Consider the following 288358-nt stretch of genomic DNA (forward strand, 5'->3'; position numbering starts at 1 on the left):
GTTGGATATCTCTCCTTTGACTGTACCCACAAAAGTTTCCTTCAGTGTCAAGTTTAGAATCAGACACTAACTGCTCTGTTCCTGTTCTTTTATACAAAAGTATCATGGAAACCAATTACAGTGTAGGAGAAAATAAACTCAGCACCGAAAAGAGGGAGTCTATGAATGTAATAAAAGTAGCAACTTAAAGTTCTCAGCAGCAGATCACAAGCGGAGTAAACCTGACCAAGTATAAGGAAGCTGTACTCCTCTCTGCATACATCTCTGATGGTTCACAGATCTCTCAGGCTATACGGCATGTGTGTAGAAACTCGGTTTTTCTGCTCTGTACAAGGAAGACTGGTTAGGGCTGCACACATCCAAGGAGGGCCTCTGTTGAATAGTATTGGCCAAATCAGATTAAAAACCCAATATCTATGATGAAGGCTGCACGCTGCCTGCTCAGAGAAGATCCACTGATGTGAACCAGAAGTTCCTTGCATGTGGTCAGGCCCTAAATTTGATACTGGAATTTAAAAACAAATTAAGATTCCCATGCAATATTGACTTTATTTTTTTTTTTTCCTAAAAGATTTTACAGCATGGAATGCTATATGCAGTGGTTACATGAGTCCAAGTAATTGTACCAATTATATAATTTGATATAATTGCACTAATTACATAAACACATAATAATGAAATATAAGTTATTCCAAGAGCTAAACTGGAAGAACATTAAAGAACTTAAATCTGCTCCCACTTATTCTAGTACAAATCAGAAACAATTCTCCTGAAATCAATGAAGTTGCTCAAATAAAATTGGCCCCTTGCATTACAAGAAGCTAGGTAAATTCCGCTTTTGGTTCAGGGGTGCGGGCTGTGCAAGCAAATGAAATCTATTGGGATATTCTGTACCGAAGCAGATTGCTAATTCCTGGCCAAATTCCAGCGTGTGCAGGGAGAATCTCCCTGAGCTTATGACCAGGCGAGTTGTATCAGTGGCTTTTGCTAAATCTTTTAGCTGCCAATTCTAAAGAAAGCAGGAATTTGTTTAGAAATACAGAGAATGAGCTGGACCTGACTAGGATTTCAAGAAAACCAGGTTGTAGTGTGTCGTTAGATTGTTGCTAGCCTGAATTAAATCTGCAGACGTTAAGGGAGTTAGAGCAGACTGGCATCAGTACTAACAGAAATAGGCTTTCCTCTTAGACAAAAATTTATATTCCCGATCCACTTTGCATAACGCTTTTCAACGCCTCACAGTAGAAACCACTCCAAACTAAAATTGTTATTTAAGAAGGATTCATTCAGTGAGGGGTTTCCCCTTTCTCCCATGGCAGGGGGAAATGCAACAATTAACTTCATCTGCTGGCTGCATCTCTCATAAGTAGCAAAGCAAAGGATGCGAGACCGGGCAATTTTGCAGCAGGTGTCTGTGATGTATGCAGAGTTAATCTGCTGAGTTAATCTGTTGCACCACGTTGTGACAGTCACCCCCGTTCACACAACCCTCAGTAACACCAATGGGAGTTCCAGGCATCAGCACAGGGGTTGGTTTTGCCCTCTCTAGAATATTTTAAAGGATGGAGATATTCCATCTCCAGAGGTTGATTCCACTGCACAAAGGAGTGTGGTGACTTAGCATTTATGGGTCAAACTCAAAGCTTGTCAGAGACAACCAATTCGGCTTATTTGGATGACTCTGGACCCGACCCAAATGGGTCTTTTTAGATACAGTACTTCACGCAGCATAAGGCAAGGAAACCGGACGCTCAATTTTACAAAGCTAAGAAAGAGAGGCAGGAAAATAGAAACCCTAAATTTCACAAAGCAATTGTCCAGTTTGGGCACCTCCTTTTTCAGCCTGCCTAAATGTGAAGGTGCTGGCAGCACCTTGCTCCTGCTCTGTGCTTGAAGCAGTGGGTGACTCCACACCTCTCCAAACACAGAGCAAATTCCATCCAGATCTACTTTATGTTACACATAAAATAAAAGGATTTGAGAACCTGGAACAACTCTTTCCTGGCAAGGTGATACCTCTGACACCATAATTATTTGTGATCTTTGTATTTCCATTTCTGCCCCGTGAATGGCAGATCCATAGCTTCAAATAGAGATGCAGGGACATCGAGGGAAGAGCGCTTTTTACCAAGCAAAGGGGTTTTGTTTGACAGCTTCTGTGAGACTGTTCAGGATCCCAGGCTTGGCTGTGGTTTTTCTGTGGGATGCAGAGCACAGCCCGCACCCCATCCCCACCCTGGCCAGTCCCATTTTGCTGCCATTTGGGCTGCCCACAGCTCCCCAGGGCAGCAGGTCCCCGTCTCACCCCAAGACAACCTGCTCTTCTCGTGACAGAGCACATGAGTCCCTGTGCCCAGCACAGGGCCTGGGTTCAGCCCAAAAACCAACCACCTTCCATTGTGAATGAGGTCTCAGCAAGCCCTGCCTGCAGGGCCCTGCACTTCAACTGAAGGCATTTCTTAATATATCCCATTTCTAACAGCGCTGCCCACTCTTATTTACCAAGACTGTGTCATTTGAGGTTAAACATGCCTTCAGACTGTAGGCATGTGTACTTCCAACTGATTTCAAGGGGAATTTGCCATAGAGCCACGTTGCCCCACTGCCACAAAACAGAGCAGGAGAAATGGCTCTGACAAGAGGTGTGCAGGGAGCAGTGGCAAAAAAGCAAGGAAATATTGAAAAAATTAGACCCAAGGACAAAGTTTTGTGCAGCAAGTTGTCAGCATGGCCACAGCAAGTTGCTCATAAAGGTCTTCCAAAGCAAAGTGGCCTAGCCCCCAAGCCTGGGTCTGAGAGGGGATGAGCAGAGTTGTGCTTGAATTGGAATTGTAACCAGAACCTGTCATTAGCCACACAAACTTGCTTCTTCGACACTTCCCAGGTCTCGAGGTCAGAGCTAACATTTGCTAAGTCAACAGAAGTCCTTCTGTCAGCATTAGCTGGCGTTTGGTCAGACCTCCGGCAGGAAGGGGCTGTCTGTGGAGATCAGCGAAATCAATATCTGAATATATGTGCAGCTGACATGGATTCCTGTGAGCGTCTGTCAACATTTTTTGTTTAAGTTAGTAAATAGGACGTGTTTTACTCCTAAAACATCTCCTGGCTGGCAGTGAAATTGAGAAACAAAAGTTGATCGGCGTTAGCATCGGCCTGTTTTTTCCTAGAAGTGCTTTTCCCCTTATTTCTCACTTCTGGTAAGTGCCGTGCTGGGGAGTGACCCAGGCAAGAAGTCACATTCCTACACAGCAGGTGAACCAGGAACTCTCTCCCAGCACCCGGCAGGTATGCGGAACGCGGCCCTGCCCGCACCCCACGGACCCGCGTCGGTGCATGCAGCAAGGAGTGGATGCTTGCAGGTACAGATGGCCATGAAGTGAGAGCATGGCACTTCAGGACGGCAGCTGAGCTCTCAGACACAGCTTTCTGCAGTGCCTAATACGTGCACATCCTGATGTGACAGTTCACCGCCTGCACTCAGCCCCAAAAGCAACTGTGTTTCTCCAGATGTTGCACCAAAATTAAACAATAATATATATATATATAAAAAAAAGCATATCCAGTTTTCCATCTTTTTTATTTATTTAAACTGTACACAAATGTAAAATACTTCAACAGCAAATCTAAGTGAAAATTGTTTGGTTTAAATTATTATGGAACAGAACCTAAAAGGAACTTTATTAAATAAACATAAAAATTGGATTTAAAGGATGCACATCTTGTAATGTATTCTACAATAGTCATTTCTTTCTTCTTTTTCACTCTACGTTCCATGTGCGTATGGTATAGAAAAGACACTGAATAGAACAAACAGAATCCATTTTGTACCCTGAAACAATTGGTAGGCCTCGTGAGGGATTGCTCAGCATGACTACATGATATATGATGGCTTTGCCATCTCATAAAAATTATAACTAATATGTTGGCCTCTTTGGTTCCAAAATTTATGTATAATACATTTAACTGTATTCATTTTTTGCTGCTATAAAAATAACATTTTTTTTTTCAAATGGCAGTTTTTTGACTAATCATGCAACTAAATCAGTGCAAACATTAAAAGCAATCATTCGCTTTAAAAAAGAAGCAAAAGATTTAATTTCAAGTATAAAAAAATATAAAAAAGTCATATCATAAGTCCAGTTTTGTCTAGTATGGGTCAACACTTTAAATTGCATAGCTCATGCGGCACCTGTTTACCTAGATAGTGAGCAAAGATAAGTGCACTATCAAGTACCACTTTTCAAGGCATTGAAATTTGCAAGTGCTATTATACGTGCATTCAAGCAGTTTGCAAGTGCTATGCTGTATCATTATTTTCTGATCTTTATGGCCATTCTTGACACCTCCCGGTAAGGAAATTGAAAGCACTCTCCTCTCTCCTCCTTTCCAAGACTTCTTAAAATGTTCCTCGCCTGTTGCTAAATGCACTGCATTTTTCAGAACGTCTCCACCATCTCCACCGCAGTCACTCCTCTGCAGGGTTCATTGGTTTAGCCGTGGTAGCGGCCGCTTGTTTGCTCGCTCCACACACGACAGCTCCTCGCCGAGTCCCCCGCCAAAGAACAGAGATTGCAGCTCTGACTCTTTGCTCCCGGTACAGTGAGAGATGCTCACGGTCAACACAGTCCAGATACGGTGTCAGATCCTCTTCTCCAAGACACAAACAGGTACAGCCATCCGCAGGTTGCTAGCGGTCAGTTACAGCATCAGACCCCACAACAGTCCGATGTCAGAAACAGCAGCTGCGTACGTGTCTGTCTTCTCTCTCTCTCAGATGTTACCGAAGTGGAAGTGCTTACTGGAAGTGCTGTAGGAAGATACGGGTTTCTGTGATGCTTATATTTAGATAACTTTAAATTAAGAGGAAGTGATCACCTACAAAGGCAGGTGTCCTGCAGCTTCCCACTAGACCTAAGAGGTGACAGTCGACATTTTTTTTCTTTTTTTTTTTTCTTTTTTTTTTCTTTTTTTTTCTTTTTCTTTTCTCTCTAAGTTTGGTCATTTCGACACCTGCGTGCAAGAATACGTTGTGCTCTCGCAGTCTGTGCTTTTGCCTGAGCAAAGGGAGCTCATTTCGGTCTGGCTTTGCTGGCAGGTGGGGATACAGCTGCGCAGCCGTCCACTCGTACTGGCAGGCATGTAGGTACATCGTCACTGGTCACTGCCTTCCCGTGCTCATGTCCCTTTCCCAAGCTGCCTCGTGTCTGTGTTGTGTGTCTGTGTGTGCACGAGCGCGTGGTTGTGTGTGCGCACGGTGTGTGTGCGTGTATGTGTGTGTGTGTGTGTCTTTAAGATATCTCATAGCATTAACTTATAAGTGGTAGGATATATAAGTGTCCAAGATCCACAAACTGCCACTGTCCTGACACCAAAGTGAAATGACTTTTTTTTTTTTTTTCTTTTTTTTTTCATCAAACTTTTCCACAGTGACTTTTCAACACTGATGCCTGGATACACAGTGAAACTTCCTCCAACACCATCTCGTACGGGAATGTTCTCTCTCTTTCTCTCCCCCCCAAAAAAACACACCTCAAATCAAGCACAACCACATTCTTCCACAATCATATTGGGAACGTCCCTTTTCACAATGTTGTATTCATCATCAAAGTACAGCATTGACATTGTGCTAAGTTTGGTTGGAATGCAACAGGAGTTCACGGTGCCCGGGTTCAGCCCCCGCATTCGGTACTGATTCACGACGGCGGTGTGAAAGGAGGAAGCCGACCCCGGGACGCCAGCCAAGTAGGCCGGGCAGCTCCCTTCACAGTAATTCCCATAGTAACCTGATGGTGCTATGATCCAGTCATTCCACCCAATGAGTCTAAAGTCAATGTAAAACTGTTGCCTGCAACATAGATTGGTCCTGCCATCGCACTCCAGGCCTCTTTTCCGGATCCTGTGTTTGTTATCAGCGAGGCGGGCTTGCACCACTAAAAAAGGCCGGTGGGATTCCTCCCCGGGGTCCACATAAATTGGCAGCACTGAATACTCTTCACAGCCCTCACATTGAACATCCAAGTTCAGTCTCCTTTCTCCTCTCTCAAACAGAGCCTGGATCGCCTCTGTCATGGGAAAAGTGTGCCAACCACTTCTTTTGAGATCGACTTTCTTTTCAACCACATTCCACTTGTTGCTAGTGTCCGGGTCTTGGAAATAGACTTTGACTCTTACTTTTCGCCTGCTGCCTTTCTCTAAGACATATGGAAGCAGCTTCAAGTAAAGCCACAGGCTGGCTTGAACGACAAACAAGTTCTGGTTCCCTTCATTCGAGATGAAGAAATAGAGGCGGACTCTAGATGAGGCCAGATCGTCTGCAAGATAAGGAGAGATCAGCAAGATTAAGTCAAAAAGAAAACGTATCTTTTGTGCGCTTCTGGGTTCAGCGGCAACGCCGGAAGACAGCTGACCGAAAGGGCGATGGGGCTGCATCAGCCAGAAGGCATGCACTGAATCTGAGAGCCCCGATCCGCAATCGAAACAAACTGCCGGGCTGCAGCCGAATGGGTTGGATGCAGCCGTCGGCCGCAGCTCTCCCAACAACACTGGGTTTTTTGCAGTCGGAGAGCTGCACAGACACCACAACAGCACCTTGAAAGGACCAGCACTCGCACTGCCCTATCTCGCAGGTTTAAGAATAGTTTTAACTTTCAGCTCTCGGCAGATTCCCACAGCGAGTCCTTTCAGCAACCACTGAAACGTCAATGCCAAACCAGGGATTTTGTTTCGATTTTCACATACTCTCAGAGCCATTTAGCAGAGAGGATCCATGAGATAGGGGGAAAAACATTTCAGTAACGTCCCTACGTGTCCTACAGATGAAGCGAAGCCCTCCTAGCCTGGTACAATATCTGCCATTCACCATCCCAACCTCTGCCTTTCCCCTCGCAGCGATAACTTGCATAGAGGCGACCAAACGAAGCAGTCGCTCTCCCTGTGCCGACTGCTCTCCTCGATAACATCAGAATTACAGCAGTGACATTATCCCAGGAAACCAAATGTCACCAAATGTCTGACATAACCCCTTATTTGTAAACACAGGCGCTGCTGCATGCATTGCTGCAGCAACACCGGTGTCCCCGCTGCCGTTCTGCACTGTTAAGTTCCAACCAAATCGGGCGTAGGTGATGAATGTGCCTTTGCAGCGGGGACAGTAATGCTGGTGCTCGAATCACAGCCTCGCAGTTGCTATTTAAATGACTGACGGAGAGGCATTTTCTCATCTGTCCTTATCTGCTTGACTTCTTTCTGCACACAGCCAAGCGAAGATTTCTCTTCCTTCTGTTTTCCTACAAATCCCTGCAGTTTTTGTCAATGATTTTTTGCACAGTCAGTGTCTCCATTTGTTACCCTTAGATGCCTTCCCTCCTAATGCGCCTGCAGGGCCCATTCCTCACCCCGCAATATTTGAGGGACAAGGAATTGTCACTGCATTTCCGTACGTCTTACATCGAAGCGATATTCAAAGTGTTCATTGAAAAGCAAGTGGAAGAAGCCCACCCCACACCTCCCACCAACAGCCCACCAACAAATAACGCCAATGCTGTATGCTGTGAAAACACCTTCTGCACACTAATAAATACACAACTTCTTCATGAACTGTGGTGACAGCGACAGAAAAAGAACAGAGAGGCATTGCTGTACCGATCCCCATCGCTTGTGTTACACGAGATTGTGTGCGCCCATCAATTTTGTATGTGAATATAACAAGCATATGTATAATGCAACAGATCCCATAGATACTGTAAATGTATATGATTTGCTAAGTGGGAGGGTAGATAAAGAAGATGAGTAGGCAGCATCCAGGCTAGAAAGAGATTTATTTTGTGGACAAATGATCTATAGATGCCACAGGGTGATAGAGAGGCAGAGAAATGAGCCGAGTGAAAGAGCGATGAGGGCAAGGAGAGATGGGCAGATAGACAGCAGGCAGCAGTGCACAGAGTGCTGCAGATGTGCAAAGTTCACCGGCACAGCGGCCGCCCGGGTGAACTGCTGGGAAGCTCCGCAAAGGGACTCAGTGCCATGCAACCGCAGGGGCTGCGCGGGATTGAGGCGGCCGGGACGGTGGGGATGGATGGCACAATCAGTACAGGGACAGATGGACAGAGGGGAGACAAACAGCAGCGACAGGAGGCAGACAAGGCCAACGCCGCGAATGAAGGCTAAATGCGTGGGGAACGAATGGACAGGGAGGGCAAGCAGACCTCGACAGAGAGATGCACGCTGCGGAGCACAGGAATTAGAAGGGCATCAGCTGCGGTGAGGGATGCAAGGAACGGAGTGGGACAGGCGGAGGAGGGACGGAGGGATGCAGGGAACAGAGGCGAGCGGCTGGAAGGAGCGCTGCACGGAAACCCGCAGGGGGGACACGGCAAGGGGGCTGACGGGGCACAGCCGGGCACAGGGGCGCGGGACAGCGAGGGGCTGGGGGCCGGGGCGGAAGGAGGAGAGGCTAAGGACGGGCTGATGAGCCCAGCAGCCAAGGGCCCACAGCGGGCAAGGGACGGGCAGCAGGAGGAGGCAGGGGACAGGCAGGGGACAGGCAGCGGGCTGCGGGACTCGGGGCAGGCAGGGCAGAGGGCAGCGGCTCGGGGCCGGGCGGCGCCCACCTGTCTCGGCGAAGCTGATGATCTCGGAGACGGGGTCGTGGGCCGGAGGCCCGGCGCTCGCCTGCCCGTCCAGGCTGGGGATCTCGACGCGGCCGTCCTCCCGCACCTTGCCGGCGTGCAGCTTGCGCAGCGCCGTGACCATGGCCGCCTTGGGCACGGCGTGCGTGATGTTCGGCCGGTCCCGCATCTGCAGCCGGCTCAGGATGTGCCTCTTCACCGCCTCCAGGAAATCCCCGTCCACCTTGCCCGGCTCCTCGGGCCGCCGGAAGCCGCAGGAGGTGCATGTGTCCTGCGGGGAGCCCCCGGCGGGAGCCGGCGGGGTCGGGGTGGCGGCGGCTCCCAGCAGCAGCAGCCCGCAGGCCAGCAGCGCGGCCAGCACCCCCCGGCGAGCCGCCCCGTCCATGGCGGAGGAGCGGGGGGCCGAGCTGGGGCCGGCCCGGAGCGCCGCAGGGAGCCCGTCTGCAGGCAGCGCCGCTCCGAGCGCTCCGCGGCGCGGAGGGGGCGGCGGCAGCCAAGCCGGGGGCCGCAACCGCTCCGCGCGGGGAGGGAGGGAGGGGGGCCCGGGGAAGCGGCGTGTGCCGCCGGGGAGGCGGAGGGGGGAGGCCGCCCGCGCAGGCAACCGAAGTTGGGGAGGGAGGGAGAGAAAGGGGGGGAGGGGGGGGCGGCGGGGCTGAGCGCACCGAGCGCCCGGCTCCGCGGGGGAGGGGGACGGCAGCAGGTGAGGGGGTGGCCGCGCAGCCCGGGGAAGGAGGGAGGGGGAGCGGGGCCGGAGGTGCGAGGGGAGCCGGGGAGCAGGGGGGAGGCGGCGCCGCGCTGCCCCGGGGCCCCGCGGCGCTTCAGAGGGGCATCCCCGGGCGCCGCCGCTCGTGGTCCATCGCTCGCTTCGGCAGGGTCCGGGCGGGCCGCGGAGAGAGCTCTTTAGTCCGGCGTCATTGAGGGGGGTCAGGGAGATAACCGAAGCAGATTTATATACAATCCAATTTATAGCCTGGAAGGAGGAGGGGGGGTGGGGGGGAGAGATGCCACTTGTACCCCCCCGCCCACTCCGCCCCCGCAAGACAACAATCCACAGGCCGTGGGTGCGGGTCTCTGTGCCGCTCCGCCGCGCTCCGCTCGCTCCTTCCTTCAGCGCCCGCCGCTTCCCGACGCGCCGCCAAAGTTGACGCGGAGCACCGCCGGGGCGGGGGCCGCGGGCGGCGGGTGCGCGGCCGACGGCTCCACGGTGCCGAGGCGTCTCCCCGCGACGGCGGGATCGGGAGATCCGCTCGGAGGCTCCGGAGGATGCGGCGGCGGCGGTCCCCGCGCGGTTCCGCAGCGCTGCGCGGCCGCTCCGCGGGGACTCAGCGCGGTGCCGGCGGTCCCGGGAGTGCTGCGCGGATCCACTCGGTCAGCCCGGCGCTGCGGCTCGCTGCCTCGCTCGCTCTTTTTAAACAATATCTCCTTTGTTGGTGGTTTGGGTTTTTATTATTATTATTATTATTATTATAAGTATGATTTTTTGTTGTTGTTGTTGTTGTTGTTGCCGCCGCTGCTGCTCCAGTTAATCTGTCTCTCCCTCTCTCCCTCCTTCTCTCTCTCTCTCCGCGTCTGTTTGATCTCCGCTCGCCGTGCGCCGGCTCCAACGCCGCGTTTTGTTTTGGTTTGGTTGGGGCTTTTTTTTTTAACGCGTCTGATGTTCCCTCGCGGCTCCGCAATGGAAGGGCTCGGGGAAGCGGCTCGCTCCTCGCTTACCGGCCGCGCGTCTCCTCCTGCTAATTTCCCCCCCACCCTGCAAAATCACGACATTGTGGCACTTTCTACTGAAACTTTTATACAGGAGTTAAAACCACGTGGGAACTCCAACCTATAACAGAGCCGCCGTGGGTTCCTCACTATTTGGGAGATTAAGTTAAGTCTTTTGCCCCCCGGGCTATTACAGTAACTTCCTTATGCGGAGCTATTAACTGCGCTGTTCCTTTAACTCCCCCCAGTCCCTCCCGGTTCCCGCACACACCCACCGCACCGCACCGCGCCGCACGGGTCGACCCCGGCCGGGAGCTGGGTGCTTCCCCCCCTCCCTGGGCTGTTCCTTTGCCTTTTAAGCACTTGAAAGGAGAAGGCATTAGAAAGTTACCGTCGGGTTGGTTTTGCGACGGGGCGGGTGTGCGAGTGTGTTTGGTGCGGCGGGGCGGGGGCTCGCTTTGCCGCGGGGCAGCGAGGTGCGGGGAGGGGGACATAACGGGACCCCGAGCCCTGCGAACGGGTACCTCTTTGCGGATAAGCCTCGAGGGCGAGGTAAGGCTCCGGTTCCAATCCGGCAGCCTCGCAGCCAAGCCCGAGGGCGGGCGGGCTCCCAGCGGCCGGGGTGAGCCGGCCAGGTGCACGCAGCCTCCGCCCCGCCGAGCTGCGGGCGCACCCCGGGGCCGCGCGGTCCCGCACCGCCGCGGGCATGGCCGGGCCGAGGGCGCCCCCGCGGGGCCGCGCCGGGAAGCGGCGGGGCGGGGGGCAGCGGGGCGGGCGGAGGCGGGGAGGGGGAGATGGGGGGCAGTGCGGAGTCATCGTCCCCGCCGCGGTGCCCAGCGCTGTCTGTACAAAGGGCAGCAGCGCGTTTTCAAGGAGCCGCCGCTGTTTTTAGAAGGAAAATAAAACTTGGGCCGTGTGTGTGTGTGTGTGTGTGTGTGTGTGTGTGTGCGCGCTGCACGGGCTGCTGTCAGCTGTCACTAATAGAAGCCACCCGGGTCATAAAGAGGGTCAGTGAGGGATCAGCTAAAGACAGAAGTGCTATCCCCATACCTCCGCCGATCTTTTCTCTGGCTCTGTAAAGACACAAACAGTGCTGTAGCGCACCATCGCGTCGCAGTCCCACTCTGATCACAGCGATTAATGTCAGGGCAGTGTAACGCACCTACATCGCGGTAAGGGGCTCAGAATTAGTGCCTGCTTTTCGTGCCTCCTGCTAACAGGTTGTGAATGGAAAACCCGGAATGTAAAAAAAGAAATAATGCTAAAAATCCAATCACTCGGACATCCTGTAAGCTAATAAGAGCACGTGAAGGCGGCAGGCTTAGTGCTTCACAGTAATTAATTTGACAGCAAAGAGCTAACAAGAAAACAAGAGCAGAGCAGCAGTGAGTGGTGCATAGAGGTCACTGTCACACCAAAGCTGAGGGTAAACATGGCCATTTTGGTCCATCCCTGCTGCCTGCTGCTTTGCCTTTTTTTCCTCCTCTTTCAGCAAACTGTGGGCATTTTGCTTACTGAGACTTTGGGAAGATGCATCTTCTCCAGCAGCTGCCAACAAATGAATGCACTGATTAACCTTTCCTTATTGACAGTGCATCCAGGGCTTGCTCCGAGGCTCCCTCCCAAAGCAATGAAGGCATCAGGTTCTGCACTTCGCTCAGAGATCACAGCTCAGTGATGGAGCTGTAGTGGCTCTGCTCCTTTTCAGCCCTCCTCAGCTCTCAGTTCTCTCCCCTGGGCACAGACCTGTTGCTGGCACATCGCAGCTGAAGGAGCAGCATGGAGGTGGTAGCTTTGCACCCCCCACCTCCCCCCATCCTCTGTTTGCTCTGAGCTCATCTGCGTGAGGCTCTGTGTTCACACACACCTCTCTAACCGGCTGCTCACCATCTGACTCAGGGTCATGCATCTCCATACATTAAATGGAGGGGAAACAAGGAATGCAAGGGCTAGGATATGTGCTGGGTGGGCAGCCAGGATGCTGCTGTTGGAGGTGCAGCACTGAGGGTGCTTCCTGCAGAGATGTCCAAGTCTCCTGGCTGAAGTCTGATGCTCATTAAAGCTTCTGGTGTAATGAGATGGGGATGTATGCCGTGTCTCATCCTGTGCAAAGCAATGTGCTCCAATGCACCGTACTGCTCCAATTCTCCCCACAGCCCTTTGCTGTCTTCCCAGGGCAGACAGTGCAAATGCTGATCTGGGGGCAGCTCTGTGACCCCCGGCCCAGAAGGATGCTCTGAAGCAGAGGATGTGGCCATGGCTCAGGGCAGCTCCCCCTGGGCTGTGTCTTCACAATGCCATTGGTGGGGCTGTAACAATTAGCATGGCCAAGGTGCTGACCCCCACTATGTTTGCTCCAGCACCTTTTGTGCTCTTAAACCAGCAGCAATATCTGTTAGGTAACCTTCCTAATCCCTCTGAGGAAGGATTTTCTTTACCGATGGCTGAACTGCCTAAAGCTTCATATATAAGAGGCCTGGTTTGCACTATGAACACTTCCCCTTTGATAGCAGCAGACACAAGTTCTACTACCACAGGCATCTTTTTCTGCAAGCATTTCCCCAAATAACATAGGCAATACTGGCAAAAGCACTTTTTTCCTGCTCTTATAGCTGCATCTACACGGGGGAGGTTGCGCATAGTGAAGCACAATCTGTTTGAAATGGCACTTCAGAACAGCACTGCTATCCTGCAGGAGTTCCAAAGGTAGACCTTGGAACACGCACTGCTGCCCCACATGTGGAAGAGCTCTGTGCAGGGTGGCTGCTGTCATCATGCTTTAACTGCAGAGAGATGTGGTTACAGGGCCGTAAGGGCAGCGCTCTGAGATTTCTATTCATGCCCGTCTTTTGCTTCATAAGAAAGTGATTCCTCAGTACCCATAAATGAATCAGGGAATCATTAAGGTTGGAAAGGACCACTAAGATCACCCAGTCCGACCATCAGCCCACCGTCACTATGCCCACTGTGTCCCTTGGTGCCACATCTACACCCCTGGAGAGCACCAGTAGTGACCAGTCACCAGCTGGGTTTAACCCCAATCACCAAATGTTTTAAAACAACTGCAGAAAAACACCAGATGTTTCAGAAGCACCTTAGATTTGTAGAAGGAAAGGTCCTAGTAGAAGTCAAGTAGGTAAGTGCCATTCTGGAAGGATCAGGATCTTTACCGAACTGGTAAAGTCAGACCTGACTTGTGAGAAAAAAAAACAGCAGAAGATCTCCTTTAAGTTCTCCTTTAAGAACAAACATGTCTGGAAGAGCACCCAATGCAGGCCAGCCCAGGTGTCAGGCAAGAAGGGGGCATGGAGGCCAGAGGGAGGGCAGGACTCCAGGGGGACCCAATAGCTACATCCCATCCCACTGCCTGGCCCCATTACCTGTGGTGCCACAGGGCAGCGTCCTGGCCTCTTCTCCACCCCTCAAGAAGGTTTGGATCCACACTGCTGCCCCAAGACACAGAGTGCAGTGTGTCCCAAAGCACAGGGCAGCTCCTTTCAGCAAAAGGATGGCTTCACTGTCCAAAGGACCAAACACCATCAGGTGGATACAACCTACGGCATTCAGAGTGTATCCACAGCCATAGGATGGCCCAAGAGCACTCCTGTTTTCCTCATGGGCTTTGTCCTGGGCCGTACTCTTATAGCCAAGCAGTGACTTCCTCTGAAGTTGCTTGTATTGACCTAAATAGGTTGGGGCGGGTGAGGACACAACAGACGAGATGAAAAAGCCATACTGGTTGCCCAACAAAGAAGTGTCTGCTTTGTGGTGAGCGCTTTTAACATATAAGCACTTTTAACATATCGTTAAAGAACACGATTTTCATGTTTAAGTTCACACCAGAAGCCTTGCAAAGGAGCAAAGACGGTGAAAATAAGATCTGCATTTAAGTGGTAAACAAAACAGTTAAAACTTCTCATAATGTGAGCACTGCACACCGAGGCAATGCAGTTCAAAGGCATATTTCATCCATGCACCCAGCTGTGGTACATGGAGCAGATGAGGGATGTGAGGAAAGAGCAGTGCTAACATCAGCTGTCCTGAGAAAAGCAGGGAAGAGGGATGGGATGGGATGGAGAGGCTTCACAGCAATTGTAAATAGAGCTCAGAAGCAAAAGTTCCTTCACACTTTGCAGGTGCCAACCTTCACAAGTCTATGACCCTGCAGCATTTGCCCTTTCATGGTGCTGAGTGGCCTGGCTTAGGGATGGGGCTCAGGAGGGAGGTCAGGCTGATGGTTGGACTCAATCATTCTGAAGGTCTTTGCCAACCTACAGCTTCTGTGATTCTTCCAGAACGCCTCAAAATCAAACACTGTGGCTCAGGCTGTCGCTCTCAGACCACTGAGATGATCCTCAAGGATGCTGTAAGAACATGGGAGCTTTCCAACCCCGCCATTCACAAACAGGTTTTGTTCTGCTGCCTCCCTCAGCCCTATCTCCTCAGCAATACACTTCTCCACAGCCATTTCTGAGCAACGTTTATTGCTGTGGTTTTGGTCCTGAATGCAACGTTATTAAGAATAAATCACAGTATGTTGAAATATGGCTACAGAATACACTATACAAGGGTAAGATGACAGAGATGACAGAGCACCGCTCTGAAGACTGCAAGAACAAACGCATGCAGCTCGCATTAAGCAGAAGCTGGGCCTGCAAGAGACAGATACTGAGACACTGGGGGGGTGCAAAGAAGCAACAGGAAGGTGTCTTGTTTTAGTGTTTTCTCTGCTTAAAAGATGAGAGAGAGGGCCTAGGGGAGGGGAATGCATGGAAAAGAAAAGGATGAGCCTCTTCTTTTTTTTTTTTTTTGGCTACTCCAGGTGGGGTTTTCCTCTGTTTAAATGCTGAAGGACAGAAAGATTTTAAATTAAAATCTTAATAAATATAGCCCTGAGGCTAGTAACATTATTACAACCAAGATGATTACAGCAACCAAGCCACAAAAGAAATATATATATATTTATTTATTTGAAGCATAATAAGCCTCAATATTTAGTCGGGAGAAAGCTAGGCAACTAACTGACTTCCAAACTAGACAACTTTGCATTCTGCTGTGCAGAAAGAATAAACCAACCCCATACATATTTTGCAGGGCTTGGTTTCTCTCCTGTGCAGGGTGGCATTATTACTGCTATTTAAATACATACATATATATATATAATGTCATGTATATGAACTACAATTGCTCAGATCACGTGCATGAGGGTTAGCAGGAGAGAGGCCCAAGTCTGCAATCTGTAAAAGGATATGGAGATCACTCAGTACCTTCCCTCCAAAAGAGCGGCCCAGGCTCTCCAGCTTGCTCTGGAGAACAAGGCATGTTCACCTTGAGACAGGTCTCCTCTCAGCCAATTGCAGGCTGACAAGGTACCACAGTTTGTTTGCGTGTTGGTTTTTTGTTTGTTTTAATTATGGGAATATTTTAATAAAGGATACAGGGATGCAAAGGAAAGGATACAAGCTGATAAAGATGATTAAATCATAGAGCGACTGCAGAGTGGGTCATGAAGTGTTATAATCCCCAACTCCCCTCTGCTTTCTGCCTCAATGTGTTAATGCATCACACTTTAGTACAGTGACACTTTCAGCCCTAGGTGGAAATTCACACATGATGAAGAGGTGGAGGAGGATTTCCAGATGGTCAGACCTCGGGGAGTGCGAAAAGGTGGGGGGGGGAGGAAGGGAAAAACTGCTGAAGGAAATCGGACTTTGGTCACATCAGTAATTTCCAGCTGAAAATGGAATATTAAACAAAAAAACAAACCAATCCCCCACCAGAGCCAGATGCACTCAGGTTTGGATGTTGTACATAACAGCTCCTCACCCCACTGCTGGTCATGAAAGATCCCTTGAAACCACTGCCTACTACAGTGGGGACTGTGAAAGGTGCGAGCTTCATTTCCTAGGCTGGGTCTCACTGAGGGTACCACAGCATCCTGACATAGACCCAATTAGTTCATTCTTTACTACTCCTCTTCACTAGAGACAAGTGGTACTAGCTCTGAGTCACATAATTCCCCCTCAACAGAGATGCATTTGGCTGCCGCGTGTCCTTCAGGACCCTCACCTGCAGGCCCACAGCTCCAGGAGCAGCAGAGGGCACTGAGACAGCAATTGCAAGGCATACAGCTCACCGGTCACTGCTGCAGGCCAGAACAGGCCCCACTCCCCTGTGGAAGAGCATAAGGCAGCAGCTGCTATCACACAGCTGGACTGCTCTAAGAAGACCTCATTTGCTGCAGTCTTCTGGGGGGGAAATGGGAAAGCAGTCATGGGACAGAGTTCAGGGGTCTGTACATACCCAATAAGAGGTGCTAACACTGGGTAGTACCCTGCACAGCCACAGCTTTTGCCTGCTGGTCACTTGTTTTGGCAAACATACTTAGGAGAAAAGAGGTCTCCTTAAACAGGCATAAAAAGAAAAGAGGAGGTAGGACAGTTCCAGCCTCATTTCTAAGGGCTCTCCTTCACTTCTGAGGTGTTCCTGAATCAAAGCGCTTCCTCTACCACAAACTGGATGCAGAAGATGCCAGCGGCATGCAACCATCATGGCAAGCACTGTTTTATTCAATAGCACCAGCATGAACACATCCCCTGGATGGTAACAAATTAAGTGGACCCGAGACTGCTGCATGACTTGGACAAATGTCACAAGAAATGAGGCGGCTGCACACTGTTTGCACTTCAGGGAAGTGTTTGTTGAATGTCCACTCCCTGACACTCCCAGTACAAACCACATCGTGCACACAGGTCAGGAAAACAGAAGAGAAAACAGAAGTGCTTCGCCCACATTCAACACCTATAAAGTCTGTGCTCTAAAACGGGAGGAGGTATTCGGTATCAGTTAATTGAATTTATAGGTCAAAATCAGGGATGTTTCAGCAAAAGATGAAGGAACATCAAGCACCTGGGATGCTGAGGTGCCTGTCCCATGCTTCAGCAGCAGACCTGCAGCCTCTGAGTCTCAGAAGCCCAGGATGGATGCTTGCAGGCTTTAAGCATCTTGTCATGACTGAATGAGCAGCTCTGACTCGTTTCCCTGACGGACTCAACACAGCAGGTGCTTTCAGCCTGCCCACCTTCCAGATCAGGTGTCCAAAAACACAGCAGTAAATATGATTTTTTCTTCCTTTTTTTTTTTTTCCTAAAAGAGCTCAAGGTGGGCGGAAAGTACAGCAGCAGGATATTTTTGATCATCCCTTCATTTAGTCAGGAGTCCAACAGTTCATGGAGGAGGAAGTTCAGTCCCTTCTCTCTGCCTGACAGGAGTCCAGGAAGGAGCAGGCCATGAGGGCAGGGTGCTCAGAACCCCCTGCTGTGTCAGTGCAGGCACCAAGAGCATGCAACGCCGCCAGCAGTGCTCCAGGCAGGCTGCTCTGAGAGGCACAAGGCCAGGCCTCAGGTTTTCCACCCCACCAGACAAAACATCTGCCAGTACCTCATCTTCAGAGGAAGGGAAGCAGGCCACTCCCTGGTGAGCACACTGCTGGGAGAGATGTACCTGACTCCCACAGGAGCAGGGAATGAAACATGTGAAATCCCCTGTGCTCGGCCCTTGCCTCTTGAACAAGAAGCATAATGTACACAGAACAGAACAGTGTTGCCAACCTCCTTGCTTTTCTTTGACAAGAATGGATCCACGCTCTGTTCCTGGAGGAAAGCCAGGAGCTGAAATTGTGATGCCCAAGGGATGCTCAACTCAGCGCTTGCTCCAGCAGCAAGGCTGCTTCAGTGGGTACCATGGCTGCCATTTTGAGGGGGTGCATGGCACAGACAGCTCCACCACAGAAGGTGAAGGTTTAATATCTGTGGTGGCTGTTAATAAGCATTGCAGTACCCAACAGGCTCCCACACCCATTAAGTTCACCTCCTTAACACTGCAAGATGGTGTCTTCCCTCACACCAAACCATCACAGCAGTTGTCATGCTAGCAGCCCCCAAAACAAGAGCAGGTAGAGCTGCCCCAGAGCCCAAACCACTATACAACACAACATGCAGACTGCTTTGAGTAGGCATTACAGCAGACCAGGAATCACCAGTGCAAGGACTACAGGTTGGTAGGTGGTGGTCTTCCCCACCTCCAACAGGGCAGCAATCAGCAGGATTGTTACTGTAGCCAAGTTGGTCTCACCCATTACCTAGATAAGTTACAGGGCTGAATTTGTTCCGTTTTACAGTAGCTATTGAAATATACAGATGAATGTATGCTCTAAATCCAACCTTACAACTATGCATTAAGGATCAATAGTAAAGAAGTGATTGATAGCTTAGGAGATCATTCTTGCAGTAAAAGTAGAACAGCTGAATTGAAGAATCAATGGGTAGAAGCAGACTATTTGCTTGCAGTGACACGGCAGTTATGAACCAGCATAGAACAAGGAAGGAATAAGCAGGTTCTTATCCTTCCTGCTCTTTGAGAGGGTAGGAAAGGTTTCTACACCAGCCATAGTCCCAGAGCAAAGCTGTCACCTCCTCCTGCAGGCCTCCAGTTCAGACCTCTCAGGCACCTGACACAGCTCAGAACTGCCCTAGAAACTGAAGAATGTTCCTTACAACAGTGCATCAACCTCTGGGGAAAAAGCCACTGCTCAGAGTTTTCAATCCTCACAGCCAACCCTGGATTAAAAAAAAACCAACACAAAACAAATCACATAGCAGGGGCCTGCTGACCAACTGCAAGTTACATGCTTCAGCTTCTCACAAGGTTGGAAGCCACCCACCTGCCACCAGTACACTAAACCATGTCCCTTCATATAAACCTCATGCAGCCCACAGAGGCAGCATGAAGAACAAGTCAACCTGGTGCACAACAAGGACAACTCCATCAGAGATCTAAGTTCAGGATAGGTTCTCACAGATGTGTTTAACACAAAGTCCTAGTCAGACTTCCTAAGAAGAGTTAGAACAGAAAGTAAAACACACATCCCTTCATAACAGACCCACTTTTCAAATGCTCCCAGCCTATTTAATACCTTGCGCTCCACAGGATTTGTGTCTCACGCTGAAAACTATTCCCTCTGGAGCCTATTTCCCTTTTTCCTTCCAAAAAAGAACAAAAGATAAGTTTTAACTTGGTGTTGATGCAATATTCACCCCACCCAGAACAGTGTAACCAACTTTGAAAGCTCATGTAAAAAACATGAAGAGTAATTTTTTACTTAGCTCTTGTTATGAACAATTCAGAGATAAGAAACAAGGCAAGACACGTCTCAGCTGCAAGTGTGAACATGATCTCAACGCTGCAACATTTTCCTTGCCTGGCTAGGGATGGGGTTGGCAGCATGAGGTAAATGAAGGTAGGTTACAGGTGACAAGAATGTAAAAAGCCTGTTATTAAGCTAGGTGTAAGCAGTCCTGAAGCTTCATTAGGGCCAGGGAACTCAGCCCTGGACATTGCACCTGCTTGACTGTTCTCTGAAAATTAACATTAAACAAATGCTGTGAAGTTGAAGCTAAGTTGGAGAGGATTCAGATGCATCTCTCCCTGCTCTCTGACTAGAGAGAGGCTGGAAAGAGGTGTCACGGACACATATCATAATCCTCCTCCTTCAGCAGGGATGTAAATTCCTACTCACCACCAGCTCCCCCAAGGTGCAGTGGGCACATCATCCGCTGTCCTCCAACCACAGCTGCAGAAGATTTGGGAACAGCAGAACTGCGGCGCATTAGAAAAAGGTGTATTTGAGCACTGACCTATTTTTGTTCATCTGCCATGGGAGAGACATGTGGAAACATTGTGGTTTGATGCGTTTGATTAAAAATATGCTAATGAATAAAGAAAATTAAGTGCATCCCTTGGGCTCCTGGCATGCTGCCAAGGCAGGCACTGGGACCACCAACAGGGGGTCCTTATGCTTCACCTTTTGCAAGCCTTCAGCTCCCAAGTGCTGAGGATGATGACCCAGCGGAAACAGGGCTTAAAGTTAAACGTTGTGCGTCCTGCCTCCAGTCCTCTCCAAATGCCACAATATTTGGAAGATTTATGCCCCAGGTGCTGGAATCAGCAAGCATAAGAACATCTTTGTTTGCATTGGAGGAAAAAAAAATACTTCTACCATCGCTGCTTGCAGAAAGCAAGCTTGCAGACATGAAGCAAGTGCACTCAAAAGGCTTGGAAACAAAAGACCATGAAAGAGAACTCCAAGTTCATTTTCTAAAGCATCTCATTATTTTTCAACCGAGTGTAGTTTTGGAGGCCCGACTTACCGTTTTCAAGCTCCTGAGGCAAAGCTGCAAGTGTGGCCTTCATTCCCACACAGAAGCTCTGCCTGCCCTCCCCAATCCGTGCTGCTCAGGAGAGGGGGAAACTACAAAAGCAAAACAGCTCCACCAGGCACGGTACTGCCCTCTTCTCCACAAGTGTTTGCTGCACTACCATCATCACTCACTTGGATTTACTCAAGGTATCACATAAGAAAGCTGTAACGTGGCCACACAAATAGGCAGATCACCTGCTCTGCTACTGCTCCTCAGGTAGGATGCAGATCTGATTAGCGAGATCTGAGGTGTTCAGCTCCCCCAGCACTAACAATCCTTCTGTGGGCAGTTCTTCCCCATTGTACTGCAGAGAGCTGGAACTGGGCATCCAGCAGTGCTTAGGAAACAAGCACCCTTTATTTGGTGGCACTGCTCAGCACCTAGTCAGAGCACAGTCACCAGCAGCAAAAGAAAAGAAGGGCCCATCTCTAGTTAAGCTACCTCAACTCAAGTAGAACCAGGAAGATTTGAAACCCTAAAAGATGAACTCCCATGTGCAAAGAATAAGCATCTCTATAAAGAAAGAAAATCCGAGGGCCAGGAATGGAATAGGTTCTCACCCACAGCCCTGCCTAGGGTGCTAGCTAGAAGAACTGCCTCATTTAAAACCGCTTATTCCAACCTGCAGGCATCTGTTCAGCAACTGAGCATAGCTCCACCTCCCAAGCATGAAGCACAGTTCAGACTTCAGAATGCTTTCATTCTGGACAAGGATCCTTTTGTCACGTTTGCATCTGACTTTAATCATTTATCTCAGGTTTTCTTCAACACTGCTCCAACCGAGCAGCCAAACTTTAAGGAGTGAAAGCGCAGGCTGTCTTAGACAATGTTGCCATGATGGTTTTCATTAATAAGCAAGAATTTGGTTATTTTTAAGATAATTACTCCTTCCCCCAGTCCACAGTTGTTTTCCTTGTTTACATATATAGCAGCGTAATGGCATCATTTTGTGGGAAAGGTAATCATGTTACAGAGCACTCCGAGACCACAGGTTGAGAAACAGTCACCTAAACAGCAAGTTCAGTTTGTTGTATGTGTTTTCCTTTCAAATAAAAAACAGCACTATTAAGCAGTAGGGAATTACTTTCCACATCTCTCAGTGCTGCATGTACATACAAGTTTGTCCTTAAATTTGGGTATTTGGCCTATGAAGCCAGCATGCATAAAGCCTCCGATAGCCTGAACACTAGACCTTAAAAACAAACCCCATAAACCCTGATTATATCAAAAACACGATCCTGCCTCAAAGCCAAATAACAAAGCGCATTGAAGGGAACTTGCTGTAAACTCTGAAAATTAATCAACCTTATCTGGAAGGCAACTGCAGAGCACATAGTCTCAGTCATACCACTGCATTTTACCTCCAGCCCCTTTAGAAATACAAGGCTAAGGGAGCTGCTGGTATTTCCCTCATACAGCCCATTCCCACAGCAGACACTGAGTTTGCAGTTGGGAGGGAAAACTGGGGGACATGAGAATAAGTATTTTTAATCCTGATAATCTCACCTCCAAATTAAGGTTTTATATTGAGTGGGAAAAAAAAGATGTCATCCTCTCTTGACCATAGACACAAAGTGTTTTGTTAAGTACTGCACAGTCCTCTGGAACAACAGCTATTCTTCTCTGGCATACAAATCACTACTCAGCAAGCAACACACTAATACTTGCAATACAAAGAAGTTTAATGCTATAGAAGTCACAAAGCCGCTATCTTTGTGAGAAGCTGGATGTTCTGTTGCACACTAGAATGTTTAGGCAAGAGCTGCTCTTCCCACTTGCATGCAAAAAGACAGTTTTCACTCAGAGCAAGGCCTCCTACTGCTCAAGAGGAAAATAGCAAAGATTCTAGTTTGCAGGGATTTCTGCATATAGCTAAGGTAGCAGATAAATAGCAGCTATGCATACAATCATCTGAGTATGCTGGACAGCCCCCTCCATGGTAGAGCTGCTAACTCTGAGCCACAAGATGGAGCCAGCAGTTCTCAAGAAGAGGTGCCTGTGCCACCCCCGAGCTGGTGGAGCGCTTAGCACACAGGAGAAACCACACTGGTTAACTGTTCTGATTAAGGCAGAGCACAGGCAACTTGCCTTCAGCCTTTGTTCTTACATATGTGCAGTCACTCATCGGTTTCACAGTGCTTTAACTTGTGGAAGGCCACATCCTTGTCAGCACCTCGAGTGCCTACCTGACAGGGCTCACTCTGGGCATAGGGTGCAGCAAGGCAGCAGCATCCTACCTCCTATGGATTCTTTGTGCTATCCCTTCTCTGCTGAAAAGCACGTTAAAAATAGTTAACTGGAAAAGAGAGCCACATAAAACCACGTCAACCCAAAACACGGGGCAAACACTACACAAGCACATTAGCAAGGTTACGTAAACAGCTGTAATCCACATCCAGAAGTCACAGGAATGCTCTACTTCCAACTTATAGAGCCGTGTCAACAGAAAGTGCACCCATCAGCAGATTTACTGTAAAACCCCTTCAGCATTAAGTAGCATGACAGCACAGTCAGTCCCAGACCATTCAGCCTGTGAGGCATCTCAGCTTCTCTGCTTATGTTTGTTCATTACAAACCAACACAACAGCCTCACACACTGAGACCAGGTACCAACTCTTGTGCACAACACTGCTTATTTTGTTATTTGCTCATCAAGATTGATCAAGGAAGGCGAAAAACTGTTTACACAGTTGATGCACAAGCTGTCTGATCCAGTTAGGTTGCAGAAAAGGAGCTATGAAGATGAACAAACCACTGCAGCAGTTGCAATCTGAAACATGCATAAGCTATTTCACCAACACTGATGTGACAGCCTTCAGTCACTTCTTCCTTCCCTCCTTCCCCACAGCCTTTTTTGATTCAAAAAATGTTAGTTCCAGAAACGAAGAGTCAGTGGTTGTTTGGTTCAAGAAATTAGGAATTAGACTTATAAATACTGTAAAAATCAATAACAAACAAATGTGGTGCCTATTTTTCTTTCTTTTTTATTAGAAGTAGTAATAGAAATCAGTTGTATTAGCATGATAATGAAGTGTCCTCTTTTATAGACATTAGAAATGTTTGTGCATATTAGAGACAGCGCTTTGAAGCTACGTAAGAAAAAGAGTTGGCAATGTATAGTATAACGTATATGGTTTCAAGGCACTCTTATTAAATCTCGCCACCGCAATCACTTCCTCTTTGCTAAACCTCTCTCTTGGTGTTAGAGATAACACCTTCCCCTCCCAAGAGAAACACCTGCCATTCCCATGAAATGTGGAGACCACAGTGAAAATCAGTTCTGTTGTTCTTCCTTCATTCTCCCACCTATAAAGTTAACAGGAGGTGAATATAGCAACATATGCTTATAGCAATTAAAAGAAAGCTTCTGCCTACATAAGCTTTGCTTTAAGTGAGATGAATTGATAAACAGGATCATCTTTCTGAAGAAAAATTGATAGACCTGTCAGCCCCAAGCACGGGATTAACACTTTGGAAAGCATTTACTTCAATGCATTCCTCCCCCGCTACATTCCAAACAGCAGCTTTATGCCTTAGACCTCAAGTATTAGCCAGACAGATTTCAGCAGGAACTTCGGATAGGTATTGAAGTCTTGCTGAACTTAAATACCCAGTAAATGTGAGCACATCTTCCTTCACCAAGCCAAAGGCTTACCTAGAAATTGCAGGAGCACTGGCCTGTATATGACACATGGTATGATGTCACTGTGGATGTTCTTTATGGTCTGTCTTATCTAGAGATAGCCCTTCTAGCCAGGAAAACTCAGTTTTTGCACTCCTAAATTTAACCTGCTTTTTTGAGGTTGCACTTCAGTGACTTGCCCCTGTTCCAATGCAGGGGGCTTGTCCCATACGTGCTTACCCATATCTGAAGACTAGAACACTTCAACACGCACCGCTACATCAAATACAAGAGATTACACACCACAGTAAACAGTGCCCTGACTTTAATGGCAAGCTATTATTCAAGAAACACACTTGGCTGGGCGCTTGCACTCAGGCAAGCAAGTCTTTCATGACCTCCAGCCTTAAATATCCAGTTACTTGCCTAGAGCCATGTTTCTAGGAAGATTCAAGGGCAGATTACACTGATGAAGTGAAAACTCAGCCTTTAACTACCTCACATGCAAAGGCTACTAGAATGCATCAGCTTCAGAGGCTTTGGTTGTCTCAGCCAGGTAGCAAGGCTAGCAGGCAGCTATGCATATATGCAGCTATACATCCCTTGCCAAAGTCCTCCTTGTTCCATGTACCTGAGCTGTAAGTATTCATTTAGATTAGAAGCCAAAAGATACCTTCATACTGTTCACAGAAAAATCCCCAAATCCAAGGGAAGCATTTCTGTGTCACTTCTCATTCATTCCAGTAAACCCACTTCATACTGATGTCCACTGAAACACACTTGGAAGTGATTCAGAAACCCACACTGGTGCAATGCACTTTTATAAGAATATGCATCCAGGCACATCCACCATATGAGGTAGAGGCAACAGTACAAGGGAAGTTTAATTGACTTCCTGGTGCAAGTCAAAGCTTGTTGCCCACTGTTACAAAGCAGTCAGAGTAGCTGCCTTGCTTACCATGTTTTCAGCTGTATCTATTAAATTGAAGTTAAAGTGAAGCTTTTCAGAAGTACAGAAAAGAATGCCTAAGAGCTTCTAGATTTAGCCTCTAGGCCTAACATTTCTGGTAAGGGTGACAAGAATAGAGCACTGAAGAAATGCAGTACCAAGCAGCTTCTTCCAAGCAAGTCCACCCCAGTGCTAGAAGCTTTATCTGTTGGGAAAAAGCGATCTGAGTGAAACCAGCACACCAAGTAAAAACACCAGTGGGAGACTGGCTGTTCTGAACAGTTCATCTGTTCTACCAAATATTGTCAGGTATGTTATGATTAGAGAGGCCAAAGGTCAACGCATGAAAGTCACTGAGCTAACAGCTGAGGTACTCATTGTAAGCTTTGTTGAGTTCACTATTCTTATAGCAAGGAAAGCTTATTCAGTTCTGTTAGCCACATTCTACAATCCGCCTGAGAGGGGCTTGACCTAGGTAAGCTTGTAATGTGAACTCAGCCATTGTTTATCCTTTAGGTTAATTAAGGACTTAACCTTTAGGTCTCAACTAAAGCCAAACCTAAGCGAGTGGTCCGCCTCTAGAAGTGGACATTCACGTGCTGTAGATACAGCATGAGCACAAAAATGGAGTCAATCTAAGTTCAGGAGGAAGCCTTTTTAGAAGCTTTAGACAGCTTTGTGTGCCCCACTGGGTGTTTAGGCTTCAGACACAGGTGGTACAGTTCATACAGTTCTATAAGCCATCAGGCTCCCAACCTCTGCCTCAAAAACTACATTCAGTTGGCTTTATTATACCGATTATATTATTCAAAGAATTATTTCCAGACTTTGTGAAGCATTCTTCCTGTGCACAGAACATTAACAGAAAATGAATTAAACTTCACATGAAGGAAGATTACAGCACCTTTTATTTAGTACAGTTTCCCCAGTCCAATGAGTTGCCTGACAAGTTAAACTAGTTACGGAAGACAATGAGTGTGATAAATCCCTGTAAAACCTCAGACCAACAGAGGTTCTGATATCTAACATCTTTTTCTCCCCAAAGTTCGGAGGTGGAATGCACAACAGCAATCTAGTACATGTTAAAAATGTTTTTCATCCTCAAATTACAATACTAAGTACTGAACAGTATTTGCTACTCCTTCACCTCAAGAAACAGCGTTTGTTAATTCAGTGCTGCAGTGCGCTTCATCGAACAACCACAAAGCATCACCTTTTCACCAATAGTGCTTTAAGCATCTGGTTAAAAAGCAAGGTACAGTCACTACTTCAAGTCTGTCTACTCCTTTGAAATAGAAAATATCCATAATTCATTGAGAGACTCCACAAACAGAAGAGACGGTTACATTCTACAACAGCGACAGAAGTATTTTTTGGCAACTGCACTTAGTTTAAACTGCATCAGAAATCACAGTTCAGTCAGCTGACAAGACCTGCTAAGTACTGACTTCTCTTCCATTTCTAGGCTGGCTTTTGTTGATTAAAACATGACCACCATTGCATAACTGACAGCAAAACCAACGTGCATCTCCATGTGCTAGGTTGCTATGCATCAGAAACAATACGTATAAAATTAACAGTGAGTAACGGACATGGCACCTGCTTCACTTCATTCACTTTTTGCAACCACTAGCCAATTAATCAGAGAGGTAGCGTGTACGCCTCACCTATTCCAAGTCATGATTGTGATGTGAGCCGTCCTTACTCAGCTTTCAATTCCAGCAGGAAACAGATGCAGATGTTCCCACTTTCCCAACATATCACACATTTTCCAATATAAACAAAACTGATGAACACTGATTTTCACTGTTCCAGTACCGGGAAGGCGATGAATGACCAATGCAGAATGAGTGTAATAGCCACAATACATGGAAGAAATCCAGGATTGCACTTCTAGGAGACTGTGGCAACACTATTCCTTCTGATGAAAAGCTTAGTCATTTTCTCACCCCCTAATTCTAATTTAAGGATGAGAAGACAGAACATCAGGGAATGCCAATATTTAAATACCTTTTTTGTATTACCTAATTAAGACCAAATTGAGTCCATAGGCTTGATTCATGAATGCCATATTGACTAAACAGAACAAAGAAGAAAGTTTGTTTTGGGTTGACTCAAGTGTCAGTTGCTATTTAAGTGGAAGGTAGGAAGGAGACCAGCAAATTTCAGTTAACAGCTCAGTAACCACTAGCAGAAAACAGAGACAAACTGACAGGTTGTCATCCAGCTTGTCTGCAGTTTGCAACATTAAGAAGGGCACCAGTGAAAGCAATGTTTGAACCTGAACAGCTGTGCTCGTTAAGGCCAGTAGAGGTTCAAGAAACATATTCTGAGACATTAAACCAGGAAGTTAATATGAAAGAACTTCGTATAACCAAATAGTGATTGTAGTTCTGAAACCTCAATAGTTTCTAGTTTTGAAAGACAGTGGGAAGACATAGACAATTCAGTTTAAGTAGGCATAGGTTTTGTTGGATACCAGAAATGGTTTCAAAGTTGTTTTCACATTTTCAAGGTATGATATGCAAAGCAAGAGATAAGGGAGTCAATACAGACTTCCTTTCATGAATCCAGCCCTATATCCTTAGTGGTATCTTATCCATGCCATTTGTAGATAGATATACACAGTTCCCAAGCATCACAGTAAGCAACATCTTTCTTTAAAGCTTTTCTTGTTCTTTCCACTTTTCTTGCCATTCTTGTCTTTGTTTTCAGACATTTTCTTTGCTCTGATTTCTCTCATTAAATCAAAGAATACCTAGAGGGAAAAAAAAAAAAGAGATTAAACAAGTTCTGCCACCTGAAAACAGATACAGGCTACTGTATTAGGCACATAAGTGACACAGCACAACAAGGTACCTAGCAGCAGAACCAAATCTGGACACATCCCAGCTATAAACTCAACATTAGAATTACAGTACCTGAAGCAGTGGCAAGAGGCAAGACTGTTCCGTGACTCTATCATAACTTAAGTCATTCAGCAGCTCTGTTTCAAGAGTCTTTTGTTGAATATTGCTCTTGCACAAAAGTATCATTCAGAGCTCAAGATAATACAGCTCTGTGCTTAGCAAGCATTTCCCTGCAAATAACTCATTAACTCAAGCATCCAGTATTTAGTTCAGTCCTTCCTAAGTGGTTACAAGCACGTACCCTGCTGCATAATATTCTGCCTGTTTTATAATTAAAAGAGCTGCTGCTTTCTGAATGGCAGTATAAGGCACAAGAAGTCCTGCTGTATAGAAGATTCTCAGAAGTCACTCTGATGTGTTCACCCAAAATCCTAGATTACTTTACCCATGCTAGATACCAAAAGATGGAATAGCAGCTTTACAAAGAGTTAATAGTAAAAAAAAACAAAAAAAACAACAACAAAAAAAAACAGTACTATAAAACAAGAACTGTTTTCCCTCATACATGTTATGATCAAGCTACAAGCATTCTTTGGCCAAGGAGAAAGCAGCTTAGAATTTGTAACCTGAGAACAAATGCACATTTCACTCAACTGCATCTCTGTAGGCCTTAAGAGGGACTAACACTAAGCCTGGGGACATCTCCTGAAGAATATGGATGTAAAAGGGTATTCAATAAAATGCTTATCAAACGGAGGTTTGAGACTGTTGATTTCTGCTGTAGGGTGAATTTCTCATTAGGAATATCCCACCAATGTTTAGTCAAAATGGCAGAAACACTAAGAATGACAGTCCTAGACCAGCACATGCAAATCAAAACAGGACAGACACCATAAGAAGAGTTTCTGTCAATTCAGAACAATCTTGACAAAAATGCAAGAGTCAAGCTTTTAACATTAACCACATTACACAGCTTTGCAAGGACAGATGGAAACAGCTCAACATCTAGAGCTAATAGGCTTTATTGAAAAGCTGGTTCAGGTACAAACAGCTAAAACAATACTGTTACCTTGTAGTGGTCTCTAGGCTTGCCCAATCTGTGTATTTACTTCAGTGTACACATTCCACTAAGTTAGTTCATTTGATAACCTATGCTTTTGGAAATCCAAACATGGATTTGCTTTTGTTCCAGCAAGAGTCAAAAATTCACTCAGCTTTTAAGCAAACAGTACCAGTTTCACTGCAGTAGAAGCAAGTTATTCATCTTACCTTATCTACATTTGCTCTAGTTTTGGCAGAGGTCTCTACATACTGCACACCCCACTCTTCTGCCTTATTTCTAGCCTCTTCTACAGGCACTTGCCGGCGTTCTTCCAAGTCAGATTTGTTTCCTACTACCAGTAAGGGTATTTTATCTTCTTCAGCCTTCACACGCAGGATCTGTTCCCTAATGCATCAGGTATTAAAAATATGCACATGTTAGTGGTATTAACAAAACCCGTACTCTTAAGATGAATAGATCAAGCAGTCTGCACACTACTAGTGTTCATAACACCACTTAAGTCAGTCCCCCAACAGCCAAATACAGTTGAAGTGGTTCCAAGTATAACACCGTGGGCTTCACACTGAGTAAAAGCTAACATTTTCAAGAAGGCTGTTTTACTACTTAGTGTTGCAACCCTGGATCCAGAAGAAAAGTAGCAGAAGAACAACTTCACAGAAGTTCACATCTGAATGCCAAAAAGCACCACTACTACATTTGCCAGATTTCAGCCCTGTGTTTAGTTACCACCCTCAATTTCAATTCATCACCCTGTCTCAATACAGGTCCAGGCAGCATCGAGGCACTGCTGAAGCAGTAGGTTAAGAACAGGAGAAGCTGCTACCAAAGATTAGTTTTTACAGCTACATCAATTGTTAGTTACTAGCTCAACAGTACCCCAAAGCCTTCAAAGGAAAAAAAAATGAATTGATCAATATTAACCTTGCTATCCTTTTCTCATTCAAGAAGGGCCTATCAGCACCTGAGAAAGGAGACTGTGAGCACGATGCCACATGCAAGGCTGAAAGCCTGTGCTATCACAGGAATAAATCAGGTTGAAGCCAGACTGACACATGCTGCTGTCCATCTACAATTCTGGAAGGGCTGTACCAGTATGTAGCTATTTTTAGGCTATCTTTTCTCCCTTCTTCCTAAAAGTTTGGGTTTTTGTTTTGTTTTCAAACCACCAGTTCTTACATGGCCTCTTAACTAAATACCCCATTTAATTTAATTCACTATTATTCAATTCAGAACAATTCAAAACAAAAACATTCTCCATCTCAAGGCATTCATGTCCTTTTTGTTCACCCTGAAGGTTAGCATTGCTTTTTCATTCCTCTGGATGAGCTGGAATCTTGAACCAACACACTGTTAACCCAGTTAAAGAAGTCTAATGAAAAACAGAAACAAGAAATACACCCCTATGCCTTCTCACCCAAAGCCTTAAGCCTTGGGTTTAGCCTTATTTCAGTCAAGCATCCAAGCCAAGAGTCAGGTGGGGGTACTTCTATTAAGTACCCAGTTTTGTACCTGCTTGATTGGTACTGACCTTCTCCACACCACCTTCTATTATGAGAAGTCTTTACACTCACTTCCAGCCCAGCACCACTTGAGCTGTTTCATTCCTTTAATGCTCCAAGCAGAACATACCAAACAAAACAGCTCCCATTGTGTCCCCTGTGACTATCACACTTTTGTCACACATGACAAGCTCTTAAGTAACTATGCAGCCCCCTGTTACTGTTGGAATGGTATAATGCATTAAGCACTCAGACAAAAGTCCTAGAGTGTGAAGGAAATGTCATCGGTATAATGTCCTGCAAGAAAGTGTCTACCTTGCTTGGTAAGCAGAAATTTAAGTGCTGATTGTCTGTTAATCTTGTTTCACTAAAGCAAAGTGAAAACAAATCAGACTGATAAAGAACAGACAGAACTCATAAGGAATCTTTGGATTGTCTTCTCCACTGAAGCAACAACCATTAGCCAAAAGAAGCCAAAACAATTGTCCTGAAGAACCTGAATACAGAAGCTCCGGGCCCAGGACAGTTGGTTAAAACTCTTTGCTTTTACAGTACAGAAGTAGTTTCTGTGCTCAGTCTGGTACAGATTTTAACATCAGAATTACTAATCCTGAGAACAGAAAACAGAAGCATTTACCATCACTGCATGTCTTTCTAGGAACGTGTCTGCCTACAATAGTACTGCTTAGCTGCCAACCCTTGCTTGGCACCAATCCATACCTGAGTGTGGAGGCTAATCCTTCCCTCCCTTAGAGCACCTGCTTCTAGCAGTAAGCAACAGTGTCTGAAACCTGGCCAAGAGGCAGACTTAATTCCAGAAGTAGTGCTCTCAGATAATTAAACTCCACATCCACAAGGACTGAAAATTGGCTAGAATACATAAGTTTTAAAGAGTCCAAGAATCTGTTACTTTCCTGAAGTTGCTGACGGCGTAATGTACTCACAAGCTGAAGACATGAAGACAACTATAGCCAGAGGCACGGTACAGTGGTTTTAGTTACTGAGAACAAAACAGTTGCATTGTCACTTTCATTGACCAAATGATAATGGATAAAGAAGAAAGAGCTGTAGCTTTTGAGAACTGTCAGAGGAGAACAGGAACCAAACATTTCCCCCTGTCTGGGAGAAGAACGCTTACCGGAATTCTGCTGTAGCTGTGAAGGATTCATGCTCTGTTATTGAGAAGACTAGAAGAAATCCTTCCCCACTGCGGAAATAGTTATCTCTGATTGCTGCATAATCTTCTTGCCCTGCTGTGTCCAGAATGTCTATTTGAACTTCTTCACCATCTAGGACTACCTTCTTTCTGTAGCTGTCAGCCTTGGTAGGCTCATAGTCTTCTACAAACTGAAGAAGATAGAAATAAATTAATGCTTAGAATTACTGTCAGAAGGCCTCAGTATTTGCTTGCATCCATTCTCTTTCACTTCAATGACACTTAAATTCCCCAAAAGCCTCATCATAATTCAGTCAGTTACTAAGTTCTACCACCTTTTCTTTTTTTACTATAAAAAGCAAGTTATTTAAGTACTTAGTACATCAAAGAGCCAATCTGCCTAGTCAAGTGAAACTGTCTTCCTAAATAGAATACTGTTCAGCAATTTCAGTACGATTTAAGGGACAGAGTGTAAGCAACCAGCTCATGAACTAGTTGCATTATCTACATCTCCCACCTCAAGATGAAAGCATTTCTGAGTGTACTTCAGTCACAACTATCCATAATTCCAACAAGCCCAGATGACAGCAGCCAATCATTGAACATAAAAAGCTGCTCCATAGTTATGCAGGCATGTTGTTGAACACATTTGGTACTGATCAGACAAAGTCACTGACAATTTCACTTGCAGTTCTGTGCTGACAACACACACCCAGCATAGGCTCCTTACCTATCTCATCTCTCAGTCTTTAAGACTAACAGAAGGTCATGCCATGAGATTGATTAAGCTGACTGAAGTCCTCTATCAGCCATGCTAGATGACATGTAGCAGGATGCTCATGCTTTCAAGCTGGCATAGCCACTGATTTCCTTATGCCAAATTCAAGCCAGCTGATACAGAGCTATCTCAGCATAGGTACCACAGCAGTACCTATCCCATTTCCCCCCAGCAATGGGGCCTGTTGAGATTCATCACTGCCAAACCACAATCTTTGGACAACCTGAAAATAATGGTTGACATCTAAATTACCAGATCATTAGTTCAATTTTGTTAATCTGGACTCCCTGATCTAGCTTCCGATGTATAAGTATGGAAAAACTCCAAGCTTACTGCTCCACCTGGTTCAGAGCAAGACAGAACACTTACTTCCAACTTCAACCTTACCTGGCCTAAAACAAATAGAAACCAAATTAATTTCAATTTTAACAAGCTCTGCACACACACAATCACTGGTGCAATTTGAAGCTGTTCTTTCACCAGAAAGCATCAATCCCATCACTCTCAGCCAGAAGTGCTCCTATAGAGCATCCTTCACAGATTCCTGTTACTCTTCAGCCAGTCACTAGACCCCTACATTTAGTCCCTTTGCCCCCACAAGCATTTAGTAAGCTGTACCCATTCAGACTTAGAGAAACTAAACCAAAGCTACTTACCTCATCATACATGAACTGGAGAGTGAGCGCAGATTTGCCTACACCTCCACTACCAACCATGATCACTTTATGGAGTGCCAAGGAACTCTGGTTCTTGCCTTTGCTTGCAGCCATTGTCCTGTTTGCCACCGATGAAGTACCAGACAACCAATCAGACCTGCTGACAGAAAACCAAAACAGTCACCACGACATCAGTGGCATAGTAGTACCATGCAGGTGAAGCATCTCGCTGTTATGGAAAGACCAGGCTAAAACCCTATCCAGCAACCCTGAAGAACAGGTCATTTCCATGCATCTGAAATGAAGTCAAGCCATCAACCTCAAGAACAGAAGTAGGAATCTGGTATCATGACAAATGCCTTCCCTTTGACAAGAATAATAGAAGGGTCAAAGGTTTCTCACAGCCATGTACTAACTGAACAGACTGCTTTCATTTGTAAACCCATCCTATATGACTGTCACCTAGACAAGTTTCTAAAGGAAACTACACTTGTAATAGCAGGAAGTCGGATTTTATGTCTCTCATTGTAAGGCTTTACACCTTCCTAAAATATTTCTTTAATGTTGATACAGCTTAGTTTCAATTTACTAACAGAGCTATACCTCAGATCTGCTTATAAGAATGACTTTTGATCTTTTCACTATGTAGGCTAATAAGAAAAGCAGAGATTCTTAGTAAATTCTGGCAGGAACAAACGGCAAAAGCTTCCAGCAGAAAGTCTTATGACATGGCATTAGCATTTATTTTGATATTCTTGCCTTTGATGCTACAATTTGCTTTTAAAAACATCCTGCCTTACTGCAAGGAATTCTCAGTACCAGCTCCTCTCCTGATGTTGCAAACCTGGAAAGAATACATTCAATGAGTGCTTTTTAACAAGCCTTTGTTATGTGTCATGCAAACTAAATACTTAAGTGTTTTTTATTGCTTTTTCTTTGTTTAGGAGGTCTCCAGCACTTACCAGCAGCTGGATGTAGCAGTGCCAGACCCTGATTAGCACAGAGCAGCAGCTGTAAGAACAGCACACCGGGAAACAGGGAACAAAAAATGAAGCAACTGAACAAAAGTTGTCACCAGACATGATTCCCAGAGTGAGGAGAATAAAAGCTGTGCTACAGACAAACGCTGTATGGGAGATGCAAGGATGCACCTCTGTCCTCACAGGACAGCTGAAGGCCCCAGCTATTCCTATCCTGGCTGAGTGCTGTAGGAAGGACAGGACAGCAGATCATGCAGAGAACACTGCTACAGAAAGTAGCTATGGCAGCCCCGATTTTTAATAGTTCCATCATCACAGAATGATAAGTATGAACAGGCCTACCAGGAATCTCAGGGTAGCCTGAACTGTGATCAGCCCATGCAAATACTCCTCCATCAAATTCTGATGCCATCAAATTCTATCAGTAATGCCTACAACAAAATTTATATAAGCACTACATTGGAACAGGCTTTTGCATAACCAGCAGTCCTAAACAAAACTAACCAGGTACTAACAACTTGCCAAGCACCAAACATTCTAGGATTAGGTAGGCTGGGAAAGCCCACTGAATACCGTTCAGTTCAAACTCCTCTCTCTAAAAGAGTTGGCTCCAGGCAAGCCAGGTTACTATGTGCCCTGAGATTTGGGGTCAGTAATTCCACCACCAGACTGAGTGACCCATCCTGGTAGACACCAATGGCAAAGAATTCTTCCACCTTGGCATGGCTATGTTCTGAAAAGTATCACCCCAAACCAAGCTGTCATGGACTAGCACATACCATGCAACAGCAAACATCCCAACAATGAAGAATCACTCTCACGAATGCTTTTTCAAGCATCTGAGTTACAGTACAGTCCCCATGAAAAGTGTTCTACTAATATCGATCTGCTATACACATGCTGTGGACAGTTAATTCAGCCATTACCCTCAAGGTTCCAAATCAGGAGGATTGCAGGTTTGGTTTAAGGCAGAGGCATTTCAAGGCAGGGGAGGGAGCTCACCCAGTCCTTTCTAAGGCAAAAGGGAGAAGCTGTGACCCAGCTGTGGTGATGAAGCAGAACCACAGAAGAGCCAGGCAGGACAGGCCAGCAGTACATCACAGTTTCAGAAGGGGCACGGTGCAATTTTAAATTGGAATACTGTAATAAAGTAAACTGGATAACAACATTGGAATACTACAGTAAAGCAAACAAAACTCACTGATGTCAACTGTTCAGTTCCATTTCCACCTCTACAGCTCAAGAAGCAGCTTGAAAGGAAGAATGATCCAAGTCAGTGGCTGAACTTACATTTCTGTTATCTACCCTCAGGTGGTACGAGCCACACTGAACTTTGTATGGGAAAAATGCATGAGCTGTAAGAATAAAACCTTTTGAAGGACCTTTGAGTTTCCTCAGGCAGAACTTACACCAGAGCACAAACTTTCACAGGCAGCCTTTTAAGAAATTAGAAGCAATTACCTGCTTCACCTGCTTTAAAAGAGGACTGAGTCATTGACTTCATAACTGGGTTTTTGGTAACAGGAAACACATAACTATACACACAGCAGAAGTTTTGTGGTGCTATTGAAAGTGGATCTTTAGACCAACAAATGAAGGCTCTATCAGACAGGCTGGCCACATAAACACAGCAAGAGCTGCAAATCAAGCCACAATAGTTACTAAGAAGCTGATTTTATTCTGACTTCTGAAGATCCCTTCTGCACCACAGACCTAACTCTGCCCTAAGCTTTTGCAATCAAACCCTGTTACCCTCAATACGTAGCCTTAAGCCCACCAACTATTTCAGCCTTCCCTCATCTTACCTGTCTAGATTGTAATTGATCCAGGTTAACTGAGGCCTCCAACCATAGAGTAACCTGCACAGTATTACTTCATTCTTGGCTGGTGTCTGGAAACCAGAGTACTCCACAACAAGCATTCATCCACAGCTTCATGAAGTCCAAATGCAAGCATAGCATTGCTAGTTTTTCTATTCCTCTCCTCAGTCTAAGCAGTTACTGTGCCCCAGAACACTATTAACACACTGGACTGGTTTACTCTATGCCATAATGGCATGGATGACTACTGAATTGTTTCAGCCATGTTACACGCTCCACCTGCACAAAGCCTTCACAGTTGCAGTCACTTAAAGGAAACAGCACTCATCACTTCACAAGAAAGGAATCCATTTTACTACTGCACACTCAAACACATGGAAGGAAAAACATGAGAAAACACATTAAGTTCAGTCCATTTCCAGGAGATATTCTATTACTGCAGTAAGAAATTCTAGAGCCATACTGAGGAGTTAATTAGAATCACTTCTAGTTTTTCCAGTGCAGCTTGTGGTTTAAAAACTGAAACAGAGCTCTAGGCACAGAGTTGCTGAGACCAGCCCTTGTTCTGCAATGCAGCTGATATCCTTGGACACTTCTTTTCACTGCTACCCCGCCACTGAAAGCAGCCATTCTTTGGATTTCAAAGTGGGATTCTAGAAAGACTTGCCCAATAGCTTGACAGAAGATCTTTGTTAAACCCTTTAGACACCTAGTTTTAAAGGAAAATCTGGGTATTCACCCTATTAAAAAGACTTAAATGTGATGTCATCCAAAGCAAGCACAGAAAGGACAAAGTTTCACAACAGTGTTTTAGTGATCCTCATTTATCAGAATGCGAATTAGAGACTTTGGGGCATTTGGTTCTGTGATACGCTTGCAAGAATGCAGCCACAGAAATTCCCTGGATCACAAAACTAATTAACAATCTCACTGAGCTATGAACTGTAAGAGCTCCTCAGCTGTTCTGAGGTTATCCAGAAAATCTTTAAGCACTGAAATTCCATTAGCTTTCAATGGACTGTAAATGCTCCAACTGGTAGTTCAACTATAAAAACAAGTTCGCTTAATCTCAAGCGGCGTATTTAATGCTACTAAGAATTTTAGGATATGCATGCTAAAAATAAAAATGCTGCTCTTTTTTTTTTTTTTTCTGCTGTGCTAATATCTTACCTCTTGGAATGTCTCCAGTTATTGCTTTTCATACTAAAAAGATTGTTAAGTGTTCAGCACAAATCCCTTCGCAGGAAATCCCTCCCCACTTACTGCTGGGTGCTCCTATCTTTAGTCATGGCTATGGATTTTCCAGGCCATGTTATTTTGTCGAGGACCTCTTTAGGCTTGAGGCGCCTTGCAAAGAAGGCTGGGGCAGCAGTTTCACAGCTCCCATTTATACCATCCTGACTCTCCCCATTCCATCTCCCTTGCACCAGCTGTATAAGCCCACCTCCTGTAAAACAGCCATCAGCAAGACCTCACACTTCACTACCAGTGCTGATGTGATGGAGAACACCACGTTTGTAGAAGTAAAGCCAACTATAGCAGTCAGAAGGTTACACACCATTGAAGAAGTAGGGAAAATTCCCAATCCTGTCCACTCCACGCTCCCTTTAGGTGTGCTGATGCAACCAACACCCTGCTGCAGTGCTGGTGCTGAGCACTAGAGTGAAACCCTAGCCTGAGATCTACTTGTAGTAATTAGGCATTTTCTTATCTGTCCAAGATCTATTAGCAGTTCTGTCATTACTCAGTTAATGATACCAGACAAAAAGCTAAAGACAGATTTAGAAAACTCAATACTTAAGAACCAAAGGAAAAAAATAAGGTAGTCCCATGCCCTGGGAATTCCTCCAAACGAGAGTTTATACAGACTGGAGCATCAATGGAAGAATTAGAAACAACACTTAAGAGTCTGAGAAAAAGCTATGAATAACTTGTTGCACTGAAAGCTACAAGCTTGTTACAGTAGTTACAATCAAAACTCATCATTTATTACAACCAAGATTCAGAAATATATACATAATTACTTTGAGTGGCCATGATAGCCAGTGTTTAAATCTGACTGTGCTCTACACTAAACATATTTGCATGCAGAAAACCTCAATTTCACACTGAAATTAAAAGGATTTCATAGAGTGATCTTATAGATTCAATCTGCTATACAAGGACTGTAAGTATTTTTCCTCAAGCATATACACCTGAAGAAGAACTTGTAGCTGGGCATCTCCCACTCATTGCTGTTCTACCCATGAGCTAACTACAAGTCCAGCCCCCTACGCTCTGCACTAAGTTCCAGCTAGACTTGGGCAATGCCACCTTCTAAGGCTATCCTCAGATCTGGGTCAGCAGGTACTCAGATTAAAACAGATCACTATTTTCTGTACGCTCAGCACATAGCTCCCATCATCCCTGTCAAGCACAGCCCTGCTTCGCCCACAAGTTTTCTGAAGAAAGATGCATCACCACAGCTTACAAAGCTATACAGTAAGTGCTGCTTCCAGACTAAAGCCCTCTCATACACCCAACAGATGATTCATAGATAACTTATTAGTAAGAAATAGACAATGCCTTTGCATTTCAGCAGTAACTTAAGGAAAGAGTCGCTTAGAACAGCTCCAGTGTCTGAGGAAAACTCAAATGAACTCAAAATCCTACCTAGGCATTCCATCCTGCAGCAGTGCTATGTACTGGTACAGACTGACAAAAGGGCAACAGTTTAAAGTAACTTTAATCGGATCTTACACTGTACTAGAACAAGAAATGCACAGATATCTTTGTATCTAAGGTGATATAATTTGAACAAGAACTCCCTCCAATGGGGTTAAAAAAAAAACAGGTATTGGCTAGGGACAAGGTACTCAGCTAAATGAAATAAAGACTGCCCTTAAGTAGTGATTCTAAGCAGCTGCCCATCTAGAGAACTGCTCATATCAGTGATAGGCTAAATAAGGCTGCAAAGGTCAAGACATGAAGTTAATGCTCCTAACAGCCTGATAGCACAGCATAATATCACTGCATGTAGTCATTTTAACAGTGTCATTCTACAGTCACACGTTCAGAAAGCATTGCAAATCACTTTAATTAGAGATTGAATACAAACACTGGAAAGCAAACCTTAGTTTACTGCTTCATTTTGGTCTGAGAGTGTCTTTACACAGATCTGTACAAAAATCTAATACAATTACTCTTTTTTTTGGTCACAGACTTGAGGTAGGCATCTCCATTTCCCAGCTTAATAAGTCAGTGCCTGCTTCCCACCCTCAGTCAGTCTTTATAAATACAAAAACCATTCAGCCAATGAAGAGGGATCAGTTAAGGGAGCATTAAAAGGCACTGAGGACAGAGACATACAGGTCACTTCCTACTCAGCACCAAGCTAGGACTAGCTATGAGACCAGGTTCATCCCTGCTCTAAGTATACAGCTCATCTCAGTCACCCAAATGGTTCTGTGCAGACAAAAGCCACCATTTAGATGAGTCATCTCTACCCAGACTTCCTCATAAAGGAAGGACATAATCTGACAGTTTCCTCTACAGCATTCCCCACAGCTCTTGATGGGGGTCAGAATAAAACAAACAATGTCATGATGGAAGCCGGCCAGAACTCCAGCATGCATCAGTTTCCCAGGGAACAGCACCAACAACTCTGTCAGCAAGCCAACAGCAGCACTGCTCAGTTCGTATCCGTACTCCTTCAGAGTATGTAAGAGCAGCTCCTGACTCCCACAGGCAGCACAGACCTAACATGACCCCATGTCTACAAGGGATCATCACTATTTGGAAGCTGCAACTTCTGCCCTGGCTGCAGTGCTCCAGGCACACTGAAATAGAAAGAGACTACAGCAACAAGACAGAAAGAGCTGGAGTCTCACTCCTGTCTGGTGCATGAGCTGTTAGGATCCCATAAAACTGGAGCTTAAGTACAATCATAGAAATCATTATATACAATCATTATAGAATAATCAGTCTACTACAGCCAAGTTAGTCCATTCACTGTTGTATTCCTAACTAATCAAACGGGAAGCGCACAGCAACCTCACAGCAACCAGAGCCACACCTTCTTGTACATTCTAATGGTTAGGCTTTTAGCATTTCTCTTCTCCCATTGGTATGCACCTTCTATTTTAAGAAAACAGAAGAATTGCTGTTTCAGTGTATACTTACCCTTCTAGATTCTAGTAACAGCTTTGTATCCTTCTTGCTTCACATGGTGCAACCTGCCTGCAGCTGCACCAGCCTGCCACATGGCATCTGTCCCAGGTACACGAGGAAGAAGATAAGCATGGAATATATATTGCTTCTCCTTCTTAACAAGTGTTATTATTTTTCCCCAGAAGAGACAGCAGGTACGTCAGGATTGCATACACCCTAATGGGGACATACAGCATCAACCTGGAGTGAAGCTGGTCCTGAAAGAGGACTCCCAAAGGGAAAGGGTCTTGTTTATCAGAACACCTAAGCTCTATCATAAAACCCTTGGAAGTACATACCTACTGGCAGTGCAAGGCCTTCATTAATACTTGAGATTGTCTGTTTACAGATGGCACCACAGAAGCAGAGTTATTTGTTCCTGAAAACTAGAGGCCACTATCTTGTTTTCTTCATTGCTGTGCTGAGTAACCAGCAGGATATTCTCTTTGCTTTTAAAAGGTAAAGCACTACCTGAAGTAAGAACCTGAAGGCACAGGAAGGTACCCAGCCAGTCTTCTCCACGTGCTTTCAGGATGCCAACAGGTCTAGCACCAGTGCCCAGAAGACACTTTAGACAGGCTGTAGAAGAGATTGATCCACTTCACTGCCCTTACCCTAACAAGGACACTGATACAAATCTCCAGCAAGCATAAAGACTGAGCTAATACCATTAGTCAGTATTGATACGCAAAGTTTGCCACTGTAGAGGTAACTGTCTGGTTGCCTAATTACCTACAGTGAATTAAGGACAGTATCTCTCACATGAGTCAACGAGGCTCATACCTGATAAATGACACTGCAGAACTGTACAACAGTCTTAACTCCTGCACTGACTTGCAAGGAATATTTCAGCTTCACTTCTTTCAGAAGCTTCTCAGTGTAGGAGCACTGTGATACACTGCACACGCCAGGTCTGCCAGAGCACTGCTAGGCATAACAGTATGTTTCAGATGTTAATCTAATACTGACTTTAGATCAGACCTCTGGAAACACAGTAAACCCCACAAGCTGCAAATTTGACTGGGGTATATCTTAAATAGCTCATGAAATTTCAAAAAATTATATGACAAATCCTATGTCAGTATGAGATTACTGTATGCTTTCAGGCATGACATCACTGGATAACCCGCAGCATTATAATTGAGAAGGAAACAGATGTACCAAACTGCTGCAAAAACATATTTAGTCATGAGGTTGCTACAGAGTCACAGGATTGACTTCTTCAGCTACAGGAAGTGTTACCAACCCAAGTTTCCTGTCCAAGCCAGCCCAGTAGCCTTCTAAACGCAGCAGAGCAGTCAGCAAGCTGCTCGCTCAGAGGATGGATGTGGCCAGACCATATGAACTACATTCAGATTCCCCAGTGTACTGGGAACCCAGGGCAATGCAGAAGCCTGAACACCACTTTCCTTAGCTTAAGTACCACCAGCAGCAGCAACTGGTCCTACCCACACACCTGAGTGTCAAGCATTCCTTGCTCCTGAACTGACATTAGAAAGCAGCACTCACAACTCCATCTGGGGAGGCAAAAATACTTCAATACCTACTCACATAAATGGATGTAGGTAATAACTCCTTACTCTAATATTGAGGACCCTTCCCCAGAGGGGAGGGGAACCATCTCCCCATAGCCTTTGAATGCATCCAGACTACTTGAACCACTGAAGGGCTCACAGATACAGAGCTAGAGCTCCCTCCATCAGGCACACTGCACTTCTGCTCCAAGCACCTGAACCTGCCTATCTTTCAATCAACATATTTCCATCACACATCGGTTACTTCAGACAATTAGTACTTACCTGTAATTTAGACATTGCTTTAAGCCTCATCTGAGCAGAAATATCACATTTCCCTGAGCAGGAACAGCAAACTTCACCCCCAGAAGCTACCTTTCTACTGACATCTTAGGTGCGTGCACACCCACATGGCCCTGCAGCATATTGTGCTCACATGCTTGGCCTCAAAGCCAACAGCAGTATTTCTACCCATCTTTAAATGGGAACTGGACTGTCACAACAGAACAGGGCCGCATGCAACTTCTTCCCAACTTTACTGGGAACCAGCTGATTTCAACACAGAACTTCACATATAGTGTTCAGAACACTTCCTTTTAAGACCTAGCAAGTGACAGACAACATGAAAACCAAAGAACCAGGCTAGTATATAAGCCATACACTTATCCTTGCCTGCTCTTTGGGACATTCCCTCTCTTCTCAGAGCAGAAAGCTATTATCCTGATAGATGCCAGCTCACCTTCTAGCTCTCACATCTTCCCCTGGAAATCAGTGCAACAGGTTGCTTCTATACACCAAAGCACACAGGATGAGAAACAAGCAAGAGATGCTGGGGGAAGTCCATGTGTAGTCACAGGGGCTGCAGTCCTGCCAGGAGCACAGAGATGAACTGGGATCTCATAACTGGAATACAGACATGGGTGGCTAGAGCTCTGCTAAGAAGGCAAGTGAGAAGAGCTGCCCCTCCATCAGGGCAGCAGGAACACCTACAGGTGAATGCTAGGCTAATAGAAAGGTCTGGGGTCAAGATTGGTACAGACAGCAGAGGACTGGACAAAAAGTCTCCTGGAGCTTCTTCCAGCCTTCCACTGACAGTTTGAGCCTGTGCTCCTGCAATATGCTTCCCACACATTTTGTCTCTGGGAAGCCTTTTCAAGTGGAACATCTATTTCATAACTAGCAAAAGCACAGCAGAGCTAAAAAATTACAGCAACTCCTTCTCAACTACCACTTAATTCAGAACCTTGAATGATTTTTCTTCACAAGAGGTGAAAACAAGCATGCTCACCAGATAGTTACTATCAGAAGACACTTGTGAACACTCCAAGAGCACAGTTGGACTAAACCACTGCTCGACTATGTTCTACAAACAAAATAAAGGGAGATGTACAGCTTCCTCACCAGCCTATACCTAATATCATTTTAATTAAGTAAGGTTCCTTCCTTCCCAGCTTCAGCCCATAAAGCCTACTTAGATTTCAGGCTGCCTCATCAAGAAGAAAAATTCCCACTGAGCATGCAGAATTGTTAGAAAATAGATTGGTTCTTAAACCATTTTGAAAATGAAAACAGAATGGGGAATTGCACCAGCTCCAAGCATACACAGGACAGGATGGAGCAGTGGCACTAACCTTAAGAAATCCACCCTATTTAGCCAATGCTCTGCAATATGGAGTCCAAAGCTCAGGCAGCTCCCATAACTTTTCAAGAACTCTGTCATGTTTTTAATGTAATCCTGTATCCTGTCTGCAACCCTTGGCTTACAAAAGCCCGTGTCACTAGCTCCAAAAATAACATCCCTTCACTTGGCCATCTAAAGGATGATAAAACCATGCCTGAAGTCAGAGTAGGGCTGAGCATGCAGTATTCTTCTGAGAAACAACCTTTTAGTCCAGGTGAAGACATATAGGAAGAGCCATAACCCAAAGCAATGGCAGCATCAACAGAGCTCAGCACACTTTCAGCTTCCCAGCCTAACACTGACCTCAGATTAGTTTCGCCGCATTCCTAATTTAAGAAGAATATATTAAGTCTCCAGCTTCACCAATACACTTAGCAGCCTGAAGTATTTCATACTAATCACATCAACTGACAGCAACACTAATTCAAGAAGTAACAGCTGACAGGCTTAAAGCTTTAACAAATGCTTATAATCCCAAAACTGATTTTTTCAGTCTTTGATTTGTGATTCCATTTGAGCAAAGCTTTTAGCAGCTATTGTGTTTCTATTTGGTCTTGCATTTCAGTAGTCAACTATTATTTGCACCTTTCTGGGTGCAGCAGAAAGGCTGCTGGCTCAAGGTCCTCATATAAAAGAGTTGTAGGTAAGCAGATGCCACCATAAAGCGATTTAAAAACCTACCAGCACAGCACCTAAACAGCATTCTTGCATTACATAACTTACAGTTTTCATTTTGACAGGTCTTCAAGAAACACGTGCACATCTCAAACACAGAGAGAACAGATCCTCTATTAACATTGTTGAAGCAGTATTCAGAAGAACACAGAAGAAGCAGAAGTTCCATGGGCTTAACTTGCCTAACTAACAAGACATGATATTTCTGGGGCAGGCAGTGATGGAAATTGCTTAGTCTGTCCAGTGGGCTACAAGGAGCTACTGATGAAGTGATCACTCTGAAAACAAATAACAAGTACTCCTTAGACATCTACTCCCTGGCCTCTGGGAGAGCTGTGGATCTGTTTTATCATAGAATAAGGGCCATAAAATTGATGATTACCAAAGAAAGAGCCAAGGCTGTATGCTGACACTCCCACTCCATGCAGCAGCAGATAAGAAGCACAGGAACCTTATCACACCACCAGTGATGGGGGCAGAGAAGTTCCTGAAGACAAATAAAGTGGAAAGAACACAAGGCCTGAAAAACACTTTCTTTTAAAACAGAGGAATAGTTACATCAAGATAGGAGGAGTTAGGTGGCAGCTGTGTTCTCAAACCTGGCTTACAAGTGGGATCAGCACCTTTCAGAAATCAAAGATGCAAAGGTTAGGGGAAGCAATGCATACAGAGTGCAGGAGGCAAGCACTGCAGCAGTGCTCATCCACTTCAATGGCACCTCCTCCAAACACAGGAGGTCAGTCCAACTCCCACAGACCTTCAGCCTCAGCTGAGCGCTCCAGGCACAAGATACCTGCTGAGCTACAGGGCCAGTTATTTGTTTTTGTACCACTACGTACTCACACTCCCTGAACACTTAGTGCCTGCACAGTTGACTTGAGAAACAGGCTCCTTCAGTACCTCTGTTGGGAGAGGCCACTCAGATGAACTCACTGTGTAACAGAACATAATTTAACCAGTCAGCTGCATGGAGTCTGAACCTAGTTATCGCTATCTAGTACAAAATAATCAAGTATCCACTAAGGGCAAAGCAAACAGAGTTTACAAATCAACAGGACAAGATCAAACTACACACCAGGTTCCTGAGTATGACATGAGGGCTGCTCTGCTACATCACCTTGGCTCTGCTCATAATACTGCTGGTGAGGCCTGGACACTGACACTTCACAGTGAAATGAGCTGCTTTATACAGCATTCAGTTGTAACAGTTACACTTACTCCACAAGGACATCACTAAAGGAAGTCTGGAGTGCAGAAGAGACATTAGGCTGCAGAATCTTTGCATCACCCAGGAAGTCAGCATAAGTACCAGAGTTGTGTGGGCATCGTCCCATCATTACTGCCTTCATTTCACCAAAACGCCTCAACTCATCTTCTCCCCAGACATCCAGCACCACTGCACTGACAATTAGAGACATGCTTAGGAGTTTCAGAGCCTAAGAAAGGGCACTGTCTGGTCAAATTAAGCTTTCAGGCAAGAGTTTTTACAAAGCATTCCAACTAAGTCTTAAAACTACACGCTTCCCTGCAGCATACATATAACCCCAGTGAAAAGAGGTCAGCTTCACCTTCTGCTATGCATGCAAAACAGAATCAGCCCTCTCAAGAAGGGCATATAACAAACAATACGCTACTGATACAACCGAATACAGGAAACTTGTTTAAGGAGTGGAAAAAGCTTTCAGACCACTCCCCATAAATAAAAGCTATTTCATACTGCAAGTGGATGCACAAAACCTTTACTATTGGTAAGCTGATATTATTTAATCGTGAAAAAAAAAAAAAAAATGTTAAGTTCAGAGTGCAAATGCAAGAGGTAGAGCAGCAGATAAAAGGTGTGCTAACAAGTCACTGTAAGTGAACAAGCTGCAGAAGGCTGCCCAGACCATAGAATTCAGCCGCGACGGGGCACGGCCAACCCCAGCAGAGGTTCAGTGCCCCCTGCTCCCTCAGGAAAGTACCCCGAGAGAGCCGAACACAAACCCCACGCGGCAGGACGCGGCGGATCCAGTAGGAGCCCGGTGAGGCCGCAGCACGGTGCGGAAGGGCGGTGGGGCTGTTCCCTGCCCTGATTCGGGAAGGTCACGGCCGGCACCGCCGCCCTCCTCCCGCGGGACCCGCCCGGACGGGGCCGCAGGGTGAACGCAGCGCTGGGCCGGGCAGCACATAGGGCAGCACACAGCCCCGGCTCACCCCTCAGCCCTTCTGCGTCCTTTACACAGCAGCCCCGCTCCGTGCCGGCTCCCCCCGCCCCAGCCCAGCTGGCGGCCGCAGCTCAGCGCGGAGCACACAGCGGCGAAACCCACCCGAGGGGCGGCCTCAGCCCCGCGCAGGCCCCAGGGACGCGGTGACCGACCCCTTCTTCCCCCACCGCCCCCCTCCCAGGACAGAAAAGTGGGGCGAGCCAACCGAGCCCACTCTCTCACCTAAGGGACTACGACCCAGCTCCGTGCCGCGGCTCCCACTCGCCGCCCGGCTGCGCTTTAACCACCGCCGCCGCCGCCCCCCGCGTTCTCATTGGGGAGCCGCCGCCGCCCGCGCGCCCCCGCCGCACACTTCCGCCCTCGTCGGCGCGCCGCTCCTGCCGGGGCCGGCTCCCCGCGAGCGCGCCCCCGCCCCGCCGTCACGTGAAGGACTGGGACCAATCGGTGGGCGAGATAGCGGTGGTGGGCGGGGCGAGGCGAGGTGCGGGGCGGGGCGAGGCGCCAAGCGACCGTTGGTGCTGAGGGGGCGGTGTGCCGTGTGGCGCTGGGGGGGAGCCGCGGCTGAGGGGAGGGATTCGGGAACGGGCTGCTGGTGTGTTTAGTGCTCTTCTTCCTTCGAAGCTTGTATCAGAGCGCAAATCCGCCTTCTGTTTGCTTGTGTCTAACGTTACCAAGCAATCACGCGGGCAGACCTAGCAGCGCTGTCAGTCACGAATGAAAAAACGCAGCCTTTTCTGCTTGTCTTTGATTCAGGTAATTCTTCTCAATGTAAACGTTAGGAGGATTTGCCGTGTTTAATTTCCACACGCTGAAGTGAGAGTGACTCTGGGGTACAGGTCTCAATAGGTCTCAATACAGGGCTCCAGATCAGCAGTCTGTGTGGTGATGCACAACTTGGTGATGCAGCAGGTTGTAGTTCAGCCCTTAGGGAAATGTGAATTTGGTCTTTTCACCTTTGTGCATTGGAAAGGCCCCAGTTTCAGTAACTCTTCCCTTCTGTGTTATAAAATAATCAAGTGAGAACTGCGTCCATATTCATCCTGCATTAGAAGGCACCTGAGAAGCCGGATCTCGTCACGCAGTATGTCTGCTGCCCACACCACAGTGCTGACACTTCCCCTTACTTCACTGGAAAGAAGAGGCTTGAGAAACAAACCACCTTTATCCTACTTCTGCAAATTGTTTAGGGAAAATCTGCTTCTTTGTAGTAATCCAGTCATGACAAAGAACGTTTGTCTGAGGCCACATTTGAAAGCATTATGCATATTGCCTGGTATAATCTCCATGGTAACCATAGGTGTTACAGATATATTTTTTGCTTCAATACTTAAGAAGAAAATTTCTATGGAACAATTTAGGGAACAGAATTCCTTTTTCATTATCATTCATATTGCATTTATTTTACTCTAAGTGCTTTGCAGACAATAAATGTTCACTCTCTAAACAAGTAAGATTTCAGCAGAGAAGGAAAAATGTATCTCCGGCTGTTGCTTCTTCCTGACCTAATGCTTTAAATTGCAAATTCTTCAGGAGGGGACACTGTTTTTGATTCATGTATTTATTTTCTAGCCCACTAAGAATGTAACGAGGCACTCTGAGCACTATTTGGTCATTATGAGCAACATTAAGTGTGGTGGGTAACTGAGCAGCAAATGTTTCTACTTTGCAAAGATTAGGACACATACTTCTTTTCTGAGCAATTCTGTTTCGTAAGTAGAAAGGTAGTCTAGAAGGACAGCTATCTGAAGAATGTAATAGCTGAAATTAATTCTAGATACTAGTGATGAGAACAATATGAAACCCAGGGAGACAGCTCTATTCAATTGGATCATATATTTATTGTGGAAGTAATTAACAAAAAAAGTCAAGGAGAAGTAAATAAGGAATTAAGTGGGGAAAAAAAAAAATAAATATGTTGTAGATCCCAAATTTAAATGGAGAGAGGCAGGGAAGAGTAGAGCAGCATACAGATCTAGAGAGCAGATTACCATACCCACTGCTATTGAGAGCGCCCAGACAGATAACTACGTGCTGGATGGGGCTGGCAGTTGTCTTGAACAGGTTAAAGCAGCAGGAGTGTTTTGTCCCTCTCTGAGGGAACTCCTAGTTTTACATGACCAGTGCCTCGTAGTCCTGTGCAGCACAAAGCAATAGCTCAGCAAAAGTAACCAGACCCATAAGTCTTCTTGACTTATTCATTCCAAAGCTACCATATTATATTTATCCTACTCATGGGACCGGTCTTCAATCAAAATGAATGCTAGCATAAAACTGGGAAGCACAAAAGAAAATTAATTAGAAAGAACAGGAAAAAACAACCACATTAGTTAGAATGCTGCCATGTCCTTTTTGTTCTCAAAAGACCAAGATTTTTGTATGTGAGAGTTCAGCTACCAGAGTTAATCTAGGCTTAGACGAATTGTTGGGAGCGATATATGTGCATAGTGTGCACTCAGAGCTTGTACTTAAATAAAAAGAATTTAGCCAAAGACCATTTTCTCTTCAGGCATGGATCATCTAACAAGAACTACATTACACGGGTTATTTGTATACTTAGGAGAATGAAAGTGACCTCAGCACAATTTATTAATTTCTGCATTCAAAACCCATGAAGTAATAAACCCAAATGTAGCCGAAATAAATGACAAAGAATGACATATGACTGTGGTTTTGGCCTTGTTGGCGTTAATGGCGTTTTAATTGCATCGTGCACTTTATTTTTGTTGCAAACAGGAGAAAGTCACCATGCTACCGCTCGCTACAAGATCACCTTGCAGCTTCAGGTGCAGCTGAGATACTGTCAGGATCAAAGCACAAGGTCATTTTTAAGGAGATTCTTATTGAAATCTTGTGAGGTAAGGAATTTCACATTCCAGCGTTACAGGTGTTATGTTTCTATCATCATGATTATCATCAGCATGACAGATTTAGGGCCTGACTTTGGAGCCTTTATAAAAGGAACAAACTTTATTGTAAATATTGATAACCTCAAAGAAAGAGAAAAGGAGAGAGTCATAAGAGCTCAGTGACTCCTTCCCCATGGCCCAAGGCAAGATCAGCTATGCATATATCATTTCTGGCTCATATTTGTTTAATGTACTAAAGATTCCAGTATCGTAGTATAGTGCAGTATTCTTTAGAATATTGGATTACTTTATTAGAAGAAACATTTTAACAATATTTACCTTAAATTACTTTGAATGACACTCATTACTGTTAAAGCCTGTTAATTAATTGCATACTGGACAGATTTTTCTTTTCCTCTTGCAAGAAAAATCATTATTTTTTCACTCCTCAAATTCTTTTTATTTTTTTCCTACAAAATAACACCTCTTTTTTCAGTCATTCCCTGTATGTTTCCAATGTTTCCTAATTGCCAGGCACTCTCCTTCTTTGGCCTCTCTCCAGCTAGCCCACATTTCCTTAAGTGCACTGCTGAAGCAGATGCGTTAACTAAGGCTTCACCAGTTCTGCGTGGGATAGAACACATACTTTAGTGTTTTACTGATAAAGTTGGATGTGATGATCATGCTAAAGCCAACTGTGTAAAAAGTGGGATTATTCTGGAAGAAAGCAAGGCAGGCCAATATAATAAAGCAACTAACGCTGAGAATTTTGCTGAGTTTAGCATTGCTACCTAATTGAGTAACTGCTGTTGGAGGGTGATTTCAGCAGTCATGAAAAAGAAAATCAAGTTAACAGATGTCCTGTCACTTCTTCTTTAATCAAATTTTCCACATCAAATTATTGACAAATATATCAAATAAATAATGCAAATTACTGGCTTTGGTAGCAACCAACATTCTGCCAGGGTGGGATCAATACTTCAGAAAACGCTGTCAATGAAAAAGGTTGGTTTTTCTTTCTTAAGTACTTGCTTCCGTCCACAGCCTCTAATTTAATTTACCAAACCTGGAATGAGGTTAAAAGGTTCTTCTGTGAATTAAAACAAAATGTATTTTTATGCAATAAAGGCCTTTAATAATCAATCAGCTATCTTTGTTCTTACTAATGCAGCTTTCTCCTTTCAGTGTTTACTTGTAAGTATTCAGGAGTCTCAGTGCTGCCTTTCCACTGAAGTGACACTAGAAGTGACACTTACAATGTATGAGACCTGAATTTTTAATATAGTTATTGTTATCATGGCATTTTATCCATGCATCAGTGCTGTCCTTTATGGAATGAACCAAGTGTGACCAACTTTCTTGCACCTACAGCATAGCTTTGTCAAATTAAAGAAGGTCTGAATGGGAACTTGAATGGGAAATCTATTTGGGAAGTCCAAGTACTGTATGAAATAGTTTTGATGGTGGAACAAATGGCTACAGATTTTGCCTTCAGAATTTCTCTTCAGCTGCACTATGCTACAGAGTCTTTATTCATAAAAATACACATTATAACCTTGCATTGCTCATTAGCTTTTGTATTTATATCCAGAGGTAAAAGTCTCCAAAAAGTGGGTGCAGTGGTTATTGTAGGAAACCTGCATGAATTCTTTCATTCCGCAGAGATTCTGAGGACATTTTTGTGTCTTACAAATGTGATAGTGTAAGTATCATATTGCTTTTCATTACTTGATTCTCAATTGTATGGCTTGCTAAGAACATAACACAGTAATGAGATAATACTGCTATAGCGAATAGAGTTTTCACTGTTAAGATGAATGTTTGTGTATTATTTTACACAGCATTCCTCTCTTCTAGGAAAGATAAACTCCTTGTGGTTTATAATCTAATACAGTCTACAAACAACCTCTCCTTTTTTTCTCTCTCATCTAATTTTTGATCAGAGTACCATGTGCTTTACATTAGAAGATTAAGGAAAGTAATTTCTAAATAAGCACACCCCGTATCTCATCTAGATAACCTTCTGGCTTCTGTATTGTCTTTTATCTTTTCAGTTAACATTGCTGTATATTTAGGATCTGTGAAAAGGATCAGATATTAACTTTTTTAAGAAAAGACTATTTGCTGAAAGCTAATTAAGCCAGTAGTAACAATTTACTGTTCAACTAATTAATGGTTCAATTGATATGCAGTCTTTTATCTCATTGATAAGTACATTGTGAATCAAAAATGAATATATTGCAAGTAATGCATTATTGATGTCTTCTTCTGTTGCCATTTGTGTTAAGCCTCATAATCCTTTGAAAAAGCTTGGGAGGAGCTGTAGTGGTTTTTGGGGCCCTGAGTCTGCCATAGAAATGTTCCTTGGCCGATGTATAAGTGTGGGACTACATTAGGCACTGTAAGCCCACAGCCCAAGCATTTCTTCAGTCCCCAGGGTTTGTGATTGCATTATGATTTATCTCTGGAAAACCATGAAAATAAAACAAAAGCATCATGTTAAACTGGAAACTGAAATAATTAGCAAGAGCCTGGAAGTTCTGACGTAAAACATCTGATACTGCAGATAACATGAGCAAGGAAGGGCACAATATAAGGAGAAAAGAACCTTTGGGTAGAAATATATATATGATTTAAAAGTTGAAGCCACTGTGATCGCACATCTAAAGTCACGTTTAATGGCCAGAAATCCTGCTTTTCCCAAATGTCATCGGAGCTGCAGTGATTTACAGCACAGAGAACTGCATCATGAATTCACAAGCAAATCCACCCACCCTTCTACATAACCTAGTCTTGAAATAAATGACTGGAATCCTTCATTCATCTGATATTTACTGCTGTACAGCAGTGAACATTTGCTCAAACTTGTTTTTTTGTTGTTCTCTTGTTGTTGTGTGTTTTTTTTTCACATCACAGGGCTGTTTTAAGACTTGACAAGCTGTGTTACAAGCTTTCTGCCCTAGAGCAGAATGGTGAACGACTGGCTCTTTTGGGCTGTTTTTTCTTTTTTTTACAGTTACAGTTTATTGAACAGTGTTGTATTTTGGCATTCTCAAATCTTGTTTGTTTGATTTGACATTATCAGAGATGACAGCACAATCCACGTATATCATATACTGCAAATCTGTATCTGTGCTACGGCTGTACAGACTGTGTGAATCTGTAATGTAAATCTTGAACAAATTCTTTTAAGAAGATCCGTCTACTCAGACTGAAAAAAAAAAAAAATGAAATTTACAGTAAATAAGGAACAAGCCCAAACAGCATCTACATCTTCTAAGAGGCTTTGAGAATCATGATTGCCCTTAATCATACAGAACACTTCTGTATAACTTTGATATCTTCAGCAAAAAGCTTTACGCAACCTTTCACAGAACAATAAATCAAACATCTGACTTTTCAAAATTGCTTCTCTGCATCCAGGCATGAATTTCAACCTCAAGATGAATTTCTTGAAGGGCAACAGTAGACCTTTAGTTTCATTTTTTCTCCCAATTAGACTCTCAGCAAAAGAAAATGATTTGATCCAACTCACATCACTACATTTATTCCCCTTATGACCCTTGTTCCTTTATAAGGATTTCCTCTTTCTATGCAATGGTCTCTAACATTTGAAATGGAATTATAGCCAGGTCATAAAACATACGAAGCCTGCTTTTCCCCATACTTTTTTTTTCCTTCCATAGCAATTCATTTCTGTGAAATCACCTGAGAAATGCCAAATGGTACTTGATTCAGACATAAACTGCTACAGAAATAGTCAGATTGTTGGTCTCAGGACAGTTTCTCCAGTGTAAAAATTAATTTCATATTAAATCACTGTGATCATTGTCAGTGAGTTGAACAACAACAACAAAAAAGGAAGTAAGCTCTCTTTGAGAACTGGTTTCTGCAGGTTACTAATGGTTAATTATGTATACTTTGTGTATAGATATACATAGGGGGAAAAATAATGTCATTTCCTTTCTGCAGATCAATAGAAGGTTTAAGTCTACAACTTTTGAGCTTAGACTTTCATATGGGTCACTGTAAGTTAACTAAAGATGAGCAATGCAACAGCAACCTGCCCATTTAAACTAGAACTGTGCAGGTGCAGATGCCAGCAGTGCAGTCAGTATAAATAGCAACATTTTTATGAGAGCAGGAACTATTCAGTGTGTGCTCTAATCATTAGAGAAGATTCAATCATTCTTGCTTATACCCTCTCTGGTTTAGTGAATATTACTTCATGCAAACTAGATCAGCTTCAACAAGAAGGACAAAATACATTCCTTGCCTAGCACAGGACAGTCTTTGGCTTTATCTGCTTAGGATATTTTCTCCTTGATAAGGAGATTGGATAAGGATTCCAATCACCTCAAAGGAGAAGGCAACTGATGTCTGGCTTCCTACATGCTGTATAGATACCATACCCCTTGAGACCTCTGATGGAAGGGATGTGCCTTCTTCCTGTGGTTTGGAAGAAAGGACTGCTACTCTCTCCTTCCATCCCTCTTCCAATTTATGGAAAAGAGCAGGATTTACAAAATGCCCAGTTCATAAATTATTTCCTATCCCACTGAATGCGGTAGCTGGCATAGATTACATTCAGAGAAGGGGTCTAAGGATCTTACTGAATCTGGCCATAAAAACTTAAGTTGCTACTTGCCCCAAAGTCCTTTTGCCAAAGGTTGTTTCTCCCAAGGGAATGGTAGCTAATGTTTGTACTCACAGCTATTCCTTCTAGCAGTTATAGTTAAATGGCTGCAAAACACAAACTAATTGGAAAATCCAAAATGTTTAATGATTTGTCTTTTTGTCTTTTTTTCTTTCTTTCTTTTCTTTTTTTTTTTTTTTTTTTTCTCCAAATGTTTTAATCAAACAAGTTATTTTTTTGTAAATTTAGGAAAGATCTTTATATAGAGTAACACTGAGATATTATTGTAGCCTCGTGGCAGATGCAACTCCCTTTCAAGAAAAGGCAGCCCTTCATGTTCTTTGGAAAGCAAAAATATTATGGATTTGGCCATTGTGCCTGAAGATATCCGTTATGTCAAATGCAAAACGCAATAGTCATGTCATGTCATGTCTGTGTTACATTCAGTTTGATGTAGTTCTGCCTTTTCAGTTTCTTTTCACAGAGGCTAAGCAATGTGGCCACCTGCTGAATCTCTCTTTTGATTAGCACGTAAAGAACACTTTATTTGGATCAGCCAAGCTCCCTGGACTTCTCAGCATTAAAGGCTCAGCAACAGTTTCCTTGTGGCTTTTCTTAAACCTCTCCGGGGTTTTTCTGAGGATAATTTGAGAAGCTTTCAGTTCAGGAAGAGATAGTAAAATTCAGTTCATTTTCCACTTAGCTGATTTGAATATATTTTTTTTTGCTTTTTTAATATGATAGTAATTGAGATATATCAAAGTTACCATTTTTAAATACTGTTAGCTGCTAGAAGAGGTAGGAATGCATGCTAGTCCAGACCTAGAAAATGGTGAGCATCTTTCAGAGCCACCATACATTATATGGCACCACATATGTGACTACTTTTGGTCATATTTAGATTCACACTACAGAGCAAGTTCCTACTTGTATTTCGGTCATTATGCGCTGTTAGCTCCCTGAGAATAATGCTTTGCATTCCAGTAGGAGTTCAAGTCCATTTGTATTCTAATTGACCAATATTAATTCTAGCTCCATTTTTGCTAGATTCCAGACTTTTTACCATTGCTTTACCAGTAGAGTGCCAATGGTGTGCTACTGCAGGATGTAACTCTTCATATTCTCAGTTCTTAACCTCCTAAGCTTCTGATTATTTCCAAATCTACCAAACTAGTTTGCTGGCAGCCTTATTTTAGCTATATAGTGAATATTTTAGTTCCAGTACTTATTCTGTCCCATGTACAAACATTTCATTCCAATTCTGCCAAAACATCACCACTCTTGTTCTAGTTGTTCTTCCTGGTCTGCATCCTGTTAGTGTTGACACAGGCTCCTAATATCCAGTATAGATTCATCCCTCCAAGGACAGGAAATGTTCTGCTTTGCTGATTCAAATCTGAGCAGAAATAGCATGACCTAAGAAAGTTTTAAGAGGGAAAATATTAGCAAAGAATATGAGAATTAAGAATGTAATGGTTGGAGTTATAAACACAAAAGAGAGAGAAATCTGTCTGAAAAGTCCTCGATGAATGGTAACAGTATTAGTAATGAAACAGGCTGAGAGTTCAGCCTAACATCAGCAATCTTTTTTGCATGTTTTTCCTTTCTAAAGTTTTGTTTTGTTGTTGTTTTAATTTACTCTAGTCTGTATGACTTCATTACATACATTGGTTTCAGCAAATTCCAACGTAATATTAAATAACAAAACTTTTACAAGTGTTTTTGTAATTTAAGATTGCTGCTAATAACTTGTGTGTAGAGCTGCCCCATGGGGATGACAACTTTAAATCTGTTTAAGCTATCATTTGTGTCAATTTGTCTAAATGCCGTAAGACAACATAATCTACTACTAAGTGGTTCAAACAACAGACTCTGGTTAGAAGTGGTTGGCTCTTGAAAATACTGATATTTGAAAGACTGTCTGTGGAACTGACAGCTTCTGGACAAGATGCAAATGAATGAACTGGGATGTTCCCCTCCAGGTCAGTGAATTGCTTTAGCTTAGGGGATATGGTGATTCTGTGTAAGGAGACAGGCCATTGTTTAAACTCTGCTATATAGGGTGATGACCATGCTAGGATGTTGCTGAATTTCACCAATTAACAAGTGGAACATAGCAGTCATTCAGCTGAAAAGACAATAGTTTTTGGCTGGGGGATTTTACTGGGATGTGATAAAAATACTTAAGTAGCATATGGAGATGAAAACAGATAAAGAGTGCTTGATAAAGGGAAACAAAATGAAGACAGGAAAGTCCTCGGGTTTTTACTTTTAGAGCATCCCTGAGCAGATGAGCAACTTGCAGCTCAGAGGAGTGAAGTTCAGGGAATGCTTTGCACACCTGCATACAAAATCATAGCTTCTCTTTCCTGGACAAACTTGAATATCTATCTGCCTAAATAAGGTAGAGCAATAGATTTACTGTGTTTGAGGGATTCTCTAGCTAATTTAGCATGATGAGGCAGGATGATTTCCTTCCTCCAAGCTTGCTAACGGGCAGCAGGAAGCACTACCTTCCTTCCCTGCTCCCAGCTTGCTGCCCCTGCAACATCCCCTGCCTGTGCAGACTAGGCTTCCTTGCCAGATTCCTGCATACTCTGCTAAAAATAACAAAAGTTGGTCCAGTCATTCCTGATTGAGGTAATCATCTTATTCCTTTCTTCTAATCTGTTGTATATCATGCATAAATAACTGACAGGTTACCTAGCAGCGAGTATGCTACTTACTTACAGTGGAGTACTGTATAAATAGCTTTGTTATAAGAATTATTACAGCAACATGATATTTTGGGAATATAGATGAATTACTAATTTGAAAGGCAGTGGTGCTGACACCTTTGGGCTTGAAATAGGTTGTATCAACAGATTGAATGTGTTCTGAGTTGTGAGGACTTTCTCAGTTCTAGCTGTCATGTTCACATGTTTCACTCCTGCAGCAATGGACTTTTCCCTGTGATGACTCAGAGGAAATAGAGTCTCTGCCCACCCAGCCTTTGACAGAACAGTAGATCCCCAAATTTCTCACAGCAGAAAATTGCAGAGATGGTAAAGCAAAAATTTAATGCAACCCCAATTACTGACATAAATACATGATTAGAATGGATCCTATTTGCCTTGGGACTCTGTTTGAATTTGCTGTGTCCTCACTAGTTATAGTAGTGCCTGATTTGGCATTCACTGCTTTATATGCTGTTAAAGAGCATACCTGTATTTCTGAATTATATTATTACAGCATGTCCTGAATACAAGATTTGGGTTATTTAACCTCAGCATATTCTAAGATGTGCTTGTTCTAAGATAAGAGGGATTAATCTGTTAGAGGCAACATTACTGACCTCCTTCTGCTTTAGCTGCTTCTTTGCACCAAGAGCCATGATCACACTCCATTCCAGTGACTTCAGCATCAAATCTGGACTTACACTGGGATGACAGTACAGTTTGACTCCTATTCAAAGCAAGGCTAATTTGTATTATAAAATTAGCTCTTGTTTCCTTCTTGATTTTCACTGATTTACATAAAATTAGACATATATGATGCCTTAAAGGTGCATAAAAACAAACACCCCTTTCCTGTAGAGATTACAATCAACAGTAAGAAATTAAAACACAGTATAAAGAACGACTGCCAGGAGGAAACAGATTTTTTTCCATAGACTATGCTTTTCTATGTGACATGCGCTCAGTAATTCTTAATCTACAATCAATTCAGGTTAAGTACTTTGTTTCTTTTAAAGTTGTAAATAGCAACGCCTAGTGGATTAGCATAGAAACACTTTATGGAAAAAAAAATGCATCCTATGGAGGATTTAAATGAAGATAGCATTGTGATTTCATCCACAAGTCTTATCAGAAAAGAATTTACTGGAGAAAAGAATAGCTCCTGCCTTTTCATCACAGTTACTTTCAGAAAAACAAGTACTGAGGACAGATAAGGAAACTTTCTGGTAGATTATTCCCATTATCAAATGGCAACTTCACTCCACCCTTCCCTTGTATTTGGCTTCTTACAAAGTGCCTGAAGCTACTGTTTTGTTGCAAAACTACCCTCGGAAAAATCCCCTGCCATTATCAGACATGTTAACAAAAGAAAGAAATGCATACTTCTTCCAAAGAGGAAAAATGTAATTAACTGCTATCCATCAAAATTAGGAGAGGTAACTGTTTAGCACAACTGGAAGTTAATGTACCTTTCCACTGCACCTTAACTGGCTGCATGTGTTGAAACTGAGCCATGGACACATCCAGTAGTGCTTTTCCTCAAGCAGAAATTTCAGCTGGGATCTACATCCCTGTCCCTTACTTAGAGGGTTTTCCTGAAGATAAACTGTTTCAACTTGTATTTAAGTGCTTTAGTTTTTATAATTCCTACTTTGGTCATGTTAAAACTAAACTGATTTATAATGCTTCCCATTGGCTTTTATTCTTCAGATTATCTCAGAATGGTGCCTATTCCCACTAGTGAAGGAGCTTTGCTATCAGCTCCAAGGTCAGCAACTCCCTTCACCACTGTTCCTCCTCCACTGAAGGAAAATAGGACACAACACCTGTTGGATACGTATGCTAACTTGAATAAAAAGCCTGCAGGATGAATCCACAGATCCTGTAGGGCGTATGCATACAGAATTCACACTTACTGTTATTATTTCCTTAATTACAAGTAACTTATAATTCCTGATATTGTACAGAAAAATCGAGTACGTGCATCACACATAGATGACCAAAGAAAAGAAAAATACAAATAAAATACAAAAAATACAAAGGCATGTATTGTCATACATTCCATCTCAGTGAGTGCTACCTTCAGCAGTGCAAAGTGTATTAATAGAGGTAGTTGAGCCCCACAGGCTGCATGAGTCAGATCCTAGTGCAAGGACAGGCCACTGAGATGACAATAACAGCTCAAGACTACAATTCCATCCCTCCCACCAAGCACACATCTATACTTGTAGGCCTTGTGGGAGCCTGGGGGAAGCTTAGTTTGTAGAGAAGCTCCACTGGCTCTTCTTCCCTACTCCTCCCACGATGAGCAAGGAAGGAAGGCAGAACTTCCATGATTGTAATGATAATGTGATGCTACAGTTCAGTTTTAGTGAGAAAAATACTGTCTTCTAAATGTTTATGTCAACTGGATATGTACTTTGTTTATAAGGCCTCAAGAATGGAGAGTATGTCCATCATTCAACTTCAAAAGACACTTTTTGAGAAAAAACAGCTAGAGTCTTGGCTGCTGACACTGAGACAAGCAGGACTGAAGGAGGCTGGAATTTAGATCACAGTAGTAACAAGAATAGATGACAAAGCAGAGCTTTAAAAAGTCACTCAGAGGGAAAGCTTTGGGCCAGAAAGGAAGTGAAAAGAATGGAGGGTACTGCTTATAAAGGGGAGGAGGTAGGAAACAATGATGCTATTGTGGCAGTGGTGCTGGTGAAGGTCAGAGAAGATAAACTCTATTATGCCAAATTGCAAAAAAAAAAAAACAAAGTTGGGGATTTTTAGGAAAACAAAGAGTTGGGCCAAGGGATGTTGTGTCCAGGGAGTGTGGTATATTAGTATGAATTGTAATCTATAGCGCTTTAGTTTTACAAATGAAAAGCAGCGCCTCCAGAAACTTTATGCAAAGCGTATTTGCTTTGCATTAGACTTACCATACATCTCCTGAAAAATTAGCTATAAACCTAAAGAAGTGCACTTTGCTGGAAACTGTGGGAAGGATATGTTTGAGCTGTAGTAGAAGTCACTACTGGACATGGCACAAGCAGCACGGCTGTGCTTTCAGGAGAAGATACTAAGCTGAATATTTCCTCCTTGAGTACAGGCTTTTGTGACCGACCCACCCCCCCGAGTTGGAGAACTGTGCCCAGTCTTTAACCAGACACTGGAGTCAAAAGTTCCACAGGCACTGCACCATAGCCAGGTCTTGTGAATGTAATGGAAGCAAGTCCCAAAGGAAACACCATATTAAGTTTATTTTGCAGAAATTGCTTGTACAAACCTATCTCCTAGGAAACAGTAAGTACTTGTCTGCATTAGCATTCCTTACCTAGCGCTAGATGTATAGAATGTGCCTGGGTTTGCTGCTGTTTAGATTTCCCTCCTTTAGCATTCCTACAGCTTGCCAGAAAGTCTGCTTCTGCAGAAACAAAGGTTAATTAAACACATCCGCCCATTAGAGCAAGGAGCGAACATTAACTCCTGGCCCAGAGCTACTGTCTTCAGCTGTCAGCACTGAAAGACACTTGGAACCACAAGCTGGTCCTCAAGCAATACTAGTTCCAGCAGAAACTGTTCATTTTAACAAAGAAGGAACTCCTTCCCCATTTGTACTGTTTCAGCTTGTACTTGCCTCGCTCCACCGAGCTCCAGCAAGAAACATGCAAGCAGTATTTAGCAAGTTGCACGATCCAAGATACTTGGATCTTTACAGTGCCATGATTAACACATTATAAGGAATGTTGGAAAAATGTACCTTGCCTGCATTGCTAACTCCACCTTTTATAATTATTCCAATTAAGATAACTGATACTGGATTTTTTTCTGTCACTTGTGGCATTCTTTAGCCTTGTACCATTCATCCTACTTCTATAATGTGATTAAATGGGTGGACTCCCTCAGTATGCATTTCTGTTCACTTTCTTTTCAGTGCCATTTGCTGGTTCTAATGTGTAAGAATCATACTGCCACAAACACTTTCTCAGTTCTGCAAGTGTACGTAATATATTTATAGTATTAACTCTTCAGAATAGCTATTTGGCTGTACCTCAGTTTCTTTCTCACTGCCTTATAGAAAGAAGTTATTTATTTTCATAAACATTGGCTGCTGCCATGTGTATAATCCCCACCACTGCAAAGAACTTACGTTCCTAACATATTTCCTTTCTGTGCTAGCAGAAGGAGGCTGATGGGCCTATTAAAGAGCAGGGATGAGATGACTGAGATAGGGAGAGTACATGAAGGTTTTCACTGAAAGCAGACTCATGAACGTAACGTGCAAAATGCCAGGGTGTCCACTCAGTCATACAGACTGGCTTGTTGTCTAAAGTCTTCAGCAATGACTCCTTGTGCAAAATTTGAGGTCTGTGTTTTGCCGTCTCCTCAAAGGAGCATATGTATACACCCTCCATTCTCATTCAGATTGGCCACAAGTTGACTCATCCCTCCTATAGGCTGCCACAGAAAATTATTCTTTGCCCATGAACTGTATGAGTGTGTATTTAATTTCAGCTGGTTCTGTTTTGCTCAGACACACAGACCACAAAGACTTCTTTCTATTTCCAACCTGGAAGAGAACACCTAGGCACAGTGCAATTGCAAGCCTCATTTTCCCTAAACATCAGCTAATGCTTCATTTACAATTCCTCAGACATTATTACCATTATATTTGGTGATTTAGTCATAGGAATTATTGATAAAGAGGAACACGAATGAGCAACTATTTTTAATAGTTTGCATTGCTTTTTTAGGTTTGGTTTCAAAGTCTGTCAAAGTCACAGAGGTCTCTTCACCTGTCCACCTTCTACCAGACAATTCAGGCAATCCATGCCTAGTTTTCAACAACCCCGTGGAAAGGTACCATCTCTGGAACCTGGTAGATGGGCACAGTACTTTCACAGACTGCTCATCCCTTGGCATCAGGATGTTTTACGTATTCTACAAGAAAAAAAACTTTTTTTTCCAAACAGAAATGGAAGGCAAAACTGGAGCAACACTGACTAGTGACAGCTGGCCACTGTCAGCAGAGCCCAGCTGACAAGAGAGAGTAAACCCAAAGGGGTTTACATGACCCTGGGGAGGAGACAGGATGGCCTTCTGGAACATATCCCCATGGCTTGTTACCTTCCTTACAATACATCACACTACTTTGGAGTTGTTTCTATAAACACAACATGACAAAGCTGATTTAACACCTAGGAGTGTGATTTGCATCCAAAAATTAAGTGGTTGAATTTTTAAGGTACTTTGTTGTTAAATTGCAATTAAGATGGAAGGCTCTTTGCCCAGCAATGCCCCACTTGTTACATCTAGGAGATGGCCACAGCCTCGTGCTGCTTGTCTCACATACAGCAAAAGTACTACATGATACAAAGCATTGTGTAAGTCTGTGTAACAGACAGCTGTGTCCATAGCCAGGTTTAATAGGGAACAAGGGATGGTGACAGTATTGCTCCGTTACCTCTCCTGGGCCTCTGCCTTATGCCCAGGTACATATTCCTGGGCTGTTTATTCTTCCCTGTACTGAAGAATACTATCAAATGGGTGAGACAGTGAGGACTGGAAAATAATATTTTATGTCCCATCAACACAAACAAAAGAAAGGACTATGCTCAAAAAGCTATAAAGTTGTTGGAACATGAGATTAGCCTGAACATGGGTACTATTTGTTTAAACAGGTTTTCAGGGATTGTACATATTTATGTACCAGTTTATTCAGAGATGATACAGTTCAGAATTGCATGTCTAAGCAGGTATTTCTGTAGATGCAGTTGCTCTTATGTGCTTCAGGCTACATTTTCATTCTCTTGTGACAGCATAACTAGCAGTCACTCTTCTTTCTGTGGGGCAATACCTTTACAATGCTCCATTTACTGAAGCTATAGATATTATTAAGTGGAACTGCTGTTGAGAGTATGAACAACAGCATTGCTGCATTTCCATCAATGAGATTGCTGTGTGTTCTAAGTGCGTTCCTTATCCTTTTTCAGAGATCTCTGAGTATATTTTTAAAGTTCAGGATTACTATAGGCAAAATATATGCAGCTGATATCTGAAGCTACGTCTGAATAGAAAAGACTAAAAGAGTCCTAAGCATGGAAGACTTTTGAAAATCAAAGTAAGATAGAATCATAGAATGGCCTGGGTTGAAAAGGACCACAATGATCACCCAGTTCCATCCCCCCTGCTATGTGCACAGTCTCCAACCACCAGACCAGGCTGCCCAGAGCCACATCTAGCCTGCCCTTGAATGCCTCCAGGGATGAGACATCCACAACCTCCTTGGGTAACCTGTTCCAGTCCATCACCACCCTCTGGGTGAAAAACCTTCTCCTAATATCTAACCTAAACATTTCCTGCCTCAGTTTAAAACCATTCCCCCTTGTCCTGTCACTGTACACCCTTGTAAACAGCTGTTCCCCCTCCTGTTTATATGCTCCCTTCAAGTATTGGAAGGCCACAATGAGGTCTCCCCAGACATAATAATATGACATGGAACTGAGAATATTTATTTCAATCATTCAAGGAATTTGCTCAAATTTAGAGTCAGATCTGGTACGACGATTAAAGCATGGGGCAGGGAACCTGAAGACATAAATTCTATTTTCAGCATTAGCACTGACTCACAGTGTGATATTAGTCAAGTCACTTAATTTAACTGCCTCGCTCTCCATCTCACCTGTAAAATGAGGGAACCAACCTCACACGTTCTGTGTGTGATTAATTAAATGTTTGCTGCATACCTAAAAGTTCTTGGATGTAAAGTGGTGGAAAATTTATTATTAAACACACTTATAAACAGGATACAGGAGCAGAGCTGGGTGGTTTCTATAAAGGAAGCTCACTTTTCTTTCATCTCTGAATTTTTTAAGCATGACAACAAAACAATTAACAACAGGAAAAACTGTGGGTGGAGCCCTTGAAAAGAATGTATAAATTGAAAATAAAAAGCGTACAAACAAACTAGACACTGACTAAACTGCAATTAATAAGAAAAATATATGATTCTCTCTTCAATTAAAGACAAAGGTGGCTTTTTCTCTTATGAGAATGCAGCTGAGGTGATATAAGGCAACAATGTCTACTGCCGTTGTTCTGTGACCCCAGAAATGAACCAATCAAAACCACAATGCGCAAAGGAGAAATGGATAGTATAATGCAATCAATGACATATTCACAAGTTATATGTTTCTTGTAAGGCTGCTCGTGCCAAAGACTGTTTGGGGAAAGGATGCAGCTTATTTGCGCTTTTCTAAAGCCAGTTGTTGTTATTTTTATATTCCTAAACATCACTGCTGCTTTCTGTAGGTTCCACTCAAAACAGAGTGGGGCCTGTAGGTAAACCAGTATCTTAAACCTCTCACCAAGCTGTGGTATGATGCTGGTTTGTTACTTTAGTATGGACAAGTGCCCCCTGGGGTTTCCATTCCTTTAAAAGGATCCTTTCAGATTAAGAAAAAAATTCTATGATATCATTTGGTAAATAGGAATGTAAGTGAATCATTTACTTTCATTGTAACATTTCTACAGTGTAAATTCCAGAACATACTAAGCTACTCGTACACTAATTAATCATAAATATGTATTTAATATAGCTAATACATCTCTACTCAGCATGGCAGAGACATCCAGACAAAACTTTGGGCCCTCCACCAGGAGTGGCAGAACCTTTCCATTTAGTCCTCCATTCTCTCTGCATCGTAGAGCTAAAAGGCCAAGATAGAGAAGCACCAAAGTAACCACAACTGCAAGGGTTATGAAGTAGTATTAAAAGAAATCAATGACACACTATTCGTATGTTTACTTGGCCTGTATGCCCTACGGATGAGTGGGAACCAGAATAGAAAACTGGTTCTTTTATTCTCTTTATATATTGCTTATTACTAGCTAGCTCTACTGCATTCATTAAGGCAAACCAGACTAAGAATAAACAAGAGGTGCTTGTCATCCAGCACTAACACAATGCCACGTGCTCACTCTGAAGCTTCTTCTGCATAAATTTCAGCATCTGTTTTTTCCTGTCTGCCCACAGCAGGTTGGCTCACAGGGTGCATGCACCTTGTCCTATTCCTGCACTTTGCCCCTATTGTAAGCCAGTCCCTGTACCCCAAGAGCCCTCCCCATTGCTGCTCTCCTTTTCTCACTCCAGCTGGGCCAGGAAACAGCTTTTGCTTCTCACCTCAGTGTTGGAAAATGCGAGCTCTCGTTTCACTTGTGTTTGTGCCACTGACTGCACACATACACAAACACAGAGCTGATCCTTCTCCAGCACCACCTCACAAGCTATTTAGACCGTCTGCTTTCATAGCTGATACTCACCGTGCCAAAGGAGCTTGTCCCAGAGCCGCAGTTCCCCAGGGAGCAGCAGGCAGGGGATGGCAGGAGCAGATCCAGTGTTCAGAGCAGGGTAACGCTGGCCAGGGCCGGACTCCTCCTCTTGCTTTGCAGAGCTGCATGAAAAGGGAAGGGCTCAGGATATGATATCATGTACTTATTGTGAAAACAAGGAAACTGCTGTAGGTGAATGAAGAAGTAACAGCTTCAAAACTCCTGAATGGCCAATAACAGAAAATGACATTCCTGCTTTGCCTTCCCACCCCTCTCTCAAAACAGTCTCAATAAATAGAAACGACAAATTTAGAAAACACTATTTACCTCATTGCTAGGAGTAGCCTGAGAGACGTATTACCGATGAGCCACCTTGGAGCGCTGCTTTGTTCCCTCTACGGTCTGTGTGTATGTGACATCTCAAGCCTTGACCTTGGTAAACAGATTTGCACACTGTCAGCTCCCACAGCCACCGCCGGGAGTGTATAACCAGCACAGACTCAAGAGCATCCACTCCTTGGCACCACCCTGATTTCTTTATTGCCTTTTCCAGTGAAAGTAATATCGCCTAAAGCACCTAAGTGACTTAGGACTCCATTTAACATTTTCTAAGGGAATGTAAGCAAAAAGGCTTGCAAATCTCATGGGAAGTGAATGTGATTTTGTGTTGGGATAAGTTTTACTCCTTGGGTCCCTTTCTAATTGCACTCTTACTTCAGAAATAATTACCTATCTACAGGGCTGTATTGCTATTAATTTATTTCCCAGGTCATCATTTACTTCCCAAGCCTATAAAAAAGAAATGAGTAAACACTCACAACAAAGCAGATGTCCTACCTCGACACCATTGTTCTTAACCTGAATTTATCTTTGAAATTAGCAGTTTCTAGTTCAGATCTGAAGAAGCACCCACATGCCTGAAAGCTTATTGGTTTTGTCCAGTTTTATCAAGTGATTAATACAGAATTATTTTCTCATGTTGCCAGGATACTTTTGTTTCTGTTATAGCCTCACAAAACACTATGAGGGGAAAACTTACTGCATTCTTCAAGCACACAACATTTTTACATTGTATTTGGAATTGCTAAAAACTCTGTTAGGCCGTTGCAATTGCCTTTCAGATTTCCATTTTTGTGTTAAAAAATTCCTGTGATATTTTCATGCAGTTAATTCCATGTTCAGCATTAAGATCACCCATCGTAGGTCACTCTCATTTTCAAGCTCCTGCATTGGCTTTTGGTTTAACAGCTTACCTTTGGGGGTTCTGTGTTTCAGTGTTTGTTGGGTGAACACTTTTACGGAGCTGCACACCAGGCTGTTGCCCTTTCAGCTGTATTGTATTACATTTGAACAGAAATATTTTGCTGCCAGATTTCTTGTTCTATTTGTGCATTTTTCTTAGTGGACTTTCAATGTCAGGAACTTGTTCTGTCTGAGAGGATAGTGGGAGAACAATACTTTATGTGATGATATTTATTAAACAGATGATGTTAATATCAATGTTTGTTTATCCAGTAGCAATGCGTCTCTTAAGTAAACCTTTTAAAAACAGTAATAGGGAAATAAACGGGAACACCAAACTGTTGTCTTCATCAAGACTCCAGGAATTTTTCTAATTAGTGCTAATTCTGATTCAGGGTCTACTCATCCTTTGTTGTCCTGTGCAGTGAAGATGGGTTACATCAAAAATTGAGGTCATAATGACTTGCTTAGGAGATTGAGGAATGAGGATTAAAATCACTGATAAATACATTTACTTCTGCAGAGTTTGAGAAGTTCCCTGCTCTGCTCCCATGGTTCAGGCAGATAAAGCAAACCTTAAGTAACCGCAGGTATGTCGATATTGATTCTCTTCTTGGTTCTCTGCTAATTTTAACGTTCATCTGACTTCATCCTGAATTACTTCAGTGCAAGAAGATGAAAAGCAGACCAGCTCTGCATGGCTCTGGTTTGTTTTGTGGTGTTCCTTTTTTCTCTTGCCAGAAATCCATCTTTCTCTTAAATTCTAACTTCTTTTCCCTATTTTCCTTCTAGTTAGAATTATGGAATCACAAAATAATTTTGATGAGAAGGAACCTTTGCAGATCATCTGTTCCTTTCCCCACTTGAGACAGGGCTAACCAGAGTAAGGTCAGGTTGCTCAGGGCCTCGTTCAGTCTGTGTGTGAGTCTCTCTAAGGCAGAAATTTCCAGTTACACTGGGCACCCTGTTGCAGGGTTTGAGCACTTTCTCTGTAAAGTTCATACAAGGTGTAATTCATGTTCCTCTTTGCCTATGTAAGACCATGAATTTTCCCCTATGTTAGCATACTGTACTTGACAGTTGGATGGAGAAGTAGCTCCGAGTTTGGGGAAAAAAATGGGAAGAAATTACAATGTGTGGAAATGAGGAAAAAAAACCCAGGAGTTTAGTTTTACAGAAGGCAGTAAGCGAGAAAGAAAGATACAGAGGGATCATGGCAGGGAAAGAGAAAATAATGGCATGTTTCACAGGCAAGGAGGATGTGTGTGGGAAGATAACTTGGGTGATCAGAAAGCAGCAACTGTGGTCATCACCTCCAGGTTTGGGCAGCTCACATCCCCAAATAAATTTACCGAAAATACCTTGACAGCTGTGTCATGACATTAATTACAGGTGCTTGCACATCATTTTGCTTTCTTAGGTGGCATATGCAATTTCAGTTGAATAATACACTTTGTGTCTGAGGTACTGGAAACATTTTGGTCTTCTGCTGTGTTCTGTTCCAGAGAAAGTTGCCATTTTGTGGCAAGTGGTACAAGTCCAGCAGCATACAAAACAGACATGCTTGGTATTTGCACTAGAGCTATATTTATAGATAACTCCACTTTAGGTCACAATTAATCCTCTCAGAGATCTCTCAAACAAAAGGTGTTTCATAAGTATATGATAAGATTGTTCTTCATTACATACATTAAGATTGTTTCTCATGATAACACCAAGCAGTCAGAAAAGTCCTGAGAAATTTTAGTCACAAGCACAATGATGAGTAAATCATTTCCAACAAAAACGAAAAGGTAAATCAGAAACTGAAGAATTACTTTTCCTTTGCTGATTACTTCATTGCTCAGGAAAATTCAGTCTGACTGTGGAAATTGCTTTCAGGTGTCTGAGTTCAACTCTAGCATCAACTGCATTTTGCAGTAGCAGAAAGCAAAGAAGAATTTGGGTATGAGAAAAGAGGGAAAAGGTCTTTAAGAACGCTGAGATGCATTTGTGTTCCTAGGAACTAAAGTCTAGGTGATTTAGAATAGGAAATCCCATTCAGTGATGTAAACATGTTAACTGATGAATCCTCACAATAATGTTGTGAATGAGGGAAGGCTTATGCTGTGTTTTGACAGATGGGGAAACATGGACAGAAAAGGCTACGTTCTTACCAGGATCCTTGCCAGCTTCTTTCAAAGTATTTTCCAAGGAAGATCATTCCCTGCAGAAAGCTTGCAGCTACAGACGTCTCTCCAGCTTTCCCTCAGGTACTATGAGAGAACAAAGAGGGTCAGAGTTGTTAATGCTACTGGCTTGGCCTTTTTTGGAGCTTGGACTGGACCATGATCTGAACACAGAACAAGCAGAAACAACTTTTTCTATATGATGACTCACCTTGCCAGAGGAAGATTAGTTAAAGGAAATTTGTATCTGTCTGCACTAGTTAGAAATATGTACCCATCACTGGCTAAGTCAAAGCAGTAGGGCAGCAGGAGGGGAAATCCTGTATGACTGCTGAGTTTAGCAGTCACAGCTTTTTTGCTGTTGGCACTCCAACAAAAGCAGAAGCAAAAGCAAAGGAATTCCAGGCTGATTTCCAGCACAGTAAGAGACCTTATGCCTGAGGGACGTCAGGTCTTGGATCTCAGCTCTTCAATCTACCATTTTCACTCACAGTCCATGCAAGGCATACTCCAGCCTTTCCCAAAAGTATACTCTTTTCGCCCATGCTTGGGCCAGTACAGGATTGTTAAACTTCCCTAGATCTCTTCTACTCAGTCAGAATCTGATGTAACTTCAGATTTATTTTTTATACTACCCTATCAATCTACAAAGCGGGAAGATTATAACCACAATCTTGCAGTGGCAAAGATAAGTAGAGATTTAAGAAGCTGTTACCTTCCCATTCAACAACCATTCATTAAAATGCCAGCTCAGTTCTTTTTCTTGACTCTGGTAATAGATCCCACTTGCATCAGGTATTTCACATGGTCAGGAATATTTCAGCTTTGCCATTCTTTCCCAGAAGTGTCTGGAGTAGAAAGATTGGATTATTTGTTAGCTAAAATGAATTCGGTCAGTTTTTCCCTAGTATTGGTAAACGTAGTCTGAATATTGTCAGCAGATGGGTTTTGCTATAGCTATGCTCACATCCAAAATACAGCAATTGCTAAAGGCCCAAACAGTAAAATCTTTCTGGAAGCTCTTTTCATTGTAGAGTCCCTGCACAATTAAGTACGGTTGAAAAATCTGGAGACAAGTGGGACCCCAGCAATATAACCTTGCACATTCTAGTGCATAATGCCACGGGAGTATAGACCTAGGATTTGTATCACAATTATAAAGGTTGCTTACTTCTCTCTCCAAATAAATGCTTTCATTAATCTTAATAATGCAGGAGATATCAATTTATTGGTATGTTTGCTACTTGTTAATCCCAAAAATTGTATAAAGTCCTCACTTCCAGTGAGTCTTGATGAACCAGTGAACTCCATAAACTCAACCCTGCTCCAGATTAGCCTGAACCACTGGACTTGTCTCTGGGTCCCCAAGTCCTGACACAATGCTGAGCACTGCTTTGATAAATGCTCCTGTATCATTTTAAAGACACATAGATGGGTTGGCAATCCTTCTCTGAACCTCAGTGTAAGATGTTGGCCATTGATGCATCAGACTGGGAGAACTCTCTGCTTGCTTCATGCTGATTTTTCTTAGTTTTACCATGGCCTACAAGCTTCTACTAAATGGATTATTTCTCTTCTTCTGATTATGTTCATTTGTTTTAAAAAGAAACAAAAAAGTTACGTAGGGTCTGTGTTCTTTGCTGTCCATCCATCCCATTACCCAGCTTCTTCTAGTGTATGTCCTCCTCAAAATAGGTGGCCAATACATTTTAACCTACATACATTTCAGAATCTGCTCCTCTTTTCATAAGTAGAAGAAGACAAAAATAAAACAAATCCTATAGTATTATAAGCTAAGATGAAGTCATTTAATATATTCAAATTGCACTCAAGCAGTGGGAAGATCTTTGATATTCACTGTATTGACTGCTTTGCCAACACACCTTCATGAGCTTATCTACACTTGCTATATTCCATGGAGCCACTAGATGTCCCTCGTTCCTACATTAAGCTGCAGATACGAGAATATCCAAAATTAACCAGTGACTAAGTTGGAGCACAAGCTGTGCAGAAACATTCACAGCATGTAAGATTCCTTCTGTAATTAATGCTGGTTCTTCAAAAAACGTTGAGCATAATTTTATAAAACACAGCAATTCCGAGCACTGTGGTTAGATACATTCATCTATGCCGAATACAAAATACAAAAGTCAGGTGAGGAAAATAGGCTACAAACTCATTGATCACAGAGTAAACTGGTACATTCCATTCCCAACTATTCATTGTCAACAGCATTTTCCGTATGCATGTATTGTAGCCTTTTCTTGCTATTCATGAAGTAAAACAGCACAATCTTGGCAGTCAGACCAGATTTTAATTTAATTAAAGAATGCATTTGGCTGTAGTTCAGTTGGGGTATGAGTGGGCCATATCACTATGTGGTTTTAGATAACAACAGACTGGCTGGGGAACAGTCACTTCAGTATCAGTCTGAATCAGAGTGTAGGGCAATGTACAACAGACACAAGAACAATGCAGACACTCAACCGTGGTGATGGAGAGAGCAAAGACAAACAATGCACTAAAGGAAACAAAAGGTTTTACCAAGTAAATAGTGTCAGGAAGCTGCTAGCAACTGCCCACAGGCTGTACAACTCCCTTTTCCCTTCCTGCACTCTATCAGCCTTTAGCAAGTTTCCTCTGTGCACACAAGCCTGACCCCAGGAGCTAATTCACACCATCAGCACTTTGCAAGGCCCTGCCACAGAAAGGACTGCATCTCTAATTCCATTTTGGAAACTCAGATTAGGACTCATTTCCTTAGTGTTATAATTTCAGAGACAATGAAGGAAAAAGGTCAGAATTGAGAAAAAGAAGAAATTCTACTCCCAACTAGTTTTGCTTTTCAGGCAAGTGAGTGGTAACACAATTACAAGAAATATGGCTCTGGTGACCAAAAGCACTGCTGTTTTGCCTCACCAAAATACTCATAGCAGAAGGTCAAAGAATTTCTTTTTCCAGTTTTTCAGTAATTCTCAGTAAGGCTACAGAGGGTTCTCCCACCTTGTGTTACCCATCTAGCAGCTGAATGATACAGATTTTCCTTGGAAATTAAATATCAGATCTCAGCACATGCCTTCAAAATTATTTACGCTCTTAATGTCTGAAGATTTCAGGGTAAGCTCAAGCATTTAAATGCCTTTACGAGTCTTGTTTCAGTTCTTAAAGATGAAGGGGAAAATGATGGAATTCTCAATAACATTTGTTTGGCCAAGGCATTGTCAAAACACAAAGAGCTAAAATACATAAGATCTGATGCCTACATAAACACTTCTGGTCCTCTCTACTTGATGCCTTTGAACTCCTCTGGTGTTTCGCCCCTCCGCTGTCCTCAGTTTAACTTCACTGAAGTGAGCAATTTTTGAAGGCTCAGGGATACAAAGCATCGACTATCTCTGACTCTGCAGCTATTGCTCTGCCAGCACCTCTCAGGTGAGAGTTACAACAGCTTTGCAATGAATACACTGAATGCTGGTGACCAGAGAGAGCTCAATCCAAAGCCCAGTGACCACCAATGTGAGATTTTCGCACTGTTTTGAGTGGAACTGTTATTCCCACTGATGGATGATAGACCATTAGTGGATTAATAAATCTTACAGTTCCATACAGTCCTTGGTGCTCTTTCTAATGCTCGATAGCTTTGCTCTTACCAGTTATTTAACTCAGTCTGAAGCAAAACATTAATTTGGTTTGTTTGTTGTTTGGTTTTTAGACTAATATGTACATTACAGTGAATCTTTTTTTCCCTTACTACTCTCACTATTGGCCACTGTTTGATTAGGAAACATAGCACTCAGCAATAGAGAGAACAGACTGACCTATTGAACTGATTTCACTCCTCGTCATAGCTGACAGGAAAAAGGCTGCCTCAGCATAGGGTTCTGGGAAGGGAAAACCAGATGTTTCTGGGCTGCATTTAACAGATGTTATTCCAGTTTGCAACAACATTTTAAAATGCAGATCCCATGAGTTTATGCATTTCCAAAGTATTCAAAGAATGGAAAAGTGAAAAATTCTTGCAGGTCTTCCAGTAGTGCCAAGCATCCCACTTTTATCCCTTATTTCTTTGTAATTCTCTCTTTGTTTTGTTTTGTTATTTTGTTGTTTGTTTGTTTTTTTTAACCTGAAATGAACTTCCCCAGTTTTAGCATTCCTGTGGTTCACACATACACCAGAACATGCCTTGGTGCCTACATGCATTAGATAATCAGATTGGGTAGATTAACGCTGCCACGGATTTAGCATGTGACCTTGGGCAAACCACTTGATTTCTCTGGCCCCCAGTCCTCCTTGTGCTACCTGGTGCTTGTAAGCTCTCTGTGACAGAGAATCTCTCTCAGCTATGAGCTGCATAATATCTAGTGCAGAGGGGAGATACACATTCTTTATGGGGTAATTGTAGATCACCCTATCAACTGTGGATGCTGCAAGTCCCAGCATTAAGTGGAGAGATGGAGGGGCAGAAATGTGGGAAGTTTCCATTGTGTTCACAAGTTGCTGAGTTGTTCGGCCATAAGAGCCATTCCTTAATTTATAGTATCTTCCCAGACTGACCAAATTCTGCTAAGGCCATGGAGACTCCCAGAACAAGCCAAAACTAGGGAGGGCAGGATAGGTGTCCTTCAACGTGCTTACCTGACTCCTGCCATGGTCGCCTCTGAGTACACTCAGCATGGGTAAGGGAAACCTGCCAAGAATCACAGAATTGCTCAGGTTGGAAAAGACTGTCAAGATCATCAAGTCCAACCACAACCTAACCATGCTACCCTAACTCTAACAACCCTCCACTAAATCACGTCCCTGAGCACCACATCCAAATGGTTTTTAAACATGTCCAGGGATAGTGACTCAACCACCTCCCTGGCACTTCATTCCTTTACCAAAACCAGTTCCAAAATAGAAAGTGGTTCAACTTATATTAAGTCCTACTCTTTCACTGGTTCTAGAGGAAGAGGAAGTAGAGAAAGTACACTTGAAAGAGCACTTAAACTTAGCAGAATCCCTGATATTCAGAGTGGTTCTGGGAGAACCGGAGATCTTTACAGGGGAAAGAGAGGAAGCAGAAGCACAAATTTCATGAAGACATTTTGCTGATCTTCAAATGTATTTACAGAAACTGCCTGGTATTCTTCCACGCCCTGCATTCATACACAACACATGTACAGTAAGCTAAGCCAAATGCGTTATCCTTACTAAAGGGTTCTTGTGGATGTGACTCTGTTTCACCAGAGCTCTGTGATAATCACATCTAAAAAATGCAGATTTAATCCAAAATATGAATTATTTTTTGTTAAACTATAATTTATTTTTAATTAAATATATATATATCATGTGAAAATAAGATCTTTTATACATGTTTCAAAATAAATTAGGGTTAGAAAATACTGAAACATTCTCCAAACAGAAACTGGAAACTTTTAAACAATGACTTCAAATGTTGACTTCTGGAATTAAGATAGCTTCTTGTTTTACAGCCAGCCATAAAAGATCTTTCTTCTATCTTTATGGAATGGTGTGTATGATACAGCAGGTTTAGGAGTAAAAACCACTGGCACGTAAAACCGTCCAGCTCAATTATTAGAATTCAGTGCAGCCTCCAGCAGCACAGAAGAACTGAAGCTGTGTGCCCTTGGTCTTTTTTGACCACAGCCTCTTTGCCTGCTCTTTGAATTTAAGTTTCATAAATTGTTCAGAACTTTACTGGCAGAATCAATAACCACAATACTGCCTCTCAACATCTGGTTCGGATTCTTCCCTCAGCTACGCTGCAATTCTAAATTAAACTGAATGCTTCACGTGAAGTCACTCCAAATTTATGACAGCATACAGAACTGAGCTCACTTCTTTGTCTTTGAAAGACGTCTGTATTTGCAGACAAGTAAAATCACAAGTGCTTACATACTCAATGGCGCAAGAGTGCCATCCAGCGGATATTCCTACATGTGTATTCATTGGTGAAATCCTCAGCGAGTAGACAAGCTACTGGTATGGATTGTATGTACTGATCTGACGGCTGCTCATCCCAGCTGCCGAGTAATATTGCTGGCCTGTGATGGGCACTTCTGCTAAAAATTAGTAACTCTGTGGAGAGTTCCTTGCTTCAAAGCAGGAATGTGCTGAAGGTGAGCTGCTGGGCTCAGCGGTACCACCACCATCGCAACGTGTGCTGACTGCAGCCAATAACCTGCTGCTTGTCAGCCCTCTCTGAAGGCATGGCATTACCCTGTTGTGAACAGTGCTGATGTGAGCATTCTTGTACAGAGCCTCACCACAGCTGTAGGATCACAAATGAGAGTGATGGAGCTTTGAAGCTGGTTTCAGGCAAATACTTATGCACCCAGACATCAATGTGACAACAGATTTCTGATCTGCAAAGAAGGGGCCCTGAACTCAGACCTTCCACCTCTCAGATAAATGCTTCACCCACTGCACTATGTCACAGAAAAACTCTTTCTAGAGGAAACAGGCACAGCTGCCTTTGTGAATACCTGGTCCCATTGGCATACAGTAGAGAGGTTTGAAGATTACCTTCTTGAACTGAGCTGCTCTGGGGACCTGCACGGAGTGACATGTCCCTTTTAGTTTCTGATTGAGTTGAGATCCACGTCAGTGCCAAGCTGCCTGGCCCTGCTGAACCAGAGCAGATCCGGGCACTTGCAGAGAGGCTCCCTCTGGCTGAATAGTTTACCTGAAAAAAAAAAAAGTCAGCTGGCTTGGGAATGGAGGCCTGGTGCAAGGTCAGGCTCAGCTCACTGGGTTTTTCCACCATCTCTGGTTTAGATTTAGGAGCTCAAGTTCTGTCCTGAACCTTTACTTTATGGGCTTGGCCTGTAGCCAGTAAAATAAATTCTGGTTTAACAAACATGCATTTGATGCAGATTTTACTGACCTACCTTATTGCCCATCTCACCTAACCCCATGATCTGCAGTGTTTCCCTGTATAGTTAGCTGTATTGCTTGCAATGCAGATGCATATGAAAGATTGTGAATGATTCATCGATTTGATTGGCCTGATGGCCCACAGATTAAATCATTGTTTACAGTGTTCCTGTTGGTCTTCTGCATTCATCTTGCCTCTAAACATAAATTAAATTATGTGGGGATCTGTGGTTGCCATTGCAGGTAATACCTGCAAGACAGAGAGCTCATCCCAACAAGCAGCCATTTCTACAATGGCCTTCTCAGGAGATGCAAAAATAAGAGGAAGGATATTTTACTTCTAAGTATAGATCCATCCTGAAGCATCTCTTGCACTAATATCTGTGATCAATTCCCATTGGAGAACAAGCACTTGAATGCTGACAATCATATTCATTCTTTAGGTTTAAAACTGATCCAAGTTTATCTAAGAATTTAGTGTGGTACAATTGCTCTGGGACTGTGAGAGACCCGTAAAACATAAATGTTTTTGTAGTGATCCTCACACTACAGATATGCAGAAAAACCAAACAGTGCCACTTACATTTCTTTGTTCCACAGCAGATAAAAGCGAGATAACCCTCAGCTATATTCAAAACGTGATTCATTTTCTGATAGCGAATCCAGTATGGGCAATTTAACTTTTAAGAAAAATACATCAAGCCCACAGCTTTGAAACAAAGCAGAAGCTAAAAGCCTCTGAGCAGAACCAGGCATTAGGCGGTGGTAGCGTGACCAGCTTCCCTGTATTTATCCTGTGACAAATCTCTTACCGCTCTTTTCTCAGGTGAGCTGCACTCCCTTAGATAAGGTTTTACTGCTGGCTCCCGTGCACTTCATCTGTTTGGGATGGGAGTGCTCTGCCATTGCAAGGCTGCAGCCGGCAAATGCGGTGACAGGATTACCGCTGATTTGGTTTTCATGAAAAGCTTAGAAGCAAATGTGGGAGATATGGAAGATCAGTTTCCGTTTTCAGACGCCCTTTTTGAAACTTACTGTTTAGGAAACAGAACCAGTGATCGCGGGGGCACTACATCTAGGGGCAAAGCCGAGAGAAAACTCAATGCCGGCACTACCTGGGTACTTGCAGACCTCAAGGGATGAGCCCATGTGAAGTAACAGAACTACAGAAAAACCAGCAGACACAGAAGGATCCGCCACCTTCTGTTGCTAGTGAGGACGCTATAATGACGGAAATAATTAGTTAATCTTTAGTTTAAATAAAGCATTGGGGGAAAGGGCTAAAAATAAACACTGATTCATTCCTTGTCAGGGAAGTTTCTCCTGTCAATTATCACATTGTTACTGCTGTTTTTAATCTAGTCAGATGGTGAGATTGGCAAATCCCTTCTGCAGGGGCTTCTGGGTGTTATTCTGTAGAGAATCTTACTTGAAGGACTGATTGCTGCTTTTATGAGAGCCAGTGGGAGTTTGGCCACAGTCCTTCACGCATGTTAATTTGAGGGACTTCCAAATGTTAGCTAATGATCTCAGGCTTCTTTTTATGAAAGATGTGTGGGTATGTTTTGGAGTTTGTTTTTGTTGGTTTGGTTGGTTTTTTTTTCCCTTTCTTGTTCTTAATCCCTAGCAGGAGGCAATTAAGAGACTATGGGGAAAGTTATGTACCGAAGCCCCAGATCAGCCTCTCCACAGCTCCTACAGCCCTCTAACATGAAAAGCTGAGAAGCATAATGCTCCAACACTGCAATACATGGGCTCTGAGCATCCTGACTCAGCTGTAGGTATCCCTGTTTAGTGCAGAGGAGCTGGACTGGATGCCCTTCAGAGGTTCCTTTCAACTCAAACGTTTCTATGATTCTATGAAATTGCAGTTGAACATGCTCGTATAATTCACCCAGTCCAGACAATATGCTTCACATCACTCTGAGCTGGGTGTACCTATTGGTGTCCACTTACGATAACAGAAAAGCAATTACAATTCTATATTCTAGGCACGATACAAATGAAGAAGCAGCGACCTCCACCCCAGGGCAGGAAAACACGTCAACACGGCAAGGAGAGGCCGTGTGGGTGGGGAGTTTCACTGCTGGCGGTGTTATGAAACCTCGTTTAGCTGTGAAAGAGAAGTGGAGAGAGAACAAAAAAGATACTAGAGGCTACAGCAGATAGAAAGCCAAGGGCGTGAGCCCAAGCAAGCAGCAGGACTGCGGCTCTGAAGCTCAAGCAGAGGCTCTGAGCTAAACGCTGACTTAACGGGCAGGGAGCTGAGAACAGAAAAAAGCAGCCACTCTCCACTCTCTCCCTTCCCACCCAAAATCTGAGTTCCCGGCTGCGCTCCGACCACAACCACGCACCGCCCGCCCCGAGCCACCACCAGGCCGCGCCCGTCGGGCCGAGCCCCCCGCGCCGCACCGCCCCGGCCGCACCGCGCCGCATCCACGCAGGCTCAGGCCGGGCCGGGCCGCAGTTCGGGAGGTGAGATGAAGGTGGGGTAAGGGAGGGGGGCGCGGCAAGGGGCTCGCGGCCGGGTGGGACGGGGCTGGGCGGCGCCGGAGCCCTTCCCGCTGCGGGCGGGCCCGACCCAGGGCTCCCCTCCTGATGCGGCGCCAGGGGCGACGCGTGGCCGGCTGGGCCTGGGGCGGGGGGGTGAGGGACGGGGGGCTGAGGGACGGGCGACACCGGGGCACGCTCCAGGGGAGTCAGAACGGGCCAGCCGGGCAAGATCCGCTCCCGAGCCAAAGCAGGGCGGTGATGCTGTGGTTTTGTTTTTGTTTTGTGCCCAAATCCAGACGACATGGTGAGGGGCAGTGCCCAGAGGGGCTGCAGGCACAGGCCTGGCAGCAAGGGCAGCGATGCTCAGCAGACACCTCGGTGCACACAACCATCACCCAGAAGGTATGAAACGAAAGGTTAAGCGTGTGAGGAAGGAAGCGGATTCCAGCACAGGAGGCCAGCAGTGGGGCTGGTGCTGTGCTCCACTCGGGGACATTCCCCTTTTCCATGCTCAAAGAGCGTAAAGTGACAAAATGCCTTCCATCCAGCAAAAGACAAAGAAATGCACCCATCCAAATCCCAAGCCAGAGTATGTCTGGCCTGGGATGAATGCTGGACTGCAGTAGCTGGGAGTGGGGATTTCTCAGAAAGCCAGGAGCCAGGCAAAAATGAACCCTGTCACTCTGAGCCTGAATATGAAAACAGCTTGCAAAACATTTTTCCAGGCTTTGTAACAAAAGAGTTGGTCTTTCTTTTGCTTTGGTATCTAGGCTACATTGTGCAAGCTCACGCCTATCACTGGTTTTATTCACATGAGTAATTCCATTTGAATTTGGACCGACAACGTGCATGTGTAAAGTTACTCATATCCCTTCTGGCTTCTTTATGTATTGAAGTTATGTGGGTTTGTATTTCTTCCACTTCCTGGTGCAGCCCAGTAGCTGTTGGCATCGAGGTTATTGTGAGGCAGCACAGCTATTCTGACTTTGCGTGCCTGACACCTTTTCTTTCCTTGCCAAACTACAAGCTGACTACTCCTTTGTATGTGATCTATTCCAGCTATGCAATCATATCTTGTTTTTATGCAACCATCTTTCATGTGAGTGCTTAAATTCATTTTCTCTATAAAAGATCCTTTTTTGTACTGACAGTCTTTCCAGTTGTGCCATCTGATTCTTTTTCAACAAAGAAGTCATGATGTCTTTTATGAATTCTACTACAATGTATCATCTGAATTCATTGCAATTCTACCATCATATCTGAATGTTTTAATATTTGCCAGCTGGAATATTTTATTATTCTCACTGTCAAATACACTCTGCTTTCCTCAAGCTACAGCTTCTGCAGTTCTTGCAGCCTTGTATACTGTCCCTACCCCATTGTTCTGTGCTTGTCTTAAGGGCAAAATGTTTCTGGGACACAAAAAGCACATTGTCTTCCATAAAGTATGGTGTTATGCTGAGTTCATAACCAAGTGTAACCTTAGATGTTTCTTTTCCTCCATCAGACACTATAAACAATAAACAAGTAAAATTACGTGCATACATTGTATTACTAAAGTTAAAAAGTATCAACTGATGTACTCTCAGCTGTGCATTAAATGCCATAACACTGTAATTCTTACCTGAGGATGGTAAGCAGACAGGGCAGCCACTGACTCATCTCAACTGCATCCTTTCTTCATAACCTGGAAACTTTTGTTCAGTGCAAGTAGAGTCGCCCATAGGAGATAAATTACCTGGAATTTGTTTTAATGGCAGTTCATGAGTTACCAAGAAGATACATTCAGTTACACCTGAGTACAGATGTATTATATTGAACCTCCAGACATCTACCTTGAAGGAATTCAGCTAGTAAAGTTATTGTGAAATCCCCAAAAGACGCCTTCTAGGAATGTTGAAAACTGCTGTTTCTGAGTGGCAGGGGTGATGACCTGTGCACTGGAATGACCTATTTCCACTGGTGAGAGTGCAAGTTGCTTCCAAGGAAAGGGTAAAAGGACAAGTCCGTATTAGACTGCCCTTTGAATGTGGTGAGAGTTTCATCTGTGTGGATGAAAGGAACTGAGTGAGAACCAGAAACTGCATTTTCTTCCTGTGCCGTGTCTAGAACATGAATTACCTGTTTGTCTCAGCCGATGTCCAAAGGACCATCTTGATGGTGTCACACCTGACAATCAGGCCAGCTATCCTGGGTACACAATTAGACCACGAGAGAGAATGAGCACTTGCCACCCCTGCGGATGGAGTCACCAGCGTAGCCTTAAATGAAAACCAAAAAGATAAGACTTTTAAAGTTAGCATTCTGTTTAGGTCCAGAAGTAAATAAAACCCACATATACTCACATCCATTACCAGCATAAACTTTTGATCAGGGATGGTTGTGGCGTTGCATTTATATTTCCATTAAGTGCTGAACCTGCGTCACCTACTGATACCTATTTCTGGAAGCTCCTTCCCAGAAACTTAACTCAAAAATTGGATTGCCGTCAAGTGGTTAATTGCAGTTGTGGGAAAACAGATTTAACAGATCACCTGGGGAGATCTACTACTCAAAATTACATCTTCTATTATTATTATTTTTTTTTTTCATTTATTTAAAAAAAAAAAAAAACCAACACCACAGATTCTAATTACTAAGGAAAATAAACAGAAAACAAGGAGAAATAGATGTATTTTTGTTTCATCGGTACCATACGACTTATTTCAGTGGAGTGAAAAAGGTGATTTCTTTGACATACAAAGATGTAACAATTCCAGAAAGATTTCAGTGAATTCTTGTTTCCAGATAGCTCTCCCTCCACAGCACTGGGAAATAGGTAACATTTACTGCATTATCCCAAACACATTTGTGATTGTTTCATTAAAAGCAAGCAATATACCTAGCTAGCAGAAAATGCATTTATATATTTATAAATGTATGATTTATACTTCTTTATTTGACGTTATTATATTTATTACTACTTAAGGACTTGCTTTATAACAGGCAGTAGTGCTACATGCTAATGAGGACAACAGGTTACTTCTGGAAATGAGCACAGGGAGAAAATAACAAAAAGGTCAGTTAACAAAAGAAAAACACCACAATAATAACAACAATAATAATAATAATAATAAATCTGCAATGCAGAGCTTTAAAATGACTGCGATCTGAGTTAAGGAAGACGATGGCTTACCCGCAGTGCTCCAGAAGCAGGCAGGCAGCTGCGCTGTTCACAAGGACAGATACTGTAATCTCATCTGCTTTGCAGTAAGGGTGCATTGTCCTCGGTGCTCCAGGTACACTCCAGGAATGGTAGCTACGTGCCAGAGAACAGAAGATATGTCATATAGAAGTGCTAATTACACGTGGCTGCTTTGGAGTTTCATTCAGAATACCTCTTCACTGCAGAACACATTTGAGAGCACTGAAACGTGATGGTGATAATGTTTAAGAATGCCACCCTGAATTCACTTCTTTTAAAAATTCAAATAAGAGCTGTTTAACATGAAAGCCCTTCAGATGGTCTCTAAATTTTCAGATCTGTGCACTCAGCTTTATGAGGAGAACAGGGATGTTACTGTTCCACCACAAAGTGCCAGCCTTCCTCCCAGCCTCTGCATCATGCAGACCCACTTGTGTTGCCCCGTCCTTCAGCTGCCGGCTTCCATCTCCTTCCCTGCACCCCGGCTCCTCCAGCTGCTTGCTCAGTCACGCAGGAACTGCACATTTACAGCACAAAGCAAGGCCCTCGTTTTGGCTCAGAATTCTAACTAATGCAGGATCACTGTTATTTTTTATTCCCACAGTCACCCTGCACTGGTTGAAAAGTTGAAATCCTGAAGCTAAGCGTCTCTGCAAAGTAATTTCTGTATTATTTTTGTTTTATTTTTAACCTGGAGACAGTTCCTAACGACTCGAATTTAGGAAATAATGGAACAGTGAACCTTGAAGTACTAAGACACATGTTAAGGCAATGGCAGTACGCGTGAGATGCTGAAAAAAACCCACAAACCCTTCATTCTAAACTATCCCAAACAAATAAAACAAGTACATTTGTTCAAAACAGGCTTTCATAACTTTCTTACAGGTTTCTGCTCAAAGATTTCTCTTATTCGTGCAGTCATGTTGGAGCAGCTGTCAGAATAAAGCCGGGACTAAAGCGAGGGGTGGGCGATAGGTAGAATCCAGGAACACCTGTTCAAATGTAATGACTCTTTAAGAGCAATTGAGGCATCCAGAAGAAAATTAAGTACTCTGCGCAGAAAGGTGCTGAGGGCTGAGCCATTAACAACAGCAGGAATTCCTTTTTTCCCCCAGCAAGTGATTCCATTTCTCATTGTGTTCCAAAAGGCTCAATTCTCTTAAATCTGAAACCTTTCCATCTATTGAAAACAGATGGAAATGAACCGGGGGACCCAGGTAGAAGAAAAGCTTTAATGAGTGCGTATTTAAGAAATACTTCACTAAATCATTCGTCTGAGAAACCACATCTAATAGAAATATAAATAATTATCTAATGAGCGTATAAACTACATTTCCTGGAGTCATTTTCTGTCTTTCCACATTTCCTGAATTATTTTCATTATGAAGCAGTAATGTGGCACCATTAATTGATGAGCGCTCTGTGCTGTAGTTACTGTGCTAATTGCAGCTCTCGAGGTCCTCGTCTGCACCGTCAAACAATCGGGATTGATTGCACGGGGGTTATTTTTAGTAGGAAACAGCAGAAGAGTTTGTAGAGCAGCAGCCATTTCTTGTGCATTACAGCTGGCTGGGGAAAAGTTGCACACAAATGTCCCGAGTTGTCTTTTTGGGTTGTTTGGTTGGGTGTTTTTTTTTAATCCTGCTGAAATTAGAGCTTCCTATTGGATAATTAATCTGGCTTTTACAGAGTTGAAGCAGAGGGTGCAGCTCAGTGGCTTTAGTTTCAGAAGAACAGCACATTTTCTCTGGAAGCAGGACTTGCAAGGGAGGCAGTTGGCGAACTCTGAGTCTGGCTCTTTATAAAGACAATCTAGGAATTAAGTTATAATTAAAGATACTATTGATGAAGGGTAAGATTCGAGCTGGTTAACTTATCCAAATTGTGGAAGGAAGCAATTTGTTAACTGATGTGTTCGGTGATTGCAGGTCTGCCTCCACGTGCTCTGCTGATGCTCAGCAGGTATGAATGGGAGGAGACCACTAAGCCCAGACTGGCCTCCTGTCCTGCATCCTGCTCACATGCCCTACACAGAGTTCAGCCAGGGTGGGCGAACACATGGATTGCATTTTGTTGCTGATCTGCTGTACAAAATCAGGAGCATCTTTTGTGAATGCTTATATAAGGGGAGTCAAGGATTGTGTAGGAAGAGCAATAATGAGAAATATTTAGAAAGAGGAATAACCAGTTTTAACCGGGAACAAATAAAAGCAAAGGGGACAAGCCCTGTTTACTGTTGTTAAGTATTAACAGCAGAGACCTATCATCTTTTTCTTTCCCATTAAATTCTACATCAGCAGTAGCAGTAATAGCTTTGAGTTCTCACATGCACCACAGCAGCAAACTTACCGTGCTTTACCACTGAGGTGTCTCTGTCCCCATTTCTCTGTGGAAGTGGCTGAAAGACGGATGAGCTGAGTGTGGCTGCACGGGTTTGGTGGAGTCAGAGGGGAGCTGTATTTCACGGCTTCAGCCTTTTCCCTTCTCCGTGGCATGCCATAAAGCACTATGGACTTGGGCACATATAACGCATCATTGGTTCACAACTGCTAATTTGCCTGGGGAAAAACAGATAGAGCCACGCACCATTGTAAATGCTGCCAATGTCGTCTTCTTTCAGACAAAATGCTAAAAGAAAGATTAAAAAAAAAAAAGTCATAAAATGAATTTAGCCCGACTTGAAGAGCTCGCCTTAACAGAAGGGCTGCGATGGATTGTCTTGCAGTGCTTTTGTCACCGAGTATATCCAAGTCTTACAAACGGTAAATCCTAGAGATAATCTTTATAGTAAATGAAACCAAATTAGACAGGATTAGATGCATTCCTTATTAATACATTGTAGCTATTTTCTATGGCTTGTTTTACCGTAATCTTTGTTTTTCCTCTGATTCCATATATCCTGGCCTGCAGGGATCCATGCTGTAAGCAGTTCCTGAGCACCTTCCTGTCATTGACACCAAGAATAAGTATCGTTACGTGCAAATTTCATCAGCAGTGAAAATATAGCTTTTGCAAATGGAATAGTTAATAGCTGGAGCTTCTCAGTGTAGCACACTGTCTGATTTTGGCATTGTGGTTTCAGGAGCCAGAGTGACAGTTTGGACAAAGGCTTAATAAAATACAAACAGCTTAAACTTGCTACAGATTTCTCTGAGGGAGCGGTCAGTGGTGTCAGAGGGATGCTGGGCGGTAGCACTGGTGATACACAGGAGAACTGAAGGACCTGGGATAATATTTGTGCTGCAGAAAGCGCTCCCTGCACTGCCTGGGGACAGCTGGGCTTTGTCACCAGCTCAGCACACCCTGGTGGAGTCAATCCCATTTTAAGGAGGCAGCTCGGCAGGTACCACGCCGGCTTCTTCTGCCAGCATGGGAGGCTGCTGCTGTATTTGGACGTGAGCTTGCTTTTGACAGAGGACTCAGCTGAGAGAAGCACAGCTAACTTTGCCAGGATCAATTTGCAAAACCTTCAGGCTCTGGAAAACAAGGAAACCTTTGAGCACAGGAGAAATCATTTGAAGAAGGGATATGCTTTTGTGCCCCTTTTGTGTACGTACCTCCTGAAACAAGGTGTGTGGGAACAGAGGCAGAACTCTCAAAACTTGGAAACAAAATGTTCCCATAAGAAGAGAAGTAGAAGGTCAAAAAAAGGTTTAAGTTACCATTTGCAGGAAGCTGTACCTGGGTGTGGTTTCTGATCGGACAAGAAGCATTGCTGCTTTCTTTTTGCCATTTCCTGGTGAATAAACCTGAGAAATGAGCTTTAATTCAAAATAATCCCCAAAAAGGAGGGCCTTTGAGCACCGCACAGCAGCCATGCTCAGCACAATCTGAAGACCCCAGCATGCCATGCACCTGCCTGCACTGCTGCTCTTGATGTGGTTAGCAGGTGCTGTCAGAGCTTTGCTGCTCTCCCAGAGGAAACTTTCCATTTTATGCAGTAGGGCTGCGGGCAGCAGAGGTAGTAACATATCTGTGTGGTACAAATGGATTTATTGCTGTACATCTGGGGCAAATTTGGTATGCTTCTTATTTACTTATTTTAATTAGAAATGACTGGGGCTTAGGAGTTTTAGGTTCATTGCGTTTATCTTGCAACTAGTCTCAAATCAAAAGAATGGATTGCTGCACATTCATTACACTGAGCTTAGAATTTATGCACAGGGATGCTGTGCACAGGGTGTGTCCGTACCAACGGATCCTTATCTGTCCCTTTCCAGTCCTGGATCCTGAAGGGGAATCCAGCTCTCACTGACACAGTCTTGAAATCGGGAGTCTTTGTAATCTGATGCGGTGATGGCACCGACTCAAACCCCTGAATCTGATCTAGTGTTGGTTTGTAATGCTTCGTAAGGAGATGCATTTTAAAACACCAGCCATGGTATATTTTGAAGGGGCTGAGAGATGAGCGTATAGTCCCGGTGTTCCCATCTTCACAGAGCACAGTGACATCTTGTGGCAAACTAAGGGATAGTGCCTTTTTTTTTTTCCCAGATAGATCCTAATTTCAGCTGTTTCAGGGATGAAAGTCTAAGAATATTCTGGACAAGCGCTGATGAATTACTCTTATCCTGGTATTTGCTCTTTCCCAACTTTGTTTCAATGCAGCTTACCTGGAACCCACAGAGAAAACAGGCAGACCCTTGGTTTCTATCCTACTGCAGGTGCAGGACGTAGTTTACGGCTTCAGCTCATCAGCGTGCTTTGGAAAACTGCTCCAAGAACATGCCTGTCCCAGGCCAGCTGATACAAGGCTCTGAACCAGCACTGCTCGTGCTTTTCTCTGGTTATCACAGACAGCAAAAATGGTCAGCTTGTGACTGATGGGAATGAAAAGAAAATGTTGGAATCTTTTATCATAAAGCAGAAGCTGTTTTGTTTTGTTTATTTTTAAATCTTTTTTTGTCTTTTTACAGACCAAGGAGTGTCTAAGCCCTGTCTGTGATGCTGTGGGACCCTCCCCAGGCATTCTTGGCAGCTGATACTTGGATAGGATCCTACTTGTCAGCATGAAAGGAAAAGCTGCACACTGCGACTGGAAATCTGCAGCCCAGAGGAAGCCCTCTCCCTGCGACCGATACAAACACGCCTGTGTTATCTGCAGGGGATTTGTTTATCTCTACGGAGGGCGGAACACCACCAGTCTCAGAGACTTTTGGCGGTACAATATAGGTAAGTTTGCCCCTTCACTTACTGGTCAAGATAAAAGAGGAAAATGCATCCAGTCGTCGTGAAACTGGGGACACCCCAGAGCTAACAGCTCTGCTTTCTCCATCAAAATAATCCTCTACCTCAAGCAGCTACCTAAGCTTCATAAATGCTTTCAGAGATCAAAGGATGCATGAACTACATTATGATCATTGGGCAAACGGTGGGATTGTTCCCGTCGTAGGTGTCCCAGAAAGCTGAGATTTGAGTTCCTTTGTTTGGCCAAAATTACTGATTCATTTACAACATCCTATTTCTAGCTAAGGATGTGACAGAGATTTATTGAATCTTTAACATGGGAATAGTTTATTCATGGAAGAGTGCACAAAAGGAGCGCATGAATACAATACCTTGTAAGACTGCATTAGTAATGCACCATCAAATATGACATTTTCTGAGATTTAATGTATAGTGTTTCCTGTTCAATTGTTGCTAGTAGATAAAACTCAGAACTGTGCTCATGGAATAGCTGGGTTTTGGTGTAGCTAACCTTATAGCATTAAAGTAAAAACCAAACTGCTATTCCACATACGTTTGCTATATAGAAAAATGCACTTACTTGTGGAATTGTGGGGAGGTGCCTCGGTCTTCTGAACTAACAGAGGCAAGATGACCCAAGGCTTTATTTTAAGACGGCCTGCATCAGAATGGCATTTTTTCACTCTTCTCAATAGCAGAGCAGAAAAATGAGAAAGTGCTTGTTCACCTTCTTGCCTCATTGACTCTGGCTGTGCGGCCGCATCCAAAGCTGATCCTTTCACCTTTTTGTCTGTATGTTGAGTTCACCACTGTCTTAACTTGAGCTTTGGTTTCTAGCAAGGAATGAATGGGAAAAGCTGGACTGCTCGGGAGATGGTCCAGGAGAACTGGAAGAACATTCAATGGTGGCTTATAAGGTAGTAAAGGAAAATTTACGTTGTCCGTATACTAACAATTATTTTCCTAATGCACAGTAAAATAAAACTCCATCTGTTATTATGTACTAGGGCAGCTGTGTCAGTGCCATTCTGAGTGTAGCTGCACGGGGTTCTAGAATGTTTCCATATCAAGTCCCAGCATTTCAGTTTAGCAGCCGTGTGCAGCTCCCTGATTTCCTCACTTAACACTCAGTACATAATAGTAATACAAAATACAGACCTTGGCAGCACATTCTTTGACTTAGCTGTACAGTTGTAACAGTTGCTCTGAATTCATTTGCATGATAAGCAACAGCATGAAAACATTCATTTAGGAACTTGCACAGAAAAGGAACGGGGGAGTGAAGACAAATAAGAATTACAGCTTTACTTGTGAAGGGGAATCAGAATTTAGGATATCAGGAGCTGCAGTGCAATGCAATCCTCCTACAGTCACACGTAACCTAGTATTACTACCTGAGCAATGTCTCAGAGAGCTCCAGGTGTGCATCCCTCACGTTTTCCCACACAGTGATGAAGTGTGTGCTTCTGGGATGCCGTCCCTGTTCGAACAGCACCATGTTCAGCGGGGCTTCCTACTGGGGAGGATAAAAACACAACTAAACGTTGGTGGCTTGCGGTTGCCTCAAGAATTCTTAACAGGTTATCATTTGCATTGTTGTTAATTATATTTTGATGCTGTCGGCTTTTTATTCTCACAATTATTTTTGCAGTTATTTTCATGCTACATGCCTACCTGTACATGGTAAATATCGTTCCATTTTGCAGGGCACCCTGTATATTTTTGGTGGAATGGTGGATTCTGCTTTCACACAAGCAAAAACCCCTCTCTGGATGTATGACACAGGTATGATACACAATAGCCAGACTCTTTCCTGGGACATTCCATGGCCATAGGTACTAAGAAACATTAAAAACCAACCTGCTTTCTGCTGTTTGTAACAAGCCTTCCTTCAGCTTTCCAAGAAGAAATGCATATAAAACTGAGGACATGATTTTCCTCTAAAATTAGGCTGTTAAAGCTTTCAAAGGAATCAGCTCTTCCTTTAATTCCAAGGTTATTATTATTATTATTATTAGTTAAGAAAGCTTAATGTATTTTCATGTCTCTTTTTTCATTCCTCCTCTCTGCCCCACATTTTCTGCTCGGCCACATTATGGCCTCTTTGCTACCTCACTGTGTAACCCCAAGTCAGCGGGTTTGTTTCAGCCTTTATTTCCCAACATGGAAATACCTGCTGCTACAACAGAGATTCTCAGATAGAAGCTTCTGTGTACCATACATGTAATAGGAGAAGGTCACTCACAGTACTTACCAGTGAAAACTGTGAACGAGTTATTGGGATGTTCTGTGTCTTTTATTCGTGGTCATTATTTCAGTATTTCCATGCAAGTGTAGCTTTTAATAACACGGACTTGTAATTCTTTATTCTTACCAGCTGCTGAGTATCTGATACCTCTGTTCCTTCAGATCAGTGGTTTTTGACTGTTATCCAAGGACTGGTTTTAAGCAATCTGTGAAAAGGAATGAGAAAAATGAGGCTGTGGTTGTAAGGTTTACATAATAAATAACAGGAGCTGTACCTGCACTGGAAAAAAAGAAATGGAGATCCCTCAAGTCCAGAAAGCCACGGGTTATTTTTTAGTGTGAAATTTAGCTTTAGGAAACAGAAAATCCAATATGGAATCTCAGTGCTTTGATAAGGATACAGGAAAACTATAAACTGTCGGCTCCCCGGTGCTGCTGCGTTAGGGGAAGCAGATTTCTGCATCCTTGTCAATAGAAAACACCAAGATGAGATTTAGTGGAGAACTGGATTTGTATTTGAAGCAGTGATGTCGGAGGAGTGTCCTCTTGTGGTCCGGGATATAAACTGCGCTTTATTAAATAACCCCCCAGATTCTGCAGGATGGACAGAGGGCCGCGACGTACCAGCAGAGATGGAGGTAAGGAGCCAGGAAGTGGCGAATGTGTGAATCAAATGCCTGTTGCTTTGTTGATTAAACAGATTGCTTTGAAATATGTTCCCCCAAACAGTTCCAAACTAATCTCTTTGGAGACATGTGGCCACACTTTATTTCTTTGCACTTGCAATAATTAAGGCTTTTTCCTTCTTTAAAATTGCTGCTCTTAACTTTCTATATAGCACTGAAAATTTAAGCCCTCTCTCCTCTTACTACTTTTTCTTTTTTTTCTAAGATCCTTATAAAGAAAACCAGTTTTAGATGATACATTGCAACCAGCAATGCTTTTAAAACGGGGCTCTGAGTACAGATGGGCAGCCCCATTAGTACATTTTGAAATGCAAAGTGCTGCAGCATTTTGTATTTCTTTAGTCTGAGCACATCGACTCCTTGAGATATTGCTGCTTTTAAATGAAACTTCAGCGTAAGCACTGAGGTAATGCTCTAATGGATTGGTTTTGTATCACTGCGTGTAAAGAATGACTCGTGGGGTTGCTTCACTTCTGGGTTTATCTTATAGTTTCAAAGAATTTTAACACAACCCAAAGCAATGGCTCTCATTACTTGGAAATATTCCCAAGGCAGATTGATAGGACTTGGTCTGTTAACATTTCTTTTTGCTTTATTACTAAACCGTTTCAGAGTTTGGCACCTACCAACAGAAAAGGCCACAGCGCAGTAGTGCACCACGCCAGCATGTACATCTATGGGGGATACGTTGGCATCAGAGGCATTTCACAGGAATTCTGGACTTTCCATTTTGGTAAGTTTAAAAGTTCGGTACATTTTGATGCAGTACAAAATGATGACTGAATAGCGTGGCTTACTGTGTGAAGAAAATTCCTATCGGCAGTAATGTTGCAAGATAGATTTGGCTTCTGTTCAGCAGCATTTAATTACGAATTCTGTCAATTAAACTAATCCCCAGCTGAAATCAGTTGGACTGAATTATACTGGAGGAAGTTCTGCAGTATTTGCCAGTTTTGGAGCTGAGAAATCAGGGAGCGTGGTTCTGTTCACTCAGTTCTTCAAGGTTTACCAAAATCTTTCAGTTGCAGCAGAGACCTTCCATGAGTTCAACCTGCTGATGCCATCTTCAGAATCTCCAATCTAGAACAGACCACAGGGATATAAACCTGGCAGGAGATGGTTTTGTTGGCATACTCATCATCAGTCTGGTGGCTGCAAACCCGATGATTCCCAGAGACTTTCTAAAATGGAAAGCTTTTGTTATCTGGTGGCCATTTGGGAGCTATGTTGAAATGCACGATGGTTTATCTCATCCTTCATTCCCTCTCAGGAAGAATGAACACCGACATTAATGAAAGGATGTTTTTGTTGTCTGATTTTCCCTCTTCTACCTAGGAAATTATCTTTCCATGACAGAGCCGATGAATTACCTAAGCCACAGGAAAAACTGCTCTGTAAATAAAATCTCCATGGCATCTGCCATGCGGCATCTCATATTTTCATTATAAGTTTATGCACTTCTTCAGCGTCAGAAATTAAACTGTTAACTTCTACCATAGTAAGGTTAGAGCAGAATGTCCCTGTTCTCCAATATAGTGGTTACTTTGTTATTGAAATAAATCCATTCTCAAATACTAAGCTAAAATTGGTAAATTTATGAATCAATACTCTCCTTTCAGATACAAGAACATGGTTATATGTTTCCACCCCACCTCACAGCACCGGCCCAGGACCTCGGCACGGCCATTCGGCAGTGGTTTATCGTGCAGCCATGTACCTCTTTGGAGGACTGGTGGGGCTGAGTGAACAGAAGGATTTATGGAAGTGGGACTTTGGAAACAGCAGCTGGCATAACATCAGAACGAGGTACAGAATATTGTTTGTTAATCTTCATTGACAGAGAAAGAGAATGGTTCTTACCATACGATACTGCATGCAAGCAGAGGGAAGATGGATTCCTATCTTCCTTTCAGGGAAGACAGAAATTACTCAGATTAAGACCTGGTACCACTGCCATCCCTGAGGCTCCACTTGGCTTTGCTGGGAGGGCTGTTGGCAACACGTTGGTGCAGCTGTCAGCAATATCATTTTGATGCCCCAGTGCAGCTGTTCAGTGGCCATTCTCTTGAGTCAAAAGAAAAACAGAGGCTAAAATTATTGTTAGATTCTTTTCTTGGTCTCCCTATAATTGCTGTTTTCTCTTGTATTTAGCCAAGGACCTCCTCCAGCGGTAGGACATGCTTCAGTGGTCTTTAAAGACTCAATGCTGGTTCTTGGTGGAGGGATTTCCAACTCCAGTCCTAACGAAGACCTCTGGAAGTACCATTTCCATACACAGACATGGAAGAAGCTAAGTAGCATTACAAAGGCAAGCTTTTCTCCTAAAATGTATCACTGCGTGCTGGGAATTGGCTCTGGCTTTCAAACTACCTCAGATTTCACTAATACAAGTCCCTGGAAGAATAAGAAGCACCACCACCAGCTGGTGACCATCCCAAAGCACTCCCACTTCTGCAGCTACTTCCGCCAGCAGCCTGCATACCGAGTGTTCAGCAACCAGGACAGTGGTGCCATTGAAATGAAAACCTTTAGCTTCCCTCTGGAGCCAGTGGGCTTTTGTGCATTTCAAACCACTTCAGAAGTGGAACAAGACCCAAAGAGAACAACAAGCGTTTTGGTGAAGGACAGATCTGCCCCTTTGTTTCTCTCCTCAGAAAAAGAGACTTTTGCTGCTGCTGCGCTTGTGGAACAAGAGGAAGGAACCAGCTGTCAGCCTGCAGCTGCAGGAGATGAAGTTCGCAGCGATGCCAATGTGCTGCTGCTCATTGGAGGCAAACCTTTGTCCAGCTTCTCTGAAATCTCATTCTGGCAAATGGGGTTTGATGGCTTCTCACCCCTTTGAATGCACAGCAAGAGGACAAATCCCCACCAACGTGCTAGGAGGCAATGAACCAACCAGTGTTTTCAGTTTTCTGTCAGTTTGCTGTGAAAAGAACAAAACCTTCTCACAGAAGCTATGCGCAGGTTTTTCTTTTTATGTGAACAAAAACCTCTCTATATGTGTAAGCCACAACTGACATACAAATTACAGTTCCCAGGAGGAGCTTGTTGGAACTCTGCTGCCATTGTCACTTTTCCCTTCTGATCACCTAACATCCTTAAGTTGCTGTGGCTGATGCTGCACTGAAAATCAGATCTGCAGCACCCCCTACAGGCTCCAGAACTGCCATTTGAAGCGTTTGCTCATCTTGCAGTGTGCCAAACTAAGACAGCAGTGTAATCCAGTTTGGGAATGTTATTGTCACGTTTGGCTACGAGGGAGCTGATGAATCCTAATGGCTTTTTCTTCAGAGAACCTTCTTTGCACGGTGTGTCTGCAACAGCAGCGAGCACGTGCATTGAGTGCACAGCACCAAGTGTGTTACACGTGGCCCCTCTGCACCAGGGAAATCCCGAGCCTTTGTCAGGTTTGTTTTCCCTTGTTTAAAACTTCATGATTCACCAAGAAAGGGGTTTTTTGGAGAGAGAACTTTGTCCAGCATTTCAGGTTTCACAAGCTTAAAATACACATTTCCGTTTTCCAAACAACAAAGAACTTACCTTTAGGAACAAAGAGCACTCCCACAAGCACCAGCCATCTCGAGGTAATCCTGCAGGCCTTACTGCTGCTCAGGCTTTGGATTCCTTTTCCAGGATCATGAATTGCCCACTTGGAGGAGGCACGTTTGAGAACTTCTTACAGCAACCAGGTGAGCACATGCAGGGCGCTGCAGCCTCAACTCAGCAGCAAGCATTGCTTTCGCCGGCTGACATGTCTGTTCTGGCATTATCCAGAGAGCTGCTGTAATATACAGACTTTTATCTAGGACTGATGAGGGAATAAAATTTATCTGGAAAGCTTAACAATAAAGCAGTGATTTGCCAAAGAATGAGGTCTCCTGGCATATCCATGTATCCTGGCATATCTGTGCACAACAGCCCAGGAAAATGCCATCCAGCCTCTGCCATTCCTTTTGTGCTCCCCCCAGCCTCCCTTCCCTTTGGCAGCCCTACAGAGGGAGTAGCATTTACTTGGAGCCAGTGCAGGCAGGACACGAGCCAGCTCTAAGGAGAAGGCCTGGCATAGGGAGCAAAAAGCAGTTTGCAGGATGTGCCCATCTCCTCCATGCCCTCCCCTCCCAGAAGGTGAGCTGAGTTGGGGCTGCATTAACACTTCTGATATCCAAGACCTACATACGTAATCCTTGCTCATACCATGGTCTGATACTTGTCCTGCTTCAGAAGTCGGTGCCACCAGCTATACCCAGCAGCGCTCTCAGCACCGCAGGTAGTTCCACTCCTGCTTTCCTGCAGCAGTACATTTGTTATCTGATACAGAGGTACGGCAGAAGCTCTGTGAATGTGCTTCTGTTATTTCTCCATGCCTGCAGCAGTTCGTGAGAATTCATCCTGGGCCCAAGCCAGTGACTGAAAGCTACAGCCATCTGAATGCTCTGAGGCAGCCTGCATGAAAAAATGAATGGAATTAGTCCAGCTGATGGCAGCTACTTAGTAACAAACCAGCACTGCTTTTTGGCTGGACATGGAGCAGAAGGGCTGTCAATGAAGTGATGATTTAAAGTGTCTCTGAAAAAGGGACGTTTGCATTTATTCGCTAAGCCCACAGCCTGATTCGATCCATAGAATAAAAGCAAAAGGCTGCGATGTGCTGTAATCTCATCTGAGACGTGAGATGTACTGTTGGATCATAAATCACGTATCATGAGAACAAAGCTATCAGCCTTAAGCATCTCAAACTCAGTCTTTAATTACTACTTGCTTTCTGAACGTCAAAATGCCTGAATAGTAGGAGGATTTTCTTTTAAAATACAGACACTTCATAAAGAGGGTGGCTTTAAAAAAAAAAAAATAAAGCCAATCTGTTTTCAATGTATTTTCTTATAAATGCATTAGAAGAACAATTGAGGCACTCACCAGTGGGATCTTAGTTTGACCTACACAGCAAACATGCCACAAGGGAAACGACTTGCTAGGAGCTCCGCTATTAAGCTGGAACTGCTGCACTCCACAGAATCATAGAATGGCCTGGGTTGAAAAGGACCACAACCATCACCTGGTTCCAACCCCCTGCTATGTGCAGGATCCCCAACCACCTGACCAGGCTGCCCAGAGACACATCCAGCCTGGCCTTGAATGCTTCCAGGGATGGGGCATCCACAGCCTCCTTGGGCAACCTGTTCCAGTGTGCCACCACCCTCTGTGTGAAATCACTTCCTTGTGATACGCCACTGAGAAACTGAGAATCTTACGCTTTAACTGTTAAGCTCAGTGGCAAAGCATCTGTCGGCCACGTACCTGTGGGCTGTGAGCTCAGGGAGCAGCACTGCCAGCCCCGGTGACCCACTCATGTCCCAGGTCTCAGCCACCTGCCTGCCACAATGTAGCACAGAAATGCTTAAGAATGACTCCCCCAGACATTCGCAGGGACACGTGGTGTATTTCAGACACAACTACAGCACAAACATTTGCAGATCGGGTTGTGGACTACACAGATCACAGTTTCTCGTTGCCGTGTACAGTTTCTATACAGATGGCAGTGCAGTGCCCAGAGCCGGTCATACATCACCACTGTGAAACAGAAGCAAGAGGGTGCGCTTTGTTTTATAAAAAAAATCCAAATAAATTAGACACCGAGAGCTGCCGCCGAGCTTTACATATAAAAAGGTAAAAATACAGCAGTTAGTGTGGCTTTAACAAAACCTAGCTAAAAAAATACTCTCACGTACTTCAAAAATAGGTTTCTCCAGTTATAAGAAGGGGTGTGTGTGTGTTTAGGAAGCAAAGTGCTCAAGCCCAACAACACTAAAGAGGTGCACTTAGCAGAAGCCCCGTGGCTCCCTGCTGTGACACAGCACAAACAGCAATGCCCACCCAGCAGATGGGCACAGCCCGTTCCTTCTGTGGTGCTGACACTTGGACCAAACACACGTGGATGACACCTGCATCAGCAGAAGGCCATTAGCACAGAGTTCTGGTTTTTGGTATAAAAGCTACGATTGTCTGTCTAGCCGTGACATTAATCTAATAGCTACGTCGTTTTACTGCTGCTTACTAACAAACACTCCGCGCTTCCCCTGTGGGAGCCTCAGGTTGTACCAGCACACGTTCACAGTGTGGAAGATGCGTGGGGAAACCCAAATGGAACCAGGCCTTTCACCTGAGCCCCACATTTGGTGCAGCACATTTTCTTGCCAGGCTGTGGCCAAAGGATTGTCCAAAACAACCCCCTGGTACAGCTGGCTGCCTCTGACAAGCTACGTGTGGAACTGCAGTTCAAACCAGAGTGCATTCCAACTAGCCTATTACCCACCGCATCTAAAAGACGAATCACTTTGAGATGCTGGTTTTTCTGTTTAGTGTTGTTGGGTTTTTAAACGAACGCTAGAATTTCTGTGCGACCTTTTACGGTGAACCAACCCCCTTTTGTTTTCTGATTGCTTTTTTAGCAGAGTTACAAAGCATCCATCTCTCAGCAGCACTGCAGGCACATGCAGCACAAGGGTACAAGTTGGTGAGTACAGGCTGGAGGTCAGTCAGCAGCTTATAAAGTCCTTAGGAAAAATGCTATGTGTAGATAGATATCTATGTATGTATATAGACATTTTTAAGGGATCTGGCTTTTTCCAAATGACCACAACACAGCACACAGCTGTATTTCTTCATTCCTTCCAGCCCTCAAAGCTTTTAAGTGGTTGTCGGACCTGCCAGCATCCCAGCATCAGATTAACACTGAGGTTTCATTTATCCATCTCTTTAAACATATACAGATAAAAATAAGCTTTCTGGGGGTGACTGAACCTTCCAGCCAATCAACCAATAAAACAGCCATGGTAGGAAAACTCAGTAGCATACTGAGACTCACAGACACTATGTAGTGTTAGCTGCAGGAGACACCTGTCTCCTCCCATTTGATTAAGTACAAGTGGTAAGTAATGCTACCTTACCCGACGCCAGTCACAACACAAGGCCTGTAGTTCTAAAGCAAAACAAGTGATGCAAAGCTACAGGACGTTCAGACATTACGTGCCTGCTCAGATCACACAGCTGTGGTGTCTCAGTCTCTTCAGGCTCCCCATACAAACAAAAGGAATAGCTCAATAAGCTACATTGAGTTAAACAGACTACCTATTTCCTTCAGCTACCAGGACACTACTGGGAAGAGCTGGGTTTGCAGCCTCAATTCTATTAGAAATTGCAGCTCTCAAACATAAAAGCTGAAAATGTTGAATTTTTAAGCAAAATACCAAGTATTTGGCTATTGGAAGCGGAGGAAAACCCTGCCTCTGTGACATTGTCCCATGTGGGAGCTTAAATGCAACATTCCCTCCATCACCACCACTCCAGCCACACTGCCAGTCTAACAGTCAGATTTTAGGAGGCCACATTTCACCATGCGTTACTTACTTGGGTTTTGGGTTGTGGGGTTGCCCAGAAGGAATCTAATGATGGTATTTAGCACTCTGTACTTTAAAGCTTTAAACTTCTGTTATTTTACTTCTGGGAGAAATTCAAGCTAACAGTTCATAGAGCTCCTGAACCCAATGGGAAGAGTCAAATATCAAACATGCCTTAAAGAAAATGCTTCTGCATTCTGTCTATTTACAAAACCAACACATGTAGTTGGTGAATGCCAGCTCAGCTGCTGAGCAAACAGATCGATAGCGAGTGCCAAGTTTCCCCACACAGTCCTGGCTTTGTGCAGGAAGCAGACTGTCGCAGCCATAGCTTCCCTTTTTTTGCTGCAGGAACTTTTCTGGCAACTCCGTTAATCCACACTAAGACATTTGATATTTGAATCGGGTATCTTTTATGTTTTAATATGTAAAAAGGCTCAGGATTCAAATATGAAAGCCGATACTCTGCTGAAAGCAATGATAGGAGATGAGCACTGGCTAGCAGAAGCACAGCACTTGGGCCCAAAGAGCAGCTCCCCTTTAACTGGCAGTGCTGTGAGTGGAGAAGTGTGCCTGAAGCTCCTGCCATCAAATTCTGACCCTAGGTTACATAGGCAAAGGCTGCTAATCACTCTCTGTAGTGTATGTCAGTCACAATTGCTCCCAATGGTCCTTATGGTTTTCTATTAAGGCCTCTGAGGTTTTGAGGAGTGGCAGTGGGCTGTGTAAATGCTGACTCTCAATCAGCATCTGAGACAAATTCATGAGAAGAGCCATAAGAACACCCAAGACGTACCCTAATCTGAAAGCAGCAGCCTAGCAGGACACCAGCTTACCTGCACAGCCCACAGTGGTTTGGTCCAACTCTTTGTCCACACAGCAGGCACGCACAAAGAAAGTTGTGCATACAGGTTTCTAACTCACTTTCACATTTAAAATTGTTCCTAAGAACCCCGTGTATATAAATAGTTATAAAGAGCAGCACTGTGCAGAAAACATCCTCCAAGCCCAGTAATCCGTACAAACCTCTTCCTGAGAAGGATCCCAGTAGCTTCAGCTGTGCTTCCCTGTTTGGAGATGTGGAATTCATCACCGGCCTTCACACTTCTCCTTCCTCTGACTCTGCACTGCTATTTTCACAGGACATATTCCCAGGCTCCACGTTCTCACCTCTACACAGGGATCCTGATGCCCAGGACAGGCTTCAAACTGTATGTGTTTTATCCTGTCCTTCACCTGAGCACCAAAAGGCCTTCACCAGCACTGCGGGGCACGTTCTTGCAAGTGCTGCTACCTTTCTCGTAGAAGCAGGCAAACTGCTCTTGGGAACGTTTCATCTCTTTTCCCCATTCTCATCTTACTCTGTATTTTGTTCCATACACAACCGGAACAGGATTCAAGGTGGTGCTAAGAACTGACCTAGTTGTACCCTCACACCTTCTCCTGTGTGTTAAGTATTCTCCAAAGCACAGGACCTCAGACCAATAACTAGCAACAACGTGAACAGAAACAAGGAAAATCTTGTCCTTCCTAGCCCTGAATGACTACAGAAATAACCAGAAAACAGTTCCTGAAGTAAGTTATGCTCACAACTTCACTATTTCAATGCCGAAAACAAAAAAAATACATCTGTAGCCTAAATACACAACTGCATTTGAGTCACAGAGGAAATGAAAGAACCAGTGTTGAAATGTGGGACCTCTGCTGCAATCTGCTAACGCTAAAAGAAGTTTGGCAGGTTAACTTTCCTTTTCCTGGTGGCAATGAACAGCTCAAATCCAGTCCAAGTAGTTTGTCACAGTAGTTTGTCCTGTAAGAAGAGGTGCAAAGATTACCAAGAGCTTTAAGGCCAAAAGGAGCACGTGTGGCAGTACAACAAGGGAAACCCAGAGTGACTAACGACACAGAAGAAAATGATCTTGGCCACGTGAAACAGTCATCGCTACTGTGAGCCACCATACACAGCGTGGCCACAAGGTGGCCCTACAAGTTCTCCTAATCTTCCCACTATCGCTTTACAAAGGACAGGGATACGGCGTTCAAACGCTGCAGAGCTAACATCTCAGTGATCACCCTCCCGTAACATCGGAGAGGCAGCACAGGGTACGTAAGACTAAACCAAGTGTGGGTGGAACACAACTACATTTTGTTCCTCGTGTTCGGAATCAGCTCCAGTGTGATACTTCATTTCTCCCGAGGGAGAAGATCAAACTTTCACGTGGTTTTTACATTTTGGCTCAGACTGTAATTCCAGTTAGATTGCAATACATGTGAAAGTCTCTTCCTGGATTCTAGCAAACCAGCTGGCCGTTTCGCTCCCATTCAGCAAGAGTTTCATCCCATGCAAGTCTTTCAGAAGGATCCTTTGTAGATGTCGGAAGATTTGTGTTTTTACTGGGTGGGAAGTACAGAAGCTCCATCTTCTAGAGTTCAGTGGTGAGTAAACATTTCGTTTTTACTGCAGCATCCTCAGCGACGGGGCTGGAAGGGGAAAAAGTGGCGCCCCGTGAATGCACTTCTACAAACAGATCTGCCATGAGGGACTTATAAAGGGAGAGGTGTTGATGGGAGCAAAACTAAGAATTAAGTATCATCCCCAAGAGTGGCAATAACTGCTGCTTCAATATAACAAGCCCAGAGAACAAACCTTTCCAGCGGACAACCTGCAGAAGGGCAAACAGAACTGACTTCCAATAACACATCACTGCCGCCCACTTTCTGCTTTCCTTTTCTTCAGAGGTTCAATAATAGGATTGGTCATGGCAGCCAATTGTGCCTCACCAGCACAGCAGAATGGAATAGCAAGAGGAAACACTGCTACAAACTCCGAACTCTGATTTCCTTACAGTTTGGAAGAAAAAAAGGAGGAAGAGCGCACACTTCCTCTCCATCCCATACGGAATGTGTGCAGAGAATTTACCTTGCAAGGACTTCAGCTGTCTGCTGGCACGGCGGCAATCCAGCTGATGACAACAGAGCCTCTGTGCTGCCTTTCGCTGCTTTCAGAGATAAGGCAACATCATTTCCCAAAGGCCCGTTGGACATCAGTCCACTCTGAATTGGGGAGAAAGAAAAAGGAAACTGAAATAGAAACCTGCCAGCACGAGACACACTAATAATAACACGGTTATTTACAACAGGGTATTAAGACCTTCTAAGTTCCCAAACTTCACGGCATTTACCTGCAATGCACCACAGCAAAAAACAGAGTTTCAAATACGTATTTTAATATATTTGTAGCTTATCTCAGCTTGAATTGGCTTCCTTTAGTTTTGGACTGATGCACTGCTGTACGCGCTTTCAAGTGAATATAAATTATTATATTTTACTCATGTTCTTGTTTGTTAATCATGACCAAAGCTCTCTCTCCCATCCCCCTGCCCCCCTTTTTTTCCCTGAAGTTGCCTTTTACACGCTCCATCTCAAACTGTAAGTAATGGTTCAGTAACTCACTGGCACTAACCACCTCGGTGTTATTGTGGGCTGGGAAGACACCTACAAAAAGAAAAGAAAAGCTCATTAGAAACGGTTGGAAGAAACAAACAGATCTGACATAAAACTGCCCACCTCAAACAATAGCAGGTATTTGCCAGTTGCTACTCAGAATGTGCCTCACAATATAAGAGGCCTTTGAACCACGCTAGTGAACAGCTACAGGTGAAGCGACTTCACACAAGCAGGTAACTCACAGCTCACACATGCTCACTCACAGAAACTCAATGGCAACAGTTTCAGCATAGCTTTCTCTTCCAAAAGGTACCCAAACCCAATGCTATCTTCTGCCTAGCAGACGAGGTTAACTGAGCGTACTCTTCTGTGAGCAGTTTCAACCTGCCCCAGATGTATCACCAGTTCACTCTGCTGCAGTGGATCCAAGCGTGGTGGATGGATACCGAAGCCAGAGCAGAGTTTGTGAGTAAAAACCATTGTACTTGGGAAGGAAGAAGTTTGGTTTTGAAATACATTTACCCGAGGTGTAGCTTCTGTAAAGTCAATTAGATTCTCTGTCAATGATGTTAGGGAAACGTCCCGGTCATCTGGAGCGCTCTATGGAATAAATCAGTTTGGAATTGAATTCTCAATAGTAAACAGGTAGATTTGCTGAACACTAGAGTGGCTTCCCACATTACAGACCAGTGTCCACGACAAACACCGCCAATCATTAGGCCTGTTTTCTCAAATCTTTTCATACCGTCTTTTACAACAGCCTGTTCATTCCACTGTTTCCCAGTAGCAAACTGGAAAGAATGTCACAGCAGAACTGCCCTGTTCTCCAGTGCAAAGCTGAGGTATTGCACCACATGACAAGAAGGTCGGCAAGGTCTGCAAGCTGAGTGTCTGAACTCAGAAGATGGAGGTGATAATTATTCAGTGGAATGAACTATTTAATACTGGTTTAGAGGGATGACAGATAAAGGGCGTGTTGCTTTAGTAACCCAGCTTAACCCCTCAGCCTGCTGAAACAACAGCCAAGTACAGCGTTGGACTCGTGTTTTGTTTCGGAGAGGGACAAAGGAAAACTGACCCCCGAGTGCGTCACAAAGGCAGCTTTGTGCATTTCACAGAGTCCGGTAAAAAATCTACCTTAACCTTCAGGCAACCAAAATACAACAATTAAACATTATCGTTCGAACTTTTTCCTCTGTCATTACTTTGATGGAAACCGCACATGTCAGAATTTCATCCTCGCATCATCTTCAACGTGTGCAAAATGACCAACCAGTTTAGAACCTGACAGCAGAGTCAGAAATGTGCTTCAAGAGCGGTGCGTGCAGCAGGCCTCTGCTCCAGAAAGCAGTCTGTGGCACTCACTGCGTTATGACAGGCATGCAGTAAGGTCTGCTGTGGTTGCCTGAAGGCAGCTATAGCTCAGAGCGTGACACAGAAACCTTCCAGGCTGACAGGTGGTGGTGATACCTTTGAAACAGCAGCCTCCTCAGCTGGAGCCAGATTAGCTGGAATCAGCAACTCTTCACGGTTAGAGGCAGCATTATCCTCATTTAATGCATTACTGCAAGGAGAAAACATTCTCATCAGTGGATGCAGCCACTGTCCAAAAAGACCCGATAGAATCAACAGCATTTTCAGCACTCATTTCTAAGTCACGTACCCAGAACTGAAGTCTTCCCTGCAAACCTCTGATCTCCCCAGGTAAGGCCAGGGGCAGCAGGATGTCAAATACTTCAGTCAGTTCAAAAGATGAGAGAGATTTGCTTACTACTTGATAAGACACTCACCCTGAGGCAAGGCCTACACTGATTAACCATTGCAATGCTAATTAAAGAAGCATCTGTAAACCTGTTTAGTTAGACACAGCCTAACTGCCCAGCAATTCTCCTTCATCTTTTCAAGTTGGTTTCAAGGTAATCTCTGCATGGCTCTCTTACCCCAGAAACGCTTTTCTCCTGAATCACTTACGGAATGAAGGTGGAGGCAGAGGTTGCTTTCAGGTTGTTCTGAAATACTGGACTGCTTGCAGAGGGACTGCTCTGGGTCTTCCCTGCTGGGAGAATGTTCCTGTGCAATGCCAACAAAGCAAAAGCAAACACTGAAAGCTCTCCACAGACCACCTGTTATAGCATGTTTTTCAAATGGCTCCATACGCTTTTTGTTCCATGTTTTACCACGTGCTCTTTGAAATCTGACACGTGCTCATCTCCTTCAAAACATTAAACAGTTAAAACACGTAACTGTAGCTTTGCCAGTGCCCAGAACTCAGCCCGAACTAAAGCTTACATGAGATTCAGTAACTCACAGGACATCAATCAGCCACCAGTATGGGAGAATACAGTAAGAGTATCTGAATTACAAAGTTGTGATACATAGAAAGTAAACAGTTTTTAGTGGTTTTCCTTCTAAAAATACACCATGCCTACCATGTGAAACAACACTACTACAAGGTAAAATGCAACAATCATTGACACGGAGCACTGGGACACCAGAACTCTGCATTCTCAGGGCTGTACTTAGGAAAATAAGTCGTGCTTTTCCTCCAAATCAAGACAGTACCTGGCAGCAGCATCCTGCATGTTGGAGTTCTTGCTACCTGTCAGGCTGTCTTCTCTTACAACCTGTGAGAAAACAAACAAACAAGAAAAACACGCATGTCTGATTTCTGTTTCCATTTTGTATCGGTTCAGAGATTCACGGAAAAGCTGAACATCTCCCTCCCAGCATGGAACTGTGCAGCTCATTTACTGCACAAGGTCTTCAACCACCAAACCCCGTGTGAAGATTTCAGTGCAGATAACTTGCTAACGTAGCCAGATAAAATACCCTTATTTGCTACAGAATTGAGCAGAACAGGCCAGAAATGTGGCCTCGGTGACAGAACTGTGGAACAAATATTTGGCTAGTAGGGATCCTTTGGGGGTTACCTGATACAATCGCCACTCAAATCATGGCCGAGTGCAGAGGTCATTAGATTGTTCAGGGCTTTCTCCAGCACCAAAAAGGGATGACAATTCCCCCCCCAGGCAAACTGCACCCTTGTGACAGTGAAAGGCTGCAGACTTCTGCCACTCTTTGGATCTCAGCTCTTGAAGCACCCCTATTTACAAGCCCCTTCTCCAACAGCACGCAATTACAGAGTCAAATAAAGAATCAGGACACCCGAACGTGGGTTCTAAAGCCATCTGAGAACACTGCAGTCCTCCTCAGCTGAATATTTACCTTGTGCCCTGCTTCTGCCTGGGCCTTCAGGATATTGCTTTTCATGTCTGCTGGAAGCCACCCTGCTGCTGCTGCTGCTATTGGGCTCTCAATTGCATTGTTAAGACATTTATCTGTGAGCTTCACCACTTCATCCTAGACATGAAAAGGACTCATCAGAAGCAGTTCCCACACCATGAAATCTAGTAACATTTCCAAAGAGCAACAAAGCTCTGCAAAAAGAAAAAGCAATCTCTTCGCTTTGGAACTCGGTTCTCAAATCACAGCAGAAGTTATTCATCATCATCATAATAATACAGAAAAAAAGTACAAAGCTTAAATGTAGAGAAGCAAAAAGCTGTGCTGAAAGCAGTGTGCAAGAACCAAACAGCTGTGGGCTCTGTATATGTAGCTGAGCTTACTGATATGAGATTAACACAGCAACTACCATATAGTATTAATACAGGGTAACAGTAAGTTAATAGTTCACACTCAAAACTAACACGGGAAGATTTTTGCCCTAAAACTGCTTATAAATTAGGAAGTTTAATGTATTTGCTCGCACTCTCATCACTAATTATATCAGAAGAAACTGGCAGCCAGATACTTGACGAGGACAATTAAAAATACCTCTTCACCACAGCATACTTCATTCTGCGAATTGCCTGTTTCTTAATTACAAAACGTTAATTCATTAACTATTCCACCTACTGGTCGCTATTTCATTAGTGACAGAAGTTAATTAACTGAGTGGAAACTAAACCTGGTGACCTCTCTTCTCAGGGTAGGACTCAGCAGGGGGAGACAGAGCCCAGCCTTCCCCCATATGCCACGCAGCGCCACGCTCCTGCAACGCTCAGTGGAGCAGCAACAACCCTGCTGCACTCTGACCTGCATGAACTGCATTGAAAACCACTCCTGCCAGCAAATATTAAAGGCTGCACAGTCACCTGATTCACAAAGACCATCAGAGCAATCCTTTACTGAACGTGAGTATTTTTATTTCATGGAAGCTATTGGAATACGTGGAGTGCTTGTAGCTAAAGGGGAAAGAGTTTGGCAGGTGGTAAGAGGGCCTCAAGATGTGCACCTTACCAAAGGTTTAGTTGCCCACATAAAACAGTCACTCAGGATACATTCTTTTCAGCTTTCACACTATAATTCACACATCCAGAAAGCTGCTAAGGCTTTGTTTCCCAAAGAAAGACTCCATGTGCACGCTGTTGATCCAAATACCTGTTTCTCAGCTAACCCAATGTTTCTGTGTTCTCCTCAGGACCATATATCCCCCCCACATCTGTCATTGGGATCACCCAACCCCAGCACCTCAACTGGATAGCTGTGTCTGTCCTATACTGGCATCTGTAAGACCAGCCTGTCACAGGAACCTTATCTTCCTTACTATACTTCAGTCATGATTTAAGAAGCACTAATACAGCTTTGCTCTGTTCTCTCGATTTAAGCAACCAGCAGGTTTTTCCTCTCTGTTTGAACTAACACAGAGCTCAACAGGCAAAAGTATTCTGCATTAAGCTGTATTCTTTGCTTTAGTTTATGCAGAGGCAGCATTTCGGCATAACAAGACCCACAGGCTACAGGCTAATCTTCTTAAAGACTCGGTAATCTTTGTAATGCAGTCACCCAGCAGAAAGGTACACAAGGCATCCCTGCAACAGCCCTTAAAGGGGACAGAGCACAGCAGCCTGCAGCACCAAGCGTACAGAGCAGCAGCACACACACACTGCAGCCTCCCCGCAAGAAAATCTGACCAACTCAACTAAACAGCACAAAGGCCTTTGTGGCTTCCCCACAGCGCAGGGCAGCACCAACAGACTGAATGCTGCAGATTATTTTACACTGCTTGTACAAAACGCAATGAAGCGCCTCAAACCTTAACACAGAGAAGCAAGTTGCTTTTTTTCCTTTTTCCCCCCTTTAAACACACGCCAAACCCGATGGGAAAACTAAATTAAATCTGAATTCCAAAATTATTCAGTCTAGAATCTGCTCATTTTAAGCACCTCTGCGCTGTTCTGAAGTGTAGCTGCATGTCTGGGTGTGATGGCAAAGCACATCCTGCATGAGTGCAGCTGTCCAATAACCAGTGAGCTCCTGCTGCAAAGCTCTCTGCTGCGTAAGGAAGGATCCCATCCCCTCCATCCCCCCCAGTAATACCACTTATTTTCACTATGGCTCTTGCATTCCTGTGGTCCCCTCATGAGCCTATTTACCTCACTCGCCCACACAAAAGTACTAGTAAAAAAGCTGAAAACTGGAAAAGGTTTAGGAAGTTTTGCTTTTTGTCACTTTGTAGAATACATTGGTTCACTGCACCGTCCAACAGTAGCTGGAGGTGACAGAGGAATGAGGGAAATCAGAGCAGGAAAAGCAATGAGGAGCAAGACAAAAGAGAGCCTTCTCCCTGGTCGGGGCACTGAAGCTATTACTTCGGCTCAGCTGCCTGCAGAAATGCAGCCTGACTTGCTCCAAAAGAGCAAAGTACTAAATAAATCAAACTCCACCTCTCCCCTCTGTGTAAACACACATGGAAACCTCTGCTCCCACCAGGCCCACGGAGCTGGTGAGAACCAGTTACTGACAGGAGGGACTGATCACCAGAACGTCCAAACAAACTTCTGGGAGGGTTATGGAATGTGACTGGAACATGCTAAGGGAAAAGCTCACCTCCTCAGAACAAGAGAGTGAACGACACAACGCTGTACAGCTGGCAACCTAGAGATAAAGGCAACAGAGGAACACTGCAAGTGTTTAAACTTTATGCGCCTGCAGACATCAGAAAACTTCAGCAGGCTGCACTGTGAATACCCACAGGTTCACCTCTGCCCCTCCGTAAGTACCTCGCTTCCTATCAAGCACAGGTTTAAACATAAAATATTTCTATCTGTTTCCTATTCCCACATACCACTCGTGCCTATTCTTAAGAATGTCTTGCAAACAGACCGTGCTGCACAGCACTATCTGAACAGAACAGAGCAACTCTGCCACGAGGCACAGTGCCCACCTACCTGCACGTTTATGTTTATGTTGGGCCGCTCAGCAGGCGCAGGGCTGCTGCACTCCGCCTCCAGCTGCTTCAGTTTTAGGAATGCATCTTCAAATGCTGCAAAAGAGAAGTCAGCAGCTTTACTAATGTCACTGTGGAGCTAACTCGCACTCACTGTAAGGTTTAACGTTTGTTACAGGATTTCAGCTCAACTCCTAAATGCACTGCTCCATATTGTAGGGGGGCTGCATTCCACTGGGGGGTAAAACTGTCCTTGTGCCTGTGATCTGAGAGAGCTCTCTAGGGCAGTTCTGGATTCTTGTAAGGGAACAGCCTCATGAGTAATTCAGCAGTTAAATGTGACCCCGCACTGCAGAATAACAGGAAGAAATCTCTTAAGTTTGCTTACGGTCAGAGTCTGCTTTTTCAGCAGCAGCTTCCTTAGTGCCAGGATGAGGGCAACCAACAGCCTCTCCCGAGTCTCCTGTTACCAGGGCAACAACTGGACGGCCTACAGCATCATCCACACAGGTCTCTGGCAAATCCACGCTGTCGAGATCAACGAGGGGCACACTGTGAAGGTACAAAGGTGGGCAGAGATGGGCACAATTCCATGACCAATCTTTCTACATTAAAAAAACAAAAGGTTTAACATGCAGCCTTTTTTCTCCTTGATCCTTTAGAGGAACCAGACACATGCCAGGAAAAAAGAAGTGTCTGAAGTAAACATTAGCAGCTCGGTGGGGATTATAAACAAAGAAGCTGCAGTGAAAACCTCTCCACGATGTATAAACACAGCAATTAATTGTGAGAAAGCGAATCGCCCAGCAGACCAGGCTAAGCCCTACCCAGAGCACACACTCACTCCTTCTGGAGGCAAAGATGCACCACGACATCCCATGTCAGTTCTCTTAATGCAAGTGACTCCAGTTGTTTTAAGAAACGGGGGAAGTTCTTACCTAGTAAATGCATTTGTTTGAAACAAGTGTCTGCAGATTTTCTAGCAGACTCAAAGCACGTTTCAGTATTTTTATACAAGTAGAAGGAAACTGCAGGGAAAGACAGCTGATATTCTTCACAAAAAGCTGCTTCTTGGAGCAGTGCTTCCTCCAACAGTTGTAGAAAAGACAGAGGGCAGAGAAGGGTCCACTGCACAGGGCTGCAGCGCTGCTGTGCGGTCAGACGCACCTACAGCTAGTTTCAGTTGCACTCATTTCAGCAGAGACATGAATGAAACCTCAGCAGCCAACGTATGTAAGGGAACCACAGCACTCTTACTCTTGCTTGCTTCCATCTCCTCTGCTTTCTAAAGGAAATGGCTCCTTTTCATTTTGTCCTACCATCTGTATTTACAATGCAAATAGCAAAGTCCAAAACAAACAAAAAACCCCACCAAAAAGAATAGAAACTGAGTTTTGATGCTTCTGCTGTGCCAACAGCCAGGAATCCCATCCATCTCTTGGAAGTTGAGGAAATCTATTTTAACAGCAAACTGACACATACAGACACAGCAGCTGCTGCAGAATGTAATGGTTAACCAGGCAACCTGTGGATACAACTGCAGTTTGACTGTCAGTCCTTTCAGTCAACGATCACGCTTACAAACAGTGCAGCTCCAAGAATGATATGAGAAAATCGATCATTTTTGATGGACCAGCTCCAAAGAGGAGAACAACGAAACCAAGCAAGTACCCACCGCAGAACTTACCGTGAGCAGGGACAGACACTCCTACAGGACTGCTCAGATCAGCTTCTTGCTAATGGGTTTATGCCCCTTTCCTCCCTCCAGCCCCTGGAATTTGGAAGCAGCCCAGTGTTGTTACTAGAGGCTCCAGGAAGAAAAAAAAACTCCCTTCAGCACCCAAAGGAATAAAGGAATCCCCCCGATGTTAATCATACACCTCTGGAACAGATCATAGGATACCACCATTTTGATGCTCAGAATGTCCAAATCACCTTAAGGCAATTAATCACTGCAAGGCAAACTGAGGTCACTTGCTTGATTCCCTGAGCACTGGAATGAAAAGCTGCTAGCAAAGCACATAGTAGGAAAGTATCCATTTTGACAGGAAAATGTATAGCCTCTATGGGCACCACTGATGGGAAGAAGCACAAGGTTGTTTTCCAAGGGTAGAATGTCAGATAGAAGGAACTTATTAGAACTGAGCTAAAAGGCAGGAATAGATGTTCTTCCAATTAGAGCAACAAAGGAAGCAAGACCAAACCCTGCACTTCACCATCAGAGAGGACACCTACACCTGGAAGTCAGAATGTTTTCTAACACTTATCTTCCCATTTTCTGACAGGTCTTTGTAAATAGTCACCCAAACATTCAATAGGAAAACCAGCATAGGGTGCTCAGATTTGGCCAGCAGCATACTCAGAGGTGCTGAGGACACGATGCATTGAAAGAACAATGTACACACAAGCTCCTAGGAACTCCATGCGAAGGGGGTGGTGCAGAGCACCAGTAATGCTGTCATCTTGTAATGCTTGTCTGAGTACTGCAGCACAACAGAGAGAAAGCAGACACAAGAGGAAAGTCAAGGGATGAGACCTCCAAAGAGCATCGCACTGGTTGAGGCCCCCACATCAGCAGGAAACAGCCAGACAGTGTCAGTAAAAAGCACAAGCTGCAACTTTCGTTGCTTTACAGGATTTCTGACTTCTCTTACAAAACACTAATGAACAGTTATGCCAATTGTGAGGGAAATAGTAAAAGGCTTCCCATGAAAAGTTCACCTTCTGCAGTAAAGTGTGTGCTGCTCAAGAGTGAAATCCATGTTAGCTTTCTATTTATTCCCCACAAAAAAAGGATATTCCAGCTCTGCACAGTACCATGTGCCAGGCTTGATGCTGGTAGAATCAACTGCTACCAGCATATATGAAGCAAAGCTGATAAATGATACCAGCAGTTCAAATCACATGAACAATTACAACATAGGAATGTTCTTTCCCTGAACAGAAATGGACAATAATCAGGAAAAGCACAGAAACCTTATGGGTATTAAGCAAAGCTCTGCCACCACGAAATAGAGCCTTCTGTTTCGTAAGGTGAGGAGGCCAAAATACCTCAGGCAATATGCAGCTCTGTGCTAGCTCAGACTTATTGGTTTAGTTCTTCGGGGTCGGATATAAGAAAACAGTGCTTTTGTATTTCTGGATTCCGTGAACAACAAGCAATTTTAAACTTATTCAAACACCTTCTTCACCCTAAAAGATAAACAGAAGTGGATTTGAAAAGCCCTTCAACATCATTTTCACCGAAATATAAGAGCAACCTATTTCAGAAGACAGATGAAAACACAGGGAGTTCAAGGGTAAAGAAGCCCATGCTGTTAAAGAGCCACAAGACCAGAGGGAAGCCACCACAGTGGAGTCTCTGACTTCCCAGCAAAGCCAATGAACCACCCAGCAGGGCTGGTGTGTGTGGCAGGAAACAGTTCTGTTTTCTTTCAGCACAGCAGCAGGAATGACAGAACATTTCCTGGAAAGCAATAAAGACATTCCCTAGAGGGGAACCCCTCCCCGGACACATCACTCTTTGCCTTTTCAGGAGTTCTGCTCATTTTATTCTTAAAGCCTTAAAATAATCAATTAATGGGATGCCATTTTCAAACAATGTGTTTCAGAAGTGGATTTGTTTAGAAAAACAAAGTTAGTTTTCAGATCAGCCACCCATCGTAGATGTGTTTAAGTAGTCGAGGTACAAACGAAGGGGCAGTTGCATCAATTACTTCAAGATGTTTGAAACCACATTAAGATCCACTTGTCGCACTTGCAGGTATTACCAACATGTGCAGCTCCCGGGGTTAAAAACAGCTCAAATTCTTTCTATCGTTAAGAGAAACCTTAGCGCAATTAAAGAGATACATATTCTCTAATTGATGTAAGAGTGATGGGCGACCTGCAGCCTACGTGTTATTTTTCTGTAAAGAGTAAACACCAACAGCCCAATATGCAGAGCCTCCGTCATAAAACGCTTTTTTCCTTTCCTAGCCATCTTTGGGACCGGTGTCCTTGTATCACAGACAGCTCTGAATGCAACCTTCCAGCCTCTGCTACCAAGCAGCCTCAAGCTCCCGAAGGGCCGACATCTCACAGACTGGTCATGGTGGCTTGGACAGCATAGGTGACAGCACTGCTATGCATTCCTGCATTCTTCACATTGTGCTCATGAACAAAAGCAGAGTACTGTCCATCCACAGGGTGGGTCCTCGGCGGGGCCCGCGTGTCCCACAGGCTTCCACCACGTTGGCAGCGGTCGGCAGCGTCAAAGGGCCTGGATCATTGGGGAGCGGGAGGGGCACAATTAGTCACTGGGTACGGAGGGGAGGGGGGGGGATCAGAGCACAGCGGGATAAAACAAAGGAGGTTGACAGAAAAAGCCAAAGAAAATGGTATTGCTGGAAGGTAAATACTGAAGGACAAAGGCATGCAAGAATATGTGCGTATTAAGGCAGTGTCAAATAAAGCCTTTTACTGCTCAGCATCATGCATGTTTTTGCAGAAGCCTGAAGCGAGAAGTTAAGCTACCTCCTGTATGCACTGCCTACACTTATCAGAAGGAAAAGTACTTCATATTTAAAAGCACTTCACAAAGCTGAGCAAGAACCAAGCACTGCAGATGCGACAGAGGCCTCCCGGGCATACAGCACAGTGCACTTCAGGAGCTGAAAGGGCTCAGGTGGCAGCTCTAACTTCACGGCAGAGACCAGCACCGAGACTCTGCTTTCCAGCTCTGCACGTGAAGTCATAATGGTACATAAATGTTAAATGCTGAATTCATAAAATCAAATCCACAGCAGTGCCATGCCTGCTCCGGTTGGCACACGGCTCTCCAAAAGCTGGTTAGAGGAGCAGGAGAGAGTGCTCAGCACTTTGAATGCTATATATATTATGCAGGTGCCAATAGATAGAAGCAATAAGGCTTTGGGCACAAGCATCTCCAAAGCAGCAGGGATAAAGAATTTACTCAAACTGTTGAATTTCAGAATGTTTTAAAACACAGATCTGCTAAGCAGTGTCTATCTTGTAGTATTCTTCACTGCAGTGCTTCAAAACACACTGCTGAGAGTTATGATCAGATACCAAAAAAGAGCTTGGAAAAAAACGAGCTCTCAAACTACTCAAGAAATTCCTGAAACAAACATTTCTCCTTCATTTTTATGTAGAAGTCTCTATTTAGTGACCCAAAGTTTGCTGCTGTTCATGTAGAGGGCATCCAACACAGCCCCTGCTTCAGATTCCACCTTCTCCTGTTCCCAGCCCTGCCAGCCCAGCCAAGCAGCCAGTGCACGTGTTGGGAGATCACATGTACTAAGGCAGGGAAGCAGAAAAGCATGTGGGATTCACAAGTGATAAATGATTAACGTGCAGCAATAGTCCTCCTTTTGAAAAGAGAGAGGATTTGGGTAAAGCTCAGCCATGGGGAAAACTCAGGAGTTTCAGTTTTTGTAAAACATTCTGAAGAAATGACCCATGAACATCCAACGCTCCACTCTTCAACAGCTCCTTCAATTATCTCCCACTTGCTCCAGCTTATGCAGGTATGAGAAAACTCCATCCGCTAGGAAGGAGAAAATCCCTGGTGTATTCACAATACATAAGCAGTCCGTAACCACTTGTTTATATCCTACCTCCAAGATAGATTCTTGAGAAAAGGTCAAAGTTGGAAAGATACAGATTACGTTTTAGGCTTTGCAGCCTCGCAGCTGATATTTCAGGCCATCTTAAGACAGTCCAGACCAGCACCATTTTCCTGTACTGACAATTTTACACGAATGGAGCAAAGGAAATAAAAACATCAGGATCTTTCCTGTCTGGCAGAGTACTTTCTCTGATCTGGCACAAGTGCTGTTGGCAGCTGCAGCATTAACATTCTAAATTAAAGGAAACGTTGCCATTAGGAAGGGATCTAATCTGCAACGCAGCCAGCGTGGGCATCTGCCAAGAAAAGTACGGAAATGCACGGGGTCGAGACCTCACTTCTAAACCCCTTCAATCCAACCATCAACAAAATCCCCAGTCCGAAATATTTCAGTGCTCTCACCAGTCCTTGGCAAGCTCTCTCTAAAAGAAGACTATTTTTCTGACAGGAAGCAAAGATAATCCGTGCAGAAACAGGCCAATTAAAGACAGCGGGCAGCTGACAAGAGAACTCGTTAGTAGCAGACAGCAAGGCTTGAAGGCATTACACAAGCTGCAGCCCCCACACCAGGTAGCTATGCTCCAGACACTGCAAACCTAACCCCACTGCCCGGCTATGAAACCAGCATGTAGCTCATCTGCTGACTCAGCTCCAAACTGTTCTCCTCACAGCTGGATTTGTCCTTCATTACAGGCAGAACTGCCTCCAATAATCGTGCTATGGCTCTTAGAAACCTAACACATACACAGTACAAGTATTATGCTCCCAATTAAAACAGTGTCTTTTCTTTATGGAATATTGCTTTCGGTTGCACGCAGATACAGTTTGTCCTCTTCCATAGAAAGGCTACGCAGTGCAGCAGCTGGGACAGAAGTTGAGATCCTTAAATAGCATAAAGAGTGACAAACTCAGGTTCTGAATCCTAGAAAAGGCATACCAAGACCAAATCTGAAACAGACTGGCTGGAGTCCTCTCTGCTTCTGAACAAAAGCAGTAGGATCTCAAAGAGAAGCTGAAGCTGAATCAGATACCCAGGAAGAGTCGTTTGGAGCAGGAGTCAAACATTTCCACCCAAAGAAATACCGGCTGTAGCACACAGCTTGCAGTCAGACCGACAAATGATATGGAAAAAAACCATTTTGAGAAGGCCGAAGAACAAAGAAACCACCACCTTTCACCCACCACCATGGAGGGAATCGAGTGATCAACAGGATCTCTGCACAAGCACAGATTTCAGCTACTAGATAAATCAAGGGCAAAAGAAAGAAAAACAGCATTGATCATATATTCTCATTGAATCGTCAATATAATGCAACAGATAAAGCAAAATTATCCTCCCTCTTATAATGCAAAATCCATAGCACTGAAACTCTTCCATCAGTACGATTGCAGAACTCAAGCACATTTGTCACTGCATGATTTATTCTTAAGAGGTGATGAAGCAAATCAGATTCATACGCCAGACAATGGGAGAAGGATCTTTACTCTTGAGGGCAGGAACAGCTTATGATAAGAGCTTTACTGTCCATCCACTCCACCACAGCTGCTCCTCAGAAGCCTCACAGAAATCAGAACTACCCTTCTAGGATCAGCCGCAATAGGCTGAAGGAGGTCAGAAATGTGCAGCAGCACACATCAGTTTTGGTTTTGAAATACCACTGCAGTATAAAATTTCTTTTAAAATGATGAATGATACAGGAGTTTACTTTCAAGCAAATCAAGCTGGTTTTGAGATGCATCAATCCCTTTAACCAGATGCTCAGATTACATAAAATCAAAGCGCTTATCTTTAGCTTGTGTCGTTTTCCCTCAAGCTTCTCCCCAGGACAAAGAAAAAAATCAGCTTGTCCATTTCATAAGGTTTTTCTAAGAGATTCAACAAAGGTAACCATTTACGAGATTCTGCATTTTATTAAGGACACTGGAAAGCCCACGATAACAAGCAAAGCATTAAAAGAAATATTAGGACAAAACAGAAGAGCCCAGCTCTTTCCATGACCTGAAAATGCTGTTATGGATGCAGTCATGGCAGCCCTGGAGAAACTGTCTTTTGGTTGGCAGTGATTTTGCACGTTGCCTTCAGCTCCCCAGACTACACTCACAGCAACAAATCAGCTGCATCGCCACTAATGTGACCCTCAGTTTATGGTAAAGATACGAAATAGGCAATACACTTAAGCGCTGATAAAGAAACGGGCACTTGGATCATGCCTAAGCAAGCAAAACTCATTTCCCAGCAAAGCTGAACGTACCACTTCTTGTCCTGCTGGCTGGCTCCTGGGCTCCTTGGGAGGTTCTCTATTTCCACTAGGACCGGAGCAGAAGGAACTGCTGCTGTTAGGACAGGTAAGTTCGGCTTCACATTCCAACTCTTTGGAGACAGAACGTAAACAAGTAAGTTGCTATACACACTTCAATTAGGCAATGACATGCTTTACATAAGAAAACACACAACCATTTTTCCTTAAGCACAAAGCTAAAACAAGGATGTTTTCTTGCATTACTTCCACAGCACTGGACACCTATGCCCGATCATCTCCAGCAGTACACAAACCAGCAGGATTCTACTGGATTGAAGGCTGCTCAAAAAGCTCAGTTTGCATAAAAGCAAAAGCTGGGCAGAGCACCAATTATCTGTTTGCTTCCAGCTGAGACTGTGTTCGACGTTCAAATACACCGGATTTCTAATTCCCACCAATCTGTGACCCCACAGTGACTGAAATGCTCCAGAAGGAATAACAGGGTCTTTACAAACTCCAAGTCCTACATTTGGTACCCAGAATGAGTCACCTGGCTGTTTTCAGTGAAACAAGGCCTTCTATGCTAAGGAGAGGTACTGTAACCAGGAATCAACCCTGGTGCTGATGGATTACTCCCTACATTTTGTATTATTTAGCACGTGGAATTAATGTGCTTTAGTTACTAAAACGTTGTACACAAAAGTACTTTCTGTACCTATGAAAACCTGCATCTATAAGTAGAATAATTTATATAACACAGAGATATGGTATATCCGCCTCACTCTAGATAAGTTTACCAGCTATCTTCCTTTAATTAAGTAGCTACTTCTTCGCATGCAGTTTAGTTAACTGCATGTAACTTTTGGTACAGCTGGCCAAAGAAGGAAATAATGACATCCTCTGATCTACTGAAATGCATGAAAACTGTCTTTAAGGCAATGAATGAAATAGGCCTTACTTGTGATCCATTGGTTTGGGTAATAACAGCATTGTTTGGAAAACTGAAAGATAAAAAAAGTATTTACATGAGAATCAAATCAACAAATTCTTCTTGAAGCCCAGCAAAACAGTAAGAATTTTCAAGAAGAAACAAGATTAAATGAAGATCTTCCAACATGACTTAAACATTCTCAACCAAAGTTTGAAAACTTATGTTCCGGGTCAGCTGCCTCATTTTAGAAGAGTAAGGGTACCACGTTGGTGGGAGTTTCCTTTGGTTTGTTGCTCGTTTCATCTGTAATTCATCTTTGTTTTGTTATTTCCACTTCCTTTCCTGACTCAGTCAAGCCCTTCTGATTCAGCACTAAGGCGGGGCATTTTAAAGGCAAAAAATTCTATGATTTTTAGTTAAACGCTCAATAAAACACAACACTGTCAAAACCTCACTTACATGCTGTGAACCATCTGTGTGCTCCATAACCAGCACGCCTCTCATCTAAATTCCACACCGGAGTTTGTCAGAAAGAAAAATCATGAGCTTCTTCTGTATACAGGCCCTAATAGACTGAATTAATACTTCAGCCTTAAAAGCAGCTATTCAAAGTTATATGCACAAAAGCTCAGCAAAGCATCAACAATTTTATGTTTTTTGTTTTCCTACATATTCAAATGTCCATGTTTTTGAGAGATCTAAGAGCACCGACATCCTGTACAATAACTATGCGTGTAAATCTTATGCAAAGCTACGTGTTCAAGAAAAGATTTGAGGCAATTTTCTTTTCCCTTAATGGTTCCAGGATCTTACCACTAATTATTCTTTGGATCGATGATCAGGACAACAGCAAACCAACTTGGCAAACTGACAGTTTAAACAGATCTCTGCCTAACCTGTTCCTTGCCTGCTTCCCAACTTCGCACCTTCTATACTGAGAAAAGGTGGAAGTTAGCACAGAACAGAGCACCTTTAGCAGAAATATTTAAGAAAGCCTTCTGGGCAGTACATTCCCCAGTGCTGAGGTAATGCCGAAGAGTGAAACAACATACATCTTTCATGATGCATTTCAATTAGCAACACTGGAGTGTAGAGTTTCAGCAATGGCATTGATTCCTCTGGAGACTGACATAACAATGCCACACCTACATGCAGATCAGAAGGCTGCTCTTATCAGAAGCAAAACTGCATACGGAGTTTCTCCTCCCACTCTCACAATGACCTAAGCAGCATGAAACTCATGGGAGGGCATAACAACAACAGCATGACGAGAGCACTAATTAATCAGGCCGTCACACGTTTTGTGCAGAGTATATTCCAGCACTCTAATGATAGCCAGTGTTAAAGAGATCTTTCCAACGTCGTGAAAAGGAAAGCCAGCAAACAAGGGGACTTGCCTGTGAAGTCCCAAAGTCAAAGAGACCTCCACTAAAGCAACTGCAGCATTGGTTTCACTTTATATTGCAACTATAGTATGAACTTCCATATTCAGAAAGACTCCAGGCGTAGAGATGAAGCACCTAAAGGCTTCTCAGTGCTGGTTATGACTAATACATAACCATCAGTATATAAGAATGTTCTCAAAGAATGAGCAAATAAATATAAGTACAGCACAGAAGATAAAAACACTTCAAACACATATCTCAATCACATAGCCAGAATAGGCAGATCTCAGCAAGAACCTCGTGTTTTCAACTGGTCTTTTTACATGGCAGCACAAGGAACTACTTATAACCAGCAAGTTATCAGCAGCTTATAATCATAGCTAGTCATAAACAAAGTGTTGCCCTCCAGTAAGCAAAATCTTCAATGCAACAGCAATACAGCAGCTCTGCTTCAAATAGCAGGCTTTGTTTAAAGCAAACAAACAGAAAATCCACAGCAAAACTACAGTTAAGAGGTTAATGCTATTTACATTGAATTAATCTTATAACTACCTGCAGACATGCATTCAAATATAGCTGACAACATCAAAGAGAAAGGCTTAGAATGCATCTTACCTTGTTTCTTCTAGTTTAGCAACGTGTGCTGCAAAAGTAGACATAAAGTGGTAATTAAAAAATTTGTAATTAACCTGTCAGTTAAATACAGAAGCATATTATTAACGCAGTCAAGCACTGACTAAAAGTAGGCAACTAAAGACCAGGTGTTGCATGTATCCCATGTACAACGTGTGAAAAACCAAGTTTTAAATTGCAAAAATAAATAATCTCAAGAGTAAACCAAAGATGTGGATTGAAGCAAAGATCTGCCCAGAGGTCACTCTGCAAGAGGAGCAGAATAAGAGACAAGGTGAGCACCACACGCTGCCGGGCAACACGTTGCACTTTGGACACAAACTCTTGCAGACAAATAGACCTTACCTCCCCAGTAAGTAAAAAGAAACCTAATCCTGACCATTCAAGGGAAACTACAGAAAAATGCCTACATGGAGCCTTTGAAGGATATGATCATCCCCAGAGGAGGTCATAGCAGACTGTACATCTCAAAAAGAAACATCACTACTTTACCTTTCATTTGTAGTGTCCGTCTTGAGTATCTTTTGCTGGGCCTCCTTTCAAAGGATGCCGATCTCCTGGCTTTGTTGGTCTTGGTGGTTTGGTATTCTGTTTTCCCACTAATAGCACCAAGTAAAAAACCAATATGTTCCATCACTTTTTATGATAGAAAAGAGACGCTGTTCACAAAAACATTACATTTCTAACTTAAATTCATACTTTAATAATCAGATCTCTATTCTATTTAAAAAGTCCCCAATTTAACACTTCAGAAAGTCACAAAAAAAAGGAAGTTTATGACACCCTACCCTTCAACCATTTCCCCCCCCCAAAAAGCTGGTACACACACAGAGGCTGAAAATTCTAGGAGAAAATAAAACTTAAGGCAGCTTCATAAAGTTCACAGAGAAAGACGGTAACGAAGCTGAAATGATAACATCCAGGTATTCTAATTCTCATTCTTTCCTCAAGGATTATTTTCCATAAGCATTTTCAGTACATTGCTTTCCTCAGGCTTCTGTAAGAAAAGGGTTTGGCTTTGTTTTTTCCCTGCACTACGTGTTAGCAGGGTGATTGCTAGTTGCAGTTATTCTTGCTGGCCTCACACTACCCACCACTTTCACAATGAAAACCGATGGCCCCAACAGACCTGTACCGGAACCGGGACCCCAGCCGAATGAAGCCTGATCTGCTTGAGCTTTTTTGGACAGGACCTCGGAGCCGGAAGAAGGCGTGATGCTCCACTGCACATTTCCACAAGTGTTTGCAAGCCTTGGGGTGATCCAGTCTAAAGACAAAAGTATGTTCCTGCTCCTTCCCCTTGAAACACACAAAGTACGGTAATGATTTGTAAGAGACTTGGACAAATCGAAGATACAATTACATGCAGGTCAAGTAAAATACTTTTTTTAATAGATACTAACATTTGTGGTGAAAGGAAAATATTTAAGGCAGAAAAATGAACCTTTTTGGAAGATTCAATGAACAAGTGTTCCACTGTCTTAAGCTGGGAATGGTTAGCACCCATAAATTTCACAAAGCTAATCCTGAGTTCAACTACAAATTACAGACACTATTATTATTGTTATAGAAAGGTTAATGTCTATGAGGATAACTTGGTTTCACTTCCCAATCTGATCTCTTTGAATTAACAATGCTCGCATTTTTATCTTCTCAGCTCTGAGCAACTTCTTCCCATGGGAACAACTCTGGCATCTGTCCAAAGAATTCAATCCACTACAAGAGCTACCTGGCCCTTTAAAAAACCTTCTTGCACAATGCATCAAAACCAGTACATCATTTCCAAATTATCTGATCTTCATTAGTTTAATGAGGTTTTAAAAACAGGGTGAGAAAAAAAAGTGATTTAGCTTTTTTATTTCACATTTAATTCCCTTTATTCCTCACAAAAAGTCACAACCGAAAATCTCCAAAGGCATCCATGTTAGTTCTCAAAACTTAAAGATCAGGAGCATATAAACTAGTACTGTATAATCAAGACCGAGATGTAACTAAACAGATTGTTATCTACCTGTTCATCATCCTCAACAACAACAAGAGTGAGTTTGTTCTTCTTGAAGTCAAGTCTTGTTATCTTTGGCCTGCAAGATGAACAGAAAAAACAGGTTATGTTCAGCTCTCTCAATAGCAGCTCACTGAGAGCCAGGTTAGACGTGCTGGTCTGAGTCCTCGTATCTCCCTCCCCGCTCCCTTTTTTATAGGTGGTTTAAGCTTAGGCAGCTGAGCTTCATTATACCATGGATATATTACTTTCAAATTTAACACTTCAGTAGAAACTTTAAAGTAAAAAGCAACTTCCAAACAGTCTGATCTTTCAGAATTAAAGTAATAATTACCTCGACAGCAATGGAGAGACTCTTGCACTGAGCTGGCAAGACACAAATAGTATTTTTGCCACAAAGTGAGTGTTTCTCTGCAAAATTTATAGGGCTGGACTAAACTAAAAGTAACTATTCGTATGATGAAATTCCACTCACCACCTGCCTGCGCATTCTCTATACACAATAAAAGAAAAAGGATTGTTTTTGGATACTATAAAAACAGTCCACAGGCCTCGGAACATTTTTGCAGGTACCCAGTATTCCCACTTCTCTCATATTAAAAAGAAAATAAAAATGAGGTAGTGCAAAAGAAATGGGAGAGTGAAGGTGTAAACTGTATCTCAGTGCACAACTGGAAAGCTTACCAGAAAAACAAACCAATCTTTGTGTCTCCTTCAAAGACAAGAACTCCGGTAGGGGTCAGTCCCAGGCTGTAATCATTGCCATCTCTTGCCTAAGTGCCACAAAATAAAAATCGTGCTCATCTCAGTGTTTGACTACATATCCATATTATCCACTGATTAATACAGCTTATTTGCCCAGCGTTACAATTGAACATATATCTGCTTATTTAGTGCAACAGAGATCTCCAAAGTGTTTCTGCATTCAATGACCTTATGTGATGGATTTTTCTAGATGGCATCGCTTCAATAAGACAAAATAAAGTGGAAAACCCAAGTTTCTTGATTTGTCTTTGTAATGAGGGCTGCCCCTGTGCAGCCCTTCTCCACAGGAGATCAATTTTTACTTGCAGCTTTTCAAGAGGTAACTGACTGGCCATTTTTAATTTACGTACTATGATTTGCACTTAGCTCTCACTTAAAACACAAACAACAGTCCAGAATGCCACGCCAATCACACGCTTAATACACAGCAAACACCTCAGATCTCTATCTTCTAGAAACACAAAATATAAGGTGGAACGCTGATGGAAAGTCACATCACTTGTTACATACTTTAGATCAGTACTGCGCTCCATTTTTCCCCCTCAGAGCAAAACCTGTGTTTAAACACTGGACAAAGCTAACATTACCATTTCAAAAGGTTACCATGCTGTGGTTAAACATACCTTGACTATGTGCATGTCTACACCATACATTTCCAGCCACTTAGCTTTGTTTAAGTAGTTAGTTTCAGCCTGTGCTGGTGTTTGGCCCCTGAAACACATTTTTTGCCGTTAGGTTGATGCCTGAAGAAGCACAGAAAGAAAAAAAACTGGCATATGAAGAAAGAGGAGAAGAAAGCATGAGAGGCTGCGAAAAACCTAAACACTGCTGACTCTCCTTCACTTTCACCAACATGAAGGCCATTTTTGAAAGTCTTAAATTGAAATCATTGAAGCAAAAATTGCTGCATTTCAAGATTGTGCAGCCTCATTGCTTTACTCAGACCTCTGGAAAGCTTCACTTTTCATACTGCATCCTTTTATAAAATATGACAGAAACACATTAGGATTACATTTTTCTATAGGAACAAGAAAAAAAGCATCAGCAGTGTGTTCTTAATACATTCACTTCATAGAAAAATGAGTGCGAACACTTGGATGGCATGCACTGGAAACAACTTGTACCTGCATTCCTTCCACTTGTCGAAGATGGCCAGCTCCATCTCCTCGGTCTGAGTAGGCACAAATCTGAACTCAGATACCAGCTCAGGGACGTGCTCAGCAGGATCGTAGTCTCCAAGTTCAGCTGTAACAGAACAGCATCGTCAAACAGCATCTACCATAAAGACACAATATGAGCAGAAACTTCTGTGTACTTTTCTAGTTCAGATACTGTGTTTCTTTCCGCACTCCTCAGTCCTCCCTGTAATTGCAGTGTCACCTTTTTAGACAGGGTAGTTAGGGACACAAGAAAATAAGATTTTACTGTCTACACAAAAGTCTTGCATTAACTTTACAACATGTTGCTGATAAACCAGTATAAAAGCTATAAGTTGAAGTCATCAACATCCTTGGAACTATTCTTCCTGTAGAAAATTTTCAACCCTTCTGTCATTGATGCCTCCAGTGGGACAACAGCAGACTCGAGTTATAATGTTACTCTGTGTCAGGGTCTCGCCATACAGGAACACAATGTCAAGACCAAACGGCTCACCAGGTGCACGCTCAGCAGGGCAAGAAGTGATGCTCCTTAGGACGTACTAGTCAGTGAGTGTGCTATGTCAAAGTGCAACCCTCTTTCTTCCACAGATGCTAACGAGTCCTGCTGGAAAGACTGATGCATGCCTAAAATGCTGACATCCAGTTAAGAAGCTTTTACAAGGAAGTCCTGATTTTCAGTCACTACATATTCACCCCTCCCACTGATTCCAAGTGGCTTCTTGACATTCAACTTCTATCCAAAAAATATCAGAAGTAATTCTAACTTGGAACTGGAGCTTTCAGTAAATGCGAGTCATTATTCTGTCTGCAAGAAGAAACTATGTTATGTTAGACAGGAAAAAGAAAAGAAAAAAGGAACGTTTTGAAAAGACACAGAAAAAGTCCAATAAACCTTCAAAGTATTCCACAGGTGCACAAACTACACACAACACAATGATGTGCTTCTTGGATTCCTGAACACAGTGGGTACAGTAACAGCCCTTTCGCTCCCCTCCTTCTCTCTTCTTTCCTTTTTGATTATTTTTTCTAAATGCTGACAGAGGAAGTCTGTCGTTCTATAATCATTTACTCCCACTAAAACGCCTGCCTCTGTTGAAAGGAATGCTGTCAAAGCCAGCTCGGGTTCCAGCTGATTTAAATAAAAGTGCACAGCTGTCAGACAGCAAGATGAAAGCCCTGCTGCAGGCCTCACTGCGGAGGGAGGAAAGAACAGACCAGCACGGAAAGAAATGTGTACAAGGCCCAATTAGATCACTTAGATCTTCCAAAAAGTTACACACTGAACCTGTATCTTTAGGCTCTAACGATGCTAATATTTTTAACTACGGATTGTATTCTAACTGTTTTTCTTCCATTCAAAAGAACAGGGGAAAAAGACAGGTATCTTTACAGCTTAACAGCAGCTCTCTACACCTACACGTGATCAGGGCTATTAGTAGCTCCTCCCCTCGAGGGCAAAACATGTTTTGGAAAATATCCGTAAGAGGAAGAATTTCGGTGACCTGGCCCTGTTACCAAACTCCTGCTCACTAAGTGCAACAGTACGCTGCTTTGCAAGATGAATGCTGCACTGAGAATGTGTGCTGCACAAACACATGGCACACCTCCAAATTCCCTTTTCCGTACAGATTCTGGGATGTTTTTGTAGACTCAAACTGGGTTGAATGAGGCCACATGTGCTATATGCTCCAAAAAGGACATGACCCAGATATATCTGGAAATTCAAGCCACCCCTCTCTTGTGGGTTTCTCTGAAAACATGTTTGTTAAGATCACACTATGCAAAATTACACTCGAGAGAGGCTCTGTTTCACATTGGATCACTAATATTTGCACAGAACCTGTTCACTGCATACCAGAAGTATGCAGACTAAAAGAGGTAATAGGAGTACCTACAAAGCTGTTCAGGCAACTTCATCCTTCCCCCCTCACACCTACTCACCTTGCATATTATAAGCTGCCAACTGGACGGCTGTGTCAAAAGGACATTCCAATCTGCCAGAAGAGAAATGCCTAATTAAAACCTCTTCTGGCGCTATTTAGCAGACAACTCATACACCTGACAGTGAGAAACTACAAACATTCCGTATGAAAGTGAAAAAGGATTAGTAGATTTTCACCAAATTAATGAGACAAGTACTAAACTAAATGAGCACGACTCATGCAACAGCAGTAGTGTGCAAAAGCAAAATTCATAGTTATCCAAATAAGGAAGTTTAATAAATCCTATGCTAAGCACAGTGTAGTTGGCCAAAAGACTGTTTATTGGAAATACTTACTTTCCACTCAGAATATCCAGTTTTAGCTGCAGAACAAATAAATACCTGCAGGATTAAAGAAGAAGTCATTAATTAACAGTTCTAACGTGTCACTCAGTCAAGAGAAAGTCAGAGCCTGAAAAACTGAAGTTTTCTACTCTTTAGATAGCTCTTCAAGACAGAAGAAATCACACTAAACGTGCTTCATCAACCGGGTTAGTGTGGCACACATTCCAAATGACATAAATACCAAACTGGAAGTTGTCAGAAGCTGAACTCTACGCCTGCATGGATAAACAAAAAGGAGTATCTATATAAGTTTCATCAGGATCCTACTTGGGCAGCTCAGCAGAAAGGGATGGGAATGCAGGTGACAGCAGGATCGGAGTGAGACAGCATTGTGTCCTGTCAGCCAAAACTGCATTTTGGGGCGTATTCATTCAATACATCACAACCAGATGGTCAAAAGAGGTGATTTTCCTGCAATATTTAGTATTGATAGATTTTATATCACTGCCTTGATTATTTAGTATTGTCCTGCTTGTGTAAACTGGGCAAGCATTAAATTAAAAGCGCTTACCCCCTCTGGTGCGCAGCACCCATCTGCCAATCCAACACCCACAGCCTCCTTTCTGTATTATGGCACATCTTTATGTTAACAACAGAAGCAGTCTCACCAACTGAAAGGATGACTTCAGCAATGGCATCCAGATTGAATTCCACTGCAGTTAAGCAGAAGCTTCGTACAAAGCCAAAGATGATGCTTCTGATTCAGCCCTGATGTTCACTAGGACCATGTGTGTCTTATGTCTGCCCATAACCACATACATGGATGTGAAATTGATGCAGGCAGTTTTTCTGCAGGTCCCTTGGAAATCTGCAACTACTTTGACAAGGCACTCATTATCCAAAGCTGGCTCTACAGAAGGAATGCATTTGTATAGTAGTGACCCTGGATATCCAGAGAATGAGCACAGACTCCCAGTGTGCAGTGGGTGTGACCAATCTGTGCTTATCCACCACACAACACTTACAAACAATTCAAGCACACTTCCCGTGCTCAGGCTGTGTTATGTGACCTCTGGCTGGTGGCACCTGGCAGGAAACCAGCAGAAAATGTGACCAAGCTACACCTGTGGAAGCTGATGACAACAGTCTCCAGCTGTGTGTCCAATCACAAGATAAAGTGGAACTTCTGGAAAGCCAGAGTGCCACCTGTAACCCAGAGCAGCGTTCCTCTTCCCACTGCTGCTCTGTGAAACAGAATCAAGACAGAAGACAGGCGCGCTGCACTCCTGGTCTGGGGGATTAGCTAAGCAGACAGACAGGGTTTAAAAGCCCTCAGGTTTCAGTTCTGTCACACTAAAACCTGTACAGCGAGGTCTGACTGGCAGAACTCAGTCAAGAGAGATGAAAATGTTTTAGACTGGTAGACAGATACTGGTCTGAACTTTTCCTATTGCTATGATTCGTAAAGAGAATTATCTGTCGATTTGGGAGCATAAATCAGGAAGTAAAACGTTCCTCTCAGGTTACCGAGATTTAAACAATTCTAACATGAAGTTATCCAACATGAGTAAGAAGCTGCACAGTGTACATATGGTTGCAAAGGGTAATGCTACTGTAATCTTCCTGGTGGCACTCCGAGGGATTTGGCTGGAGCGCAGATCGAAGATTCACACAGAGATAAACACCAACACCAACTTCACACTCTGAAAAATGGCTGGGGGTATGAAGTGTCTGCAGCTGTCAAGAAAACATAACTTTGTTTTCTTTCCAAAATGGATCATCAGCTGTGGTGACAACAATGTGAAGTAACGTTGTTTAACACAACAGATTTATACAGCTGACAGATGGTAAGTTGTGCTCCCTTTCAAAGCACCCCAAATACGCCCCAGTCCAACGTGAAATGCACACTGTGATGAAGCAGGTAAAATGCTTTCAACAAGAGAATTATCTGCTCACCTGACAGTACAATCCTCCATAGACAGTACCAGTACTGTCAGCCCACCTCAAAACAGTGTAAAACAGCATTTTCTCTCTGTGTAACCACTGCAAAGATTACAGATGCAATGAAACATAACCAACCTTATTTCTACCAAAGAAAAGCCCCAGCTTACAGTTTGGTGCTTTTCTGCCTAAAAAGACAGGATGCCTGCATGCACTACAACTAAATGCATTCAGTAGAATATAGACAAATGATAGCACGTTGGTAAAAACTTCTGCCCACTGCATATAAACACACAGGTTGCTGGAGATGCGTAATGAAAAACAGTGCATAAGCTAATATAGCAAATGCTGATACATTTACCAACAGCCAGGTAAGCCATCAGCTCTATGCAGTTCTCCCAAGCGCTGTTCAAAGAAACACTCACAAGCCACTCTTCCCTGGCCTTTTTTAGGCTCATGGCTGCTCCCTCCACAAAATCCATCTCACCTTGTTAGCTCCTCACGCAGATTGTTGGGCTCTGATGAGTAAAACTTGACACGAAAATGCAGACAATATGGCGGGCCGACTGCAAAGGAGAATTCGTTCAAGACAAAGTTAACGTGTATTGGATGAGACTTTGTTTGTTACACAGAATCACATCTCAGACACTGACTGAAATCAGCGCTGTCCTACCACAAGGTCTTAAGGCAGGAATTTCTCTGTGACAGGGAAGGGCAGGGTGAAAATACACTTAAATATACACACAAAATAGCTGTAGGTGTTACATGTCAATCCAGCAGTCATATCACATTAAGTTGATGTGTCCTGCCAAGCACATGAAAATCTGGGTTAATCCCCACCTTTAGGGGCTCCATCCATCACCAAGAAAGCTGTGGATCTTGGCTCTGTGGTCAGTCCAACCCTTAGATTGTGCACTGTGAGCCTCACCAGTGACATACCATGGCTCAAGGAAGCAAACACTACTGACAACTTTGATCTGTAAATTCCACTGGACATATCTGAGGGGAGATGTAACAGACCCTTCCATGGAACAATCATCATCTCTGGAAACTGAAGAGTTAAATCCAGCAGAAGGAAGGTTTAACAGTTCTTTAAAAACATTCAGCCCTCTGTAGATCCCCGTATCTGACAGTAGGAATTTTCTGCTGGTGCTTCCAAAATGTTTGTTTTACTAATAAGAGCACCACAAATCCCCAGAGACTTCCTGCATCAGACAGCAAGGAAGCTGCTGGACTATATCAGCTGAAATCAGCTGATGTTCCAGATTACCCAAACAGGCCACACTGAGAGTTGTACAGTAGGTAATGACTGGAGAGATGGACTCAGTCTGAGGCGTTCTGGGCTACTGCAAGGGACGGAGGCTCCAAGACAAGTTTTCCTATAGACAGGATAAAGATCTGTGGTGCTAAAGCACCTTCAGCTGCCTCGTCTCTATTTAAACTATAATTAATGAGCCTCTAACATGTTTAATTAAGGGCATTAGATGAAAGTAATATGAGCTATAGAGGGAAGAGGTCATTAAGCAGTGAGCAGCTACACACTGTGTTTTGTCCCTGTGCTTCCTCCCGGAGCACAGCCCCTTTCCCAACTCACACAGTTCAACTCTGCACCTCCTGCTCAGTGTGCGGTTCAAAGAGAAGATGGGAAGGACACTTACTTTTAACTTGTTTTTTGATGCTTTTTGTGTTGTCCAACCAGTGCTGAAAAATAAACGCGCTCATCAATAAGGAGATCTCACAGAAAACAAACAAAATAACCCTGTATTTTAGTGAAGACCATGTTGTAATAACAACTAGTCTATTAAAACAGTCTAATCCAAATCTTTTACAGATTGCCTTCTGAAGTCACTTTCAGTCAATGTTTATAATGCAAATGTTAATAACAGAAACATCTTGATGCACATTATTTAAATCCAACCTTCAAGAACGTATCATCTGTTTAAAAGTATTCCTCCAGTATTTCTTTCTTTCAACTAAAAAATCCACCCTACCCAACCAAAAACTGACCCCACATATCAGTAGTCAGGCAGAGTAGTAATCCAAGGAGGCAGAAAACAACCCAACTTTCTGACTCAGCTGCGATCACTTGGATGTGGAGAGAACAAAGTAAATGCTGTTGTCCTTTGGTCCTCCTTTTTTGGATAAACGATAACTAATTCTAAGCTCTATCCTAGACATGAAGGCTGACTATCCGAAGCCAAAATAATGGCTTAGTTTATACTGCACATAAGAGCATGTGAAAAGTAAGCTGTAGATGACAGGCCACCAGAAACTCCTACACCTATACGTCATGCTTCTATGATTCTATGATTCTAACACACAGCTGCATAAGCTCCTACTGCTTAAGTATTTACACCAGAAATTAAAGTTAGGAAACCAGCACCTCACCAGCAGAAGAGACCTGCTTTGGAGGGCTATCAACACCTGGGCAGCCCACAGCACCTAAGAGGTGACTCAATGCAACAGGAATTCTAGCACACCATGCAATGTAATGGCATGGGCTGAACAAGCTGTCCTGCACCCCGTGTCCTGGGTGCTCACACTGCCCAGGTAACACTGTATCACCACACCAACCCAAGTATCACCTCATACACTCATACAGTCAAACTCCTTAACTAGCAGCATGCCTTCAGTTCAGCTTTGTGCCATGAAATTCAGAGTGGGCCCCAAGGAGGGCAGGAAAGCAACAGGGCTATGAGACAGAACCGGTACTGCCAGGTTGTGATGCCAAGTACAAACCTGTTCCTGCACTCAGAGCAGGGCTGTCACACAGCCAGGATGCAGGGACTGATGGATCAGGTGCAGATCAGAACACCAACTGCTGCCGTGTGCACAGCTGCAAATGCCCTTAACAGTCATTTAAACAGAGTAGCTACAGAAAGCTATTTAAAATGTTATCTAGAATTTCTAAAATAGAGCAGGAACCTTAAAGAGGAATGAAGTAAATATTTACGTCAGCTCTGCTTACAGAGCCAGTAAAATGGAGTTTTGTTTTGTTTTTTTTTTTAAAGAAAATGCTATGATCTCTGTTCCTTTTCCACAAACTCACTTGCTGTGAGAGAACTGACTGACTCCTTCCCTCCACCATAGAATCAGGTTGGAGAAGACCCTAAAGATCATCGAGTCCAACCATGACCCCATAACAACACACACTCTCCACCTGAGGCTTGCAGGTGATTTAGACACAGGATGGGCTGAGAGAGCCTCTGCAGACCACCGGAGCAGCTCTGTGCCTGCCTCATTGCCCTTCTGCTTTCTCTCATCTCCTCCACATTCCAATGCAGGCTCTGCGAGGCCCAAGACAGGCACTGAGCGTCCAATTCTGCTCAAGAGGGCCACTGACTGCAGAGCCTGCTTGGGATGGGGGTGCACGGCAGAAGGGAAACAACTGCTTTCCAGTGGAAGGGAAGGAAGAAAAAAACTCACTGTGTGCATAGACACACACAGACATCAGCAAACAAGATTTACTCCAAGCGATTAAAATGGAATTCAAGTGGAGCTGGTGAAAAGACTTTTCAAGTTCACACTCCGACGAGAGTTTGTTCAAAACAGCCTTCTGCTAAAATCCAGAGATAAAGCTCCCCAAACAGCAGGCAGCACGTGGAACAAAGTACCGGGAATCAATACTGAAACAGCCCATTTCTTCTGAAATAATAATTAAAAAAACACCACGGCAGCAGTTCAAGAAGGCAGGGCAAATAAGTTTTTGTTGCTGTTTTGTTCTTAATTAAGACGGTGAGGCTAAAACCTGTCCCTGTTTGTGGACCTCATGGCTGCATACCTGGTGCAATGCCGTACAGCCCTTTCCAGCATGGAATGCTACAGAAGGCAAAACAGCTGCTGAAGGAACAGAGCTGTGCACTACCGCTCCATTAGGAACAGCAAGTCTTTGATGAGTGCAGCTTAAACACTTGGTAGATTCCTAAGTTCAGCAGTCAGCACTTCCTTACAAGAAACTTCCATATGGTTAAGGGGAAAGCCAAAAGCCCAACAAGTTGTCCCCAACCTTTTTATGTCCCATCACCGAGCATGCTGTGCTGCTCAGCGTCAACCTAAACCAAAGCAGCTCAAATTCACAATAGCCTGTTCCCTTGGCTTCAGCAGGGTTCAGATCGAGCCTGGCACGCTATGAACAAACTTGCAAATACCTCCTTTGCCTCTTACTGTGACGATCCTTAACCACCAGACCAGCAATTAACACGGAAATCACATGAAGAAAGCAATTCTTTCACTTCACAAATGCTTTCAACAAGGATTTGAACAGTCAAGTACGAAACATCAGGAAGAGTTTGTCTTACATTTGGTTTTGTTTTTCTCAGCACATCATAAACTTGAACACTGACCTACTACTCGTCACTGAAGCAGTTCAAAAGAACAAGAAGCATCTACGCATTTGGAATGGTACCCTTTGTAGAGATGCGATTTACTGAACATTCATTTCTAATCAAAACAAGCAGTTTCTCTCCAATTTTCTGGTTGTTTTTTTTTTCCAGCTACCTACACATTGCAAGCTTTTCAGGGTTTTTACTGTTTTTTTTTATACCTTCATGTGCAACCAGCCAGTGAAGCAATATAATTATATTTAAATTGGGTAGCAGAAATCATTTCTTCCTTGTGAGCTAGCGGATAACTGTGTTTACTATGAGACTGGACTCCTGTGCTGCTGATTTAGCAGGTCTGCTAAAGAACTGTTGACAAGTCACTTGGTAGACCCTGCCTTTGTTTCCAGGAGGTTTTCTTCGTGCACCAACCGTGTTTCTACCAGAATGTGCCAGCTCCTCTGTGCAAGAAAGCAGCTGCCCCTGGCAGTGCTGCTCAGCTCTTCTGGCACAAAGCAATCCTTCCTTCTTTGTTACACAGCAAGTATCCTCCGTGCTCAGTTTAAACAGACCACAGCTTCTACCGTGCCTCATACATAACTAAGAAAAGTAAACAAAACTTCAAACCACTTTGTACCTGGTACAGGGAGAGCTATCAGATATTATCGGGGCTGTCTGGACAGGAAGCAACGATTTGCTGGACAAAAGTGAGCCATAAGCCACTCCTCAGACAGAAAACCTTCACAGGTTTTGCAGTTTCAGGATGAACTGACATGCGACAGTAAAACAGTGCAGGCCAGCAGCTCAGTGCACAAGTTGTGCCATCAGTTACAACTAACCCACTGTGAAGCCCCACAGGATCCAAAGGGCTCACAGCAAATCTTCAGATGCCACAAGTCAGAATATCTATAAGCAAATTACATCTTTTCTGAAGTGGACAAATAGATGCAATGGAGCCATTCACTAACAATACCTACTATCATCACCTCTGACTGTGCATGCTTAACACAGCTAACACACCTTTATAAATATAAAGTGGTGTGCAGCAGACTGCCTTCTAATTTCTGTAGACAGTAGGTATGCATGGTTCTCAATAACATCCCCCTCCTCAGCACAACAGTCTTTTCCTCCTTAGAGCTACACCTCCCTGCTCTGTATGAGGCTGACACCCAGCAGCAGCCAGTCCCTCTGGTCATGGAGTTTGCTTTGGGTGCTGAAGAGTCAAATGCTTCCCTCAAAAGAGGAACACACAATGACACATTGAACACAAAACTTGATCCCAGTAATTCTGAAGAGAAGCCATCATGCTTACAAACACACACAGGTACACTAGGATGTTCTAACATAACACACAGCTTTGGTTTTCTTTTGGCTTTTTTGTCAATATTACAGTTTAACATTGAGCTTGGCTGCTACTCACCGCCACTTGTGCAGAATCCATGAACCTTAATCCAAAGTAGTCGCTTTCTATGAGGTCCAGATGATACATGATCTGCTCAAACAGGAGCTGGCCTTTGGCTTTTTTCTGGAAAGACAGAAAGATTTAATAGCTACTGCAGAATCTACCCTCTGATCTAGGTATGCTTTACATCATAACCATGAAAGCAACGTGACTCTAAAATTAAGCTTCCCAGAATATAATCTGGAAGAGATTTTTCTCTCCCATTTTGTGCTGCTGATTTTTCTGAATGCCAAACACACACCCCATGAGAAGCATCCATAATATCCCCATGTGCCACGTATAATGTCCTTATTTGGAAGGTATTCACGTGGACTCGATAAGGCTGACAGTATTAGAACATCATTTAATCACCATCCCTTTCAGGCTTTCCTTATCCATTGATAAGGAATGGGAAACAGAACTAGTATCACTGACGATACCCAACACAGTGGAACATTTTCAGAGTGAAGTGTAGGAGAAGTTGCCGAAGAAATTACCAGTTTGCTGTGTAGGCAACTCCCGAGTTTTGAAGCAGATAGGAAAGCTCGCTGAATTAGGATATAGCATTCCATTAGCAAGTGCTTCTAATGACTGCCAGGAAACAGTCTGGGGCAAGGAACTTCAACAAACAGTACTTAAGATAAGGCATTTACATAAAGCTTGCAACTTGTAGCTGCAAAAAGCCACTGCATATGCTCATACATAATTCATGCAAAAACCTTAGCTCTAGTCCCAAGTAAACACCGCTTTGAGAGTGATGATCTACAAAAATCAAAAATTAATGAAGTCTTTTTAAAGAGAAAGCACATAAATAGCACTATGCAGCTTTGATAACACGTGCATTGTTCATGCTAAGAACTCCTTCATAATAATGCTCCGAGAAAAAAAGTACAACTATGCTGAGATGTACACCTCATCCAGCTCACTCAGGGCAAGTTTATCTGTTGATGTGAAATAAAGTGCTTTCTGGATGTGAAATAAAGTGCTTTTTGGACAGCAGCAGATTTACTAGACAGCAGCAAGACTCCCCCAGCAGCAGCCTTAAGGCAAACCACCTGTGTGTACAAACATCTCCTCCACGATTTGAGTCAGTGATGCCCATCTGCAAAGGGAAGGCACTGGGCTATTGAGATGCTCCTGGTGCACGTTATATTTTCTTCTTAAGCTCAAAATATACAGATGGAAGTAAAATTAAATCATCGTTTGCAACAGCAAAACGAGAAGAAGGCTTAATCTTGCACAAAGCATTCTGCGCCCGATTTAAAACTGAAAGGACATTTCCAACTTACTTTGCAGAATATTTTAGATTCTTCTCTATTCTGCATTAAGTCACTCTTTAGGACTGTCGTTAACCATTTATCCCAGCCAAATGCCAAGGCTGATGTCCCTCCTGGGGACAGGCAATGGAGCAGCTTAACTCAGAGCTGGACTTAATGCACACACCACCTCAGGAAGCAACAAGTGGAACGCACACCCACACGCAGGTGATTCCCTGCTGCAGCTCACCGAGGTGCCAATCTCAGCAGCCCACAGAAGGTTCATTGGGGGTGGGCTCGGAGTGAATAATGCAGGAGAGCGGCTCCCAAGCAGCGGGGGGAGGTTTCCAGGGCCGCTGGCTGCCTTCTGACTTAAATCACCCAGTTGTCAGCACAGAATTAATTATGCAGCACTTTGCATGTGACTGAAACCCTCAGCCGTGCGTTCGGTGTAGGTCAGCAGAAGTTTCACACGCTCTCCAGCGTTAAGTTCAAATTCTTCAAGGCTTATTGAAGTCCTCCTTCCTTATTCCATTTTCAAAGACGCAGTGAAGATACACTTCCACTGTGTGCTCTGGTGGGAAGTTCCCCTAATTCTCAATGTAAATGACATTTGCACCTGGCTGTTACCTTCTGCTCTTCCCTTTTCTCCCCTCCTTCCAGCAGGGCTCGGGTTGCTCTCACAGGACAAATATTTTCAGCTCGCTTAATGGTTGCCAATGAACTACTGCTAACCACTCCACTAACAGGCAGTGCAGCCAGGGGAGCTGATTTTAACACCCAGCATCAAGCCCCAAATGCTGACCAGAGGGGCTACCCCTAAGCATCCAAAATGTCATCATCTAAATATACACAAACAAACGCTATTTATTTGCTAACCATTTTTTGCCAGCTGAGATGTAGTTTGAGAATTTAAAACCTAGCCTGCCACAAAGCTAAGTTCTCCAGCATCTGGCATTACTGGATTTTCTCCTTCAGCAGTATCTGTATCACAGAAAGCAGTCTGTATTTCATACTCACAGCCACAAATACTCAGCAAGGAGCCACAGGTATTCTACAAGCTTAGAAAACTGGACTGGATTATTGAGTAAAAACAACTATCACAACACATCTCTGATCTCACAGCTGGATCAGCACAGATCATCCATCCCCCTCCACACAAAAGCCAGCAGCACTGCTAGGAGTTCACTGCCACGTTCTGTGGCACTCCACATAGATTCAACTGCTTACAAGGATGGACAGTGACAGGACAAGAGGGAATGGTTTTTAACGGAGACAGGGGAGGTTTAGGTTAGATATTAGGAGGAAGTTTTTCACTCAGAGGGTAGTGACACACTGGAACAGGTTGCCCAAGGAGGTTGTGGATGCCCCAACCCTGGAGGCATTCAAGGCCAGGATGGATGTGGCTCTGGGCAGCCTGGTCTGATGGTTGGTGACTCTTCACACAGCAGGGGGTTGGGACTGGGTGATCATTGTGGTCCTTTTCAACCCAGGCCGTTCTACGATTCCATGATTCCTTAATTTTAAATGATCACCACAAGCACAGCCCTTTAAATCTTATTTTGTGAGCATCACTCCAAAGCCATGAACAGCTCGGCTAATTCCTACAACTCTACCGTGCTCTGCAGCTGGTTCATGTAAGACCCTTCCTAGCTGGGAAAAAATGGAGCTCCTTCCTTCTGCCCCAGCGATAAGTGGTGTGAAGCTCACGCTCCCCGTTCTGAATGCAGTGAGGTGACAGGAAATAGCACACATAGCACTGAGACTCCTAAATCATTGACACAGCTGAGAAATGCATAAATTCTTCCCAAAGAATTCAGTCTACGTACTGCACACGGCTGTAGCTTTGAGGAATAGTTCAAGTTAGGCAACTTTGTAATTAGAACGGACAGAAGAAATAGAAAAGCAGACAGATGAAGGGGCTTGACAGGCACCACAGATAAGATGAGCGGACAAAAAGCAGGGTTACTGCCCCAGTCCTGGCTCTGCTTAATAAATTAAGCACAACTGCTTCATTTACAACACGACCCTTCTGTTTCATTGTCACTATTTGCCAAAACATCAGCCTCTGCTCCTTAAAAAGGCTCTGAAACATGCTTGGCTTACACAAGAGGCCACAGGGAACATTAGTGAAACAGAAATCCAGCAGTCACCAATGCAGTCAGCCCTAAGAACAGCCACAGTTCCAGAACACTGCTCTTTCAGTGGCACATTCTTCACAAAGCTACAGCTAAACAAGCACGTTAAGCCAGCATAAATCTTACGCCGTCTCTAAGTGCTTCTTCACCACATTTGGGGAGGCACACGGGGAACCAGATTGGAGAACGGCTCCAGCTGGAAGCAGAACAAAATCACATTGATTATTTTTCACAGAGTTTTCTTGCCTGAACTTACTGCCTGGCTGTTAAAGAACCGCACGTTTGTTCTGCCAGAGGGGCACAAGGAAACAAGGACAAACGCAATACAGAAAGCAACATCTTCTTTCACTGCAGAAAGCAACACTTCTGGCAGCAGCCAGTCATGCCAGCATCAAGTGTTTCTGTACCGTGGGTTAACAAAGGTGAAGCACTGGCTCCTGCCAAGCCAGCTCCTTCTCCAGCTGTGAACTAACTTGTTTGCTGAATGATTCAGTCTTAGGAAACACTTTCTGTTATTTATTTTTTGGGGGGTAAGATGGTTTTGCAGAACTGAGTTAGACAATAGCACTACGCACCACTGAACTGGCAGATCCCAGGGAGCCTGAGTAAACAAGAGCCCATTCTAAACCAAACCTACTGCCAAAGTAACAGAACCAGTCCTGGAAAATGCCTCAGCTCAAAGGGGCCGATTATTCTCACAGAAAGTTCTCGTAAAAGGGGAAAAAAAAACCCCACACACCTCCATATGCACGTGTGGGCTTCCCATTTAGCTTTAGATTTTAGAAAGAAATACTGTTTCTTCAGGATTTTGTACCTTCCACTCCTCCCTCTTCCTGCTCCCAATTCAACTTCCAAACACGAACAATGTGAGACATGGTCTGAAATTAAACACTGACTTCTAATTTATTGTATTTTAATCACCAAAGGAACTAGTGTGTCAGCCACTGACAACACACTGTAATTATGGCACCTGACTATGCAGATTAAGCTTGTTTGCTTACTGTTACTCACGAACCGAGATGTTCCTGGACAAGGCTTTCTGTTGGCTTACAAAGAAAAAGGCAACAGTGCAAAAACAGTGACTGTTTCCTGCAGAAAAGAATAGTTACCACTACACCCTGACCTAAGTTTACAGCCCAGATGGGAGGTCATGACTCCTCTTTAGGCGCAATTTATGCTCCTTGGAGCCTCAGAAATGTTGTTACAGGCGCCTAACAGAGCCAGCTTCAGCCCCAAAGATTCCTATTCTGGTTATGTGGCGACGCTTATTTAAACCCGAGTACTTTTTAAGTGCAACTCTTGCTATAAAGTGTTTGTGGGCATTCCTGGCCTCAAATCAAACATCCTAGGCACTAAGCAGCACCAGACACGTCCATTACACTGCTTCAGAGATGGACAAATCAGTTTTATTACCCTCTAAATGCCTGTCCATACGGCCTCTTGGCAAACAGATGCCCAGCTATTCCTTGCATGCTGTGTTACTCAGGTTTTTGGATAGGGCAGGAGCCCACAACACTGCTCAGTGCCCCTCTGGGCTTTCCTTAGGCTGCCTTGCTCTCAGTTCTAGAAATGTGCTTAAAGTAAGGGAGAAAAGGAAAGAAAAATCATGTTAATGATGGCTGCTCTGCATGCTCTGTCCAGCCAGCAGTTCCAGCACCAGCACCACTGCTGTTAAAGCCAAAATCCTACTGAACTGCTCAGAAGGCCTCTCAGACACACAGCTTCCTAACTGTGCTATCTGAGCTCTGCACAAGTAACCAACATGTGGAAATGGAAAACCTGAGCACAAGGCTCCTGTTGCTACTGCTTGTCCTGTGGACTGCACCCAGGTGTATCATTAAACACAGACACGTGCACATTAAGGGAGCCTTAGAAATGCAAACCAGCGGCTAACACCTCACTCCCAACAAAGCACTACATACAGCAAGGGCTGTCTCATAGCAATCTGCCCTGGGGAGAAGAAGGGAATAGAATTCTTCTTGTCCCCTCCCATGCTAAGGATAAGAACTGCATACACAAAAACAGCCCAGCGAATAATTCCTGATACTCCAGTGGCTGGCTACGCAATGCATTCAGTCAAGGACTACTAAGTGCCTTCTAAGACCATAGAATCATTATGGTTGGAAACGACCTCTACGATCATCTCATTCAACCGTCAGCCCAACCGCACCATGCTCACCAACCATCCTCCTCAGTGCCACATCTCCATGGCTCTTCTTAAACACCTCCAGGGATGGTGACTCCACCACCTCCCTGGGCAGCCTGTGCCAATACCTCACTAACTTGATCATGACGGTTCTCTTCCAACTCAAGACATTCAATGACTGTTTTCACGCCCACTGACATAGCAGAACTCAAGGCACAAGGCTAACACAGTAACAAACAGATGCCCCCAATCCAACCCACAAACAGCAAGAAGCTCTTCCAGCTCAACACAAGCTATCAGCAGAACCGTCCCAGGGCCGTACCGGCAGGTCCACGCTGACGTCGGTGCCGTCCAGCAGAGCCACCCGGCAGGTGATGACCGACCTGGCGTCTCCTGCTGCGGGGATGTGGGTCGCAGCCCTCTGGGCCTCCCGCAGCCGCTCCCGCTCCGCATGTCTGCGCATGGAGCGGCGCCCCAGCGTCCGGCGGAAGAAGCTCAGCATCTCGGCTGGGAAATGAGAGAAGAGGCTCGGGTTAGTTTGTAGTGGGAAACAGACGTAATAAGCGTGACTCGAACTGCTTAGAAAGCACGGGAAATAAAGAGGCGTTAGGGACCGAAATTTCCCTGTTGGCTGTAGGAAGCTGGGCTAGGTGACCTGTAAGGGTCCCTTCCAACTCAAGTGCTCCTATAAAGCACCAACGGGGAGTCTCCGGAGCTGCACACAGCCGCGCTCTGCTGGACGCTCGAGCTTGTAGTGCCTGCCGGTGACTCCCGGAGGACGTGCAGCCGTGCAGGGCACAGCCCGGCGCCGCGCAGCCCGTGTCTGACACCGAACGCCTTCACGAGACGCAGCGCTGCGCTCCGAACCAGAAGAGCAAACCCGGCGCTCACACACCGCAGGGTTTTACGCCGATCTTATCGCAGAAACCACCCCCGGCCGGGCGGCTGGACGCAGGAGCTCGCAGCCCGCGGCCATCGCGCCCACCTCCGCGCGGCGGTGAGGCCGCTCCCTGCGCTCACCCCGCGGCCCGGCGCCCACCTGCCGCTTCCCCCCCAAGGCCGGACCCCTCACCTGGCGGCGGCGTCGCGCCGGGGCCGTGCGGCGCGGCGGCTGCTCGGGGCCCGGGGCGGGCCGGGAACGGGGGGGCGGGCCCGGCAACATGGCGGAGCGATGCGGGAGGACCTCCGGCGGGCAAGCGCCATCCGCGCCCGGCCGCGTTACTCACTCACCTGCGGGCTCCCGGCGGCGGCTCGGGGCCGAGGAAGGGACGACGCGACGACCACGGCGGGAAGCGACGCGCGGTGAGGACGGACGCGGCCACCGCCCCTTGGCGGGGTGGAGCCGGGGCCGCCCCCGCCCCGAGCCGCCAGGTGGTAGCGGCCGGCGGGGCGCGGCGGGGCCGGCCAAGAGGCGGCCGGGTGGAGGGAGGGAGGGGGGAGCATGGGGACAGCGAGAAAAGGGCTGGAGAGTTAAAGTACTAAAGCACATCTTTATTTTGCAATTAAACAATTAAGGTCCACAAGTAAACTATATATATATTTTCAAGTCTGTACCCAGACAACTATTTGTCAACGGAAATTAAATATATCCACAAAATATGCATAACAGGTTCGTTGTGTTTGTTTGTTTTCTTCACATAATAAAATGAGATTTTACTTAAGACTGAAATAAGACCTGTTAATGTTAACTCACGTATCGATGCTGGGAACTGCTGGTTTTCGGTAGGATGTCGCTGTGTCACTTAATGGCAAGGAATTCCGTTTAATCAAACTGAGGACAAATGCATAAGGCCCTTAAAGCATACAGCAGCTGCAGTGACAAAAGCTGAATCCTTTTCACTTCGTCCAGTGTTGACCCATTTCAAGTTTCCATCGTTCTCAATCTGTTGAAGCCCAGGAGTGGGTGTATTTTAGTGTCCCCCACAGCCTTCATGTCTATAGGCAGAAATCTGCTCATGGGAACGGAGCCCCCCGTCCTGCCGTGCTAACAGGGCAGCAGGCAGCCTTACAGCTGAAGCTCTCCAGCTCCGAGGTGCCCTATTCAGACCCATCCCTCCTTGGGATGATGGCGCAGAGATGCTGAGAGCCGCAGCAGAAGCGGATGCTAATTGGCAAAAGGAACTAGCAAGAGATATTGCCACCATCTGATTGTTTATAATAGTGATCTAGGTAATATTCTTCCCTTTGGATTTACAGAGTATTTAGCACCTGTTACAGAAATGGAAAAAATAAAACCCTAACCTTACACAAAGAGCCCTGCCAAACTGAATGGTGACAATGGGATTGCTGGCAGACGAACCAAACCAAAAGGACCGACTTCTGAATACAACGGATGCAAGAAAAGCCTTAGTTTTCTTACCTTACTTTTCCTGCAATGGGTTGTTGCTGCGATGCCCTGCCGTACTGTGATCACTGCACTGGACAGTGTATAGTCTGCTCTTTGTGGATATACTCTCCTTAGAGAAAACAACTTAATGTAAACAGGGTTGAAACCCCTTAGTCTTGTCTCAAGCCCCCAGACCAGGCAGAAAAGGATGACATCACCTTTAAACTTCGTTGTGCATTACTTTTGGTTATCAAAATCCAAAGTAAAACAAACAGACAAACAGATTTCCAGGCAAATGATCTAACGTTAAAAACAAGGCTTAGCAGAAACATCTAATGAGAGATCACAGATCGGTGTACCAGTACCCTGTATTTCTATTTGCACTTTTTGGAAGTGCAAGCTTTTATGTTCTTCTTATGACAGGAAAACGGAGACGATTAAGATGTTAATAACCTGTTTTCTGCAAAGCCCTCAAATACACAAATAATAACCCAGACGTGGTTGGAGCAGCTGAAAGCATCCGTACCGGGTGTAATCCAAATCATCTCCGCACAGAAACCCACTGCGCATCTCTCTCCAAACCCAATTTATTTCTCTCCGATAGTTCAGTCAGTAGTAAGCATGAGATAAAGTGCTACTATTCAAACATCAAAACACTTTGAGAAAAATCGCCCTTTAAAACGCGCGCGCTTGCTAAATATGAAATAGCACCACCTGCAAACTGTCAGCCAGCCCGTGAAACCAAACGTCATCTTGCAGCATACAGGAATGATGGGTGTTTTTAGTGCATTTTTTAGGCTACCTGGTTCAGAGGAAGCAGATCTCGAGTTTGGATAACACTCCAATTCCTCCCTTTGTCCTGAGGGTCCTTCAGGTTTCCTGCAGTAACAGCTCTACAGTCACAACTACACTGTAAGTATTGGACAACCTGCTTTTGCACGGAGATTTGTGGATGGTGCATCTGTAGAGTATTTCTCACGCTTATACTAATTCCCTGAGCCACCAACCATCACTCACGCACCTACACAAGCATAAAAATATCACATAAATCAGCCCCGTGGCATGCCTGGAGGTCTGGCATCGCTATGCAGGACCTTCTCTACTTCCCATCACCCTGGGCAGTACTGCTGGGTCCATGGGTACTACAGAGCCTTTCAGAAGCTCTCCAAGGAAAGCTGCCAGGTTCCACAACAAACCCCTCACATACCTTCATCTCCCAACTGCCTTCTCACCCCTTCTCTCTCAGGTGCTGCACCAGGCCACAGTCAGCTGTTCTAGATGAAGCTCTGTTGCTTTACCTATGAGATGTAAGCTTCCAACAGTCAACAGAAACGTGGAAGAACCTTCAGTTAGCATTAAACGTGGTGCAATACAACCAGACTGTTACTCAGGAGCAGGAGAGAATACCTAAAAGGAGAACGTACAAAAGCAGCAGCTTACTGCTTCAGACACTGTTTAATCACCAAATGCTTTCAAATTCAGGATATCAACTAAGCGATCAGCTCTCCGGTATATCCAAAGCAGCATTTCTCAGAAGGGATTGGCTGACAATCTGTTGGTGATTTACCTGCATCTTATTTCATATTTAGCAAAAGTTAAAAGTGCCCCCCCCCGAAACACGCAAAGCCTTCTCAAGAACCTCCTACTTTTCTGCTGACAGAAAAACCTTCACATCCACTTTAAACAAGAGATGGTAGTGGTGGCTTTGAATTTGAACTGAAAAGGTAAAGGTCTCAGTGTTATACATTGGCACAAAACTCTCATAATATTGCTCTTATTTACAATGGAAACGTCATTATTTCTTTTTTTAAGCCGGATCTGTACCATGGAAGCATTACAAACATTCTCTTTCTCCACCCACCCATTATTTTTCCTAATCAAATGGTACGAAAATAATTGTTTGTCCAATCCAACAGTCGTAACACCAATCACATCCAGTTCATTTCGTCCAAAAGATACATTCATGTTCTGTACAGCATGAAACATATACAAAAACTTCTTCAGAAAGTCTGAGCGATGATACAGATCTTCATAACCCAAAGTCAAATATTTAGCAGTTCGGATTTTTTTGGGCCATATAAAAATATCGGGGAGGCCATTTATACCACAACGAACATCTGAGTGAATGATTTATGGCGCAGGAAGGCTTCAGCCTTCTCTTTCCCAAGCAGCTATTGGTTCCCATTCTGCTGGCTTTCTAGAAGCTAAATTGATGAACTGATGACCAATTATCTGAGCTTGCTTCATTTTTTGTTTCCCCAGTGCAACTACTTAATACACAACAGCAGATCAGCTTAAGTCAATGCAGAGGAAGGTTCTAAGTTCGTTTTCTTGCCCGTATTTGTAATCAGAGCAGTAACGACAGATGACCAGCAAATACCCCACGTGTAATTGTGGTATAAATGGGTATTCTGAACTCAAACTGCTTTGGCAGCTTCACATACCAGTAGTTAAATACGTGTCATACCAACACCATTCATGTTGCTATAAACTTAAGCTTCTCATTCCCCTCAGGAAAAAAGGGGCAAATGATATTTTTCTTTACAATTTGACTGTGAAAAAAGTGTACTTCGACATAATGGATGAATTCTTTTACACTTGAGTTATTAAGTGCTGACTTTAAAATAAGCTTCTAGTTAGCTGGCATCTCAGCTAATAATCTCATCATACGAAAGTTAAAGCTTTACATTTAATACAGAAGATGTTGTTGTTGTTGCAAATGGCTTAAAAGGAAACTGAGATTAAAGCTACTTTATCACTCTTTTCCCATTTATCAGATCCAGAGATACTCATAATTCATTTCTCACTGAGGAAAAGCATTGATTTAGGCATCAAATCTAGAAATATAAGTAACAGGGCCACAGGCCACCTAATATTATCCTGTATTCTAAAAATAATTAAAACTATCTTTTCCATTTGGCATTGTGGTTCATGTGTATTACTAAGTCGTAAGCCAGGATTTCACTTTGCCTGAATCCCTTTTCACTTCATGTTTCATAGCTGATCTCTTTCAGATGTCCACAGAACACCGTATATTATATAATCATTCAATAGTTAAAAACTTTAGTGTAGAACTTTCCATTCCAGCTCTATGCTTTATATAGCTTATAACAAAATTTACTGGATAGACATTTTCATGAAACCAATAAATTAAGGTTTTTAAATAGAGGACACAGAGTTACGTTGTTGCAGGGCAGTCAAAGAAGTGACTGATTTTGTTTTCTTACAGTATGTTACACCGGACACCTCGCTTCTGACGGGCTTCTCCTATATTGGAAAAACATTAAAATATGGAACCTATCTATGTCTTTAGAGTGAGCTCAGATACTGTATCAGACGCTTGTTACAAATCTTATACCTACTTAAAGAAGAGGCAACCCATACCAACGGGAACAACTTTGCACAAGCATGACAGAGGATGACCGGGACCATCACGGAATTAAAGGAGTCGTGGGTCAGCATTATAGAGTTTGCCTCCCTTCCCACCCTCCCCAAACAATTAGAAAAATAAAAGGCAGACCTGTACGAAAATGGCTTGAAATCAACTATGAGGATTTAAAAAATACTTGGTTAGCAAATAATGGAATTAAATCACATCTGATTGTAAGTTCAACTTAATTATCAGTGCTATTAAAGAGTTATGTTCTAATCGAGTAAGACACCTATTCTCAATAAAAGGATAAAACAAAGTATCAGCTTCTAACGACCTACTAGCATTTCATAGTAGGCTGCTAGTAAGTTACTAGTTGTAAGGAATAAAGGAATGTGTCAGATTTTTCACGTAATTACAATGCAGCAGCAAACAATGCTCATTCATTAAGTTGGCAGAGGTGCTTTTGCTACTGAGCGTAGCACGCAGGTAAATTGTATAAGGAAAGAGGGAATGGTATTTCCATGACCCCTTGCAGTAACATACTCCAAGCACCAAGGGCCGTTTGTTAAAATCTGAACCCATTAAGATAAACACAACAGGACAAGACCACCCCCACAGAATCATGAGTGCCTTTCACTGGATGTACGCTGTAAGTCTCAAGGCACTTAAGGGGTTAAGACATAATGCATGCACTAGCTCCCATCACGTAATCTTAAGTCACATGAATCAGAATACACCAGTGTATGACACACAAGCTGTGTCAAAGAAATGCTGTTTATTATTATTATTATTTTTTAAGTTTTTATTATTATTGTTTTCTTTTTCTTTTTTTTCTTTTTTTTTTCCTTTTCTTTTTTTTTGTTTTTTTGTTGTTTTTTTTTAACAAGATGCTGGTAAGTGGGCATTATGCAGCTACTGCTGGGTTAACACGGACACCAGCTCTCCTCTAACAACCAGCTGGTCTCTAAGAAGGGTGTAGGACAAAGTGTGCTGCATCAGTAGGCAGTGTGTATCTATCTAGTATCGGCAATATTGCTAATGTTGTAAAAAACAAAACAGTGAGAGTCTGTACATAGTAAATAAACCTAGCACTGGAGAAGGACCATGGCTTAGTGTATTTTTTCATTTGTTTTCCATTTTTAAGAGACATGGATGTAAAACAGAGTGAAATAATTCCAAGCCTTGTTTGTAGCAATTCAACCAGAAGCGCAGTATATGGCACTACAATGAAATCTCGTAGATTACCCTGAACACAATTAGTTCTTTCAGTTTATGGTTTGTTCGGAGCAAAGCACGAAAATAAAGTCTTCAAACAGATGAAGATTAGAAGAGTTTCAGAGACTGATTTTGTTTCAATGTAAAGTGCAACAGTGCTGAAGTTTTCAAAGTCCTTTGTCAATTCTTTGCTGTACTTCACTATCATTTCCTGCAAGCAGTGTTATGGCACAAAGAGTGCTGCCAGTTCATTATTTAGAGGACAGAGTTCCTCAATTTACATCCTAGGTTTTTTGCTCTTTATTTATGTGGCGATGCTTGTAAAGGTTTAATAAATCCTTCTTCATACACCTTCAGAATAGCTTCACACACAAATCTGTATTGACTCTGAAAAGGAAAGTAGATTCAATTAATTGAAGAGAAACAAACTTGAACCGTAAGTAATTTTTGGAAGCAGGAAAAGCTTCTTGTATCTCCCCCATCCCATTTTCTTAATAGGTCAAGAACTGTGCTTCAAAGTTAGCTTAGGAAACACAGAATAGTGGAAACTGTATTAAAACACCTAGTTTCTCAGCAGAAGAGTGGAATAAACAGCACTTTGAAATACATGCCAGAAGTCACACCCATCTACCCTGCTCTTACAGCATTGCCTATTTAGTTATTCTCTACCCCTCACTTCATTGCTGAAGTTTCACTGACCCAAAGTTTCCATGCACTTGAATTTAGAAACTATAGCATGATTCACACTTGTATTGATTTTGGCACCTCTCTCTCAGAATGAGGAAAAAAAACTGTTTCATGTTTTAAAAAGGCCAAAACCAATTTCTTAATATTACATAACGTCTAACTGCAACATATTCAAGTATAGCACTGGCATGCATAGAAGACACCTTGTTTTAAACAAATAATAGTTCCAAAGCAAAAAATCACAAAACCAAACCCAAAACCCAGTCATTAACTACAGCAAAAAGCATTCTTCTCTTTTCATTTTCAATGCAGCAATTGTTGATTTCAGATCTTCAGTGGGCACAGCAATCGATCTAACAATGCAATCATTATGTGCTGTACTATTGCATCTAAGTTAAAACACTTAGACGTTAAAGTTGCACGTTTTCATGCTGAATACACATTTGCTCCCTAAATGAACCTTTCTGAACTCTCTTCATATAGCATAGGGGAGAACCACGCATGGAGCCATCTTGTGGACACTGAGGGAATATTTAAAGAAATTGCAAAAATCAGGAAAAGGCAGCAGCAGTAGCAGCTGTCATGGATAATATTTATGAAATCCTAAAAACAAACAAGAAAAAAAAACAACAACCCCAAAACACAAAACCACCCTGAGCCTTTGATTACTCCCTCTCCCTCTCATGCACTGAAATCTGTGTTTCACTGAAGCTAGAATATATTTAGAACACGCTGGTGACAAAATACAGTTACAACTCTTACCCTCACACCTCCCCTCCTTTACTAATAAAGTCTCTTCCTCTCAAAGTATGCTGTAGAGATGTACAAGTTCATAATATAGCCATCACAAAAAGCAAAGGCCATCTTCTATTGTTTCTCCTGTTTCCTCACCTTCCTGAATAATGGCTTTTTTTCAGTGGAATATGAACACTAGACAGTGTTGTACTACAGGTGACTGACAAATGGAGGCTTAAATACCTTTCTCAACCTGAATACCCTCTGAGGAACAGTGAAGGTTTCTTCAAATTTAGTTAGAGGAACAGCAACAGGCACATTGAAATTACAAGCAACAACTCAACAGCTTCAAGTAACTGTGGAAGAGATTTGATGCTGAACCTGGTGCCTTTTATTCCTTCAGAATATTTTCCCTTTAAAAAGTAAATACATTGAGGAAAACTATACAACCAATGCTTGAATAAAAAAGAATAAAACTAAATGGTCAAAACAAATGGAATATCTAGAACTCTAAGACTTCCTATGAAAGAGAGCATAGCCAAGAATTCTGACCCTTTTTACACACCTTTTAAAAATGGAAAGCAAACAGCTTTTAGAAATAAGCATCATCTGACTGATACAGGTTTATAAAATATCTAAACCTGTTCTAACTCCATTCTAAATCTTTTATAGTTCAGAAATAGAATATATTAAGGAAGCAGAGTAGTTAAACGTTATCAACCCAGGAGAAATTCCAGCATTTTCAGACACTTGAAGATTCTTCCTCAACACAGAATTGCAAGTACGGTACTCACAGGTGTTTGGATCATCATGGCTCTTTGATCTCTCATGGTTCGTACAATGTCTAATGGATAAACAGGCTGATTGCACTCAATGAGACACATTGCCGTCTCCATAGTGATAAGAACTCCTGTCCGTCCAATCCCAGCACTGTCAAAACAAGAAAAAAAATCCTAATTAAAATGAAGTGCCTGGAATGCAGCTCAACATTTAAGGGCTGTATGGTCCCTTCCTCCTTAAGGATTCTCATGACTGATCTGTATGATCCCATACTATGAGGACAAGGGTTAAACAAACCACCTGTCACTGGAAGCTTCCATCCTCCCTGAGATGAACAAAAATTAGTGTGGAACTGTCAGTACTGTGAAGAGGAACTTGGCCCAGCCATGAACAGTTAAATGGATTTATTCAGATCCATGTTTACATCTGAGTAGAAGTCCTTAAAACCAAATATTTAACCGCAAACATCAATGGTTTGTTTCAAAATCATGTTTTTCACATCCAAGAAATCTGTGCTGCAGTTCTGAAGTAGAAAACCAACGTTCTCTTATATTCAAGTACAAAACCAAATCCATATTTTCAAACATCCACATTAACTCAGATACTGTACAGCTATCATTTCATGCTTTTAAATAACTTAGTTTACACAAACATTCTGTTTAAAGCTTAATTGTTCTGATTTGGAAATGTAACTTCAAATTAAATCTGAACAAACAACTACTTTAATCTTTGTCCAGAAGGTGGCATCAAAACTACTGTGTGTTTCAGTGATGTCATGAACATTTCACGACAAGATGCAAAGGTACCGGTTACATAAAATTATTCAGTGGCATTTTACATCTCTAGAATTTATACACATGAAATTTATATATAGAACGTTTCATTAAATGCAAACAAGAGCAGTATCTGTCAGAATCTTGATGATCCATTTTAGCTCAAAAGATTCAGAGAAGGGCAACAGCAATGATGGAAAGCATGATACAGTTTCCATATGATACATATCAGGTAAGCTACAACTTGTTAGCTTAGTAAAAGGAACCACTGACTGATGGAGTGGAACACTGCGGCATAGCAGAAGGCAAGAAACAGGAACAGGGTGGGGGTCTCACCATCTCTTCCAGAGTAAGAATTAGAAACCGTTCAGCTAAACTGTAAGGAGCCTTGTTAAAATAAAATCAAAAGAAAAATGAAGGTGTAGATGCAAATTTGCAGAACATTTTGCCAGAGGACAGGAGTGCAGGAATTGAAGTGCTCGGAAAGGAAAACAGGAATGCATTTGGAGAAGAAAGGTTGTTACAGACAAACATAACAGGTACTGGGGCTTGAACATGAAGTGATTTGTAAGCTGGGCAAGGAAGAGGGCATAAGCACCATAAAATCTTGTTCCGTTTTTATTTTTCCTGAAGCATCTGCTTATGATCACTTGTGAGAACAGAATACATTCAGCCTTATCTGAATAACAATATTTCTTCCTGAAAGTACACTCTTTGCTATACTATTTCCTTTAAGGACAAGTGAAAAAGGTGCCCTGGAAATAAAACTGATAAATGCTTACAGTTAATGTTAATTTAACTTCAAAGTGACTCAACTTCATACTGCCCTGCAATGATAATGTGGGAAAAAACACTAACTTAGCAAGAAGTTATGGATTTGTAAATAGGATAAAGACTAAAGTGTCCTTTCAACAGCTCTGTGTTCAGACTGCATGTATTATAAAATGTTTAACTACTCTGAGTTCACTTAGGTTTCATATGAGTAGCACTGAAGTAAATGTAATCTCAAATTAGATGTAGATTCAATGTAACAAAAGCTTTTTGTTCTTCTACATTACCTTGAAAGCTATTTCATATGAAAAGCACGCAAACATTAAATCTGACTCAGTTACGTTAATTCACAACAAAAGCGACTTGTTGCAAGAAAAAAAAAAAACACATTATCTTAATATATTAATCATAATAACATGTAGCTTAAAACATCTGCAGACTTGAGAGTGTTATTTCATTGCACATACCATCCATAATGTCTGCTATGGATTATTTGTACAGCTATTTGGGACCTTTGCAAAGTAGTTATCATAACGAAAAGCTTCCTAAGTGTATTTTACCTTCTCCTTGAATTCATTATATAAGCTATTAGCATAAACATATAAATTAGACAAGACCTTCATACAGATTCATGCATGTAGATACCCCAACTTTTGCTTACTAAAAAATGCTTGTAATTTTGATAAGAAGGTTGAGTTCTCATCACCTCCAAAGCACATTACAGTTACACCTTTATTTGAACAACAGAGTGCAGAAAAACTACTCCACAGTAAACTATTCCAATCACGTGATTTAGTGAAGTTGTAAAGAAAGAAAAGAAGGAGGAGGGGGTACCTGCAGTGAACAACAACAGGCTCTTCTCTGCCAGCCCGCTTCTTTCGCACGAGACACACAAAATCTAGGAAATCGCTGGAATCATCAGGAACCCCGTGGTCTGGCCATGCTATGTACTGAATTTGGGTTAGCTGGCGGCTTTCCTCTTTCTATCAGAAACATAGGATTTATTCAAGGTTAATTCAGGTTTCACAAACAGCAAAAACAAAATGGTGCATTTGCAGCACCTGTAGTAACAGTAGCTTCTGGAAGCTATTAATCTCTATCAGGGTTAATTACTGCTCATCCTGGATTTTATAATTACATTTTTTAATTAAAAACAAAAAAAGGCAAGTAAAAAAATGTCACTTCACATAACAGCAAAACAGTTCAAGAGAACAAATGCTCTAAGCACCACAAGTACAAGCAAGTAGACAAATCTTTAGCATATTCCTGTTAAGTTAGTTTTACTATCACTCTATCAAATGACAGAGCAGGGATGCAGAAGGGGAAGACAGGACTTTCAGGCATGAAAACCTTTCTTTAGACTATGTGAACACCAGTATGGTTTGGGATTTATCTGCACCTCTAATTTTACCCATCATACTCCACACATGTATAAACAGAGTAAAAAGCAGCATTTTAAAGAATAGAAGCTACAATACACCAAATTACCCTTCAGCATGGAGCCATTTACAGAGAAGCCACTATTGATAATGAACAATTGTCTCAACAGCACCCAGGAAAAAAATTTAACTGAAAACTGAATAAAAGGCAGTTCTATAAACCTGGCATCTCACGCAGTGAGAAATGAGTTCCTGAACTAAATTCCAGATAAACGTTTCCAAACATTTCTGAGACCAAAATGATAGCTGGTGAAGTTCTGGAAGCTAAACACCCCCTGAAACTAATGCTGTGCCTGTTCTGTCTAGAAAGTCCTGGTTTACATCTCAATGCTGATCTCAATTAATGCATCTCAGCAGGATTTATCTCCCATGCATTTTCACACAGTCTCCAAGTTGGAGTTAGGAACCATTTACCACTAGAAAGGCTGATTTTTAGCAGTGATACTGAAATACTGCTAATAACTGATGCTTTGAAAGCATCAAGGGAATAGCACATTTCTCAACTTCTTTAATTACTCTTTTATTTGGTCAGGTCATGTAAGACACCAGTAAAGGTCTTTATGAGAAATGATTTAATCACATTATTTAATCTGACTCAGTACCAATTAATACCACTAATAAAATCAAATCCTTGTGATATTTTGCTAATAAAAGGTTTGTTATTATATAGCAGAACTTATTCACAGTAAGTACAAGGCAATAAGATCAGTTTTCTAAAGGTTAATAGAAATAACCAGTTCTATTTATGTGTGTATGACACAACAAGATGTAAAATGTCTGATTAGATAGTTTTAGCTAGTCTGTGAGGATTCCATAGATTTATACTTAAAAATATACATTACCTCCAGATTAGTCAGTGTCATTTCTCGAAAGACGTAAGCAGGATTTCCTTCTTCTGAATGGCAGGTAATCTGAAAATTCCCATACGATGAGCTTCCCGATGGCTCTGGCCAGTACTGATGGCATTTAACCTAAAGCCAACACATATTTAAAGATGCCTGTGTTTAAATTCAGATTCTTTTCATTCCTGCTAGTTCCTTACACCATTTTTCAGTGAATAATATTTACTCCTCACTACTATTGATTTACTTACCAAATAGACTACACTAATTATTGCATATAAAATAAGCCATCGTGGAGATCTGCTCCTGTTTAAAAGGACACATGACCCAGCTATAGACCTTAGTGTAACTGTGGATGGATGTCTTTCCCTTTCATTACAACTTTCTTTTTTCTTTTTGATGCATCAATAACATATCTCATCTTAACACTTGAGTGACAAAGATGCTGCTTTATAAATATTTCTGACCTCTAAAAACCTCACACAATCTTACAGTCTTGTCAGAACACATTTATATGGGAAAAGAACATATGAAAAGAAACAAAGTAAGCAACAAAAATGTTGCTGCAGGTAGGGGGATGCAGGCAGGGGACTTCAAAGATTTTTGAAAAAGCCTTTAAATGTGAATGAAAGTTCCAAACCTAAGATTTTTAGATTAATTGTTTAACTGCTGAACTCAAGAGGTCATTTCAGCTCAAGTGTACTTTTGTTTTTCCAACCCACCTGGCGATTCTTTAAAAGCAGCCAGATTTGCAGACTTCCTGCTCCACTGAGACATCCCGGCATGCAGTGGGATAGTGATGTCAGAAGCCTCATGATCAGCTTTAGAGCAGGGAGTCTGCCTATGGGTATAAGACAGACAAGTCCTTTTATTTCATTGTTTAGCAGCTCTCCAAAGAGCTCCACAAATATCATTATTGAGGGGGTGGGGGAACCTCAGAGAACTGCTATTGCAAGTCTGTTCTTAGCAGATCTGCAAAGAAAAATCAAATCAAAAGGGCACTTGTACTGAAATTCCCTCTAATTGTGTTCATTTGGGAGCAGGCAGCACCATGCAAACATCGAGTCACTGAAAAATGGCTCAAAAACACTGCAACTCCCATCCAATAACTTTAATTGCATTAAGAGGCCTGATCTCCAAGCAAATATATGGCTATTAATAAGTTAAGATATATACAGAGAGCTGAACTACAGCCTGAGCTGATCAGAACACACATGACCCTCCATAAACCCACCTTCAAAAGAAATGTTACATTATGAGAAATTCCCCTAAGTTCCACTCTAGTCCATCAATTTCTGTCCACACGCTACCATTCAGTGCTACTGTGAATGCACCAGACTATAAACCTGCTAACTCTGGAGTTATACTCTGTGAATCGCTGTATTTTATTGTTTTGCTCATCTCTAAGAGACAAAGCTGTATAACAAATGAGACTATGAAGAAAAAGCTATAGCTTTAGAAACAAAATGAAGAAACCTTAAGGTTTTTCACAGAACCATTCGTAATTATTTCTAGTAACCTTTAACTCTCCACTTCCACTTTTGTTTTTTTAATGGTATTTAAGAGAATCTTTTACTTACCCTGCCCCGTTCAACTTGCGTTGTTAACATTACAACCATAGATGAGCCTTGTTCCCAAGTCATCTGCCAAAAATCAGGACATGTGTTCGGCAATGGACCTTGACAGGCAATGTACTGGTTTATTATTGTGGAAGAAGGGATTTCCATCTAAGAGAAGATAAAATGATTGTTTTAATTCTTGCATTTGCCACGAGAATAATCATCTATCAGGCATCAGCGTTCAGTGACTAATACATGAAAAGCAGTATCACTACACGAAATATATTTATTTTAAGTTAGTCATCCTAAGGAGTATTTATCAACTGGAAGTGTTTCACACATCAAGGAACCGTACACACTTTTGGGATCATGTAAGCAAATTCACTGACAGCTAATGGTTGAAAATCAAAAGGTAAGAAAATGACAGAGCAGTTGGCAAATTACTCAGGTGCAAATGCAATTCTTAGACTTTCTGACACTAGGTTTTAAACAGTGATTTTTGAATTAACATCTGGTTTTTTTGGTGGTGATGCTTTGGGTTTCTTTTTACTGGAAGGAAAGTGAAGTAGCAGTACTTTTTTGTTGCGACTGACAATAATAAATGAATAAACAAATGTTAATATGTGCTTCCAGATTAGACTTTCCTGGACTTTCCTAGACCACTACTGCCACATTAGCAATCCATTAAGAAGAACACATTACTATGTTAGACAGCTGCTTTCTCCGAGGGTCTTTTTTCATGTTTATTTCGATTTTGAAAGTACTTATCACAAAGCATTAGTAAATAAGTAAACCTACGGTACGTTTCAAACCATCCTATTACTGGTTTATTATTCTAGCCTGAGCTAAATTCACAGTGATTTTATTTATTGAAGTTCGCAATTGAAAAAATTGAAAATTACTTTATGTCAGAAGCAGTTTTTAGAAGCATTACTCACATTTATATAATTTGCATTGATGTAATCTTCATTACTTTTTAAAATAACCCGTGTAGCGTCATCTGAAAAAAATTTTTTTTAGACAAACGTTACTTATTTACTAACTGCAGTAAAATCCTTTGAGAACGCAAACACACAAATACTTACAAGGCGAAATGTCTCTGTATCTATTTTTGGAAATGTTTTGAGGTAATCTGGCACAAGACATTGTCATTCCAGGCTTCTTCCTATACAGTTGCTGAAGACAGGAAAAAAAAGAAAAAAGATGAGATCATAAGAGATGCAAAATACCTGTCACACACTGCCTTGAAATACATTTCGTAACATACATTATTGAACAAAGACAGCTTTAAGAAACAAGGAAATATTTTTCAAAACAAAGCACTATGAATTATTCTGTGTGATCATTTCAGCACATCCATACATCCCTTGTCTCAAAGATACACACTGAAGCCATTTATGGAACATCGTTTTGCAAAACTGTAACTTCCACTGGAGGAGCTTCTTGTCTAAACCTATGCAAGGTAATATATGAGGTGTGCATATTGCAAAATGGAGGTCCTATTCTAGGTTAAGAAGTACATGTTACCAAAGGCCTCAAGGAGTAACATTTTATCAATGCATGTTATAATACATAACTTCAGGTCTCTGATAAGGAATTCACACTGCTGTGTTTTATAAACCTAATCCTTCCTGCTTGTAGTCAGATGACCTCATACATTAAAGAAGATGGAATATTATCAAAGTACAAGTTAGTGTTAAAGAGAAAGGTACATGTATCAGTACCTTAGGAGACCACAGAAAGGTCACTGCTCTTATCAAATATGTCAAAAAAGTAACTGTTTATAAAGACTTCTGTTACACATAAGATTAGAGCTGTATTTTCCATTGGTTATTTTATATTTGCTCATTGAAATTGTTCATTAAATGTCAAAAGTTCAGCTGTCACAACCCTCTACATTGACTTTGGAAGGAGTGAAAGTCTGAGTATGGAACTGGATTTTTGGTATGCATTTTTCAGTCCTCATCCCTGTAGAAGTATTATATAACCATAGGACAGTCATAAAAAGTTGCAATCAAGCAATAAAGATATTAAAACTGACACAATTTTGAAGTGTATTTGAATCAGTTATTCTATGCTGCAACCCAAGGCTTGATTTTTAATTTTCTTTTCTCTGAGAATGTTAAATATCTTCCTAAAAGATGCTGACTATGCTGGAATTTGACTGAGATTTTCTGTGTTTGAAATGCTCGCTATCCCAAAAGACTCGGAACTTGCACACAGCTTAGCTACAGGTAATACAGTACTCACATCAAACTGAGCTAAAACTGTTCCAGTGATAAGCCCCTCTGCTAGCTGAATCATAGATTCCCTCAGAGCATTATCATCTTGATGGACACCATCAAGCGGAGATTTCTCAGGGATGTATTGGAAGTCAGGTTCGCTTTCCAGCTTCTCTTCCACAACATCATAGACAGCTGTAACAAATAAAGTTATGGAGGTTTTAGACAGATGTATTTAAGTAAAATTATAATACAATTAAAATTAAAATTTAATTAAATCATCAAAACAGGCATATTTCTCCTGTAGAAAAATTCACATTTATTATAACACTGATTTTAAACCCCACTAGCACAGGCAAGCAGGTTTTACTGACTACTACTACGCAGAACATAACTATTTTGTGGTTTAATTATTTTAAGTAGAAGTATTTCATCAACTGTTGAAATTTTTATCAAACCTCCTGTTTCCTCCTACCTGCTCCGGTGCAATCCTTAATCCCAGATGCACACAGTACACCTCTATAGTTATTACAGTTGTATTTATATTTTTTCAGTTCAAACAATTTATTCTTTTAGGCTTCGGATCATCACCAGAAAAAAAGGCACTGCTACATGCCATAATAACACAAAACAAATGCCACAAAATGCACTTGCTCTGTCTATAAACAAACTGAAAACCAACGTGAATCATCTACTATACATAACAAACATCCACTGTCAGAAAGCTCCTCTTTAACCAAAATCTCATGATCTTGAAGGAGAGATCTGGCAACTCCTAACTTCTACAACTTGAGTGTTTTTATCCAAAATACAAAGAGAGCCAACACAAGAGGATACTGATTTAATAAGCTGGTAAACAAAACTAATGATTTTATCTGAAAAAGATAGTAAGCATACAAAAACTGCAAGAAAACTTGTATGCAGAACAGGAGCATCTAACTTGGAAGCATTAATCAGTGAATACAGGAAAAATTGTTTATGAGGTTATATTACACGCTTGTCTAGTTTCAATCATTCTGATTGAGCATCGTTTATTTTTTATTTTGCCTTTCTTGTGCAACTGTATTATAACTGGGATGCAGAGTACAATTAAACCCAGTGACCACCTGCTGGCAATACTCCAAGAGTGTATGTCATGAACATACTGCTCAAGCTACTAATTTAGACTGCATCTTTAGCACTTCCTTCTATTAAGTCTCATCAAGTAGAAATCTAACCAGTTGTTCCGAATCAATTCAAGAACATATGGAGAGATTTTGCATATATGGAACTCCAGAGCCATTCAAACACTGGGTTATTGTTTCTTTCTTTGTGGCTTTTGCTTTTTTTTTTTTTTCCTCAAGGGAATAACGGGTAGCCCCAGAAACTGCATTCAATACGCATATAGATTCGTGGCCTCTTTTTTGGTTTAACATCAATGACAGTGACAGGAGGATTTAAATCAGCTATACCTAGACACACACAGCTCCTCAGAGTATGTGATCAATTAAAATTTGTACAGTAGGTTGTGTTGCTGCAGTTCATTAACAAGGGACATGAGTTCTTTCTAAGAGATAAGCATTCTATCTTAGGACACAAAATAGAAGATCAGCAAATTAAGACAAGGTGCCTTTTTTGTTTGTTTGCTTTTTGCTTTAGGTACAAATCACTCACCATTGGGTCGAACGAGGAGCACAAGTTCCCCTGAGTGCCTCTCACAGCTAGCTTTAATAAACATAACAACTTGATCGTGGGTATGTTCTGCTATATCCCTGCCATTGATCAGTACAACCTGGTCTCCTTCATTCAAACGAGGGACACACAGATCAGCCTGCAGTGTTTAAAAAAAAAAAAAAGTGTGTAAAATGAGCTGTTTCCAAATTATCACCTTAAAGCAGCAACTTTATCTATATTCATCTAACTTGAATTCTACAGCCAAGTTGCTATGGTTGCTGCATTGTATTCAGAAGATAGATCTGAGCGTTGCACAATACATGAGATGGTGCCATTCATTTGAACAAATTGATTTGTCACTGGGAAGAGACTGTCATCTTAACATATCTTCAGTAGCTGTTACTTTGTTCCTCCCATTAAAGTAGAAGGCTTGGTTGAGCTTCCCTGTCTGAATTTCACACAGGCAAACAAAAAAGCAGGATATTCTTATCTTAGAAGAGAGTAAATTGCCCAAATCAATTCCATAGGCTTAAATGCTTCAGTTATGAAATACTACAGTTGTAATGACAAAATTTAGGCAATGACCAAAGACAATGCACTAGCCTAAATAATCCCAGAAAGACAAACAAACTAATAAAGATAATAATACCACAGTTCTACCATGAAACGTAAGAACGTATTTTTTAAATGTTAGCAAAGAGATGGTCTGCTCTATCCTAAAAGGCAGAGCTGACTTCAATCAGCTGAAAACCAGGTCAGTATTTCTGGCAATCAACTGACAGAACATTGTGCCTACTGCGAAGACACTGCTGGTAGTCACCAAACACCAGTAACAACAGTCAGATCCGATGAATGATTCATGATGCCCAATTTTAAGCTAAGTCTTGGTTTTATTCAGCTCTGTGACTGTAATAAGAGGTGTCTGTGTTTGCTGTTTTAGTTATTTTTAACAGAAAAGTCCATGTGTAATTTCTACGGAATTATACTAATGCCTATACTAAAAATCAACAAGCGTAGGCAGTTTTAGGATGACAGCTCATGAAGCAGTGCATACTGAACATCTGCAGATCCAATTTTCTGGTGGCAAAATAAGCAATTTTACTGATTATTAAAGAATTTTTATTTTATTTATTGAATATGTTACAGTGACCTAAGAAATGATTACCAGTTTTGAGCACGTACTTAGAAGATAGACATAACAACTAGTTTGAATTTTGGTAACTTACAGGTGTTCCTGGAGCTACCCTGGACACTATTACTGGCATCTTCTGATCATAGCCACCCTTTAAAAACAAATTTCATTTTGTCATAAATCATAAAAGTCAGAAAATGAACTTAAGAAAAAAAAATAAAGAATAGGCATCTGTACCTTTACATTGAAGCCAAACCTTCCATTTTCATCTGGTTTCATTCTGATCATAACAAGATTGTCATGGGGAACACCACCATTGGGCTGGTAAAAGCAAACAACATATATATGTATTACTGTTGTTCCATGTTCAAAGTTATCATAGTCTTTGAGGATATTGTATATAGAATAATTTTTCCTTTTGATTCACAAAGTAATTGTTATTGGACACCTGAGAAAACATCAAATAACATCTTGCTTGCATTTTGCATAGAAGGATAAAAAGAATGATACACCTGAAATCCTGGACACTAAATTACAAGTGTGTTCTGTCAAAGCAAACTCAAATAAGAAACCATACTAGAACAGGCAAACAGGCTTCAAAAGGACCTAAGAAAAAACAAATTACTAAGTGGAAATATTTAAAATTCATCTTACTTAAGACTTCAGAGAAAAGCCTGCTGTAAAAATGTGACATATTATTACAAAAAGGAAAGAAGAAAATTGAGGGGTTTTTTTTTGTTTGTTTGTTTTTGTGTTTTTTTTTTTTCCCCCTAAGAAAAGCAATACGATGGTAGTAAGCAGGGATAAGTTCAGCAACAGAATCTTGGTTCTATATCTTGTCCTATTTTCTCCACAGTGCAGCATTAGATTTGTCAAGCTCTGACAATTTGAGTAGGTTTTTTTGGCTTATTTTATAAGAAAAACCTTGCCATGGGATCCACCAATGTGCTGGGGATGCTACTTGTGTAATCTGGCAAAATCAAATTATTGTCATTGAAGTGATTCTTAGTTTCTTCCTCATTACTATTATTTCACAAGTGGAATACCGCACAGTATTTTTAATAATGCTTCACATCCAAACCATAAAGACATAAGCTTCAATTTTCATTTTCAATGGTACCAACTACACAAAGTGTAAGATTCATATTCAAAAAAGCTGACTTGCTCTCACACATTTTGTGCTTTTGATTAAAGTACAAACACCCCACACCTTCCCATAACACATTCATAACAATAGAAAGGTACAAATTTGGGGAAGGAGAGGAAAGTAACAGCCTAAGATACGCTGATGAGAAAGTTATTGTTCATTCCGCACAAAAACCAAAGTGTAGCAAGAGTTGTGCCATTCCTCAGATAAAAAGAAAAGAATTATTACTTCTCACTTTAACAAGCAATTCTGTGGAACATTCTATGATGAAAAATCCAGAGAGAACACTACATCTCATCATTAACTTGTCTGACTGAAGAAACTCCTGACTCATCCATCTCAGGCTGGATGCTTAAGGACTGCTGGTGGAACAAAAAGCTGTCACTTCCATACTTGTTCTGCTAAAGTATGGGCTCTCCCTACTTAAATAGGCAAAAGAAATCCGACAGCTTAATGAAGTCTAAACTGTGAGGAGTTTATCCTTGAAATATTTGAGATGGAGCTACAGAAGAGACTTCAGTGGCACAGGAGCCTGAAGTACAACCTGGTTGGAAAAAAAAAAACCTAAAAATTTCTGATTTCACAAAATACAAGAGTCCTGCTGTTTTCCTCCTTCTGCAGGGCCCAAAATAAAAAGCAATCAGCAGACCAAATTATATCTTCAATTACAACAGTGTGCTGCCTTAAGAAGGGCAGCAGGAATGTAACTCATTGGACCTTAGCAAACAATCACAGTGACAAAGCATACAGAAAAAGCCATCTCATTCTGCAAAACCAACACAGCTGTGTGAGAACTAAAGCGAGTTCCAAAAAAACACTATTGAAAGTTATTTTTGTCCATCTGGTACAGATAACTGAATACCGGATGAACAGAGTAGCTGTTTTTCTAAACAGAACTTCACTGTGATTCAGGTAAGCATGAAAAGAAAGATTCTACGAAATGCTCTACGAAGAGCTGCAATGTAATGCACAAGCGTGGCACATCCCTGAAAGCAGAATCAAGTTTATAAGGAGTAGAATCATTCAGATAAAAAGCAGAATAATTAAACCGGATCTAAAAAAACTTACTGTGGACTTTTCAGGAGATGCAGGGACATCAAATGTTTCGTTGATGTGGTTATCCAGTTCTTGCTGTGAGTGTGAATGATGAATTTGGTTCCAACTGTTCTTTTTAAATTGTTTGGGTGGTAATGCAGGAGGCTGCCCATCTATAGGAGCTTCTTGAGATCTAAACACCAAAACACAACAAGTATGAAGTACGAATTATTAGATACTGACGGTGCTTTAAGGATTCCAAGTCAAATAAACAAACTGCTTAGAGAAATTACAAGTTGGAGACCTGAAAGTGTGTATATGTTTTCAGAATCTCAAAAATGTGCTGCTGTAGTTGAACAGGCTGGAAGTGTGGGTTTGGCAACGTTAGTAATTTTTTTCTTGAAAAGCAACTGTAAGCAACTGAACCAGTAAGTTTCACTTTTACGTGGCTGGTTTTTGTTTGTTTGTTTGTTTAAGAAAACCCTAAGATTCCAGCATGTTTAATGCTTACAAACCATAACATTCACCATATTTATGCTGTACGCTCCAGCTAAAAAATACCTATCTAAAAATACATAACAATTAAAGTGCTTTCCCCAATAAGACTTATTTTTTTAAAACAAATTAATGACTGAAAGTTACATCTTAAAAACAGACAACAGCATTAGAATGAAGTGCTCCCACAACAGTTTTTGGCCTCTGATCATGAAATAGAAGTGAAAATTCAAAACAATTCAATTGTCTACCTACAGCTTTTTGAAAAGCTGACTGGAAACAACAGCGTTAAGTTTTCCAATTCAAAATCACATACATATTTCATGGGATGTTTAGTTTTATTCCTCTCATGAACACATTCCCCTTTAAAACATGTGCAGTATTTTAATATTTGTAAGAATGGCATTTGTAACATGCATTTTTCAGTGAGTTTTAACACCGTTACTGAAAACGAAATGGCAGAAACTTCTATTTCTGTTTAGCTCTGCAAGCACTGTACTGCAGATTAACAAAGAAGTCCTGTGTTTACATGCAATATGGATAATTTCCTCTATTAGTCCCTTTGAAATAAAAGCTTAACTGTATAATTCGTATTACATAAATATATGATTCATCTTTCATTACCTGGCACTGTAGGTTTTTAGAGGCTCAAAAGGGCAGTTAGCACATAGCTCCCATTAACCTCCTCTGAATGCCAGTTTCTAACTACCAACACGGATACATGCTTTCCTCCCCAAGAACCACATTAAAAGATATTAAGTAATTTCATTACTTATGACAACAGCCCATTGAGACTAGTGGCAAATCCAAAAGCCACAAGGAATGAAGTTACCGGTTACAGCTAAACCTATGAGAATGCTACCACCAAAAGTGAGTGCTGCTCTTCTTCATCTGCTCCTCATGCCCCCTTCCCTGCATTGCTCCAGTGATCCTCCCTTGGCCAACCCAGCTCACCAAATAAGCCAAAGCTGTGATTTTTTGGACAAGCCTGGGTAGCTTGCTGCTGGTTCAACTAAGTGAACTGACTAATCTCAGGTGGAGGGAAGGAATGACACTCCCCCAGGCCATACATAGGACACTGTTCCTTATCAGCAAGCTGTAGCACTGACTCATACCAGAGAGCGCTGTTGTGTGAGGAGTGCTGCTATAGTTACTATTGGGCTTGCTGCAATAAACTGGTAGTGGAGGGAGACTCATTAGAAGAGAGTACAGCATTTCAAGTTGCTGCAAGTAGTAAAACCTAAGGCAGTAATGCATGAAATTCCATGCTGCAGAAAGCATCTCTGTGCAACAAAAGAAAGAACTCCAGCCACTTGTTTTGGAAATTAAAAACGAAAATTAAGATCAAGATTGTCTCAGAGATTTACAGTAAGCAATGAACATCTTCCAGGATGAGCGACAATGATGCGGGATAAGGAGCATTTCACTATAAAAAAATACATCCATTTTCCATTTCATTTGTTAAAATTTTAGGCCATTTTTTTTTAGAAAACAAAAACTCTAATAGGGTTCTTTTGGGAAAAACAATCCTAATATTATGTTAGGTGTTTTTGCTTAACCTCAACTTTTAGAAAATAAATGTATTTTGAGACACAACTATCTTGGGGAATTGACTAAAAAGTCGTTTTGTTGGTTTGTTTTTTTCAGAATAAGTAGTTTTTCTCAAGATAGTTTATTGGAAAGAGAATAATCTGATTGTCAACATCTGCAAAATGAATTTTTCAAGGCTGCTGTAAATTATTTAGACATTCACTCGCAAAGGTCACCCAGAGCTTTTCAGCTGCCCATGTATTTATACATTCAGGTCCGGGCGGCACAGGTTATTCATCCTTTTGAAGACAAGGGCAACATAGTTACATATCTGCCAGAAAACAATTACTCCTGAGAGTTCTAAACGGAATGAAAAAGGATGGAAAACCTTTGTGAAGACACAAAAGCATCCAGATGAAAGTAAAAGATAGAATCCTATGTTTGACTGGACGTCTGTACGTATGTCAGCAAACACAAATAAATTCCCAAAGAAAATACAAACTTATAGAAAAGATTTGAAAAGTTACTCAGATGAGCATTTTAGTAGAGGCAAGACAAGCGCTGTAATGTATTAGCATAATGAATTGTGAGAACTAACAATCAAGCCTTGGGCAAAAACTTCATTGCTTTGTGTTTGCCCAGTCAGCTTTGAATCTCCTTATGAATGCTCAGACAATGGCCATGAAAGCAGCCTGCTTGGCAGGCAAAGGAACTCTCTGTTACTGCATTCATCCATTTACATAATAATAGAATAACCCATAAAACCTCACACTGACAACCTCTGTGTATTTTTGTTACAGATATCCGGCCTGACCTTTTAATATATTAAGCAAACACTTCGTACCTATACCCATAAGGTTATTAAAATATACATTATGCGCCTTTAGAAGTTAAGCTTATCATTAACTCAATATGCTACGAGCAGAAAGATCTCAGTTCTGAATAACACATGTAGTTGAAGACAAAAAGACAGAATTAAAGACTGGATTATCTAAGCAAAAACCTCCTAAGACGCACTGGATCTCTAAGTTCTTTGGCTATATTGACTCCAAATCACCAGATCACTGTACTGACCGTCCAGGTTAGCTCCTCTTACTTTCTTTTGTATAAAAATTTGATCTATATATATGAATTTCCAATAACTTAGCAGATGCACTGCTTGAACCTGCTAACTCAGAAGGGCCAAAACGTTTAAGTAGTCGATTTTTGGATAACAAAATAGTTTTAATTATATGGTTAATACACATTTAATTACTCTACCACTTTTATTCATAAATGTAAAAGCTTTAACCAACACCATACCCTGAAACTTTCAGAAGACTCTTTGAGGATTCATATTTTGACAGTCAATATCCTTATTCTAAAAACTACCTCATGCAAAGTAATTACAGTGGGAGATTAAATTGCACTTTCAAACTTTTGAATAGGAAAAGCAATACTTTTTTTTTTTCTATTAGGGAATAAAAAACGTGCAGACCATGAAAAAGAACACCCATGGCTGCATAACTAATTTGCAAAAACACTTCCTCTCTTTTTAAGACTCATTTCTATGGTGACTCTCACAGGAAGTCAGGTATTAAATTAACAAATCCAAAGGACATTAAGGAACACATTTCACAACTTAATTTAGAATAAAGGCATATGAATAAAGGGATATTTTGGAACTTCACTTATTTTGCTGTTTAAATCTACCACTCAAGATTTTCTCTTAACTGACTTGATTGTCTTAGAAGGGAATGGATGTGACAGCACGGCTTCACTACAGCCAAATTCAAGCATGAAATGAGATTTACAAGTGTTCCAATTTTTGAGACTCCCTTGTCACACAAACAGGTTTCAAAATCCCATCAAGAAAAGGCAAATTCGTGGTATTAGGTAAAAATATTTTTTCCACGACAAGCAAATGATGGTCAAAGTCATAATTATTGCACCTTGTTAAAAATATACATATATATATATTGTCTTGTTTTACAAAAGCTTAGCAAAATGTTCATTCCATCCCCCTGCCCCAAATGATGTAAAGCTGTTGAAAAGGAAGGGATGGTCCAGTGATGGTTCTAAAAGCCCCAGATACGTTCCCAGATTATTTTTTCCTGAGATACGCCACTTTTCTTTTATTAAAAAGAAGCAATTGTGCATGCAGTGATTTGTACTTCTCAAATGGTTTTAAAACAATATGCACAATATCCTTTCGTACAGAGATTATACAAAAGTAGAACAATAAACTTAATTTGTTACCTGGTATAATAATTAATTTTTATTACAAATGAATTTATAGTCCACTAGATGGTAACTTTTCCGTCAAGAAAAGCTGCTGCATGAGAAAGGAAGATCTAAATTACACTTCTGAATTTAGCACACAGCTCTGCATTTCTCTTATTACTAAATAGTGCACATTCAGCTTACCAGGGAAAAACAGACAACAGAGCAAACTTAAAAACAAACAGATATTCTATAGCCATGGGCAATATAACATCAGTACATTATATGCAATGTAACAAAGTATACTGAGACCCTCAGAATGCTGGGGTACTAGGAAGGCATTTGTGGCTAACTTGCAAAGCTCAGATTTCTGTGCCTGGACAAAACAAGATTTCCAAACTCACGGGAATTCTAAACTTCCATCACAGAACAACACTCTTCATGTTCTGCTAAAAGCAAATTCTGCATCCACATCCGAACACAAATTGCCACATTTCAGCAATGGCAACTGTATGGCAAGGGGAAAGGAACGATAACCCTGCATCAGGAATATGTCAGACAGAGGTCTTCACTCCTGAATCATTTCATTTCTCATATGGCTTACACCAACAGTCCCTAACAACAGGCACCTTTTTAAACTCTCCCCCAACCCAAACATTTAAAACTAAATTCTTTATGGCAAAGATCCATAGCAATCAGTAGGACTTACGGTGATGATTCCAGTATTATGCTGTTAGCCTGGGTGGAAGATGGAGATCTGTGGTTCACAAACACTTCACTTGGTGAACTGTGAACTACATGGTCCACTAAATGTCCAACTGAGGAGGGTCGTAACCGAGCTCCTTCTTGAGTGAAGGCAGAGTTGCGACTAGAAGGGAAAACATAGTATTGCAATGTGAAAATAATTTGATTATTAACCTACACTTTTTACACCAATAGAAAAGATTAAGTTAGGGGAAAGTACAATAACAATCTTCTCGGTGCGAGCACATGTTTACATACATAATTCTATGAAACAGCTTGATGTTTCAAAGAAAACAACACTGAAACATTTATGTTGTCAGTTAAACATGTAACTTCATAACTTCCTGGATGGAAGTTTTCAAAAATTGTTTTCATAAATACTACTAAATGGCTCTGAAAGACAATGCTTACAATGAACAGGCTACAGGACAGACGGTCCACTCAGGGAAAGTTCATTAAGTTCTTTCATTAAGAGTAACATTTCATCGCCCACACTTACTACTAAAAAGAATCATAAGCATTAAATTTTTTATGTATAAATACGTACATACATCAATTTCTTCCAAAAGAAATAAGGGTTTTTTTTCCTGAACACGAGCCAGAAATCTCTAACAATGTGAGAAAGTGAGCTTTGAAAGGAATAAAAGGAGAAAAACTGACAGAAATAAATCCGCAAGTATATCTGATCAAGTAATTTCCCCAAAAACTTTAAGAATCAATTACTTCTAGAATATAATACAGATTTCTTTTTTTTTTTTCTATAGCCCAATGAATAATTTAGTTTTAACTATGCTTGATAAAACTCAGGCTCTCAGAGTAACATGCTATATTTTACACTTTTTATAGGTTGAGAGAAAAGTATTTAAAATTCACCCCACAGACGGTTTCTCATGTAGAGTTAAATGTTCCAAAGAGCTATTATTCAGCACACAACTTTGTGAAGTTCTTTTAATCTCCATAAAGCATTATTCCTTTCATTACACAAGTCTGTCCCTCACTTTAGAGGAAGACAGTCACTTCCAGGGAGAGATGTGACACTACTCACTGGTTTGGGGTTCCAGGTGGAGAACGTGATGGTAGGCTTTGGGTTTCTAACCTATCATCAGACAGCGAGTTCCTGCTCACTACTTCCCAGTCCATCCCACTCATCAATTTCCGTGCCAAGGGCTTACTGGGGGACCTTGGAAGAAGAAAGTAAAAGAAGAAAGATCAGAAATTATAAGAGGTGAGAACAGGATTATCTAAATTCCCCCACAACGGAATTCTGGATATTCAATCATAGGAAACCAAAATTCTATGGAAGAAGAGAAATGCAATAATGCAAAATTATATTTAGATATGCAGTGCTTTATTTTCCTCAATATTGTATTTCATTTTATCTACTTTGTAAACATCAGTGAAGCAGACACACAACACTGCTGGCTGGCAGGGAAGCAGGCAAGGCAGAAAAGGAATCTTTACCAGGCAATTCCAGTGCCTCAAAGAGAATCTGCCACAAACAGAACATTAACTGAAGGGCACGAACATAAGAAGTAGAAAAGCTCTAAGTAACAGAACCGTTCATTCATCTCAGAAAAATAAAATACTGGAAGTATCTGTCCAAAAAAACAACCCCTCCCAATGACTGTGAAGAACAGAAAGCAGGGTAATCATCACTACTGCAACGAAGCTGCTGGGCTTTACCCACTGCTCAGGCATTTTCATCGAGGTGACCTTCTTTCCAGTATGAGCTCTGACAACAATAAAGCTAACACAATCATCCTCTTTAATGTTGTTTCTGGGCAACTCTTGGGCTCCGTTTAGTTATGTACCAGAAACATCCTTCTGGTTAAATATTGTTATCTCCCCAGTATTTCTCAGAAGAAAGAAAGCCTTTTCTTCTCATTCTCTGCTTGTACCAGAACACACACTCTTCTCTTCTGCTGTTCCTTACATTTCTAACATTACACCCTCCGTCATTTCTTTCCCCCACTCCATACACCCGTATCAAAAAAATAACTTCTGCCTTTCTTGCCCTGTGGATAACAGTCACTGTTCCTCTTTATCTTCATCTTAACTTCATCACCTTCCAGATTTACTGAAAGTGCAAATCCAGAAAGAAGGAACCTTGAGAAAATAAGGAACTACTGACACAAAACTACTTACTGAAAACAAGAACTTCAGTTATGATTACATTTTTACTTCTCATAGAACTTAAGGTGTTGTCCCACATTGAATTTAAGCAGACTATCCTCAGAATTACCAAGAGCCTAAACTGAAAAGCAACCAAATATCATGTTGAATTATCTATCTTCACACACAGAAACACACATCTTATTTAATGCCAGCGCAGTCTGGAACTAAAGCAGTAGACATTTGGGTGTGAAGAGTTCTTAAGGATTTTTTTTTTTTTTAAACAATATTATTTTATATCTTCCCTCTGCCCCCAGGCAGTTCTGAACATGCACTGCATGCTATTTTGCTGTTCAGAAGACTTGGTAAATAACAGCTGACCAATTTCAGAGAGTCAAGCAATATAGGCTGCTCTAAATCCTGCCAAGTTAGGTCTTATTACATCTAAAATAAAATCTAGCAGTATATTGACAGTTGAAAACAGGCAAGTTATTTACTTCCTGGGGAATAAGACATTCAGATTCTTTGAATGCATCAACTGTACTTAAGGAGTACTAATTTGATCCAGAAGTAATTAGTTCAACATGAAGTCAATTAAACCAATATTCTCATTTACATAATTTGCTCTGAATGTGAGCAACTCAAACCACTTTCAAAATCTGAACAGTTAATATGAAACCAGCAAAACTGAAAGTCATATCTAATGTTATCGCTTCATTAATCTTTTACTAATCAAAGGCCATAATTAGCTAGACTTTTGCAAAGTAAGTTTGTAGCCAACACACTAGCACCAAAAGACAGCTCTACTAAGAGGTAAATTCTACTGATCAGAGAACTATCAAGGGGAAAATGCATATGAACATAACTAAATAAACTCAGGGCTGAAAATACAGTATTTTCTGACAGAGTGTAAAGGTACTTACGGAACCTTATTCATGTTCAGTGAAAAAACCCCAGTGGACTACAGGGAAATTTTGTGTCAGTTGTCTTTGTTTTGTTTTTAAACACACACAAACATTGAAAGGCACTTTTATTTCCTGAATGATACAGAATATAAACTATGAAGAAAGACATAGAAGTATGGGGACAAGGAAGAAACACATTTCCCCCTCCAATGTCATTTCTGACTGCTTCAAAAACAACTCACCCCACTGTACCTTCAGTCTGTCACTACAAGTTGAACAAACTTCCTCAATCTATGCAGCAAACGAGCACACATTTGAAATGAGAAAAGCATCACTTTCTTATCTATGTAATCCAGTGTTAGGAAAACTCACCTTTTTACTGTGGATAGGGTCTGATCTTTCAGAAACTGTATCAATACCACGACAAACAACTGCAACGTTTATCAGCAAAGGTTCGTTTCAATTATTTTATTAACAGCTCTAACCTCAGAGTCCCACCCACTCATGTTTGTTGCCTCTATTTCCTGTCTTTGCAGAAATTTCAAAGAAAAAGTTACCACACTGCAGCGCTAAACTTCTCAGTGCTGCGGCTTTTTGATACCAGTTCCCTCACCAACACTCAGAAATCTAACAGTAAGTTTTGAGTTTTTTTAATTAACATTTAAGATACATCGCAAAAATATTCCTGCAATTGTCTCTTCTATTACTTATTCCTTACGATATTCCAAATAACTCCCTTAAAGCATTGTGCAGATCGGGAGATGGGAGAAGGGAAAGGAGCCAGAAAAAAATGTTTGAAATGCTTTAATAAGCTTAGAGATTTTCAATTCTGCACTCATCCGCTTGCTCTGGGTGCTTCACTGAGCCCCATCACAAGGGGCTGCTACTTCACACAGAAAGCTGCTTTCAAATTTCATGGCAATTTTGGTTTATCTAAAAAGACACACCTAAAAACATCGGAAAAAGTCCTGCCTATCTGAGAAGGGGCAGAAACCAAAAACTTCACCAGCCCCCCCAAAATCAGAAATAGTCTTTGGAGCTGCAATACTACATCAAATGCAACAGAACAGCAGGTGGGGTGAAATTACATAACACAAGTAAAAAAATGCATGACACACAAGTGGTATTAGCTAGTGCTAAATCAACAAACAAAGCTCACGCTATCAAAGACAAAATGTGGTTCTGGATCCAATAGTGGAAATGCTAAATTCTTACATGAGGTGTCACAGAGAATGTGATTTGGGGAACTCAAGTAGAAATCTTAAATCACATCCGTCCCAAAAAAGAAATATAACGTGGATCCCTTGCTTTCCTTTGTATTTTGACAAGAAACACAGAGAAATAATTTCTCAGCAAAACCGGTAACTGCAGCTTCAGACAAAGAGGCTGAAACTACATACAAATCTGCAGAAATACCACAAAATGACGCGCAGGTTAAAGAAAGAGGAATTCAAATGTCCCAAATAAATGGATGGTTGAAACAATTAGATTGGATTGCTGGAAACAGAGGTTGCAAGTTCATGATAAAGAGTTTAGAAATGCAGACCAACTCAGATGCTCATACACTACCACAAAACACATACCAACAACCTCCTCTCATATCCAATAGATCCCACTGGGGCAGAACAAAATCAGAATATTTGCAAGGACTTTTCAATAGAGAGCAATGGAACCTCTTAATTCGTGACTTGATTCAACTTATTCACTTCTATTATCTACTTTCACTTTTATTATTCTCCTGGGAATCCTGATGGGTTTTTATGGATTGCAAACATTCTGCAACAAATGAGGCCAAGAAAATAGCTGTAAAAAAAGTTAAACAACTGCAACAAGAGTCTTCTAAATGCCGCAGTTAGTGCAGCATGAAATTGCGTAGTTGCCTCCAAAAAAAGTACTTATCATATCACATACTACACCCTTAGCAGTAATAACTCCATTCTAAAACAGATTTTAAGACATTTTTATGATTAAAAAAAAATAAATCTGTGAATATGACAAGAGTTGGTTTTAATTAAAATCCAGAGGGAAAAAAGAGATAAGCCTGGCAACTGTAGGTTAAAACTGCTTGATTTATTCATTTGTTGGGTAATTTTATTTCCATGCCTCTTTATATTCTGCTGGGTATACAAAGACCAGCTGATTGCTGCACATGGTAGTCACCATTTCCTATCTCAGAACAAATAGGTTCAAATAACATCTCAGTTTAACTCTAAGCATCATTCTTGTACAACAGAAGAATTTACAAGTTTGCTTAGAGCGTATTAGCTCAAATAGAGAGAAGCAGAGGGTAAAGGTAAACAGCTTTAGAAAAAATATTTTGAGAAAAACAGGAGCAGATTGAGAAAGGGAGGTTCCAGGATCAAAACCTGTGTCACACATGGAAAACCTTAAAAAGCAACATTTACCTTCCGCATGAATTCAGATGGGCTGAATGGTATTTCAGCCTGAAACTTAAAACGTTTAGTAGACAAGGAATTAAGGACAATGTTCTCAGCTTTAGCTTTTTGAACTGTACTTTGTTCTACAGACACTTCACATTTCTTGCTCTTTTCATGCTTTAAAATACTAGAAGTCTTCATAATGGAAAATTCAGGGAAGACAGGAGAGAAAAGTAGATCTCGGAAAGCTTTTCAAAGGTTCATTTATTACAGCGCACCGTTAAATTCAGTCTGCTCTGTGACAAATGCATATGTGAATCAGACATTTATCAGTCATCCACTTTACTAATCAGCCCAAAAGGTAACTGTGATGTATCTTTCTATCTAAAAGCAAGTGAAAAGTGCAATTAGAGAATACAAGAAAGTCAAGTATTTTATTAACTGAAGGAAAAAAAATAAAAAAGACTTGAGAAAACACCATTTGGTACTAGCCACAGGTTTCAATTTTAACCAGAGTATATATTACAAAAGACAAACAACTCCAACAGCACTTGTTTAGCTTTGATTCAAAGGGAAGAGAGTGCCATCTACTGAATAAGAATTTCTAAAATGAAGCAAACGTTCCTTACAACCAAGTAATGGCCCTTTCTCATCCCACTTCTTTGCAGGGAATTGCCAAGTTAAGAGTGCAGCATATATTACCTAGCTTTTAGCTGAGTCATAACTGTCCTTTACATAAATACAGAAGAACCTTGCGATTCTGAACTTCAGAGTTCCTTAATGGGTAACCATGTTAAAAGATATTCCTCACCTCAAAAAAAGTTTAAGCAGATAAAAAGCACAGAGGATGCTCCCTGCTTCTAAGGATTTATTTCTCCCCCAGTATCTACAGCAACAGCACACTTGCAGTCAAATTTTCTCATCATTCCAACACCCTACTGTGGCCATAGTGGTAAAACCTCTCATTCACTCAGACACTCACTGTTACTTACTCCAACGGAACTACATGTGTACAAAGGTTGTTATCAGGGATGAAACATTCAAATATTGAGTTAATGGCTAGAAGAACATTCTTTGCAATTAACACAGCACAAAGAGGGCAAATACATACAACTATTAAGGTAATTCTGATTTTCTTCCACTTCTGGTTGCCTGAATAAGGCATCTTCCCATACCAAAACTTAGTTCCTTGATACAACCAAGTCATGCCACCAGCAACAGTAGAACAATGACCCCATTACATCTTAAAATATACAAACAGAACACTTATTGATCCAGTACAAATGTAAATTGCTTACCTTGCAAATACCCTGTCTTTGTTTGCTCTTTCTTTGCCATACTGCACAGACTGGACCTCTGTTCTCCCACTGGAAAACAGAACAAAATCCATTAAATGCAACTATCTTAGGATAATAATTTCTTGCTCAGAACTGAAATATCAAGAAAAATTCTACTGCTCAACCAATTGCACTAGCAATTAGACATTATTTGGGAAAGTCTTTTTTCACAAAGTGTAACATAGACCAACTAACATGAAACATAACAAAGCCCTTTTCTCCTTTTATCTTATATCCAGAGCAACAAGCAAGTTCTGCTTGTATCTTTTGGATAATACTCTAGACTATCACCTTTCTGTCACAGGCACAATTAAAAGTAATGCACCTCCACTGTACTCCTCCTAAACTACTCCCTGAAATGTTATAAACCAAACAGCTGCAATCTAGTTCAGCAAATTATCATTAAGAAATATAGATCAGCACATCACATTTGCACTCTGCTTGCTCAAATGCAAAACTGGATCTTTCTGACTCTTCCTTTAAGACCAGGTGTCCTATGTCAAAACAAAGGCCCGATGTTCTATGATTATAATATTTCATAATTTCTGTTTTGAAAAACACTACAATATTTTTTAGAGTGCTTATCAGAAGTTGAGAATTGGTGCCTCAATACCAGCAGAACTGACTCTTTTCATTACTTCACATGCACGTCCTACAAAGACATTAATTCTTTTCTGCTCTTTTCTGTCCCTGACAGGGAACATATACAATGATAAAAAAATCAAAGAGTAATTAGTCATTTCCATATCCATATTATGTAATAAATACAACATCTGTTAGAAAACACAGAATAAGAAATTGGAACTAAATGGAAATATTCACTTAACCCAGATAATCCCCAATAGCAGCTGTTTTTAGGGAAGATTATAAAGCATGACTTCAACAAAAGATTCTTGTCTCCATTTAAAACTCCATACATAACTCCAGGTTACAGCAGGTCAGACCAGGGACCAACACTGGTCTAAGTTGTGATCAGTGGCAATCACAAGACTGAATCTGTTTTCTATGTGCTTTTTGGAATTAAAGTAGATTTCTAGGCTTTACAATATCCTTTTAGAAAGGATTTTCACCATTTGACTACCAAATGTGTGAATGCTGTAGAAATGGACCAACAGAAGTTCAGTGAAGGGAAATGCAAAGACCTGCCCTTAGGGAGGAACAACCCCAGCAACCGGCCAGGGGCCAAGTGGCTGCTGTGTCCAGTTCTGGGCAGCACAAAACACATAGACCTACTGGAGCAAGTCAAGCAAAGGGGCCATGAAGACATTTCTAAGTCTGGTGCATCTGATGTGGAGCAGCAGACAGACCTGAAACCTGGTATCTGATTCCAGCCACGAGAAGAAAAGACTCAGGGGAATCAAATCAGCCTGTATAAATAGCTGTCTGTTAGGGGATGTCAAAAAGTCAGCCAGATTCTTCTAAGGAGAGCTCAGTGACAGGATAAGAAGTAGAGGACACAAATTGAAACACAGGAAATTCAACTTAAGCAGAATTACAGTACAGAATACACAACACTGAAAACCTGACTGGGTAAAGTTCTAGGCCATCTGCTAACACAGACCCTGCTCCGAGCAGTGTGTTGTACAAAGTCCACAGCTGCTTTCCCAAACTCCATGATACTGCAATTCTATGACACTAAAAAGTCTTTCTTTTCAAAACTCCTGCCTAGTAACTTCTTGGGGTTTTGCATTTTTAACACTGACAAGCAGTAAGCCATTTGTATTTTCCTTAATCCTTTCAAATAACTGTAATGCCGTGTTTGCATTGACCCCTACTAATCATTATGTTTTCACAGATTTACCTAAAAGCTCCAAGACAGTTACTATTAGTTATCATTATGTTCCTCTTTTCACTCTGTACATACACACTGCATTTTTGAACATTCAACTTCAGCTGCCATTTTATTCCCTACTCATCCATCACTAATGTACCACCAAAACTCTGTAGTCAACTCAGGGTTTTTACTACAAAAACATATACAACTTTACTGGTAACTTCCCTTCAATATGAAGACTGGACCTACAATAACATTCAGTAAAACCCCTAGTGTTTCAGCCACTAAATTTGAAGCTTTGGTGAGGAATGCTTTAAGCACCACATTGAAAATCCATGGATAGCTTACAGAAGTAACAGTATAGAGAAGCTGATATTTTCACAAGTAGCTTTTCCCATTCTTTGCAGCAGTTTTGTTGTTTTTTTTTTAAACCTGCTCTGAAAATTGCTTCATTAGAAGCTTTTAGTCCAGTGTCAGATTGAATAATATAGTCAATAGTTGAACAATTTTGTATCCCTGACTTCTTTCAGAAATTGAGATAACTGTCCTGCCCTGGCAGTTTAAAATTTTGTTAGTTCCCTTTAATCATAGAAATGTTGGCTAGGAGGCTCCTGTCCAACTGTCTGCTAACAGTAAACCCTGTCTGGCCATGGCTTCAGTCTAGCCAAGATTTGAAAACATCCCAAAGGATAGATTCCACAGCCTTTCTGCGTAACTTGTTCCAGTAAAGAACGACTCTCTCTAAAAAATAAACAAAACCCAATGATCAGCTTGACTCTTGAAGGTAAAGAGGTGTGGCTGTTGCCCCTTGTTCTACCACCTGACATCACCCATGAGTTTGACTCCACCATTTCTGAATCTGACCTAGCAGTAGCTTTAGGCTTGCCTCTAAAGCCCTCACCTCAGCTTCCCCTTCAGATTAAACAAGCCCAGTGCCCTTAACCTCTCCTTGTGTGCCATGTTACTGCTATTATGCAGTCTCTAAACAAGCTCTCAAACTACTTGCACAAATTCTAGCCTTTTGGCTGCTTCATTAACTTTAATGACCTTCCTCATTTTTATAGTTTCCCTTTTCAGCTTACATTACCATAAGTTGAATGTCACCATCAAAGAGCTATTCTGTTAGCAACCACAATGATTCAAAATCTGCTCAGAAATGAAAAAGCTCCCCCAAATTCATGACAGTAACATTGAACCAAGTCTCAAACACTGTTTGGAATTGCAGAATGGTGTTTCTCAAATGGTTGCTGTGAATGTTGGTCAAAGAAACAGATGGCATAAAAATTCAGCCTGTGAATTACTTTCCTTCTTATACATTTATGCAATTCACAAGTGTAACAGAAATAGCCCATTATTGTGCTTTCTAGCTTTTCATCATCTCCCTTTGTACGTCACAGATACTGTTGCCATTCTAGACAGATGATTAGTAGTAGTCCCATTATTCTCTACTTTAGGCACAATTTAAACCACAGGCATTCTGCCTCACTTGAAGAGACAGTTAACTCAGTTACTTCACTCTTCTTTTATTTAAAGCATAAAACACTTTAAAAACCAATACCACGCACACAGTCATTACAATACAAATTATACCTGGGGATCACAGTTATGCCACTGCCATTCTCTGGACTTTCAAGCTTCTAGATTATTTATATAATTAAAAATAATCAACTTAATTCCATCCTTGTTTTTGAAACTCCTGCCCTTTGTGCAGAACTTATATGCCTTTTATCTTCATCTAAGACCTTATTTGTATGCATCTAGCTTAAATGGGCATTACTTGCACAAGTTTCTCTTGGCTGATTTTTATTTGATCTTTATTAAGGTCTGTTTTCTTGCTGCACACAGTGCCTGAGATCCATCACGTTTTCAAAACACAGATGAAACACTTAGAATTTGAGACTCCTAAAATAAATAAACAAACAGAATCCTGCAGGTAAGCAGGAAAAGAAACGCAGCCTGTGAGACAGATATCAGGTATTAACTTGATAATGACTGCTAATAATACAGTAATTGTATTTCCAAATTCTTCCAGAAAATTACTCATACTTGAAACCTACCCCAAGAAGGAAGATGAAGGAAGGCAGGATTCAGAAAGTATTTGAACTGACACGGCTTTTAGCACAAATTCAAGGTAACTGACTATCTTTACTAATGAGTTGCCTCATTATATTCTTCCACATATATTTCAAATCAGCACTTACCAGTACCGGAACTTTGAACCCAAAGTGAAATAATGTGCAAAAAAGTTCTTCTGAGGGGGGAGCGGTCTGTCCAATCGGAAGAACGTGTGATGTTCAACACAGGCTTTCCACAGATTCTTACATGCTCGGTAATTCACCATATTGAAGCCCAGTAACGTTTCTCTGGATTCATGCTAAAAGTGAGAGAAATGGGTTTCAGAAGAAAATTATTCCCAGTCACATTTTAAATCAAGATAAATACTGCTGCCTTTGCAATCTTTTTCCTTACAAAATTATGCTTTTTGATGTGGTTCTCTAATTTTACATTGACTGTATGTATCAGAAACTCTTAAAAACACCTTTAAGACTTTTCCTTTAAAGGCATTTTAATGGCTACAGCCCTTCTGCTCTTATCTTTACAAATGAGCTCATTCACAGGTGTGTTAAAACAAGTCTAGATAGGAAGAAATAGTCCCATAAGACAAAACCTAATCTATATTAATAAATTCCTGGGACTGAAGAACTCAAAAGGCAACAGTGCCTTACACTGCTTTTACTCAACAGCAAACTCTTTTTCCAAGGTAAGCTTTTGCACAACTGCTCTTCAAAATTTGTCAAGATACTGGAGAATTATGACTAATGGCTCAGAAAAACAATGCACTTATATGATGAGCTTAGAGCAAAGAATAAACTGAATTTTGAAACTGAACAGCAAATTCTGATTACCTATGGATGAAATGCAGTAAATAGGCAACAATGCAAAAAGTGAATACATACTTCAGTTTATAAGAGTTACATAGATAGCTCTTCCTAATTTCCACTTCCTAAGCATGGACAACTTTGTAAAATTATGGACTGCCTCAGCTAGGTTATGTGAAGGATATGTAGTTATATGAACTGATGACCAAGAATTTTCTTGTCATTCTCATAGCATTATAACTATGGGTTAGAGAAAATAAACAAAACAACCTATTGCTTCCCCTAGTTTACATTCCAGGGAATGAGCTGGTCTGATTTTCATGTCACCATCATCACCAGATCAGACATGAAGCATGAAGGAGGAGTTGGTAAGCATGATGAGAAGTAGCTGTGGTGACATCAGCTTAATTGTAATGCGAGACAGCACTTTCACAGGAACTTGGGGTGTCAGAGCTTTAAAGTTACTTCAACAATACTTTTATTCATAGCTTCTTAGGCTTTCATTGCAGTGTAGCCAGATCAGATTATCGAACCCTGCCCTTCGTCTCAGTTACAGCCAGGAATCAATCTTTAGGGTGAAGAAGGGTATAAGACACAGGCTGTTAAAGTGCACTAGTCCTCTTCATATCTGCCCTTCCAGGTTCTGTAAAATCCAAACACATCTTGGGCACTTGCAACTTCTCTTTGCTGGTGATTCTGTGGTGCAAGTCCTAGCTCTGCTGCTGATTAGCAGCAGGGTTTAGAGCAGCCCCTCTTTTCCATTAAGAACAATAGGCCTCAATCAATTTAGGCTCACCATCAGGTCCCAAGGCAACACTCGTTAATACCTACAGTATTTCAGTCAAAAGCACATAAAATATCACAAAGGTTATGCTGGAGTCTATGAGAACATTTTTATAGCACAAAGCTCAGGGAAGATGCTGAATGCTCTACGGTATGACATAGAGGTATTTCAAGGTTTTAAGTCTGTTGAGACAGCATTAGAAGACTACCTCAGGGAGTCACAGTTGGATTCTGTTCTGAAACGATTTTCCCACTAATTGTGCCCATGGTTCTTGTTAGAGAGAGGAAACCAGTTCGCTTGCTACAGAGGGGGAAGAGGGAAGCAGCTGGGATGCGGTAGAGGTGATCAGAGGCTTGGAGCCTGAGGGTGAAACCACTGGGGAGCCAAATACCATGTAAATTAATTTAAATCACAACCTTTAAAATGCACACTACGTGACAGGTTACCTACAGAATCTAAGAAAGAACACTGGAAGGAAAACTGCAAAATAAAGTCTAAGTTACGTTTGTGATGCCTTTTATTAAAAGGACAAAAAAAATAAACAAAAAATTATTATATTATATTAAATTATATTATATTATTAGAATCCCTCTTGCACACACAGCTTAGCCCTTGGATATTTGCCTTGGGTAGCAACATTCATTCAAACCCACTTTGCTTATTTTCAAGCAGAGACATAAAAGCAGATCTCTCACTGCTCAGGAGAAAAATCGGATTAAAAACATTCTCTAGTGAGTCTCCTTCACTTTGCCTAAACAAAGAAAACCCCCGGAACAAAGCAAAAACTCCCCACCCCCATCTCTCAGAGAACAAAGACTAACACTATAAACAGATGCACCAGAGCCTCAAGATACTCCTTTTTCCACAAACAGTGGACAGAAGTCCCGTGGATGCTTAAAATATAGTGAAGATTGTGCAGATGCATCAGATATTCATTAAAAAAAAAGGCAGACACATAGGTAGGATTAGGAAACAACTGGCAAGGCATCTAATGAATGCTGGCGCTACCTATGTTCATATACTTTGGCAGATAAACCCATACAGCACTTTACAAATCTAGCTTAAGTTCTTTCTGCAAGTCAGTAAGAATAAAAAACAAACCTTCAGATCCATAATCTAAACATAAAATTTTTGCTCTAACACTGAGGGCAGGTCTCTGAAAAAATATGATACTGTTTTGCTACAGACTCAAATAATTTATCATTGGACATCTGGGCTCTAAAAGAATAGACAAACCTGCAATCCACCATGTTTGGTTGTTTTGAATCACGAGAACTGACATACGACTATGTTGGAGATTGGGTGGATAAGGAGGAATGGTTTTAAACTGAGACAGGGAAGGTTCAGGTTAGACATCAGGCGAAATTTTTTCGCACAGAGGGTGGTGTGTCACACTGGAACAGGTTGCCCAAGGAGGTTGTGGATGCCTCCCATCCCTGGAGGCATTCAAGGCCAGGCTGGATGTGGCTCTGGGCAGCCTGGTCTGGAGGTTGGTGACCCTGCACATAGCAGGGGGGTTGAATCTAGAGAGAGTGTAGCAGAGGGCTACAAAAATGATCAGAGGCCCGAAACACCTCCCTTTTGAAGAAAATCTGAGACACTTGGGACTGTTCAACCTGGAGAACACTGAGATGGGGTCTTATCAATGCTTACAAATATCTCAAATCAGATGGATGGGGCCAGGCTCTTTTCAGTGGTGCCCAGCAATATAACAAGAGGCAACAGGCACAAACTAAACACAGGAAGTTCCATATGAACATGAGAAGAAAAATTCTTTACTTTGATGGTGGCAGAGCACAGGAACAGACGGCTCAGAGAGGCTGTGGAGTCACCTCCAGAGATATTCAAAAACTGCCTGGATGCTTTTCCTGTGTAACCCACTTTAGGAAACCTGCTTTAGCAGGAGTTGGACTAGATCATCTCCAGAGGTCCCTTCCAACCCCTATGATTCTGCGACATTACAGCAGTTAAGGATGCAACCAACCATAACCCACAATACTTAGGGAAGTATATAGAGAAATGAATGTATACTGATTAATTCTGGAACAGCTTCAAAATGTGCAAGGGAAGCAGCATATGGAACAGCCTGAATAAGCAAAAACATGAGAAGGCAAAATCCAAAGAAGAATACAGCAACTGAAGTTACAGCTCAGAGGACTTCCAATGCTGTAATGAAGAAACCGTATATTACTCTTTCTCCTCACCCCCCAAACTTTAAATAAAGAATGAAAAGAAAATCTACTCCAGTTATATAATTGACAGACTATACAACTAACTCTCATTCAAGAATATATTATGCTACCAGTGGAAAATCACTTTGACATAAAACTGCTTCATCTGGCTTCCCTTAAATGATTAATTTACAAGCCAGATATAATCTACTAGAAAGCAGTCAAATAATTCTTTTACTTACGTTGATGCCTCTGAGCAATGCCAAGATAAAGAATTAATTTAATAGGAGATTAAAAGATAAGGCACTTGCATTTTTAAGGACAACTGCAATTAAAAGCTCTCAATATTCATTAGCAGTATGTGAAAAATATCTGTTTTGGACCACTTAAAAAGTGCACAAGAGTCTGAAAAAAAACACTGCAAAATTTCTCTCCCAAGTTCACAATGTAACATCCCAGAATATCTCAGCTTTCCAACAGAAAAAAATGATCATTCAGCTGTACAATTCCTTATGTGTTTACACTTCGAAATGCATGTCAATATACCATGAATGCATATCCACTATCATATTGTATGTTTGTGCTTTCCAATATACACTCAAAGCATTAGGCTAGAGACATTTTACATATGGAATGTGCAAAGTCACTTCACCTGGCTTCTGCTACCCAAAAGAAGCCATTTGGGTTCCCATAATTGTTAAAGAGGAAGGAAACTCAAAACAAGCATACACCAGAGAACTTATTCTAAAACATGCTTACAACTTATGCAAAAAGTTTCAGTCTTTGCAAGTGTCCTGGTTACACAGACAAAGTCCAGCAATTAGCTGACTAACTAGAAACTGGTTCATTAGCCATCATGAAACAGAAAATATCATAAAACTTAACTGAAGCTGAATGTAGGTGAGATGAACCTCTTCCTTAGAGTCTACCCAGGGAAAGTAACTTTATAAATAACAATTTTAATATTAGATTTGATTAAAAAAATTAAAGTATGCCTTCTTTGGAAGCCAAATTTGTGCTTTGATCTTAAGGTATTCATGACTTGAAATAAATGAAAATGAAGTTCTTGCTGTCAGTTTTCATCTTATACATAGAGTTTAAAGAAAAACAGAGTGAGGCTTTTAAATTTGTTGCTATAAATAAGTCATCTCAGAAGAGAAACAACATTAGTTACATATATCATTTCCACCCTGGTGCAAGTAATATGTGGAGTATTAAAAAGTAACAGAAAATACAATGTACAAAACTTACCATTACCATTTTTCTGTCTGCATCAATGGGTGAACTTATTAATTTCACATAATAGCCAAGTTCACTTCTTCCCACAAAACTTCTCCAAAATCCTTGTTCAGTTTTAACTCCCCTTTCTGAACTGATAATTACTCATGCTGCTCTAAGCAGAAGTGTGAACCTCTCCCCAACAGCTAACACAGCAGATCTGCATTTAGTCAGGCAGTTCCATCTGTGAGAGCTTCAAACTCCTGGGCCTCCTTCTGCTGTTAAGATGAGCAGCTCAACTTGCTGTTGCTGGTCACAATCCACTGGCCTGTTCTGGTGTATCAGGAGTTCCCTCCTACATTTTTGTTGTTTAACCATATTTGTCTCTGAGTCTGGAGTAGTTCTATAATACTAAGAATGTATTTCTGTCTATAATGCTTCTTTTTTTTTCCCCCTCTGGTTAATAACTCTATACTTAGGTCTTTAAATCCTTTCAGCTGTAAATAAGAACTGCACAAAACCTTTTAACAAATCTAATGAGTTAATCACATACCCATATTTTAATTAATTCTTTCCCCAGTCTGTAAGGGTTTACATTCCTATCTCTTGGAGGCATGAAACAATCAATTTCTTGCTGAATTAACTACTCACTGGTCCTGTGGTGCTTCACAGGGTAGGAAACTAATGTTACAATACTTATTTTTCATATAAAGCTTCCGTTTTCTCCCAAGAAATATAGAAATATGCATAAACCAACTACCATAGGTACTTTAAAATTGCAAAGGCATTCTTATCTCTTCTATGTAAGTAATAAAGCCACTTTGTATTACTAAATCTAAATAACACCTACCAGCACATTTTAATCAAACACAAGCACATATGCAAGTAAATCAGCATTAAGCATTACCTTTCATTTTAACTTGGCTTCTTCTGAAATCTAAATTTAATATTGATTTACTTTCAACCTTCAATATTTGCATTATATAAGCAATTTTTACTTCCTGCATACATACATAAATCTAGAAGTCCTTTTTGTATAAGACAAATCAAGTGAAATAAGTCTTATTAAACATTACAATGGCCGTTTGGCAACTGAAATAAACAGAAAATCAATGAAACTGGACTTATAAACAAGAATCTATGTAATATCAAAGTATGATGCAGACATCCAGTACAAAGAAGTTTTATTACTCATTTCTGTGATCAGATTTAAAATAGTACTCACCAATTCTTTCCTAAGCTGAACAAAAAACTGCTTGCATTTAAAAGAAATCTTTACAATCTTCAACCTGCATGAAAAATAAAACCAGGCCATTTAAACACTTAGTATAATCACTGTTAATATGTTAAATATTTCTATGAAAATATACTTCTTAGAGCACAAATTTCATTTCTACAGATAGAAAATAATACAAAGATTTTATAAAACAGCTTGTATAATTTTAAATTTGTAAGCTATGTATATATATTACCTATGAAATTCACTTGTTTCTATCCTAAGCTCAGGGCTGTTAATAAATTACATATATTCTCAGATCCAAATTGAAGAATACTACACCGAATTCATCCTAACCTGAAGCCTCCCCTCCTGAGGCTGCTGTCATTATCCCTTGGACTACCTAAAAAATGCTTTCACCTCCATGTGATTCCCAAAAGACATTCATTATTCTCTTACTTAACTCTAGGTATTACCAGCAAAATCTGAGATAATACAGAAGTGCTTATCTCCATACGTATAACACTTATTTTTACAGATGGAGGGAAAAAAAGAAGGTGAAAATACAATGCAAAAAACCCACCATATTTCGAGCAACTATTTTAAAATGTCACATCACAGGAAAAAAACATCCTACAGATATCTCTATCTTGCAGGTTATCTGTAAGGCATGCGAAGATGCTACAGTAATTCAGACAATTTGAGATGTACAGTTAACTGCTAGTTGTGCTAAATAGGAAAAGTCATATTTTCATCACAAAAATAAAATAAGCTTGCTCAGATTGGGAGTATCTTCTGTTGAATTTTCAGTATATTCTTTCAGTCAAGAATAAAAACAAGGTTACAGCTGTGACTGTAACATGAAAAACCACAACAATTTCTGTGAACATGAAAAGGAAAAGCTATGTGACACTAAAAAAAAACTACAGAACACTGAATTCAAGTGTTATCTCACTCAAACATGATTTCACTGCCAATTTCAGTAAAGCTCAAAGGAAATCTCAATAAGAGTTAAGTTTTGGTAAATATAAAGCAAACTCCTCAGGGGTTACAATTAATCTCTTACACTGTTCATTTATACAGAACTCTGTCACTAATCGGAACTGTCATCAATGATGGTCCCACTACTTCAAGTTACTGTATAGGCTTACTAAAGCTACCAAGGCAAGACAAATTGTGACAGTGAAGATAACACAACTTTTGAGATTAACTGACTCATTAAGAATATACAGAAACCTCAGAACTGACTGAAATTACTGCTTGCATATTAATCAGCTTGCTGAATATAAATCCATCTAACAGTTGGAAAGATAAGGAGCAAAGTATTAACAAACACTTCTGATGGATGGATACACACACGCACACAAAAGTGTATGCATTCATATCCAATACAAATTATCTTCTTAACCGAATCAAATAGAGACATTTTCCTCAGAGCAGTATTTGCAGCAGGAACCAAACCTGGATATCCTTAATTTGTGAAGAGAAATTTTCCCAACAGTAACATAAAGTGGTGGGGAGAGTCTATGGATATCAGTTGTTAAATAATGCTTACATAAATCCTTTTTCTTTCCTAGTTTTGTTATAAGGAAAAAAACCATAGTTGTGGCTTTGTTCAGTTACAGATTTGCTGCTGTTGATCAAGAATCACAAAGTCAGAGGTCAATTAAGCCTGAAACCACTTAACAGGAACAGACTCAAAAGGGTTACATTAGCCAGTAAGGTCTAACTCAACCTGTAAGAGCAACCTGAAATTCAGCTATTTCTGAAAAATACAGCAGTGAGAGTCCACATGCACTGCTAATAACCTGCTAGGCATTAAGAATACCCACACTTGGCTCAACCAAAAGGTGCATCTATATAAGCCTCCTTTATTGCCAAAGGTGTATATCCAAGGAAACGCGTAAGAACAGGCATCTGTAATGTTTTCTTGGTATGATGTTCCAGACTCCAATTATCTCAGACATCCTAAACCATATAATATTTCTTTGTAAATGAAGTGATATTTACAAGTCCTAAAGTAAAGACCACACTAAAACATGTGAAAGGCTGTGGTTCTCACTGACAACTTGACCACTTCCAAACTTTGCTGAGAGGATGACAATGCAGGATGTGAGCAATCCAGCAGACTTCCAGACCAAGTTTTCTATTACACAGGTTTTGTGCTGACCAACAAGGGAAGATGCTCTTGGTAGCAGCACTCACAAACATGGAAAGACTGTTGAGATTTAGTAGTAAAGGGCACATTTGGCTCCGGCAGTTGTGAGACAGCATATTCAATGATTCTGAGGAAACCAAGGAGAGAAAGCAGCAGATTCAGTAACCCCAGGAGAAGAAACTTCAGTCTGCTCAGAACTGTGGTACACAAAATCCTTTGGATAAACTTTGCAGGGCCTGGTAACTGAGGAGTGGTGGTCAAACTTCAAAGACAATCCCAATTCAGAACAATCTTCAATGTGCTACATAAAACAGGCCAGTGCAGAAGGAGGCCAACTTGGACAAACCTGGAACTTCTGACTGAGCTCAAACATGGGAAATATACAGGAGGTAGAAGCAGACTCAGACTACCAAGAAGGAATACAGAAATACTATCTAGCTACCACTAGGTACTACTACCATAGCTCAACTGGAATTTAAAGTGGTAATTCTGTGAAAGGTTTCCAGGGGAACATCAACAATAAAAGAGAGGCAAAGGAAAGAGTGTCTCCACTCCCGAGAAGGTGATCCAGTGACAAATGACATGCTCAGGTACTTGATGCTTTTGTGCTTTGGTCTTCAATAATCAAAGGATCAGAACCCCTGACTCCCAGGTCTCTGTGACAGGTAGTACAGCTTGTGGAAAATAGATACTACATTTAATACAGGAAAAGTAATTAGGATACACTACATAAAAGACACACTCTGCATTTTGCCTTGAGCCTGCCTAGCCTTCCTCCTCTTCCTTCTCTCCCTATGATCTCTGATAACAAAGACTGCATTAAGTAATCTTCCATAAAAATTTCAACCAAATTAAGATCAGTGGTAAAGAACATTTTACTTGACTACAAGTGAATCTATTTCATCATCTATTTCTCCCCACGTGCATGCAGGTCTATCCTGTCATGTCTCCAAGTCAGCATGGGATTACTGCAAATGGAATATCTAAACATTCACTTGTAGCCACATAATTGCCGAGCACTGAAAAGACATTTTGCACAGGTCCAGTTGCACAGAAGCAAGCAGAAACCAAATTGTCAGATCTGATGTCACTGGAACAACTGTAGGACTAAGGATAAAAGAAGAACGATAAGAGGGCTACTGCTTTCCTCTTAGCCAAAGAAAGGCAATGGCTGGAGAAAACAGTGTGCATGTGCACATAAGAGTGGGGGTGGGGTTCTTTGTCTGCTGTTGTTGTTTTAAGTTATTTTGTAAAGACCTATTATTGTGGTACTACAGTCTTCACAGGAAGAAATTAATAACTCTGATGTCAGCTGATACGGTTGAATACAAAGAAGAACTGTTTAGGTAATTACACACACATACAAACCACAGTAAGAATTTAGATCAGCATCCCTGGCACGCAAATGATATGAAACAGAGTTCACAGAAACCTCTAACTTCCAGTAGGGACTTGCAGCTTAATTATGACTTACATTGTATATACCCAGTAATTTACTGGCGTTTTATAGAACCTATTTCTATTATTACTGTTTTCTCGGAAAGGAAAGGAAAGGAAAGGAAAGGAAAGGAAAGGAAAGGAAAGGAAAGGAAAGGAAAGGAAAGGAAAGGAAAGGAAAGGAAAGGAAAGGAAAGGAAAGGAAAGGAAAGGAAAGGAAAGGAAAGGAAAGGAAAGGAAAGGAAAGGAAAGGGGAAAAAAAAACAGCAGTAAAAGCAGCCATGAAGACTGAAAATTAAGATGTTCTGTGTTTGCCTCAGGCTTGCTTTTCTTTAAATGCTTCCAGGCAATATGTTTGTGTTCAATTACATCCGTGTGTAGATAAGGTTTTTGTCACAGCTTTCTATTTTTCTTTCTCTGCGTAAATCTGCTCCAATTTGATCATTCATACTTCTCAACATAATAAACCACGAATTATTTAACATCCTACAACAAAACTAAGAATTAAGCTTTGCAATGCAAACTAAAATGTCTCAGAAATTCAGAGGGTTGGATGTCATTAACATCTTGAATCTCACCAAGTGAAAGAGACCAAAGTGAAGTGAAAACAGGTCACTGATTACAAGTAATTGATCTCACCCTATAACTAAAGAAAACAATAGAAACCCAAGAGTTTCAGCTACCTGTATCAGATGGAATTCAGAAAAGTAGTTTTTCCAGTTTTAGTTGAGGTAATGAATTTAAACCATTTATATGAAGACGAACTTCAGAAAACTTCGATGCTGTTTTGCCCAAGCACACCAATCAGCAGCAAGCAAAAATGTGAAAGTCAGCATTTTTCTAATGTGAAAAGTTTTTTGTGCCTGGTAAGTAAATGTCTGTTATAATAATCTTTGTTGGCTGACTTTGCCCATTCAGAACTTGATTATAGTATACACAAAGTATGCAGTAAGAATGAATGTCGGAGTAGATTTAAAGAAGACAAAGGAAACCAAAGAAAACTACTTTAGAGGTACACAGAAGAAAGCTTTGGGGAAGGTGACATAGTTGTGTAGAACATAAGAATGATGCAACAGAAGAGGATTTCTCTTAGGCTTTTCCCTTTCTGATACAAGTAAGTAAAAAGATAATCCCAATTAAAGAAAATTTGATGTTCTCCAGAACAAATAGATCACTGAGGACAATTCCATGATTATGTAACAGAACAGCTTTACAATCTATTTTAGTTAAGAGGAGAAATAAATGACAACTTTTCCTTCAATAAATGTACTTTTTTGGTCTTTATCATGAAAACAGCTGTCTTCAGATGAAGAGATGACAATATCCCTGGATACTACACCTCATATATCCTCAAGTGCCATGCCTACATTTAACACACAAAGTACAATTAAATTACAAAAAAAAATGACAGCAATTACTTTTGTATTTAATATTTTTAAGTGCAGTGGTCTTTATAAAGACTGAGGCAGAATAAAATCGATATATCCATGCTGCTAATCCTCGCTAAACAGTTAATTACATAAAATATGCTTACAGGCTGCTGAAGAAAAATTATATTAATTACATTTCTCACCACAATCACTTAACAGCACAGAATCCAGAACAGGACAAAAACCCTTCATAAAACTACCCATGACCTGGTATGAGGTAAATCATTTCAACTTCAAATAGTAAAATTTTAGCCTTTTATTTATTTATTTAAGCACATGACACTGATAATGGTAGAAAATATGTTCTGAAATACCAAACAAAGTGAATAGCCTTAGCAGCTGTTCTTACCACGGAAAGGTGTTAATTCGTACTCTGTTCTTAAAGATCAGTATTCCACCTGACATCACTCCAATCATTATTTCATTGTTACTCTGATCCTTCAACAAAGAAAAGAGACAGTGAAGTGAAAAACAATATAAATATATTGGAAGCTCACCCACCTCCCCCCTAACACACAAACACAATAGTAAATTGGAACTCAATTTACATGGAAGGGATCATGTTTTAGCAAGACAAGCAGGAAGTCACTTTTTCTCTCCTGTTTCAGAGAGGACTAAATGTTTGCTCTGAATCCTTTAGAAAATTAAAATTCTATGGTAGCTTACAAATTAGATCTTCCATGATAATCAAGCAAACACACTATTCTAGCAGTTTATTATGAATAACAACACTGGATCAGCATATACTACACTAAAAAACAACCAGCAACTTAAATTCCTACCTGAAAGGAAATAGCAAGCTCAGAACACAGAGAGAAGAGACTCTAAAACAAATAATACTGTAAGCATATTTAAATAGTATGCTTTTCCTGAAATACTTATGCACCCTTATCAAACATCTGCTACAAACGTCTCAATTCTTGAGTAAAAATAGGAGAATAGAGATAGTAATGAAGTAGGGTGCTTCTGAAATTCACTTGCATGTTCCTTTAACATTAGGGCAGGAATATTAGAAACAAAAATGTCTTGTTAAAAATAATTACATTCTGTCTTTGAAGAAATGGTAACACTGTAATGACAAGTTGAGACCTCAAGCTACCTGCTTTATTAGATAAAACTATTTCATTTTACTTATAAGGGAGCAGTAAAATGCTAGATTTCCATACATGCTTAATTACTGTTCATGATCAGAACTTCTCATTTAGAAACTCTCTTTTCAAAATCTGTAGCTTTCATGATTTTAAACTATACTTCTCTGAGTTTACTGTAGAAGGTTGTGTATTTATTTTCACACTATATTCACCGTTCACTTCATATTTTATCAAACTGCAGTACATTCACCTTACATGATAGTTCTGTTCTTAACCAAATAAAATCTGTTTTAAAAAAATAGATTCTTATATGCCAACAATGCATTCGACATTGATATTTTTCTTTTTCAGTAGTAGTCAGCCAAACTGACATTCAGGCCAATAAGACTGAACTCAACTAGCACACCTAAACTAAGCAGAAATTATAGCAAGCAAATAGAATAATCAAAATGTTTAGGTTGGAAAAGACCTTTAAGATGATGGACTAAAAATAGCGGCCTTTGATAATGGTAAATTGCATTTAGGCAGCTTATAAGATAAACTCATTATTTTCAACCTTTTCTCCTGGAAAAAAGTGACCAGGAAGGCTCACTAAAAACAAAAAAATTATTTAGTTTCTCACAAATATCAGAGGAATCCACTTTTCCATTAAAATATTAGTTCATCCAAACTTACCCTTGCATAGTGCAATTCAACTCCATAGAGTTCTAAGGTACGTGCTGTATTGAGATAATTGAACTCTGCTTCTGCAGGAGACAACCCTCTGAAAGAAAGAAGCTACATAAGAAGCATTCTAATGCAACTCCCCAGTAGTCTCTTAACTGAGCTCTAAGAGAAAATGTGCATTGACCTTTCCTCACCCCGAAATCTGAATTTTCCCTTCTCACCATAAACACCCTCATTCAAAAATTTTATATTGTGCTTACAGAGTCCTGAAACAAATGGCTTGCAAATGCACTATTAAGAATTATTATTATTACTATTTCTAATGTACTGCAACATTCAAATGGCTCTGAAGCTGTGAAAACTGGAAATTGCTTTTGAAATACTGCATTTTCTATTCATAGTAGCAATCTCCCTCCGAGACCCTCAAAGTTTAAACTATCAATCCACTTTAATTTTATTTACCCTACTTAAGTGGATTTCCTAAGTCACTGACTGAAATGTACAAATGTCTTCAGAAATTCAGCCTATGTTTTATTAAATTTTACTCTAGCAACACAGAATCGAAGTTCTAAAATGCCAAGGAGCTATCAGTGAAAAACCATTACTTATTGTTATATATTGAAAAAAACAGAAAAAAACCAGCCACTTCCATTGCTTCATCACCTTTTCCTCTTTAGTGAAAGGTCAAATAGCTGCAAACAGGAAAGACCAGATATCAAAGAAAAGGACTTTGTTACATCTAAAGTGACTCCTGCCTTCTGGTAACAGCACCATGAAAATCAAGGCCTTTATGTATTGTCAAGGAATGAATGATACAAATTAACTAATATCCTGTTAAGTTCAGATAGTATGTAACAAACACAAGTACGTTTTTCAGCGCACATTTATTAAATTCATTCCCATTCACCATTATTCCCTCTCATTCTAACATACACATTCTATCTGGGCACAGTACCAATTGTACTTACACAGATATTCTACAAAAAAACCCCATTCCACAAAAAAAAAAAAAAAAAAAAAAAAAAAAAAAAAAAAAAAAAGAAAAAACCACATCTGCATATACATCATTTCTCAATAGAAAACTTTTAAGACAAAATAATCAGTTTTTATACGATAGGACAGCACCAACAATCAGGATTTGATAAAGTCAGTCAATGTTTTTCACTACAAATCCTTACATGTGCTGCTGATGTAACTTTGCTATCTCTTTTTCAAAGTCTTGAGGCTGGCCAGGGATGAAAGAATAGTCTGAGAGGTAGCCTGGCAGGTTTTCTGAATGGTTGTAGTCTCCCAGCTCAGCTAAAACATTAAAAAGAAAGGTTATTGTTTATCAGTGATGAGCTGGCACTGTGCAACACACTCAAATTCACGAGTCTGATCCCATACATCATGACCTATAGCAAACAGAAGTAGTGACATTTGAATTCTCCTTTTCCCTTTTGAATAAACCATCACATTCTCAGCAAATACTGTGGAAATAATTTACCGTAAGCTTTGAGTGGGTGTTTACGAAGGAAGTTTATTAACTGTTTAATTTCTAATGCACAAATTAATTCATCAATTCCCTCCTAAAAACTAGCACTAAATAATACAAACCAAGGTATTTCGGGTACTAGCTTTTTCTCCCTCTTCTTTTTTCAACCTCTTACTTACATACAATATTTAAGAACTACAACTGTTTGCAAGACCTGCAAAAACAACCAGTTCATTCTGCACAAAGATACATTTGTACACAGCTGTATGGAATTACTAAGAAGTGCATTCTCATAGCTTCCAATACTTCCTCAAAATGAAAATAATAATAATAATTAAAATAAATAAATAAATAAAATCTCATTTATTGTCAGAATAAAACAAAAAATAACTTAAGAATTTGCTTAGAATACAGGCATTGAGGCTTTTCAGCTGTAATCCAAAAACAATGTAGCTTTAATATCTGAAACACATCTAAGATATTTGCAGTACTAAGTAACATAACGTGTGAAAATGGGAAAGTTCACAGCAATGTATCATGGTGTGGGGTTCTGGGAAGGTCCACAGACACTTCTATAGGGCATGAAAGAAATGACTATAGGGTAGATGAAGGTACACAGAGAATGAGAGGGTAAACAAGGGAATCGAAGGCAGGAAAGGCATCTGGGGCACTTCCATCACAAGAAACAGATCATATTTAAAATTAGTTAAAGCCTGGAAAATGTGGCCAGGTTTCATAATGGAGTGCAATTCTTGCTAAAACAGGCTATAAATAATACAGGGCTGTCTGAGTTCTGGTGTTGCTATTTACGAGGGTGGCTCCAAAAGAATGTCTCTTATTTTATTACGTTGGCCCATGACATCAGAGGTGGATACTGGTGGTATGGCAGTTGAGGTTGAACCTTCCTGTCAATATTCCATTACATGCTCCGTGCCAGATGGCAGCAGAGGGGCAGTCATGGAAAATGGTGCTGACACGGAAGTGAAGATGAAGCAAAGGGGTGGAACTGAATTCCTTCATGCAGAAGAAACGGCACCCACTGACATTCATCACCTCTTGCTGAATGCCCGTGGAAACAGCGGATGTGAACACAGTGAAGCAACAGGAGGTATGTTTCAGCAGTGATGACAGCAACAGTGGGTCACCACCACAGGTGCAGATTTTGATGAGTGCAGCATTCAGGCTCTTGCATCACTTATGAAAATGCATAGCTAGTGGTGGTGACTGTATTGAAAAACATTGTTTTGCAGATAAGAAACTGCTCTATCAAATAGCATTATTGTGCTCTATCAGTTGTAGTTTACATGGAAGTAAATAGGAAGTACTATTTTGGAGCGACCTACTTATTCATGAAGAATTCCAAGACCTGAATCCAGAGATAATTAGTAATAGGCACGCAAAGAAAAGCATTAGACAGAGATCCACAATGTGAAGAACTGAAGAACAGAAACATCGCACACACAAAGTCTAACTCCAATGCTCTGTGCATGCCCACTACATTGTCTTGCATTCTTAGAAGCTTAACTGTTAAAACTTTTCATACTGTCTGCTTCAGTACTGAATACATAATCTTTCCCAAGACAAAACTCTAAGCCATGACTTTATATTTTTTGGACAGCTCTTACATTAAATATGTCCCTGCATCTGAAGTTAGATGTTTTATACAAATTTGTTTGCTTTTTGTTGGTTTTTTTCCCTGACAATCACAATTTGCAAAACCTATGTGCTGAACCTTCTAAGATTTCTTCTATTAAAGAGTTCAGGTTTTAACAAAGAAAAATAAGGAGAAAGGAAGAAACATTACCCACTGAAGGGCTTAAAACTGACAATACTGGTATGGAACTGCTTGGCCACATATGACCAGAACTTACTATTTCATACCTATTTGGATGCCTACTGTACTGTATGTTAAAAATGTGCATGTGTCTAAAAACTGCCTTAGTGTTACACTTAGTGAAAAAATAACATATAATTATACCTTGGAATGCAGAGAAATACAAGGGTTCTTATTTTATTGTTTAAACTGCAGAAGCTTAAAGAAGGAAAACAGATTTGCCAGCACTTTTCCTATATCTAACTTAAAGCATGCTGGGAGAGTAAAAAATCAACAACCGGGTCTGAACAATGACTAAAGTTACCTCATGTCCAGAAACATACATAGTATTATACAAATGTGAACTAGATTCTTTAGAAGCAAAACTAGATACTGCTACATTTACAAACATATCAGTTCTTACATGTATATGAATACTAGCAATACTTACATTGAACAGCATAGGAAGCCAGAAGAGCAGCAGTATTATACGGACAGGGCAACCTGTTTTATTTTTAGATGAAAAACAAGTAAAATTAAATATTTTATATGAAAATAAGTGGTTTTGAAAAGCCTACCGCTTCATAAGGTATTCAGGCACGAGTTGGACAGAATTATTATTAATGTTTATTTTTGCAAGTATAATTCTTCATGATCAAGACAACACCTTTTCCTCAAGTTGTATATAACATTTAAGAGAACAAAAAATATCTTACCTTCCAGTAAGAATGTCCTGTTTAAGTTGTAAAAAATACTGGTACCTTAATTTAAAAAGAAAGATACTATTAAAAATAAAATCATTTAATAATTTTTAATCAATTTAATGCATCTCCCTCTAGTGCAAAGCTTAAAACTTACATTTGACATCCTGTTTCTTAAACCCACGTGGCAAAGAAAACAAACAGTGATAAATGAAATAATACAACTTCATAAATTAAACAAGTGACAAGCTAGTAATTACTCTGTAATGAAATTATAAATCATATTTCACCCATATACTGTAAAATTCATTACCTACATATTTTGTTTTCCAGTTTATATTCAGCTTAAACTTTAAGTAAGTGCTTTCACAGTGAATGAGAACAGAACTATTTGGTGTGTAAGCCAGAAGTTGGTTTCTATGTGTGCAGGTACCTTAATGATAGAATTAATTAGTTTAGTCTCATTGAGCATTTGACATTACTCCGTTTTCATTTAGACTAAAATAAATGCTCTCAGTTTTGTAACTCTTTTGGCATTCCATTCTAAAATAGTAGTTGTAGATCTACTATGATAAAAGCCTTTTGAAAGTCTTCTGACTTCCTTGAACTTCTGTTCTGAACTTTTCTTTAATTATGATGTGAGAAAGCTTGGTTTAGTTCTACTCTTCACATGCCCACTCTCTCAAGAGAGGAAGAAGATGGAAACAGCCAATGAAAAAGACTAACACTTTAAAACAAGAACTATGTTTCAACCAAACAGTGACAGCAGAAACAGCGTAAATTAAAAATACGTATATCCAAACAAACCTGAAAGATCAAACAGATTTCTGCCTAAAGTACTTCTTACGATTCCCCAGCAAGACCCAAATCTTTTCTTCATTCATTTTAATTCAGTTCCCTCATACTTCACTCAAAGCTTTTGGAGAATTCTAACGTATAAATATTTATAACAGGAGGCAAACAACACCTGCTACAAACCACAGCTGAAACAGACTGAACTGGGTAACACGTACTGAGATGGCAAGATGTTAGCACAAGCTTAAATTTCCACTAAAACCTTACTTAGTAACATGGCATTGAAGTAGTCTTAAATATTTTAGGCTTTGATGCCTTTTAATTAAAATAAATAAATAAAATCCAATGAGTGGAAATTATTTACATAATTCCTTCTTATAAATCGATTCAATTTTGGAATACCCTACTTTATTATTAAAGAAATCAGTTATTTTTCTTCTTGTAGTCCTTGTTTGAAACTGTAGCCAGTTGTGCTCATTCATTACAAACATTCAAAACTACAAAAATGTAAATCAGTTTCCTACTGCCAACATCTACTGCTGTAAAAACATAGGGAACAAAATTCCGCATGTATAGATGCACCTTTTGCTTCTTGTTTTTATTTCTTACTTTTTATGAAATGCTTTATTAGAAATATTCCATAATACTCAAGGGACTTAATGATTAAGGAGTACTAAGCAGAGTTCATTTTCGGTCCACTGTTTTCAGTAAACAGAGAAGTTAATTACTTGTTAGCTAACCACTGCAGTTCCAACACAAAAACCTCGCATATTATTAAGTGAAATGGAAAATCAATAGAAGCTTTATTAATGTACATCTGAAAACCCACACAACAAAGAACGTATTGTATTACAATGTTTTCTTCTACTTTACATATAGGGAAAAGGACAAGATAGAATTATTGTTAATTTGAGTCAATATTAATAAACATGTCCTTCTGCAATGAGCTTTGTCTCCAGCCAACACAAGTTCTTAAAGCCAAACCCTCCAGCACAAGCTGAGCTCCCACTGACCTTTTCCTGACCCGGGGCATTCATAAGCTGCCTCCCCCTCTCATGAATTCTCAGAGGTCTAATTTAAAGATACAAGCTTGTATCAAACCTTCCCAGCTGATTCACACTGACACACACACACTGACTCACCCTCATGTTTTCATGGAATATATAAAAGCTGAGGGTCTTAGAAAAGTCTCATCTTGAGTGGGAATTGTCAAAAATATCAGCTTTGTTTGTTTGTTTTGGTTTTGTAGGTTGGTTTTGCTCTAAAAGGGGAAATGCTGATTATGTGAAAGGACCACATAGTAGTGACAAGCCATCCTAACTTCACTACAGAAACCCTGCAGATAACATTCTCTTTACAATAATTCCAAACACAAATGAGTTTTCTCAAGGGCAATTACCCTTATTAGAAAAAAAAGGCAGAAATGACCTAGATACAGCAATCATACATTACTTGTCTCCTAAATGGCTGCTGTATTTATAGCACTGTGTTTACAGCACAATATTTAACTAAACAGTTGGCTTTTCTCTTCATTTGCTTCATATAAATACACATTTGCTGTCATTTCCATCTCCTTAGGAATATCTTATACTGCCCTTTAATTCAAATATCACAGTGTTTTGTTATTCCAACAGAGTAAATCGCCAAATCCTCAGTAAATATTTCCATGAAACCAAGACTGATCGAGGATTTCTGGGATTTGTTTTAGTGAACAAATTTTTTTAGCGTAGATGTTGGTACAATTTTGTTCAAAATTTGACAGATCAGAAGTTATAAACAAATATGGACTCAGATATCCAGTTTTGTTGCTCAGAATTTCTAAAGCTATCTTTAATAACTTAAGATACTGTATTTTGAATGGGGTTGACCTGTTTTCAGGATGGCTGACATCCAAAAATTACAATCTGTCAAATCACGCTACTTATGCAGACTAGAAAAAATTGGAGGCATTTCTTCCATAGCGAATCACAACTCACAAACCTCCTGATTGGGTCCACATTCAGCATTTTCTTCAACAAACTTCAACATGCTGCTAGCAAAATAAGCTTACAATGTTTCAAGGACTACAGTCACACAGAGATGAATTTTATTTGTGCCAGGAAGAAAATTGTAAAAAGAAATCAATTAAAAAAAAAAAATGCAGAAAGCACAGGATTTTTTTTTGTAGATCTCACAGGAGTAACAGGAATAAAATAAGTTTGTATTCATTAATGAATGATGACTAAATATTTTCCTTTTCCTGTTGCTTTTCTGTTTCTACTTGGTAGCATTTTCTTTATACAGTTCACTTTGCACATATATTTGTATATTTATTCATAAAGGGTTTTTGTTATAACGACTGCATATTTTATACCTGCACTTCTCATTTATTGATAAATAATACCTACCTTGTATATTCTTCTTGAAGCTTGTTTGGGTCACTTACAAAAAACTTAACTCTCAAGTTCAAGCTGTGAGGAGATCCTCCTATGGTCAAGAAAAGCGTTTCTAATTAATCGGGGTCCTTGGAAAAGCAGAACAACAATGCATGAATTGACCAAATGCATACACATACTCACTTTTTAATTGTTTCCTGATAGGTTTGTTTGGATCCAACCACCTCTGGAAAGAGATAAATAATAGCAGTTTCAGATAATCAAGAATTGTATGTTATAGTCTTATGCATCAACAAACTGTTGCTTTTTCATTATTTTTTCATTTATTTTTTTTTAAACCAGAAATGTCCTACTTGCATGCCACAGTCAAGTCTCTGAAAGATACCACGTGAGCAGTTGCTTCTTTTTACCTGAGATTAACTCTGCCATTCAGGTATCTGTCTGGTACTACTACAACCATCGCTTGTGTCCAACAGAGGTTAGAACTCAGTCTCTGGGTGTTTAACTATTTTAGCGATACTTTAAACTGATCGCCTCAGTTAAGCTAACAGTGACAGGGAAAAGCTATGAGGCTAATTTATACCTCTGTGAAGTTAATTTGCATAAACCAGTTTGGTTTCTTCTAACTCAGCAATCCATGAAGTGATCCCAGATCTGACTGGCAGATCTCCTTCCAATTGCCAGAGAATCACCTCTGCTATGTCCTTCATTGCCCGTCCTGTAAATCGGAGACTCGGCCTACTGAATTAAGGACTACAGAACACTCGCAGCAAATGCTCATTCTTCAAAAGAGTCCCCTTCATTTATCTGTCACGGTGATGAGCTGACAGCCTTTATCACATAGTAAATGATATGAATCATGATCTAAACACCTACAAGATAACCAGGGCTAGAAAAGAAAACCAGGACAATCAAAACATTCACTCTTCTTACTAAGCCTGAATTTTAGAAGAAACTTATTTCTTACTCCAACTAATGGTGATCATTCAATCTAGTAACTACACACAACAAAACCAACAATATTTCTTTAAAGAGTGAGCACAACCTCATGATTTTACTCTCCACTTGCAACTTGCAGCATTTAGTTTTATTGTAACTGCACAGTGATACTAGACAAACTCAAATGACATAGTTGGGGAGGATGCACAATACTGTAAATAATTCTGTCCCTACAATGACCCAGAGCACAGTGATGCTCCTCTATATCCCATCATTTCTGGAGTCTTATATCTTCAATTCAGACTTTATTCCAAAATGTCCTTTCTCACAGACACACTTAAGCAGTAAACTTTGTACTTCTACTTGTTTAAGAGCAGCTAACAACTCTTCACCAAAGTGCTGCTCAAAGGACTATGAACAGCAGTTCATATGAATGCAAAGGTTCATTGATTTTTTTCCCCTTGGGGCATAGACTAAAATAAATCAGCTCAAGAAGAAAAAATAAAACCAAAACCACTCAATTCCCTTAGCAGGACCAATGACAATAACTCCTGTTTGAGGTAGAGTAGTGCTACTTCATCCAGCCCTGTAGAAAGATGAAATACTCAAGAGGCACCACCAAACACACTCACTGAGGTAGTAAAAAGCTTAAACATTGATTAAGCTCTCAGTTTCTCACTATCTAGGCATCATTCATTCTTTCAGTTTCAACGTTTGTCTATTTTAATATGTTGTTTGAATGTTGATTACTATTACTAATTAAGTCAGATAGTTTTCATAACTGCTATTTAATTAATTCACTTCAACTGATTTATTCTTTATGCCAGCTGATTTGAGCCTGCCTCCATTTGTCTTTATGACACATATTGCTATTTCTCTACTTAATTTACTCTTTTCCTCTGTCAATATAACTCCCTAATTCAGTTTCTCAATTCTGCTCCACCTTCTTGTAGAAATACTATTCTATTCCCATATCTCTCATATATCAAATTATCAATGAAAATACCATTCTGAAGTACATCAAATAAACACATGAAAATTGGTGCACTACTGTCCCAGTTTCAGCTGGAGAGAGTTGATTTTCCCTTCATAGTATGATGCTACGTTTTGGCTTTAGGAAAAAAACAAAAGTTGATAACACATTGATGTTTTTATTTCTGGCTGAGCAGTGCTGCACAGAGCCAAGCATGTTTCAACTTCTTGTACTGTCTGGCCCTGCCAGTGGGCGAGCTGGTGTTGCACAAGGAGCTGGGGGGTGGAAAGAATCAGCTGACCTAAGTGGGCCAAAGGGATATTCCATATGATAAAAACATCATGCAAAAGCTATAAAACTGGGGGAAGTTGGAAGGGTGTGCTGCTCAGGGACTGACTGGGTATCAGTCAGTGCACAGGAAGCTGCTGTGTAGTGTATCACACAAAAATATCCCACAAGATGCAGCACTTCTCAACACATTGTGTCATGCACCATATCCATCATATAAAAAAAATCAATAGTGTTCCTGTAGAAAATCCGACCTATCAGAAGAAACAAATTAAAATCTTACAATTAAGTATCTTGTTAACAATAAAACATGATCCCCACATACATTAATATCATGATTTATAAAGTAGATTTGACTTACAGGGTTATCAGTGGATTCATCCGCCAGCTGTAAACCAAAGTAATCTCTCTCTGTCAAATCGAGATGTTTGAAGACTATGTCCAACAGAACTTGTCCCTGATCGTGTTTCTGCAAATAAGATGTAATTGTGTGCTTAATGGAAAAGTACATCATTGGACACACAAATTTGATGCTAGTAGAGCACTAATGCATTATTTCAGATGTGCCCTAGTATGCCACATTTTAAGCATCATGCTGTGTATCCCAGTAGCATTCTTTTAAGAAAAGCACAATTTCTCTTCTTGAAATACATGTAAGAAATTATCTTGTTCATTTTCTAACAATAAGAACTTCTATCCTCTTGGCTAACTACATAGTTATTTCTGAAAGGCTCTCATTCACCGAATTTAATACTTAAAAAGGATTACTGGACAAAGAAAGAAAAGAGAGGCTAGGATTTGACAAAGGACTTCATAGCCTCATTAGAGACACTGAATTTTGAAGTAAGGTTTTTCAGGCCTGCACAAGTCATTCTTACTTGTTTTATCTGAAGACCTATTCCCAAATGTAAATGAAACAGCATATTGAAAGTGCTTGCTTCCACAATTTAATGGCACAGGCAGATGAAGCAGACAAATATCTAGCTAAGAAGAAATGTTAATCTACATTGACTAATTCAAATAAACTGAATATTAATGTTTCTTTGCAGGGACAAGTGAACAAACTTGATTCTTTACTGCAGGGACAAACCTTACCTGCAAAAAGATCTGTGTGGTTGTGGGTACCTAGTAATTTCTTGCCTAACCTGAAAATATTGCCAACAGTAATTTAAAGGCTAAGCATGCCATTCTGACAAGACTCTGTAAATACATTTAGTGAAACCTGAACAAGTTTTCCAAACAAGTTATGAAGTGTCATAGCTTCCTGAAGTGCAAAAGATCAGGAAAATTCTGCAAGCCAAACAGTCTAACAAGAAACACACTGGAAGATCTGACTGATACACCTTCCACCCAAGTTTTCTACTTCTCTGGCACCAAACAAGCTTCTAACAACACTATAGGTGCCAACCAAGTATTACTGATACTAGAATGGATTTCAAAGGCATCTTGCCTTGTTTACTGTAGGCAATAAGGTATTTTGAAAAATAACAGGAAAGATTCCTGTCCTACTACCAAAAAAGCCTGCTCCTGACAAGAGCTAAAGTAGTTTACTTCCACAGCGATTATATATAAACTGTATAATAGAATTGTCTGAAGGTTTCAATATCTGCAAATGAGAAAAATCTACAGGTCATATACGGACATTTGGACACATCGAAGAGCATCCTATCAAAGCCTTTTTTTTTTTATTCTTGATATGACGATACACCAAAGCTGAGTAATCAGTCTAAGCCATTTATCTGGGAGATAAAAATTCCAAGAAGCCAGACTATTTATTTTAGAATAATTAAAAAAGAAAAAGAAGAGCGAGAGAATGGTTATCAACAAATTATGCCTGAAATGATGCCAGCAGGGCAAACACAGCTGTAGCTCTGGATATTTAAGTTACACAAGCCATGTACCTCAGATCCATTTATCTAGCTAAGTAGCAGTGATTTAAGTGCTATACTTACCAGAAAAAATAAATAAATAAACCAGAGAAAGATTTCTTAATGTTTAACAAAACAATCAACAGCATCAACATTGTTAAAAGGTTCACTAACAAAAAAAAAATTCATCTGCAATTAATGAAAACAAGCAAAGAAAAATCCCACAGATGTCAATGTAACAAATACACAACAATGGTGCACAACACCATTTCCATGCACAATTCCAAAAACAGTCACATCTTTACTAAATTAGGAGTTTCTGACGTACTTTGAAACCAGTAATCAGTACAATTTTTTCAACAAATTAAACTAATTTTAAAATTACATAGCAGCACTAATTACTTGTTGGCATTTTTCCCTACTTAGATTTCAATCAGAACTCAAACTAAGAGGTTCTGACAGTAACAGAAAAGAGAAGGCATTTGGAGTCTGCAGACTTGCATTTATTTCTGCAAGGAACACACAGGTATCAGTTCTGTACTTTAAAAAAAAAACATAAACATAAGAATTTATCTTGTCTCTAAACTATCTAACCCCAATTGCTTCATAACTAAAAAAGAAATACTGAAAATTTAGAACCAGCTGGTCACTATGAATTAGTTAGTAGAGAAGAGTCATTCCATGGCAGCAAAGAAGCTGGACCACGAATGGAGGTGCTGCTAAAAGGCAGAAGAGCAAAAGCTATTTCTCCTGAAATAAAGCAGAAAATTTGCTAAGAAGAGACAAGTTTCAACGTGAAGCATTTGTTTTGATCACAATGTTTTACTCTCAGTACAAAACAAAGATATGCATCTAGTAAAACCAGACCTCAGTTCAACCTGTCTTCGATATTTATACAGTGATGTTTGCAGCTTGCCAGAGCAGGGGAAGGTCACAAAATCCTGTTCATTGTGAAAGGTCCAAAATATTTGCAACAGTATCTCAAGCAGTGAGCAGCTGCTATAAAAAGCAGGAAAATAGCTATCTTCACCTTTTTTTAAAGAAAAATAAAGGAATTTATGTAGGGGGGTTTAACAAAGAAATGTGCTTTATTCCTAGGAGTAAACATGAATAGTTCTTAAAAAACAAATTAATGGAAAAATATAAAAACAATGAGTGACATCCAACATCTAACATGACACAGTTCACTATAATTTAGCTGTTTCACAACTGAATGCTGAACAGTTAGTGAATAAGAATTACTGAGCAGTTGGATATAAAACACATTTTTGCTGAGCTGAAAATCCAAGTATTTCATGCATACCTGTTAGAAATTACGAAAGGCAAAATGTCTCACAAATACTGGCCTTTCAGAAAAAAATCAATACTAGACATCACTAAATGCAGTTTAAGAAGTACGGCACACTTTTTATGCCATCTACCCTGCCTTAGCTTTCCCCCAAGTTTGGTGTAATCACTTTGTACTGATTTTCAGGGAATACAGCAAAGTCAGCCTGCAAGGAAGAGCTGCAACTTGAGGTATTTAAACAATGAATTAAAATAAATTAAAAATAATAAGATTCTGAAGAAGGAAGTCTATGCAAATCATTGTGATCAGGTTACTAACTACAGCCATTCCCACTTAGTGCAGTTAGCCTTATAGACAGTATGCTTTCCGAGGTGGAAGTAGGAGACATTCATGTAGTAAGCAGAGCATTTTATAGTGAAAATTTCTACTCTTCAGACAAACATGCAGTCTAACTCCAACTCAAAATAACCTTTGGCTAACTACAGTCCGCAGGGATTGATCTATTTGATTTGTTATGCTCTGTATATTGTAATGTTGAGCACACAAAAAGCACCTGTTTTGCAGAACAATGGAAGAGGTAGGTTAAAATCTGAACTTAGAACATGTCATATAAATTATCAAGAGACAGTGCCTGTGATCAGTACCCTGCCGTTGGAAGAGAAATATCATTTAAGTACAACTTTATTAATACAGCTCTGCATACTTCAGGTAATTAAACTTTAAAACCATTAGCACACCTGTAGCAAACCCCAGGAGGAAAATACTATGCTAATTTATTTGATATTATCTTTGTTCTCCCTATTCTGAAAATAACGTCATTAATATTTATTGTCAAGCATTGCGCCAACCGCAATTCAGTAACATGCAGCTATAAACCCTGAAAATCCATGTACCATGCACGGTATTGCAATAGATATTCTTATGTCCTTATTTTTGAAATAAACAAACAAACAAAACAACAACTAAACAAGATCACCAGCAACCAAACAGACTGAGGTTAAGACATGGGACCAAAAGGTAGAGCTCTATTGGAAGTTTCTATTTCCTAAACTCCCAGGCTAGTCTAAATAAGCAACAAACTTATCCATATAACCAAAAATGTAGTATGCTAGAATCTCAGGGACCATACACATTTCTAAGGAGAGACAGAATAGATAGTTGACTATTTAGGATTGGTTGTTCTCTAGACAAGGAAGGAGGAGAAAAGGGAGTAGTAGTCCAAGGAAATGGTTGCACTTCTGTGCACAAAATTATGAACATATTCAGTTTTATTTCTTCTATCAATCAAAAAAATCTGATGAATAAGGTATTCCAGGCTCATATGGGAAAGTATTCACTTTTCCCAGTAATAGCCCTCAACATTCAACAAGTTTCCTATTTTCCTTCCTGCCATCCTCAGTACATTAAGAGGCATGGAACAAGAACACAATCTGAAAAAAGCAAAAGCAATGAGGTACTGTAAGATGGCAACAGTAACTAAATATAGCCATCCACATGATTGAACATATTTAGCTTAGCAACATAGAGAAAATAAGATCTGCCATTATATGTTACTGGTTCTCAAAACAGAAAAAAGCAAACCGAACCAAACAAAAGCTCGCTTCTCATTCATCTGAGTAGTAAAGCTAAATTCATTTTCATTAAACAACATTCAGTCCATAAAGAAAACTACCAGAAATAAACTATACATTGTATATTCAATTTTGAAATTAAGATGTTAGTACCATAAAGTATGCCAGAATGACTAAGCCTACAGTGATTTAGTATGTACAAGTACGAGCACGTCTGTCTGAACAAAACTTTCCCTTCTACTCCATACTTCAAACTATCTTGGAAGCCGAACTCCACCTATGCGAATCAAACAGAGGAAAGCAAGCTCAGTGACACTGCTATCATCAGATTACTTACATTAACTCTGAAAGCTTGTACAGTGTTATCCAGGAGAAGAATGTTGCAGACCACCTCCGTATGCTGCCTGTCTCGTGCCAGCTCAGATGCTCGTACATTGTAGGTTCTGCCAGCAGGCAATCGGAAACGTGCGGTCATTACTGTCCACACAGGGTCTTCAGAGAAAACAAAAATAAAAGGTCAAAAAGCGCACATGAGGAATGAATGTAGAACATTGAAGAAAGTCAAGGCTAAAATCTCCATCACATACAAAAGAAAAATGGGAATTAAACTCACGGTATCTAAGTGAAAAAGCGTTTTGCAAATTACAACACAACTTTATTCTAAGAAAGTCGATTCTTTAAGTCCTTCAGCTGCTGTTCATTATCCACTCCCTCCCCTAAGTTTTTTGTTTTGCTTGTGTTGGTGATTTTGTTTTATTTACTTCTTTTCTTGTTTATTATTAAGAAATGATTCAGAACTGCATTTTCACTTCAAAAAGCCTTTTAATTGCTGTGCATCAAGGCTACACTAAGCTCCCACTGTTAGAGGTAATTAAAAATTAATTTCAGTGCAAAAAAGCAAAAAACATCTTACAACAGAAGTATAGAGAATGACTGCAAAATGAATAGGGCACATATGTGAAGACTGGTGCATTATTCTGCAAGGCTTATGTATTCACTGTATCAGACAAGAGTGATAAATAAATTAGCCTTACGATATGAGTAGATAAAGGTTTGTTGAACCACTGAATCTTCCACGTGTCATCTTTTTTTCCATTTTTTCAACTGACTGGATTTCTGTATTTAGTTCGAAAGCACGAGCTATTCTTATTTGCCATGTAAGGAATCATGTAAGTCAACAGACGCCTATACGTTGAGCGACGTGTTGATAACGAAATCCAAGAGTTGAAAAGTGACTTTCAGTTTTCAAAACTGAGTTTCTAATGATTATCCTGCAACCCTGGTTCAGCAAAGTGCTTATATGCATGCTTTCAGTATGTTATTAGCCCTGTCCAATGACACCAGTTACATTCTTAAGCTTGAATTACAGATTCAGGCCCTGTAATTTACTTAATTACACACTTGGCAAACTACTACTACATACTTCGATAAGGGCGTAAGCAAACAAAATGTCCCAGAACTTAAGTTGACAATACACTGAAGCAATAAATACCTTTAAAAAATAGTAAAACATGCTCCAAACTGATTATAAAAGTTTTCCTTATTTTGCAAATTTAAAAAAAAAAAAAAAAATCTTGAAAAATTGTATGCACGTTTGTTTCTTATCCACATCACTCTGAAAGTAATGTTCCCTATTTATTTCCATTGGAACTACAACAGATACAAAGAGCACAAAAACACTGTCGGATAGGGCAAACTCTCAGGTACAGACTAGCATTATTCAACACAGTCAACACCATTAGCGGTGCACTTTTGCCTGTGATGAATAAGATCCTGCACGATGTGCTCATAAAAGTCTGCACTAGGAGAGCTGACCCACTGCTGCAGCCACCACTGCTGCAATGCACCTCTCACTGTGCATTGCACTGTTTGGTCTCCACCAATTTTCATGAGCATTCATGAATGTCAACGCGTGCCATTTTTTTTTCAACATGGAGGAATTCATTTCCACCCCTTCACTCCATTCAGGCTTCCAGGTCAGACTGCTGCTCTGCTGCCACCTGTTGCACAGCATCAAAACATAACAGAACTGAACCGCTGGGTAGTGAGCTGGGACTCTCACTCAATAGCCCCCACCGTGCCTTGTGGGGAAAAAAGGGCAAATCCCACCTTTGCTGCCCATTCTCACCCTACTTTTGTTCTGTTTCCTGATTAACACTGACAGTGTCTCTTCCTTCCCCATCACTTAACTCTGAGAAAAATGCTCTGGGTTTCAAGCAGAACAGCAAATTCATCCCATTGAGCATGAAAAAACAGCTGTCCTCAGTGATCCTCAGAATACCAACTCAACATTCAGTGACGTTCACAGTCACAACCTGCAGACTCAACAGAGACGATTGTCAGTCCAACCAAATGCTGAACAGTTGCAGACAGTGATACAGTTCTTACTTCAATGTACATAAAGAAAATGGTCAAAGAAGTCAAACCAGTTCTCTAAGGAAAGAAATAGCTATACGGGTCAGAACAGAAGGGCTTCTAGCATGGAGACCTACATGACAGTGCCTTCTCATTCTTTTTAAGCAATGAAGATGAGCATAGGACACATACAGTGATATTCCGTGTACAAAGCTCCACAGTCTGCATGTCCGTGGTGGACAACAGACACTCATACATATTTTCTCCATGTCAAAACCGTATCTTGAAGTTTCAGTGTAGGCAACAAAGTGTGGCCAGACTCGCAGTATGTAGCAGCCTCAACAGTCATTCTGTACTAAACAGACTTCCTCCAGGAAACAAAAAAACAGCCTTATGGCTAAGTATAATAACTGACACCAAAAAGTTTCCACCAAATAGAAATGTAACAGCCACAAAAGTAATAGAGAGGAAGGTGACAAAATACAGACTATTTTTGCAGATGACATTCAAATGTACCCTTTCTCCACATGTCAGTAAAGAAACTATGTGAGTGTGTAGGATTTACTTTAAGATGCCTTCACTGCCACACACTCAAAAATACTCTTTGCCTTCTAAGATCTGTCAGTAAGATCTGTCAGGGCTATCACATGTAACTGCTTTGTGGCCAAACATACGAACAGAAAGCATATTTAAACCTCTGTCGACATATGTACATACAAAAAAGGATCAGCTGTTAAGCATGGACACACCAAGAACACAGCGAATGCTAATTTTCCTGAGCAGCTACCATCATCCCTGCTGGACATTTTGTAAACATACCAGAAGAACACACAGATGGCTACCAATTCCCTGTGAGGCTATACATCCTAACTATCCAATTCCCCAGCAAAAAATGACATATAAAATGAAAAGAAAAAACAAAACAATCACATCAGATGAAACTAATATACTATAATTGTCACTGGGCACTGCTCAATCACAGAATTGCAAAGGTTGGAAGGGAGGTCTGGAAATCACCTAGTTTAACCCCCTGCAATAGCAGGTTACCCACAGGAGGTTATGCAGGAAGGCATCCTGGTGTATTTTTACCATCTCCAGAAAAATAGACTCCACAGCCTCACTGGGCACCCTGTTCAGTGCTCTGTAACTCTCCAACTTCCTATCTCCTAGATTGCGTCCTTTTCCCCTTGTCCTGTTGTTGGGCACCGTTGAAAAGAGCCCAGTCCCATCCACTTGCTTCCTCACCAACAGATATCACAGAGTCACAGAAGGCAGCATGAAACAGATGAAACTTCAGGCTGACTTCAAACTCCAAAGTAAAATCTGCAGCCCCAGAAGAAAAATGGGTTTTGTAAACAGGTCAGATTCAGCCCACAGAGTTTCAGAATATCTGTTTTAAACAGAAGTTTAACTTGAGAAAGGTACTAGACATGTGCATATGTATCTCAAGGACACTACCATGGCCACTCACAGTAACTAAAATCTTTTTTTATACACAAGTGAATTGCTTAAATTGGATTTCCTTTGGATTAATCTTTGCATGCAAAAAAGGTTTCTGCTTATAACTTTTCAGAACATGCTAAGGGTGTAATACTTCAGACACTTGAATTAATAATCCAAAGCATGTGCTGCTGCAGAAACTGGAGGACAGAACTTGTGCAATGAAACTCTACTTACCTCTCAGGTCTACAGAGGGAGTAAGCTGTGCAGTTCCTGCCTGAGCTCAGGTTTCAAGCAATGAAGCAATTCTAGGGAGTGTTCCCTATCAAAGGGCAGAACATTCCTGCGATACTTGCTTGGTTAGGGCATTAAAGTGCATGCAGAAGCTTCCAATGTCAATTTTCAACATTGTCTATTCTCTTACATAAAATAATACTGTAAAATGACAACTTGCTTGGCTTACAATAACTAACCCATTTTAAGCAGCTTAATAACTAAGCAGCTGGTTAAGAAAGTAATTAACTGAAATTTAGTTTATCCAAGAGCGTAACTGATTTGCTGACTCAAAGTAAGATGTACTTTAAGAGACTTAGCAGCCTGTACTGCACATGAGACAATCACCTTCATACAGTACAGTATACCCGTATGCATGCAAGGACATGAGAAGTTTTCTTTTTCGTGGCTAACCTGAAGAACCTCCTGCACTGCCAGATTAAGAGCAAAGCTCCTGAAATGTTTTCCAATTTGTTTAAAAGTTGGTGTTCCAGTGGCCCAGAAGACATCTATTGCCACTGCACAGCCCAGCACCAGGGACCAATATGTCACACAAATTGGCTACAACAGGTGGAAGAGTAGGTTATACTTACAGAATATAATGTAGCACGAATGTGTTAAATAGACTGCAGACCATGCACGTAACTCAATTAGGAGAAAAGTACAAGAAACGCCAAGAATATATAGAAGATTTGTACAACATGTTACAACATCCTGCACATGAGTGGCTTTTGGGGGACTGGCTGTGGATTCTGATACAGGCTTCACAACCAACTTCGTAATTACCCTCAGTCATAAAATTATTTGAAGACAGTTTTAGCAAATGAACACCTCCTTGGGACATGCTTCACCACCAAACTACTTGGGATTGGGGTTTCAAATCTGAGCAACTGCTGTGTGACATTAAGTAGAATTTTCACAGTTACAGTTGTGCAACTATAAGATGAAGCATCTTCATCACTGCCAACACTGCATTCTTTCCAATATAAAAAGAGTAAATAAAGACATGAATGAGTATTAGATCACCCTACACAGGGTAGCAGACAATCAGTTATAAAAAGCTGGAGGATGCATAACAGAACACAGCAAGTTAGTTCAGTAGTACCACAGAAATCTATTGTTTCACCTGAAAACTAAACCATTTCTACAACTCACCAGTTTCCTCCTGCTCTACTCTCCTCCCCCAAGAACAAGAGTGTAGCTAACAGAACAACCTATTATAAGTGATGCTTCTGACTAATTAACATCACTATTCATTATGCTTGAACTGCCATATGCCCAGCACTCTGAAACAAAGCCTCAAACTAAGCTGCTCACTTTGTCCACTTTGGGTCCGCAATAGGACAGTATGGGAAGTTTGGAAGCTGCTCCAGATTAGATATGACCTGATGTGACACTGAAAACTTGCACAGAAAGAAAGTAAATGGAATTACAAATATAGACTCCAAATAGCTCAACGTGGCTCACTTCAAATCCAATTTGAAGTTTGAAATTTATTATCCAAGAATACCTGTCCATACTACATTACGACTGGCGACCTGCTACATCCAGTGTACCTACAGGTACCCTGACGAGTCAAAACAGAACTGCTATCTTTCTATTAAGCCATTCAATATTCATAGCTTTCTGTAAACAACAACCCAGAGCTGATCTCCAAGGAGTCACTCGATCATAGTGTGACAGCTTTATGGAACACTTCAGGAAAAGAATAACAGTGCAAGAGGAAGTCGAGTGTGCTGCTGAAGCCAGGAACATCCTTCAGTATATTGGTAGTTTCAAGCCTGTAATATGAAAACAGATGCTATGAATTTGCAGGAAGTCAGAGACGGGAAGAGACAAGGTCACAATAAGTAACAGATCATTACCAGATGTTATTGGATGGGTCCCTGGTGGTCATTACAGCCATCCGGGAGGCCAGAACACTAAAACAACCAAATTTTACAGCTGACTGAAGCCAATTGCAGGCCAGGGTGAGGCCCTGCTTACCGCACCTTCCCACACACAATGTTCTTTGTGTAAGGGCAGAAAAGGATAAAGCTGCCTGCACAGAGAATGAGGAAGACGAGTATTAAGTATCACACAATGATGAAATTGACTATCCCTCTATTTTTAACGTATTATAAAATAAATAAGCGTGTAAATATATTAATGAAACAAACCACCTCAATTGTTAGTAAGCAGCTGCTAGATACTTGGAGGCTTTTTATTATTTTAAAAGATTATTAGGAATGAACAGAACAGCTTTCCAAACTCACTTCCACCTCCAATGATTTCAAGTAGATTAGACTCAGAACCTGCTGTTATTTGAAAATATGCTTTAAAATGGCAACCCATGACCCTAACACGGATGATTGCTAATACAACACTTCCCATTCCCAAAGCTGGATCTCTTATTTTGGTTTCATGACTCAATTCTATAATAAGATTTAATAAATGGAGGTTATAGAGGAACATTACCAAAATATCATCTTGATAGGAACTTCTCAAAATAATCTTGCACTAAGTTTTTCAACGTGCTCCCTAAAATAGGTGAAATAGTTTTAAATAGATTTTGCATTAAAAAGAAATCCTAGTTCCTATGCAACTGCAAGGTTGGAAAGCCTAAACTATTTGCTCACCAAAAGTAAAAAAGCTGAAATCACTGCATGTTCAGATCAACTAAAACCAGAAGCTGCATTTTTAACATAGTTTAAGAAGCCAAAAGAGAAAAAATAAAATGCAAACTGCTGGTCTTCGACCACTGGATACAACTAAGTAGATAAAACAGAGGAAAATCACCTCTGTATGCTACAAAGTTGCATGTTATAACTTGATGTGACTGTAAAAGAACAAGTCATTCATTCTCTATACCCAACAAGCCTCATCCACAACTACCAGAAGGCAGTCTTAACAGAAAAAAGCAATGGAGAAAATCGGAACTGGTTATGAACCACTGGAATATGCATAGATCAATCCAGAGCAGCTGGCTGAATGGGCAGCATTAGGTCTAGCCATGGCAGCTGCGTTACGAAGCCTTTGAAGATGCAGACAGAAAACAAAACTGGCAAAATTCAGAAAAGGCTTTTATCCTACTTATAGCCAATTTCAAGTTGAATTTTGGCTGGCGCTAGGACTGAAGTATTAGACAGAGGGAGGAAACTTGTCTGCGTATATTCTGTTCAGAATAACTAAACCTAAGCCAAACTACCTTCAATAGACTCTTAAACATAGCAGATGCTGATTCTGAGGCTGAATATAACTAATTGGACACTCTCCATCAAACTTAGTTTTTAATCAGAAATGCCACTTCCATAAAATAGAAATTTTCACATGGAAAATTTCAGTTTTGCCAAAAAAGCATCAATTTTCTGTTGGGAACATTCAAATAATGGCTGGCTGGCTACCTGCCTGGAAAACTCCTGTCAACTTTGCCTCTTCCTCCAACAAAGAACAAGCCAAGGAAAGCCTTCCAGCAGCACTGCCCAGAGCACTGACCTCACTCCAGCCATGCCCCTGGCTCTCAGCTTCCATCCTGCACTGCCAGGCTCTGCACCAGAGCTCAATGCTCTCCACCCAGGGAAGAGCAAGTCTGGTGATGGACTTAAAGCCAGTGTTAGATAAGTACTTCTGACTCACTTCTGTCCCCTCTGAAAGCTTTTCTTTATAGGAAACAGTTCCTATTTCCAAGCCAGCCCAAGCGGACTACAAGTTCACAGAGATTTGACTGAATCTGCCAACGGGAATATCACCCATGTTCAAGTGACTTAGCAGTTAAATCTGAAAATCATTCACTTGAAATAAAAGAATCTGGGGAAGGGGGAGTTTTGCTTCTTAAGTGGATCCAAAGAGGTCTAAGCTTTCCAGATTTGTAAACAAATCTACTCCATAAAAGGGTCATTTTCATAGATCCTGTCCAGAAAAAAAAGACAGCGTGATTCCATCTGTATTTCTTACAAGGTGCAAGACGAAGCCAAGCCAACGGTTCTCCAAAGCTGTGGCATGCTGACTTCAACCACAGCATTCTGTCAGGGATTGTGACCTTCTTAAATTCTAGGCTCAGACTGTGGGCTCCATACCCTTTTCTTCAACCATCTTAAGCTCCACAAATTCAGTAGACAGACAAGCAGAAAGAAAAATTACTCTCACTTTTGGGATGCGCTTCCTTCTTTTGAAAGTAAACTGACAAACTTACAGAAGCATACAAAGCTTCTATTTAAAAAAAAGTATTGGGATAAAAGCAACGCAAGAAGAGAATGGCAATGCCCCAACCTTACTTAAGGTTTACAACTCCTAGGGCTTATCAGAGTAGATTTTGAAAATACTCAGGTTTTTTCTTCCTTTTCTTTCTGAAAATGGCCATTTTCTTTCTTATAGTTTTGTTCCCCGTAGAATTACACAGTATTACTGAGAGCTTTCCACAAGATTAACTCACAAAAACTGCAGCAGTTACCAACAGAGCAGAAAGCAACAGCACATGACCAAGGCCAACTGTGAAGATACTGTAACAAAAGAAGTCTCTATGTTTCCACTATCTAAAAGCAAAGACAAAAATTGCAGGAATGGAACTTGAGCTACCATAAAACCTTGAAAAAGGATAGTTCTAAACACAAACCAGCACCAAAATGAAGCCACGCCACGTTACCCAAGTGAAAATAAAATTCACAGTGGTGAAATTTGTAATCATATACAATTCATCAGTTATCATATACTATTCATTCAGTTAAATCACACATATCAATACAAAAGAATCTGACTTCTAATTAAATGTAACAGCAAATTAGTTCTCAGGTACAGGGCATGTTTCCTGTATGATGTATTGAGCATCATTCATTGCATTTAGTAGAACACCCTACTGAGAAAAATGATCTGAGCATTCTGTTCTGAACTGAAAAACTTCTAAAACCAGCACTATCCAAGACAAGAAGATATTGCTGCCTTGAGATACAGTCATTCATTCACTCTACAATTCACAGAGCTGAGCAGGCAAACAGCTTCTCCTCAAGAGCACTCATGTTCAGCAAAACAGAGACCCCAGTGCTTCTTCAACACATTGGCTCATACTGAGCTGAGGCTCAGTATGAAGCTTCATGTCCCAAAGAAGCAGGAGCGCAGCAGTGTTATAAACCAGTAAGCTAACTCAAAACTAAGCAATAAAATAAATGCATCACAGCTCCAGCCAGAATAAAACAGTTGAGCAGGGCAAGCGAGTCCCCACACGTGGAGTTAGCATGTGACAGAGCTCAAACGCAACAAGTTGTTAAAAGAAGAAAGTACTACAAAACCATAAAAGACTATGACAAGCTTTATGCCACCCTACTATTTATCATACTATTAAATTAAATAAATAAATAAAAGGCAGATACTCCAGCAGCAAACCAACAAGGGAAGAGCTCATCACCTGTGACAGCACCATGCCTATAATTACATTCTCTCTTCTTTGTCTTTGGAAACCATCCAGCAGGCTGCAGCTCTGGCCACTCCTTACTTAGAACTGACATTTACTTTTTCGTGATAAAAATCAATTATCCATAGCAGTTTACCTCTAAAGAAGTCTTAATCAAGCGCTGAATTTAGCTTTACATGTAGCGGTGAGGTTTACCCTACTTAGGTGTAAAAATCTGACATTAAAAAATGAATATATGCTATGTTACATAACATTTGCAGTTCAACTGTCTATCTTAGCCTTTTCTTTTCTCACTGCTTAAGAATTAAAGAGAAAAACAATGCTGTATTCCTAAAGTCAAATGACTGAAGTAGCAGATCAGTTTAAGAGCCTTCAGCCCACACTAATTCACCTTCCAGAATACAGAAGATTTACAAAATGCTTAGCAAAAAAGAACACATTTGGATCTTCCCTTGCACTGAAACATGCTGAACAAATACTCTTGTAGCAAACCAAGGGCAGCCCTTCTTTATTTTTTTTTCTAAAAAAGAAGCCTCATTTTGCCATATTCAGCCATGGTCATTGTTCATGAATGAGTGGCAAATTCCAGCTCCAAGGCCCTCTGACGCGTCTCAGCAAGACCAAAAATCAATATACTTTTACAATACCAAACATTTAATATTTGGAAACATAGTAGAAGCTATCATGGGGACAGCTGACATTTAGCCAAGGCCCCTAACAAAGACAAAGTAAAAACTCAAACAAATTAAGAAAGAAAATGATGTTATAATCTGTACAGTGAGGAAGTAACTACATTCTCCGGCACACTTGTGGCACAGGCCAAACACAGTGCAGGACATAAAATTAGACTGCGCTTCTTCTGCCCAGCTTTTGAGACTACTTTGTAAAAGAGAATAATTAACTTTTTAGTTGCACAGGGACTTGTACTGGTAAAATAATTGAAATAATCATCATACATATAAAGCCCTTCTCATCAGCACCCTGTACAAACATCGGTATGCAGAGATGTGAATCTTTAACAGGTTCTGAAACTCCTCCAAACCAGAACTGAAGTCCTTTGACAGAGGTGGTAAAAGCAAGTGTTCCTAATGAAAAAAGCTATGCAGAATGAACTCATGTTTCTCATCTTCTTGTCCCTTTGGTACGGGTAAGAATCCAAATCTCTACTGTTTTCTACTGAAGTAGTGGAAGAGATGCTATGCTGCCAGCAAATCAAGTCATCGCTTCCTAAAATACCTTTCCTTTGAGGCCATCAGTGAGCGCTTTCTGCTCAAGGCCAAGCAGTCAACATTCTGGGACGGATTCATTTCCTTTTTCTAAAAGGGAACAGAAGCTACTGTCAAAGAACAAACTCAGAATACAGAGAACACATGAGAGTTGCAGTGTCTCCCTCTGAATAACGCCACAGGTAAGACATTACTGGTGGCAGGAGGATGGAACATCTGGAATTCATCCTGGTGTCAGTCATCCCAAAGTCACAGGGAGTCTCTTAGAAAAAATTCACCATCAAATCAGGTGTGATCAGATCCAGCAACACGTGCACAGAAATTACTAAGAACCACCAAACTGGATTTGCTTGTTAACCCCTTCTTCATGATGCAGAGGTGACCAACTGCATAAACCCAAAATACAGCGCAGAAAAACAAAGATTAACAAGAACCACAACAAAGTCAATCAGCTCTGACATAAGACAATGAATAAGAAACCATACCTGCGAGATCAAGTCAGCAAGAAAACTCAAAAGCAACATACCTGAAATAAGTTTTTATGAAGAATCTAGCATAGCTTGCCAAAGACCCAGAATAAGCCCTTTTTAGAGATGTTGTAGTTTATTTAAAGGAAAATGCAGCTCTAAAATTCCTCACAATTCTTGCTTACATTTCATGAGCTCACAATAAAGAGGCCTTAGTACTTACAGTCAAAGGTACGGTCTTTCCTGGAAGAACACTCTTGTATGTATACTTCACAGTAAGAGCAACAATTTTTGTATGGCCAAGTACAACTTACCATACAAGAGAAATAACAAACAACAGGGACAGTGGAGAGAGCATATTCTTGTTTCTAGACATTTAAACAAGATGACTAATCACACTTTCAAAATTATGTATCATTAGGCAATTCACACAATATCTTTAAAATAACTTAGAAAAGGCTAGCTCCATGTTGTTTCCCCTGGAAAGACAGACACAAACACAGTGCCTGCGTGTTACAGATTAACAAGCCGATGCAGTGGCCATGTTGAAGCTTTATTACTGAAACCATCAGCTCTATATCATTTCTCTCCATCCTTCAAGAATTCTTGATCCCTTCCATGTCCCTCCTTTGCTTTTCAAGGCTGAACAATCCCCTTTTCTACTGTTCAATCCCTTTCGCAGCTCAAATCCTTCTCCACATGATGCCTACCTCCCCAGCCACCTTTCAACTTCTCTCTCTGGCCTGCTCCACCACTATCTTTGCTGTTCTGTGTCCTGCTCACCTGAAGTGGGCACAGAAGATGGAACAGCCTTCCACATGCATGTGAAAGGAAAGGTTGAACACAACACCATTGTTTACCATAGCATTACAGAAAACAGCAAATGGTTTTTAAAAGCTTCCTCCCCCCCCCTCCAGAAAAGTCAGTGAAGGACCTGCTTATTCAATGACTTCCCCTTAAACAGCCTTCCAGATTCATAAATCTGGGCTTGAAGACATCACCCTTCTTCATTTCCCTACTATCTGTCCCAAGGGAACTAATTCAATGCTTAGTGATTACTCTCCTTCAAAATAAAACCTTCAAGAGAAAAAACAATGCAGAACTGATTAATTGCAAGTCTATTCGTAACCTAAAAAGCACATTGACAGTGACACGATACAGCTTTCCATAGCTAAGTTTTTTTTTATATCTAAAAAGAGAATAGAATCTAGAGCTTGTATAAGCATCAAGAGACACCAAGAACATAAAAGATTACAGTTATTTTTTAAAGCAGATCTACTGTACAAAGCATGTGGAGAAGGAACAGCATAGCCACATACAAAGACTGCATTAAAAGGAGACAAGCCCTCTAAGATGGCACACCTGCACTGCTCCAGGTGGGCACTACGTTTGGAAACTCTTCATTCTTGTGCCTCAGCAGCCAGGGCCAACCTATCTTACACCCACCTCTACAGCACATTTAAATTAAACATGCCCTCATCTTCCTCAATTTATTTGCCACCTTCTGACACAAAGTGAAACTTCTGCTTCTTACAGCAACTATTTTTTCCCTTAAGGACAAAGGCAAAACATCCTAAAAATAATGCTATCACGAGACATTTTATTATAAGGCAGCATCAGTGCTACAGCCATGAACTGCTTCTTCCAAAGCTTTTTCATTGACTAGAACTCGACATTCTTATTAGAGGAGAAGAAAAAAAAAAAAAAAAAAAGGCTATGCCAAACACTATTTAGCCAACAGATAAGCTGTATTATCTTAGAAGTGCAGTTTATTTATATTGCCTATGGAAAATATTTCTCCCAACTGCTGTAAAGATAGGTTCTCAGGCTTTAAATACAGCTCATGAAATGCTCTTATCTAATACCACTACAAAGTAATAATGTTTAAAAAAATAAAATAGCTTTACTGGTGGTTTTTTGGTTAAAATCAATTAATTTTTCCATACTGTATTATTAGTAATGGCACCGTAACATTACTCAAACACATTGTTTGCTAGTTCTGAGCATGAAGCATTTTTTATCATTATTATTTGAGTTCTTTATTTTGTGCCCTCCTATGCACATGCCGTCCCCAGTACCTCAACATCACAAACTCAGTCTCTGCTATCACCAAGTTAGACATGCAGTCTAACACTGCTGAGCTGCTTTGGAAGGCATCAATTGTAACATCCCAGTATTAAAAGACCAAGAGAAGAGTGGTGTATGGAAACATACAGAATGCACTTGCTAAGAAAGAAAACACGTAACGGGGTTCTCTCTGTTCTCCAGTTTCTGTTCACACACACACACTACGCTGTAGGTGAATTTAAAGCAGCTGCAGGATCTCCTCCCTCTGCTCAGCAGAGGGAATGAGGCCTCTGCTGCATTCCTGCAGATGTGTAGAAGAGACATCTTCCCAAAACAGAGACAGTAGCAACACAAGTGGCCATCCATGATGACAAGATGCAACTGCTATTTAAATAGCAAGGTGTACTCAACAGAATATCATCAGATTCAGTCCTGCTTCAAAAACAACTCTTTCACTACAAGTACTTTAAAAAGCCCTTAAGGAATTTCAGTATGTCCAAAAGCACAGCAGTTAACTGACTTAGCCCCAAGTTCCACCTTATCACAGGTATAGACGATAGCCCAGAATTGTCAAGTTCACAAAGACTCAAAGAGTGGGAAGTCAGGAGAAAACCACTACCCAGTTCTGTTAGCCCAGCAGCCCTGACCAGATAACAAGTACAGTCCAGCAAGTATCTGTCACAAGGGATTGGTAAATAGCAATTAGCCATCTCAAAAAGATGTTGCTGAAATGGGGCTGCCAATATCAGAGAGCTCTCCACAGCCCCAGAATTGTCAGGAAACTGAGTAAATACTGATAACACCCCAGCCTGCTGTGAAATTGTTGACATTTTCTGTGGAAACGTGTGACAACAGCATGTAATTTGTTCCCTGCATCTCAGGAAGGAGGGTGACCCATTGCTAGGAAGGACTGCACAGCTCCAGGAAGCTACCAAGAATAAAACAACATGTCTCCATGGGTCCTTTAACAGTCCAATAAATGTTTAAGTCATCCCAACTTTGGCCAGCATTGGAAAGGGCCCTCTCTTCTGTGCCAGCAGGGCCAGAAACTGGAGATTGGGAAGCCAGAGAACACAAGAGGTGTGATTCCAGCTGGATCCCTTGGTCTCTGGGCACAGTGATGCTATCCATGATGAGTGAACTAGCAGTGAACTGTAACAGGCACCTGCTGCTCCTCCAGTCAGTGGTGGTGTCTCAAAGAGGAAAAAGTAAAGAAGAAATGAAGCAAGGCTTGTTTTTTCCAGATTCAGGAGCTGGCATCAGGAACTTCTTAATAATGAGTATGACAGACAGAGGTGATGCTAAAGAGTTTACCAGCATCGTGGCCTTATCCCTTTGAAGAATAGCTCCTATTCTCCAAGGACCAGCACAGCAGGTTTATTCAACAGAAGGTCACCCTAAAATTTCTCAAAGAAAAATAACGTTTTGCCAGCCAAGAGTATGAGAAATCCACAGCATCCATCCAAAAACGTGCTGTTCTCAAAGTCACAGCTGGAATCCAGAGACCAGAAATCCGTTATTTAACATAAAACTAGCAAGAAGCTTGCACCTGCTGGTGACAGGCAGGCAGACTGCTAGGAGCTGTGCTGATTCTTTAAGAAGCGCTATTAAATAACAGACATGTCCATCTGTCCTCTCCAAGTATATAAAGAGAAACACAAATTAGAATTTGTTCAGAGTGTTAGATCATCTGCTTTCCCTAAGAAAATCTGCTGGGAAATAAAAAAAAAAGAAAAACAGGAGAGAAATGAAGAAGTGCCAACTAGAGTGAGCAAGTGCTGACAGAGCTCATGGAAGTGCAGAGAAATCTCATCTAGCTCTCAAGAAATCGAAAATAAATAACTGAAGAGTGCAGATACCCAAACACACAGAGCTTACGCATTCTTTATGGTAGGCTTTAAAGACATAGACTATGCTCCATGTACATCTCTGGCATATGGTGGCCACTACAGCAAAGTAACCTGCATCTATCAACAACCAGAAACACTTTTGCCACCTCACATTCCATACACCATTTTGCAAGCTTGCTGTGACACTTCTGAAACACAGTATGGGAAGACAGAGTAGGAGTAGCCATGCCATCTTTCATTGCTAGTTTTAATAATGCCACAAAGCTGCTTTTCACGTCTCATTTTGAAACTCCATGGACTGTTCAATTTTTAACCACGGGTGATAGGAAGGGTTTGAAAATTATAGCTGTTTGAACATTTATCTGAAATGCACTTTTGTACTTTGCTCGTTTTTCTGATCTGTTGTCTTCATTCAGAAGCCCCTTTCATTTTTCTACCGAATATGATTGAGAAATTTAAGAGAATACAAACTGCTTTGCAGTAGAACACTGTCTGGTTTAATGGAGACCAGAGAGCTTTTGCTTAGGTGCCCAATTTTCAGAACAGCTGCAGATAGAAGTATGACATCTACAGAAAGCACACAAAATCTATGCAAGGCAACAAAGGCAACTGACTATTTGACAGTAATGTTTAAGGAAAGAAAATATAATCACCATCTCTGAAAGTAGCAATTCAAGAAAAATAGTATCCCAGGAACTAGAGGACAATTCCTGAATGAAGATCATGCCTTCTTTTCAGAAGGGGAATAGCTTATGGAGAAGAGCTTGCAAGAAAATCCATGTTACTGGGAGGTACCAGCAGAACAAGATGGATACAGACTAAAAAGACAACATGCAACCATCAAGAATAGGAGGAAACAGCCAACATTATCTCTGAGACAAGGAGTACTGTGAGCGTAGGACAGCAGTATCAGCTTGGGAAATGCACACATAATATTACAAAGCCTTGGTGTATTTTGGGGGATGGTGAAGAAGCAGCAGGACAAAGCTTCAGAAGTCACAGATATTTACATTTTACCTGGCACTGAACAGCATTTTCATTTTCTGCTTTAGGATTATACTTAAAGAGATCAGAATTCAATAATTCACCCTCAGCACAATACAGCATCAGATGCTGATGTTAAACTCGAGAGTATGACCTATTTACCAGAAAGAAAAAAGCCATAACACCAAGTGATCACCTATAGTCCAAGCAAACACACACTTGTTTCTGTATTGAACTCAGATTTTTGTTCTACTTCAGAGTTTGATTTTCCAAAGAACCAGACTGATGCTTTTGTCCTAGAAACAAAAGGAAATTCTGAAAGTCAATAAGCAGGGTTCCAATAGTCAGAACGAAGGCAAGGACAATGTGATAAACTCTGGCTCATGTGATTGACCACAGGGTAATTAATATCATCTCTTCCTGAAAGAGCGTGCACAGCTGAATACCAAAGCAAAGCTTCAGAAAAATCTGTATTAATGGAGCACAGCACACTGTTCAAGAACACCGAGTTTTCTGTTTTGTATTTTTCCCAAGATACAAGTAAATAAGGAACAGAAGGAACATAATTCGTGAACTTTTGAGGAACAACAAAAGATATTTTTATTTCAGCTGAAACATTTTGACACTTAAATGCAGGCAGATGCACCATTACATATGGTCTTGGATCCAGCAAGAACGTCTGTTTACCTGACAACTGAGGGAGCACACGATTGTGATGCTATTTTGTATTACTTGCATGTCTCAGTCTAAGCTCAGAATTGAAAATGTTTGGTTTTGTAATTTCAATTGAAATGCATAATTCAACATTCCAGAATCAGATCTCAGATTTCTTTTTTTGTAATTCTTCTGCTGATAGCCCCACTGATCACTTCCAATTATAAGAACAAGGTGAACAAGCAGCTTTGGAAAACGCACTGAACAACACGGGAGAGAAGGAAAGAAGTTAAGGAAAAAAGCAACAGATACAAGGATTTCAAAAAGATGTGATCATGTCAGGGACTATTAGGCATTACTCTGATGAACTCTTTATTTGACATAACCTGGCACTGCTAGCTAAAGCAGCATTCCTGACCTACTCCTGCGTCTGGCCACTTGTTTCCAGCCTTGCATCATCCTCTCCCTACTGCTGACATGGACATTTGTACAGCCATATGGTAAACCAGAGTGGAGAATTAAGAAACAACACCATTTTGGCAACATTATTTTTCAGTCAGACCAACTCCCTGCTATGGTTCTCTGTGTGGTTTAAGCACTATGGCAGCACAAGGAAGACAGGAGGGGCCATGAAAAGAGGATGTAGCGGATTTGGTCAGAATCATGGTCCAAATGGCAAACTGGAGTTAAGGCACTGCATGCAGCCAAGAGAAGATCATTCATTTAAGCAAAAGCAATTTCAAAAGAACAATAAAAGAGTAGATAACAGTGACAATGTGGGGGAAAACGTGAAAGGAAACTCAAAACAGAAGTTCCAGATTGTGCATTCACTGAGCGTGGGGCAGGACAGCTGGGTAAAATGGGGTGCTAAACACAGTAATCAATGAAGTCAAAGTAGGCTCTTGTTACTGAGAAAGTGTAAGAAAATACAGTAAATTAAAGCAGGATGAAGGATGATGATAAATGCAATGGGAAGAGACAAAGATGCAGAAATACAGAGGCAATCATTTACAGAAAGAGCCAACAGCGCATTCTCTCCTGTAGCACCAGAGACCAGACATCTCATGTATCCTTCACCACTTCCACAGCTATTTATGGACTATCACAAAATAAGCCTGAATTCATTAAAACCCAAACCATGCATCAAAGCCAAAAATTAACATCCACTTGTCAGCGCTGAAATAGAGGTGCTCTTTTTTATGTTTAGCTAAACCTTCCTTTGTATATCTGAAACCCTAGCATCATTTCTCTGCTTATCTGCCACTGTCCCCCTTAAAAGCTCCTGCATTATTCAGGTCCCTTTCACCACAGAAAACACAAGGACACGCATACAATACAGCAAACAATGACAATGAAGAATAGTTAGGAAGAAACAAGTGGCATGTGATTTGCTTTGTGGTATCTGCATCGTTAATGTGTACTTTGTTTCAAGAGGTGCCAGGAGAGAGATTAAGACTATAGAGCTAATGCAGATTGTGCTGGAAAGGTCAAGTATTCCAAAGAAATTGAGTGATATAATCACACAGCCAAAAACATCATGTGAAAGAGATGGTGGATATTGTCAGAAAACTTCTCTACAAGGCTCCCTGTACTATTTCATCTGAAGGTGGCACAGTGCCTGGCATACAGAATAAAAATAGATGGTCAATAATCAATGCACGCATCAGACATTTTATTGAAGCTGAGCTTAGCTAGACAGATAGTAAAACTAAAAAGGCTTGAACAGAATACAAACACAAGTACCAAATCAAACCTTAACAGCTCTTTTTGCTTGTGCTCTAAGGTTTTCAGGAATACAAGATGCATTAATACAACCCAAAACAAGCAACAAGACTCCATCGTTCTGTCTGTACTGGTAAGAAACTTGCACAGAAGCTGGTATTTGCTGCACTTTCTCACTTCAAATTTATGTACTCAATACGTATACAAGAAAAATAACCTCCTTTTATCCAAGAATCTCGAATATTTTACTAGGAAACAATATTTCTCATTTATGAAGCAGGAGAAGGAGATGCAGAAAACTGAATAATTTGCCTGTCGTTGCACAGTGAGTCAGTGGCAGCAGCCCACACTGGTCATACATCTAACTGTTCTTATCAGGTACAGGCATTGGAATAAGGGCTGTTAGTTACATGCCCTACATTAATAACAACATGAGCCTCACGTAACTTCAAATTTATGCTTGTTCTTTCTTTTGCCATGACAGTGAATGCTGGAGTTCACACAACACACTGTGTAACAGACCAGCCTCCTCCTTTGTCAATCCCTGTCTTCACTACCTCAAGGACAAGGGAAACTCACCAAGGCTTACTAAGAGCACTGAAAGCGAGTTACCCGTCACACTAAATAAAACCTGCAGTCATTCCTATCTACAGTGTTTAAGAGCAAGCAAAACAGAAACCTATTTATTGCCAGTTATTATGTTTCTGCAAGAGGAAGGCTCAGTTTAAACATGGCCAGCTCCTTACACCTGATGTCATAACCACTGTCAGCATCACTGAGCCTACATCTTTAACCTGACCCAACACAGCACTGGATTCCTTTAACTGTATGACATGCTGTGCCAGTCATTCTGAAGTAGACTTTTCCTCTTCATGGTATGAAAATGAATTAACAAGTGAGAGGAAAAGAAAAATGATGGTGACAGTACAAATACACAAGGAATATCAATATATAAACAAAAGCAATTCTTAGAAGAAAGGTTCATTTATGCAACTCTAAAAGACAAAAAATTCCATTAGTTAACAAGCAACCCTCAAATCCCACATAACTTGGCATAACAATCCCTATAGCATATCATCTTTGGCACAAAATCACATAACACAGCCCAGGAAAGACTGGATTTTATCTTCACCAGTGACCCTGGCAGACCATTCCAGAAAGACAGATCTTCCTGTTTTAACTGGTGCCTTCACATGTGTCTACAATTACAACTCCCCAGCAGAAGCCTCCACTTAGCTTTCTTACTGCGCGGTCAGCTTTACTATTCATGAGAGCAATGCTGAAGTACAGCCCTTTTAAATTAATGCATATTGAAAATACGCATTACTTTTGCCAAGAAAACACTAAACGTGGCATTGTGCTGTATGAAAATACATGAAAGATTAAAAACGCCTTGCTGTAAAGAGTTTTGTGACAGAGCATCTAATGTTATTGGAACAAACCTGCAGGAGTAGGCTGGGATAGACAAATCCAACATGTATTTTTAAGCAATTGCACAAGCACACTCCGTTCTACCTGAGAATCCCACATGGCAGAGAGAGATGGATTCTGAAGCTGTTTCTTACAATTTCTCAACACAACCCAACTCAACCTGGCTGCAGTCATAGGTCACTGCCAGTGCTGATGGAGGCACAAGAACTGGAAAGGCAACAGAAATATAGGAAAACCTGCTGTAGGAACTGCAGTAGGCTCTGTGCAGGTTGAGGGAGTTGCATTAGCTGCACTGAAAGCTACAGGTACACTTTCACTGATATTATTGTTGAGAACAAGTTCTGCTATATTAACACAGCTCTTAGGATGTCCATGAATCTATACGCTCCCCTTCAAAGGCAGTGCATTAATAATGTTTTAAACAACTCCATCATCAATTACATTTAGGAACCTGCACAATTACAGAGATCCTTGTTGCAGAGGGTTATCGGTGCTCAAGAAAGAGTTGGATGTACACAATTGCACTCAGGGAGAACTGAGGAGATAGGCTTAACTCTGTGTGGCTGAGCTAAAGCGCTCTGGGAAAGCATTACACAAGGCATCGGTACAGGACTTGGAACAGTAACTGCTATGGAAGTAAACCATTTATATACAGTAGCCAAAGTGTGATCAGGGATAGGGAAAAGAGAACTTAACAAAACTTATATGTATTTGCATCTTCATCTATTTCCTTGACAGCTTAGCTAGCTTTAGGTTACAAGTTCTAAAATGCATTTCAAATGGTAAATGAAGTCTTCAAAACCACTTAACTGATTTAGAAACTAGAATACAAAGGTTAAGAACAAGGTGCAATTAGTTGCATTACTACATTGTGCTATTTGACAGTCAGATCCAGATGTTCTCTTTGGTCTGTCCCATTGCACCATCAAAGCACTGACTAGCAGCATTCTTTTTGTGAGAAATGTGGGGAAAAAACAACAACAATTTTTCTTATGAACTCCTGATTTCAGCACAAATCCCCTGAATTAAGAGGCTGGTATTTCAATTCATTGGTACCATCTCAGTAAACCAGTACACCTATTCAGAGTATTCACTATTAAGTTTCTAATACTCATACTTAAATTGTAAATATGTCTTACAAATTGGAATCCCACTCACATAACTCCTTTTACAAAATTAAGATATTTCAAAACTCCCAAAGTATGATATTTGTTTCCAGGTGCGTTCTCATACAACACTAAGGAAGGCCTAGAAAAACAATCAGGTGAGATAACTTCTCTGGAAGTCAGTACTTCTTAGAAGATAATTTTTTGAGCATACTTTAAAAAAACATCCTAATTCTACGCTCTACCAGCTGTAATGACTCCCACCATACTCTATCTCAACAGGTTTACAAAACAACATGTACAAACCCTGTGCTGAAGCTTTCTCTCCCATGCACTTGCAGTTACCCCTTCTTGGTGCTGTGGATGAAACTCCCCGGTTCTGTGCTGTTATGGAATCAGTAAATGAAACCATCTGCCAACACAGGCTGAGTGCAACAGTAACAGCGAACCAGGGATAACAAGTTGCCAGGTGAGCCTTCCACATTCTTCATGCTGGGAAAGGTGACTTGAACTACTACCAGTGCAATTCCTAAAGCCAAAGAAATGTCCTTACGTCTTAAATACTAGATTTTGTATTAATAAATCATGCTTGCTTTTGAGTGCCCAAATCTATGAGTTTATCTTATTTCCCTTACAGAACAATCCAGTACTCCAAAACACTCAATTTTCTGAACTGCCTTGTCTACAGCTTTTAATAAGAAGAGACATAATTCTTGCACCAAGGTTATTAGTGAATGTAATGAGACAGAAATAATTTCAAGACTGATTTTTGAAGAGCATGACTAATAATCTCACCATCCTGTTACTTGCTCTTATATTATAGCCATGTTTAGTTTTCTATATGGCCAGCTTCTGATCCAATTTATGTTTTCTCTACTAATCCCAGCAGTTTTCACCTTTAAATAGCCCCTCACAGGCAATGCATTCAGATATTTACTATATTTACTAACCCTAAGATCCACTTCATTCGAAGTAATACAGACATTAATTTTGGGGGAAAAAAAATATTTTCTGAAGTGCAATCAGTGCTGTCAGAACACAAGGCCAACATTTATTCTTAAAAAATTTAGATAACTTTCTGATAAGCATGCATTTCTTCTGCAAGCCCTGACAATTTCCTCACTTTGTCAATCAGGGATAATCAATTACAATAATAGAGCAACATACAAACTGGTCAGACACCAATTCTTCTGAAGAGGATCATAGAAGGTAAGTGGGAAGAAAAGAATATTTTTAGCAGGTCATAAGATGCAAATACAAACCAGCTACATCATGCTGTTGTAGAGAGGGAACTCCTCGTATGAGGACACTTAGTCAGGCACACAGCCCATGGGGTAGATGAAAGTCTGCTCTCATGTCACTTTGTGTTGCAAAACCTCAAATGGATTAGCTGACCAAGCCTCCAAAAATATGCAGATGAACTAAGAACAGCCAAGAGATTGTTTCACCGCTAACAAGTACAAAAATGAAATAACTTAAAGAAGTCCAATAATCATAACACACAGAAAAAGAATCAGATTATGTTACCTAAAGTGAAGGTCTAATAGTCCACAAGAACTCTGAAGCATGATTAATTTCTTCTCCATAGACAGCTGGTGGAATGTTTTTCAAGAAGCTTAAAATCTAACATCAGTTAGATATTACTTTTTTCAAAGAACTGACACAGAGGACAGCAGCACTCCCACAGACAAACTGTCAGGCAGAAGAAGGCACTTCTGCAAACAGAATAGTTAAGTACGAATAGAGTAAATGAAGTGGCCAGAGAAGAATTTAGTCTAAATTTAGGACTATATTTTTGTCTCTGAAGTAAATTTCTAACCACCTGTTCTATAAACAGGCTTAGTTAAGGAACCTCAGCCAGTTTGAAATTATGTTCAATAAAATGGATTGCGTGTTGGTGAAGCTATAAAACAGCATGTAGCATTGGGCAATAAAATCTGCATTGCTCCATACCAGCAACAACTCTAAATAATTCCTCAGGTCTTCTGGGAACTACTCACAAGGACTGAGAAGACTGTTTCTTTCTCAATCTTCCCCATCTTTTACCTGTTTCTTTCCCTTTCTCTTTCCTGCAATTCAAAACAAATGCCAGATGTTTATGTTCTTTCCCCCCAATGCATTTGGGGTTGGCTGCAGAAAAGAAGCAATGGAAGAGGGGATGAATAATGCCTGGTTTCGATAACACAAGGTGTACAGTTTGTATGTCTTACTCACTGACATAAAAGAAGCAGAAGATCCACACAAACCTAAAATAAACAAATGCTTTCTTTCAGAAAGATTCAACAAGGCTGTAATATCTCTTAACAGAACAAAGCTTCTCTAAGTATGTGTGTGTATAGATATAGATACATACATGAATATATATATGAATATATGCATATTTGTAGATGCCCATTTTCATTTAACTCCAGCTTAGACTCTAGTCAAATGCCAAGCATCTCTGTGAAGACAGGAAGGGCTACAGAATGAAAGGGCCTTGTTTCAGAAAGAAAGCCACATTTAACAGATTTCTGACATCAGGCTAACAAATTATGCCAACAACATTATTATTCTGTTTCCTTAAATGCTGAACAGCCAGGGAAATTAAAAGAAGCTTCATGTTGCAGTGACAAAATAGGACAGGCTTTGGTGTACCTATCAGTCAGCTGAAAAGCAGACATTAGCACACTAACTTTGCGGATGTCTGAATGACATAAGTGTCAAGTTGAAAGCAGCTGACTCAAATGCAATCTGAAGCGGTAAAAGGAAATGGGGAAGAGCTTTGAGGAACTAAGAGCACGTCTGAATTCACTTCCTTTATCACTTAAGATAACACTACAACAGTACTCAAATCTTAAATGCATGTAGTTCTTTGTGATAAAAGAACCACTGAGCATTAACGTAACTGCAGTCATGGCACTTGGTGCATTACTCGTGCTCTCACTATGTCCTATTGGTGCCTCTTTTCCTCCTCACCACAATCAAAACTATCACCTGTATAATCTTACCACTCCAACTGCTAAGAGAGAAAAGGACTAGAGACACACACTGCTTCCTCACCTCCACACCTGGCTGACAGAAAGGTTTCTCAAGTGTCAGAAAATGGTTGAGCACAGGAGGACCCCACTGCTGGTCACTGTCTTGAGGTGACTGGGGCAGTGGTGGGGAGAGAGTCAGTGCCAGCTTCCTCCAAAACTGAAACTCCAAAAAGCAGCTCCTAGCCCCAGCTGCATCCTCTTCTTGTAGCAGAGGACTGGCTGGTGAGCAGGGATCAGGTGACTGGAGGGCTTAGGGAAGGCTATTGCCATCTAGAAGCCCCTATTGGTAACTTGATTTCACTTTCCAAACTATTAGCAACTGTGAAAACCAAAACATCAATGCAGAAAAACCTGCTGATGTACAAATGCTCTCCTGACGACCAGAACAAAGCTCCATTTCCCCCTGGGTATGCACTCCACCCAAGGTGATAAAACCATACCATTACATGCTCAAAATGGCACACAGGAACTGCCCAAAAGCCACATTCCCAGGCAGCCAGCAGGACTGAAGCCACAGCTGGGTTTCACACCATACTTCCCCTGTTAGCCATCTCCAGCTGCTCCTACAGGAAAAAGCACCAACTTTCTGCAGTGCTGTTCTGTAAATACAGTCAGAAACACAAAAAGTAATTCAACAACTCATACTTCAAAAATTTCTTTTACAGTTTTCATGACAGTACACAAATAGGACACTGTGCTTAACATTTGGTTGACCTTTGAGGAAAAATTTCCGAGTGAATATTTTGCTGGATCTTTGCAAAGTGCTGAACATGCACATAGACATGAATGTGGCTCCACAGAAGAGATAAAAATTAAACTGCCATGGAACTCAGGACGTAAATCATTTTCATCATTTTCAAATGAAACCATTGAACATCTTGTTTGTGGTGGTAAAAACCAAATCACCATGCAAAATGATAATACAAGAAAAGTCAATTGTGTGTTTCTAATAATAAATGCTCTTGTGGCTTTTGAAGTCACAAAAAAACTCTTGGCTGAATTGGAGCATTGATCTCTGTAGTTATTTATGTGCAGTTCCTATTAGAATTCTATTGAATCCCTTGAATGGTGAATGGAAGTGCTTTTGAAAACACACACAAAAAACTGTTAAACAAGGGACAAAATAAATGGAAAGCTCAGCATTGCCAAAAGAAGTTTGAGAAGGTCGACGGAACGTTTCAACTTTTTTTTCTGAAGCACAAGCATGTAAGTGGCTGTTTGGTGGACATGAGTACCTATAACACCACAGCAATATACAGGATACGTTCCCTGTCACACCCGAACTGGAAGCATGACCAACGGGATTTGTTTGGCTAATGCTATTTCAAAACTCTTAGCATACTCTTGAAAGATGTTCTGCTGTAAAATATGAATTGGCTATTAAACATTTCAAAGTGTTGTCGCTCCTCCTTCTATCTACTACAGATCAGGATGATACTATTTTATTCAGCATATGTCTAAGTATGCAATATGCAACCATTAGATCAGACACACTCAAGAAACACACTTCTTAAGCAGAATTCCCCATTGATTTTAGGTCACAACAGTAAATAACAATGTTTACTATACATACACTCCTAATAATTATCTGCAAGCACAGGAAATGCATGAAAGGCTTGAGACTGGGGTCCCTAATGCCTCCATTCATATGTATTCATTGCCTTTGTTGTCAAAGCTTAGTGCACCTTGAAGAAGTGTCAGGGCACTGGAAGGAGATGGGGCCACCATCTCATGAGGAACTCCACCCTTACTGCAGAGATGTGAGGCCTTCAAAGCATGGTTTGTTTTCTATATATGGTACACATCAAAGTGGGCTAAAGGAGAAACCTATTTCCATGCTTTGGAAGCTACAACAAAAATGAAGCTGGTTTGTTTTAGCAATTATTAGTCAACATTTGTTTTGGTTGTTGTTGTTTGTTTGTTTTTTCCCACATAGACACACAGTTAATACAATAACAGCTATTAGGAAAGGCATCTCTTCCCTTTTAGCGTTTCCGTGTTAAAACCTGACAATCGATTGTGTTTTTAATGTTAAATGGTATGAAGATATTTATACGCTGCCAAAAGAAAAGGGTTGACTATGGCTTTTCCTGAGTACTCATTATTGCCATTTAAGTTTGGAAAGCACATTTTTAGACTGTGGTTTTATGTTTACAACTGAAAAATAGAATAGCATAAAGAAGTTTATCTTCAGAAGCTTCTGTATTAATCTGCCTTCATTTTTGCTGAACATCACATCTATTTTCTCAAGAACTACCAGAGGAAGGCAATGAGCACCTCTGAAAGGATCTCAGCAGAGCACTCTCCTCTCTAATGACTTAAGTAGCATCCTTTTTTGAAGCAGCTGCATATAACAGCAATAGTTGGAACACATAAGGATTCCTTTTTTCTACTTTTCTCCTTTTACTTGTGGCACCACAACTCTACTGAACGACAGCAACTTCAAACATCTGAACAGATGGTCTGGAAAATGTTTAAGTCATTATATTTCAGAAATAGAAACCAGAGGTTTGAGAAAGTAAGAACAGTTTTATCAGCAGTGTAAGGTCTACCCAAAGGTGGCTAAATGTCAGCTCCAGTCTCAGATGTTAATCAAGTTCCTCCTTCAAGCTATTCTCACATACATCCCGTTAGTAATTCCTACAAAGCACTTTTATTTCTACCTTCCCACGACCGCATGTGTGTTCCCGACACCAAACAAGTTATTATCCACTACATCCTTACCCAGAGAGGGATTCTTTTTTATTGAAGTCCTCCTACAGGAACACCTAGCAATAATGAGCCACACATACAGCTTTCGTGTAAAAGAAGGGAGAACAGATGTACCACTGGGGGGACGATGACAGAACCAGACCACAGGAAAGAGGCAATGCCTCTGCTGGTAACTAAAACTGAGTATTTTAATTGCTTACTTCAGTTTTATTAAATAGCTTACAGCTATCTAGAGATTTTCCAATCTTTCATTTAATTAATCTCAAGAATGAAGTTCTCCTGGAGGAATTTCCTCTTATAGGGCTTCTTGTCAGATGTTAATTTTCAGCCTATTTTTTCAGTCTTCTCTAGAAGAATTCTACTCTAAGTGCAACTGTATATACCCTCAGTGGTTACCCATGCCTCACTTTCTTATTGCATCTCTTTCAGCTTTCTAAGTGACATGATCTTGAAAGCAGAGTTAATTCATATATTTATTGCACCAGTTATTCAATCCAACAAAACTTATTTCACTGTTGAGAAATTAGAAAATAATCCAGCCTCAGCATGCACAGAGACTGTGCAAAGCCAGAAGTGCCATTACAAAGGAGCAGAGGGGACCCACTGCACCCTGCCCTGCCCAGCACACACACCCAGTCGGGGCTGCAAACCAAGGCCTCCAACCCACAGCAATAGCAGGGAGAAAGGCACAACACCACCACCTTGAGCCCCTGAAGCACCAGAGGATCCGATGGGTGAAAGTGACCCAAGAAATGGTAAATGGGTCAGAACACACAAGAAAGCAGAGCAAAAAATGGTACATTTTCCTGACACCATTTCCAAAATGAAATTAATTCCCAAGCTTGAAGATAAGATAGTTTAAAAACCTCAAGCTATTTCCCAACAAAAAGGTTTATTTACTGTGGAATATTTTAATTCATCATAAAATGAAAAATAAATGGAAGGATTATTTTCACTCTTAGCATTGTCAGGGCTCTATCCCTCCTCACTGAGCTGCATATACAGCAAGTTGAGAGGAGACTCTAGAAACACAACCAGAAGCAACAGCATTTGCTGCGTACCAAAACACTCACAGTGCAATTCAAGAATACAGTAACAAGAGAAACGCTACAGTACCAGCCTGTCATACTGCTGATTTACCTATTCCCTTGTTCAATCACTTCTGCATTTTAGTTTCCCCCTCCTGTGGCTTTGTACACCACAGTTATTTCAGCAGAAGCCTCCCATGAGATAATGAGGTTTGTTAACATTAATCAAAAGATATAAGCTAGGCTTTCCTAAACTTTCTACCTTTCACAAGCACTGCAAGGAAGTTCTCCTTTTTCCCTGGTTTCCCAGGTCCATCACTCAGGCCCAGACAAAGCTGACACATCCATGCAGTTTATGCAACATGCAAACCTTAAACACAGAAAGTATTATTTGCAGATTAGGGTTTCCAAAACTAACCTACATTCTTACTTGCATGCAAGTAGTAGAGCAGACAAAGGCATCAATTGAACAGCGGCCTTCCTCCCCAAAAAGCAAAAAACCTTTTCAAGGAAAGCCTTAACAGAAGCACACAGCGTGGAAGCTACAGGCCACAGGGATTCAAAACGCATATGCCAATTTCTACAAAATTTCATTTTTAAGAAGTGAAAAGAACTACTACACCTCCTTTCTCCTGGAGTACATCTTTCCTAAACAGAGGCACCGTATAAACTGACTAAAGCATATTAAGGGTAGCACAGAGGCTACAGGCAGCTCAGAGATCCAATGCAGAGCTGCAGAGCAGTGCAGACACACCGCCGTACGGCAGAAGATGACCTGAGAGCAGCAGTGACATCGCCCCTTGGTGCTGCCCAGCTTCAGCCCCACGTACACACTGCAGACAGAAACATCACGCTGCTTTTTCAGATGACACCAAAGGAGTTTGCTGCAAGAATCAAGACAGACAGACACAAAGTGACAGATGTTGATTTTAACTCTCTCCAAAGTCAACTGTTTTCTAGGAAAGACCGCAGGTTCTCCCCTCCCCCCCCCCCAAAAAAAAAAAAAAACAGTTCTGATTTCTCTACAAAACTAGTGACAACAATCCATTTTTACCCTCTGTTTTTTTCCCTCTGAAATGATTTTGTTGTATTCCTTAAAGCAAAACCACCAAACCAAAACACACCAAAAGAGAGCTGCATGATCTGGGAAGCATCTTCCCCTCTGACCCTGAGATAAACATCGCACTTTGGAGTATCACAACTCATTTGAACCACTTTCAAAAGTCTTATTTCTTCTAGCAGCAACTTTTACTGCTACAATGAATGATTTTCTCAGGCTTGCAAATGTTTGGCAGGGCTTACGACAACATGCTGACAAAACACCATCAGGAAATTATCTGTTCATCCAGACCTGGGAGCACTGCTGGTAACACACAACTGCACTCCAACCACCCAGTGTATTTCTGTGTGCTGTTAGAGAAGTGACCATTTCTCAATCTCAGGAGCCAGAGGAAGTAACAAAATCCCCATGACGTTATGTTACAGCCTGACTAGTTCAGCACTGGATCTCCACTGGCACAGACAAGAAGGATCACAAGCTTCTGAATGTCACGCTCGAATCTGTTCTTTTATAAAACACAGCTATTCAGTGCATCAGATCCACACGCTTGACTACCTGCAAGTACCACCTTCCTTTGGCCAAAGGAAAGACAGGAATCCTGGTGGCAGCCTGGCAGCCTTCTCCCAACACAAAGTATGCTCCCATGTCTCAGAGACAAAGCATCACAGCAGGCTCCTATCTGCTCCCAGCAGCAGCTCTGCTTTACAGGAGAGCTATCTCCTACAGCTTCCATTTCTGTAAAGCTGACAGATGCCATCTTAAAAAGATAATAAACACAAGCTGAAAAATAAAATTGGTAAGACCTCTATGAGAACAGCTTCCCCATCTGAGAAACTATCTGCAGTGTAACTCTGATCACAGTGATGCAGTTTCATTGCAACAGTTACAAAACTCAACTTTAAAAGTTAATAATGTGTTAGACACGAAATACATTTAACCCACACACAGTTAATGCACACAAAATCAAACTGCATTACCTTGTCATTCTTACTAAGCACCACTAAAGCAATGCTAAGAGCCTGCATTTAAAGGATTTTTTGTTAAAGTAATAGTTTATGAAAATTATCACACAAAATAGTAAAATATCACACAAGCAGAGTCTCCACATCAGAACATCCTAAGAGCAGCATCAGCTCTAAGAAGGTTTTCAGCATTCAATTAAAAATCACTGAGTATTTGCTATTAAAGGTAAAACTCCCATGTTGGTGAGATACCAGAATCTTCTTCGACACAATTCCGGAGTAAAAGAATTCAAGTACAGAAATGTGCATCTCAAGCAGCAAAGCGCTGATTTCCATTTGAAGATGGGGACCTTTGGTCACACAGAATAGCTCAGTCCTTCTCCCAGCAGCTGACCCTGAAGAAGATGAGGGATGGCCAGAACAGCAATGGGAGCACACACACCATCACAGTGCATTATCCACTTCATTTATCCCCCCGATCTTACAGATGGCCTGAGAACCCTTCAGTGGCAACTGTATTTCACTGCCCAATCTGACAATCTTTCCTAAAGCATTCTTCATTAAAGATCATAAATACTCATGATTAAAAGACTGCTTATTTATGAATGGATATCAGCTGCTTCTCCCTTCCTCACGGAGCAGCAGAGATGGCAGTATCTCAAGAACCACTCACACGGAATTGCATGTTGTTCAACAGCCGCCTTACAACTTCTCCAAGGAATAATTGCAAGTGCCAAGTGTGCAAACAGAGGTCTAATTGCATCACCTACCATTTCTTTTCTCAAGGTGCAAAAGCCAAAGTAAAAGCTGCTTCAGTTCTCACACATCAGACATTTAGTTGTGCCTGCCTGATTTACCTGACATTCTGTAGAACACAGTGGGAGACATCCTAACACCATCCACACAGAACGCCACAAAGCAGCCATATCCTCCTCAGCCACATCTGAGCATCTCCTTCTTGTATGTCGACACGCCAATAAAACTTCTATGAACTTTGTAACTGCTATAAACTTGAAGTAATTACATTGTAAGTGATGAACAGCAACATTGCAATATTCTCAAAAAGAAGAATGGAGATTCCTGGCATGTAATTATATGACAAAATGTATCAGATTACTTTCAGAAATTTTTAAAATATTGGAAACTCAAAAGGCTTTCAGCAACCTGCATAAACTACCTTGTGCTATGTCAATGGATTAGAAGCCCTGAAGGAAAACCAGCTCTGTACCCAAACAAGCGTATGAGAACAGCTGGCCCAGACAGCAGAGACCTGCTGTTACCCATCAGCCGCTGCTGCTCTTTTTGTTCTGCCTCCTGCCCCAGCATCCTCCCCTCCCCTTTTTGCTCTACCTTTGCGCTTCCTTCTGTCCACACCAAATAAGCCCATGTTATGTGCACACACAAACCATTTTTATGGTTGTTTAGGCTGAAGCACAATAAAACCCGTGAGACCATTTCACCAGTGGCAGCACCAGGGAGAAAGCATGGTATTAAAAAACAAAACACCAACAGCTGACCATCTGTTGACAGCATCTTGTTTGACCACTCTTACAATTGGTGAGAATGGAAGAAACGTGACACAAAGAACAGGATATGAAGGCACAGTGTTCATCTGATGGTCACCAAAGGTGCCAAAGGACAGGGCACAGTGGTGGGGTAGCAGGGTGGCTAATCAATGGAAGCAGGAAGGCCCAGGGAGACAGAGCAAAAAAATCAGTCAGTTTAAGAAAAATAACCTAACAGTGACTTCAGTGACAGAAGAAAAACGGTACATGTCTACTATTTGTTTTAATTGTTTTGATAAACTGAGAAGCTGGAGCAACATTCTTCATCCACACTGATTTCCAAAAGACTCCACCCCTGCCTCATGCAGATGTCTGGGTGCTGCAAGCAAGTGTTCCCAGGTACAGGTCAGGACCAAGGGATCCATCCCGACATGCCACCCCTTCCAGTTTCCTCAAGCCTGCCACTTGCATTCAGTTTTCCAGAAGATGTTTGTAGAACATACTCCACTTTCTAAATGCAAGCATAAAGTGACACAGAACTTGTGTACATTCAGCAAAGCATTTCTAAGATTACCCACCAGGGATGATAAGGTCCCAGTGAGAGCCAGCCCCCAAACAACAGTCAGAACCTTCTCACAGCATCAGGATGAAAGAGGAACAAGTCATTCAGAAACCCCTCACTTGTACAAAACAGTCCCATTCCACCACAACAGGCTGCTGTGGTGCCAACTACACCAACTCTCTGCATTCAGGGAAGCCAGCGTGACATGCCACATGCACACTGGGTTACCAATAGAGCACACAACACTTACATGCAGACAGTGCTCTTGGTAAGCATAGCTGCAGTGCCTACAGAACACAGGTCCAGCTCCAGGTCTTGCTGCCCAGCCAGGGCTCACTGCGGGAACAGAGCTGAGCAATGCACACAAGTATTGGCTTACCGTATTTTCAAACTATACTAATGGAAATGAGATGTAAGTAGTACCAAATGAGCCCCGTTCATTAACAGGGAGTTCACCCACTCAATAGAGCAGCTAAAATTACTTAGAAGATTACAGGATTTCACTTCTACCGGTGTGCTTTACAGACATGGCTGCAAACAATCAGCCCTTCCTTCTGCTCCCAGAATCCCAGCACAGCCTCTGCTCCCCTGTGACAACACTGTAAGCACACCCAGCCCTGGCAGTATTTTTAGCAGGGGTGTTCAATCAATATTGCTACGCACAACCTAAATTAGGCTTTAGCAGGACAACAGAATTTAAATGTCTCGTTTGTTGCCACGCTTTGCATGGAAAACTGTACTGAACAAGAAATAACCACCAAAGTAACTCCTAAGGAGGTAAATATGACTGCAAGCAAGCTTCACAGCACAGACAAGGAAAGTGTAATAGGAAGTAAAATATTAATGCACTTCTGCTTTTGAAGAAAACACAGTTATATTTCAAGGCTTATTTGAGTTTAAAAACAGCCTACAAATAAAAGCATGAAATAAAAACTACGCCAATAAGAAACTGCAGTGACAACAACGCTATCCTTGGGTATCAGACCAACACTTACGTTTCTGAGTTCATACAGCCTAAATACATCTAGGAAATGCAAACAAACACGTGCATGCAAGCTCATCACCCAGAATCATGTTTTATCAACGCGGTGCAAACCAAGTTGTGACGAGATGTAAAAACAACTTTTTAGGTCAGTGAAGCAAGAAATCCATTGTGGAAAAAAAAAATGGCATCCATAAGACTATGATACAGAGCATTTTACGTTCAGGCAATGAACTGGAGAACTTCCCTTCAATATCCGTATCTAACATGAGGCCAGTTTCTCCAATTCTAATCTCTTTCACGTGCCCCTGCAGCACACACTCGCGATGTGACGAACACACGGATGTCTGCGTGTGCGCGAAAGCAGCGGAGGCTCCAAGAGCGGAGGGCAGCGCTCTGCCTCCAGCACACGGCCGGCACAGTGCCTCCCCAAGCACACCGAGTCGAGCTCGGGGCAGCAGATACCCGCGGACGAGAAATCCGTGTGCTCGCCGCCCTCTGACAGCGAACCTCCAGCTGAAACCCATTAGCACCCCTGTAATACACAAGCGACGCAAATGTTTTCCATGTCCCAGCCGAAACAACCGCCGCACGGCCACCCCGAAGCCTCGCAGGGTGCAAACGGCAGCGCCAAGTTCAGCCGCATGTGCTGCACAGCTGAGCCGCACGCACGCTTGGCACGGAGCAGCGCTGCGAGCGCTTCGCCTACACGGCAGCCACCGCGTTCCGGCAGCGGCTGCCGGGGAGTGCGGGAGGAGAGGCACGTTCCTCCCGCGGCGGGCAACCACCGCCAGGTACACGCAGGCGACGTGCGCTTGGTTATACAACCCTTCTGCTGGAGGAAGAGACTAAAAACGGACCGGAGACACGCAACGACCGCGCTCCAGCTCCAACCCGTTTTCCCCGTCCTTAACCAGAGCAACGTGCCCGCGTGTGCCTAGAAAGCGCAGCGATGCCAACTTTCGGGCTGCAAATCGGCCCCGGCCGTGCCACCACCGTCCCGCGGGGCCCCCAGCCGCAGGAGCCGGGCTCCCGAACCGCAAGGAGGGGGGGGAGTTAGCCGGGGGTGACAGCGTCGCGCAGCCCCCCGCCCGCCTTACCTTCATATAACAGCCACGTCCTTGCAGATGGAGCGGGGAAGGGGCTGCCGCGGGAGCGCGGAGGAGAGAGGCGCGGGGGCTGCGCTCGCCGCCGCCGCTGCCCCGCGACCCCCGCCGCGGGGGCGCGCCCGGGCACGCGTTGAGACGCGCACGCCCCGCACCGCCTTCAGATCCCCCGCAGCGCCCGGCCCGGCCGCGGCCTCGGCAGCAGCGCCCGCAGCCGCAACAGCCGCCCCGCGCCCAGCCGCAGCGGCCGGGACCGCATCGTACTGCAGCGGCTGGGCCGAGGGACCGGCTGAGGGGCGGGGGGAGGGAACGGGGAAGCCCGAGAGGGTGGGAGGGAAAGCGGCGGAGCCCCGTCCGGCCTCTCCCTGCCCCGCTCCTCGCGGCCGAGCGCCGCTCACACGGGACACGGAGCGGCAGCCGAGATGCGGCGGGCAGCGGGGAGGCGACGGGGCCGTGCCGAGGCGCCCTGCCTGCCGGTGGGGGCGCGGGCGGGCGGGGAAACGAGGGGGGAGCGGGAGGAGGATCGGCGCCGCCTCCCCGCGCGGCCGTCCTCCCGCCTCATGCAGGCAGCAGCGGCAGCATAGCAACCAACATGGCGGCTGCGCAGTCACTAGCTGGCGGCCGGCAAAGCGGGGGGAGGAAGCGGGGGGGACGGGCTAAGAAAACTCGCGAGAGTTTGTCGCGCACCCGCTTTGTGATTTGCCGAGCTGCTCCGCCTGGAAGAGGGTGGGCGGGACTGGAAGTCTGTTCAGCAAAGTGATTGGATGAGTCTGCCATCAATCGAGGTGAACGGTGCGTTTCTTCCGTGCTGGAGAGCGGATTGGCCGTCTGAGCTGCCAATCACGAGCGGTGTGCCGCGGCGTGCTGCGCTACCCGGTGCTATCCGCGGCGATCCGGATGGCGGTCCGCTGCCTGCCGGGCCATGGGCTGCCCCATTGGCGGCGTACACAGCGGGAGGAGATGGAGGGTCCTAAGGGGGTGCGCAGCGTTGGCCACCTGGCCTCACCCCGCAGCTGCTGTGAAGAGGCGCTGTGATCGTTTATAATGCGTCTAAACGGGGCTGGTTAGAAATCTCTTTAATCTCCGTTTATTAAAGCACAGCCTTTCACAACTCGACCAAGTAATGGGCACGTAGGGAACGAGTTCTTGGATTTCGCAATTAAATTCCTAAATGGCAAAATGCATAATAACGCTATGGGAGTTTGCATGCACTCCTCTAATTAGCAAGCTTTCTAAAATCACATCCTTTTGAAGTAGGGGAAACCTCTATGTTCCCATTCTAAATTTATTCCCGCTCATTTCATACCCATTTGTCTTATTGCCAGTTTTCTTTTGCTTCCCAATAGCCCTCCTTTATGACCGTTTGCCCCCAGTTTATTTCTAGAAAGCAGCCGTACCCCTTCATTTTACATTTACGTTTCCATAGTTGTACTGACAATCCCGTTGTGTTTGAATCCAGAGACATCCAATATCCGTGTTGTGCAGCTCTAGAACACTGCCACCAGCAGCAGCAGCCAGAACGCATTGCTCTGTGCATTACAGATCCTTAGCTGCAGAGTTGGATGTGTTTTGCTAATGGGACACAGAATTGGTGAGACGCACAGATCCTGAAGGCTGGGCACTTCGCAGCTGTTTCCTCGTGTTACCTGATTAGCCCCGCCACGCATCGCTGACAGAGGGCTCCATCCAAAGGCAGTGGAAGAGTCCCGCTGTGTGCTCAGGTCAGGCCCACGCTACAAGAGTTCTGAGTGCTTTAAAAATAGACACCAAACTAACTTCTCCAACTCATGATCTTACAGCACAAATGGAGCAAAATGGCAAGGCGAGATACTTGTGTACGTATATTGCTCCCACCTTGCAACGTGGGCTTCAGCATGGGAGAACTTACTTTGCAGAATTACAGCTTGTTATGTGTTAAACAATGAGTGACCACATCCCAGAATTATGAATGAAAGAAAGCAAGCAGACTGCAGCGTGACTCTGTTATTGTTTACCGGAAAGAGAACACATTCCTTTCATATGTAAGAACTGCATTCAGCTCACTTCTCTTTCAGGGGCTGCTCTCACATAAAAGAGCCAATTTTTTTGGCTGCAGTCTGCCATAAAAGCTGCCTGCTGCATAGCTACGTGGTCACGGCTTCATATGTACACAGGTGCATGGGGATGGACCTGTACTATCACTGCTGTGTTTTGGGGGAATCTGTTATCTTAATGAGTAGTAAGGTACTGCCAGTAAACATGACATCTTAAACTATTTGCTAGAAGTTAAGCCTCACAACTCTTACATAAAAGTAGGAACAAACAAAAGATTTTCTTTTACTTAGCAGATCTGTGGTATGTGTTTGTGCCAAAACCCTTATTATTCTCTCAGGACCTGCCAACCAAGCTGTGGTAATTTATGTGAGAGAAACGCATACTAAAAATGTGAATGGGATTTTTAATGTCTCACTGAAATACCAAATGCAAACTGCTTTGTTGCCTCGCTGACACACTTAAACACTGCATTAAAGCAACTCAAGATGGATGACTCTCACCACAAATGGAGTTTAGCTGGGAAAGGAGCAGGAGACAAGGCACTTAATCTTAGCACTAAAAGCAAGTATGATGTATGTTTAATGGCAGATGCACTTTCTATACAGTGGGACCCTGATTCAGCACAACACTGAGGCACGCACGCCTTGCTCCCTGAAACCCAAGGGGCACAGGCACAGCCCTGCAGCCAGATTGGCCAGATCCCACACGGCGCGTGCTGCTGGCGTGTGCACGGCAGGCAAGCTCCTGCTTGAATGTGGCTTTGGGATCACTGTCAGAATGCAACAGTGTCAGAAATACTCAGAATGCTTGCTCAGCAAAGCTCTGTGTAAGCTGTGGGGACAGAATTGTTTCTTGTTTGGGGCAGGGACCAACTTTCACTTCATGTTTGTGCAATACCTGGTATAACAGAGCTCCAATTGAGCTGTACAGTGCAATGTAATAATCATCTGTGTTAATAAACTTGCTGCATGTATCATGCAGTTTGAAAGCTGCCTGTATTTCTCTTGAAATATAAATTTAAGAGATAGATAGCCCTTTATATACACTGACCGAGAACAAAAGCTGAAGGGAACATAAGTAGTCATAGCACCTGGACCACATTTTGCTAAGCCAGCTCTCAACAAACTCCTTCGCCTTTAACATGCATCCAAGCACCACAAGGCTGCATTTCCACATACACACTGCACATACCTGAGCCTTTTGTGAATGTCATCCGTGCATCTGCTGGTGGGATACGGGTATTTTCTGCTTCTGTCTGAAACAGGAGCAGTATATACTCTACCAAGTTAAATATAAAACCATCATAAAGGAGGCCAAAAGACATTTTGAAGCATTACATCTTTTACAAATAGAAACCATAGAAGAACAATAGAACTGCCAAGGTATGTGAACAACCATCAGGCAATGGCCTCATACTATGGCCTAAGCATAACTTCTGCCTTTTGCTTCCTGTTGTGCCCTAAAACATGGATATTGGACATGAGAAGCCCCAGTAAAACACTGCAGTGAATGAAACATGGAGTAAACACTTTTAGAACCTTAAAAAGCATTGGATCAAAGTTTTGAGATGAGATCCACAATGATCTTATTTTAGGCAAACCACTTTCATAGACTTAAAGCCAAAAGTGCCCATTTAGTTACATGTAGCCCATTTAGTTTGACTTAGCCCAAAGAACCTCACCCAGTAATTTCAGCAGCAGGCCTATAACTTTGGTTTGAGCTATGTTGTGCTTTAAAAATAGTTTTTGCCTTTTCTAGTCCATCATTAAGCGACCTAGCTACCAATTGCCACTAAAGCCTCTTGGCTTTGCAACTTCTCACCATAAAGTCCCATAAGAAATGAGTAATTGTTCCCAGTTCACCTTCCTTGCATCAGATGAGAATGAGAATATGATAAATGAGAATTTCTCATCTATTTTCCAGGTACTCCTGGAACCTGGAATACCAAAGAAGAGTGAAAGAAACACTCAGAAAGCAGAATAGTACTGACAGGCTCAATTTATAAGGAATTAGCTCCATTCTGCTATTGATTTCTTTTTGTAGTTACAAATAAAGTAAGAAAGTGTGTCCTGAAATGAGCAGCTCAAGCATGGCAATTCCAGGCTTTCATTTTTAATTTTATTCCCCCTTCTGTAAGCATCCCTATTGAGAAGCCCCAGCCCTGTATCTGGCTGAACTCTAGAAACCTTTCAGGAATTTGAGACAGTTTTCTTTCAGAGCCAGAAGTTACAGAGCAGCGACTTAAAAAAGACAGTGCCTGTGCCCAGGTCGCTGTGTTCCACATTCAGCGCTATTTACATTTCTGTTGCTAAGATCTCTGCTTCCGAGCAAAGGCTGCACCGTATTCTCTAAGTCAATGCAGCCCGTGTAGATAAGGAATACACATTCCACCTTTGTAAAGAAGCTGCTTTTGTTGGTTTTGTTTCTTTGCTCTGAAAGGAAAGTGCCACAATGAGTTCAGGCTTCCAGATGGGTAGTTTTCATATTTCAGCTCGGCTGCAAGTTGCATCAGGAAACCTTTTGAAAAACAGAAATACACACAGAAGAGGGGCAGAGAAAATGGCTGCCCTGTCATCTCTTCACCTTTTATTGCAAGGGATTACTAAAAATACAGTAGGGTTTGGTTTCTTTGGCCTTTCACAGGCATCTTTACAAAAGTTTGCACAGAACTCACTCATCTGAAACACAGAGGGACCATATGTCACCTCTCGCTGCCCGGCACATCCACTGTTGAGGTTTTGAGGTCTACATTGTCTGCCAACAGCAGGCATCGGCAAAAGGATTTTCCCCAGTGTAATCCCTAGTCAGACATGCAAGCCCAGCCCTAAAAGCATTGTTCTTTGCTGTAGCGTAGGGTGGTGTATTTCAAAAATAAGCGTTTTTTACAAGTTAATATCTCCAAAGAGAAAGATAGAAGTGTTTATCCAGTGTTGTGGTTTGCTTTCACCTTGCATTAACAATCTCCTTGCGGTACAGAAAACTGCCAAATTTGACCTTTCCCTAAGAAAGACACAAAAGAGGGCACAGCAGCAATTCAGCTAAACAAAATGTGTGCAAACTGCTTCCTGGTACACCCACACACTGGCCCAGCTGCAAAGTAATTAAAATTGTCAAGAGAGATTTTGACCGGTTAAGTTCTTCCAGGAATGGTACAGCTCGTTCTGAATTCTTGATTCACAAAATGCTCACTTTCTGGCTTACTGGAGTAGTCCCAGAGCTTGTGTTATAAAATAGCAAAAATTGCTAGAAGATTTGGGCTGATTGGATGGGAATTGGCCAGCCTAACTGTAATACAAAGTGCCATCATTTACACTCAATTCAGCTCTCTGTGTTTTCAAATCAGGTGGAAAAAAATAAATTGCAAAATGGTTGTGTGTGTTTCTTTTTATTTAAAAATATATATAGCCTGAAAATAGTATGGATGGAGCATACTGGATGATGTCCTGCCTTAGAAACAACCAGCAGAGGAGAGAACCAGAGGGTCACTGACTGGGCTGCTGCTATCTGGGTAGAACCTTGAATAGACCCTCAGCACAGGCATACATCAGCTTCTGGGTTAGTAGGGAAACAGGTGCTGAGAAGCCAGTAGCAGAGTGTCGGCCCCACTGACGATAGACTGAGTTAAAAAATGGTAATACAGCATTGTAGTGCATTCACACTGCTATTCTACCTGTACCTATCTCCCTCAGCCACAAAGGGAGCACACACTGAGGACAGGGTGGCTCATCATTTCATCTCTACAGTGACACCAGCAACGAAGCTACCAATTAGTTCCAGTATTAACGTGGCTTTGATCTGAACTCTTCATTCTTACAGCATACCCCTAATGCTGCCCACAGCTCATGAAATTTGCTTATTATCTGAGAATCTTAGCGTTTGTGTATTATTGTCACAAGCAGCAGTAGTGCTGATGATATGAATCATTGTGATGTTTCTAGTCATAAGAGTTGTGGGGACTTGGAAATACGGAATTAAAGAAAAAAAAAAAAAAAGGGAAAAAAAGAAACAGAATGCAAATTAAAATGCAAACATATTTTGTGTTTCAGAATTTGGGAACAATCTCCTCTTTGAATGCTTGGCTTTGGCAAGAGCATTGCCAAACTCTCAAAGTCACCATTGGGATAGATAAAAGTACACAAGAAGAAATTCCTCTTCACATAACCATGTAAAAACCCTGGTTTGTTTCCTCCCACCCCAGCCCGTGCCACTTAATTGCCTATGGGAGATAGTTTTTTGTTGATGCCTGCTGCCCTTTCCTCAGTTCTCAGAAAACAGGAGTGTTCTCCTGATTGTGCTGGAGCCACAGGGTGGGACCAAAGGCAGCTCAGAGGAACAGGAAATCACCAAGTAATTAGGGACAGGCTGAAAAGCACTTCAAGAGATAATCCCAAGAGCATCCCTGCTCCAAGGCACTCCCTTGCACCAAGACAGGAAAATAAGGATCCACCACCTTAGTCCTCCTGGCTGGCATCCTATGAAGGGATGAGGGAATAAACATATTTGAACACTTCACCATCTTGCTTAGAAGATTTAGCAAGGACAAACACGGTAACCCTCGAATCTTGTGCTACATACTGGTTGGTGCCACCAGGCCAACACAGATGCCTCTGTAACTGCTTGCCAATGTGGATCAGTGGTGACACTCAGAATTCTGCAAAAAAATAAAAAAAAGTAAATCACATCTCTGATAATTTGGGATTAATCACAGTGTTCTCTGGAGCTACCCTTAATGAGGCACATATTTACCATCTACTTTGTATTTCTGCCCAAGGCAGCACATTTCCATGCTGTATCATGAGAAACTGGCTCTGCAACCCCATCATTAGTTTCCTAGCCAGATCCCTTCTGCAGCAGCGGTGCTTCCAGAGGACTCTTCACCATCAGCTGTGCCCAGAGGCAGGTTTTGGTGTATGGATTTGTGCTCCTTTGTTCACCTTGCCATAAAACACCAAAGACATTATCCACATGACAAAGCCCCAATAACATCTGAATAAAGTGATTGTAAAACAAACCTCCCGTTCTTTACTCTGCTAAGTGCTTAGTTATTGAAAATAAAGCTTGTTTTTTTTCTCCCTGCATACCTTCTGGCCAGGACTGTGCTCAGCCACATCCCACAGCCCTGATGGCTCCAGTCTGGCAGGGGTTGGGGCAGAATTCACAGTACAGCAGCTTGGGGTCTGTCCTTAGACTGGAGACAGCAATGGGTGTGAATGCAAGACAAGCAAGGTTGGTGGCAGCGAACCCTGTAATACACAGGGTTAACAGCATGTTTCTGCTTTCTTTTTTTTTTTTTTCTGTTGTTTACCCTTTCTCCACTAGATGCTACTCTGAGACCATCAAACATTTATTGAGACAGATAACGTAGATTTGAAGACTCAGCACAAAATAAAGTGTTTAAAACAAAGCAGTGATAGCGTTACTCTGTCTATACATCTGTGTGGTGCATAGATGAGAGCAGTGTGTTTCCCACTAGAGTAACTGCACTGACTTTAACACAGCATCCTTCTGGGAGCGGCGTGGCAGAGGATAAAGCAAGCCTGCTCCTATGCTGTTATTACTCATGTGCAACTGTATCGGATAATTACCCAATGTATGAAAGGTTTACTAAGAGCATGCCATGAAATATAAAGTTCAGTGAACCATACATGTCAGTGCAATGAGTCTTTTTTTCCCTGTAAGCTTTACCTCAGGAATAAAAAAATGGTGTACCTAACTGGAAAAAAAGTATGGTAGATCCTATTTTTAATGACATTTACCGTTCAAATGCTATCGCAGATAAGCATTATTTTTTCTGTCATTATGCAAGGCTCTGACCCAGCCAGCCGGGGAAGCTCTGAACGGTGTGGCTCCCACAGAGCCTGCCAGCCCCTTTCCTAAGCTGTGTTGTGCAACACCTGCTAGTAAACAAACTGGCATCCTCTTACCTTCTGGTGCAGGAGAGCCAGACCAGTACTTCTGCACAGCCCTTCTCACATGATGAAGTACACACATCAGGGTCTGTCTCAGAGGTTCTACATAGACACAACAAAATGAGGATCAGAACTGTTTCAGACAAGTCTTAGGGCTGTGTTCCCATCAGGTCCTTTTTACCCCAGCCTCCTTTAGGTCTGCTTGCTGTGTACCCCTTGCCTTAAAACACTCTATTTGGAAAGGCAATGCGTGTTAAAGCTCAATTGCTGGCACTTCTGTGATTTTAGGAAGAGGGAAAATGTGATCTGAGGAAAATTCAATATGACCTGGTTAAGGTACAACAGCAGTGCTCTGCTTTCTTCCCAGAAAAAAATAACCTCAAAGCATGGCTTCACAACAGGGCCTATCTTGCTGTAACATTTAATTTGCCTATCTAGGCTTACTCTGGGACAACAGTTGGAATAGAAAATGATGTTTTGTTAAATCTGAAACAGGGCCTTATAGAAGTAATTATTTACAGTTTAGGAGCCCAACATGCTGCTGTGATGAGCTTCAAAATATCTGTTATATACAGCAGATCGGGACCAGATGCTCAGCAGTCTGTCACTGAGCCTGGCCTCCTTATTGGCCATTCACAAGCTCATCTTCAGATTAGTACAGAGAAAGCTGGATTAAGAGACAGAGCAGGGAAAATATCTGCTTTTTGTTGTGGTTTTTTTCCCCCCTTTTTTCCTTTCTTCACCACAGATACGGTAAAGATTAAATCAGTTTAGCCAGTGACAATACACAGCATTATTCTAAGCTATGGATTATTTACTGAGTTTCAGAGATTTAGTTTTGGTAGCATTCCACTTAACGCTTCATGTGAGGTATGGAAGATCTAGTGAGGGTCAGGAGAAAAAGCAAGGCAACTACAGTTAGTTACACTGAGAAGCTAGTGTTAAAAATAAACATTTGTCCTCCGGCATTTATCTTAGTTCTTAGTTTCTCCATCCAAAGAGCTAAAAGCAAACAAAAAGCTCAGTCATGAAATAGGTCACAAATCTCTGAGCACTCAAACAAGAGGTCACAACCTGCATGAAATTGAGTTTGCTTTGCAACGATCCTCAGAAATCAAGGCTCTGCCACTTGAAGGATTCTGCCCACCTCTGGGAATGGCACACGGGAGCGCTGCCAAGCTCCTCAGATCCAGTTGTGAGCCCATCACTAGACCTGAAATTAACTTCTGATTTTGCTGGCAAACTTGTAACAGGTCACTGGGTTGGAGCTGATTCTTGCCGTTTGTCAGGAGAAAACCCAAATGTTACGTGGTCCCTTCTGCTCCAAATAACCATCTGTTAGAAGTGCTACGCAAGAAAGAAAGCAACAAAAGAAATGTCACAACATTAGCAGAATTGCTTTGCTGGGCTTGAATAGCAATAGGAATCACTGAAAGGAAGGAACACATCTTCTGGGGCCAATTCCTTCAGCACATTCTATAGTTCCATAAAATTACTTTAACTGTTCCTGAGGACATTCTCGCACGCTGCCCCCAGCCACGCACTGCAAGTAAGGGGGGAAACCTCACTAACCCCAAGCCCCCTCTGCAGAATGCCTGCCTGCCATTTCAGAGGCAACTGGATCCTGGGAAGGCCTGCATACATGATAGCACTTTCAGGTAACAAGCACAGGGAAAACGTACGCTCTCATGAAGCCTGACCCCCTGATATAAAAATGCAACAGCCTTTCACCATCTGTTCTATGTAGCACATTAAAGAAACACTGTGCTGCTTTTGTGGCAACTAATCTCATTATCTCCTCCAGCCCTCCCCTTTCTCTCCCAATTCAACTGCCTTTCACTTACTGTCTTCTTGCACTCACTGCCTCATAAACTCCCTGAATCCTATTGTACTTTGTGCCAGTGTTTCCACCATTCTTTTGAGTGGTGGCTGTTCCTATGGGTGCTGTCCTTTCTTATGGCCCCAAGGATCCCTGAGAGGCACCTCATCCACATTTTAGGGAAAGTAAGGAACTGCTGAAAGCCAAGACTACCTCAGAATGGCTACATCCGTAGAAGAACCATTTTACCAAAAGCATTTAAAATTTGGGTGGCTGACACACCAGTCGTACCTTGGGGATTTGGAATACACCATGAAACAAAAGCAGGAACTGTGAGAGGATTCAACCCAGAAAGGCTCTTTCTGAGACCACAGGTCCAGATGGTGGAAGGTTCAGCACACCAGTAGGATTTGGGGACATCAGACTGAAGGCACTGGTGCTATGATCCCAAATGACAGGCAGCCCAATGTAACTGGGGGCTGTAAGGACACTTCAGCGATAACCCAGGCACTTTCATGTAAGGGTGGCACTGAGGAAAAGAATGGCTCTGTGCACAAAGCACAGTGTTGCAGCTGCTTCACACATGGAGCTCAATGCAGCAGTGCCTCAGTCAGCATCAGGACTGCACCTGGGCTGCATGTACAACAGCTGCCAGCATGCACCAGTAATCACAGTGAACTATATGTGCTGCACGTGCACTTAATTTCACAGAACGGTTGAGGTTGACAGGGATGTCTGCAGGCCATATGCACCAACCCCCATTCCAGCAAGACCCAGGCTCACATACATGCAGCTTCACAACCTCTCTGGGTAACTTGTGTCAGTGCTCCATCACAGCACTGATGGACAGAGGGGACCTCCTGTGTTCCCATTTGTGCCCAGCTCCTCTGGCCCTGGCACTGGCTGCTGCTGACCAGAGCCTGACTCTGAGCTCTTTGCCTCCTCCCTTCAGATATCAATAGACATTGGTGAGATCCCCCTCAGCCTCCTCGTCTCCAGGCTGAACAGTCTAGCCCTCTCAGCCTCTCCTACCACTAAGATAGGTCTGATCCAGCTTACTTCTACATCTGAAGTCATCAACATCTAACTAAGCCAACTGAACCATTACTTACTGAAGTGTCAATTGTGAAACCACATGCAGAAGCGTGACTTGGCCCAGGCAAGCACACAAGCCCACGTCGGAGTTCAACCTGCTCAGTTCCACAGTGCAATCTGAAGGCACTCAGCATAAAATCTGCAGCCATTTATTCCTGAGAGCTGCCAGTAGCACCTCATATTTTCCTAGAGTAAGGGGAAAGGCAGGGCACTACTGGCGCTGAGGGAAAGCAATGTTCCTCTGAAGTAAAGCTATCCAGAATGAACAGAGTGGAGGGAAGGCAGGCAGTGTGGTGAGCCAGAACACATCAGTCTGAAGCCACATAGCAAGGATATAAAAGAATACAGACAAGCCTGAGTGAAACCCTTGGTTAAGTGAGATGCTAGATTTGATGTGTAGATTTGATTTCTGTTGATCTGTGATCAACAGAAACCTGCTCAACTCCTGGCTGATATATACCATAGGTGTATGGTGCATGAGAATCCCACTCACGTCCCTTCCTAGCAGAATAAAAGTGGTCCAGAAGTTGCTACCCAAGCCCTGTTCTAAATGTCTGCACTAAGGAATCCTTTCACAGATATTGTTTTTCAGAATTGTCTGCAGATTAAAATAAACAAATAAATACATCTGTGCTCAAAATCTGTCCTTACAGCATAACCACCAAGTGTCATTTGTGACCAATCGTCCACATTTACATCTGTTTTTGGAGGGATGCTGCTTAACAAACTCACAGGGCTGTACAGCTAATTCAGCTCTGTCATTTACAGCATGAAGCTTCTTTCTGTGCACCAGGATCAACTTTAATTTATGTAACACACATTACTAAGCTGCTCAGGTGTGACTATGCCATAAAACCTACATGATTCTAGCAGAGCTTTGTGTAAATATTATTTATTGTCTCCACCAGCCTACGTCAGCACAAAGTGATAGCAGGCACATAAGGCAAATCGGTTTTCTTTAGCTTATAGATCAGTCAAATCATGATCTCTTTCTGTAGTGTAGGCTCTAAGCCTATCCTGTCTACTTGAATTCTTTTCCAGACACTCACAGTGCCAGATTGTGCTAGAATTGGATGGAAACTGTGCATCGGATGGGATGATAAAGGCCTGTGAGCTTTGTATAAGAGCTAAACAATGGTGTTTGAAGAAACACTGCAGTTAGTGTCGACGTTCCTTTCACAAGAAAACCAAATGCATAGTTTTCTGTGTTGTATCCAATTACAACCAAAGCCTCAAACCAAACACAAGCAATACAACGCTAGAGCAAATATGATGAAGAAATATTATTTACGTATGCATCAACACAGGGATATCAGATCAATTCACATAGCTAATTCTGAAATAAGGTTCCTGTGCAACTAGTCGGTTTTGTTCCAATCTTATGCACAATCTAAAGGTGTCTCCACTTGTACTGCCAGTGGACTGCAATAGGTGGTTACACAACTCAACACATGCCCCAGTTAGGCCTTAAAACTGGTCCTGCCCAGGTCTCAAGATTGCATTTCTCTTGTCATCAGTAATTCACTACTTGAGATTGGTGCTCAAGGCTTCTAGCACAGTCTTGTGCTTGCCCCTTCCAGGTCTCTGCTGTTACCCTGTGCAGGCACTCCTGGTGCCTGTGCAATATCTCCTGCTGTTCTTAGTAGGCTTCAAGATACAGCTAACATTTTATTGGCACAATCTAGCCATGCAGAGATCTCTGCTGTAGGGTCATTGGCCAGTCCACTGTACTGAAATAATGGTCTGGTAGGATATGTACATAGATAAACAGAGAGAGAGTGTAATAAATAGACATGATGCTTTGGTAACTACCTGTTATTAATATCTGTTGTTTATGGCAATATTACTGCTGTGTTATCAAAATTGCTTAACAACATATGCGAAGCTTTAACCAGACATATGGGCTGATGCAGTCTAGAGAGCTTTTTGAAGTCAGAGGGTGCATAATTGAACCAGCTTAGCTTTAAATCCTCTCACAAACCACATATTTTATGGTATCAAACAACTCCAATTTGCTTTAGAATGAGAGCTTTCTGGATCAGTGCAAGAAGTTAAATCTGAAAAAATGTTATTACTGGTTGATATTCTGCTTTTCTCTTAGACATGCCTCATAGCTATTTACATTAGTTGACTCCCACTGCCTGCCTAAATGTCAATTATAATGAGACAGAAGTAGAAACACAGCAGAGAGATCTTTCTGCAGTGAGGTCTCTACATCACTCTCTTGCTTTTCTTACAAAAGTTTGCCTTCTTTCATCAGGGTGTCCTGCAACCAGCCTTATCCATCATCCAGCTATTTCCATCAGCAGTCTGCTCTGTAAAAGCTGGTTAGCTTTTAAACGTTTAATTGTGTCCATGTATTCTCTATGGAGGAAGAAAGAGTACTTAGGGTGAGATCCGCACCCAGGTAATTCCACAGAGACCTACAGAACCCTACATTACCCCTTCCTGCAGCTCCCTGTGACCAGCTCCCATGGCCTGATTTATAGACACACTTTGCATCTGTAACTCATCATCACATTTCAACTTCTGAATGGCTCTGCTCCTCTGGAAAGCTGCACCTAATGACATTCTGCACAAAAAGAGACTGTAAGTATCTATTAGCATGTAGCAATTTACCTTAACATTTAGAAAGATATGAATCATATGCACAGCCATGCACACGTTTCTAATGCAGATGGAATTATTCACTGCAAAGCTGGACAATATTTTTCTGTTAAACACTCATCACAGATAAATGTTTTTCATATTCAGTACCTCAATGTATCTTTGAATAATACTCTGAAAATAATATTTCATGCAAATATTGCACTGAAATATCGGTTCTTTCCTCCACTGAATACTTATTTCCAAATCAGCTTTCTTAGGATCAACTGTTGCTTACCCACTCAGCTAGTCGCTCTCTGGGCTGATAAAAAGACACAGCATTGGCCCCCAAATATAACCTTAGCTTCAGACATGTAAGCACATAATTGGATTCCTCAGCTACCAGAGCATTTCTGGGGTTAAAATGGACATAACTTAGGAAAAAAAAATAATAATAAAAATGAGCCAAAAGTTACAAACAAATGAAATGACTGTTATATATCTTTCATATATGAATGCCCTTATTCCATTGACTGCTACACTTCACATTGCTTCAGATCTGCACTCCTCTTAGAATCACAGACTCATTGAGGTTGGAAAAGACCACTAAGATTATCTAGTCCAATTCTCAACCCATCCCCACCCTCCTCACTGACCATGCCCCTTTTAATTCCTGAATGCATCCACTCTCATTATTTTCCCAGTCTATTTATTAAAGATTGAATAATTTATATTCATCTGCAATTAATCCTCAAACTCTGAATAAACATTTTGCTTGCAGGACTCTAAAATGCACAATTTAATCTACACCTATGCAAATATTCTTCAAGATCCTAACCCAAGGCCCATGAACACCACTCTTGTCTTATTCCCTTTAATTTTCAAATTTCAGTGCAGTCATCCTGAACAAAATTCACCTTAATCATCAGTGGCTGAAAGAAGATCATCATGATACTTTGTGGTGCAAGACTGCATTCTACTGCATACTACTTCTCAGAGCACATCCTTTAGGAAACCAGCTGGTGCATTTGGAGACCTCACTGAAATGCATCCCTAAGTATTACCATATTACTCAATGGCAGCATTGAGAGGTTGGTTGCTAAAGCACAGCCCTGAACAAAGCCCTAGTGCCAGCGCAGAGGCAACTTCACCATTGTACATAGCTGCTATTCTCCTGTGGTGCATCCAGCTGTCTTCTGCCAGAACAAAATACTGATGTAGAAGAGCTTCTTCCTGAAAACTGGCATTGCAGCTGCCTCCCAACTAGTATTACAATATACCCATCTCTACAGAAATTCACCTTGCTTTGCACTTGTGTTTGCTGGTTACAGATGCTGAAGTGAAACAAAATAGACACATCAAATATACGCACACACTGCTTAAAAATAATGCAGGCTATAATCTGTTGCATGTCTCCTTAGTCCTCAAAACAGACAAATAAATAAAAACAAGAAAGCAAAAGCATAACATAGGGGCTCTACCTATTCTGCCTGCTCCACAGCATCTCTCTGCCTTGGTTTTTGATCAGATACAGTCAGATATTTATGACCTTGCTGTTTTCACACACACAGAAACCTAATTTGTAACTACGTTTACAAGAAAATTGAAATGCATTGAGAAGGAAAAGATGGTAGCAACAGAACTCGTCCTGACTTGTGCACCCAATGGCTGTTGTCAGAGTGAGTGCAGATTTGGAGATGGTTACGATGGCTCAGTGTTTCCCAAGGTAAGTGGTGCTCATTCACTTCCAGCTTGGGCAGTATTGCATTTACCTGCTTCCTGCCTTCTAGCCTAGGGTAACAACATAGGAATGTATTCACATTTCTATTTACTGCCATCTTTCTGTTATGTATTTGCTTCATTCACATGAAGACTGCAGCAGTTGTCACCATGCAGCAGGATTGTATGGCTCCAAAAACACAAACAAATTTCCTAAGCCCTGGCTATATTATTTTAATTCTTATCTTGAAATATTGAATGAGAGCAGAATTGCACCTTTGAGATGGGATGTCAGAATAATTTTATATCTTGTCACTAGGTAATGATTCTAATGGTATCTCCCACTTAGCTGCCTTCATTAACGACTTGATGGTGAGAGCATGTTTCAGCAGTTGTGAACATGTGGAACACTCTGTGTTCTGGGTGAAAAGATTAGCTTAATGAGGAGAAAGCCAATTTCCTGAAGAAGTGTCTTACACAGTTCCTGCTTTTAAAGGAAGGACTGCGACACGCACAATTTGTCATTACAAGGTACAAAAAAACATTTAACTTCACAGTTTGCTGCACTTACAGCCCTCCTGCAAAGGGAACAGAGATTAATAGATTTTTCTCACCCAGTAAAATAGAAGGTGAAATCTGTCCCTCCGAGTCCTTTCACTCAATAGAGAAGCACTCATTACTCAGATTGTGCTCAAAGAGCAGCCCAGCATTCAGCTCCGCAGGCACTGCATGAGTGTTCATTACACCCTTGGGCACCTTTGAAAACGTGGCCAACAGACACTAAAACCTTGCGATGGAGCTTTGATAAACACCAAATCACTCCTCATATCTTTCAGATACAACATACTTGGGCAAGTATACTGCACTTCATTAGTCCAGCAGTACGAGTAACACAAGGCTTTCAATAAGCCAAAACTGGAGTGCCCCAGTGCTGCAATCCTCGGCAGAACCAGAGAAGCTGCAGAAAGGAACAGCTATTAGCATTAGGTCATCCAGACCATCTTGCCAACAAAGGATGTTTCTCTCCAGCCTTGGCAAGCAAACCTGGTAATCAGGCTTGCCAAAATAAAAACTGGCAAGGGCCTTGACACCTGATGTGCAAAGAAAAGGGCTGAGCACAAAACTAATATTTACTTTGTCTGCATCTTTTTTGGAATTTAAGCAGAGAGGCTAGAATGTCCTTGAATGTTCATCTGAAGGAAAAACCTGCACTGTATTGGCTGTGTCTCGGCACTTGACAGCTTATGCCATCTTGGATTTTTTCAGCAAATTTAAGTACCATGATGGAAAAATTCTACAGAGAAGGTTTAATGTTTTTTCTTTTTTTTTTTTTTTTTTTTTTTTTCCCTCTGTTTACTAAATATAAGATGCATTATTTACCAGCCTACATCAGCAAGTTATGACAACCTTACCATAATATAAATAGACTGTGTGTTTAGGGAACAGAGATTTAGCACATTAAAAGATTATAGTTTTAGACAACCTCAAGCTCTCTCTCTGCAGCAAAAACCTTTCTTCCATAAGCAAGCTCTCAGGCTAACCCTTTCACAGTGCAACCATTCTCCTTCTTTTAAGGTGGATAGATTTAATATATTTATATTTAAAATAGATTTAAATGAAGAAAGTGAACTCTGCCCATCAAAACTACAAAAGCCTTGTTAGTAGTGGAATTAGAAAGATGACAGAAGCCGAACAGCCTTCAGAGAAACATCTCCAAGCACCTGATAGAGCTGTAGGAGTCTTTGTTCATTGCAGGGAGTTGGACTAGAAGGCCGTTCAGGGTTCTTTCCAACTCAAATGATACTATGATTCTAAGACATCCTCACAGAGAAGTGAAGTTAGACGGCATAGCAGATGACATTGGTGTCAAGCAGCTGGGTGATGGGTGCTTCTCTTAATTGGGCAAAATGCTTTTCCTAAAAAAAATAAAAATCTTTTTGTTACTGCCAGTCACCAAACAAAACAGGCTAAATATGGCATCTTTAGGCAGATGATAACAAGAACCCTTGTGCCAGAGGCTATACTGGTGCCTGTCTTTCTGCCCATCCCATGTGAAGCACGTACAGCACTCTGAAAATCCTCAGGCAGCAGTCAAGATATGGATGTTTTAACTGCTCCTGTGCTATCCTGCAGTGAGAGCCATCGCTCTGTGCTTGGAAAAGAAAAAAGGACATCTACTGGAAGTGCTATTGCATTGAATAGAAAGCTGCCAGCCACCTTGTGTAATCATGATCAGAACAAATCCAAGTAACAAGAATATATGCATAAAATATTCATTATTTGCTCCTTGTCAGCCTGTAAATCCTTCTGTTTAGATTAGCTCTGCTTTCAGGGCAGTCATACCGTCTACCACTTCGTGACCTATTAAAATACACAGATCTAAAACTCGGGGAGGTATACATTCATGTAACTGCTGTTTTCAGAGAAGCAATTTTAATTGATAACAACAATGCTTCTAGCCCATTATTCAAACTTATCACTTGTTTCTAACATACACAAAGGTAGAAACATGTTCTAATTTCTGTATTTTAATAGAAAATACAACTTACAGATGATTTGTGTCCAACAGCGTCCCACTGAACATGCAAAATAAAACTAAAAGGATGAATACTGTCTTACCAAATAAATCATTCATGCCCACATTTACGTGAGTTGTGGTATCATGTGTTGTGACTTTTCATCGCTCCTATCACTTCTGCCTAAGAAACCTCAAAGTTCTCAAATACTGAATAATTGATTAGCTGTGGGAAACTGTGAGAGGAAAAACTTATTTTCTCAATGCAAAGATGTTCTCAGAGCATCAAAAAGAAACTGAACGTGTTAAAACAAGGCAGACTTTCAGAAAAAGTAGATTTTTTTCAAATGGAGTAGAAAAGTCAAGAATTGTGCATGAGGTCCACTTGTTGGATCACTCTTGGATCCCTGCTACCCATTTATGGCCATTGCCAATAAAAATCCAGATTCCCACTGGACACAAGTCACCCAAAACAGGGCAGTTATGCCAGTTTTCATCACCTAGAGACCAGAAAAAGCTGAAGCTTATTGCTGGGATTACACAACATGGATTTGCCAAAGCAGGTGATACTTGTGTACTCTGCAGTTCCTTGAATTGATAAACAAAACAGTGATCAGAAGCAAACAACTCTGTTTCAATGGAAATTGATACACTCCTAGCAAAAAGCTTCCTTTAGGACCAAGTGGCCAGGGGATACCAGTCAATGGGAAGTTGGCTCAGAGACAGAAAACAAAGAATAGAAATATTTGGTCATTTTTTTTTCTCACATATAGTTGTTTGTATCATACTAAGACCAACCTGATTTGTTACATTAATTTATAAGTAATGAGTGCAGTGATAGGCAGAATTCTGTAGATGGGACGTGTCAGTGGACCACAAAAATACCTTGGAGTAGTCTGACAAAACTGGAGAGTGGGGCTGTCTGTGAAAATCACCACAAAGGAGTACATGAAAATTTACTGCAGAACTGAAAGGTGGAATTCACCCGCAATAATGACTTATATATGACCTAATTTTTGCTATAAATATATTAGCAGCACTATTTGGCAATTAGCTTCAGCTTGGCACAACTGCTCTAAGTGAGATCCAACCCCAGATCCTCAACTTTTCATTTTGCAGCATCAGCTTAAACCCAGACCTTTTCTCCAACTAAGTCCAACCCCTCATGCTTCTACATACGGGTTCTGTGCTCAGGACTCTGATCACTTTGGTAGCTCTCGCTGGACCCTCCCAGGTTCCTGACTGGAGGGATGCAGATATGCCATTGCAACTTCAGGTCAGGAAATAAAAATAGATTTAAAACTTCAGCCTTTGAATTTCAAGATGGGCTGAGGGAGAGAATTTTCAAGCACGGATAGTGCACATGGAAGCAAACTTCATTCTAAACATACTGCCAAGGATTCTCTTGTAAACATGTGGTTCAAAAGCAGTTTTGACAAAATGCATGGCATCTCTTGTGTAACCTTCAATAACAATTACATCTGACAAAACCAGCCACCCTGGGACCTTTCATCTGATAACCTCTCATTATCTTCCCAGTAGTAAGGACAGGAGCTTACACCCTACTGAAGATAGAAACCACTTTGTTATCATAAAAAATAAGATACCTCTATATCAACAGCAGACAATTCTTAATGGTCACTTCACAACACCAGAGCCTAAGAAATGACAAATAATATTTCCACCTGAGACTACCAGAGGAGACTGTGTCTATTCAGATTAAAAATAAAAGATTCTAGACAAGAAACACCCAAAGTGATGCTGAAAGAGCAGAGAAGCTGCAAACACTCTTAACTTCTGGAGACAACACCTTCAGCAATGACATAACAAATCTGCTTCAATAGATCAAGATCTATTTATTTTTCTCTAATAGCTTAAGCCTCTTCCTGGTATCACTACAGTGAGGCACATTTTTTCTGTGAGATTCTTAGTACAGTACCTCCATAAGCTATAACCATAGCATTTCTTCTGTCACTGTATGTACAAAGTAGAAGGGGAATAAGGGAGACTTTACATGAAGACGACTTTTGAGCCAGAGGGACTGAATTTTGTATTTCAGCACCAAATCAGGGATGGATCTTCCTGTCATGGGAATGCCGTAATGCTGATAGTATTAACCCTCAACTGGCAGATGTAGATGAAAATTACAAATACTCCTGTTTGAAGCCACTTAGGAGGATGGAGGGATGCTGCAAAGGAGATAAAATTGGCTCAAAGGGGATTCTCTATAAATGGATGACACTTGTCACAAAACAGAGCACCTCTGGGGACTTTTCCTCTTGACCAGGGACAGGTATTAGAAACCTTGGATCTATACTCAGTTCTCTGTTTGCCACTATTTTCTTGAGTGGCAGATTTGGCACAAGCAAAAATTATGTTTACTACCAAAGGGTGATTCAGTTCTTCATGGAGAAAGAGAATGTTGCTAAAGGGCCAGAGTTCACTGTGCCAAAGAAAGTGCCCCAGCTGATGAAGTACCTGCAGCATACACCTTACACCAGTCTGTAAGCAAAGCCAGGTCTCCAATCTGGCCAAAACCCACTGACTCAAATGACATGCCATCCTTTTGTGGTAACTAAATCATATTTGTGGCAGTGTGGAGACTTCACTCTATTATAAGAGCTAATAGCACTCTTGGGTCAGTCTCCCTTTTCCTCAGTCAGATTCCCACTTAAAAAGCCCTTTGGCTACACTGGTTTTCCTACCAGCATAGCCCTGGCACTCAGCAAGCTAACAAGGACTATGAACAGCAGACATAATGCTAGCTTGACCACAAAATCCCAGACTGCGAAACAACATGGCTGGCTAATTCCACAAAATGCAACCATGTCCTCCAAACCTGTGTATTTCACTGAATTCCTGAAAAAAAGTTATCTTCCTGAGAGAGCATCAAGCAGTCCCCCACTAGGCAGGAACCACTCAAGCACATACGCTCACCACGACTTGCTGCCAATGCTTGTGTGACAGCCTGCCAAGAGGTACAAAAAGTTCACATCTGACAATAAGGCTTTTATGTAGGATGCTCTCTGCCTGACAGATCAACACTCTTTGGCCCATAAAATCATCTATTAGAAGCAGCAAAGAGGCATGGAGAGAACGCTGCATTTACTAAGTTACTCACAGGGATATTGAACAGAACAGGCTGCTTCCTAAACTAGTGAATCTCTGGCTTATAGCTGGCAGCCTGTGAAGCCATTCACGAGCTACAAGTGACAGCACATAAAGCAGTGACAAGATGATCTTTGCTTTAAACATCAGTTTTCAAGGAACCTCTTTTTGCAGTTGTAAGGTGGATTGGTACAAAGATGATAACAGATATTCAAAAGGTTATTTATAAGGAAAGACTCACCGATATGGATGTCTTCACTGAGAAACACTGAGGTAATCTCCACCACAGAGCAGTCTCCAAGAGATGCTGCCTTAGTGGTGGTCAGCTCTTAAATGAGGTCTAGAGGAGGTAGAGTCGAGCTCCACCCCTTCCAGGAGCACAGCTAAATTATTCTCACCTGTGCTCCCACAGATGACCAGACACTTGCCTCAGCTGATTAATCAGAGGTTCAGGCTGTGATTACCAGTTTCCCATACAGCAGTTGAAAATGTCTATTGCATGCTCTGTGGTAACCTGGAGAGAGCCAAACTTAAAGGAAGTTGCAAAGTGCTAAAGAAGTTATAAATACGGAAAATCGTACAAGACACATGAAGTGATAATGCTTCTATGCTACAGTCCTTGGAGAGATTATTTTTGGATCATAATGAAACATGTAGCAGTCTCTTTGCCCTCTTTAGCTTCTTATAATAGCAACAGAAGTGGTTTTGTTTTGTTTTTGTTTTTTTTTTTTTCTTTTCTAGGAAGCCAACATTAAAAAAAATAATAATAAAATCAAAGTAAGACTTGAAAAGCAAGTAGAAGGAACACTGTTCCAAACTGAAGAAAGTAACCTGTCCAAATAGCAGTCAGTTACTACTTCATGTCAGGTCGTTCTCTTCAGGACATTACTTGGTTTCAGTCTCTTCCTTTGCAAGGATATTTTCCACATTAGATCTAATGAGCATATGATGCAAATATTCCTTGGATTGCATGACACAGACAGCTCAGGCTCCCCCCCATACAGGAACCTATCTCAGTATTCTTCATGTCTTTCCCTTCCAGCCCCACAGTTCCTGCACTTCCTTCTCACCACAACACAAGGTGGAGATTCTCATCCTTTTCTACACCACCATTCTCTAACTAACCTCACCAAGATCATAGTTGAAACCTACAAATCATAAACCTGAAGAGATGATTTAAAGTAGATCTTCAACCACCTTGACATACATGATAGCACAGCATGAGCATACTGTGACATCCTCCAGCCATGTGATGAAGGGACATCCTAGCAGTCCTTTGAGATGGATTTGATCCTCGCCACACAGCTTTGGGCTGCTCAAAGGAGACAGGCAGACCAACCAAACCCCTCCAGTGTCCAGCAGCAGCCCACTGGAGCTGCATACCTAACAGACTGCTTGGGTGATGCCCACTGATTGGCAGTCACTGGTTTGTAGCACCACATAGCCATGACTGGTTTTACATCAACGCCACTATTGGTGCCATCAATATAGACTCATTTTACACCACTTAAGGTGAAAGTCAGCAAGATTAAAAGCAGTGTGACAGTGCTGTAGATCTGTTTGTTTTTTCCTCAGAGACTTTTCACTCCCACAGCTTCAGCTGAAGCCAGACTCCATATGATACCCACGAAATACCAGGTAAGCACCAACTCTTTCATACCAGATGTCAGCTCTGAAAATTCAAGATGAAAATGCTCAGTGCAAGGGGAAAGAATTTTGACACATCTATTCCCACAACACACACACAGCATTCTGCAGGGTTCAAAGCTGCATCAGCCCTGTTTCCATTTCCAGAACAGAAGAGACTTCAAAGACAGCCATGATGCAATTTGGGAACTTCTCACTTCAGGAAAACTTACCTCCGTGCTTTCCATGTAACACTTCTACAGTACGAGCACTTCTGTATCTGGGTCAAGGAGCAGTAAGTGCGTGTTCCAACTGAACTGCCTGTTCCGAACATGGCATCACACTTGTGCTTTTCTTTCTTCCCCTAATAAAAGACCTGGTCATCCCATGACTCCAGAAGAAAATTCACCTTTTGCGATCCATCCATTCTGAAGTTTCAGCTCAGATTTTTCTTTTTATACTCACTTAAAGGAATCTCAAATACATGGAAAATCCCATAAAGTACTATTGTTGTTTTTTGTTCTGTTCAGATTCACAACACAAATTATGTCCTGTGCAGGAAGGTAAGGAAAAACAAACTTTTGCCTTTTCACCTGCTTTGAAGCCTTAAAGCCAATGTGCACACATTGTGTTCATCTACCTATCAGCAACTATGCCAGAGCCAGCTTTGCACACGATGCAAGAGAACATTGTTAAGATCAATAAACTGTGATTACAAAAAACCCTCAGGATTTATAACCGCTATAAAATGATGGCTTCGGCATTTCCTATTATAAGGTGACAGTGGGCTCAGTGAAAACTGTATCGATAAAATGTTTGTCTCATTTCTGATTTGACTTTTTCAATACTCAGAACTGCTTCTATAGATTAAGTGGAAGAATGAGAAAGCAGAGAGGTTAGGGGATGAACACAGTTTTCCATACTGCTAAAAAGAAAATATGTATATACACATAAACTTTTGGGAGCACTGGCTTTTATTTTCCTACGGCAACTTCTAACCAACATAGGCATATAATGAATGTCTGAACATTAAGAATTTATGTGTGCTGCTTTAGATGAGCATAATTCTCAACTATTATTAATGAGGAACTACAAAACACACTTCAAGTTTCATGCCTAAATTACATGAAGTTTCCAAAACCCATAAATACATCTGTCTATTGGTATCTACAGAGAATTATATAACACGCTTTTATAACACAGCCGCTGAGGCAGAGGAGCTCATCCCATTTGAGAAAAGATCTTACAAGGAAAACTTCCTACAGAGTAACTCTGCTCTGTTTCCTAAAATATTTATAGGTGCCTGCAGTCTAGTCAGGAAATTGAGAAAAAAAAAGTATAAAAGTTGGCATAGTTATTTACAGCGCAGCTTTATCTTAATTTTCAGTCTCCCCTGAGAAACAAAGCGTGTTTCGTTGCAATTCATTTGCTGTTCAAGAATGAACTGGGCTTTGCAATAGTAAAAAAAAGATTATAGTTTAGTCTTTACTTCCACTGTCACCACAGTTCTTTATATTTATAGTGGAGTAATTTACTAGTTTTTACCCCTGGGCACATTCTAGTTTTTATAGCACAAATTATGGCTTCAGTCTCAGATGATATACAGCAATATTGACAGTTTTATTTGTGGTAAAGGGTCTTCGCAAAATTCTGTTTTTCTCAGGCTGGGAATAAGAGTAGCACAGGCTGTTTGGACCAACAGTGCCAGCATGGCAGCACAACACCAGTTTCTCAAGTCAGGATCTATCACCCAACTATAACAGTACATGAAGTTCCCTGCAACCTTCAGGAATAGGGCTCTATGAGTCCCCTTCCAGGGGCTCAGAGAGGACAGCAGCATCTTAAAATTGCCAAATGGCACTAAGGTCAAAAGTAAACTAGGAGATCTAGGAGCCAGCAACTGCAAGCAAGAAATACATATTTCAAAAAGTAATGCTAAATGGAAAATTCAAAAGCAAGGTTATTACTTTTTTTCATGGCCAAAACATGGAGGTTTTTAACCACATTACTTACTTTTCAGTTAGCTAAAGGCATTTTTCCTTGCAAAAAAAAGAAAAAAGGAAAAGTCTAAACCCAATTAAACAAAAGAGAAGTTCAAGCTGCTGTGGTCTCTGGCTAGCAAGCACTGTGGGAGCAAGTAGGTAGTGCAAATGAAAGTGCAAGTAGCAAGTGAGAGCTTAATAAGTTCCTAAATTATGTGAATGAGCTGCAGCAGCTTGCAAAGTGAGTCAGCAGAGGCAATTAGAGCAGCAGGACAATGGGAAATGCAAAGGAACCAAGAATAAAGCAGCAACAATGTTCCCACTGGAAAACTGTTGTAGCAAGCAATAGAAGAATGGCCCAACTTCCAGAAGATGGAATAAAGATCCCCACTTGCTAGGAAGCGTGATTTGGTGAAGGTTCTCCCTTCACACCCTGTTCATGTATGAGCTGCAGCGCACAGAAAACCGGTTTCTGTCGTCGTGGCAAACTCCATCTGACTGAGGAAACTGGGAGCATTTCAGGAGAATGCTGATAGCTGGCTGTGAAACTGAGATTGCCTTATCCCCAAAAATGACTTGGTTTTGGTTTTTTTTCAGATGGGAAAGACAGACTAATTTCCTGCCACATCTTAATATCTTCTCCCCTTTATAGATGTGGCAGATAAAGCAGCTTGAGTGCACTTTGTTTTGCTAAACAAACTGATACACACTCAGTGGAAAAAATAGCCCAGATAATATTCCCCAACATCCATGTTTCATCTCCTCCAGATTTCACTTGTCTAACAATTCTTAGAGAATCAGGACACTGTTTTTAAGTCAAGCTGTGACAGCAAATTCAGCTCCCCTCTTTCTCTGCAAGCATTCTCCTCGTCCTGAAATCTTAGTGATGCCTTCCTACAATTAGCACCCCTTTACTTACCAGTGCATTCTGCCTTTCTCAGACCCATTTCCAGCTAAGACGAATGAAATCAAGGAGGAACATGGTGCACGCACATGCAGCAGGCTGTCTGCAACTTCATCATGCTTTTATTAATGCAATCACACCTGCTCCATGAAGCTTCTAACGAACAAGAGCAGATAACAGTTGCGGGATGTGGCCCAAATACTTGTCTCGGTGTCTGCTGCTTGGCAGGAATTGCATTTCCACATAGTGGAAATGCCTGCAGTTGTTTTAGTGATGCCTACAACTGCTGTGCACGGCACTACTCACTCTGGGGTGGATTCTCAGCACTTGTTCCTTTAATGAAAGCTGCCTGTGATTCAGTCACAGATGACTCGATTCATACATTTTAATTCACTCCCACCCAAGCCACACTTTGTCACAATGGATGTTTCACAACTGCTACATAAACAGCAAAGCAGCAGCCCGGCTCCCATCCTCACTTGCTCCACTACCACCAGCATACCCTGTAGGGCAGCAGGCTCCAGTCAGCACTCATCGTCCTATCTGTCAGGTTCTGGAAGCCACTTTAATGTGAAAAGAGGTGATAACAGGGCTCTGCTGTGATAAGAGGTGCTGTTGGCTAAATGAATACTGTGCTTCAATTGAAGCCCTCGTGGCAATACCCTGGGCCACGTTTTTTGCATGCAAGCTACATGGAGGTTTTACTTCAGCCACTTCTGAAGCTGCTTCTCCCTGTAAGCAACAGAAGGAGACAATTGAAAACTGACCTTAAATCAGATTATTTCCACTGCTTGCCTGGCTATAAGAAAACTGCTCAGCTCTCAGTCTTGCTGTGCTTCTGACAGCTTTACCTTCCTGACCATTAAACAAGCTGAAGGCACCTTGATGACAAGTAATCATCACTCTTAGGATGGGGAAAGAAAAGCTGCATTTCTCCACACCAGTGGGAATTCTGATCAAAGCATCCACGGGGCTCTCATCTCCTGCACCATTATCCTCATAGATTTATGTAGCAGCAAACATTACATTTATATAAAAATTAAGTCACAAAGACCATTTTCCTAGAAATTCATGATAATATCCAAAATAAATGTGCCAAGGAAACCTCTCTTTAAAGGAGATTGCATATACGTTTAAACTAGCAACTCATTGTGGTCATTTTCCACTCATACTTCACGCTCTAATCAATTTACTGCACCAGACAGAAAGAGCCTCATTTTTGCAGTCAATACCCATTTTCATAAGAGTTCATTATTTCACTCACACTCTGGCTTCTACATTTGCTTGGCAGAAACTTCTCATATCAGCCTCCTAGCAATTCCCTTTGCTTCACGTTTTCTGTTGCTTTTTTGCATGAAAACCTGTACAACATCTGTCTCACCTGAGCACTGTAAGAGAAGCTGGTTACAACCACAATGTGCTCCCTGAACTCCTCTGAGTTTCAGCTTCAGAGCTATTGAAGACTACGACATTATCCACAAACTGAGTCTGGGCCACAAAATAAACTTGCTTTTCCTCATTACTTTTCTATTTTTGCAATATTCTAAGACTTCCCATGAGTATTTTCATGGCCATATACTTGAGTTTGCAGGATAATTCACACTTCCCAAAATTACAGGAACTCTTAATTAGCAGTTGTGATTTGGACACTTTCCTGTTGACAGGGCTATGCTTCCAGATTTCATGACTAGCTTTTAGAGTAGGAGGCTGACTATACAGAGACCCAGGTGTGCAAGCCCTTGGTAAGCACATCTCTCAGGAAGGCAAGAGAGTATGTCTCAGAACAACCAGCCTGCAATCCCACATTGACACCAATATGCCACAGCAAGTTAAAAGAAGGCTAAATCTGACACAGCACCTACAGATACTTGGAGCTGCTTGGCGAATCCAGCTGGAAGAGTAATGCAAAGAGCACAACTGCAAAATCCATTAGCATTACTGGGGCTTTACAGCCTGAGAATGTCAAATAACAGCACTAGCTGTAGGCACCTTGATGAAAAGCAGTGAGGACTGGTAGACTTTTGAAACTAAATTTTGCTTCAAATTGCTACTGCTGTAAATCTCAAATAAGGACTCTATTTCCTCTATTTCCTCTCCGCACTCCTTACGTAGTAGCAACTCCTTAAGCCAAACAAGTGGGCCAAGTTCTCTCCTGTGTTATTAAATAGAATTCAGACTTTACGGAGTAGCATGAAGATGAATCGAACACACAGAATACATAAAACAGGAATTATATTCCAGCCTCAAGCCACTACATTACTAAACCAGCAAAACTCTATCTTGACCTTTTATATTGGATTTACCTAGAAGAAAAGACAAATAAAATTTAGCCTGGAGGTTTGAAAACCTGCAGCCTGAAAGTCAAGTCTCTTTATTCCACAGAACAGGAGATTCTGCCAAAGTCTTTCAGAAAGGTCAAGAGGACAATAAACTTATGTCCCACAGCCAGAAACAATCTAAGAGGCATCTTATGAACTGATGCTTCAAGGACAAACGAGTGATCAGAGATGGTCCAGAAAAACACCCATTGCACAGCAGAAACCCAAACAACTTAGAGATACAGTTTAAGCAATGTAAAGCAACACCAGTGCCCCAGCAGTCAGTATATCAACTTCATGATAATAAATGATCCAAAGCAAAACAGAACTCAGTGATACTTTGAGTAAACATTGACAACTTATCGTTGTGACGGATAAAGACTTATTTCTCTGACCTTGACATAAAAGCTGACAAAAATCGAGTTGTATTTTAAAATGAAACAAAAGCCACATCAAAGCAAACTGAAAATCCTCTTCTGAACAGCATGATCCCACTTGTGAGAAAACACCCATCCTATGGCAGATATTGGTTTCTTACTCCTGCTGTCGGGACACCCATACTCACTGCAGCCACTGTGACATCCTGATGAAAACAGAGTTAAATAGATAATAATCCAGCTGTATTCATGTAAGTGGCAGCATAACTAGTCTGCCCTACTGAAGAATGGTGATTGCACTGCAGGAATTTACACAGCATAAGAACTTCGGCACTGTGTCTCAGTATTTATGTAACTGCACAACACAGACTCCCGGTCGTTTTAACATCTTAGGGCTGTACCATAGGAGGAATGGCAAAAATGCACAAAACTACCCATGTTTAAATGATAATGAACTCTGTTTGACTTTACCTTTTCCATTTTCCAGCCTGGAACTGGCAGCAAGGGGGAGCAAAGCAGCACAACCTCCAGATTAGCATCTGAGCAGCTCCCTTCCTCAGTGGTCTTGTGATTTAAGATGCACACAGAGCAGAGCACTTTTGAAGCAACTCTTTAATATTTTAAGGGAAAATTCTTTATTCGCGGAATGCGCAATAACTCCTTCCAAACTATATGCAAAAATAAACCCCAAAATTCTAATGAAGACACAGAGAAGAAGAAGGAAAAAAAGCAGCACAGCAGCGTTCCAAAGAGAATACATAATTCACAAGTTTAAAATTCAAGCACTCCCTTCCTATGCCTGGAGCTCTTTTAAAATATTAACAATTAAATCTCTTCGGTAAGTGTACGGGGTATACTTCATTCTGAACCAGTACCTTGGGAAAAGGTTACCACTTGGGGCATATATTTTTGTCCCTTCTTTGCCCATCAGAGCACGAAGAATCCTGTTGCGGGACAGGATTTTGTCATAAAATTCCACCCCACCATTGGCATACTCTTTTGATACAGTAGCTGCATCTCTGTCAGCCTTGCAGTCCAGGTGATAGGTCACAGCATCATAAGAAATGTAATAGAGGATTAGTCCAGCGGCAGCAATTATGAAGTTACAGATGCTGCGAAGCACCCTGGGGCCAGAATACAGACCCAGAGCTATCTTTATACCTATCCCACAGAGACACGTACCAGCTAAGCATGTTGGAGCCACAGCTGCACTTGCTAATGGGCTGCCATTCTGCAAATACACAACTTCTCTGGCAAGTGCAAACTTCTGTGCTTCAAGTGAAAATGTCAGAGCTTCCCTCAAAGCAACACCTTCATTGCTTTCCCAGTCTACTTCCCTGCCACCAATCACAACAACGTGGTTGACTATTCCTCTTTTATCCTCAACCGTGCTATCAAAATTAGGAGGGATGCCCACCAAAGAACCCGCAGGCAGCCAGGGGATTCCAGCACTGACTGGGTGGAAGCCAGAAGCTGCAAAAGCTTGGTAGTTGGTGGAATTCACTGCAGTATCTTGAAGGACATCCTGAAAGACAGCACAGAGCTTCTGAGAAAGCACAGCTGGCTGCCCATCTGACCAGCACTCGTGCAACAGTTTGAATGTCTGCTCAGGAAATACGTGATAGGAAAGGTTAGCACCAAAGAGTCCCACGCAAGAAGTAGCCAACAGAGTCATCTTGTGCTTCTTTAACCAGACAGATGCCTTCTGCAGGAACCGCACTCCCATAGTCAAATCCTAACCTGTTAGTAACACAAAACCAGGAATTAAAGCGTGCTTAAATGGGCCTCACATCCCTGTAGCATTTTAAAAACAATGTAAAAAGCAGCAGAGAACAGCAACTGATGAAACAAACCTTGATTTACATCAACAAAACACAGAATACTTCTACTGAGAAAGCGATACTCATTAATTTTGGGACCTCTGAACAACAAAGGATAATTGAAACAAAGAATTAACTTCTCCCTCTCCTCCAGTAAATCAATTCATTGTGGTAAAGCCAATAATAAAGCCACCACACTTCCTCCTCCCCCCAGCAATCAATAGACATTCTGTATTTACCCGATGCACTTCTCCTTGCCAGCAATCCTACTGCTGCACTCTGCTATTGCAATAGACTGCAGATATTCAGACCAGAGAGAGACAATAATTAGATGAATCCACCCTAACTTCCTCCACAGTGTATCTCCAAGAATTTTATTTAGTTACCTCAGAACTAAACTCGGTAACTTGAGCTTAACTACAATATCCAAAATGGGATCATATCTTGATTCAACAAATCTCAGGAGACAGAACCAGCCTTTGGAGTTTCTTCTAATGGGTAACTGACTTCAAAATGCAAAGAAAAAAGAACAGCATGTTCTACATGTCCCTACAATTCTGTGATTCTTCTAGCTTTTCTGATTTCACCTGCCAGGCTGTGGTTCTGCCTTACTCAGCAAACAGCTGTTTTCAAACACCAGCATCCTTCCAGTGGCAACCTTAAAAGACAAACAAACACAAAAAGCACATCTGAAATAATTTTTCTGACAAATAACTCATGCGATTCAGGGCCAAAGCTGGGATAGAAACTGTTTCTGGGCAGATGACTATGAATATGACTATTCAAATCAGTTGATCAATACATAAACTTTCCAACCTGCCAGCTCCTGCTTCCCTTGGGGAGTATCAGCCCCTTTTATGGACCAAGCCATAGGACGGGTTAGAGCCCAGGAGAGCTCTAATCTCTTAAAAAATCCCTGCAGCTACAGAATCCTCTCCTAAAATGACATGGCTGTGAAGTTATGACACAATAAACAATTAATTACTGATTAATCCAACCCTGCCTGCAGCAAGGGCATGGAACTAGATGATTTTCAAGGACCCTTCCAACCTAAGCCATTCTATGAATTAGATGCCTAAATCCAAAAGATTATCAGTGACACTTGGGTGCCCGTTCCCATCTGCATCTTGCAATGCTTTATCTCTCAGAGCCTTAACACATGAGCTGGGGAGAATCTTGCTGCAGCTGTTTCAGATGCCACTATTTCCAGCTGTCCTCACAGGAAGCTGAGGTGGCAGAAGGAAACTCTTTGGATGGAACCACTGAGGCCTTAGTGCAGAGCACCATCAAAGGTGGGTTTTGCTGCGCTGCTGGGCTTTGAACCGCAGCAGCTGAAACTTTGCCATATGCTCTTTTCTTCTACTCAGGCTGAACAATACCCTCCCACAAAGGGCAGAGCAAACAACTGGGGGCTGTAACATCACAAACCAGCACTGTGTGATGTGCCGGGATACACCCACCACGATCAACAGCTAATGGTTATCAACCACGGGGCACAGAAAGGGTTTTAATTAAAGGCAGGGTTTTAATGATACATTGTTACAACTCCCTTCCCTGAAGCCCTTTCAAACTGTAAAATCACCCAGGAAGAACCCTGGAATGTTTATACTGCACCAAACACTGGGTGCTTAACAGAAACAATGATGCACATAAGTATACGATCATTACGCTTGCATTGCTCAGTGTAATAACTGGTGGCACTCTAACACACCACTGAGGACGGTCAGCGTCCATAAACAGGTAAAAGGAAGAAATACCCTCAGGACCTGATAGCACCAGCCCTCCAGGCTCAGTGCCCGTACCATCACACCGCAGGCCCAACGGCACGTGGTATTCTTAACCTCTGTGCAACTCAGTAGCAAGGAAAACAAGCGGGAGCCACGTGGCGATTTACACGGAGCGTACCCCGAAAACACAGACTTCATTTACCGAATTCCGGTGAAGCTACACCACGATTTATCGGCCTGTCACCCTCGAGAGCTGAAATACTCTTTGCTGCTGCGTGCCCGTACAGACAGATTCATAAGAGAGCACGAGGATTTCAGCCACAGAAGCCGTTCCCTTTCCCTCCCACCCCTCCGCCCCGCGCCCGCACCTACCGGGGCTCCCGCACCGCGGCTGCTGCCGAGGCGGAGCTCCGACGGGCGGACGGCGGAAGAGGAAGAGGCGGGCGGTGGGGGGTTCGTCCTTTTAACGGAGCGTTTTAAAGCTAGAACGGACCTGCTTGCCCTTTCTGCGCTGTGCCATACCGCACGGCTTGGGCTACCGCAGGCCTCGCGCTCCGGGTCGTGCCGCTTCCCCGCCCCCCAGTGCCCAGAAACCCGCAGCAGCTGCCGCAGGGCCGCGGTGCCAGCTGGAAGAGCTGCAGGCGTGGGGACAGCTGTGCCAGCCCCATCCGGCTCGGCCCGAGCCTTGTGTGTGTCAGCACGTGGGGCGGAGGAGGGGATGTTGTGCAAGGGAAGCGTTCCCGTCATTTCAGACATTGAAGTCACCGTTTCATGCAGAATTCTTCAGGTTTCAGGCAGCCGAAGTTTGCAGCTCAGTAACGTCAGCTGTGTGCTGTGACAGCAAGGGGGGAAAACTGTGTGAATGTCGCTGGGATTTTAATAGGTGTCCTTGTGTTTCAGTGCTACAGCTCCATGTGTTAATCCTGCTTAAATCCTCTCTTTATACAGCACTCAGAGGGCACTTCCACTGCAGAAACAACGGAGGGCAAAAAGGTGATCAAAGAGTGGACGACCATGATGAGGGGTTGAGTTCCCCTGCTTTGGTCAGTGCAGAGGAGAAGAGACCATTTTTGAATACTGGCCTGAGATCCACCTTCAGATAAAAGGGTTGAGAACTCGAGAGCTTTCATCTGAATGGAAATGTTCTGCTACAAGCTATGGAAGTATCCTAATAAACATATCACTCTCATCGTTTTCCTGCTCAGTGATCTGCTTGTCCCCAGCATTGTAGAAATGCTAGTGCTACACAGACCCAGCTGGCCAAGCCTAGTCAGCTTATCTCCCTGTGTGAACAGAGACTGTTAATGACATCCTTGGTTTTAACTCCCAATAGACGAGTTGCTAACTGCTAAGAAAACACTCTTCTTTGTGAGAGGACACTGTTCTAGCCCTAGGTTACAGTTTTATGCAGAATGGCAGGACAGATTGGCAGTTTGCTGCCACCCAAAGGGAGAAGTCAGAGAAAAGATCTTACCTTCCCCACATCTTTCTCTCTCTGAACCTCACTTTTTGCTAGACCTGGCATTCATGAGACCTTTTCATGACCTGCTTTTAATTCACTGTCAGCAGAAAATTTCTCATAGTGAAAACAAACAATCAGAAAAAGCAGCCACAATCATTTCCTACTAGTTACTAATTTGAATGGGATCGTGGAAAAGTCTGAAGGGTGCCAAGGTTCTAATAAAGTGGGAGGCAGCCAGATAAAAAAAGGAGAGTAGATCTTCATCTTACCGTTTATCAGCTATAGAGAACTTTAATAGCCATGGGTCTGCAGCCTCAGTGTGTAATCCCATCATCTGCCAAAACTTGCCATCTGCAAATAGACTCTGACACTCATCCCCCATGCAGAAGGACAAGCGAAAAGTGCAGATGAAAAGTACTTCAGACTGTTCTCCACACTAATCAAGACACGCTGATGATGGATTTTGAAAGCCTGCTAGTTGCTAAGGCTCACTTACTCTAGTGGAGAATTTGGATAAATGTTTGGCTTGGTTTGTACTTTCTGAAAGGTGCCTTTGCCAGCTGAAGATGTCTGGAGGCCAATGGTTTCTTGTGCAAATACTCAAGACGTTGGTTCAGTTTGCATTCATAGCGTAGGTTCTTTTAAATGCTTTCTCATAAACACGATTATGGAGAGTAGAGATCCCAGCTTTACTGGCTGTCATAATTCTGGTTTTATGAATGGAAGATGAAAGAATGGAGTGCAGCCTATGTCTGTTGTGTAAGCACCTCATTACAGCCAGGGATACAGGCCGCTTTTAAATTAGCCTGCTAGGTGGTGCTATAGGACGTGTTCTAAGATCCTCATTCGCAGACTGCAGCTCTGTCTGAAGGTTTACCAGAAGAAATGTAGACTCCTGTCATTATCTGCCTCTCTAATATACAGTTTTGTGAGTAAGGCTCTATTGCTGCGTTAGCAAAAAGGCTGATTTGTTTGTTTAAGTATAGAACTGAAAACCACTGACTTCAGTATCTCTTAATGCATGTGTGCTCTCACAGTCTCTTTTGTTTATGTGATCTTCAAAGTAAGAAACGGTCAGTCAGTGAATCCACAGATCCGAAAGAGTTATTTCTTCCCATAATCCCTTATTCCCCTCTGGATTCTGCTTATGTGCCTTCTTATACAAGTTTTGGGATCATCCAGCCTCCAGACCAACTGTAATGGGGAGCAACAAGAAGAGCTGTGCAATGCTGGCCCAGTTTCATGCAATGTGGTGTGTCACAAACACTTCTTCCTGTAATTTGGTTTCTGTAGGTGTTGTCAGATGGAGCACACACTGCAGGATTGCGGGACTGAGGAAATGTAGTGCAAATATGACAGCAGAGTAAGATCGACAGCAGAAGGAGAGAGATGATAGAGTTTGCAGAGCAAGGATTTACCGGCCTTGAAATCAAGGGACTGGGCAGCATGGACATGAGGGGATTCTACAGAATTGTTTGTCAAATTAAAGAGAAAGATGGAGAAGTTGTTTGATGAATAACATGGGAAACATTAGAGCACAAGAAGTTCCTGCATTGAGATGTGGTAGAAGATCTGGGGAAGATCTTGTCATGGAGGAAGGGTGTGATATGACAGCTTGGTTTTTTAATGCAGCTGCTTGGCCTGCCTTTCCATGTCACTGAGTGTGGTGCTTCAGCAATGGTTTGGGGAACGCATGAGGAGCACTGCAAGGCCCTTAAACAAAAGAAGTATGTAGACAGTACCTGTGTTGGGGTGACTTACAATAACACATGCTGGAATTACTTCCAGTTAAAAGGCAGCAGAGAGTGCAGTGAAGACTGATATATTAAGTGAATGTAAAGGTTCTTGACAATTGTTGAGGTCAAGACTTCATTGATGAGTGGTCATCTTACTCCAGTAGTGGAAAAGAAAAGCTTGTAACAAAATGGCCTTTCAGTCTGTCCGAGCAAGCTGCACATCTCCATATTGTAGCTGATAAATAGCAAAGTGACGGTGGGGCTGAAGCGTACAAAGGATTGAGCAGAAGCACGAAGGTGCAGCTGCAGAGATCTCAGCAGTTTCAGTTCCTCTGGAGACCTCAGCAATTTCAGTTGGTGAAGAGGGAAAATATCAGCCTGTACTGATGATATGTCTTTGCAGATCCCACTCCCACTGTTCCTCTTACAGTTAAATCCCAAGTGATCTAGCACAAGCTCATAGCTGAACTTAACGTAGCAATAAACAAAACTCATAACTTTGAAGCAATTAGGTAATATAGCATTCATACTGTCCGGCTGATGTGGGAGACAGGAGTACTCAAGGCAGCTGTACTCAAGGATTTTGCTGTGTGCTCAGATAGCACAGGTTCGAACCCACATTTTCCCTTTCATCGGGGTCTGGCAGAAATGCTGAAAGCTCTGCCAGTCTCATGCTGGTAATCAAAGCCACATGCAAAAAGCAGTAGGACAAAAAATTCCCTGTCTCCCTGTTAAGCTTTTCCTGTAGAAGTAGATGATCTGTTCCCAACTCCTTATCTCATTCCTTGAAAATAGCTTGTATGACCTTCACAGGAGCACTGACGTGTAGCAGTGAGAAACACAACTGTGGGGAATAGAAAATCACATTCCTGGTCTCACATGAAGCCTTCAGACTCTGGTATTCAAGAATGAGTGAAAACATGATGGAGTCATTGAGCTGAGCAGGTACACAGATCAAAGAACATCAACAAGTCTTCAGAGGGGCTGGGAAGAGATTTTTTTTCCTCCCATACAACAGCTCAGAATTGGTTGGGGATCAAAAGCTGTTTCAGAAGGCAGCAAGGAGGCTGTGAGGCACTGGGCCAGCTACATGACCCATGGCACTGAGTTATTTCCACTCAAACACTGTTGGCATTATATTTGGAAGTATTCCTCTGCTGGTCTAGATCTACTTAAAACTCAGGCAGATTCTTTGTGGGAAAGGGGAAACATGCATATAATCATGTTTTTATTGCTTAGCTTCTGCATTTTCAGATTCTGGGACTGAACATACCAGCTCCTTCAGCCCTGACTGTATTTGCCAGGAGTAGGAAAGCTGATGATAAAGCATTCTGCATAATCAGACAACATAAATGTAATCATAAGTAAAAACCAATCACTGATCTGAATGTACATTGCAGTTTCTGCTGCAGCTACCAGACACAGATCCAGGTAAACATGGATTCTGATGGAAAATGTGGATACTGGGAGCTGAGAAGGAAAGACACTTGCAGAATCTGGGCAAACCAATTCGTGCTGAACTCCACGGTCTTGCAGATAGACTGTTGCTATTTAAAACTGCTTCAGATCTATCCACATTGTGCAGACAGATGCTATACCATATTGTATCTTAAAAGGCATTAGGCTCTAGTCATGTCACAGACATCATCGTGATACCATTTGGCAAAATCAGAGCAAAACTCAGAAACATAAGTTGATTGTCTAGCCTGGGATTTCCTGTTGGTGCACATGAGCCATACTTGCTGTATCCAGGACAATAGCACATTGTCTATAGCAGGTAGAATCTTTATCTTCAAGAGCTCTGGTTCTACAATTAGCTAGCTGTAGTGAAAGGGAGGTACCTGCAGTGAATTAGAATGTCACATATCTTTACAATACAGCTAATTAGTACCATTTCCCTTCAGAATTAGGAGCAGTCCATTTTTGGAAGGGAAGGATGCCATTTCTTATAGACAATGCTAGTCTCTATAATAATTACCCTTCCTGATACCCCTAGTCCAAAATCAATGATATTTGACAGGAAGGAAAAGCTGGGGATATTTCACTAAGTCAGTCAGGCCAGGGAGTCACCAGGCACTGCTCTGCAGTGAGAAGACTTCACCAACACTGTGACTTCCCAAGATTCACCACAGATGTATATTCCTATCATTAATAACCGTGGAAGGTACAAACAGGATGTAGGCTGTTTGTGCAGGAGGGGGGCAGGGAACAAAGGCTTTGTGGGCCAAGTCTTTGGATTCCATTTTGGAGTAAAACTTTGAAATGTTTATAATCCTGGCCCAGAGGCTGACTTGATTCTGGCTCTTGCTGATGTTACTGGGAGGCAGAACAAAACTGAATTCAGAGGATTTATCTTCTGTGGAACTACCATGAAGGAGATTAGTATTAATTACTGTATGCTATGCTAACTAAAGATCAGATTGTACTGGGAGAGGCTGGATGAAGGAATTTAGATCAGAGATGCCATACTATCTTCTGTGACCATTCCTTATTCAAAGCCTACAAAAAGCAGTGCGTACTTCTGGCCACAAACACAGCCCACCCAATCCAGCCTGACTCAATTCAGCCCAGAAGACACCCCAGCTCTGGGGTTATCAATAGAAGTGTGAGGATTAAATGCAGAGGAAATGCAACATAACAGCAAGGTGAGAGCTCCTTGGAACATACTGAGTTCACAGTAACCCCCTTGATTAAGACTTGTTCAGAGATATAGCTGAAGCTCAGATCCACATCAGTATGATTTAGGAAGACTCATACTGATAGTAGTAGTGAAAGATGTATTTTACTGATGCAGGAATCATTTTCTGTTTCTGCTAAAAATCCAACATTTTCTTAAAATCAAAACAAATGTTAATCACAACAAGATGGGATTGTGACCCAGTGTTTTTTTCTTGGACAGTACATTTAACCAAAGGAAAAGGGCAGCTTCTGTGTGGGAGCAGATTCAAGTCTTCTCTTTCTTCTAAAGCGGACATCTGGCTTGCCAGCAAGATTCCCCTAAGACTTCCCCAAAGTAATTATGTGATTCCTCTCAAGATCCAGGCCACCTGAGTTTTGTTTCCTTTCAACATGCATATTTGATAAGCATTAAGAATCATTTCAAAGGATATGATCTGCAGTTAATTAGTAATCTTAAGCAAAGATCAAGAGCTTACTTGTATATTTAGTATTGTTAGTATAAGAGAAAAAATTCTGCCCAAATCCCCAAACCTAAAAACCCTGATAACAACCACCACAGGGACAAAGTAGTGCCTGGCTCACCTTCTGCCCCATCTCAGGTGGTCAGTGCTGCAAGGTTCATCCTGGTCCTTCTGTCTTTTCTTAGTTTCTGCTATTAGCTGCAATATATCTTGTTTGTTTGTTGTTGGCTTTTTTTTCCTGCAAAGCTGCCAATGGTGCAAAATGTGGGCAATGTGCAATCTGAGAAAAAGATGCTTATTGCACAGAGGATGCCAAAATTAATAGATCTGAATGTTAATGAGGAGATTATTGATTTTTTTCCCCAGTGGGACTGTGGGGACTAAGTTACACAGAAAGAGGGGAAAAATAGAGCAACCAACTTTGTAGGAGTTCATCTATTTGTAAATAGGTGTAATAAAACCTGGCTAAAATGGCCAAAAAGCTTCCCAACTGACAGCAGCAGCTGAGCACAGCCTTTACACCACCAGGGACCTCAGGAGTGATCTAGAGAGCCTCATTCTCTTGCCTGGAAGTTTGCCGAGTCCCCACTGCCCACAAATACTGTTTAACATCCAGTTGCAAGGTTTGTTTTGATTACACGTGCTAGCAGTCAAGCTGTGACTAAATGGTTAATGGCAAAGGTGTTGAACAAAAACCGAAAAGAAATGGGAATATTTCTTTGACTCTAAGTGGGCTTTGGATCAGAGATAAAAAGAATAAAACAGCTCAAGTAAATAAGGCAAAATTTCAGGTTTCCTGCCCTGTCTAATCTCTTTTAATTGGCAGTGATCATCAGGGTTGTTCAGCTGTTAGTTGCTGTTAAATGCTATCTCAGGCTGTCCTAATTAGAGGAGATTTTTGAAAAGCAGTAGGTTAAAAAAAACAAAACCCAACAAAGTACATTTGTTTTGACAAAATCAATTCTGGATAAACAGTGCATAGAGCAATTTCATTTCAAAATCTTTTCCTCACTGGAGCTCACTGGGATTGCACGTGCTGTCTGGTTCCTGATGTTTGATGACATCAAACTGAGTGGTGCAGTTGGCACAATGGAAGGGAGGGACGCCCTCCAGAGGGACTGGACATGCTCAAAAAGTGGGTATATGAGAATCTAATGAGTGTTTATAAGGCCACGTGTGAGGTGCAGCTCTTGGGCTCAGGCAATATGAGTACAGACTGGAAGATGAGCTCCTGGAGAGCAGCCCTGAGGAGTCCTAACACTTGTTTACAGCAGCTACATGAGGTCAGGGCTCTGTCCCTGGCCATTTTTCAACCCAGATCTGAGTCTGGTCAAACTCCCTGGGAAGAGCTGCTGAACAGACCTTTCTTGACCCCTTTCCACTCATCCTTTCCCTGGAGTCCCTCTGCTCCCAAGGATGATGAGGATGTCTTTATCTTCAGCAGCTTTGTCTGGGAAGTGTTAGCTTTTGTAATGTTTAATTTTTCTCTATTCAAATTGTTTTCCATTTGAATTTAACTTCAGACTTGGCTGTATGACCGCAGAGAGTTTCTCTGTAGCATGCAATAAAACATGTTTTCCAGTCCTCTTTCATCCTTTGATATCTGCATGATAGCAAGGCCTGAAAAGCAGAACCTGAACCATTTTGATCAAGGAGTGCCATTTATTTCTATAAGAGCAGCCTGCAGTATTATGTAAGGAGTGACCCTATTCTTGACTGCACAGATGACACAACATACCTCATTTTATTTGCAGACTCAGTGCTTCACAAACTGTATTTTCCTCCAGGACCTGTTGTGGAAAAGTGTCAGAGTAGAGAGCCATGTTCACATACTCTGTTTTCAGAAGCTTTGTGCTATCCCAGAAATCTTCTCCTGCCCAACTAAGACCTCCAGTTCACTGTAAGTCAGTACTTTACAGCTCAGGATCCCTCCAGATTTTACGCAGTAAGGTGGAATGATACAAAGATGATAACAGATATTCAAAAGGTTATTTGTAAAGAAAGACTCACCAATATGGATGTCTTCACTGAGAACCACTGAGGCAGTCTCCACCACAGAGCAGTCTCCAAGAGATGCTGCCTTAGTGGTGGTCAGCCCTTAAATGAGGTCTAGAGGAGGTGGAGTCAAGCTCCATCCCTTCTGGGAGCACAGCTAAATTACTCTCACCTGTGCTCCCACAGCTGACCCAACACTTGCCTCAGTTGATTAATCAGAGGTTCAGGCTGTGATTACCAATTTCCCATACATATGCAAAACATCTCTATTTGACAGATGGTGAATCGGTTGCAGGAGATTATTCTGACTTTACACTCTACTCAGGTAGTCATCATCAGAAGTTTCATACAACCACTGGTAAAATACTGAAATAGAGTTATGGCAGATCCTAAAAATGGCCTCTTGGTTTAGTAAAACAAAACATCACCATGTTCTGCCTAAACACCTTTGTACAAATAACTGAATTTAGCTGCTTGAGCAGAGGAATCAGACCCACGGCATCCAGAGGTCCCCTCCAACCTCAGCCTTCTGTGATTCGCTGGTTAACAAGTCAAAGGTGAAAAAAGGTCCTCCATCCACCATCCTGCTGTTGTGTTACAGTATCTTGCTTGCACAGTACGGCTATATGGCTGAGTGCAGGCAACCACTTTGTACCCACTTTGAAGTACCTTTTGTAATTATGAGTACTAAACCCAGATAGGAGCCTGCAGTTCTTCCTGTCTGGAGGAACTGAACATTGTAAGGACAAATTCTGAAGCAGAGAGTGTGATGTTCCCTCTCAGAGATCACCACACCATGCTATTATGTGTGCTTTGACTGAACTTCATGTAACTGAAAGCTTAATCATTATCTGAAGAACGTTCTGGGTACAGAAAGTCCTTCTGCAAACTTCTACCACGGCAAGGTGCCCACTGTGAATGCAACCATCTGACTTCTGCCAGCAGTCGTGCTGATGCAGTGCTAACCTCCAAGGATGTGATTAGCACAGAGGAATAGCTTAGAGAAAAGCCTGTCTCACCCCACTTAGCAATGGGAGCTTTCCTCATGCTTTAGCAACTTGTTCATGCCTTGTCCCACATGCATGAAACTTAACTCACAGCCCCAGCAGAGGAGCAAAAGCACACCCAGCATTTCTTTAGCAGCCTATCTCAAACCCAAAATGAATGCTACCTGAACATCTCACCAGCTAATCGAGCTTACTGACTCAGCTTTAACAAATCCTCAAGTCGATGAGGCGTTGAAGATGCACCTTGTTAATCCTCTGCTTCATCTCCCACAGCACAATCCTCACAAAGGACAGGCACACTTTGAAGACACTGAGCTACAAGCTGTTTGCAGACAAATTTTCTCTCTTCCTCCATGCAGACCATATGTCTGGATTTCAATGACCACATCCCTCTCCTGCCAGCAGCTTCTGGGGGTAACTCCCAGCATGGGGCAGAAGTGGTTTAGAGTGGGGGGTAATAGGCTGGGCTCTTTAGCAGAAGGATGCTGCCCCAGAGGCTGATATTCTGCATCACTGGTGGATGACGTGCTTGTGGGGAGGTGTGAGGAAACATCTCTGCATGCACAGCCTCTGCATGTAGGGAGCCCAGCTAGGGCCTGGCAACCACAAAAACCCGGTGAACCACAGGTCATTACAGCACGAGCCAAGACTTGATTGGAAAATGCTTTCTGCAACATATTTCTTATAGCTCAGTTACAAACTCAAGTTTTTGAGCATAACTCCTGGGTTTTATATGTCAGTCTGCATGACTCCAGTCCCAAAGTTTCAGAGGAGATGTCCTGTGAAGATGTTGCCATAAAATGAGATCACCTGCCCTCATCGTGTCTCCACTGAAAGATTCAAGCTTGTGAGCCTCACCCAGTTTCATTCACCAGGAGCTTTCTGAATGCTGAGTCTCAAGAAATGTTTGTGTAAGCTTGGATTAAAAAAACCAACACAACGGTAAAACCCTATGCCAAGGAAACTGAGAAGAAAACAAATAATTAGAACACGCAGGGTTTGACTTTTTCCCTTCAGTGAAACAACAGAGACATTTTAATAATTAAGCAGTTTCATAATGTTTGTAGAGGGAAATGAAAGTTTATTGATTCTTCTGTCTCTGTAAAGGCACAGGGTAAAATGTGGGGACTTGCAGAGCACAAGACAGTGAAGAGAAGGAAGGCAAAAAGTGATGGTGTGATGGGGGCAAAAGATAAATCAGATTCCCTGGATAATATTTACAGTGCTGCAGTGGGAGCTTGGTTAAGGAAGGAACGAGTCAGGATATGTTTGCATGCAAAGAGCTCATGTGAGCACATACTGGACTGTGGTTAAAAGGAGACCCTTCAAGCTTGACCCAGTGGAAGCTGCACTGTGCAATTCTGACTCATATTTTAGGATCACTCATGCTAGAATTTAAATCAACGGGAATTTTTTTACTGACGTGATCAGGAACAAGATTAAGTCCTTGCTAAATTGTGATTCCCTTGGAGAATGCAGGACTGGGGTAAAGTTAGCCTGTGATTATTAAAAGGCTCAAAATTTGGCCTCTGTAAGCAAGCAGTCACATCTGCCCCTTAGAAGAAGTATGTGAATTGGGAGCAACACACTTAATTTCTTTAGACAGATGCACACTTGAATTAAACTCCCTCCAAGTTAGGAGGATTGTTCTGCATTTGTATCCACACAAAACAAAGAAGAATTTGATTCAAGACATACAGAGCTAAGAGATTTGAACTCTGCCAGCTCCTACAAAGTGTTGAAATGGATACAGTGTGTCTGGAATTGATTTTTCCTTGGATGCTGCAGACAGATCTGGGAGATGTGTTGGTGGCTGCTTCATAAATGAAGGAGTGACTGTGAGGTTACAGAAAGCTGGTTTGTTCCTGCAGCACTTGGATACAAAGAGGGAAAGAGAAATCCAAAGTATGAGCTGCAGATAGAATGCCAGGCAAGAAATAGACAGAGCCAGCACTGACAGCTTTGGAGGAAACGTAAAAGTTAGCAGGAGTACCACACTGCTCAATATCTGATGGACTGAAACAGGACATGGTATGGGTGGGGGAGGAACTGAAATCAGCCAGGTCCCAAGAAATACAGCTAATGGAGGGCATTTACAGTTTCTCGTGCTTTGTGTTTCTGTTACTGTAATTTCAATTATTATTATTATTATTATTTTTAATGGTCTGATTAGAGCCAAAGTACAGAAGTACAACTATTTCATTTTCACTAAAAGTGAAGGCAGATCCCAACATGTTATCTGTCTGAAGGGCTGGAGACTAGATGCTCAGATGCATCTCGGAGTTTAGTGTCCCTGAATACAATCCCTCTGTGAGTAGGCACAGAGAAAAGGGTTGAGCTAAGTCCTTACTAGATCCTCTCCTGTCCCTCCCTGCTCAATAAACCTGTGCATGGCAGAGTAAACTCCTCTGTAGGCGCTCTGGTCTGGAAAGAAAGATCAGAGAACCTGAAAGGTTGGAAAAGACCTCTAAGATCATCCAGCCCAACTGTCACCCATCTCTACTATGCCCTCTGACTATGTCCCCCTGTGCCACATCTCCACAGTTCTTGAATGCCTCCAGGGATGGTGACTCCACCACCTCCCTGGGCAGCCTGTGGCAGTGCCCTCACCGCCCTTTCAGAGCAGAAATGTTTTCTACAAAGATACTTCATCATAGAGTAGGAGGTACTGGAGTGAACCCCAGTTTAACCATAATCTGAATCAGCTTCTCTTCAGTCCAGAAGTATGCAAAATTATGTCACATTTCCTGCTTTGTAGTCCAGCTTTCACTCTACCCATTAATTCTACTATGAAAGTATTGGTGAGACATTTTTAAGGCTCATGACCATGCTGTTTTTCATGTCCTCATTATCTGGCCAAAATCCTACTCTTCACTGAGTCACACTTAGCTGAGATTAGCGCAAATGCTCTTGATTTACAATGAGATATGAATTTGCCAGCATGAACCCCGAGGACAGAGAAAGAATGCTATTTAATATCATTAAAAATGAGAACGGGAAAATAAAGCAGCTTGTCTCTGTGGCATAATGCGGTTCCCAAAGAGCTGTGACATCTCTGGATCTCCCAGGGCTAGGAAGGAGTGATGCTTTGATATTTCCTCCTTCAAAACATAAAAACCAACACCCCCCCACCCAAATACTCTCTGCTAAGAACCTTTTCTCCATATCCTCTCCAAATTGCTTGAGGGCTACTGGAAGGCAAAGTGTTCCATGCAGGCTGGAGGTCCAGGCAGCACAGGGGTTATCCAGAGGCCAGAGCTGCCTTAGGGACAGCACTGGGGAGGTCAGCACAATGGGAAGCCCAAAGAGAAGGGATTTACTGTGTGAGCTTTAGCATGGATTCAGAATAACTACACCCTGGGAATGAAAGGAGAGAAAGGAGTAAGACCCCTGAAAAGCAAGGATGTGGAGGAGCAGATGGAAACACCAGCAGTGTGGACACAATTGGGGTGCGCATTAGGGATGGTCTTTACCATCCCTAATGATTCTATGACATCGGCTCCGCTGCCAGTCCTGCCAACCAAGGAGAGCATGGCTGTGTTTCTACATGTGCATTTGTAAAAGCTACAGGGGATGCCCTGCTCTGCCAGGGCTGCCTGAGATGCTGTCACCTGTCTGTGCCGTGCCTGAGACATCTGGCAGCAGCATCAGAGCTCATGCAGTTACACAGCAATAAATAAGAGTACAGAAACAGGGCCCGACCCATTTCCTGAGCTGGCTGCTGGGCTGCACTGCTGTGTTTCAAGCAGACAGCAAATGAAGAAATAAGAAATGCAAATGATGAGGCTTAAAGGAAACATCCGTACTGAGAAGAAAATCTCAAGGCTTTTCGGCTTTGTTTCTGGCTTTCTGCAAAGTATGGGAGGCTGTGCAACAGCAGCCTGCCCTCATTTAGTGAGATGCTGGGGGCTAAGCAGGAACAGAGCTGGTTGGAAGCCTCCAGAGAGAGCAGAGGCTGCAGGAAAGGAGCTGGCAGTGACTGGCACAGGGGCGTCAGCCAGAAATGAGAATCACAGCTTAATAACTTCACACATCTTCATTGTTTCTAGGTGAGAGCTTGCCATAGTAATAGATAAACAACAGAACAGGATAGGAATCAGAACTGAAATCAATAACCACCAAGATGATATGAGTTTCTGCTCCACTTATAGTTCATAATGACTCTGTTTTGCCGGAATGAATACCTCTGTTGCACACGAAATATCAGAACTCCAATCCCATCTCCATCCATGCATCCAGAGAAGCTGGTGCAATTGTTCACTCAAGAAATGGAAAACTACCTGATGTTTTCTGACCACTCAGTGCACCATAAAACTGCCCTTGAAGAGCTCATAACCATGTTCAAGTGGAATATGAACTCCCCAAATAGTTACCAGCCATTTACCAACCTACTGCAGTATACTACAGCTTTACTTCACACTAGGATTAGGTGGGCCATCAGACAAGCTCACTGTGTTCTGTATCTCCCTCCCCACAGACCAAACCAAGCCCCAGACCCCAGCAGTTCCTCCATACCTCCTTGCTCTCATCCTGCTGCCTGGCAGGTGTTACCCATTTCCCTTCTTCACCTGCTGAGATTCCAAAGAACTGATGCACCTTTTACTGATGCAACAAAGCTGTGTGAACAAACCCCAGCCACACCTGCACTGCCTCAATATGAGCAGAGGCTCTATGTAAAAAGAGCGTTCCAACCATTGCTTTTTTAAGGAAACTTCAGTGCTGTAGAAATCCAGAGAGGAGAAAGAGGAAAAGATCTGAAAAGATGCTGGGAAAGCTTGCCTGTGCTTGATCTGCCTCTCATACCCTTTAGAAGCAGACATATTTATTTACAGCACAGTCTCAGCTCCACTGAAGGCAGCGGGAAGTCTGCCACCAGCTCCACAGGCAGCAGGCAGATGCCTCCGAGGGGTGTCCTCTGAGTGTGCTCTCTCCCTTTGCTGTAGAACAAACCGCTAATGCGTGCCCTTTGGCTGCTTGCTGTGCTAAACCCATTTATCTGAACCATGACAGCATAAGAAGCAGTTTTTGCGATTAACCCACTTTTGCTGCCATGCAACTAATCGGGCTGCCTCTTTTTATTTGCTAGGGGAGCCTGTTTCAAGTTTCGAGATGCTCACTGTAGGGGATGGGGGGTGGGAAACAGTGAGCTTTGCAGATTTAAATAGAGAATTGCATTCTTTTAAGGAAGGGAAAGATTGAGGGGTCCTTTCCCTGCCTGAAGACAGCCAGTCTGGAAGCCTCTGGAACAGAAACATTTCTATTTCTTTGAGCGCAGCCATGGCACCTCGACTGACAGCTCCAACAGCAGCAGGAACCACCATGCACAAAGAAGAAGAGGTGACAGTCCCTTCCCTCTCACTTCTGCCACCCCTCTGTTGAGGCAGCCCAGGGTGCAATTGGCCTTCCAGGTTGCAAGCACGCACTGCTAGCTCATGTCCAGCTTTTTGGCCACCAGAACCCCCAGGTCTTTCTAGTCAACAGGTCCCAGGCAGATGACATCTGAAAGCAGGAAACTCTGGGGACCCTGCTGGATTTAGGTACTGAGCATATCTATAAGCCTGTGGAATGAATCTTCAGGGAAAATAACATAAGAAAGCTATCAGATGGTACGGAGGAGGGTGGTTGGAAGGTACTGCTTCACTTTGAAGTGGGCTAGCAGCATTAAATGTGCTCTTTGAAGATCAATTATGATCTGAAACATGATGTATCCCACCTCCAACCAGCCTTTCCTGGCCAGGAAGATGAAGAGTGACCGCCAGCAAACTGTGGGGGACAGATGGGTTGAGAGGCCAGTGGGTGAGGATGTCCGGAGCCATTACATTTCTGATGAGTGCCCATGGGAAGCAACAGCCCCCTGGTGCCACAAAGCTCATCTTACCCTCATCTTATGCTGCTGAAGAGCACAGGTGATGTCCATAAAGAGGGTTAGAAATGCCCAGCTGTCCTGGACAGCTATGGGCAAAACAGGAGGATGACATGTTGTCTTGAAAGCACTGCAGTTACTACTGGGATTGGGACCTTCAGAGATGCTGCAGCAAGCAAGCTGAAGCTGGCTGTATACATTGGGCAAAGGCTTGTGAGTGACAAGAGCTCAGGCTTAGAATATGGCTGCTTCAGCCACACAACTGACCTGAGTGCACTGTTGGTGGTACTTGCCAATAAAAGAAAGTAAAATGAAATGACAGTCTGAGTGGAGCAATTCAGATGTGAATAGCCCTCCCAGATTTGATACTCTGGAAATATGGAAGACAAGTGCTTTAGACTCTATTTTATTCTGTTAGCAGCAAGTGCCAGCAAAACTAATTAAGAAGATGGTCAGAAAGCAGCTTTACACGTAACACTGACTGGTTCTGAGCTGCTTGGCAATGTTAATAGCTTTCAGCTGACTTGGATGCAAGGGCTGGCTATGAGCTACGTGGTGGCAGCACCAAAATGAGGTATGGGAGTGTAAAAAGGAGACAAATGTATCAGAACCTTTCTGAAAGCAAATGGGGCTTTTCCCTCACCAGAAGCATTAACAGCATTCTCTCCATCCACGGAATTTTGCACTGAGCTTGTGGAAGAGTTTTTCTCTTAGAGGCCTCCATCCATTTGCCTTACATGTTTCTATGGCCAAGAAATTCAGGTAGGCAGAGAAACAGGGGATGGCCTGCACAGATGCAGTTGTCGTAGTGACCTGTGTTTCACAGCTGGAGTTCTGTACTTCTGCATCCCTGAAAAGACAATACAGAAATCTTCATTTATTTATTTCTTTTTACAAACCTCAAAAGAAATATTTCTGGAGAGACAACAGATAGCAAATAGTTTGATGCACATCACCGGGTCTCGTGTTGGTGCCCTTAGAGAAACAGTGTGTGTTATTTCCATGCGCTCTGTTCACCCTTTGGGAGGCACTTCTTCCTCAGGCTGACATTTCAGTTCTGCTCATTCCCTGAGGCATTTTAGAGGAAAACACAGTGCAGCCTTTGATTACCTGGGAGGTGCTGAACTTTACATAGATGACATTTGAAAACAGAGAGAGGTCCCGCCTGGGAGCTGCACGCTGCTTTGAAAGAAGCAAAGCTGCTGGACTCAAGTTATGTAGAAATGGAAATGTGCTGTAGCAGAAACACCCTAAGAGGAACAGAAGTCAGCTCTGTGAGGCTGCTCTAACCCCGGCTGCAAAATGTGCTGGAAATCTGCTGTGAAGTTGCTAAAAATGAAGGAGTAAGAAGAGATTTTGCAGTGAAAGTTCAGGTGGGGATCTGCCCAAAGAAGCAGGAAGGTGTGCTAGGTGGCTGAGTCCAAATGGATGCCAAATGTGAAGCTTGTAAGAAATTCAGGGTGTTTCAAAGGTACCGGTCCCAATAATGAGCACAAAATGAAATAATCTACAGTATAATAACACAGTAATAATAGTACCTTGGTTTAACTGCAGAGGTAAGAGCAGGTTGTAAGGATATGCAGAGATCGAGTCACAGAGGTTGGAAAAGACCTCTGATATCTCTTTCTGCATCTACTCATCAGGCAGGGGAGCAAAAGGGAGGGCACAACACAGTGCTATGGCTGCATGGGAACCAGCGCCAGATGAGAGGGGCTCAAATGTAAGGTCAAGACATGACAAGTCTGTACAAAGCATCAGTTCCTCACTTGCACACACAGTCCCTCTCATTCCTGAGTGCGCCTTGAAATACACCCATCTCCCTTGGAATATCTTGACTCCCTTCTTTTCCCCAGCCAGAGAGTGCCGATGGGTTTGTGAACCTTGGTACATCGCTTACAGCCGCTGTAAATCTGGAGTAGTGCACACTATCAGATGTGCAGGTCTCGTTTATAAAGCAGGATTTATGGTTTCACCTCTCAGATCTGCAGATGGGTTTTATTGTGATTTATGCCTGTGTCACTGAGGACCATATATAAGAATTACCTGATGTTATCGAGGGACCTATTCTTTTGGGCCCTTATCTCTCTCCTGAAAGCAGAAACTACTTAATCACTGTTAGCTATACACTGAGTGCACTGTCCCCTGTGATTTACCCATCGCTCTGCTTTCGGTATTATTAGCTTGTGATGTTAGGACTAACCCTATAAAATACCCACAGCACATGCCGAATTGCAACTATATATACATGTTATGAAGGGCTCTGCAGTGACTGCGTTGGTAAATATAATTACAATCTTTTTAAAAGAGCCATTACCTTAATACTCACTAAATGCTAGTGTCAGACTGAGGTACCAGATGGGCTTCTTGGGACCTCTGAGCTAAATATCTAGGCTTCCAGTATTATTCATCTACAAGGGCTGCTCTGAAAGTAATGCCTCCTATTTTATGTTGGGACGTCAGAGGTTGAACCTTCCCACCACTATTCTGTTACATGTTGTCACCGGGCAATAGATGGCAGCAGAGGGGCAATCTGACATGGAAGTGTTCATGAAGCAAAGGGGCTCTTTGTGTCCGTCATAGTTAGCACAGAAATAAATAGGAAGCATTACTTTTGGAGCAAGCTATGAAGATAAGTGTAGCAGCACTTCCCCTTTCCATATCTACCTCGCAGTCAGAAGAGCTCCCAGGGCAGAGGCTGAGGCTCACAGAGCACTGTTAAGATAGATACAAAGCCCACAGGAAGCATTGGCAGCACCATGTTGTAGCAGAACATTCTCCCAGTAGAGGACAGCGAGCCAACAGCAGCCATTCCCTTCCCTGCCCACAGTCACAGCTACCTGTGGCATTGGTTGGTTGCAGATAGGAAGGGAGAGGGCTTTCAAGCAATATTTTCCTCCTCGTGCCCCTTGGGATGTTTCTGGGAGTGATGGGAAAGCAATTGCAGAAAGCATGTTCTTACCCCAGTGTCCATGAAGGTGTCTGTGTGCCAGAAGGGGAGCCCAACAGGCACACATCCCTGCCTTGCCTTGCTGCTGTGTCTTCTGTTGGAGAAAACCCAGTAGATTTCTGGAAATAAAATTGGCAATTTGGGTCATCTAGAAGATTGCACAAGCTATGTCAGGGCTTGGTGAGATGGCCTGTTGAAATGTATTTGGCTTCAAGAAATGATTCTCGTGATTCAAGTCCAGGCTATTTCTCTCATCCACATGAAAGCTTGGGATGTGCCAGGACTTTGATCCCAAGTGCTCAGGGTGAGACATTGGGCACTGGGCTCAACTTCCAGCAAGCTGTGCATAGAGGTGAGTGGCTGGGAAGTCCCACTGGGAGCTGTGGAGCAGCCTAATCCATCTGTGGGCACAGCCACCATGTCTGGGGCATTCTTAGCATGTGCCTACAGGGCTGAGCTGCTGCGGGGATTTGGAGAAAGGAATGCTGCATTTCTGGGTCCCACCAAGCTGAGGGTGGGAGAGAGAAGTCACAGTCACAGAATCATTAAGTTTGGAAGAGAGCCCTGGGATCATTTAGTATAACTGTGATGCTCACTATGGTTGTGAACATCTGTGAGGCTGGGGGTGCCTTTGGGGTTCATGCACCCCGAGAGTCAGCTGAGGGCTGGCACGGGGCTGCTCAGCTGTATTAGACCTTGGCACCTTCATCCCACTTTAATTTCTAAGTCCTTAAGTAGATCATGTTCGTGCTACTTGAGTCAACTCCAAGAACATTCTTATTCTCTGCCTGACTTTCAATGAACATTCCATTTGCTTTCAGCTTGACAGCCTGAAGCACCCCAATTTAGATCTTTAAATGTTAAGTAATACGCGTTTCCCATCAAAGCATGCAGAAGGCTTAAATGAGGTGCACATTCTTAGCAAAATTTCAGCTTTCAGCAGTTCTTGTTACCTCAGTTTAAAAAGGTGTAGGCAGGGAGGTATTTTTAGAAGCATAGAAATTAATGTCATCTTCAGGCTCCCATAATTCAAACAGCACTTTAAAAGACACAAAGTAAGAGCCATCCCCAACGTTATCACAGCTCCCTGTTTTCTCTCGGTGGCAGAAATCTAAGCACAGGCCTCTCAGTCCCAGAGGAACATTTGAGATGGCACAAGGGTGTGAAAACGGGGCTTGTGCCACTCAGTGTTTTGTAGCTCTCTAAGTGAAACATTTACAGCCTTAGCTAATCACATTACATTTGCTTAATTAATGGGAAGAGCCTATGCTCTCTGGCTGACAGGCTTTGATAGATGAGTGCAGCTGCCCTGGCTTCCAGCAGCATATGTGAGTGCTTAATGGGAGCGAGGTGGGGGCTGCAGGGGATGCAGAGCAGTGGAATAAATGTACTCAGTGTGAAATAAACGCATTACATGTGAACTGAGCTCCTATTTGTGCTTACCCTGCACCTGAGATGGAGGGGCAGCTCCAAGCCACCCTGTGGTCTGCTTTTCCCATCCCTGTGGCCGAGGTCAGCTCCCATTCTCCTGACATTGCTCAAGAGAAAAATGACCAAAATCATTACAAATCACCCATGTTTTTCAGAGCTTCCTCTGTACCGAACTCAGAAAATCTCTCCTGTCTCCTGAATTGTTTGCTCTGCTGCTGCCCAAATGACTTCTCATGTGCTTGTCTGACAGCACACGAGCTGAAACACATGACACCAGCAGCTGCCAGGCCAACTGCTCTGCTGGTAGCGGAGCCAGGCCTGCATACTTTGAACATCTCATACCCCGCCACATCCGACTCTTACTCACTCTGCCACCAACTGCTCCGTGCTTGTTTTCTCCAGGCTTTATCAATGCAATATGCCAGAAAGTGGCCAAATCCCAGCTGTAGAAGCCCTGCCTCCCTATTGTCATCCATGGGGTGCACAGTGCCACGGGGCTGAGTGGGATTTCAGGCAGAAAGGGCTGGACAGTAGCACCAAGAGCCAGCCTTGGGATCAATGGTGCTTATGTAATGTTGCTGGCTGGAAAAGAAGCACCTGGGCTGATTGCAGGAGCTGTGTCTAATTTCAAAAGGATCTTCCTAAGAAACCAGAATGTTAGCAGCACATGCTGCAGAAAACAACCTCCACGTGTTACTCCATCCCTGAGATATCAACCAATTACCAACAGCCAAGCATGAGAACTACCAAGCACCACTACTCACCCCAGTCGTTCTGCATGCTTACTGAAATAGGGCTGGGATATGTTTATTTGTTTTCTCTGAGCATCCCAACAGTCAGAGTTGTGTTGGTCTATGTGTCACAGACTCATAGAATGTGCCGAGCTGGAAGGGACCCACAAGGATCATTGAATCCAACTCCTGGCTCCACACCGGTCCACCCAGAAAGTATGATTTTATCCTTGGGTTCTTACATGTATTAGCAATAATACAGAATAGCATAATGAGCAATAATAGACAAACTGAGAGGCTCTTAGCCACAGTAAAAAGGGAAACAATGGATTTCCCACTGACCTGTATGGTACTTTGAAGGAACCAAACACATTCCTACATGTTTGTCAGGCTCTGATTTTACTGCAACTTGCTGGCTCATGCTCTGTGTGTCTGTGTTTGTGCTCAGACTCTACACTCTTAAACCCAGACCTGTCATTCCCCGCCTGTCAGTGTTCATCAGCCAGTGGCCTTTCAGTGCTGTCCTGGCACATGTCCTTCTGCCAGCCAAGACAGGAAGGGAACAGAAGTGCTTTGGAAAGATGTTGACCCAGATTTACCCTGGCAAGCACTAAAGCAAAAGGAGATGACCATGGAGCAGGCAGTGAGGAGCTGCCAGCTCTGAGCTTGTGATGGCTGCTTGTCAGCCAGTGTGGGCGGCTGGGCAACCAGCCCTGGGCTCTGCTGGTCATTCACTGTCTGCATAGAGGCTGTTGGGAGTGGTCTGTTTTGGGATGCTGTAATCACACTTTGGGACCCATTCAAGTTGTTAGTTTTGTGTGTACAGGGTGTAACGGGGCTGGAGAGCCAAGGATATGGGGTAAGATAATGGCGTGGTGGGGTTGGTTGGGGTAGGCTAGCATTTGGCAAGGGGGAGAGAACTTAAAATCATAGAATCCTGGACTCATTAAGGTTGGAAAAGACCTCTAAAATCACCTAATCCAACCCTAGCCCATCCCTACCATGCCCACTAACCATGACTTTCAGTGCTGGTTCCTAAGATGGTGACTCACCACACCCCTGAGCAGCCTGTTCCAGTGCACTGCAACTCTTTCTGAGAACAAATTTTGCCTAATTTTTCCAAAATATCCAACCTGAACCTTCCTGGTTGTATTGGTTGTCAATATACAGATGGTAGCAAATGTACAAAAGGAATAAGTAAAAGAAAACTCACCAGTGGTGGTGCCTTGGCTGAAGGAGCTGGGGCAGTCCTCACTGGTGAGCAATCTCCAAGAGATGCTGCCTCAGTGGGAGTCAGCCCTTAAATGAGGTCTCAGAGGGGATGGAGTCGAGCTCCACCCCTTCCGGGAGCACAGCTACATCACTCTCACCTGTGCTCCCACAGCTGACCCCATACTTGCCTCAGCTGATTAATCAGAGGTTCAGGCTGTGATTACCAATCTCCCATACACTGGTACAACTCAAGGCCATCGCCTCTTGTCCTATCACTGTTACCTGGGAGAAGAGGCCAACCCCCACCCAATCTTCCTTTAACACAGGAGGTGTGCCCTTACTGGTGCAAAGTACATAGTACATAGGGACGATCACCTCCTGCTCCCACTGGCTGCACTTGTATTGCTGATATAAGCCAGGATGCCACTGGCCTTTGTGGCCACCTGGGCACACTGCTGGCTCACCTTCAGGCAGCTGTCAGCTAATGCTCCCACATCCTCCTCCCTTGCACAGCTTTCCAGCCTCTCTGCTCCAAGCAGAGCTCTTGGAGCAGATTTGTGCTGCTGGAGCAGTGAGACGCAGTTTGATGGGCACATGGCTTATCACTGACGTTTCAGTTAGGGCACTGCTGCATGTGGCAATTCATTAGAAAGCCCTAGGGAAGAAGAATGAGGTTTTTATTTTAAAAGCCCTCCTGTCCAGGACACACACAGACTGGATTTGTCACAGCCCCTGCTGCAAAGCCATCCGTAGTACACTGTCACTGTGAGTGTCAGCAGATCTTTGCAAGTGACACTGGAGGAGAACTGGAGGATGACAGCACGTGACAGAGTGACATTATGGTTAGGGAAAGATGGGAAGAGCCAACTCTTCCCTGAGAGCTCACGGCTGTCAGGAGGGGTTTTCCTTTTTGTGCCTGAGATGGGATTAGCCAAAAGGCCCACGGGTTTGC

The 288358-nt window shown here is 41.9% G+C and overlaps 6 protein-coding genes and 2 long non-coding RNA genes across 19 annotated transcripts; 1 reads left to right on the top strand and 7 right to left on the bottom strand.

Moving 5' to 3' along the window:
* Window positions 1–3558: 3558 nt before the first annotated feature.
* Window positions 3559–10377, bottom strand: INHBB (inhibin subunit beta B). The gene is made up of 2 exons (XM_072342428.1): window positions 8610–10377; window positions 3559–6311 (listed from the first exon to the last, which is right to left on the bottom strand). Exons 1-2 carry the CDS (start codon window positions 9010–9012, stop codon window positions 5536–5538), a joined length of 1179 nt encoding a protein of 392 aa, XP_072198529.1. The 5' UTR covers window positions 9013–10377; the 3' UTR covers window positions 3559–5535.
* Window positions 10378–23554: 13177 nt separating this feature from the next.
* Window positions 23555–64864, bottom strand: RALB (RAS like proto-oncogene B). Of its 3 annotated transcripts, none has more exons than XM_072341088.1 (5): window positions 64734–64864; window positions 33163–33319; window positions 31711–31919; window positions 29280–29457; window positions 23555–27919 (listed from the first exon to the last, which is right to left on the bottom strand). In XM_072341088.1, exons 2-5 carry the CDS (start codon window positions 33274–33276, stop codon window positions 27800–27802), a joined length of 621 nt encoding a protein of 206 aa, XP_072197189.1. In that variant the 5' UTR covers window positions 33277–33319; window positions 64734–64864; the 3' UTR covers window positions 23555–27799. The 3 variants fall into 3 exon arrangements, with proteins under 3 accessions (XP_072197189.1, XP_072197191.1, XP_072197188.1); XM_072341090.1 differs by lacking the exon at window positions 64734–64864 and adding an exon at window positions 46447–46641 and having other exon boundaries at window positions 33163–33322; XM_072341087.1 differs by lacking the exon at window positions 64734–64864 and adding an exon at window positions 46447–46639.
* A 12304-nt stretch (window positions 64865–77168) lies between these two features.
* LOC140254539 (leucine-zipper-like transcriptional regulator 1) lies at window positions 77169–93004 on the top strand. Of its 2 annotated transcripts, XM_072341086.1 has the most exons (9): window positions 77447–77506; window positions 77821–77926; window positions 85625–85880; window positions 86733–86812; window positions 87602–87680; window positions 88734–88780; window positions 89441–89561; window positions 90448–90634; window positions 90980–93004. In XM_072341086.1, the coding sequence occupies exons 3-9, from the start codon at window positions 85718–85720 to the stop codon at window positions 91668–91670; spliced, it is 1368 nt and encodes a 455-aa protein (XP_072197187.1). In that variant the 5' UTR covers window positions 77447–77506; window positions 77821–77926; window positions 85625–85717; the 3' UTR covers window positions 91671–93004. The 2 variants fall into 2 exon arrangements, with proteins under 2 accessions (XP_072197186.1, XP_072197187.1); XM_072341085.1 differs by lacking the exon at window positions 77821–77926 and having other exon boundaries at window positions 77169–77506.
* LOC140254541 (uncharacterized) lies at window positions 79156–81182 on the bottom strand. 2 transcript variants are annotated; one of them, XR_011904255.1, is made up of 3 exons: window positions 80700–81182; window positions 79646–79785; window positions 79156–79262 (listed from the first exon to the last, which is right to left on the bottom strand). It is a non-coding gene; the product is annotated as an uncharacterized lncRNA (long non-coding RNA). The 2 variants fall into 2 exon arrangements; XR_011904254.1 differs by lacking the exon at window positions 79156–79262 and adding an exon at window positions 79457–79569.
* Window positions 93005–94247: 1243 nt separating the features above from the next.
* Window positions 94248–137491, bottom strand: EPB41L5 (erythrocyte membrane protein band 4.1 like 5). Of its 5 annotated transcripts, none has more exons than XM_072341295.1 (26): window positions 137381–137491; window positions 136473–136657; window positions 130590–130694; window positions 126509–126551; window positions 125338–125416; window positions 122922–122966; window positions 122585–122637; window positions 120608–120728; window positions 120107–120194; window positions 119403–119491; window positions 118728–118797; window positions 117846–118015; window positions 117209–117315; window positions 116699–116726; window positions 114726–114768; window positions 113780–113898; window positions 106287–106450; window positions 105900–105994; window positions 102895–103029; window positions 102232–102293; window positions 101641–101739; window positions 101140–101233; window positions 100192–100269; window positions 99676–99717; window positions 99143–99276; window positions 94248–98703 (listed from the first exon to the last, which is right to left on the bottom strand). In XM_072341295.1, the coding sequence occupies exons 2-26, from the start codon at window positions 136650–136652 to the stop codon at window positions 98646–98648; spliced, it is 2301 nt and encodes a 766-aa protein (XP_072197396.1). In that variant the 5' UTR covers window positions 136653–136657; window positions 137381–137491; the 3' UTR covers window positions 94248–98645. The 5 variants fall into 5 exon arrangements, with proteins under 5 accessions (XP_072197396.1, XP_072197395.1, XP_072197397.1 ...); XM_072341294.1 differs by lacking the exon at window positions 137381–137491 and adding an exon at window positions 137223–137272; XM_072341296.1 differs by lacking the exon at window positions 137381–137491 and adding an exon at window positions 137171–137249.
* Window positions 137492–142590: 5099 nt separating this feature from the next.
* On the bottom strand, window positions 142591–234491 carry PTPN4 (protein tyrosine phosphatase non-receptor type 4). Its single transcript, XM_072341462.1, has 27 exons — window positions 234338–234491; window positions 200789–200943; window positions 196086–196193; window positions 193708–193750; window positions 193537–193615; window positions 190370–190414; window positions 190105–190157; window positions 187545–187665; window positions 186376–186463; window positions 184959–185047; window positions 179594–179657; window positions 173518–173690; window positions 169504–169572; window positions 163856–163990; window positions 162776–162934; window positions 157873–158032; window positions 155895–155978; window positions 155752–155808; window positions 154526–154682; window positions 152901–153067; window positions 151736–151826; window positions 151589–151650; window positions 150672–150818; window positions 149092–149220; window positions 147645–147793; window positions 145281–145416; window positions 142591–143451 (listed from the first exon to the last, which is right to left on the bottom strand). The coding sequence occupies exons 2-27, from the start codon at window positions 200924–200926 to the stop codon at window positions 143365–143367; spliced, it is 2790 nt and encodes a 929-aa protein (XP_072197563.1). The 5' UTR covers window positions 200927–200943; window positions 234338–234491; the 3' UTR covers window positions 142591–143364.
* Window positions 234492–240394: 5903 nt separating this feature from the next.
* On the bottom strand, window positions 240395–255437 carry LOC140255129 (uncharacterized). The gene is made up of 5 exons (XR_011904401.1): window positions 255370–255437; window positions 243434–243633; window positions 242302–242388; window positions 241459–241620; window positions 240395–241028 (listed from the first exon to the last, which is right to left on the bottom strand). It is a non-coding gene; the product is annotated as an uncharacterized lncRNA (long non-coding RNA).
* Window positions 255438–262929: 7492 nt separating this feature from the next.
* On the bottom strand, window positions 262930–266483 carry TMEM177 (transmembrane protein 177). 4 transcript variants are annotated; one of them, XM_072342456.1, is made up of 4 exons: window positions 266255–266483; window positions 264542–264813; window positions 264395–264450; window positions 262937–264075 (listed from the first exon to the last, which is right to left on the bottom strand). In XM_072342456.1, exon 4 carries the CDS (start codon window positions 264059–264061, stop codon window positions 263129–263131), a length of 933 nt encoding a protein of 310 aa, XP_072198557.1. In that variant the 5' UTR covers window positions 264062–264075; window positions 264395–264450; window positions 264542–264813; window positions 266255–266483; the 3' UTR covers window positions 262937–263128. The 4 variants fall into 4 exon arrangements, with proteins under 4 accessions (XP_072198555.1, XP_072198557.1, XP_072198556.1 ...); XM_072342455.1 differs by lacking the exon at window positions 264395–264450 and having other exon boundaries at window positions 262943–264075; window positions 264747–264813; XM_072342453.1 differs by lacking the exon at window positions 264395–264450 and having other exon boundaries at window positions 262943–264075; window positions 264743–264813.
* Between the last annotated feature and the right edge of the window lie 21875 nt (window positions 266484–288358).

The sequence above is a fragment of the Excalfactoria chinensis genome, chromosome 7, assembly GCF_039878825.1.
Source record: "Excalfactoria chinensis isolate bCotChi1 chromosome 7, bCotChi1.hap2, whole genome shotgun sequence".
Lineage (NCBI taxonomy): Eukaryota > Metazoa > Chordata > Aves > Galliformes > Phasianidae > Excalfactoria > Excalfactoria chinensis.

Bases quoted from the DNA above. Each gene is read 5' to 3' on its own strand.
- INHBB (XM_072342428.1), bottom strand. From the start codon at position 9,012: ATGGACGGGGCGGCTCGCCGGGGGGTGCTGGCCGCGCTGCTGGCCTGC. The intron at 6,312-8,609 runs GTGGGCGCCGCC...CTTATCTTGCAG, and splicing joins CATCAGCTTCGCCGAGACAG to ACGATCTGGCCTCATCTAGA.
- RALB (XM_072341088.1), bottom strand. From the start codon at position 33,276: ATGGCTGCAAGCAAAGGCAAGAACCAGAGTTCCTTGGCACTCCATAAA. The intron at 29,458-31,710 runs GTAAGCGTTCTT...CTGATGCATTAG, and splicing joins ACAGCTACAGCAGAATTCCG to GGAACAGATCCTGCGTGTGA. The intron at 27,920-29,279 runs GTAAGATGAATA...TTTTCCCTCTAG, and splicing joins CTAGAGCAAATGTAGATAAG to GTATTCTTTGATTTAATGAG.
- LOC140254539 (XM_072341085.1), top strand. From the start codon at position 85,718: ATGAAAGGAAAAGCTGCACACTGCGACTGGAAATCTGCAGCCCAGAGG. The intron at 87,681-88,733 runs GTATGATACACA...ATAACCCCCCAG, and splicing joins TCTCTGGATGTATGACACAG to ATTCTGCAGGATGGACAGAG. The intron at 88,781-89,440 runs GTAAGGAGCCAG...AAACCGTTTCAG, and splicing joins ACGTACCAGCAGAGATGGAG to AGTTTGGCACCTACCAACAG.
- EPB41L5 (XM_072341295.1), bottom strand. From the start codon at position 136,652: ATGCTGAGCTTCTTCCGCCGGACGCTGGGGCGCCGCTCCATGCGCAGA. The intron at 120,729-122,584 runs GTGAGTAGGTGT...GTTCTGTTACAG, and splicing joins GGCAGCTTATAATATGCAAG to CTGAACTTGGAGACTACGAT. The intron at 98,704-99,142 runs GTAAATTCTCTG...TTCCCCTTCCAG, and splicing joins ACAGCTGAAGTCCTTGCAAG to CCCCGTCGCTGAGGATGCTG.
- PTPN4 (XM_072341462.1), bottom strand. From the start codon at position 200,926: ATGACCGCACGTTTCCGATTGCCTGCTGGCAGAACCTACAATGTACGA. The intron at 185,048-186,375 runs GTAAGTTTGGAT...TCTTTGTTGAAG, and splicing joins TTGAATTGCACTATGCAAGG to GATCAGAGTAACAATGAAAT. The intron at 155,979-157,872 runs GTAAGTTTTTTT...TGCTTTTACCAG, and splicing joins CATCTCCTGAAAAGTCCACA to CCCAATGGTGGTGTTCCCCA.
- TMEM177 (XM_072342454.1), bottom strand. From the start codon at position 264,061: ATGGGAGTGCGGTTCCTGCAGAAGGCATCTGTCTGGTTAAAGAAGCAC.